This window comes from Seriola dumerili, unplaced genomic scaffold (assembly GCF_002260705.1).
Source record: "Seriola dumerili isolate Sdu_G_001 unplaced genomic scaffold, Sdu_1.0 BDQW01000052.1, whole genome shotgun sequence".
Lineage (NCBI taxonomy): Eukaryota > Metazoa > Chordata > Actinopteri > Carangiformes > Carangidae > Seriola > Seriola dumerili.
The window spans coordinates 13926349-14194945 of record NW_019174307.1 but is presented as its reverse complement, the minus strand read 5'-3'; the positions used below and the strand labels follow the sequence as shown (position 1 = coordinate 14194945).

General features: G+C 41.1%; 18 protein-coding genes and 1 long non-coding RNA gene across 34 annotated transcripts in view; 8 read left to right on the top strand and 11 right to left on the bottom strand.

The window, feature by feature from the left end:
• LOC111218425 (OX-2 membrane glycoprotein-like) overlaps positions 1 to 6568 on the top strand; it is an 11790-nt gene extending 5222 nt beyond the window's left edge. Inside the window, exons 5-7 of one of the 2 annotated variants that reach the window (XM_022740723.1) lie at positions 2776 to 3060; positions 4136 to 4237; positions 5476 to 6568. In XM_022740723.1, coding sequence (XP_022596444.1) covers positions 2776 to 3060; positions 4136 to 4237; positions 5476 to 5492 — 404 coding nt within the window. In that variant the 3' untranslated portion in view covers positions 5493 to 6568. Of the gene's footprint in view, positions 1 to 2775; positions 3061 to 4135; positions 4238 to 5459 lie in introns of both variants that reach the window. The other variant, XM_022740724.1, reaches the window with a different exon arrangement.
• A 3030-nt stretch (positions 6569 to 9598) lies between these two features.
• LOC111218658 lies at positions 9599 to 12666 on the bottom strand. Of its 3 annotated transcripts, none has more exons than XM_022741065.1 (6): positions 12551 to 12666; positions 11224 to 11553; positions 11078 to 11125; positions 10974 to 10997; positions 10727 to 10770; positions 9599 to 10474 (listed from the first exon to the last, which is right to left on the bottom strand). In XM_022741065.1, exons 1-6 carry the CDS (start codon positions 12636 to 12638, stop codon positions 10169 to 10171), a joined length of 840 nt encoding a protein of 279 aa, XP_022596786.1. In that variant the 5' UTR covers positions 12639 to 12666; the 3' UTR covers positions 9599 to 10168. The 3 variants fall into 3 exon arrangements, with proteins under 3 accessions (XP_022596786.1, XP_022596785.1, XP_022596784.1); XM_022741064.1 differs by having other exon boundaries at positions 9600 to 10474; positions 10869 to 10997; positions 11281 to 11553; XM_022741063.1 differs by having other exon boundaries at positions 9601 to 10474; positions 10869 to 10997.
• A 6696-nt stretch (positions 12667 to 19362) lies between these two features.
• On the bottom strand, positions 19363 to 24193 carry cd200r1 (CD200 receptor 1). Its single transcript, XM_022740930.1, has 7 exons — positions 23839 to 24193; positions 22621 to 22677; positions 21501 to 21809; positions 20677 to 20946; positions 20196 to 20292; positions 20055 to 20097; positions 19363 to 19941 (listed from the first exon to the last, which is right to left on the bottom strand). The coding sequence occupies exons 1-7, from the start codon at positions 23906 to 23908 to the stop codon at positions 19873 to 19875; spliced, it is 915 nt and encodes a 304-aa protein (XP_022596651.1). The 5' UTR covers positions 23909 to 24193; the 3' UTR covers positions 19363 to 19872.
• A 2772-nt stretch (positions 24194 to 26965) lies between these two features.
• Positions 26966 to 33174, top strand: maats1 (MYCBP associated and testis expressed 1). Of its 2 annotated transcripts, none has more exons than XM_022740893.1 (17): positions 26966 to 27163; positions 27254 to 27318; positions 27984 to 28141; positions 28281 to 28343; positions 28512 to 28568; positions 28668 to 28846; positions 29044 to 29221; positions 29827 to 29984; positions 30111 to 30281; positions 30391 to 30530; positions 30601 to 30711; positions 30809 to 30880; positions 31095 to 31241; positions 31323 to 31544; positions 31670 to 31818; positions 31919 to 32010; positions 32211 to 33174. In XM_022740893.1, the coding sequence occupies exons 1-17, from the start codon at positions 26998 to 27000 to the stop codon at positions 32420 to 32422; spliced, it is 2340 nt and encodes a 779-aa protein (XP_022596614.1). In that variant the 5' UTR covers positions 26966 to 26997; the 3' UTR covers positions 32423 to 33174. The 2 variants fall into 2 exon arrangements, with proteins under 2 accessions (XP_022596614.1, XP_022596613.1); XM_022740892.1 differs by having other exon boundaries at positions 31916 to 32010.
• Positions 33175 to 33202: 28 nt separating this feature from the next.
• Positions 33203 to 40527, top strand: nr1i2 (nuclear receptor subfamily 1 group I member 2). The gene is made up of 9 exons (XM_022740891.1): positions 33203 to 33360; positions 34415 to 34602; positions 36292 to 36422; positions 36850 to 37019; positions 37107 to 37417; positions 37502 to 37647; positions 39410 to 39526; positions 39708 to 39813; positions 39902 to 40527. The coding sequence occupies exons 2-9, from the start codon at positions 34421 to 34423 to the stop codon at positions 40056 to 40058; spliced, it is 1320 nt and encodes a 439-aa protein (XP_022596612.1). The 5' UTR covers positions 33203 to 33360; positions 34415 to 34420; the 3' UTR covers positions 40059 to 40527.
• A 4673-nt stretch (positions 40528 to 45200) lies between these two features.
• On the bottom strand, positions 45201 to 74974 carry gsk3b (glycogen synthase kinase 3 beta). Of its 2 annotated transcripts, none has more exons than XM_022740474.1 (11): positions 74129 to 74974; positions 65368 to 65561; positions 58636 to 58719; positions 51468 to 51578; positions 49426 to 49556; positions 48648 to 48754; positions 48333 to 48430; positions 48095 to 48202; positions 46881 to 47067; positions 46186 to 46284; positions 45201 to 45795 (listed from the first exon to the last, which is right to left on the bottom strand). In XM_022740474.1, the coding sequence occupies exons 1-11, from the start codon at positions 74214 to 74216 to the stop codon at positions 45725 to 45727; spliced, it is 1278 nt and encodes a 425-aa protein (XP_022596195.1). In that variant the 5' UTR covers positions 74217 to 74974; the 3' UTR covers positions 45201 to 45724. The 2 variants fall into 2 exon arrangements, with proteins under 2 accessions (XP_022596195.1, XP_022596196.1); XM_022740475.1 differs by having other exon boundaries at positions 48107 to 48202.
• Positions 74975 to 77687: 2713 nt separating this feature from the next.
• On the bottom strand, positions 77688 to 85396 carry gpr156 (G protein-coupled receptor 156). Its single transcript, XM_022740968.1, has 9 exons — positions 85280 to 85396; positions 82421 to 82548; positions 82191 to 82326; positions 81996 to 82106; positions 81223 to 81348; positions 80818 to 80913; positions 80425 to 80661; positions 79585 to 79743; positions 77688 to 79333 (listed from the first exon to the last, which is right to left on the bottom strand). The coding sequence occupies exons 1-9, from the start codon at positions 85394 to 85396 to the stop codon at positions 78035 to 78037; spliced, it is 2409 nt and encodes an 802-aa protein (XP_022596689.1). The 3' UTR covers positions 77688 to 78034.
• Positions 85397 to 93056: 7660 nt separating this feature from the next.
• lrrc58 (leucine rich repeat containing 58) lies at positions 93057 to 102834 on the bottom strand. Its single transcript, XM_022741362.1, has 4 exons — positions 102097 to 102834; positions 95885 to 96013; positions 95486 to 95763; positions 93057 to 94946 (listed from the first exon to the last, which is right to left on the bottom strand). The coding sequence occupies exons 1-4, from the start codon at positions 102552 to 102554 to the stop codon at positions 94753 to 94755; spliced, it is 1059 nt and encodes a 352-aa protein (XP_022597083.1). The 5' UTR covers positions 102555 to 102834; the 3' UTR covers positions 93057 to 94752.
• Positions 102835 to 103451: 617 nt separating this feature from the next.
• Positions 103452 to 125244, bottom strand: fstl1 (follistatin like 1). The gene is made up of 11 exons (XM_022741117.1): positions 125074 to 125244; positions 124872 to 124928; positions 112012 to 112113; positions 111635 to 111764; positions 109839 to 109871; positions 109296 to 109426; positions 108619 to 108737; positions 108076 to 108188; positions 107213 to 107323; positions 107003 to 107097; positions 103452 to 104984 (listed from the first exon to the last, which is right to left on the bottom strand). Exons 1-11 carry the CDS (start codon positions 125074 to 125076, stop codon positions 104943 to 104945), a joined length of 936 nt encoding a protein of 311 aa, XP_022596838.1. The 5' UTR covers positions 125077 to 125244; the 3' UTR covers positions 103452 to 104942.
• Positions 125245 to 133882: 8638 nt separating this feature from the next.
• LOC111218572 lies at positions 133883 to 139106 on the top strand. 5 transcript variants are annotated; one of them, XM_022740937.1, is made up of 6 exons: positions 133883 to 133957; positions 134055 to 134122; positions 137036 to 137129; positions 137236 to 137332; positions 138710 to 138779; positions 138881 to 139106. In XM_022740937.1, exons 1-6 carry the CDS (start codon positions 133891 to 133893, stop codon positions 138974 to 138976), a joined length of 492 nt encoding a protein of 163 aa, XP_022596658.1. In that variant the 5' UTR covers positions 133883 to 133890; the 3' UTR covers positions 138977 to 139106. The 5 variants fall into 5 exon arrangements, with proteins under 5 accessions (XP_022596658.1, XP_022596659.1, XP_022596661.1 ...); XM_022740938.1 differs by lacking the exon at positions 137036 to 137129 and adding an exon at positions 134279 to 134372; XM_022740940.1 differs by lacking the exons at positions 137036 to 137129; positions 137236 to 137332; positions 138710 to 138779; positions 138881 to 139106 and adding exons at positions 134279 to 134372; positions 134479 to 134575; positions 135427 to 135475; positions 135598 to 135802.
• A 1105-nt stretch (positions 139107 to 140211) lies between these two features.
• On the top strand, positions 140212 to 142071 carry LOC111218575. The gene is made up of 4 exons (XR_002664985.1): positions 140212 to 140295; positions 140402 to 140498; positions 141049 to 141129; positions 141274 to 142071. It is a non-coding gene; the product is annotated as an uncharacterized LOC111218575 (long non-coding RNA).
• A 2611-nt stretch (positions 142072 to 144682) lies between these two features.
• On the top strand, positions 144683 to 156141 carry LOC111218539 (nectin-1-like). Of its 3 annotated transcripts, none has more exons than XR_002664984.1 (9): positions 144683 to 144976; positions 145565 to 145906; positions 146041 to 146346; positions 148209 to 148302; positions 150209 to 150363; positions 153680 to 153767; positions 153841 to 153931; positions 154266 to 154366; positions 155973 to 156141. XR_002664984.1 is itself a non-coding variant. In XM_022740890.1 (8 exons), the coding sequence occupies exons 1-7, from the start codon at positions 144856 to 144858 to the stop codon at positions 153929 to 153931; spliced, it is 1197 nt and encodes a 398-aa protein (XP_022596611.1). In that variant the 5' UTR covers positions 144683 to 144855; the 3' UTR covers positions 154266 to 155030. The 3 variants fall into 3 exon arrangements, 1 of the variants encoding a protein (XP_022596611.1); XR_002664983.1 differs by having other exon boundaries at positions 154266 to 154395; XM_022740890.1 differs by lacking the exon at positions 155973 to 156141 and having other exon boundaries at positions 154266 to 155030.
• Positions 156142 to 158714: 2573 nt separating this feature from the next.
• LOC111218653 lies at positions 158715 to 161716 on the bottom strand. 3 transcript variants are annotated; one of them, XM_022741057.1, is made up of 6 exons: positions 161579 to 161716; positions 161173 to 161256; positions 160472 to 160774; positions 159858 to 159975; positions 159717 to 159747; positions 158715 to 159517 (listed from the first exon to the last, which is right to left on the bottom strand). In XM_022741057.1, exons 2-6 carry the CDS (start codon positions 161249 to 161251, stop codon positions 159419 to 159421), a joined length of 630 nt encoding a protein of 209 aa, XP_022596778.1. In that variant the 5' UTR covers positions 161252 to 161256; positions 161579 to 161716; the 3' UTR covers positions 158715 to 159418. The 3 variants fall into 3 exon arrangements, 2 of the variants coding, with proteins under 2 accessions (XP_022596778.1, XP_022596777.1); XM_022741056.1 differs by lacking the exon at positions 161579 to 161716 and adding an exon at positions 161460 to 161486; XR_002664987.1 differs by lacking the exon at positions 161173 to 161256.
• A 9459-nt stretch (positions 161717 to 171175) lies between these two features.
• gja8 (gap junction protein alpha 8) lies at positions 171176 to 172468 on the bottom strand. Of its 2 annotated transcripts, XM_022740502.1 has the most exons (2): positions 171389 to 172468; positions 171176 to 171274 (listed from the first exon to the last, which is right to left on the bottom strand). In XM_022740502.1, exons 1-2 carry the CDS (start codon positions 172466 to 172468, stop codon positions 171176 to 171178), a joined length of 1179 nt encoding a protein of 392 aa, XP_022596223.1. The 2 variants fall into 2 exon arrangements, with proteins under 2 accessions (XP_022596223.1, XP_022596222.1); XM_022740501.1 differs by having other exon boundaries at positions 171176 to 172468.
• A 16721-nt stretch (positions 172469 to 189189) lies between these two features.
• gja5 (gap junction protein alpha 5) lies at positions 189190 to 198264 on the top strand. 2 transcript variants are annotated; one of them, XM_022740392.1, is made up of 2 exons: positions 189190 to 189384; positions 196657 to 198264. In XM_022740392.1, the coding sequence occupies exon 2, from the start codon at positions 196754 to 196756 to the stop codon at positions 197897 to 197899; it is 1146 nt and encodes a 381-aa protein (XP_022596113.1). In that variant the 5' UTR covers positions 189190 to 189384; positions 196657 to 196753; the 3' UTR covers positions 197900 to 198264. The 2 variants fall into 2 exon arrangements, with proteins under 2 accessions (XP_022596113.1, XP_022596114.1); XM_022740393.1 differs by lacking the exon at positions 189190 to 189384 and adding an exon at positions 195423 to 195486.
• Positions 198265 to 201933: 3669 nt separating this feature from the next.
• acp6 (acid phosphatase 6, lysophosphatidic) lies at positions 201934 to 210064 on the top strand. The gene is made up of 11 exons (XM_022740391.1): positions 201934 to 202057; positions 203049 to 203274; positions 203388 to 203516; positions 206345 to 206475; positions 206635 to 206714; positions 206805 to 206892; positions 207077 to 207209; positions 207960 to 208060; positions 208219 to 208311; positions 208406 to 208571; positions 208663 to 210064. The coding sequence occupies exons 2-11, from the start codon at positions 203056 to 203058 to the stop codon at positions 208795 to 208797; spliced, it is 1275 nt and encodes a 424-aa protein (XP_022596112.1). The 5' UTR covers positions 201934 to 202057; positions 203049 to 203055; the 3' UTR covers positions 208798 to 210064.
• Positions 210065 to 210423: 359 nt separating this feature from the next.
• bcl9 (B-cell CLL/lymphoma 9) lies at positions 210424 to 220931 on the bottom strand. Its single transcript, XM_022741189.1, has 8 exons — positions 220582 to 220931; positions 217918 to 218231; positions 217148 to 217255; positions 216815 to 217001; positions 216022 to 216118; positions 213729 to 215910; positions 212951 to 213223; positions 210424 to 212798 (listed from the first exon to the last, which is right to left on the bottom strand). The coding sequence occupies exons 1-8, from the start codon at positions 220866 to 220868 to the stop codon at positions 211759 to 211761; spliced, it is 4488 nt and encodes a 1495-aa protein (XP_022596910.1). The 5' UTR covers positions 220869 to 220931; the 3' UTR covers positions 210424 to 211758.
• Positions 220932 to 255246: 34315 nt separating this feature from the next.
• LOC111218741 lies at positions 255247 to 264174 on the bottom strand. The gene is made up of 7 exons (XM_022741181.1): positions 262757 to 264174; positions 262287 to 262360; positions 261841 to 262069; positions 257869 to 259850; positions 257396 to 257614; positions 256470 to 256610; positions 255247 to 256215 (listed from the first exon to the last, which is right to left on the bottom strand). Exons 1-6 carry the CDS (start codon positions 263100 to 263102, stop codon positions 256506 to 256508), a joined length of 2955 nt encoding a protein of 984 aa, XP_022596902.1. The 5' UTR covers positions 263103 to 264174; the 3' UTR covers positions 255247 to 256215; positions 256470 to 256505.
• Positions 264175 to 267265: 3091 nt separating this feature from the next.
• The window catches only part of chaf1b (chromatin assembly factor 1 subunit B), an 8245-nt gene continuing 6913 nt past the window's right edge, over positions 267266 to 268597 (bottom strand). The window contains exon 14 of the mRNA XM_022740739.1: positions 267266 to 267826. Within this exon, the coding sequence (XP_022596460.1) occupies positions 267726 to 267826 (101 nt within the window). The 3' untranslated portion in view covers positions 267266 to 267725. The remainder of the gene's footprint in view (positions 267827 to 268597) is intronic.

Genomic DNA, 268597 nt, shown 5'->3' with positions numbered 1-268597 from the left:
GTTTATGGGTTACCCAGTGATTAAATGAATCATTGAACAAGTTGTTGGTAGCACTAGATGAAAAGTCAGTGAATCTTCAGCGAGCTTTACGCCCCTTCCAAATTGTTTGTCAGGTGGTCGGATAGCTTCGGAAACACCCCATACACACACACACACACACACACACCACACACACACACACACACACACACACACACCTTTCAGGCGTCAGATAGGGGGTGTCTGTGTCTGTCCATTTCAAACCAATGAGCCGACATTCACACACACGTCACACCATGATTGTGCAGCTATGCAGAGGTGAGAGAGTGGGCTGGCGTTGTACATACGCTCTCCCTAGCTCTCTTTTTTTCATTTTTTACACAACATGTGACAACTATTTGTGGCACTTTTCATGTGGACAACCAAGTGCACCACTATAAATGTCTTCCAGGAGGGAAGTGTGAAAATGTATGCCATTATCCTCTTATGTTTTTTTTAAAAAAAGCTATCACCCTCCATAATCGCTTTTCACTCTGACTTCCTGTGTGGCTGTAAACACTTCATGTCAGTTTCAAAGGCATTTCATCACACTGACAGTTTGCCCCAGACCAAACAGTTAGACCAGCACTTACCCACGCCTCCAGCTCTAGTATAGGACATTCAGATCAGATAAATCTATTGGTTGCCAGTGCTATAGCTGCTACTCCAGTCATCAGTCTTTTGCTGCTTTGTTTCACAATAGTGTCAATGTTGTGCTAACCTCAGTGAGAGAATTTGTCTTTTTGTTTCAATCAACAATAAGTATGAGTCTTTCAGCTGCACATTTTTGCATGGTAGCTGTGAGTGAGCATGTCAGACCAGCTCTTGTGGGAGAAATAACAGAGGCAGGCTTTAGTGTGAATGCAGGGAGACTTAACCCTGGACTTTGTGTCTGTAGGAAAGATAGGTACCCTTGGGATTTAGAAAGGAATGTTCATCTTTTCTTCCTGAAAGTAGCTGCTGAACATTTTCATGATACAGCAGCAAAGCTAAGCTGTCGGATGATTTGTGAGCACACAAACACTGAGCAGTGTGTCCATGTGAAGAATGGGCCATTCGAAAGAATGATGGAGGCAGGGAGAGAGGTCCTGATGCATGACTATGTCAGTGTTTGCAGCAGACAGTGATTCCCTCTGTGCTTTGTCTCTCTCTCCTTTTGCTCATTCGCTTTCCCACTTTTCTCCTGCTCCCTTTCTCTCACAGTCATCTCAACTAACAGATGTGCTTTTGTTGGAAATTGAACTGTACAGTACAGTAGGTGTTTCTAATAGTGGGGCTCAATTAGCATTAATGTGTTTTTTTTTCTTGTTGCTCATTGCTGCCAACAATCTTCCACCCTCATCCCACTCTGGATGATGTGATGCTGGCCTCCTTTACTCACATCTCACACATGCTGTCCAAAATCAGTAATCGCCAATACACACACAGACACACACACACTCTTCCTATTATTTACTAAAATAGGCTAAGGTAGGTGATTATATGACTCCAGATTGTTTGCAACATTGTTAAGCTTTTAGAAAGGTCATAAAAATCATAATTTGTCCTGTAATGCAATTGCCCTTCAAAAGTCATTCTTTGGCAATTTAATTAGTCAGTAGGTTAAATTCAGCAAGGGATAAAGGGTTCACTTCAAATGTACAGTATAACATGTACAAAATGTCAGTGGTGAAAGACATGTTTAGATCCTTTACTTACGTAAAAGAAGTAGTAAACCAGTGTAAAAATACTTCATAACAACTAAAAGTCTTGCATTCAAAATATTCCTTGTCTAAAGTACATAAATAAACTAAAGTTTACCAAGTAACTGTCAAAGGTAAAAGTTTTTTAGAGAAATTCCCCCAATGAGTGTTATTATACAGGAATTTTAGTGTTGTAGTTGGTTGCTAAGATGAAGCTAAATTTAGCTTCTTTATGTGCTATGAGCTAATTCAATCTATAAAAATGCATCATATTCCATGAGCTCATCAATGGTTTTGTGTGTAAAATACTATTTTGCAAAATAAAGTACAATTAATTCTAACTGTGCAATCTAATTCTAAGTAATAACCATAATTCTTAAAAATTTCACACCAGCTTTGTTTTATCATTCATAGGAGATTATGGTTTGGATTGTTAACAGACTTTTTTCCTGTTGTGGTTTTACCCACCCAAAAATCTGATACTATCCAGACCGATAGTGGGTGAAGTTCATCACCTAGAACTGTGAGAAGACGCTGAAACTATGAGGGCCAAATATCTGTGGCTAAATGTGTTCTTGCCAACAAAAATGTTCTCGGTTCCAGTGCATCACATTCCTCCTTCAGCCACAGAGAATTGAAAACAGCCACAGATTCACTTATGGATCTTAAGTGTGCAGGAATTCACATACCTTAACTGATCCAAAGGCTTCAAGGGTTTTCCCAGGTATCTTCTTAGCAATTTATCCAAAGAGACTTTGAATATTTACAGACGCACACCTAACTAAAATCTGAATTTTGTCCAATTTGTGGATTAGAATAATATGTTTCATATGTCCCACCCCGCCGCATACTTTATTTATTTCACTTAGTGTTTCATCATAATGTGATAATATTTCCAAAACCCTCAGGCTTGTGCATTTCACACACAGTACAAGAGAACAAAGAAAGGAGGGAGAATGTCTTAACACCTTATCACGGGGCATTTCAGTGAACCTGTCATATGTGCCATATACATCTATGTGTGCACCAGTGTGTTATGATGGTTGCTGTAGCTCTTCCTCTTTATTTCCCACAGTGCTGCCCAAACCCCAGGTGAGCTACAAGACCACCTCTCCAGGTGTGATCGAGGCCAACTGCACCTGTGTGTCGCGTCCCCCAGCAGAGATTGTGTGGAACGTGGAGACAGATAACCGCACCATGGGCCCCCCTGTGACCACACAGCTCCCACAGGGCGACGGGACCACTCTGGTCATCAGTACACTGACCGTCCAGTCAGGGCTGCTGAAAGATGTGTCCGTCAAATGCTTGGTGCACCACAAAGGGCTTGAGTCACCGATTGCTGTATCCATGAACACTAAAAGTGAGTTGGTGTCAGTGAACCGTCACTTCAATGTGGATCTCCATTTCAAAATTTTGAATAGCATTGTGTCCTCATTTGTCCAGGCCTCATTACCTGCCTGCCTTACGACAAGCCTACCAAGAATACTAGAGATTGTTAGACTGTTTTTGACTGCCATGATTACAGAAGTCCTCATACTTGTAACAGTGATTTGGCTGAAAGATATAGTTCAGCATTTCAGCTTTCTCGACTTTCTGGCAAAGAGTCAGATGAGAAGATCAAAACCACTCTCATCTCTATCCAATAAAATACAGCCAGCAGCTGCTTAGCTGCAAAGACTGGAAACAAGGAGAAACAGCAAGCCTGGCCCTGTCCTAAGATCCACCAACCAGCACCTCTACAGCTCATTAATTAATATATTCAATCCAATTCAATTTTATTAGTATAGCACCAAATCATAACAAACATTATCTCAAGGTACTTTACAAGGTAAGATCAAGACCTTTCAGTGTTATAGACAGAAATGCAACAGTTCTCACAATGAGCAGCACTTGGCTTTATAAGGATTAAGATCTAATATGAATTAGTATGTTAGAGCTGGTTTTTGTGGCTATTGAGGTGCAGCGAGGTGGATTTGGTATCTTCAGACAGTTTCCCTCTTTTTTCAGTCTTTGTGCAAAATTGAGCTGAGTTGATACTGGCTAGCTTCATATCTACATATACACACACACTGACACGTATATACATAGAGCATATACTGTATAGGTTTTCATGCAGCTAATGGTGCAGGAGGAAATGTGATGTGTGTGACTGTTATGGCTTTATACTGCTGAGTTCACCTTCTTTTCATGGGTCAAGAGTGCACATTTTACAGAAATCAAATGGTATCACTCCAGATTATATCACAAATTCAATCAGTGACGGTACATAAAAGTAAAGCAGTGGTCAGACCAGCAGAGGCCAGAGCTTCTTATATCTTCAGTCTGACTTCTACAAGGCTTGTATTTACATAGTGTAGTTTATTTAAAAAATAAACATGTACCCAGATATGGACTGACAAAACTGCTAATCAGTTCTCTGTCTTTCTCCCTCCTAGTTGGGACGGCTCTCACCATCCTGATCTCAGTCACCACAGTAGCAGCTCTGTTGGTCATGTCCCTCTGCTTCTGCCTTTGGAAGTGTTTTTTGCGCAAAGAAGGTGAGTGTGTGATGCCCGTTGTATGTTTTCAGGTTCTCTCAGTGTCAAGGTTTATATGAAACACTGAGAGAAAACAAATCCTCTTGCCAAGTGTCACCCTTCAGGTCCATTCAGAAAGCGATTTGTAGGAAATAGTTGGGAGAATACTGTCCTCATTACTCAAAAATACAGAGAATTATTAAACACACAAACAGCTGTCCATGTTGTTTGTGTCCAAGAATATGGAGACATGGAGCCATATGGAGCAGTAAACACCAGAGCAGTAGTACTATATCTTTCCTGATGCTGACGTTGTTCTCCTGGCTCAACTGATTTCTACCCAGACCGCCACCATTCTAATGAACTCATGAAATCATTTGAAGGTTAATAAAATGCCATGTTTAGGGATCCCTCCCCGTCGCGGATTGTGGCAAACTGCCCAGGTGCAACAGAATCAATGAAAAGGAACAGTGGCCCGTAGGAATGTGCACCAACGCTAACTATAAACACTTGTTCTATTAATAAATAGAAGTCAGAAAGGCAATACTCAGAGGGTGGGAGTTGTGTCCTGTTTCATTTATGCCCTGAGATTTTATGTAGACACAATACTTGTATCTGCTGTTTTGTTTAACAGGCAGTAATAGCATGAGCTGACCTTAAAGTTGCACTAATCATGTTATATGTTTACATTAACAATGGATCAAATGACTATGCGTAAATTGAAAAAAAGGTCTGTGAAGAACCCACAGGTTATGGCCTGACTTTGCAGTTCCCCTCAGCTCTACAGAGCCTTTTAATCTCATTTAAAACATGCCAGCCATGTCAAAACTATGTTTTTTCTACTTGCACTCCATCTGCACTTTACTTGCACCTTATTAAGTTATTAAGTTGAAATATAACTGTATGCTCCAGACTCCATCACTGCAGATCATGCATTGTACAAGCACAGACAGCGGGAGTATCACAGTATACAGTATATTTCTAATTATTATTTTTCCATACCAGTATGAATCTAGCTACTGAATATGCGGCTGTGATGTCTCTATTTTCTCTAGGATCTTAATTGAAACGTTTTGATGGTTCCTTTGATGGTTACCAGCTTTGGCATTTTCTCACAGCTGCACCAAGTCAGATTTGAAATGACATTTTACAGTAAAATTAACTGTAAAGTGCTTCAAAATTTTAGAATGTAATCTTCAATGTTGTGTCATTGCTTCTGCTCTCTTCGTGCATTTCTTTTCAGTGGATTAATTTTTCAGACCAGACCAGAGCCTGAAAAGAAGAGGCAGTGCTTCTCAGAGCCAACCTTGCAGAACTGATTCCCTGCATCATCATCATCATCATCATCAATATCATCATCATCATCTTGGTACAAAGGGAAGATGTTCTGACACACCTCTATACAATCCTATTTATGAGCACCAACCGTAGGACATTCAACTCTGCTCTTCTGCCTCTACATCTGACTCTCATATAAAATCCAGGCTGTCCTCACATGAAGTCTGTGTGGAAATGTGTGACTGGATCATGTTTTTCTCTCTGGCTCTGTAATTGATTCAGTCGATAGCTACAGATTCCACAACGAACGGCAGAGTCACTGAAATTAAAGTACAGCGATTTTGTTTTTACAACATCTTTCATGTCTGTAAAATACTTTCCTCTGTTTGTCTCTGTCTTTTACCTGGTCCTTAGAATAACTCTGGTGTCATTTTATATTTTTCATACTCAACAAATCTCATGAAAAGACCAAAAAAGACATGAACATGAGCACTGTTGTTTAGTTTACATCAACCCTATAGGCACCATTGTGCTTCTGTAAATTCTCACTATCATACCAAATGTGTATTAATCTGTGGCTGAAAGTAGTCCCCAACAAATGCACCATTTACTGCTGTTTGAGTAGCATTTACTAAAAACTACAGTGCTCAGCTGTATTAGGAAATTATTTAGCTTTTTTAGATGTTGAACCCACATTTTCATGCCTTATTTTAAAAGGTTTGTGTCTCAGTTAGTTACATTAATTCCCACAGCAAACCAGTATTGTAGCAATGGACTAACTAATATATTTGGTACGTTCATGGGATTTGTGACTATAGTAAAAATATAGAATATTGCCAGCCTTATTTATTAAAGTAACACAGCTAACTGTCAATATGAGCTTCCGCTTAAGGGTTTTCTTGTCCTTGTACCTGTGTATTGTGAAAGCTGGGTGGGGTCATGGGTAGTCTTCATAAGATAAACTAAAATGACTGCATGCATATGTCTTGTTTGTATAATATCTATTGCAAACTTTTCTACATGTTTTGGCCGCTTGTGTGTGTGTGTGTGTGTGTGTGTGTGTGTGTGTGTGTGTGTGTGTGTGTGTGTGTGTGTGCGCGTGTGCGTGTGCGTGTGTGTGTGCATGTGTGTTTTGTGAGTGTGGAGAGATGTTAAATTCCATGGACAGATAGCTTGAATCAATTCCCAGAGGAAGCGATGCTGAAACCTTTTCGGTGCCTCTGAAAGGAATGTGTGTCTTGTTGCCAGTCTACATCATAGAGTCGGATGAGGTCCTGTGTGAACTCTGGTTGGGTTGTGTGGATTTTGAGGTGGGGTGGCTTACTGGTATATTATTTGGGGGCTGCAGGTAAAACAACCAGACAAGCCACTCTGCTCCTCTAAAACTATGCTTGAGCAAAACCCTAAAGTCCAGCTCGCATTTCTGTTGCTCTGGATCAAAGCGGCACCTACATCGCTAAAATATAATGTAATAATGCTTCTGGGATATATTATGTTTGTACATCTACATGCACTTACAAATGTAAGCTTCATCCTGAAATAGTCTTGCATATCAAAGCATAGGATTTGAATCTGTCATTTATTCACTTTATCAGCAGGAGAATGACATGCAGGTTATCAGACTTTAAGCTCAGTTAGTTTACACTACAATAACTCTGAAATATGTTTCAGATTACTTTTTGAATAAATGGAAATGTGTTGCAGCATTCAGTCCTGTATAGCGCAACTGTAGCCCAGAAAAAAGAGGAAAAGATGAAACAGTGCATTATGACCAACTATGTAAACTTGATATAATAGATACAACAAACAGAATAATAAAAATATAAAACATAACAAGTTTCTAAAGCTTGATCAATTTAAAATCTTGCCACTCTTCCAGCTTTTTCAGCTTAGCTTTGTACATTGGATTCATAAAGACATAAAATTCCTTTCTGGTGTGCCACACCTGCCTTCCAGATGCTCATTTTTTGAGGCCCTTTTCATCCTAAGCCAGGCGGGTTACGGTGCAAAAAAAAACACACACATGTTGTACACACACACAGCTTGCTGCACATTTCAGTTGTTTTCTGATGTATTCATACGCTCTGGGATAACATACAGTATTTATTAGTTCTGTGATATATATTTATGTTTGTGTATTCAACTCAGCACTTGCATGAATATATAACATAAATACAGTGCATATCAGCTTACAGCTAGAATTCATAACAGACAGCAGACTCCTGCTTAGCCTGTCAGATGGCTTTTAAGCTGCAGTGCTGTAGACTTAGGCCACTCGCTCAGGTGTAGTCAGCTACTTCCTCACTCAAAACACTTTTAGATGTTTCAAAGTCTGTTTGCATGTAGGTTAGAGCCAGCGGGTGTGAGTTGTGAGAGAGTATGTGGGTGTCCGCATGTGTTAAATGTTAAATTCCACGGTCAGAAAGTCTGAAATGCTGAAACCTTTTCCGTTCCCCTGAAAGGTATGCGTGTCTTACTGTGTGTGTGTATATTTTAGAGTCGGGCAAGTTCAAGTGTATAAGGGGGGTGAGTGTGCAGATCACACTGTGGTGAGGTGTTGAGGTGGGTTGGCTCAGTGGTTTTGTATGTGAATGCTACAAGACCCCCTGAAAGACAAATGATAAATTTCAACAAATTATTCTATTACTTGTGGGCTGCAGGTTAAATCCCAAGAACAGCCACTCTGGTCCATTAAAGTGTACTTAAGCAAAACATAAACCCTGCCTGCATATTTGTCTGTGGCTCTGGATCAAAGTGGCCACTACATAATGGTAAAGCTACTGATGACGTTTCACTTCACTTAGCTAAAATGAAACCTGTTAAATATGAATTCCCTCTCACTATGCATTAAAAAATGCCTCTCAGATTTCTTAAATTCGAATGGCATTGCTATCCCAAACATAAATCCCACCTAACATACCTCTGTGTAATAATTCTTTGTATATTTAGACAGGATTTTGGAACAGGAACACATTCAGCATTCAGCATCTCTGCACACCTTGTCAAATGTTTTTTAAACTGCAGTGCTGCAGACGGAGTCCCAACGCTCTCTGAGTGACCTCAGACTCGATCTAATGTCCTGTCTCGCTGCAACGCTAACGCTGCCTTCGCACATGCCTCCGCGCTCTCCAGCTCTCTGACGTCTGAACCGGAGCTTTTGTCCACCAGAGAAAAAAACACAAATACTGATGTGTGTGTGAGAGAGAAAAAGAGAGAGAGCGTGGCCTGTGACAACCAGACACTTGCTGCTTACATATAAAATATATAGTACAAGCTTCTTAACAGCAATGATTAGATAGCCTGCCATGGTTTATATGGCTGTGGTTCCCAACATAGGACATTACAACCATTAACGTTTTTTAAAATTAGTTTGTTTTTTGGCTGGACAGCAACAGCGGGGCCAGACCTATAATCGCTAATGTCGCTGAATGACTGACTGACTGACTGATCATAATTCCACCATTGGTCAGCCGAATGCGACGTGACCACGTTGCGGTTCGCTTAACCTGTTCATTGTGAACACAAAGCACAGGTTCGCTTCACCTTTTGACCCTGTATTTCAGCTCAAACAAATTGAACAGTCTGAAAATTTATTGATCACAACTCATGTCCACAATAAGGCCATAATTTGTGATGACAGGTTGCAGGTAGATATTGATTTCACAAGCCCAAAAGACTGGGAACCAGTAGTCTTCTGTGACATATTGTCTTTAATAAAATCTGAAGTTGGTTTTGGCAAATTTCTTGTTCCTCTTGTTCCTGTCCTTTCTTTGTTTCTGGTAGTTGACTTCTGGTGACCTTTAACTAGGCAATCCATCCTCAGTATGTAAACTATATGTGGTTGAGCCACATTATATAAAGACAATTGATTGAGGGTTGGCACGACAACTGCTACCACAAATGTTAATGTCAAAAAGTTTTCATCTGCCCTTTAACTTCCTGTATAAGAAAGCTAAACCACGTGTGATCAACAGGACAGGTATTACATTTCCGCCAGCAGCAGTGAAGAACACTGAGGTTTGTGTGTGGGACAGAAAATCTGTGAGATAATACACACTGGACTCTCATCTCACAGTCTCTCAGTTAGTTTTCTCTTACAAAGTACAGAATTATTCTTTCTTTAAAATATTCATATCTCAGCTGAAAGGAGTGCAAAAATAAATATTAAAGACACCACATCTGCTACGTCTCAAAGAACAAAGTGCTTGCACAGTCACAGATCAGCCAAGGATTATATTGAAATGCTGAAATTTCTGATCAGATGTAGATGCCTCCCAAACTTCAGTCTTCATATAACCAAATCAGACAGAAGAATGCACAGTAAGTATTGACTGAGTTTTTTTTTTTAATGCAAACCACCAAAACCTGGCCAACAGTGTAAAATAAGTCAAAAAAGTCACATAAATGAAATGACTAGGGGAAAATACAAAATAAAAAAAATGACAAGAAATGAAACAGAAAGAAGCATCAACTGGAATAAATGTGAGGTTGAGAGAACAAACAAAACATTGTTTCTTCTTTGCTGTAGCCAGGTTAATGTGAGATGACACACTGTGCATCTGCATGACCACAAGCCCCCTACATACGCCTCTTCTACAATGTGCCTGTTCCATGACACCACCATGTACTTGTCAACATTTTTCCAACCGTTCGTCTATGATAAATCAAAAATGTTCAGGAAACATTGACAGCGGTATATTTAGGGTTATTGTCTTGTTTAGTCACGGCATGCTGTTTTCTGGCAGGTATCCCAGGCTGTGTATGGTTGATGACAGCATACACTGCATAGTCTGACGCGTGACTTTTATCTCCTGTGTTTGCCAAAGGCTGGTTCCTATTGTTGGTCAGAGAAGGTGGTGATGGTGGTGTCCCTGCAGTGTTTGGAGAGTAGATGGCATTCAGAACAAAGTGGTCTTGCAGGACTGGTGTGGAAGGAGTGTTCCCCTTGGGGAGGTCAGGTATCATATGACTGGACCTTTCCTATGACACAAGAACAAGATTAGATAAACCAATAACATGCTCTTCCTTAACTCCATTATGACTCTTAAAAAATTGGATGAAAGGAATAGTTCAACATTTAGGGAACTACGTTTATTTGCTATCTTGCCAAGAGTTAGATGAGAAGATTCATACCACTCTTTTTTTAGGTGGCTCATATATCAATCTTCTCGCTCAGCAATGACACAAAATGTCAAACTATTCCTTCAAACTGACAAAACTGCATCACATTACCTGGCCCTTTGTTGGCTTGAATGTCAGTGTTTCTGTGAAGAAGACTAATAACAAATACTCCATTATTTTCAGCAGTAAAATCTACACATTTTGTTAAAAGTAATCCAAAATACTACTGTGAATACAATATTAATGTTCTTACTTTTCCAGCCATGAAAACTCAGCAGGGTTAACACTGTCATTGTGAAAACCAGAAGAACTATGGCAACACAGATATAGAAGTAGGGCAGCCAGGTCACAGCCTCACCATCAGCAGCACTCAGTGACACAACTACAAAAGAAGAAGAAGAACCAGATCAATAATCCTCGTCTGTATCAATTCTAATGTATCTCATGAATAAAGGTTCTTACCTGCAATGTTGTCAGTATCGTCAGTTGTTTCATCCCCCTGGTGCATGTCTACAAGGAATGAGAGATAGCAGATAGAATGAACACTTGAACTACATACTTGACATACATACATGTACAGCGTATTTTGGCACAAAAAAACTGCCTACCAGAAACTGAGATGTTGATGATATGACTGATTTCATGATATTTTCCTCTGAACTCACATCTGTACAGGCCATCATCATAAACGGTAATCCATTTGAAAGTTAAATACGAGATCAGTTCATTTTTAACGTGGTCGTCATCCTGTCTTATTTCTATATTCTCCGTTTTATTGATCCGTTCACAGCGGTTCGTGTCGAGTAGTTTACACCAGGTGATGTTTAGTGATTTTCCACAGTGTTTGACGGGACAGCTGACTGTCGCAGATTGCTGTGGGGCTCTTTTCAAGGTCGTGCCACTGCGAACCATCAGCTGAACACATGAAGGAGACAAGTCTGAAATGACAAAAACAAACCCAAACGTTGTCTTGTATCATTCACTTCAGATCAAACACCTTTATTTTGAAAAGAAGCTAACTTCAGGAATTGATGGAAGATAATGGAAAACTTTTTTCTCAGTGATATGGTCAATTCTGACAAAAACATTTTTTGTTTGATTGTTCCTTTAATCCAGAAAACGTTCCTAAATTATCTTATTTTGGAGTATCTCTACCTTTGTGTTACACCCATTACCTGGACTGTAATTCTTAACGCTTGCCTTTCAAAAAAATAAATATAAAATCTTAAAAAAGAGGAAATTGATATGTCACATGCCGAATTTATGAGCAACTCATCCTACTCTTTGTACTCCCCGTTGTCCAATAAACAGCAGTAAAGTTTGTGAAAGAGTAGGTACTTGGCTGATTTTTCTATAATCTGATGACATGACAGGACTTAAAAGCTCATCTTTCTTACTCTTTGTCAGCACTTTTCATCATCATCAGATGGCTCCAACACTGGATCCCAAAACGGCATTACAGCTCCGCAATATTTTACCATCATTTTTAAAACATATAATACAACCAGCTTCCAAGTCACACCCTTTGTTGTTGTTTTTCCCAGCAACAACAGCAATGTAAAAAATTATGTCAAATCTATTTTTAAAAATGACATAGTTTGTACAATTTTAAAATAAATGATAATATTAATAATTCCATTTCAATATCGGCACTGTTACCCCATTTTCATCATCTTTTCTGTCATGGCCTGGTAGTAATATTACTATACCCTGGAAATATTCATTATACTCAAGTTTAATTTATTCGTTATTACTCCTTGATTCCCTAAGCTTTTGTCTTCTTCCCTTGTACTTAGTTACAGGTGCATATTTCATTTCTAACTCTTATTTTAAATAATAACACTTCTTTTGACCAATGAATAGCAAGTCTATTCAAAATGTTCCCTAACGCTGTCTTGAAAGTCATATGACCAGATAAAAGTGTGTTTGGCTTACCTTCACCTCTTCCATAGACAGAGACAAATAAGAAAAATATCATCACACAGGTGTTTGACAGTTTAACCATAAAGCACAACATGTTCATGACCTGAAACTAAACAAATAATCTTAAACCGTAGCGACTCGGGGCTCACTTCACTTATGACAACCTCACCACTTCCTGTCTTCCCACACACATTCTAAGACCATTCGTCATGTGAGTATTTAAGTCACGTAAAAACTGTTTCCGATATGCATTGAAAATCGCACAATGCATGTTACCTAATGTAATTCATAGATGTCAAAACAGAGACACATAGATCTCAAGGTCAAGTATGCCCTGGTATCACCTTTGTAATGTGTACAGATTCACCATCTCAGCAAACAGCACAACCATATTGTCCTGAACTGGCTCAAGTGGACACGAGACCCAGCAGGAACTTGTGACATCATGGCTTCGAAGTCGAACTGTAGCCATAGGTGCATGTAATTCCCATGAGTGATGGAAAAGCAATCAAATCCATTATACATGGAAATATATTAAAGTTTTCCCACCTTATAGAGGTTACATGCAGTCTTGTAAACAGCTTACATTAGTCAGCAGTGTGCGCTGGAGGCTGCCTGAATGTTCTCATCATCTTTATAAAATAATAAGACGCTTGCTTGCTTCTCTTATCCAATCTGTCCAAACATCTCAAGTACAAGTCTGCCAGAGTGCAATGACAAGCAGCCACTGTGGCCTGGAGAAATAGTGCTAAACACAGGCCTACTTCTAAAACAACTAAATATACATAACAATCACTTGTTTTCCTCACAGTAAATTCACATCCAATGCATCATTTCGTGTATTCTCACTAGACTACAGATCATGTGTGTGGACACTGCACATACCAAGGGTGACTGTTTTTTGCTTTTTATTTCCTTCAGGGCAACCAGCAGATGGTATAAATTGACAGTCATTTTTCTGATGTACACTAACTGAGGCAAGGGCATAGGTTTGCACATGGACTGTAGGGACATGTCCCTACCAATATTTTGGGAGGACAGAATTGTCCCCACCAATATTTGAGTGAACTCACTGTTTGGAGTGAAGTCATATTAGATCATTCCTATGTGTCTTCAAAGAGGTAGCTTCTCCAACACGACCGATATATTTCAGGTATTTGATTGGCTGAAAGGTGGCTCACGTCATGTACAAATGTCAAACTTACTGCAGACACGGAGGAGGTGAGAGCGTATTAATGCGCTGATAACATTTAGTTATCAGTGTCAGTCCACACCTTGAGCATCCCTTTCCTTTATTGCCAACATTTTGTCCATGCCTACATGTTTTCTACTTTGTAGATATCATGCCACCAAAAAAGAGACATCAGGAGCTTTTTCATCATCCAGAGCATAATAATGGGTAGTAAACTAATTGGCACAGCCACTGATTTAAAATGAAAACCTGCAAGCTACCTAACATAGCCCAGCCTTACATAATTAGATTGTTAATACTGATGCATCACTGGATTGGATTAGCTGCATTTTACTGTGGTTTTAAATATGAAATCAAAGGGGGAAGGGGCAAGTGCAACACTGGGACCTAATGAATATAAACATGTCGATGTCGGATGCAAAAATATTGTTAGTTTCTTCTCTCTTTTCCATTAAGAAGTAATTTCCTAAAGTTTACTTTCTTTTAATCCTCCATCTGCTACCATTTATGGTTTTTATTTAACTATAAATACAGGTAAATACAGATGATATGTTAATAAACCATTCATGTTCACATCATTAAAAAGCCCTGTTTGTTTTGTAGGGGTTGTTGTGTCCCTACCAATGTTAAGTCCAAACCTACGCCCTTGAACTGAGGGCATATCCTGTGGTATGTGAATCACACCCAGACCTTTCCAACAGCGCCCTCCAGTGTATAACAAAGAGCTACCTGTTGCATATGAATGCATGGTTACATTCTGAATATACAAGCGAAGTTGTAAAATATCTCCAATTCAAAACATCTGATATTTGACTGCTGACATAATCGCTTGCAGTTCAGTAGATTTTCCTTATAGTGCGTCGCTTTTTTCAAACCTACCCAAACAGGTGTTACTCCACTGAGCATATTACAACCTATTTTTGATGACAGATTAGTCTGTTTTTTACTCCTGACAAAGACATGGTTTGTAAAGTAAACTGGACTTTCCACTGAAAGTGGAAAAAGGTCAGTGACTTCCTCATATTGCTAATCAAGAAAATTTGCACCATCATGCAAATGAGACAATACAGCAACAAAAGCAAACATTATAGTTAAAGATTAGCTCTCTGAACCTTGATCTTCTCACCCCCTGCAGTACGTCGCAGTGCAGATGTTTTGAGGTTTGAGGTACCCGCTCCTGATACTTCTGCCACCCAACCAATACAGTGAGAGAAAAGCATTGAAAATTTACATTTCAACTCTACAATGTGTCTTTCTAGCAGCAGCGTCTGAGCAGAATAAAGAGCAGTCTTCACTCACCAACAGTTCACATGAACTAACGCTGTAATGTATTTGAGGTTTACCCCTACAACAACACAAGTATATGCATTTGTGTATGTGCATGTGTGTGTGGGTGTGTGTGTGAGTGAGTGAGTGTTGCATTAGAAACCATCACACACAGGAAATCAGAATAGCAGTCTATTCTCTCTCTCTCTCTCTCTCTCTCTCTCTCTCTCTCTCTCTCTCTCTCTCTCTCTCTCTCTCTCTCTCTCTTTCTCTCACACACACAAACACAAACACACACACTCACACAGACACAGACACAGACACAGACATATGCTGTGGCCTGTGTGCACATCAGTGATATCAGAGTCTACTACAGTGTCAGGCGTACACTTGTTCTCAAGCAGCCGGACACTGGTACCTGCCACCTGCTGACACATACAGCGTGAACATCCAGATTCTGTGGCTTCATCATGGGAAACTGCACTTCAGGGTAAGTAATCATTCTTAGACACGCATAGTACACATACTTACAGACTTCAAAGTAATATTTCAGCATATGATTATTAGCCTACATTCAAAGGCTTCACTGAGACGGCTGCAGAAGGGCAGTGATTAGATCAGAAGAAAATGTGGGCAAGACCATTTAAAAAGACACTTCGTAAGATGGCAGTAGACACTTAAATAAAACAGTAGTGCATATTGGCTTTGTGGTGAGCAGTTACTGCATTTGCTTCATCAAGGAAATAGTGGTTAGTGGACAAGAATAGTAACAGCCAATGTCTTCCTCAGTAACAAGTCAGACAAAAAAAGAATTAGCATAAGCGTTGCCGTGTGCTACATTATGTATTTGTTTGAAAATAATCTGAGATGGTGACCTAGAAGCATCCAAAATCCCATGTCCTGTGGTGTTAGTTACTGAAATAGACAGTTGGGCATAGACAGATGTAGGTTGTAGACATACGCAAAGTGTTTCCTGTTCTAACACACTCTGTCATCTGTTAAGCTGTCAAGGAAACACTGCAGTGGAGCAAAAGCTACACATCTGAAATACAGTTTCCGATATTAGTTTATGTTTCATGGTATTTTATGATGTGAAAGTCATAATTACCAGCTAAATGGAAGTAGAATTAACATTTCCTGGGTTAGATTTATGCCACACTAGTGGATTTTATTATCCCGTGTATACGTTGATTTGAATGGGGTCTGACCATTTCAATTTGTTTTGTTGTCAGGATAAAGAAGAAAAGGAAAGGTAAAACTACATTTATCACAGTATGTGTAGTATTCAGCAGCTATGTTTGTTGCATTTATAAACTGGCATTTTCTCTCTCAGGGGACTCTTCATCAGATGGTGGATACGGGGCAGATAATAAGGTAGGCCAGCACCACACCACTGTTGAGTCTATTTTTGTTGAGCATAAATCTTCATAGTTATCAGTTGCAGCTTTTCATAGGATATGATGATGTTTCTTTATGATGGCCCAGTCAGAGGTGCTGCCTCATTAAATTTGCATACTTGGTGAGCACTGGTGTGAGGCCTCTGCTGTAAAAAAAAAAAAAAAAAAAAAAAAATGGTGAGGCTGTTTCTTTCATCCACAGGAAGTCATAGCCAGTAGCCACATCAAAAAGTGTGCAGTTGCAGTAGCGCTGTACGAAAAAAGCCAAATAAATTATTTTTGGCATACATGTTCAGGTCAGCAGAATTACCATCTCTCTCTCTCATGTTTTATGTCACCACAGCCTACTGAGGATGTAACATACGCCTCTATTGACCACGGTACTGCCAAAGGATCAAGAACAAGCAGAGCTCTACCTGATAATGACTGTGACTATGCCACAGTTAATGTCCCAGCAGCGCTTCAATCTGAACATGATTCTGAGTGCTCATCTAAAGAAGAATGTGCAGATGATTATGTACTTATGGGGTAAATATACACAAGAGGGAAATTTCAATCGGGCTATTGCAAGATGCAGGACTAGTAGATGATATCGTAAGCAGGAAAAATTGTCTAAAATTCTGTAATAGCGTGCAATAGTGCAAAGTTTCCAGTTGAACTTCTCAAAACTTGATCTTCAATGAAAAAACAGAGAAATTTAAAAAAAAAAAAACATCCAACCCCAAGATGTTTCCCTTCACTTGTAAGGGGACATCAAGTCTGCACACAACTGTGGTTTTCCTTTTTCCAGCAGAGAAACTTGTATCGCATTTGACCCCTTTAATGAAGAAACTCAACCTTGGGAGAATGTGAAACCTACAACATTAACTAAATATATGGAAGCAGTAAGTCAATGGAAACTGGGCCTTGTGATTGAGCTTAAAGACTTGAACATGCAAAAGGTTTTATCAGTTCATCTCCAAGAACAGCATCATCTCCGAATCAGCAAATCCAGTAGTGTCCGACATACAACTGCTTGCTACAGCATGACATGAATGAGTGAAATCTTAAAGCCTCTCTGAGTTGAAGTTTTATGTGACCTTGAAATGATTCTAAATGTATAAGTTTTGTGTTTAGAAAAATTAGTCAACAAAATTGATGCAGTCAGTGTGTGTGTGTGTGTGCATGTGAGTGTGCGCTAGTGAGAATTACTGCACAGATATACTACAAAAGGATATCTAAGGTTTAAGAATTTATATTGTTTATGTTTGATGCCTGAAACACCGAGACATTAGCACGTTATCTGGAAGTAATAAGTCAAAGAAAAATGTTTTGCCACTATGGCAAAAACATTTTTTAAACTTTCCAAGAGCACCAGCATCTCCAAATGCTGTTACTTTTTACAACATGACATCAGTGACTTAAGATTTTAAAGTCACTATGTGGATTTTTTAAATTATACTAGTTATGTAAAAAGAAAAAATTGACATCAAGATTGTTGCTTTCAGCTTTCAGGGTGTATGTGCTTAAGTAGAGGAATTTGTTTTCTACCACACAAAAGGAGCAACAACAGCCCTGTGACCCTAAAAACAGAAAGTGGAAGTGAAGAAGTCCAGTGACTTTGCAGTCATGCTGGCTAATACAAGGACATCTGCTGTCTCTTCATTATTTTCCACTGCAGATAAGAGTTTGATATTTATCATGGTCTATTTTTGTTGAAACAGAGTCATAGCTTTGCTCCACCTTTAATGTTAAGCTGTATCAGCCAGGCTTGACGAGCACTGCTTAAATGCCCAGACTAAAAATGTGGCACAAATGTAGTTCACACAATAAAACTAAAATTATGTGTGCAATTTGTGCCATTGTTACGTTATCATATTCATGATGGAAGAATATAATCTTTATGAAATTCCATAATGCATGCATTCTGTTTATTTTGCAGCATACTGCTCTTGAGAACTACTGCCACACCACCTCCATATACTACAAATACATATTTAAGTCTTGAGAAGTTGCATGTTTTATGTTTTGTATGTGCATGCGGAAAATACACACATTTTTGTGTAGGCCTGTATCTAACTACAGGGTTATTTATATGTTTGACTGGATACATGTCAAGTGGTGGAGTAGTGTACAATACTTTACTGTAAATTATCTTTGTTTCATTGTGGTATTATTGATCTTTATTACTGATTAAATGTACCACTTTTGTTCATCTTTCTGTTGCATCAATCAACTCAGTTTTAGAAAATATTTGAAAGAAGTCACAGCAATGATCTACTTGACTTTTAGTAAATAATTATATATAAATAATAAGTCATTCTTTCCTACATTTCAGAGAGAGGCAATTATATAATAGAATTATATATATACTGTAGAATGACAGCTACCTCTTTTCTGTTCAACAAAATTAATGAGGGTAAGACAGATTATAGTTGTTTCAGCCTTTGATTTAAGAGCATAGGACCCCAGACCCTCAAAAGGATAAACAGTATAGCTAATGAATGGATGGATACTATTAACATTATTCGGACATCTTAGCATGGACAGTGATATGGTGCATGATCATGATGATGGACTATATTCTGATCCACCAGTAGATGGCAGAAGACTCCCTTTTTCCAGTTTCCATTTCATATCCGCCTAACCCCTCTAGTAATCCTCCTTTTATTTGGATGGTTCAATGCGGATAATCCTCATTCAGATAAAATATGGTGAGCTATCGTTCAAATTGTTGCTGCTTGTCTACAAAGAATGTAAACGTCATCTTGCCATTTATCTTTTTTAAATTTTAACCATGGTGACAAACAATGTATTGTTAACAACTGACTGCTTTTCACACTTTGTCACGCTACTTTAACTTTTGACACGTGATCAGTACTGGAAAATTCAAATTCACTCTAATTAATTAACTTGTTCTTATGCACTATTTTTACAGTTCTCATTAATTCTATAGACCACAGTGGAAATCAAATCAATGTGTTTAGAAGTATTTTTAATATGTGTAATTACATAATTATACATCAACCCATAATATGAATACTTTACATAATGTTGTACTCATTATCTTGAAGTAAGTGTGTCACTGAATTACATGCATGTCTCTACAGCCCATGTATTTCATCAGCAACATCGAAAGTCTGTAGTTCTGTAGAGTAGAAATGTTGCATCTATCTGAAGAAGGCATTCTTTCCGCTTCAGCAGTTGCATTTGTAGTCATTAATAATGTTTCTGTGAGACCCACCTACAGAGTAGTGGGCTGCATGTATTGTGCATGGGAGCCAGTGTGTGACATTAGGTACATCCCCTGTTCCATCAGTCAAGTGTTTGTTAGGACAGAACTGAGAGGCTTCCCTTTCCTTATCAGAAGTCATCTCACTCCTCTCTACTATTTCACCAATTCTCAGTTTCACAGCCTCCAGTTTCTCAAAAAGACCTACAAGCATTTAAGTGTGTCCGTGTGATGCATGCGCAGGATTCATTGCGAACAAATCTGCAGCTCAGTTATAGATGGAGTTCACACGTTGAAGATAGCTGGCGTAGGGCTCCACCTCCTCCACATCCTCTATCTGAAAAAAAAGAGAAAAAAAAAGAGATAGATAGAAGTGTCATGAACGTGGCAATGTACAGTAACACACACTGAACTATAAAATGAAGAGGAAGTTGCAGAAAAAGTTCATACCGTTGGAGATTTTGATGGTGACGTGGCAGGCTGTTGGCATGGCCTGACAAAGGGTAGACACACAAACGAGCTCGGTGACTCAACAAAAGAGCTTGCAAATGGCTGTTGTCATTCGTTTTTTTATGAAATTAAACTTCTTACCTCAACAATGGCAGTTTCTTATGCGCAAAAAATGAGAATCCCAACACAAATATAGTGACCACAACAACAATAAGGATCAACAGCCAAAGAAAATGACCTGGAGTGGGAGAGAGAAGATTAAAGGTTTGTTTATAATCTAATGGTCATCAGCACTACATATGACATGTATTTACAAATAATTAATACCCCTACAACATAATGAATCAGCCTTTAACCAAAAAACACAATAAACTTTAAATACACCGATCAGCCACAATATTAAAACAGGTAACTGGTCGTAATGTTGTGGCTGATCGGTGTATTTTTTGACTGAAGTTATGAAGTTATGGAAAATGATTCAAACTACAACATAAAATTTTGAATCAAATTACTGGTGGTTCAGAATGGCCTAGGATATACACCCATCAGTTACAACATTAAAACCAGTTAATGTTGTGGCTGATTGGTGTAAACATCTGTACTTTTTCTCTAGTAGATTGACCTTTTGTGGGGTTTGGAATCAGAATCTGCGGCTCTTTCCAGAACCGGTGCCTGATAGCACAGGTCAGGTTCTTTGTATCCATGCCCTCTGCGAGCTCCAGACGACTCTCTACAGTACTAAATCCATCTGAGGTAGACTGTGTTTCCACAGTTGCTGAATTTTCCTCATGACTCCAGCTGATGTTGGCAGCAGGTTTCCCTCTTTCTGCTTTGCACACAGCTACCATCTTGTTTGCCCCTTGCTCTAGCCAGGCTGATATACTGGGAGGAACTGGAAAAGACAAAATAGAAGGAATAAGATTTTCCAAATAGGCTACAGCTTGCCTTATTAAAAGTTCAACCAAATCACAAAAAATTTACAATTACACCAACTACACCAAGTAGTTTTAATAGGTTCAACCTTTTTAGAATTTCACTATTTCTTACACAGAGTATAAAATATTTCCAGATGAAAACTGTCAGCAGTAAGGTTGATGAATTATCCTCAGTAACTGGGACATTGTCTCTTGAAAGGCATACTGCTATTAGGTATTATGCTATTAGGTTTTTCTAATTTACACTCGAGGCCTTTCAGAGTAACAGAAATGAATTTTCATTGTCCCCCATTATGTGGGAGAGAAGGTTCAGTGGAAGTCATTTCTAAATCTGAAACTATCCGCATTCATATACGTATGTTACTGGAAATAACCAGAATTTGCCGGGTTTTTTTTTTTTTTCATTTTTGTGTGATTTCAATGAACTGACCCTGTTTAGAAGTCACCCTTATTGATTATATGGTTCTTTGCTGTTATTTCTCCCTGTGAGTTGAAAAATAAATAGTCCTACCTATGATAGTTACATTGGTCCCATAAGCTTCCACTCCAGCTTTGAAAGCCTGCTCACATCTGTAGATCCCCACGTCATGAATTGAGAAGTTTGGGATGTGCAGGTAGGATTGAGATGTGGATGTGTTTCGGAGTGATTTGCCATCATTGCAGGAGTCATTCGAGTCTCCACCATTATCACTAATGGCTATCCTACACCATTTGTAGTTCAACTTTATCGTCCAGATAACATATATTGTCTCATTCCATGTCTTATCACTGCACTTCAGGTTAACATCACTCCCGATGTTGAAATCTAAATGTCTGGTAACTGAAAAAAAGGGAAAGCATAGTTGCATTATTTTTACACATAGTAATGCTGTGATTGTGCTGATTAAATGGTTTGGGTTTGCTCTATCATAAAACAATATACACAGTATGTATGTTCTTATATACATTTACAAACATGCAAAACTGAAAGAAAAACGCTGATTAAATTCTCTATGGGACATGGACATTCAAAGAAGAACTTAAAAATAAAATAAAACAAACTATAAATAGCATGCAACACAGATATGACTTTAAACTAAAACATATCACAGGATGAGGTATAAAATAAATCATACGGTTACTTTATGATGATTTGATTTGTCCCATGAGAAAAACTACTTGGCAACCATTTTTATTTTGGATTAAACATTTGATAAGTCTAAAATGATAATAAAATGTCATCTGAAATGAACCGAAAATTATAAACTGTGATCTTTCAAAAGAAATTATTACAAAGGATAACAATGCAAGGCTAACAAGGTCCATGTTTTCAAAGCAGTAATTTGGTATAGCCTCTTTTTTCTATTTCATAATGACATACCAAAATAAACAAGAAAATAATGACTGAACATTTCTACTTCAGAAGTAACCTGGTTCAAAGCATTTTTTTCATTCTTTCAAATAATTTCAGCTAAAAAAGTGCTTAATGTTTGAAATAAGGATTAATGAGGAAAGGGGATTTTTTTTTTCTTTTTTTTTTAAAAAAAAGCAAATTGTCATGTTCAACTTCCTGTGCCTTCACTCGACTTACTTGATGTTAATTATTTTAGTGGTGCAAATAGGTGGAGAGAAAAATAGGAAAATTAGTTTACCATTAGCTTTTAATTCATTAGGCGTGCTGGAGTTCACAGAGGTGCTTTGATTAGTACCTGAAAGAGATGGTAGTGAATGTAAGGAAAAAGTAAGTAAAATAGTGTCTTTTGTTTTCAGTCAGAAAGTAGCAGCTAGTGATTAAGAAGTGTTCAATCAGCAGAGCAACAATCATGGTGGTTTATCTGTTATTCATCATTTAGTTTAAATAGTTAGTTAGTCAGTTAGTTAGTTGAGCTGTTAAGCGGTGCTGTTAAAAAGATTAAATAAACAGTTGTGAGAGACACTGCTCTATTTCCTGTTATTGAAAAATTGTGAGGTTTGTTGTGCTTTTGTAAAACCAAAAACACTTGACTCTAGTAGTGAAATTTCTGACAATAAAACCTAAATTTATAAGACAGGCAAATGGTATTGTCATAATCTTGCATTTACCTCCCTTGCAGCTACAGAAGAACATGCTCATGACATTACCATCGTTATTTCAAAGATCTGAATTGGAAAGTTAAGGTTTCACAGGCTGATGTTTACTGAAATGTGTTATGGGGGTCTGAAACGTGTTGACATCTGACGGGGCTGAGTAAAACAGTGCGTGTGGTGGGACAGTAAAACCACAGTTCTCACACAGAAGTCTGTCTTTCATCTTTCTGAGACCCCCACAGTGGAGAAAAGCTGCATCATGTTACCCTACTCTGAAATCATGATTCACTTCAGAACAAAGTGGCAGCATGCTGCTTGTTATTTCAGAAAACATGGGGTTATTTTTTCATACATCTGCTATGGAACATTTTCCTCCCTTGTCAGCTTCTGCATTACCCCACCTCCCTGCATGTTCTTTCCACTGACTGTCTACACTGAGTCACACCACGATCATATTACCTACATGTCACAGATTACACAATAATGAAAGAAATTATTATGACAGCATGATATTAAGAGTTACATTACAGGTAACAGCAATACATTCCCGCAACATATTTACAAACGGTATAAAGTACCACAAATGACACGTTCATACAGTATAAAAATTGTGTAATAACATGTACAATGTTGTCTTACAGTGTATCTGTCAAGAGGTGAAGACAACTACGTACGAGGTTGTCTTTGTGGAGGGTATGTGCATCTCTAAAAAGCTACGTTTGCATCTAAAACCTGCATCTTATCAAGGCTAAAAAATATCAAGTATTCAACCATATGTGAGTAAAATATGTTAATATTCACACCTGGCTGCAGGCTCCATGCTTCAGACACCAAGAAGATGATAACGGCATAAATCCACATCATGTCTCTCATCTCCAGTTGTATTCAGGTTCGTCTGTTGAGTTGCTTCCACGGGGCCTCTCACACAAGTAAGAGAAGCATCAAGTCTAGTCTTTAAGTAAATCCTCAGTCCTGAGTTCTATCTGGAGTAATACCGAACAGAGTTGTTTGTCTCGTGCTTTTAAGCCATGTACCGTCCTTATGCAATTTCACTTTCTATCCTTATGCCCTTTAAGCTTGGCGTTTGAGTAGAGCAGATTCTCCACCTCATCCACACAAACTGAAAATCCTTGATACCTGTCATGCTAAATAAATGTACAGGACATGTGACTTACAAATCCCTCCCTCCTTTTTACTCTTCCCCCTCTCCAAACCGCTTTCCACTCAGACATCTGCCCCCCCCCACACAGGATGTGATCTGATAAGTCAAGACGCCAGTTTCCTTTCCTGCCAGTCACATGATCACACTCTTTCAAAGTAGCATGTGAACACTCCAAGCAAGGCAGCATTATAAAGCAGTTATAAACTGTGCACAGAGTAAAATTATGCTATTATCAAAACTATGCGCTCCATTCTTGTGTTAAGTATGCATTCACTTTGTCTGTCCAGTAGCCTCACCCTATATGGAAACCTTGCCACCTGGGGTTCACATAAGTAATTCAGTGTAAAACAACAGTCCTGCAATAAATCCTACATCCTTGAACATTATAATGTTCAGTTTTTGTTGAAACTCAGGCAGAGATATTGTACTGCATGAGAATGAAAGATATATTTCTAACATTTAGTCCACCTTTATTGATTTAATCAAGTGGACAAAATATTACACACACATTTTTGGATGACACAACAAAATGTAACAATACAGCGTTCAAAATTACCATGAAGTTGAACCAACACCTCTCTAAAACAGTTTTAAAAATTAATATTACAGCCTTCATGAGGGTAGAATTTGTTTCAGGGTTATTTTATGAGACCGATATAGTTTTAGCTACATTGTGACTAATGAACTTATCACTAAGTGCAAGTATTATGGATTTCAATCAAAATCTTTCATGCTCAGCAAGCTTAATTTGATGTAAGCTGTTGGCTGGGGGTTGGCATAACAGCCTTTAGCTGTTTAAGGGTTACACAATGCAGAGTTGCTTACATGTAGTTTTCAAGAAGTGTTAATGTTGGTGCAAGCAATATTACTAACACCATCCCCCGTTTGCACATCTGAGATTATATGTATATGTGGTTAAGATCTGCAAGGTCTATCAGGAGTTTGTGGTTACATTTTGAAATGAGACATCTTGATAATAACTATCCCATTAAAGACCACATAGAACAGATGAATGATATATGTTTTGGTTTTTCTTGTTCTATGTCAGTGTATGGTACAGAAAAACAGCAAGAATGGATACTTAACACTGATACAGAAAATCTTCTGGTTTAACACCCTGATTTATTCGCTCCTCCTCATAAAATCTGCTACAGCTAATGGTTTGATGATTTCAAAAACCAGTACTAACACTAATGTGAGGAAGTGATATCTGCTGTAATCTAGACTATAACCAGGCACAAGGCCGTTCTCCTTTTTCTGAGATCTAATATTAGACAGTGTTTGTTTAACATATAGGCAGCTGAAGTTCAGCTGACTGTGAGCTGGCACACTTCACACGAAGGAAGTAGCTTTGCCACTGAATCGCAAAGCCTTCCAGCTGTGAAGTAATGTTGCTTTGGTCAGCGGTCCTCAAATATGGGGTGGGTTTGATAGGCTATGGAAGTTAAGAAGGAGGAAACTACTCGCTGTGTCACGTTTGTGTGTGTAAGTGTACTTGTATGCCTATCTTTATGAGAACTAGTCTGAGTTTAGTTTCATATGTTGGGAGTGAGGACATTTTTACTGGTCCTCACTTTCTGATATCCCTTCAAAGGGCTGTTCAAGGGTTTAGACTTCATTTTAAGATTCATCTTAAAATCAGGGTGGGGTTAGGGTGTTAGGCATTTAGAAGTGATGTTTGAGGTTAGGGTAATGCATTATGTTAGTAAATGTCCTCACAAAGATAGAGGTACAAGTATGTGTGTGTGTCTGCTAATGTGTGCGTGGCAGTTTCCCCTTGATAACACCAACTTCCTGTTTATGTCAAAATCAACCTTTTAGCTACACAAAAATATGCTCTAAAGGGTACAGAAAAAAAATTATGCATATGAAGCAAATCAATAAATATGTCTTCATTAAAATTAATAATAGGCAGATAATTAAAAGAACAGAATATTCTGCACATTGGTCTAAAGTGCAAAGTCACTCTAGCCCACACATTTCAGAATTTGTCTGTAGTTGTTCAATTTTCAGGAAGGCTACTGTATGCTAAAATGTTGGGACATTCTGCAAGTGTAAGAGATGATGAACTAGATTTTCATTTATTTTTTATTACACAAGTGTTTAGCCTGCGCTTCACTTACATAATAATATACAAGGCACCAGAAATTCTCATTTGAAAAAAGGTTTGTACTGAACATTTAAAAAAAACGTGAGTGTTATAGATAACATAAAACTCATATATTTACGTTATGACCATTATTTTTAATAAGCTCAGCTATGTTTATAAGACTGTATTTTTTTCATCAGCTTGGTGTGAAGAATGGCTTTTAATACTACGATACCCATGAGCCACAGTCTCCGTTGCTATGGAGAAGAAACCAGTGAAAAGCACAAGAGCTTTTGCAGTTGAGAACAAAACATTACAATACATTTGCACAACAACCTAGAAACCGAAAATGACCTAATTTAAACAGTTTGATGTACTGTCAAGTTTCTATAAAGTACAAATTGTAGCTTCTGTTTGCCCTTATCGGAGCTCGTGACTGATGAACTGATGGTTCATATCGAAATGCTCCTTGGGAGTTGTAGTTGACCTCTCCTGGTGGGTCCCCTTGCGTTTTTTGGTACATAGACTTGTACCTTTGACTTTATCAAAGAACCTGACATTTTCTAACACAGCTACCCATCATTTGTTGAGTTTCAAACCCAGACAAGCCTTGGACGATCCAACTGATCCAACTGCCAGTCGCCTAACTTCTACGCAGAAAAAAAATCTAAATAACCCCTCCCACTCCCAAACGCCAAGTTTACTGTCTCCATGGTTACATTGCTAAACACCGCAGAGAGTACTGCGACAGAAATTCGTTGGGTAAAAGGTTTTAATTTTAATACGAAAATGAGCGTATCTGTCACTCGCACGATTCCTAAGAAAAATTATGCTGATAAAGTTGTTACGCGACAACGGGTTTATGACTACTTGTATGGTGAGTAAACTTAACTTAACGCTAGATAACTTTGGAAACGTGTTAGCTGACTTGGTTCACCTGAACTGAACGGGTATTCTTTTGCTACAGATCCAGTTTACACAGTGTCATCGGAGGTGGACCATGTCAAGGCCTATGCGTCTAAGGACCGACTCGTAAGTTGTGTACTCGATACTGGTTGTGTTTCTACAATTAGAAATATGTCCTCAGATAAAGTTTAGTAATAATTAGGTTAAAATCTACCAAGGTGCTCCAACTCTTTATTTAAAAGTGTAATTTAACATTAATTATTTTAGTACAAGTACTAAGTTAGAGACAACAGTCATTTTGGCTCAGTAACTCATAAATACAAGACATTATATTAGGTTAAATTGTATTGTTATTGCCATAAATTGTTTTGGTTAAGTGCTGTTGCTTGTAACTGCACACAGATTTGTTAAGACATGATAAGGTGTTGTCTTCAGTTGTTTACCATTCAAGATAAACCCATCTTAAAAACTTGATGCAGCATTTTATCCCAGAATAGTGTTGAGGCATTTTTAAGCTGACAAATGCCTTTATTAAATAATGTAGAGCATGTAGAGTTATGTTGTATTTTATAGACTTATGTTGCATTTTTTAAGTTATATTTTCTTTAACACTAATTTACCAACTTTCTGTTTACCTCTCCTCCAGTAGGTACAAGTTGTTCCCTGAAGTATCCTAAACTATGACACAGCTAATATTGTTTCTGAGTTGATAGTGTTTAAACATGACAACAAAGAAATGGACTGACAGTGAATTGCAGTTGCTAACAGGTATTTCTATTTCTCTTAATCAGCGAAGAGTGCCTGACTTTGGGTCTATGTTCAGTAGCCTGCCCCACCACCCACGGTATACTATTCAGCTGGACCCTGCAGACCCAGTGCCGGCATCTATTGATCGTCGCTGGCGAGGCCACACAGAGCAGCGCAAAGAGGCATTGCAGCAGCTGGCTGGGTAACACAAACAGACACCATTTTAAATTACTTGGTTTTATTAATTAAAAGTTAATATTTGTACTCATTACAAATATAAACTGTCTCATTTGGCATATTTATCATTTTGTGGCTATGATTCTTGATTATCTTCTTGACAGGGTTATTTCTAAAAGGGAGGAGTGCCATGTGACTGGAGTTGATCGCTGGAAATACTTTAAACGGTTTGATTAGCCAGCCTACAATCTGAAGCTGTGAATATGGTGGAATACAATCATAAATACATACATTATACTATGGTAGTTTACAAAAGACAACTGCCATGCTGCTCACATTTCAACTGTAAGTATTAAAATAGTCTCTAATATGGTCTTCCATTCTGTTTCCTTTAGCCCTCTAATTCCTGTTGCACAGCAGGTTCCCCCGGATGTGATTTTTGCTCTGCCAAAGTAAGTTCAACTGGCTCCTCACATTCATTTATTTTTCAGCTATTTCTGTTGTGCCCTTTTAACTGGGTGAGGATATACCCTCTCTTTTTGTCACTTCAGAGAAGACTTTGTAACGACTGGTGGAAAGAATGCTGAACAACAGCCCACTCACTTCACTGTGGGGGTCCAGACGGACTACAGGGAAAGTGAAACACAAACAGACCCATATAGCCCTGAGTTTGTGATACAACCTGGGACGACTCCCTCAGAGCTCCTGCAACTAGCCGCTTTGACTTGGGGTACAAAAGCAGCTGTTCAGATCTTCACTAGTTACAGACTATACTCTATGATTGTAACTATTAATAACCTTGTTAAAATCATGAATGTCCAACCTTCTACTAGTGCTCTCATGTCTACCTGTACCTACCAGATGAACAGTCTCTCTGTACCTTCACCTTTACTTACATTTAAACCCTCTGATAACAATTTCCCTCAGGTCGTGGTCTGCCTGCAGGCCTGGCAGAAGTGGAAATGATAGGGCGGGCACGTGCCAAGCAAGCTTGGGAGGCCAGCCTTCCTCCACTGGGTGACCTGAGTCAGCTTGACAAGAGGAGGCGTATGATGGAGGAGATGGAGGCCAAAGAGTGGGCTTTCAGAGAAGGAGAAATCCAGAAGTGAGTGGTAACGTACTACGCTAATCTGAAAAGACATAAATAGTGAAGTAAACCACAACCTGCCTAAAATGTTGTTGGTGCAGTGTTTGGTACATATTTACCTGTTTGCTCGTACCTCTTGGGGAAGTGGTATTATATCTTAAAAACCATCTGCCCTCTCATTTGCCATACAGCAAACTATAAAGTACTCAAACTTGTGTAGTGACTGTCATTAGACATTGTAGTTATCCTTAACTCTAATGAACCTTTTAGCATCTTCCAGCTCAGTGTTTTGGTATTCTAGCTGTTAGGGTTACTGTTTTGGTTCACTCTCCCCGCTCTCATCAGAATCATTTACTATACGCGCACTGTGAATCCTGTGTTCATAGCTTGTTTCCACTGCCCCCAAGTGGTAAAAGAATTAGTTACTAGAAGTTTAAGCAGAATGAATACATGCTGACACATGGATTTGAACAAGGTTTGAATAAAGTACAGCCAAGGAGGATATGTGCGATATATCCATTTCTTGACTTATCAAATAATCTTTGTGAACCTTTTCTTCCCCTTGATGTTCCTGAAAAAAACCTGCCCTTCTGCAATGCTTTGTTTCTGTGTGGGGTGGCCAGATTGCAAGAGACCCGTCTTGCTGTGCTGAAGGACCTACTGAGGCAGAGAGATGGGGCCCAGAAAGAAGTCACAAACGAGAGACTTAACCTAATATTTTCTAAGCACCAAAAAGACAAGGAGACCAAGCTACACAAGATCCACAATGACTACATCAGATGTAAGACAACCACTGCCTCTGCACTAACATAATATCCAATATAATAATTAGAAATGTATTATTCAATGGTTTGTTTCAACCCCTCTTATCCAATGTCTTTTGTTTTTCATTGTTATTTTTGTGTAGCACTGAGAAAACTGGAAGCTAAGAGGAGAAATGTGGAGGGGAAGCTAGAACATGGTCTTGTCAAAGACTATACAGAGTCTCAGAAATATGCCCCTCAGACCCACATGGGCGCATTCACCAGGAGTGCCTGCTACAATGAGTTAAAAACCCACTACTTAGACACATATGAAGGTCTGACTCTAAATACTTTTGGACAAATAGAATTTAACATGTTTCCATAACAGCGCCTCAGAGACAACAGTATCCTTTTAATTTTAAGATAGCTTTCTGTCACTCACAGGTTTGCAAGAGCTTGAGGCAGGACTCTCTGCCTCAGTCCTCAAGCCATGGTCGAAAAGACCCAAACCCAAAGTTAACATCATCAAGAGTATGATCCAGCCCCCTGCAAGCAGAGCAGTAGAACTGATGAAGAAATACAAGGTAAAGCAGGAAGAAATATTTTCATTAAGCATATCACTGAAGTTTTAAACACACAATTGTCTCTCCACAGGCCCTGAGGGAAGAGAATGATCAAGTGACAAAGAAGTCCCTGCGTTTTCTTGTCAAGAACGAGAAGCCTGTTCCTCGTCCTGTCACTCCCAGAGTGGAGGAGCCACCAGAGGTCAGCTAATGTCTCTGAGTATAATTGACACTGACCTTGTTCATCCTAAATGTATTAGAGATGGTATTTATTAATTCACTTATATGTCCCTCATTAGGGGGATGAGGAGATAGAGCTTGCAGTCATCCACTTGCAGAAACTACTGAGAGGAAGAAGTATCCAGTGCGAGGTCTGAATGTGTCCGTCTGTCATATACACGCACACACACAGAGACAGACCGGTGTGTGTGTGTGTGTGTGTGTGTGTGTGTGTGTGTGTGTGTGTGTGTGTGTGTGTGTGTGTGTGTGTGTTTACCTGCACATCTGTTATGCTTCAAAATGCCTCCAGAAATGTTTGCATGTGTTTCAAGTTGTGTATTCACTTCTGTCTGTGTTGTTGTACAGATGTTTAAAGGCAAGGAGAACTATCTGGAGCTTATCCACGAACTGAGGACTGTTCATGCCTTGCAGAGGGAGGAGCAGGAGCTACAGAAAGCTGAAAAAGGGCTTGTTATCACCCTGAAAAAACAGAGAGACAAACATAGACACAAGGTGAAACACACAGACACGTTCACATACAAAATTTTACAAAACATCACACAATATAAACTTACAATCTCTCTCCCCTCCCAGACCTCTCAAGAGGAGGCATCTCAGGCAAGAGTGGTAGGTGCTGAGCTTGAACATCTGTTCGACACCTTGTCAAAGGAGCTGATTCATCTCCAAGAAGAGCGCAGGATCCATGCCTTTACAATACTGGCTGAGAGAGACCGTCGCCTTCGAGAGGCTGAGGAGAGTGGAAGGAGACAGGTGGAGGAGCGCAGACGCAGAGAAGAAGATGAGATCTTTAGACAAGTATGTACATATTTTCTGCTATGAGTATGCAAAGGAAATTGTTATTAGAATAAAATGTGTGCATGGGTGGTGCAGATATTTTAATGATGACTATGTATGTGCACGTCCTTAACACTGTGTCACAGGTGGTGCAGGTACACCAGGAAACTGTGGATTTGTATTTAGAGGACATCATCTTGGGGACCTTGGAGCAGACAGCTGACCAGCAGGCTAGAGAGGAGATCCGCAGGAGGGCAAAGGAGGTCAATGACATCGCTTATGCCATGGAGGAAAGGTAATAGACACCTCAGTATGTCTGCTGATGCTTTCTATTCAGTGATTCAAACCCAAGAATAATAAACAAAAATCATTTGTATGTGTGTGTGTGTAAGTAGCCGGAACAATCTTCAGTCAGAAGAGATTGTGTCAGAGCTGGTGTACAGCTTCCTTATCCCAGAGGTAGAGAAGATCAGTGTCAGGCAAAGAGGTTTGGGAGGTTTTTCTGTTTCCACACATAGAATGCAACTGCACCACCTTCACAAATGTTTTCAAATAATAAAAAGAAACTAATAATACATTTTTTTTGTAAATTATATGCAAAATAGACAGTATTTGCAGCAACATTTAAAAATAGATTAAAAGGCACACAGTACTCACTGGTTTGACCTTATGATTTCTCTTTGCCAGTGCACACGAGGCAGCATAGACACTTGCAGGCAGCTCGTGGTATCATTCATGGGACTGCAGAACATTCTGGGATCTTTCCTAGTACTCTGGGGGTCTCACAGTTGACCCATCCCTCTGAAAGAGCCTCCAACCAAGCCCTTGAGGAGATGATCAGCGTAGTGGAGCAAGAGCAGAAGAAGGAAGCAAAGAAGCACCACCATCAAACTGAGTAAAGAACGGACAAAATATATTAAAAGATATATATGGTGTGAACTGCAGTATGTCTGTATTTGCAGTTTCATATTCATCATTGTGGGTTAATTATAGCCCTTTGACTATTACTTCTGTATTTGATCTCAAATGTAAAGTTTGTTCGCACGTTTGCCGTCCAATACAAGTTACATTTCCATCTGGGGACTCAGAGCTTGTTAGGTGCCCTGAAGTGACTTTCTGTCATTATCCTGCAGTCTAACACAACAATCCTGCAATAAACCCTGCCTTCATAAATTGTAATGTTCAATTTTTTATTTAACTACACGATCGTTTTAGAGGATGTAGTTTGTGGTGCTGTTGAACTGCTTTGGACAAAAGAGAGGGGTTTGACCATTAAAAGGCAGAAAGACTTCTAACAGCCAAAGGTGAGGCAAATCCCATCAAATTGTCCAAAATCTGCCTATCAACAGCTGATATCAGAAATGTTGTTCTTAGAAATGCATCGTAAAAAAAAATCTCACCATTTGCCGTTGTGGTAAATGTAGCTTGGAGCAGAGACAGGGCAGAGATTTCAACATTTCCGAAACATCCATTTGTCAGCACAGCACAGCACAGCACAGCACGGGTCAGAAGCTAACCCCGTATGAACCCATCTGCACTACCCACGTCATCGCTTGGGGGTGTTGAGGTCATGAGTGGTGCCAAGGTGAAAGATTGTAAACGGCGTGGGCGGTGCTGGACGTCTAACCCCGCCTTCCCGCGGGCTGCAGCGGGGAATGCATGTAGCAGCCAGTCCCGTATCAAACAACACGTCCAACAGAACAGGAAGAGCTAATGCGATACTCGTTCACGCCTGTTGAGCGTTGAGTGAATCCTAAAATCCACCGGGATTAACAGCGGTGAGGTGGAACCCTGTGGACTACATACAGTTGTTTTGACATCTGGAATCACCAAATCAGTGAGTTGAATGATCTCGATCATGGTTTGATTAAAACTCGACCTTTAACCAGGTAAAGGAGGAGGGCAAGGAAAGGCAGGTGTTTATATAAAAGGTTGACACAGAGTCTCTTACTTTTTTATTTTAACTTATTAAAATAAAAAAGTTATTAAAATTAAAATCAGTTTGCTGTGTTACAGACTTATACCTGCCTGCAAAATCAGAGGTATAAGGCAAAAAAAAGGGTTTTACAGGCTACTTTTTAATCCACGTTTTCAGACGTGGATGCACATTATGATCACATCACATTAAATTTATATTGACATTTTAAAATTTAGATTCATGAACACTGAGAGTACTCTTCTTTTTTCTGTTTTTATTTATTCATTTATTTTTTACATGAAACAAATTCCTCTAGGTCTCCCACTTAAGCTGCATTCAACAAGATTTACTGTCTTGAAGGTGTGAAATAATTCAAATTCTATGGCCATGTTCATGTTGCCATTATGTCATATTTCTATACTAGATTTAAGTGTTGGATAAAAGTCTAAAACTATCATTGACAAGCAGTGGAACAGCATCAGACAACTTCATGATGAAGCGTTACTGCAGGGGTGATGAGTCCTATAGAAAACTGCACTGTTCACTACTGCACCACTGCAGTTCCCAGGCACTCCAGAGAGCTTTGTGTTATTTAATACTACTTGATGGAGTTTGAAATGGTTCCTGTTGTGACCATTTAGCCTCAGGGGGCGGATAAGAATTAACGGCTTTTAATAGACTTAAAAGACACTGCACCTTTATTCAAGAATATGGTAGAGGAAATGGTTCAGCCACAATTTTGCTTTTTTTCCTCATATTTGAAGGCAAGATCATATGTCTTCTGTACATTAATTGTGATACAATAAAAACTTTTTGCAAGAACTGTTAAGCTTGGTCTCAGTGTTGTTTTGCTTGTAGTTATTAACACTAAAACCTCACTTCCTTCAAGCCCTGCCACTTCAGTGTTGCAATCAGTGTTGCACTTGAAATTACAGTAAGCTAGTGGTGTTAAATTTTCTAATGACCCATTTAGGTAAGCATGAGCAAGAAGCCCACTGGAGCAGAGACCATCTGTGAGGCACTCATGAGGCAAAATGAAGAGGATGAAGAGGAAACAGTGTCTGAAGATGAGGAGCCCAGAGCTTGCGGTGTGTGTGGAGATCAGGCCAAAGGTTACCACTTCAATGCCTTGACATGTGAAGGCTGCAAAGGCTTCTTCAGGTGAGGTTGTTTCATTCACCCTCTCTCGCTCTCTTCATCAGCTGCAGCTTTGCGTAATGGCGTCTGAATAGATACGAAAACAGAAAACTTTTTATGACACAGTACATCAAGTTCCTGCAGTCACGTAATAAACAGAGCAAAAAAATTTTAGGGGCCTGTCGTGTACTCCATGTCACACATAGTGACAAATCCAACCTTAACATGTCTGCAGTCATCAGAGGTCAACTCTATGACCTCAGTGAGTGCAACCTGGGTGTGAGTAAATTTTCCATAGTACACTAAAATAAAGTTGGAAGATAAACCACTGATATTATATTTTACATGATACAGTACAGGTCCCTACATCTCTTATAGCATTTCCTACTCTCTCTGCTTCAGCTGACCAGTCCGAAGCATCATATTACATGTGTATTTATACTGAGTATGAATTGAAAGGATTTATATCTTTGCATTTTCTTTTTACCATCATACATTTTATGTGATAGTTCTATGAGAAGTAAAGAGAACTGTGTGAAAAGAAGCAGAGACATTCAAGGTTTGTTGTGGAAATCTTAAAAAAGATAAAGACTTTAAAATCTTTGTGGTTTTTTATTCAACATAGCTTTTGCAAATGGGCTCAGCACTTATACAGAGATCAATGGTCCCTATAAAGTGAGAGCCTCAGAAAAAGACTATTCCAGTCTTTTGTACTACAGCAAACAAGGATGTGGGAGTATCCTCCTCTCGTTAGCTGGTAGCTAGTGACTTTAGGATGCACAAGCAGGTAGCTTTAAGTTATCAGGAGTCAAAACCTGATATGTGGGGCTAGAATGCAGACAGAGACCTACTCCTTTCCCATAGTCAATGACAGTTCAGCTCTAACTGTAACAGCTTATCAACTACAAAGAAGTTTGACTGAGGTTACATAAGAGCACACATATGGCAGATTAAATTGTCTAATTACAATAAGAAGACAAGTTACAAATACAATCACATGAAAATTTTCCACTACAAAGTTTTGACCACAGCGTCAGTGCTGTTGCAGTTTTAAAACACAGTTAACAGAAGTATATCTAGCAACAATGGAGAAAACTGTAACAAGATGTGATAAATCTAGTATCGGCTTTATGACAATACCAGATTATTGGAACTAGGAAACATTTCGAATATGAAGATTTACACAATGAGCAACATGTTTGAGAGTATTTCAGTCCATTAGAAAATCACAGTAATCCAAGTCTTACACAGGGAATCATTAGGTCACTAGAAGACAATAGGATATATAACGATACTTTTGAATTCAGTGTTCTTTTTTTTTTTTTTTTTAAACTGAAAATAACTGCTGCTGCTGGGTACATGGTTAATTAGCGCGGTGAGACTGAACCAGAAACTTCGCGCCATACTTGAACTGCCATAGTATTAATTAATTAATCATTAGCGTTGCCAATAGATTTCTCATTTACTCACCTATTCAGATGCACTGTAGCTTTGTGGTCAGGCAACATTTCTGACACAAACGACGGCCCCAATGTTTCGTTATCATCTGGTGTGGGAGAACACTTTTCATTCTGTGCTTTTGGTGTTGCATTCATTTTACTCAATTTCTCTCAGTGGCTCATGCAAGTAGTCCAAAGTAATGCTATGATGTAATGGGATTTCTAAGACTGATTTTGGTAAACTGTTACTAAGTGGATTCTTAAATAAATTCAGACGTGCCATAAAGAGGTCAACGCAGCTCCGCTGTCCATTCCTGAATAAATGCAGTATAACCAAAAACAACCGCCGGTCATGTCAAGCCTGTCGCCTCCGCAAATGCCAGGCCATAGGCATGCGCAAAGAAAGTAAGTAACAGCTAGACACAACAAATCATTCCTTTTCGTTTTAAGACAAATGTTTATTTTTGATTTCATGCTGTGCTGTAAGAAACTATGTAATGTTGTGAGGTGCTCATCATTCAATTATTACTATATATATCGCTTAATACTGTCAGACATAGTATAATAAACAAGACATTTATAGTGATAAAAAGACACCAAACATCTTGATCATGTGCATTAGGTAAAAGAGTAAAAAATAATGTTTTAAAATTGAGCATCTCAGACCTTCTTTGCTGTAGAAGGAAACCTCTTTAATTACCTCATGTTTGCTGTATTTCAGCATAATCCAGCATTAAAAGTGTAAATTAAAATGTCTTTGCAGGAGTAATTAAAAAATATAAAGCTAGATCTACTGAGGAATATGTACTTATGTATTTTTGTGTGCCTGTAGTGGTCATGTCTGAGAAGGAGGTATTGGAGAGGAGGATCCGAATCAAGAAAAAAAAGATGCTTGACGCCCCAATACAGCTCTCATCACAGCAGAAGGAAACCATTCAGGAGCTACTCTGTGGCCACCGCCGCACATTTGACTCAGCATTTTCCAGCTTCAGTGGCTTTAGGGTGTGTGAATGACTGCAAACATCTTTGAGGTGTTCATAATACTCATTGTCTTAACTTGTCTGACTGACTTTTTCTTTTTTCTTTTAGCCTATGGACAGAATCATCCTTTCTGTGAGTGAGTACAACCAGCCTACAAGGGAGCCCTTTAACCCCCTGACAAACTGCCCTACAAACATCTGCACTAAAACCAGTAAATCTGCCACAGGCCCCAGAACATCCTCATGTGCCAACTTCCTCTCCTCCTCCAGTTTTTGTGGTTCCTTTGAAAAACAAAAGAACCGAGAAGGAGAAGAGGTTACAAAAAACATTATTTTTACTGCTCTTCCACACGTGACTGACCTCACCACTTATATGATCCAGGACATCATCAGTTTCTCCAAAAGTCTACAGGACTTCAGGTAAACATGTGTGTCCCAGTGCATATTCGGATATGTCTCAGCAGGTATGTTTCTTTATCACTAACGTCTATTATCCGCTTACAGGTCTCTAACCATGGGGGATCAAATTGCCCTGTTGAAGGGGGCCACATTTGAAATTATGCAGATCCGCTTCAACATGGTGTTCAATGCTAAAGCAAGCATCTGGGAATGTGGCCATATTACATACTGCATAGATGACGCTGTACGAGGTGAGACTGACACAAACATGCCTTTATATTCAGTGGGATAGGCTCGGCTGTTTCTCCTGTACTGTGTGAAAATGTACAGATAGTTTCACACACACATACACACACACACATTATTAAAAAAAACAACACTTGGATACAAACAGGAACTACATGATATTCTTTGTTAATTTTATAATATTTCTAACCTCTTAGATCTGCATATAAACAGAAAATTCGTATTGAAACCTGTATTGATTAATGTTTTGGTCACTTGGGATGACATATAGCAAACTGTTGTCTATTAACACAGACACAGAGCAAGCATATCATTCATTTGGGGTTATGTACCTAGAAACCTGGTTAGTGTTAGTATAATATTCACCTCAGCCCTGTTTGTTTCTCCTTCTGAGGGAATTCTCTGGCTCTTTAGCACCACTATGTCTGTCTGCTGTTTGCTGCTGAGCAGGTAGTGTACAGAGGGTTCATGGTAGCTTTTTTGCAGAAAAAGCTACCTGCTGGAAACAAGCTTGGGTCGGGGGGAAATGATTCTCTGTGGTTTCTTCACTACAAGCCACTAATTTCACTCACAAGTGGTATTTTGATCCATTTTTTTAAGGAAAGAGCTGAAATCACATGGAGGCTCAAGTTTCACTGAATTTGTCAGTGTTTGTCATGTCCACGACACCTATTTTGTCGATTTTTGAAGTGATAAAAAGTAAAGAAGTAACATTAATTGTGGCACCTTCCCAAGTCAGACAGTGCAACCGTAATTATAATCAAGTCTAATTAATACAAAATACATTTAGTAATGGTTACCTGGCGTGGATTGGAAATAAAAAACAGTTGGATGGATAAGATTGTGAGACAAATGATCTGATGTCGATTAAAGAAGCAGTAACACAAAGGTAAACTATGTCCAGTATGTAAGGAATCAAGCTTACAGCTTGACAGTATGTGAAAGTAACCTAAACAAAAGCATCCTCAGACATGTGGAGCACCTCTGATTTACAGATGTAACTCATCTGAGCAAAAAGCAACGCCTGCACATTGACATTTCAACTCCAGCATGATCTTTGTCAAAAAGAGACTTTTTTTTGAGATCATGGAGTCACTGCGGAGGCGTTTCTCATCTCACTTGTGTTGGTTTCCATTTGCCTTGCAGAATTTAGGTTAAATGTGAAGATTATTAACACTAACATAAATGCAAATTTCATGATTTTTTCACGATATAGCAACATTTTATTTGTGAGCAGTCAGACGTGATAAGGCTTGTGTGCACTTCTCTCGTACCTCTTATCATCGCAAGTCTTCGCATGTAACATGACTCCTGGATGAACATTCGCCAGAATGTTGTCAAACTGGTGTTGTCCGCTCCTTTTCTAAAGATTAAACAAAAAGCAGTTGGCATTCATTCATTGTCCTCCAGCCTTTAGCTGGCAGACTGTCTGCAATTATTGATATGAAGGAAACAATGATTTTGTCTATATTGTTCACCCCTTAAAGTTAAATATCTTGAAATTCTCAAAGAAAAGCCTGTATTCACATAAAAGTTGAGGCTGCAGACTGGTATGTATGAATGGTCTACACATAATTATAAAATAAGGCCTGGAAGAAAGAAAGAAAAATGACCTGTAATGGCTGTAATGGTATTTTAGCACAACGTACAACAATGCCAGAATTGCTGTTCTCACTTGTTATTAATTTAACCTGATTTCAAATTTCCTGTTTCACAATAAAAGCTTTGCTGTCCTGTAAATGTCCTCTGCTCTTCTGTGTTTTGTAGCGGGTTTCCAGCCGCTCCTCCTGGAGCCTCTGTTCAAATTCCACCACACACTACGCACACTGGGCCTGCAAGAGGAAGAGTATGTTCTTATGCAAGCCATGTCCCTGTTTTCTCCAGGTAGCAGCATCAGTTCATCCCAGTCCTATCTAATCAATGATTTATGAACCCTGTAAATATTTTAAACTTCAGAAACAGCCGAGCATTAAAAAATGTATTTTCAGACGTCCTCAGGTTCAAGTTCCTTTTGGATTAGCAGAGATTTGTTATTTAGTAAATCTTATGTTATTCGACCTATCAGATCGTCCAGGTGTGCAGCAACACAGTGTGATTGATGAGCTTCAGGAAAACTTGGCACTGACACTAAAAACCTGGATTGACTGCAAGAGAACAGGCCCAGAGAAACAGTGAGTGAAATACAAAATGCCACTCGTAGTCAGCTCACTCAGAAACCTTTCACATACTGATCTGCCTTTGTTTCCTGTGTTACTTCAGTTTGCTGTACCCCAAAGTGGTGGCCTGTCTTACAGAAATGAGAACAATGACTGAGGAGTACAGTAAACAGGTTCTGCAGATCCAGGACATCCAGCCGGACGACATCTCTCCCCTTATATTGGAGGTGGTCAGTAGAAACCCCTGTGATGACTTCTAAGACAGACACCTACTGTACATGGACAGCTAAAGCACTCTGGGTCCACCTCTGTTATTTAATAATGGAGACCCCAAACTGAAAACCAACTGAATGTGCTCCTTGATTTAAAGGGAAGTATTCTGTTGTGTAAAATACTAAAGAACACATTTCTGTCATTAAGCTTTGAACGCAAAAAATCACAAACACATGAAGATGCGTGTTCATGTCATCCGTCCTCTGCACACAACCTGCAGGTCAAAGAAACCATGAGTGAAGCAGCATTAACTTTTACAAAGTTTGTTTAAACTGGTTACAGTACTGTTGGATTGTGGCGAATTTGTCACTTTTGTGCTATTTGTTTAACTTACACTAAAAACATATTGTGGGTGCATGAATGAATGTCGACTTCAAGTTGGGAGGTTTAATGTTTTTTTTGTCACACAGAATTGTCTGTAAAGTGTGTTATTTTCTCAGAATGAAAAAGGGCTGCAGTTGCAAAGACAGTCTTTGCTTTTTACAGTTGTTACCTCAGTTTGTGTTTAGTTTTGTGTTTTGATCATGTAAAACAAAAGTGCTATACACTTATTTTAAATAAAACGGACCAGAAGTGCTCCTGAGATTGAAGTGAATGATGGTGTTTCCATGGTCATTGGCAGCAAGGAAAACAGTGCCCCCCTGTGGTTACACTAATACAAAGGATAACTCATTAAATAAGAGACTAGTCTGTTGCAAAGAGCCAGCTGGTGGGTGTAAAACTTTTAAGAATGGTCTATCAGTCTAAACATTAGGAGGCTTTCTATAACGTCATACAGCCCACTGGCCCATGTATGGGCCCAGTAGAAGGTTCTTAACCATGGAGTAAATGCTTAAACATTTGTCAATACATACTTGCTGTACCTCATTAAATCGGTTAGAGTCTCTAGAATTCAAATAATCGGTTCATTTTGCGCCAACCATAAGCACATAAATATGATTTATTAATATCTGACAGCACTTTGTAACAGCTGAGCATGGTGACTACTTACCGTTTAGATGTGTAGAAGTCCTTCTCCATTCCTCCACTATTTGTATTCCTTTAGTCCATAAGGGTCCACAGATCGCAAAAATCAAAAGGGTTCCTTATAAAAAGTATTCCAAATTATGAATAGCTTCATGAGAAGTCGAAAGCAGACGACCGAGCGATTTGTATCAGCTGATCTTCCCTCACTTCTCCACTCTCTCTGTCCAGGTGCATCTGTGGCTTTGTTAGCGGGTCTGCTACATCCATGTTCTGCTATTGTTTGTTAACTTTCTGGCTACAAAATGGAAAGATCCAATCAGATTTCACTCCAGGGGGGTCTGGGGAAGACAAAAAGCTTAACTTAGCCTAAGAAGTAATGAGGTGTTCTCCCTGTTGGAAAAAAGCCTGTTTTTTTCCACAGCTTTTCTGAATGAGGCTAGCTTGTAGATAGACGTCTCCCCTGACCAATCAGAGCAAACTAAGGGGGGTGGGCACTTCAAAGAGAAGGCCAATAGCTTGTGAGAGGTGTGGAAACAGCATGAGAGCCTGCAGGCTGAACTGTATCAGAGACAATGGTCAGCTCTGTTTTGAATGGTTCCAAAAGGTTTCTTATACATGGAAATCCTTCAGTATGTTTTCTATTATTTCATATTTAAGAGTTAAAGCACATTTCTCCCAGTTTTCCTTTTAGAGAGGTTTATGGGCGCCAGTGAAAAAATGAACTATAAAGGCCTAAACTATTAGGCCTAGAGGCCTTGAAGCATCACAGATTTGACAAGATGTATTAAGTATTGTGGAGCTTTCTCTTTGTTCTTTTATAAAGTTGATCCTGTTTTTAGTTATATAATGTGACTTCTTTACAGGCAAGGACTGAAAAATACTACAAAATACCATGTATGAGCTGATATAATTTTAGGTTGGGTTGTAGGCACATGTAAAACAAGCACATCTTCATAAACTACAATACGTTACCTTTCAAATGAGGTCTCATAAATGCATTTTGGCCTTACAGTTCTTCTGAAATAAGCTTATTACGTTTACATATGCAAATTGATGCAAATTGGGTTTAAAACAGATTGTCTCTAAGAGGATAAAGACAATAAATATAACTTTTTGTAAAGTTTAATAAACATGATTCTTCAGGGCAGGCCACAGTGACATGTTGATAGTTTTGTAAACTGCTAAAAGAGCAAACAATGCCAATTAGTATATAGTACATACTGTAAAAAAAAGAAAAAAAAAAAAAAAAAAAAAAAAAAAAAAAAAAAAAAAAAAAAAAAAAAAAAAAAAAAAAAAAAAAAGTATAATTAGCAGGTCTCCAGGGGTGATGTGTCAGAGGTTGTGTTTTATATCTAAGAATAAGCACAAAACTACATCATTCTTAAAAATGTTGCATTTTGCAACCAAAATTGTACTGAGTGGCTTCAGGCACATTGGCTCTGACAGGAAATTTGCTTTACAAAGGTAATTTAATTGGCTTTTATAAAGAGACAAAAGCACACTCACTAAAAGAAGGTGTAGCAGACAAAGAGTTTTATCATTTCCAGGCTATCCTACTCTTTATTTAATGCAAATTACAGTACCAGGGAACTATTCCTCAGAGCACGCAGAGGGAGTATTTACAGAGGCGCACATTTAGCATACCTTCACAGAACAAAAGAAAAACAAAAAACAAATGAAATAAAAATTTCAGTCACAAATGGAGGCATTCAAGTAGTAGTACTGTTATACAGGATGTTTTTGTAGTATTTTCTATGATTTTTCTTTTCTTTAACCCCAGTTAAACCCAGTTAGCATATTAAACTAGTATACATGCTAGTATAATATACTAGTACGTATACACGCTTGTCTTCTTTTTTGGTAACTTTTGTGGTGTTTTTATTGAACTGGAGTTAGGGGTAGGGTGAAGTGGTCAGACTTTCTGGTGGAGGGTAGCAAGACGTTCATGAATGCAAAATTACAGCAAGCAGGAGACAGGAGAAAGGCTACATGACTCGACCCCTTTAGGTGCTACTGAATTCCCCCCGAAATATGCAGACAGGAAGGAGAAACAAGCAAGAGGACAGAGAAACAACAAAATATCCAGAGAGAAGAAGAAGAAGAGAGTCAGAATACATTATTGCCTCTGAGGATGGCTCATCACAACTACATCATAGTTTGGCTTTGGTAACAGAACCAACACTGTGAGTAATACAGAAACTGTACTGTATTGTATATATACAGTATATGAGGCCTCTTTTTTAACCCCTGCTGCCATCCACACCACCCCTCCCACCCCGCCACCCACTTCATGCCCGGGAGTCCGTGCCAGGACTGTGGTATACATGTTTGTGCGTGCATTTGTGTGTCCAAGATAAAACATCTATTAAAATAAACACTTGTCTAGTTTATCTTCAGTTAAGGAAAATATCCTTACAATTAACAATGTCTGTATATTACATTAAGTGTGCAATGAAAAAGGGAAAGAGGTGCAAGTGGAGGGGGATTGAAAATCAAGTGGAAGTGCGTGCATGTGCTTGCGTGCGTGTGTGTTTGTGTGTTTGTGTGTGTGAGTGTGTTGCAGGATAGCAGGACATTCAACAGCACCAAAGGGAGAGTCACGATATAAGGGTAGATGGGTGGGTGGGTGGGATTGGGTGCATGGCTGTGGGGTCTGGGATGGGTGGGGGTGGGGGGTGGGAACAAGGTGAAGGTGTATGAAAGCAAAGGCACTCCAAACTATAGTTACACTATACATGACTAGTTCTTGTTACAATAATACAGCTGTCATCTACTGTACTGTACAGGTAAGATTGAACATATGGCTGGATAAAGCTGATCATTATCATCATCTACAATATCCATAAACAACATCAGTTTTGCCCTGATTCTGTTTTTTTTTTGTTTTTTTAATCTTTTTTTATTTCTTTCCCTACCCTTTGTCATCTTTGTTTTTGCTCATAAACAGTACATGGGTCTGCATATATACATACCTTGAACACAACATGGAAAAAATAATCAACATAACATAAAAAACAACATACAAGTCATACAAGTCAGAATTTTGGTGAGAGCATTTATACTGTATATACAAATTCTGCTTTTTTTCTTTTGTTTTCTTTTCTTTAAAATGTAGTGAGTATTCTCTGTAAATAAGACGCTTCGACAGACTGTACCAAGTGGCTCTATGTGCGGTAGGTGGAGGAGAGAGAACGCTAGGCTAACACTTCAGTCAGTGGTCACAACACGTGAGGAAGTCAGTGGTGAGCTGAGGACCACCGCTGAGACTTCTCAGAGAGTCGAGGAAAGGAAAGTGTTCAGAAACATCTTGAATTCTTCACAGAGACAGAGAGAGAGAGGAAGATGTTTGTCTAGACGCTGCACTGTCACAGAAACACTGTTACAGACAGAGTCGGTACAAAGACAGGGAATAGAGCAGTGCCCTAAATCCATCTACAGCCTTAATACAGACAACACTGGAGAACAGGGAAGTGACTGCTGGAATCTAACCACACTCCAGCAACAAACAAAAGACAAAAAAAAAACAAAAACACCACCATATCTAAATCTATTGTCTTTAGGCAGCAGCAAATATTGCCACTGCTCTGCCAGATATGAGCTCACCATAAATGATTTCTGAACCATTGTAGTTAATATACATATATCTATATATACTTTTTATACATAAGGAAAAGTAATATATAAACTGTGTATGTATGCATGTTTGTTTTGTATTGTATGTATATATTATACAAGCACACAGGACCAGATACATGTCACATCCATCGCACATGGCAATCCAAAAAACATCTGCCCTGGAGTACAAAACAAAATTAAAAACAAGGTCGAGTAAAACAGCTTGCTAACCATTTAAAAACAACCCCAGGCAAAGAAAAAAAAAAACAAAACAAAAATAAAAACAACCTGTCCAAACGTTATCCCCGCAAGTGGACTGCTTCTTTCCACATACATCAGGATCGTCATGCATCCATGTGTGTGAGGGATGTGTGTGTGTGTGAGAGTGTGTGCTTCATGAGTGTGTCTGTGTGTATACGCGTGCGTGAGCCTCATGCCTTGTCTGCAGAAGTGGAGGTGAGAAGTGAGAGGGCGGTGAACCCCCAGGTGATCCTAACCATACTCAGGCCATGCACTACAGAAGGAACCAAGGGGGGTGGGGTGGGGTCGGGTGAGGGGGCGGGGTGGGCCAGGGGACATAGGATGAGGATGCAGAAACATGGAACGATGCACGGGAGGACAACAAGAGTTGGGGAGAGGGCCAAGGGGAAACAGCTTAGGACTTTTTTCTACAGATTGTCCTCTTACAAACATTAGCAGGCTAGCATTGTGTATACATGTACAGTGTACTTTTATCAATAGTACAGTCGACAACACCTTTGGCCCTGCGCATTGCTTCCCCGCTGAAAGAGCACGGAGAGACGTCTTTGATGGAGGATGGAGTAGAGTTCAAACAGCTGGAGGAGGGGCCAGTCGGGGATAAAAGAGGCAGAAAAGGGATGCTTGGTTTGTGGTCGTGGTCACGTAGGGCTGTTGTCTAGCTGTTGAACCCGGACTGCGTCAGCATCGCTCCGCTGCCGTCAGGGAGGAGAGCAGGGCAGAGCAGAGCTGAGCAGAGCTCACCCCCTGGCCGGGGCAATGGAGAGGCCGTGGGCTGGGGCTGAGACTGGGGCGGGGCGGGTGGTCTGTGGGCTCAGGAGGTGGAGTTAGAGGCCGAGGCAGAGGCGGTGGTGGTGCTGGGACCTCGCTCTGTGCTGCTCCCGTCTATGGACAGGAAGAGGAGATGATATTGAGATGATATTTGTGTTAGGAGCATAAAGTAAAAGTATGTGTTTTCATTAGTAGCTTTACAGCACTGGGTAAATGTACCACTGCAGTGAGCTCAGTCACAGGGTGTACTGAGCAGCTCCCACGTGTAAATATGTGAAACTGAGCCAGTATGTCAGATCAGTCCAATCTTTCTGCTCAGAGCAAAAACTTGCATGGATGCATTTAGTGCTCACAATGCTTTTCAGTGTGGTGTTAAAATACGTAATCATTAAGTCTAATTTCAAATCTTCTCAACTTAAAATTAAATATAATATAAGAAACACTTTGTCATGTTTGCAGCAACAGAGAAAACAGAGCGGCTGGTGGGGGAAGCGTTGCTCTAACCTGTGGTGGCAGAGGCGTTGGTTGGGGTAGAGGCGGCGGCCTGGCTGCGAGCGTGGGCAGGGATGAGTATGGAGGCCAAAGAGGGATTACTGGATAACTCTGAAAGAGAAAGAATGAGATATGTTGTTGTATCATGTTTTTACAAAGCTACCTGTGACTCCTGGATAACAGACACATAAGAGTTACAGGTAACAAGTAGGATATTAAAAGGCTGGTATAAGCTAGTTATCACACAACATGTCAACACCTATTGACAGAAGAAGGCTGAGGCAAACCGCAGAACCTCAGCCATTAGTGTTTACCTCAACCCAACAAGGATCAGCTCTGATCATTTTTTTGTTTTCATTTTTTGAGGATACAGAGACACTGATAGGAGTAACACATTCACTGTGTCTCTGTTTTATTTTGTTTTTATAAAAATCATTTAGATTCTTCTGGGGTTCGTGAGTGAAGCTGTGAAGTAAAATGTACAGTAAAGACATTAGAATCAGACTGGGCGGAGGGCTTCCCATAGACAACCACTCTTATTTAGCCCTAAGAACGATTTGAGCTAGATGCAGACCTCCAAACCAACACTATCCTGAATTTTAATAATTGATTTCAATTATATTTACATTGCAAAAATGTCACCATATGGTATTGTTTTCTTCCTCCACTAGAGTACATGTTAATGGATCTGTTTTGAGTGAGCGTACCCTGGGTGGTGAAGTTGAAGAGGGAGGGCTTCTCTCTCCCGTTGGGCAGTTTGACGTTGGGGTCGCGCAGCTCGTCAAAGAAGGAGTGTGCACAGGCCTCTAGAGGGGTGAGGCGGGCCGTGGGCGTGTACTCCAGCAGGCGGGAGCACAGGGCGATGGCCTCCGGGGGCGTGCGCGGCCGGAACACCTGAACGCCAATTATACACGAAGTGAGACGGAGTCAATGGAGTCTGTTCCACAGTGTTGTCAAGACATTCCAGTATCGCTGACACATGCACACACACACGCACGCACGCACGCACGCACGCACACATGCACACACGCACACACACGCGCAAACACACACACAGAACTCAACACAGAATTTTAAGAAGCTTTTATGAAGCTCAGTCACATGCACAACAGTTTGTATGAAGGGGTGTGGATGAATCAATGAATGTATTTGATTATTGCAGCAGTGAACAGTAGTAATCTGAATACAGCTGCAGAGAGTGACAACAGCAGGGTGTCTGAGAGACCAACAGGTGGCCCTGCTACTGCCTGCTGATTGGATGACTCTTATTAGACTGCTGAGGGGAAGTCAGCCTGGAAAACTAATGGGACACTTTGTCATTATCAGAGTAGGGTCTCATTTTTGGTCAATCGTCTGTTCTACACCAGTTACCCGCCCTAAAAATGTTGATCAGCCTTGTGAAAAAGGCATTGCTCAGAAATATCAAACTTTCATCCATCATGCTGTTTTTCATGGGTGACAACTTTGTACTACGAATTGTTAAGAACACAAGGAGAAACGAGTTTTCAGCTTGATGGATTTTTTTAGTTGAACCGACAGGAATAGAAAAGGTTTTAAAAAATATTGTGGCTGTTGCATTTTGACAGGTTTTTGACAGAAGACTGTGGACTCTTTCAAATAAAAGGGAAGATGGAAAGAAGCAAATTTTGTTTTAGAATATATGTTTTTTTCCATTTAAAAAACTGAATGAATTGAGTCTTTATCGTGGAAACTGCATATCCCTTCTTTATGTTAGTCCATCTTCATAGTGTCTAAAAATAAACTCAAGGCAAGTGTGGGAATCATTGAGTCCAAATGCAGTTCTGTTGGATGGAGGTGATGAGGTTGGATGGCTGTGGAGTGGCAAGCAGGCATGTTGGCTTATGAAGCATGGAAATATGTTGCAGTGGTGGATCTTAGAGAAGTAAAAGGGCTCCTGTACCTGTTGACTCACCTTAGTCCAAGGATGTGCCTTGATCTGGGGGAACTTGAACTCAGTGTAGTTGGGGTTCATCTCACGGATCTGCTCTCGGGTTGGGGTGCCGAGAACCTGGACAGAACACGACAGACGGGGATGGAAGATTTAACGTTTTTAACTTGAATTCTATCTTTGCTTTTGAAAAAGAATCAGAGTGTTGTATGTGACAGCTTTTTACCCTGTGGGTTACCCCAGTCGTTACCTTGATAATTTCAACCAGCTGATCCACTCCACTGTCACCAGGGAAAATTGGTTGCCCTAGCAACAGCTCTGCCAGTACGCAGCCGGCTGACCACACATCTAAAAGGAAAAGGCGGGTCACCAAGAGGAAAAAGACGAAGATACAAGCAAAACAGTCTGGATGAGCATCATGTGATAATATTCTATTGTCTATATATATATATATATATATATCACATACATCAACATGCAATCAATTCATTTGTGTGTGTAGGTTCAGCTTAGTAAGTGGCTTGAGGGTCAAATGTTGACTGTGTGACAGCTGGGGTCAGCCTACCTATGCTGGAGGTGTAGTCAGTGGCACCAAAAATGAGCTCAGGGGCTCGGTAGTAGCGAGAGCAGATGTAGGACACATTTGGCTCTCCACGGACCAGCTGCTTAGCACTGCACACAGAATCAAAGCACATCATCATGATCGTCATCATAACCATCACCACACTCTGCTGCACTTTGGCCAAAAGAAAGCCAAGCCTTGTGAGTAGGGTTTACACTTGTGAGAGCTAAAATACTGCCCACGTGCTTATTCCAAATGAATTAATGATCTATCATCCGGAACTCACACTGCAACCATCAGTTAGTGCATACATCATTACCAAGTAGTCCATATGTTTCATCTTAAGGATCAGAGTGTGAAGGAACAGTTCAACATTTTGGGAAATACGCGTCTGATCGATACCATTCTCATGTTTGTATGGTAAATATGATGCTACATGCTGCAACCAGTTAGCTTAGCTTAATTTAGTATAAAGCCTGGAGACAGGTGACTTGGCTCAGTCCAAAGGTAAAGAAATGTGCCAACCAGCTCCTCTGAAGTTCACTAATTAAAAAGTGTAAAAATGACATGTTGCAGTATTACAGGCGACCCTGTGTCAAATTATTTCTTGGCCTAGTCGTAGCTTCATATTTACTATACAGATATGAGCGGTACGGATCTTCTTATCTAAGGCAAGAAAGCGAAAGAGTATTTTGCAAAATGTCACACTGTTCCTTTAACTGCCAGGAAAAACCAGGCCACAGTTGACTAAACTTGACAAAGTGTGCGTACGGCGTCTCACCTGCCAAAGTCACAGAGCTTGAGCACAGCGGTCTCTGGATCCAGCAGCAGGTTCTGGGGTTTGATGTCCCGATGGCAGATCCCAAACGAATGGATGTAGGCCAGGCTCCTGAACAGCTGGTACATGTACAACTGCACACAGAAACACACGCACAGGTTATGATTACACAAACAGCGAGCTCAGTTTTCATTACCGGGATTTAAGTCTCGAGAATCGATTTCAGCCCCGTCAAGCACATAACGTTTTATTAGCAAATGTTTAGGCGTTAGTCACACGCTGCCGCTTCAAACTCCTGAATCTTGTTAGCCAGGCCTTGTAGAGATAAAATAAAACATGTTTCTGCAACTGCTCGGCCTGTTTCTTCCCTCAGGTTCAACCAGAATCTGGTGATTTTCTTACATTGTACAATGGGATACGTGTACACACACATAGATCCTTATGTTCTTTATGCAATACATGTTTACGTTTCACTTACATCTTTTAAACTAGACAGAATTTAAAATGGTAAGGTGATTATGTTCTTGCGAGATGACAAAAATTGCGTGTCTGTGTTAGTATGGAGAGCCAATCTGTGCGAGGTCTTCTAATCCCACGTTTCCTGTGCTAATGAATATTTATATTGGTGTACAGTTACAAAGGTAACTGTGAGAGCTTCCTCTGCTGTGTGGGACTGATTAACTGTAGGTGTGTTTTTTAATTATTTTACTGAGGTAGGAAAGTCATTTAGACTGAAGAGGCTATGTGCAATGTGTAATAAATTGTTTTGCCATCGCAAATTATTCTCACATTTGCTTCACATATCTGTCACAGCCAGAGAAACACTTGAAAAATCACGACTGGTCTGTGGGCACCACATGCGAACGCACGCAACAGACAGTTTTACACAGTGTGGAACAGAGAAATCATATTGATAGCAAAGACTTTACTCTTTGCATATTTTGTTTTTACAAACGATTCTTGGCAATTTTTTATACATATGTATTTTTGAGATCTGCTTGTTTTTACAGAGTTAATTAAACTGAAAACTAGTGCCAGCAGGAGTTAATACACCCTTATGTAAACAGCAGCAGTATTAATTCTGAGTGAATTAGCCTGGTGAAATAAAGTACATTGAATTGAAATTGAATTGTGTCTACAGAGGGTAACTTGTCAGTGATACTTTTGATCCAAATTTTACATTTTAAATTGCTATTAACTCACTTATCCAGCAGTTGCAGTTGTTGAACAGGGATTCAAATCAAAGTAGTACATTGTTTCTTTTTTAGCAAATAAAAGCTGAAAACAGATCTCACTAGAATCTCCATAGAGTTTAGGATGTAGGATGGGTTTCAATTCAGACATGAAGTGAAATGTGTGGGTTCATCTATGGATATTTTAAGCTCCAGGTCTTCAAAAATAAATGATTCCAATCTGCACAGTTTATCCAAAAATATAGAAGGCATATACAGGTATCTGTCCTGTAAACTCACTGAAACTATCCCATGTGTAATCTCGGATAACCGAAGAAGGGGACGATAAAATCACAGCCCACATTACTCCTAGATGTCTGAATACATCCTACACCTTCAAATTCACTGAGACTCCAGAGAGATCTATTATTAGATGGCTAAAACACAGAACTACTACCATACTCAAAAAAAAATTATGTCACAGATCCTACAGGAGTTCTATCCCATACTTTATACCAATATTTGTTTAATATACAGATATGTTTTAAAACTGTGATTAAGTTCATAATTATATCATTATATGCTCTTACTTTGGTGTAAAAAAATAATTCGAAAACGCTCAGACAAAAAAATCCACTTACCTTTGTTTTAAAATGATTTTATTGAACTAAAAGTTGACACATGAGGGGTGCCCAAATGGTTTCATGGCACTCTACTCAGACAGTATTGATGCTAATAATAAGTTACAGAATACAAACTGTGTGGGAGTTTGGTTAAATATCACCTCCCCCTGGTCTTGTTAATAAAGTGAAATGCACTTCTTGCCACGATGGTTACTGACACACACCCACACGCACACGCACAATTACATACCTTCACATAAACCATGGGCAGGGTCTGTTTGGCTCGGCTGTAGTGTCTGGCCACTCTGTACACAGTCTCAGGAACGTAGTCCAGGACCAGATTCAGATACACTTCATCTTTCTGTCGGAGAGCAGAAAGCACAGAAAGGGAAATAGAGGTTACATGTGCACAAACGCAAATCAGGAGAATAGTGTCCAAAAATTATAAGTCAAATCCAAGTCAAGCAAAACAGCTACAAGACATTAAGTAAAATCTCTGCAATTCACAACAATAAAATAAAATTAACAAATCACAGTCACGACCTACATATGCACACATCCATGCACATGTCAGCTGCCTATTATATCAATTCTTTATTTTGGAAAATATTATTCTCCCATCTCTTCCTCTTTCCTCTCTCTCTTAGCTGTCAAGGATCTGCTCCTGATGAAAGAACATGTTTTCAAGCTGATCACTGTCACTGATGTTCTCTTTCATAGAACGTATTTCAATGTCTCACTATGGGATTCGCTCCCTGTCGTGTTCTTTCCACCGTCAAACTGAGGATCCATTGTACAGGACTGCCCCCCCCCCCCAAGGGTAGGAAACACACAAGCATGCGTCATAACCGCCTGTACTCCAACAGCGGCGGCAGACAATGATATCATTTCCTCATTTCCTGGTTGGACGTGGCCTGTGTCGGAGGGCGGGGTTGTGCACGCTCTACTCTGGAGCACACTGACCCTGAAAGGATGCTGTATCGGAGGCCTCTCCACCCAATTTTCTAGGACTTCCTTTTTCCTTTGATTCTGACCAGAGTTAGCCAGCACTGACTCATCGGGTGTTTCTTGTGAAACCATTGTTTAAGCCATGTAAGTCACGACTGCAAATCACACTCATGGCTCGTACTGACATGCAACAGTTGGGAAATATTTTTAGATACAACGCACCTTAAAGATTGACTACATAGGAAATTACTCACACATACTTATTCATGCATTCACAGCTCGCCTGCTGGTCCTTGATTGTTTGTTCAGGTGAAGAACAGCAGAGTCTTCAGATGGCACATTTGGCCTGCTCAAGGACTGGGCGATGGGACGAGCACGTCAGCTACCAGCGGCAGCCCTAATCTATGATCGCTGAAGTTTTGGGCTTATCTAAATCACCAGTACTTTCCATTGAAACAATTAATCTTTCATCACACATACTGTGAATTGTTTCTTTTTTTTTTTAAGCTCAATAATTCCTAAAACAAAAAGCAACTGAGGGCTTTAGTAAACATTAGTCAAACAGAGGTAAACTGTGCAATTGTGCGGGACTACTTTCAGCAGCGGAATGATATCCATTTGGTCCTCTATCAGAATTTATGGCGGCAGCACAGTGTATGTGACACAGACCCAAAAGAAACTACAATGCCAATGTTGGTCAGTGTAATGGTGTAGCTCATTTGTGTTTCCAAAAGCTTTTGGACACTAAGGAACCCAATGGCACAAAGGAATGAGTTATATCAGGCTTGGGCTACACAGGAAATACTTGTTCTCAGGATGGATTAATTGATGGTTCTGTTCTTTTTATTGTTATGTTCACACTAAGAAAAATTTAAAATATCACCAGCTTTGTCCTTAATGGTTTCAAACATTACCATTATTAATAATTTACCATTTAAAGCACAATTTGAGTGCATTCAGTAGTTGCAACAGAACTGAAAATATGGGACTTCCTTTACTCAGTATTGTAACATCCCACCTGCAAGCGCGTTATTGTGGCTTTTCTGGAGACATCACATGGGTAACATGTTCTGTTTAGGTGCTTGTTTGATAAACCGTACTTTTGCCACATGTCGAATACATCTGCTATGACCAGCTAAAGTGGTGATTATGGCCCATAGGAAAATCTGGTCCCATTACCTAGACTTGTTGCACTGTCACCCAGTTAATTGAGAGTTATTCTAGCTTGCAGGAAACATATCTGGAACATAATGTGTTTAATGGACACTAAATCTTTGAGACAATATCACTAGAGAGCTGAATTGGACTAGTGGGAAGTGCGCACATTGTACTACATGTAATTGTGAAAGTGACAGGTGCTGTCGATCAGTGTCCAACCAACAAACACACACCTGGGGGATAACAAATCCGGGCTTCCAAATGGAATTAATTAAGTAATTCTCTGCTGTTTCTCTCTCTTTCCTTTCCATTTGGTCAGCGAATCAATGTCTGTATCCTTTTGCCTCCTCTCCCCCATCTGTTAGCGGTGTTAACAGTCTGCCCAACATACAGCTTAGGCGGGGAACAGAGCTGGCTCCCTGCAGGTCTGCGGAGCACAATGAGAGAGCTGGGCCCGTGAAGAGCGCCCAGACAGACTGTGTGGTAGACTTCTGTCAGCTCAATGCCCCGCTTTGTAGTGACTGCTCTCTCCCACTCACCCTCAGACGATTAGATGCATATGAAAAAGAGGAGCGGGAGATCTCGCAGACAGTCGCACACACATAGGGCTGCAGATACTGGTGACAAAGAACAGCATTTTCTAAACAGCTTTCAAGCAATTTACACACTCATCTGTCACTGGCGTCACCCTCAGCTATTAACACTCCTCCTCAGTGTCTCTCTGTCCTCTAGCCATGTGTGTGTGTGCGTGTGCGTGTGTGTGTGCGTGTGCGTGCCCGTTCCTCCTTCACCGGCAAAACTCCCATTGATAACATTTGTGACGGCTACAGAGCCTGCTACGCCTCCTGCTAGCACCACCAAAGCTATATTTAGCCTAGCAACAGTGATGACTCACTTCCTGCCTCACTACAAAGCCACTTCCTTGGCTCGTTCCCAGATGGTTAGCCAGGCGGGGAACTGATTGGCTCCTCGCTCACCCCCGGCTAAATAATTCACCCTCTAATTTGCTGAGCAGATCGCTTGCACATGAACAACTGGCTCAGCTGTCTATCAACAACAATCACCATGCTACGGTGTGTAAAAGAAGTGGATTGATGGAGCAGTGTGTAACAGACGGCATGTTTCCACACATGCTTTATATATTAACATGTGTGTCTGTGCTTCCTGGTGATGTGCCCCTTGGTGAGTATGGCAATCATACTTACATACATATTACACAAGTCTGCACTTACTACTTACAACACCTATAATGTATGTAAGTCGATATGATTAGAGAACAGTCGGTGTTGATGAATCAGTGAAATCAAGGAAGACGACAGATATAAGTGGAGGGGCATGCAGCTTGTTTTGACACACCCTAATAAAGACAATTTCAACATCACACTGCACATCTAAGAATAAATTCATAAACATGTTCAGGGGCCGCAGCCAGTTACACGTCAGGTGTTCACATACACTCTCACTTGTCTCTCACTGTTTCTTGGCAAATCCAGTGGCAGCTCTACTGATGACTCACCAGACCTCGCTTATTACCCAGAAGCAATGCTGTCCAACCACACCCTGTCTATTAACATCTGCATGTGTACATATATATATATATATACAGCATTGCTTCATATGTATATTGCGCAATATATTTCCTGCTTAACAACAAAGTTTGTTGGGATGGTTAGGGCCAACTTAACCTGCTAGCGGGGGCCAGTATGTATGTACCCAGTCATTTACATGTGCAACAAACAGACTACTCCTTTTGTCTTGAGGCCCAATCAGTGCAACTGCTCTGGAATACTTCCATGCTCCACACTCTCTATGAATCACTTAGTTTGTTGTACTTTGAGTAAACTCTTTATTTAAAATATGCACCATGTAAGCCTAACATCATTGAAAATAATTAAGGACTAGTCAGAGACTAGACATAGACAGATTGTGAGACAGTGTTCCAAGATTAGGAAAAAATGAAGGGCCCTTATAATTTCAATTTTATAATTTGCAACTAATCAAATTACCACTAAGTAATTGCCACACAGAGACGCTGAGGCCATGAGGGCATCTGGCCCGTTGCTAAATGTGAGAATTCAATATATCAAACATGAAAATACAAAAATATATCAGTTCTGCTCAATGGCTGACAAAATGAGCTTGTTCTTCAAAAAGGTCTTTAAGGGCACCAATTACTTGAGAAAACCATCACGAGGACGCGTCAGCACAGAAAAAGAGCACAGACAGTTCCTCCCTCCACTCAAGGCTCATTTACCAGGCGGTCAAAGAGGACAACTGACCTGCAGAGACCCAAAAAGCTCCCAAAGTTCACAGAGAGTGATTTAGTTACACGGAATTTGATTAATGAAGAATGTTGACAGCATTTAACGAAGGTGGGAGCAGTATGATCACCTTATCGAGACCTGGTGTAAACAAATCCTGTAACAAAAGAGATTTATTATTCTACTATTTTTATAATGTGCTTTTACATTTAATATTCCCAAATAAAATTGTATTTAATCAAATTACAGCATAACCACTGTGGTAACATGGGATCAGATAGTATGACTGGTGGAAAGATAACCAGCTCAACAACATTCTTTGCTGCACAGTCCTCTAGCATGTTTATCCTTTCATGCCTCCACTGGTTTATGAATTGTAATTAATGTTCATTAAATAAATGCAACAAAAAAATGGATTTTAATTTTTTTTTTTTGCTGTTATAACTGAAGAAAAGCTGATAACTTCAACCTGCTGGCAGGAATGTTGTATGACATATTGTACGTTCGTGTATCAGAGAATCCAGCTAGGTTACTGAAAGCAGTTGTGTGCGTTTAAGTGTACACAAATGTGATTTTGAGAAACAGCGGAGGGCAACTCTGCGTCAGCTGAATGTCTGACATGCACTCTCAATGCGACTACATATTTTGAAGAGGTAAAAGTCAACCTGCTATTTGCTGACCTGCCCACGCTGTTTGGACCAGTGGCCCTCTGTTTGAACAGTATTATACAAGCGGTTAAAGGGTAAAAGCAAAAGCACAGTGTGTGTGTCAAGCACAACACATGCCAGCAGTTACATAAGACTACCTGTGCACATGCTGACAGTTACATTTTCAGTCGTCCTGGCCCATCTCACAGCTGCACCCAGTGTTAACCCTCACATCAGGACACGAACAGCACCCACACACACCTGACATGACCTCGTCTTATGTCTCTGTCACCCTGTCCTTTTTTTGTACAAAACTGTCATCTATCCATCAACCTGTCTACAACTATCCATCCATCCACTATCCTCCCTTTCCAGGTGACATTACCTTTTGCCTACTTCACTAACCCCCCTCACTTTTCTTCTCTCTGAGCTCTATGGGTGGTAAATCCCCATACCAACAACATGGTGCCAGTCTCCATAATTAGCCTGGAGTCATACCGTGAGGGGGAAGAGGAGGGAGAAGAAATGGATACATGAAAGAGGACACAGGAGGGGGGAATTTAAAGGGTGTAAAGGTGAAAGCAATCGGACGTACAAACGAAAGTTACCGATTATCAAAACAACAAGATCCTGTGATTGCAAAAGTCAAGTTGGTAAGGAGCGGGGTCATTCACACCGCTGTCAGTGTGTCAGTATACCAAGAAGGAGCCGTGATTCCCAGAGGTACGTGGGCTCGTGGCATAACGTGAGGGGCGGGAACAGGGTGGAGCTAACAGCATGAAGGGGAGGGCTTGGGTGAGTCTATAATTAACTGACACCCTCTAGTCTGGCAAATAAATTCCCCCTCGCCGTCTCTCCGTCCTCTCTCCTCAGACCCATCCCTCACCGTCACCTCTCCCCTATAATCCCCATCAGCTTTCCATGACCCCGGTAGGTGTGCAACAGGGAAGCATTCCTGACTGCAGTGTCATGAGTATAGTCCCGGCAGCATGTGTGCCCATTTGTCAGCTAGCTGAATGACATAGTCCAGCCTTGTAGTCTCCAGGGGACCTCCAAGACAGACAGAAAGGCAGAGAGAGGGACTTCCCTGTCACGATGTACTGTATGTACTAATGTATTTATTACAGCCAAACAGGCCAGGAGGCAAACATATGATGGGAGACGGTGAAGCTGACTGGCTTGGAGGGCAACACAGGAAACATAAAAAACTAAAATAGGCAGAAAAATCCCAGTAAAACAAAAGACAGACTGTAGCTGAACATTAATGGCAAAAATGCTAACATTTCCTAATGAGTTAGAGAAGCTAAATTATTTTACTACTCTCACTGAAGCCAAGGGCTCAATCATATAAACACATACTAAGCCCAGGGAACCATAAGCCATTCTTGAAGATGAAAAAAAATAATAGTATTAAAAAGAAATGTTCTTCAAGCAAGGGAAGAAGGTAACGCTCTTTTTCTCCCTCTCTTTTAGGCAATCAACAGGAGTTTTTTAGCTATTTAAAGAATAGAAATGATAATACGCATATAGAGAAAAGGAGACCAATCTCCCCTCCACTTTGTCTTCACAGCAGCTACCTGAGTCATTCCACCTTTTCGTTTTAAAAATAACATAACGACAAGATGGTTGATTTGAAAATGTTAGAGGAACAAATGATTCTTAATCAGTCTTTATAAGCAAAGTGTGATCTCTGTAGCTCTAAAAACATGCAGTTGTAATATCAACAAGGGGTGTGGTATGTATCAAGTGATAGGTTTAAGTCCTGAGGCTCAACAAAGTAATAGCATCATCAGTTGCATCATGCTTAGGGAGGTTTTCTCTGGAAAGTGCTGAGATATCTTTCAGGCATGCCCCCGCGGTTATCTCCCATCTCAAAGCAAAATGAATGGTTGAAAAGACCTACAGGCAGCTACGAATGTATGAATTAGGTATCCGTAAATTGCCCCTTTATATTACAAAAGGAGGAATTCTTTACATATCATGTCGCTTGAATGTCCTTGAATGTTTCCACAGCCAGCTGCAGGAGGAGGAAGTATGAATGGATTTTCAAATTTGATGCCTTTGTATATTGTACCTGAGTCTGAATAAAGAAATGAGTTGAAAAAGATGTTTTTTCAAACCATGTCCATAAATGTACTTATGGATCAGGTTACATTATACTGCTTGATGTGATACTGTATGGCCATTAGTTTACTTTCATTTCTTTCAATATGTTTATGTGTTATAATATTATGTCTGTATAGTGGACCAGGGTTAGGGTTATTACTTCACTAACCCCGATAAAGACATTGCTTGTAATAAATACCAAAACTCTATAGAAACTTCTTCTTTGTGAAGATAAAATTGCAGTGTTGGGATTCTACACAAAATGAAGAACAAGAGGAAGAACACTCAGCCAACTGACCTTGTCTCCACTGGAGTAGAAGAAGTAGCGCAGGCGGACTATGTTGCAGTGGTCCAACTTCCTCATGATCTGCAGCTCACGGTTCTGAACAAAACAAAAACATGAAGCTTCAGACATATGACAGACATTTTATATTTTATCTTATGACAAAACACATATTTGCTTCTAATAATCTTGCCAAACAATCATCTTGTTGTCAGCCACGTCACTGTCACCACGTAGGTCAATGTGCCAGTTTTTGGGAATCAGGATTGAAAAAATTTTTTTGATGTGGTAGCAGCAAAGGAATGCTGATTTAAATAAATAAGTCCTTCGTAGAAGCCTGGATCCCACGGGATAAAACGTGACGACACAATTATGTACTGTGTGGCATGTTGCCTGTTCCCATCAACGGCACCAGTAGCTACAGAAAAAAAAAAAGAGTTTGTAACACAGATGTACAGCAGAAACAGCTCTGAGAAAGATGTTAAAATAGAAGTGTTGAAGTAAAAAACTGGTCCAATAAATCTTGGTGGCTGTAGTATGATGAGCCACAGGCCTTCACAGGGCCACGAGAACTAAAATGTAAGCACTGAAACCTGATAGAGCACTCCATCTATATTCATATACAGTGTGTCCATGCAGAAAATGGTTGCGCATATGGACTTTCTCAAGGGTGGGCAGGACTTCAAGCATTACATAAAGCTTTAACAGCTCCATTATAGTTCACATTTTCTCCCCCTTCACCATTCTCCTTCCTTCCCTCCCCCTCTTTATCACAGCGCTTTGCGTTGACTTGATCTAAAGTGCTTGTGCAACATTTGGAGAGAGTGTGGACTCCACTTTAGAGACTGAATGGAGTATGGTCAGGAAGGAAGCACAATACAGAGAGGAAAGTAAAAATCAGTCGGTGGCAGATTCATTGCATCACAATTTCACCTTTGTTTTAGAAGTCATGTGCAATTTGAATGGTAGAGTAACGGCTTTGTCCTACGTATTGGCGTAGCCACAATAACAACACAGAGCACCCATACTGAGCGCAGTGACATGCATATTAATATTCTGAATATGAGATTTATGACAGCGACTCAGGTTTTAGTCAGGATGTGAGCATGCATAATAAATGCAAGATAACTAACATATTAAGTCTTTTTTTGGGGTATTGCTTGTATGCTCAGTGGTTTGTGTGAACACCCTGGTGTTTACACGCAGGAACTCAGAATTCAAATAAGGAACATAACCAGAATTTAATCAGCTTAAGGCATACTCATACTGAGAAAATAAGGTGTATGCTGTATATTTCAACTGACAAGGTGACTCACCAGTTCACTAGCTCACTGACTAATTCCCTGGTTGAAAGACTGAATACTGAGCTAACTGGCTGTCAAGCAAACAGGCGAACTGCGTGGTTGTCTTGCTAACTAATACACTGACAGACCAATGTTTGACCTACACAGTGTGTGCTGTGGATGTCTAGGGAAGAAAATGTTGGCGAGACCCTTGCAGGACGTGCGGTCAACTAGCTGAGCAGGCGATGATCTGATTTCACCGTAAAAACAGGCTTCACTTTTGGCTTAAAACAATAGCATGTTAAAATGGTTAAAATGCGTTCGCATGGGACCTTGATGTAGCTTATGAGCTGCCTTAACTGGCTGAAAACACATGACTGGATGACAAGCCAAAGAGCAGCTGGCTGAATGACCAACTAACCCACTGACTGGGTTTAGATTATAATTTGTGGAGGGTGAATAAATGTAACTCTGGGGGAACAGTGTGCTGTGCTTTTTTTGTCACAGTTTTTTGTTTTTGTTTCAGATTGTATACGTTAGCTGTGTGACTTATTGACAAGCTGACAAGCCGACTACCTGACTCTTTGAATGTGGTTGTCAAAATAGTGAGAAACTGCCTGTGATGTCAGCTGACTTACTGATTGGGTGGCAAATGAGATCCCTCATTATGTGGGTTAGGACCACATTGGCTGGCACGATGGAGGTATGCAGCTGTCCTTCCACACTCTTCTGCCACTTTATGAGGATATAAGTGAGCTGTCTGTCCAATAAGGAAGACCTCATCTCAGCAGCAGCAACAAAGTCCCTCCACCCCTCTTTCCTACAGCCTAACTCACTTACAGGCAAAGACATGTAGTTCCCTCCGTCCTCCCCCTGCTTTTTCGCACCATACGCGGCACACACACATACATACACAACCCCCACATCGTAATGTGACATCATAGCATGTGGGTCACAGACTGGCCATCGAACCATCATGCACTGCAGGCAACGCCCTCGTCCTCTTGCAGTGGCTTAGTGGTAGTGTTTGAGATTGTGTTTGGCTCTGTGTGTTTGTGTGTGTGTGTGTGTGTGTGTGTTTGTGTGTTGTTATGTATGAGAAAGGTGGTACCATATGGAGGAGGAGCAAGACAGGCTGTTCAGTAAAGCCCTGCCCAGCTCCAGTTATACTGCAGTCATTCCTGCTGACCTGTCATCCTCCAGTGTGTCAGCAGAGCAGCGAGCACAGACCGAGAGAGACAGAGAGAGACAGATGGAGAGGTAGAGTGCCTCAGTTGCAGGCTGCTAGAAGTGCTACACCTGAGTGTTTCATTCTGCTGATGTATACTACCAGACCAATCCACATCCAGTCTCCAAAAATATTAACAGCATAGAGTAATCGCACACACCAGCACACACAAAATGTTTTACTGTTCTCCTTAAGTAACAGCTTATAGATGATAAAACTGACATTATTCTATATTTTTCATATTGTCAATAAATCACACAAACTGCTAGCGCTTTCTGAGCATCTTTCTGTTTTCTCTGAGCTGGCTGGTACACTCTGCTCTCTGGACAAAGCTAATAAGCTACAGTAGCTTACAAGTCAGCCCTGTCAATGCGGCCGGCTAATGGTCAATGTCACAAAGTCACATGTTAAGTGAAACTCGATGAGAGAAATTCTTGCAGATTTACTTCAGTGAGTCTCTCAGTGCTTTGGCTTTCCTGCCCTGTGAGTGGTCAATCTCAAGCCCGTTCATGCCCACTGAAGATGTAAATCGTTGAAAACGTGTGACCAACACGTGGACTAACTGTTTTGCACTGTAGTTCAGATCAAATGTTAATCAAATAGTAGTAAATATTGCATTTACTGGGAACTATTTTCAGCTGCGCATTAACACACACTTGGGTCTCCAGTGAATATTCACGGCAGCAGAACTGTGTACTCAAAATAACCTACATTGTCCATCTTTAGTGTAGTGACGAAACATGTCACCCAGTGCAACAGTGTGGCACAATGATGTGTTTTTAATAGTCTTTGGACAACAATAAGTTCTTTAATACGGGGGGGATAAGCTATACGAGGATTGGACTACACAGGAAATACCTCTTAGTCAAATAAATTAATTGGTGGTTTTGTTCTTTTATGTTGACAATGAGAAAAATATAGAAAAACGCAATGTTGCTTAAGAGCGGCTACCACCAGAAATGCAATCACCCTGTGTGAGTGTTGGTTTCAATGCAAGCATCCATTTTCCAATAGGCTGATATGTGATCCCTCAGATGAGAGAGGAGAAGGACCCATCCCAGAATGCACCGGGATGGTGGGAATGCCCACCAAGATTGTCTCACACATACATTCATCAGCTGCACCCTAACAGAGCCTATTCATATGATTACCATGTTTGACCTCTGCGAGTGTGTGTGTGTGTGTGTGTGTGTGTGTGTGTGTGTGTGTGTGTGTGTGCATGCGTGCGTGCGTCAACAAGAGAAAATAAAACATTCACACGTTAGACGAGCACAGCTTTGCACACACTGGCTTGCTTGACAGATGAGCACCCAATCAGACAGAAAAAACACAAGTGTGGAGGAAAGGCTTTGAAGTGTAGGAATAAGAAAAAAAAAAAAGTAGAACGCAGGTGTTTGGTTATGTGTTTGTATGTGTGTAACTGGGTACACGCGCCTGATGGTGTGTGTTTGGCAGTCATGTGAGGAGTCTTAGCTCTCGTTCGCCTCATTTTTCGTAACAAGCTGTTCACAAGGAAGAACAGGCAGAGCATGTAGCGGACGCACAGAGAGCAGCTGAGGTAGAGAGTGTGCTTTAAAGAGGAAACCGAGCACCACAAGAAGAAAACACTGTGTGATCTTCAGATGGCCACCGAGCTGTTTAAACATGCCACCTGCTAGCGAGTGTTAACCACAGACTAACCAAGGGCTAACAGGAGGAGCAGGATATGACTTCACCATAGCTAGCATGCAGAGTCACAGTGTGTGTGTGTGTGTGTGTGTGTGTGTGTGTGTGTGTGTGTGTGTGTGTGTGTGTGTGTGTGTGTGTGCGCGTGTGCATGTCTTTCTGTGGTTGTGTGGACAACTTTTGGTCTGAAACCATCATTGTGAGGACATTTTGGCCGGTCCTCACAACTACAAAGTGATGATTAAGGTTAGGGTAAGGGGTTAGGGAAAGCATTCTGTCAGTGTGTGCGTGTGTGTGCGTGTGTGTGCGTGTGTGTGCGTGTGTGTGCGTGTGTGTTCCTAACAAACATTTTGTATTTTGTGACAGATGGTCAACCCCCACACCGTAAAGTGACATAATTTATCTTGTCTGATTTCGGGTAGCGAAGGACTAGCACCTGCTGAAAAACTGTGGTGAACCTCTGAAAGGTTAAGCCCGGGGCAGCGAGCTCCTGAAGTATTTAGCTGAAGCTGTTGGCTCGGCACAGCAGCCCCAGCGGAAAAAAACATGCTACAAGCAAACACACGTGACTAAACTTCAGTGACTCTCACGGGACGAAGCTTGTCCTACCATCGCTCCTCTCATCATCTCTTGCTAACACACCCTGACTTCTGAGTAGACGTAAATTAACACACAAGAGGCAACGTCTACCCTCCTAGTGGAGGGCTAGTCAATCAAATTAGAATCTAGATAAGTCATTGATACAACGAGTCCTAATTAATTTACTTCATTTATTTATTGGTTCTTTTCACAGGGACAAGTACATAACGTAAACCGATGGCGCTGGTAGCTGGACTTTGTTATGTTTGGACAGAGTCAGGCTAGCTGTTGCCCAATGTTTGCACTCTTTCTGCTAAGCTAAGCTAACCGGGTGCTGGCTGTAGCTTCATATTTAGCATACACACATGAGAATAGTATCGATCCTCACGTGTAACTCTCAGCAACAAAGCAAAAAATCCTACTTCCCAAACTGTCAAACTTTTGCTCTAAGCAGCCACTTAACTTCTCTTCTCATCTGTTATAATTACAAGATGTTTAAATGAGCTGAAATCCTGTGTAGAACAGAATTGTGTAGGCTGTGTAGGTTTTCCAGCACACATGTGGAAAAAATTACAGTCACACATTGTATTGCATCATCTGGACTGTGTACTTGTGCGTGTGCTTTGTTCTGTAAAAGCCAGGGCATGTGTAATATTAACTGAGTACAAACTGACTTGTGGAGTGTGTACAGGAGACATCAGTGTAAAATTCACAAAAACATTTTTTTTTTTTTTTCTATAGCAGGTGATTCCTTGGAAGCTTCCCCATACAAAACTGACTCAGTTCTCAGTCCTCAAGAGGTTATCTGTTTCTGTATGAATGTCACAGTTACTGGTGTGTTAGGTGCACACATCTAAAACCAATGTAGTCTAATACAACAACATCGCAATAAGGCCTACATGATGTCCAGTTTTGTGGAAACTGTTTCAGAGAGGTGTGAAGGTCTGAAGTTTGTGGTGCTTTAGCATTATATTATATATTACAAATTATTTTTCCACTCCATTTATATAAATCAAGTTAGGCCACGCTCCTTAATATAACCTTCATGAATGTAGGATTTATTGCAGGGCTGTTGTATTACACTGCGTTAAATTAAGGTTGGTGTACCTAATAAATGTAGTTTAGATACCGGGCATAATTTTGACACTGTTCCTTATTCGATAAGATACACCATATCCGGTTTCACCTCGGCCCGATCATGTCGGTGCACCCCTCACTCATAAGCCAAGAAAAGTTAATGAGAATCTAAACAGCTGTCCTGCAGGCTTGACAGTCTCAGCTCTTTTATCTGTGAGCTGTGAAAAAGCAGCGGGTGCAGTGAGGCCCCCTGACTCAGGGAGCAGAGACAATGTCGGCCCAGCCAAGGAACAACAAGCCATCAGTCAATGTGTCTATCTATCTGTCAATCTATTCAAAGCACAGGAGGAGGATTCCAGTAGAGCTTTGCTTGGAAGGAAATATGACATTTCCTCTGTGGCAACTGAGCTAAACCTGACAGATGGCTGAGAGTTAATGGGTTCAACTTTGTTTGTGGGTGAAAAGACCCTCCCACCACTACCACACACACACACACACACACACACACACACACACACACACACACACGCACACACTTCCTGCAAGAACATACACACATTAAAGCAACAATGTGTCAAGCAAAATGTAGAAAATGAGAAGTTTTTCTCATTTGTCTTTCTCGTTTCGCAGGTTCTCTGATCTCACCTTCTACAGATCACGCCATTCATGTCTCTTTCACAGTTACTCGGTCACATACATTAAGGCAACAAATATCTATTTTGGTTATATTGTTAAAAAAGAGAGAGAAGGATGACCAGGAGAAGAGAGAGCATGAGTGCGTTTATGTGTGCATCGTCATCATTTAGACAGCACACGCTGCTTTTCTCTGCCCTCGTTGTTTCTTTTCTGTTATTGACAAGTGAGAAAGTTGACTAAGCTGAAAGATACTATACATTGTTTGTAAGCATGTTTTACCTTAAACCTCTTGTCTTGCAGGACCTTCTTGATGGCAACCAGCTCCCCGGAGTCGCAGAGCTTAGCCTGGTAGACAACGCCAAACGAGCCGTTGCCGATAACCTTCGTGTCCGTGTAGCTCACCTCCTGTGGCCGGTCGGGGCCTTGGCCCGGAGTGGCCACAACTGTTGTTACCTTGCTTCCATCCTTGTCCCCTAAAGATAGAGAGATAGAAAAAAAAAAAATAAGCAGATGGTCGTCATCATCTCAGAGTCAAACTGGAACATGTAAGGCCGTAACAGCCGCCTTGTTGGAGAAGTGAGCCAGGTTTTGTTTTGTGCAAATTTCTGTCAAATTTCTGTGGCGGAGAGAAACATAAACAATCCCATGTCTTTCTTTAGGTACAGCCAGTTTAAGCCCCACTGGTTCCAGCAGTACTTCCTGCAGATCAACAGCTGTGCTTATGCTGATCTGCTCCCAACTGACTGACTGAGTGTGAATCATGGCTGAGCTGAAACACAGCATCCGAGCTACAAAGACTCACTATAACCCTGAAACAGTTTGAAAACCACCATGAAATGTGTTTGTAATTTTTAGGTCTACTTTGACTAATAGGAAATTAAATATTAAAGCTCTCCCAAAGACAATGAAACTTAAGTCTCAACAGATGCAGAGAGAAGGACACTTGAATTCATTGTATTTCCTCTTTGACACTACACATTGGCACTTTAATACAAATCAAAGCATCAAGCTTTCTTGGTCTGCAACCACTCGACAAACTCACAAACCATATAGACAAACCGTTGTGCTACTCAAGATTATTATCAGTGAAAAGTCATAAGCTCATAAGACTATGAATGTTTGGGATGCTAATGCACTATAGATGGGAAATTGTTTTACATGCCCCCCACCCCTCCTCCTCTTTATACCTTCCTCTCCACTCAGTGAAGAGCTGGCTCCGCTCCCTTGAGATCACGACATGGAGGCTTTTTCCTGTTTAAGTGGATTCTCTCCTTCTGCCTCACACTGTCCCCCTCCCTCCCTCCCTCCCTCCCTCCACACACACCAATCCATAGTAGTTTCAAAGGGTAAAGTTCATATTAGCTGGCAGTTAAAAGACAACCACGCAAGAATGTGCATTCTATTGATGGATGCTGCTTCTAGACTCTCAAATAAAACCCCATACTTCCACACAAACTATTTGCAACAAATCCTCCACACAACATAACACCTGCATCCTCTCTAAATCGATATCCCTCCCTCTCTCTCTGTCTCTTTCACACAAACTGCAGCTTGTGTGAAAAAGTTGTACAGAAGCCAAAAGAAAAAAAAAAGAAAAAAATCAAAACATCCATGTTAAATTTGTCTAATTTTAGGTGAACTGCTGAGACAGACGCTGCTGAGACATTTGTCAGCAGCTCATAGTGGGTACAAAATCACGCTGATGAGTGGATTAGTGCTGCTTAATAACCGTGGCCTGTTGTTACTTAATAGAAATGTCATGCAGCATGCTGCGGGAGCAGACCACCTCCACATAAAGGACACTGGCAGGCCAAAGGGTCTTATCCAATAATGGGTGGAAGCGACCATCTCGTGCCGACTTCTGGCAAACCACCAGCCTGTGACTAGTCTTCGTGTGACCCCGCATGGCTTGAATTATTTTAACACTGGAAGTAAACCAGTAAACCCAGAGGTCTGATCCATTTTCATACTCACTGGCTGGGCTTATTTTCAAACAGGGTTATTGATTTTGACACAAAGAGTGCCTCTGTCAACACACACACACATGGGCAAAAGAAAGAAAAAGCCCTTCCCGGACATAAAATAACCGTTTTATGTGTGTGCTTGTTCCTGTATGGCCAGTGAGTGGTCTAATCACTGAAGATGTGATTATGATCAAGGAATGAGGAAAGGGCAGGAGGGATTTAAAAAAAAAAAAAAAGACCAACAGGTCTTCACTCTCCAGGACCAAGTCTAGAAAGAGAAACTGAGGACGGACTCTGTAACGACAGAAATAGACTTTCTAAGAGAGAGCGTGTGAGATAGAGAGAGAGAGAGAGAGAGAGAGAGAGAGAGAGAGAGAGAGAGAGAGAAATGTGACTCGGCCTACATATTCCAGCAGGGCCATTTCTATGACGCCTCTGCACTTCCTCAAACCGTGAGAAAAGTCTGTGCACACACACGCGCGCGCACACACACACACTCACTCACTCACACACACGTAGCTCACAGTCAGATATCACACTGGTGCAAATAAAGAACGGCCAAGTAATCAGAAATCTTTTTTCTTTGCATTGTAAGTGACTGATTGGACATGTGTGTGTGACGCATGACCCCTTCACACACTAATCTGCTAAAGCTGAAAAATCATTTTCATAATCTGTCAATCTTCACACAGACAGAGAATTGCCGCAATAACCACCGACGACTAGTGACGGATTATCTTCACTTCACATGTGAAATGAAATTTCCATTAAAATAAATCATCCCCAAAGTGAACCGACCTTGCAACATGTGCTTGCACCGTTGCCATGGTTACTTTGTCAATCAGCCTGCAACAACAATATAACTAGCATGACAAATTTACTCGACTACAAAGTGAGACTGTAGGGAGACAGCTGCTGGAACTTTTAGCAAGGGGCATCAATATTCAATTCAGGTCACCAGGCTAGTTCAGGGCACAACTGAATACGGCTAATGTGTGCACACAACGAGGCCAAAACAACTCTACTGTTGAGCAGTTACAGGACACATGTGAGGTTGGGTTTACTCCCAGATTACCAGATTTGTCTCTGATAACAAAATGCTTGAGCATGTTTTGCTACAAACGCTTAGGGTTAGGGTTACAATACAAAGGTGAGCAAGATTGATCTTAGAGGTTTGGACTGTTGTCTGGACAAAAGAAGACATCTGATGATGTCAACAAGTACTCTGTGATGTGATGCATTTAATCGACCAAACGACTAATCAAGAAAATGGATCTGCATATTAAATCAATAAAGAAAATAATTAGCAGTTGCAGCCTTAAACAACACCAAGCATTTGCTGCCAACTTATAGACACAAATCTGTTGGCGCTCAAAAGCTGGTGCATTTTCTCGAGCTACATTTATGAGTCTAATCAAATGCACTGATGATGATGGCATGTACCACAAATAAAAGCTAAGGCGCTGTGCTTTTATTAATGTTAATATGTTTGTGTGGGCATGGGCATGTGTGACTCCAGAGTCGCACTCACAGTCTGGGAACGCTCACTTTTTCTGCTTTGAATCTGTACTCAGATGTTCACAAAAGCGTTTCTTTTTCCCTTTGTGTCTGTAACCTGGGGAATTCTATTCAGACATTATTTAATTTTTTTCTACACCTACAAATCTTTTCCACACATTCACAAACTTGAATTTCATATGCAGCTTTTTTATTTTTCATGGGTTTACAGGAGGGTCACACACAGTACAATCACAGGCTTTCTAACTATTTCTGAGCATCATTTCACAAGCTCAAAATCTCACTAACCCTTATTTGAGCCCATAAATCTTTTGTTATTCACTTCCTCACAAATAGAGCATTAGCCTAAAAGTAACATTTGGTCACGCATATGCCCACTGTTCAAGACGTATGCCCAAATAATCCAACATCATCAGCAAGTTTGACTGGGTGTTTAAGGAATTTTGGTAAAGTACAGTAATGCCTTGAAGCAGATAGTCAACAGGATAACATCTCTAAAATGAAACCAGTTTCTGTCAACACAGTCTAATATTCTGCAATTTGTCCTCCTACAGTTTTGAACAACCGTTTGAATGACCGTTTTCGTTTGTAACCAGAGGCACATTAACCCTCTGGCTACATTTTTGTAATGAGTTGATGTTTATGTATTTGTCTAACACAAACAAAGAAATTGTTTGCTAAAGTTGACTTGAATGCCTCGCCGTGATGAGCGATCCGCTTTGGAGCTAGTATTAGGGTAGAAATGGAGTGCAGTGGTAACATATGAGACAGTGGCAGGTTGTAGTGGTAACATTATTCATGTATTTACTGCAAGATGAGGGATATTTTTCACACCACTCATGTTGCATCACTACAAGCGAATGTCACAGAATGAGCACCTGCCAAACTGTCCATATGTTCATTCCTCTCTGACGCCTTTTCAGGTAAAACAACTATATTAATTATGGTATATTAATTATATATATATATGTACATACTGCATTTATTAAACTTTGTGGCTATCAGAGTTGAAATATAATAACACAGACACGGTGATCAAACACTGAGCCTTATTACTATGCTGTTATAAACCCGTTTATTACTTCAAACTGTCAAAAGCACTTTCTCACTTGGGTTATGTCAGTGTTATTATGCTGGATGTATGAGTAGGTCTCCAAAATACAAAATGTACAAAATGTTAATGGGCTTTGTTACATGGCAGCTGTGCACTGCAGGTCAAAGTCCCATTTGTGGGGAATGTACGAAGACACTTGCTAACTTCCTCAACAACAAAACAGACTGTACCAGCAGCAATAGCATGCATGCATTGTGTTAATGTGTGCAGGTACATTCGTTCACGCACACACACACTCATGCAAAGTGTTCCACCGCTGCTGCAAGGCTGATGAGATAATTCACCACATTGCTGGAACCTCTCGTCACAGGAATGTCGCTGCTGACACAGAGCGAGTTTGGCCAAGCAGCGCTTACATGGAGACATCAAGGTATCGGTGTGTTTTTGACCAGACTCGATGTGGGTGCATAGATTTTTTTTTTTGATATCAGAGTGGTGTGCAGCCTGCAGAGCCGTGGCTGCCCAGTCCCTGACACCACACTGACTACACCCAGTGGACTGAGCAGAGACTGATCATCTGCTCATGTCTCTTTCCCTCAAAATTCAGCTCTCTTTTAAATCCTGAGTGATTCAGATTGTTCTTCTCTTGTCTGCAAGTCCTGCTGTTTCATTTGGAATCAAAGACTGTAATTAGTTCATTTTGTTCCCATCATCACTTGCTAAATGTGAGAAAGGGACAGAAAGGAAAGGGGAGAAAAGAGGGAGAGAGAGAGAGCTGTGGCTTTGAAATGCTAAACAAGCCGCTTATTGTTCTTGGCCAGCTGCCTCACCCTAAAAAACAAAACCTAAGAGTGCTCATGTGGGTGTGCGAATGTATATATGTATATGTCTGTGTGTGTGTGTGTGTGTGTGTGTTTCTGTCTGCCTGTGTAGGAGGGGTAGGAGTATTCTCTCCAGGATCGTGCACACTGGCCCCAGCTGCTTGAGATCATCAGCCAAGTTATTCTCTCTCTCTCTCTCTCACACACACACACACACACACACACACACACACACACACAAGTGTAAAGAGTGTGTCAGAGTGTGTGTATTAGTGTGGTGGAGGTCAGGTTAACACTAGGTGACATGCAAGAGAAAAAGAAAAAAAAAACAAGACCAGGTAGACACCAACATGTTGTTATATAAATTCAGTCCAAAGTACAATCATGACACAGCTGACACTGCAGATCGTGTAGCTTTGAATGACACGTCCTACTTTAGATTGAAAAAGGAAATGCCAGAAGAACGTGAGCATTTGTGAGTGTCTCATTATTTAATTTAAGCGTCTGTTGTCATTTGTTGATGGGGAGACCATTACTTTCACAAAAGTAATCCTTATTCGACAATGGAGTAGAGATTAAACATTTAGTCAATTAATGAATTCAAGGGATAATTAATTTTAATGATCAACTGTTTGAGTAATTTGTCTAAAAATTTGCTGACTCCAGCATCTCAGATGTGAAGATTTCCTGTTTTCCTTCGTCTTAAATGACAGAAAACTTCCTCACTTCGTCCCCCAGATATTTGGACTATTTTTTGACATTTTAACCAAACATTTACTGTAATCAATGAGAAAAATGAGCACTTAGTGATAATAAGACAATATCTATGTGGGTTTGATTATTGGTGTTTTAATGCTGCTTTTAAATCAAACAACGAGTGGTTGATATATGGTAACAAAAAATCTTTAGTACTATGGCTGTGATTGCCAACAGGTAAAGGAAACTCTCTAATCCAACCTTTAAGACCAGGAAATATTTAAACTATAGTGCATCACAATGCTACAACAGTCAAAGCCATTATCTAGTCTTGTACTTTATAACATATATAATGATATACTGTCAAGGAGTTGCCTCACCCAGTTCTACATTACAGGTTTCATTTAAGCCAGCAGGTGTAATTGCTTCTATTATGTAAATCCACAAACCCAAAGAATCTGTGCCAGCCAGAACAGCACATATCAAACCAATTCCTGAATCCTGCTCATCAGCTCGACACCAGATTGTAGATCCAGATCTGATTATGTCAACAAGTTCCTTTTTGTCCCAGTCCTTATGAATAACGACGGATTGTGTTAAAATATGTGACTTACCCACTTCGCTCTTGGTATGTTTTAAGAACTAACTGAATAACTGCCACATCATTCAAACCAATGAAAGCTGCTCACCAGGCAAAGTTGTTCTGTTTTCCTTGTTTTTTGGCCCATAAAGTATCCAATTATAGTTCTTCTCTAGCTGAACCCATTGATTTCTCGGCAACTCCACAGACGTGAATGGCACAAAAATTGTTTAGTTAGATTTTTATTGGACCTATTTTCTCAAACTGTGAAGAACACATGAAGATGAGAGGTAAAAATAGATGGGAACCCACCAATGTCAGTACCCTAGAGTAGACTTTTTAAAGACAATCAATTGTCAGGACGGCAACCGAAGCCAGAGTGGAATGAACAGAGTTTTCCTTTAAACATTCACATTTTCTTGAACCTAAGGTCTCACCTGTTGTCGCAATCATTCTTTGCTTCCTATGTAAAATATAGCTGGAGAGATCATTGCATGAAATGTTTCATGTTGAAATTATATCACAAGAGACGACTGAACAATCAACTTCTCTACTTTTCTCTATGGGACTGGACGCCACCTGCGTGCAGAAATCAGATTATTTAACACCCAGTTAATTGGGCAATTTCAGCTTCAGCCTTTAATGACTGATAATGATGTATTGACTTACCAGATGAGTCTCTAGGAGAAAAAATATTAAAAAAAAAAAAAAGGGAGAGAAAGCTCAGCCAGAGACTGGTGTAAAACGCATGCAATGTTAAGACCACAAGGTCAGCTTCGCATTTTCTGCTAATTCAGTAGCTTATGTCTGCACAACAATTAGGCCAAAGATTCTCAGTCCAAGAGGTTTTACATTTAGCCAACTTATTGATCAGCACAACATTTTGTTTTAAGTAAATAACAATTTCCCCTAGAAAAGCAACATAACATGAACGATCCAAACTGACAGGAACACACCAAAGCTTTAACACCCATATCTGGGGCAAGAGAGGTATTGGGTTAGGGATGGGAGTTTGGAGTGCTTCTGTGTGTGCGTGTGTGTGTGTGTGTGTGTGTGTGTGTGTGTGTCCTAAGTGGTTTTCAGTGCCAAGGCCCAGAAGAGAGCCTCAGCCTCAGGCCTCACCCCACTAACACACATCATGATCACATCAGAGCCCCGAAGCACCACCAACATTCCTCAACAGCCTCACTTTTTCCTCACACACACCCAAATGTGTATCTGCATGCAAGATAAGAAAAGGGTGTAGCTCGGTAGGTAGGTAGATGTCTCCAGCCAGGGCAGACATTAGTCATTAATAATGAGGATATTATGGTTAAAAATTCATATCAGCTGGAACAGTCTAATAAACTGAAATTTATGTCATGCAACTGTAATGCAAACTTGCTGAAGACATACCCCTAAATGATATCTTGTCTCATATCACCATATCAGAAAGAGATGGAGCTCTCGTAGTGACATTTGATTACTTTAACTTGCAGTATCTGCAGTCTATAAAACACACATACTGTGATAAAATGCAGTATGATGCCAGATTGAGAAGAGAGAAATTTTGACATAAAAACAAACACTGAACGGTGAATGAGTGTAACATTCCCAGCAGAGATCATATGAGGCAGAAATTAAACGAGATTTGTCTGTGGTTCGACACTGTTGAGCAGGTAGGCCTGGACAGTCGCATGGCTTCATCGCTCTGCAGCCAGTCTACACGGTGCCACCTCATGAACAGGATATTATGTGTCACACTCCCCTTCAGTCGCCGCGACGTCTGATTTCGACACAGTCCACAGACTCCAAGATCAGTGAACCAGCCCTCTCCGGGATCACGTCAGTTTCAACTATGGGCGCACCTCCCGACTTGACAGTTGCGTAATAGACCGGCCCTATCGCTTTAACCCTATTACGCTGTGTAGTAATTCCGCTATGATGTCTGTTCTATATTCAAATGCACAATAATCTGACCGGATCTGCGGTAAAAGCAGAAGGCTTGATGTATGGCCTGGGCTCGTGCCAACACTACCTTCCTCTGGCCCGGCACTGGCCGGCGCGGCCTGCTAACCCTGACCAGGCTGACCGGCCCCGGGGCGGCGCATCAGAGCGCAGCGGTGTGTGCTCACACCGAGGCGAGCAGTGTGTGTGTGTGTGTGTGTGTATGTGTGTGTGTGTGTGTGTGTGTGTGTGTGTGTGTGTGCGAGCGCGCGCGCGCGCGTGTGTGTGTGTGTGCCACTCAGCACCGGCCAATCTCAGTCAGTGACACAGATATATGGCAGGGCTAGGCTATCCGGAGCTAACGTCATACTCGCTTGACACATTTTAGTGAGGAGACATTTAGCGAGGATATGTAGCCCACACTGGGCCTGGTGCATGCAGAAAAAGGTAGGCTTCTCTAGAATTACAGTGGTGTACTTACTGCTGACTTTCATGCTGCCGAAAGCAGAGGGCTGCGGCACTGGTTTGCAGCTCTCCGCGAAGGATGTGGTCCTGGGCCGACCCGACATGATCCAATCCCTTAGATTCTCTCGACTCGGGAGACTGTGACTTGCTAAACGGCAGGACTGATCGATTCGCCGACCCTTCTCATCCAAAGAGGATGCCAGTAAATGAATATCACTGTAATTCACAGGGCGGACAGGCAGAACGAGATCCCTTTATCCCACAATCCTTCACACTTAGTTCGTATCACCTAATAAACTACCCTTTCTTTCCCAGCAGCAGTCAATCAAAGCATCATTTCTTCCGTATATTCCAGGTTTTCTTTCAGCGGGCCTTTGAACACACGTCTCCGACTAAAATAGTCATGAATCTGGCCTCTCCCTGTGGCCCCCCGATTAAAACCAACTGCGATATCTTTCTGGAAGCGAAATCAATTTCACAAAGATGAAGAAGGGTGAGTTCAGATGTTAAGAGTGCTGATCCGGTGCGGATCACTTGTATATGCGGCGTTTTCTTGACGATTCGGGACACATGCAGCTCCTCTTCATATCCCGATGTGGAGGCTCAATGATCCGACTGCCATGGCGGCTCCCTCGCTATACCCTAGCCTACAGACCGTCCAACGGAAAATCTGCCAGTTGCCACAGTCTTCTTCAGCGAATTCAATGGCTTTACGCTGACTCAAAATCCGCCCTCGCCGCCGTCTAATTTCGGTGTCTTTAACGAGGCCCCGGAGCAGCGAGCTCTTCAGAAAATGATGGTCTTTAGGCACAGAGTGCGACGATACCGAATTTCTTTTTTTATTCCTTCCCCATAGGTTTCGGGCTCGCTGTCTTTGTCGCTACGCACCTTAGCTACGCCATTTCCGTAAAGGGGTAAAGGGATTGCTCCGCTGTCGTGGGAGGAGGTTCACGCTGGTGACGTAAATCGCGACGGAGAATAGGAAAACTGTGAACGCGCAAACGGTGAATCTGGGGTGGCCGATTTAGCCAATCACAGAGGGTATCCTTCAAAAATAGGCGTTGACTGTGTTCCTCTGTGCCAATGAGAACGCCGGTCTTGAGCACCACATGGCAAAATTTGCTTGGCACCGCCCTCGTGACTTCAAAGGCTTTTCCCCGTGCCGCGACAGGGACAATGGGCGGGTCTGTTCCCAGGATTGATTACTTCGTCGACCAATGGAGCTGCGAAACCAGACTGTCAGTACAAATGGACCCAGCTGTCACAGTGCACCGGTGGTCATGCAGCACTGTTGCTATGTTAGTTACAAAAGCTAACCCTCTGCCTCTCCTCGACACTTTTTAATTCATAATAATTCATAATAATGTATGTACATGGCTGCCCCGTCAACACAAACCTTTATCCGCGTAGCTAAATTTCGCCTTTACATTTTATTTTTTTTCTATCCTTGATGTTTAAATTGACAGCCACTCCTTTTTATTTGTGATGCAATTTAAGCTGTATTGCATGAATAAAGTTTATCATCTTTTTTATTATTGTTTATGTCATAGCCTACTAGTTTCATTCCTGTATTGTATAAAGACAATAAAGCTACCTTGAACTTGGAACCTCTTCTCATGCTTTATAAATTAGTTCATTATCAGCCATGTTCGTGTTGCCAAGTTGCGAAAAATCGCTAATAAGTTGTTAATAGTTGGATTTCGGTCCCAAATCCTCTGCAGCTCTTTTTCACAAAGTAGTCAATTCAGCCACAGATTTTTTTTTTCCACTATCTGGCTTCCCTAAAAAATGTTCTTATTAAGGGCTTATAACTGAACAACAATGAATTAGTAGATGATTTATTAACCATTGATGAAACCATTAGTTAAAACATATTGGAAATCCTCTTTGCTTCTCTAATGACCTAAAACATTTCAAGTGAGGTCTATCAGAACTACTCTCCATCTATTTCTAACTTTGTGATAAATGTTGAATTATGTAGTGGATAACCATGAAATACTCTGTTATTTGGAGACAGAAATATGTGTGTGATTGATTGACAACTATTTTTATTCCACAATTCATCATGTGCCAGTTTTCCTCATCTTAATCTCAGTCATCTAGGCTTGGCAGGAAAGTCTCTCCTTCTGCAGAATGATGCTGGTAGTCAGTCTTTTGTGTGGTTTATTTATAATCTGTTATGCTCAATATCAAAGGGAATTTCTCCCAGGCTGCCCTTCAATGGTTTATATGCGGAATAGAGAGCAGCCGCGTCTCAAAAACAGGCAGCTGAGCAGAAGTAACACAAGACGCTGTTTTCCCTTCATAGCAACACCTCCCCCGGCAAACACACATTTTCCCATTAGAGGAAGAAAAAAATACTGAGAGGAGATAGTGGGAGGGAGTGAGATAGATAGAGAGAGAGAGAGAGAGAGAGAGAGAGAGAGAGAGAGAGAAGGGCAAGTCAGGAAAGAGAAATTTAAAATAAGAGGGTGGGGAGATACTGTTCTGTTTTTGTCTGTGTTGCAGAGATATCATAAAAACTCCAGTATCTGTCTTGAGGAAGTGTTTAGGTTCTGATTAAAGTCACATGACACAGAGGCTGGCAAATATTCTAACCCTGGGAAATAATAAAGGTAAATAAACATCAAGTTTAGTATTGCAATTAACATGAAGTCAAGGCTAGATTACGAGTCAGGCAAAGTGGTGAGGTGCCCCAGAAGTCTTGGGTTGTCTGTGGGGCACTTACTTGGTGGTAACTTGGTCAATTACAAATTAGTGTGGTATTATGCACCCCCACTAAAGTACAAGTGGAAACTGACATGGTGGCTCTGTCTTACAGAAGGGCCTACATGCTGTATATCTAAATCTTAAAACAAGCTGACACACAACAAACCTGGGGCTGGGTATTATTCCTGCTCTCTGGGTAAGATGTGTTGGGGGAATGTGAGAAAGTCGGGCTTAATAGGGGCAGAATGAACATGAAGTGATATGGAGTTTTTTTCTTTTGAAAAAAATGACTTAAAGATCAGCAGGGCATTCTCTCTTTCTCTCTCTGTCTCACCCTCTCTCTCTCTCTCGCTCTTTCTCACACACACACACACACACACACACACACACGAAACATATACTTCAGACAACTGTGACCTTTGCACATTAAATGCTCTGAATGAATAGGGACAAATAATACTGAGAAAGCAATTAAGTGTATAAAAGTCATAGCAGTGACCTGTTTTCACCAGTTGCTCTGACAGGGTGTGGTGCCTCACAAACCAGCTATAGATGGGAGGCATGTGACGATAAATGTAGAGCATTGTGTAGACAATGTAGGTCATTTGAAATTACAGCAAAACTCAAACAACAAACTGCTGACAATGTAATAAAAAGGCATAGCATCATTTTAAGTAACATATATGACAATGTAAAACAGTAAAAAGGAGACAGATAGGAAATATGTCTACCAAAACATCTACTAATAAATATTAAAATAAATATAGCATCTGCATAATAGCTTGTATAGTGCAAATTTCAACTGTTCTGCGAAAACCTTTAATTTTGCTTTCTGGGCTTTTTTATCTTTTACTCTAAATGTCAGACATGTTTGGAATGTAAGGGTTTTCATCTGACAGCAGAAATGTACAAATAAAGCCATAAGTAATAATAAAAGTAAACAACATTGTGTGCTTTTGAGCTACAAAAAGATTTCACGAATCTAATACTCTCTGTCCCACGATGCAAGATTCAAGAATATCAGCCCTCTCTTCATACAGAATGCAAAACACATTCCTATTGAAAGCTACAGTCAAAGTATCTCCCATAACAGATGCACATTAGCTTTGTGCACACTGAAATTTGTCTATACTCAAAGCTAATATTCATGTTTTTAGGACATGAATTCAAGTGGTGGAAATGGATGAACCCGTAAAGTGCAGTAAATGTGTGTTCATACAAAGGTGGGTTTGAGGTCTTCTTTGAACACCACAGGGCGTGGGGAGCGGTAGAGGCTGGTGAAGCCTTCGTACTCGCTGTCGGAGGAGTCTGAGGAGGAGGACAGGAGCGAGCCCCGCTGCAGGCAGGAGTCACAGTATGGACGGTGGTAGTAACAGTAGTCTGTTGAGCTGCTGGAGTCTGAGTCCCAGTACCCACAGGAGTCTCGAATGTGTCTGTGGTGCTGCTCATTATCACCACCAGCTTCCATATCAGGTCGAGCCGTGTGATCGTGTTCTGCACAGCGCAGCGCAGAACATCTGTGAGACTTTGAAACACACCTACGACGTTTTCTTATCACGCCCTGCCTTTCTGCTTCCTCCTCCTCCTCGTCTTCCTCTAGCTCAAGTTCACTGTTGTCAACCCGGAGGAGATTACCATCCACGGTGACCCCATCATGGTGCCTGCCTGGATTTTGGTGTTCACAGTTTTCCCTTATCTTCCCACAGCCTGTGTAGACGCAGGGAGTCAAACCTCTTCTTGATGAGTTGAAGGGCGGCCGTCGTTTCCTCATTGCGTAAGGCGAAATGCTCGGGTAACGGAAGAGAACGGGTGGATAAGGGGAGCGTGGCATCCGCAGGGAGAGAGGGGAGAGTGCGGAGGGCATCCTGGCGGTTTGACCCGGAGATCGAAGTGCGCTTTCCACGACTGCATCCAAGCTCAGCTCCTGGAGGATCTCCTGCAACTGCTCGCTGCTGACAAAACCAGTCGGTCTGGCATTTGCTCCCAGCGGAGATGTTAGGCCACTGCGACTGCCAAAGGTTTCAACCTGTAAGGGTTTTCTACGGCATTGTAGGGAAGTGACAAAGTTAACAGTCTCCTCTGCCGTCCTGAGTAATCCAGAGGACGGGAGGGACACAGGCTGTTTGAGATCCTCATCTGTTCTGGATTCAGCTGTGTCTTTGTCCATAGGGCCAGAGATAGAGACACTCTTTTCATTTTCATCAGCGAGAGGGGAGGAAGCACTAATGGGGTTTGAGGTGTTTGGAGCAGTGGGAAGCTCTGAAGATGGTGTAACGGCAGCAGCAGTGAGGTGAGGGGGTGAGAGTTGAGATTTAGTGTCTCTCTGAGGTAGAGAAGAAGAAGAGGGGCCGTCTGACTGAAGCTCTGTGGTCTGAGTGGAGGAGGAGTTGAGGTTGGTGGCAGAGGAATCCATGTCCTGGTCATTGCAGGGCTGGCTGGCTGACATGAGTCGCAGGAGTTTATCCTTGGCGTTATTCACCTGCTCCTGCAGACTGTCAATCACAGCGTTTTTCTGGAGATAGTAATGACAAACACAATGGTAAATAATTTGAGATGAGAGAAAAAAAGTTGTGTTGTGTTGTGGACCAATTGACCAACAGATCACACTTTGTCACTGGCCACCCTACTACTATGGCTTAAAAAAAAAAGCTCCATTAATTGCAATTATGCTTTCTAAGTGCAGACACCATCAGGAAAAATATTAAACAGAAGTTTAATCTCTTATTAAATAGCAGATAGCATTGTGACAGACAGATGCAGTACCTCACTAAGGAGTTTTTTCATGGAGGTGTTCTCCCCCAGCAGGTAGTAGATCTCATCCTGACTGTACACAGACGCTTGGCTCTTACTGGGGCTGCTGAAGTACTTGGCCATCTGACCCGGGTTGTTCTGATCCTCTTCAAATTGCCGCCACTGGGTCAACTGCATGATACAGATGAATGTAGAGATCATTACACAAACTGTCAGCTATAGAAATACATACACGAGTAAATGTTACCGGGATCGTTTGACATGGGACCTTTGGAGCAGGTGTGTTTGAGTGTATTATTCACTGTTCAGATACTGCCTTCATTTCCACTGGAGTTGCATTCCTTTATCATAACATAAACCCAGTGCCAGTCATAAACCTGTTTACAATAGCCTACATAAAACTGACTCATAAACAGCATCTGTGTGAGTCATACTCCACTGATAGACACCACAAACTGACACGCATATGGAAAAGGGAGGTCAAAAAAAGAGAAAGTCATCCACATAGCTATCATTCATCTGCTTGTCATGCGTCTGTCTATCTACACTTTCTGCCTGTCTGATTGACTGTCTGTCTTTGCTATTGGTTTGCAGACAGAGTATCCTATGATTGCCTGACAGTTGTGCCCAAACAATAAAATTCCTGTCCTTAGTGGTTTGTGCTTGACAGATGCTACAAAAGTACCAGTGTCGAAAACAAGGAAATGTCAGAGGGGATTTTGAAGACTAAAGACACTTCTTTTTTTTTTTTGATCAAATAAATAAATAAATGTTTGTTTTTTTTCTAAGACACCCTTTTCCTCAGCAGTTTCATGCATCTTGCATGTGCATCCTCTGATGTTTCCTTCTAACCTGAGGCACAAACAGCATGCAGTTAGTAGCCAGTGTGCAGATGAAGATGGCTCCAGCCACAGCGCTGTAGACCAGGTTGGGCCAGGCCTGCAGGAAGACGGACACGGGGACGACCACAGCTGAGGAGAGGGTGACCAAAGTAACGGCTGTTATGATGGTGGGAGACTGGTTGACTGGGGGGTGGCTGACGTTGCTGGTCAACCCAGCCAGGTAAGTGCCATAGAGGAGAAGAGAACCCTGAAGAGTGAAAAACAAAGCACAAAGATGTTGAAATCCATCCCTTTGTTAATGCTGGGCTCTCCTAGACGTATATAATGATAAATATAGCAGTACTTAGTAGTAGTAAAAGTAGTCATGTTATCATTGCATTTGAATAGATCAAAGAATACTTACCTTTTGAACTGCAATAATGATAGCCCACAGATCTGAGTATGCAGAAGAACAAGAGTCCAGACGAGACAAAGAGTAGGAAATGTCTCTCTCCACCAACTACATCAGGGAAAACCATACACAGTTAGTGAGTTTCAACGCGATTATATTTGGCAACATCACCAATGTGTGTATAATTAATTACACTAAGTTAGGAAGATGAAGGAGTTTGTGATTTTGTAGTCACACAATCAAACTTTCCTGCAAAATCGTATAAATCAAGTAATCATAACTTGACAACTATAAGCAGAAAAGGGTTAATTATCTACTATGTGTTATCTCTTATAGTCCCCACACTGTTGTGTGATCAAACAAAACAAAATCACCTGCCTTGCTGTACAGCTTCACAAAATCACCATTCAATTCTACCTTGACAACAGCTCTGACAGATCGTGAACACCTGATGGGGTCTGTGAGGTTCCAGGTGGTGAGAACCAGCATGTCCACCAGGATCAACAAAGCCACCATGCCCATCAGCTGGATGTCTCGGATGATCTGAGACAGAAAGCAGAGTCGCATCGAAAAACAAGCTCATTTTATCCATGCAGCAGTTTTCAATCGATATGTAGTCACTCTTTGGGAGATGCCTCTGTGTTGCCCTCGTCACTTAGGCACTTTTGGAATATCATACGTCTCTTTTTGAAATTAATTGAAAAAAATCTTGTGACGTAATGATAAGATTTTTTTTTCAATCTTCTGAATCCACACAAAAGGCTTATCTAGGCCCATGGCCTTCATTCCTACTGAATTCTCTTCACATTATTTTCTGCTAATTACAAAAGAAACAGACCCACAAGCAGGTGAGACCGAGGATATGACACGAGAATTACATAATATATGTTGACTAAGGACGCTATGAAAGTCAGCTATAGAAACTAGATGATATCCATGCACCTCTTGTTTTTTTTTTATCAGTGCATCTTTCAAGTTGTGTCTGCTTTGCTTCTAAACATCGAATACCAGCAATTTAAAAACATTCATTAAACACGTTAAAATAACTTCAAAAAAGGTTAAAATAATAATTAATCCAATTAATGCATCCTAGAGTGACAGGGATAACAAAGATAAACATAGTACAAGGTCCTGGAATCTGTATGCTGAAAACAGACAAGACCTCCAGGAGGCCTGTGGAGCATGCCTACCACTCTCTTGTCCGGCACCCGCTGGGTGAACACTCTGTACAGTCTCCATGTCTTCCCCAAAATCGGGCCAAACACCAGGGTACTGCCGACACAAAGAGTCCACATTCGAGCCTGTGGGAGAAAGTACTACATAATTATGTCCCAATGATTAATCCAACAATATAATGGAGCACTGAGGGTGACGTGGGTGCTTACCTGTAGCACAGCTGTGGATGGGCCACCTTGTGAGTGTGTTTGTTCATCAACGGCAAATAGGAAGCCACTGCTATAAGTGAGGAGGCTTCCAAAGAGAGTCAGGACATTCAGATTTGGACTGGACATCTTCACTATTCTGAGGATACAACAGGTGCAACAATGAATTCATACATCTCAGTAAATGGGGTCTTTGTGTTTATATACTGTATGCATTTTGTTTTGCACAATACCTGTTGTTTTTGAAGCGCAGGGTGAAGAAGAGGAAGCAGAGAGCCAGCAGGATGCCACAGGACAGCAGTGTCCACACCACAGCACTCAGCACCGGGGAGAGGGACCGCCTCGGCAGCTCCACTGCCATCTGCATACACACACACACACACACACACACACATGCACATGCAAACCCCTTAAAATCACATCTGAGATAGTGCAGATGTAGCCGTCACACTCCTACATTGTTGGATATTTGTGTATATGTATTCTAAACCTTCACATTGGGGTAAAAGCAACAGAAAAAAGTACACAGGGTGCATCTGAGTAAACAAACTTTATTAAGACAAACAGAGCAACAAACATCATGCTAGAGCCTTGCATTCAAGCTCATTTTAGACATTGACAGGCGAGATGATCAGAGGTGCGGAGTTGATCCCACCATGATTGCGCCGGGGGTTAAAGTAAGGGAAAAGTCTTTCATTGAATGAGTATCCAGTGAATGAGTAAATGTGAGAAGCAGAGTCCACGTTGTAAAAAGAAACCTGCCCCCGCTCCAGATCCACATACACCCCGACTCTCTGGGGCTTTTCCACCAGCGGCACACAGATAGGAGTGCTGCTGAGCGCCCAGTAGCTCTTGTCACTTCTCATCCCCAGCGCCCAGTAGCCTCTCTCTGGGTTTAGCATATTCCCTCCTTTTCTGTTGACAGATTCAAGCCCGATTCCGATATCCCACTCTGTCTTCCCCTTCACCTGGACCTCGTAGTAGAACCTGCCAGAGGAGAATCCCTCCTTTCCCAAAACACTAACACCGGGGTAAAATCTCTCTGGGTTGTCAGGGAGGCTCAGCGCAACATCACTATGATAGACCTGTTTCCTGTTTTCAGACAGCACCAGTTTGGGATGCGCTGTATCAGGATCCAGCGTTACATCCACGGCACACTGCTGAGCCCTCTGAAATTCGCTCTCACACAGCCTCTTCGTCTCAGCCTTTACAGTCTCCTCTAGCTGACACATCACCCTCCTGACTGCTCTCCTCACCGTGCCCACGTACACAGCACTTTCTACACAGGTGTCGGACTGGTCTTCGGTGGCCGGCAGTGCGGAGAAGGCTGGAAAGCTCTGGAGAAAATAAAGGTCGTCTTCAGTGCGCGAGAGCTGCTCCAGCTCTGTGTTTCTCTGCCTCAGATCTCTGACCTCCTGCTCCAGCTCCATGATGAGTCCGCCGGCCCTGTTTTCAACCTGCCTCTGCTTTGCACCAATCACCTCCACCACCTCAGCTTGGCCTCTCTGGATAAGGTGGAGCAGTTTGGTGAAGACATGCAAACTCTCCTCAATCTCTCTTTCAGTGTTCCCTCCGCTGACCTTAACAGTTTGATTGATTTCTCTGATTTCCTGCAGGCGACCGTGGATCATTTTTTCCACCTCTTCGTTTATCCTTCCGACTTCTGCTCTCATGTCTCGGCTCTTGTCCTCTATAGGAACGGTGTGATGGGCCTTGTGGTCCGTCCTGATGCAGATCTGGCACACATATGTCTGGTCAGTGTTACAGAACAGTTCTAGGAGTTTCTCGTGCTGCTTACACACTCTGTCCTGCATGTTCATCGTGGGATTAATCAGGTGGTGATTTTTGAAGGTGCCTAGAACATGATGGGGCTCCAGATGAGTCTCACAGAAGGAGGCCAAACAGTCCAGGCAGGATTTCTGAGCCTTGACTCTTTTTCCAGCGCACACATCACATGACACTCCTCCTTCATGGCCTGAATATTGGTCCACAGTGCTGGCGTCATTTTCACTTTCTTTTTCCAACGACTTCTGGAACTGAGAGGCCACCTCTGAAATGAAGGTGTTCACTTTGAGCTCAGGCCTCCTGTAGAACTTCTGCTTGCACATGGGGCACTGCGACAGATTAGCGCTCTGCCAGTATCCTTGTATGCAATCCCTGCAGAAGTTGTGCCCACAAGGAGTGGAGACTGGCAGGTTAAACAAATCCAGACAGATGGGGCAAAGAAGCTGCTCCTTAGACAGCACACTGCCAGCAGTAGCCATATCTGGGAACACATCCAGAAAGAAAAGCAGGTGGGATTTTAGGGAATAGGTTGGCTCCATTCCTTGTATTTTTTTTTCTTTCCTCTGTACTATCACGCTAGAAACAGTTGCGCCTGGTGAGCTGTCTGCGTCCACGAATAGCAACAAATGTATGGTGTTACATTACATCAAAGGATGTTTCATTTTATCTGACAGTTTTCATGTCAGCTGAGTTAAACAGACAATAACAACGAGGGATTATTTTGGACATTTAAATAAAATAAAACAGTACATTGAAATGCTATCTTGTCACTTAATCCATTACCATAACAAAGCAAACACAGCGCGGCTCACTGTTCCTTTCCCCTTGGGAGAAGATGATATCTACACTTGGAGACCGATGCATGCATAAATTAACATCATAAAGCATGAAGGAAATCAAAGAGATAACTCACCTCGTGTCTATGTGGTGTAGCACGGAGAGGAAAGTGTTTGTGTTCCCTGACACAGTGTCTCTGCTACTAAAGTTTCTATTTGGAAAGTCACATTACTCTGTCTTGTGCCGGCGTCATGTTGCTGATCTCCACTCACTCTTTTCTTAAAGGCACCAGTGACTGCGACGATACTAAACATAGCTTCACCAGTCCTTCCCCATTTGTTTTCAGTGAACTGACTTCTTGAGTGGGTTAATACCACACGTCCAGCATGTTTTCATTTGTTGCATTTTATTTGTTTGGGTGTTTTTTCGTGATATAAAGACAGACATTCCAAGAAATCACCAACATCAACTGCAAAGTGGACACGAAACACGTGAGGTTTGCGTGCGCACGAGGGACAGAGAGAGATTACCGTGCTGAGGAAGCATAGTCTCTGCAGAATGTCGAGGCCCTCCTGCCTGTCGACTCCTGAGTGGATGAAACAAAGTGGGGAATCACAGTGGGAGCTGCAGTTCAGCTCAGGCTCCATGATTGGCCCCAGTCGGTCCACTTTTACACACACATCCTGTGGAGTGAAAAAAAAGAAAAAAAGAAAAAGATATGATGGGTGTAATGACATCTGAAAATTAAACACATAATTCTTTGTAAATAAAGCTGTTGAGAGAGCTAAACCATAAAATCTTTTGTTCCCTGTTGAGTCATAACATTTTCACTGTACCAATATATAAATAAATATAAAGAGAGCACCCACTGAACTGCAAAACAGAAGGCACTGGGGGCCAGAGAAACACACTTTATGTGAAGTCTTCTATTTCCAGGTCTGTAATTCACTGAACTGTTGTAAGACTTGCAGCCACCACAGTGTGGTGCTCTCACAGAAACCCCTGAGAGGAGAAATGCACTCATATTAAAACAACAAGGAAAAAGACCAGAGGCACAAATAAACCCAACAGAATGAATGTTAGTTAAGGTCTAAATGGAATGAAAATGTATTAATAAAGTTCATTATTTCCCAGCACAAAACAAATTGAGAAGCCAGGTCTTAGCCTGCGTGACAGGAAGCTGGTGTGTTTCTGCTTGTCCTCAGTTTCCACAAGCGCTGCGTCATCATCACAGAAGTGAACCAGCCAACACGCTGCTGTGACACACATCTGTGCACAAGACAGAGTGAGACTACAAGAAAAAAATACTGCAATTGAAATATACCAGAGCTATCATTTACAGTTTCACCGAGGGCCACATAATCTGCAATCAGCCTGGTTATTTAAGGCATCAGAGACTGAAGATGTAAACTTTGGGAAGTATCACCAAACTACTGTTTGTCACTCTTGCCAAAGGCATTTTTATGAGGCTACCCGTGCTGCACTGACATGTTGCAGATTTAATTATGCTGCATGGTATCACCTGATACTCTGAGCTGTAAGTAGTACAGACTAAAGAGTCTGATCAGTCTACACGCTGCAGTGACTCAGCCACATGTTGTTGAGGCCATGTTAGATCACTCTTATTGATACCAATTGGCAGACAGCTCAGTGTTTTATTAGGCATCATGTATCGTCACTGTCTGTAGAATGACTCAGATAACCTGAGGGCCTCTGTTATAGTTAGATTGTGGGATCCATCACAATAAGAGTGGGAAATCAGTAATCACAAACCGGTTTGTGAAATGATTAGGAAACGTAGAATAGCATACAGTAATCCACCCTATGTGACATGGAGATATTCTATTTGAAAAGTCTTGTAGGTCTAACTTATTAAGTGAAATCCAAAGTGACCTATTTCCACAAATTACTGGTGTTAACAGAACAATGAAGCCCTCTGGGCAGCATATCTGGGAAATGTCTGGAGTTCCTGTTCATGTCCTTTCGTCACTTTCCAATTTTAGATCACAGTAGTGCTGCTTCCCGCAGGAAAAGTCGGCAGAGAGAGGCATTTCCTTCAGTTTTTCAAAATCCTGCCTCTGTAGATTTCAGCTGGAGTGAAAACCCGCCACCCTGCAGAGGGCAACAAAGGTCGGCCAACATCTAGCACGTTGGTCACTGTGTAAGCAACCAGCACAGGGCCCGTCCCCAGGGTTATTTTTTATGGACATGTTTTGACAGTTCAGAATAGTCATGAGGAGTGTCTTCCGAGGAGACCTGAAGGGTAAACCGCAAGTAATACCTGAGCTACCTGTGGCCTTGGAAGTCTGAATGTAGGGCGGGACTGTGTGTAGTTTAGCTTTCAGTTTAAAGTGAGGTAATGTCCAATTTTTCTTCAATTGAACAATCAGGAATATATCGGCCTTTTCCAACAGGCCTCTGTGCTCAGACAGAACGGAGTCGCGCGTGGCCTGAGGGCTACCTTAAAACTTTTAACAAAAAAAAAAAATGGAGTTAAACCCATTTATTGTCCTGCCAATCTCTCTGTTTCTCTTTTAAGATTAGAGCGGTGAAACCACGGGCGCTGCCGCATGTAAAGACCGATTCAGGGCCCAATATTGAAACATTCCTCTTCAGTCTGTAATCCGTTTATAGGTTTATTCTTTAAGCTGAGTTAGAATGCAATTTACTGACAATGAAATCCCGCCTCAGGCCCGGCGCATGTCCATTTCACAGCCTGGTTCTAGGAATTGGTCATCTGCATATGTATGAATTTCATATTTGATCTCAGGTGAGGAGGCTGCACCGGAGCCTCCAGCTCAAACCAAACAATAGACGAAAAGCTGTTGGACATTAAAACAAAAAAAAACAAAAAAAGACACTATGAATTATCACTGGAATAACAACATATTTGTTAACGGAAAACCACGGCGTTTTGTTTTAGACCAACTAATGCTATGGAACATTAAAATAAAGTCTTAGATTATTTGACATCTTGCATGATCTCCACCGGTAATCAACAGTTCACTGAGTGAAAAAGAACATGTGCTCATTTCCAGCTGCATCCGTGCAGTTGCAACCATGTGCACGGTAAAAAAAAAAAAAAAACATCAAAGTAATCAACACGACAGCCTGAGAAGAAATTAACACGTTCAAGAAAAATGAAAAGGGAGAACGCTTAAAGGAAAAGTTTGAAAGAGCAAACCTTGGTCTCCAAAGCGCACGGTGGATCCCATCGCCTCGTCCCGTTCCAGACTCCATCGCTCAAGATTCAGAAACGTTTTGATGTAAGTGGGAAGCAAATGACTGAATAATAATGTGCTATCTAACATAGCTGCAAAGTTCCCATAGCTGCACAGCTACTTGGAATGAATCCCACACATTGATCTGTCCATCAAACTGTCAGCCGAGAAGATCCTGTCACTCAGAGTGCAGTTCACGAGACTGCCAGAGTTTTCATCTGAGCAGGGAGGGAGGGAGGGAGGCTGTGTGTGTCAGAGAAGGGAGGTGTGTGTGTGTATGTGTGTGTGAGTTCTCTCTCTCTCTCTCTCTCTCTCTCTCTCTCTCTCTCTCTCCCTCTCTCTCTCTGGAGAGCTTTCCAACTCCAACTGCTCCACAAATGGGTTTCAGAGTGTGAGGTGACCCATGTAGTGCACGAGGGTTGTGACAGTGTGGGTGCATGGTTTTGCAGGGGCCCCAGGGGACTGGGTGGCATATGGGACAGGGCGGCACACTCTGTGTCCACAGAGCAAACAAATACCCTGAATAACAGCACTTGCTTTAATGGAAAGAGAAACAGAAAGGCACATCATCTCATCATATTTTGTTTTTCAGGAGCAGACTTCCAGAGAGACTGGCACACAATAGTTCTGCAGGCTGGTTAAATCACATGAAAAGACAGAGGCAGTCTCTCTCTGAGTGCAGCGGAGCCAGCAGAGATATTTCTGCATTTGTTCCGCCAGCCATAAGAGGCATGAAGGTGTTATTAAGACGTCACAGAGATTTACAGTGTGAGCCTACACAGCGTGTCATTCCTGATGAGGGAGTGTCACCGCTGCTGACAGATGTATGTGGGGGAACAGAGACATTGGGAGAGTTTATTAAAGAAGAGAAAATGCGGGTATTCATTCAACATGCTTATCAAGCCCTTACTCAGTCACACACACACACGCACACTCTTTTCTTTCTCCTGGATGTTCACCAATTTTCCATTTTATACTGTATTGAAATGTTGGTTCCCTAAAGAAATTAAAAACATGTCTGAGAATTCCTGTTGGCTTCAAGTAAATTTAACATTGGACTATGTTTAGTTAGAAGTTGCATCAGAAAGCAAAAAAATAAAATAAATAGAATAAAAAGCCACAGGGTATTCATTAGTGATAATAGGATCTTATATCAACTATGACTTTTAACTGATAGCATCGTTTACTAATGGAAACTCAATTACAACCGTTTTCTAAGGCCAAAGGTCACCAAAAAGCAATAACCGCTGAGCTAATCATCTGTCAGCTTATCAAAGATAAAAACGCTTAGAGGCACAGAAATGGTTAGGATCTTTAAACATACTATTTTCACTTGTGTGTTGAGGTCAAATGACACCACGTTAGCACGCCATTGAAGGACTGTTTGACTGTTGCCAGCTCTGTTACACCCAAAGCGTGGCAATCACTCTCAGGTTTCCTTCAAGATCAGGTTCAAGATAGACTGCACCAGCAGCAGGTGGACTGCAGCGACGCTCACATTACCGAGAGCTTGAATATTTTATCTTGGTATACGGGGCTGTTATTCAAAAAGCAGGAGTCAAAAAGCAGAAGCTGCCGTATGAGAGTGAACTGGATGTAACAGGAAACATGTCTTTCAACTGAGGTTACCAGGGATCAATTCGAACATTAAGATGTTATAATTACCAAAACACAGGTGTCTTTTTTCTGGACTAGCATTTTGTGCACACGTATCAGCTGGAAGTCTACCAATCCAAATAAAAAACAAGCAAAGTTTTCAAGCCAGTGACACACTATTTCCTGTTGAGCCGCTCCTGACAGGCAGCACCAGTGTTTCCTGACATGGAGGCATCTGCAGCTGTGATTCAACATCTGACCACAGTGCCAGGGAGTCCCACCATTCTGTAGTGTTCGAGACTGTGTGGGTGGAAAAGCATTGTTCTGCATCTCCAACCGCTTCCTGCCCAACACTGTCCTTGCCAGAGCCTGGACGCTCCCTTGTGACATGCCCAGGTTTGCCCACTAACATACCCAGAGACAAATCCCTCTCTGGAACGCTGCAGCTCCTCCTGCAGTGTTGCCATGGACCTGGATTAGCAGCGCTGGATCAAAGCTCCCCAGCGGGCTCCAGTCATGGTGTTTCTCCTGAAGGCAGTGATTATGATAAATGTAGGGGCAAAGCATCAGCCTCCTCACTCTATTTTCAAAAATGTTTTTTCCAGTTCAGGTAATGAAATTGCAATTGTATTGCAACTGATGATACAACAACTGCCACATAATGTGATATATGACTCCATGGAAGAGTGTCAGTTTAAAAGACCGTTGATGTAGAAATATGCTCTTCATATGCAATTTAACATTATATATCATGAAATATAACAACAATCAACAATTTACTGATGTTGTAATAACAATTATTACTGATAATGTCAATTGAATTCACAAAAGTGTAAAAGAGTAATTATGAGTTGAATGCGAAAGTTCTTTTCAGGTCTTTATGAAACCTTCAAGAGTAGTTTGACAGAAAAATCTTTTTTCAGAGTTTTCAACAGTAACTTGACATAACATTAACTTAAAGTCAACTTCTCTGTGTTTTCCAGAGCTTCCACTGGTAAGACGCACTAGCTGTGTTTATGCAGAGCTTTCAACCCTAGTTTACGTACTTGCATTTCCTGGTGCTCTAACAGCAGTTGGAGGTTGTGAGCTTTTTACTGAACTTCCAAAAGTATTTAACACAGGGTCCACTTATTAGCTTTTCTGGATCTTTCAACCATATCTTGCAATCCTCCTCATGGAGCTGGTTCATCTGTTATGGGGAAGACCTAGAGATGAGTCTGAAAGCTCTGGGAAGAGTTGAGGAAGACCAAGACATGTGGTTGAAGGCTAGAATTGTTACACCCAGGGTGTCACAGAGGCTACATGTACCACATGAACTGCAACATCAGAAACATGGTTTCTTTCAATATTCTGGCTAAATAGAGGAACATTTTCTTACATTTTTATGTTATTACAATGGCAAACAAAGAGTCTGTGTTGATCAGTGAATAAGATAATAATGTGGCTGTGGTCAAGATTGACTGTGACATTAAGTTACGGAGGAAAAGGAATGGAAAGGGTAAGTACCGAAAGTAAGTTATTTACCATGGTTATCAAACATAGTTACACTGCAGTGGATGATTATTCGCCCACCACCTCTTTCCTTTCCCCCTTTAACCACCTCACCTCCATCACCACCTCCTCCCCTGCTGTGGACTCCAACCAGACTTTCTCCATGTGGGATTAGCAGTGCAAAGACAAGGTTTGATTGTTGCGAGTGTGTGGCTGTCGTATGCAAAGGGTCAGCCGAGTGTAAATTTGAAACTTGTCATGTGTGAGGTCTGGCATGCATGTTAGTACACACTGGCCATACTGTGAGCTGATTTGGGCTGGTATGTCTCTGACTGAGGGTGATAAGAGGCTTAGAGTATCAAAAAACCCTTATGTCAAAGCACTTTGCTCTTTGATCCACTGATCAGCCAGGACACTGTATGTATTGTTAACAGTAACTGTGAAGGTTCGGAGACTGGAGCCCTGGTGAAAAATCCGGGCTCAAACTCAGATATGACAACGATGTCAACTATGAGCAACATAATCACACAGATGTGTATTTACCTTGCAGAGTTGCAGACGCCTAACACAGAGACAGCATCTCCCTTCGTTGAGAACAATCCATTGTCAAATCCTGGTTTAGAAAGCCCAAATTCATGACTGATCTTCTTTTGTAGGACTCAGAGGAACCTCAAATGAAGCTGATTTGACTCCTGAGAGTTGGTGACAGCTACTCTCCCCATCTGCCAGTCAGAAAACTAATTTCTTCCAGTTCGTCATGGTTGCATCAGAGTTGCATCTCAGGTTGCATTTGTGACAGCATCCTCTTGTCTAACGAAGCACACTGTGTGCGCGTGCATGCTCAGCCTTAGGTGTAACATAATCTACACAATCTACATATCCACACCATGTGCTGCAGTGTTTCCTAGGTGCCTGCTGTTGCTAGAGGGGTCCCATGTGCACATGTTTGAAGGAGAGTGAAGAAAGAGAGGAGACACAGTGCAAAAACACAGGAACCCAGCTGTGACTTGGTCAAAGACCATTCAAAACAAACAAAATATGTGAAACTCAAAGCATCATTCTTGCCAGCCAGGCTGAAAGAAACTGAATGAGGCTGAATGAGATAGGAACAGAGAGTGTGAAAAGAGAGAAGAGAAACAAAATAGTGGCTCTTGGCAGGTGACGTTGGAGGATTAGCAGATTGTGTGAGGCAGAATGCACTCACCCTGGCATCTCTTGGTTCTGGGTTGCAGAAAAGGTCTCTCAGCATTCACTCCTCCTTCGAATGAAGTCACCTTCATATGCAAATGAAACCTGGAGACATTCAAACTACAAAATGGTTGGACTGGTCCATGTAAACACACACACAAAAACACACACTTGAAACTCTCCAGTAGTTATTGTGCATCTTCTGTGCACAAAAAAAAAGGATCTAGAATTACCGCCTCATGGTTGTGCGCCTCCGCCAAACAGTCAAGTTGCAGTTTACATCCATGTCTGTCCAGACTCATGTATGTTGTGAAGACTCAATGAAAAAAAATAGACTAAGGGTATTTTTTGATTTGTGATAAAGGGATATATAAATAAAGTCAATTGAGAGAAACAAAAAACAGTCAAATTCCTTGTATGTGTTCACATGCTTGGCCAAAAAGGCTGATTCTGATTGAACACAGTTGTAGCCATGAAAGTAGACGATGTTTCAAATCTATATGATGCAAAAAAGCTACAGATTCTAAAACATGGATCCTTAATGCACATCTTCGCACCAGCAGCACATTAGCACACATTAACTTCTGACTACCAAATTCTAATGAGTTCATCCTTGAGTCCAAGTGATGGTCAGCGGTGCGGAGGCAAAACACAAACAAACTCTCTGTTTAAATATCTTGCCTTTTAGCAATTGCCGTTAAAAACTGCTAATAAAATGGTAAAACAGAATAATGATGCTGCAAGCTGCTATTCTACATAACAACACACATGTGGCATTAATCAAATCGCCCAATACCAAGATTTTAAAGATATTACAATCAGTCTTTATTAATGTTATATATACTGTACAGTCTACATACATTATCTGAAAGGGGGAAAAGTACATACAATCAATATATATCAATATATTTTCTGTTTGAAGTGCCATCTATTATGCAGGTCATTTAAATATGCATTTAACATCTGAAAAGGGATTTGTATAAAAGCAGTTCATTTTGTTATAAAAGGTTACTTCTTCTCTTTATTATTGTTAAGATGATGAGTACAAAATCACTTTTAAAAAGGACTTTATAATCCAGAAAGTTAATCTTGTCACATTGCAGGGTGCATATATCACATTTCTTCATACGGTTTCATTGTGTTAGAAGCCACCATTAGTAAGGCACTTAAATGCTCGCATATAGAAGCTACTGTAACATAGAGGAGCGTTCTTCCGTTTTCTAAACACTAAAGCTCTAATGTGAAGAAGTTTTTTTCCTCCGCACTAATGGACACAAACCGTCTGGGAGGCTGTAAAACCTCCCAGCTCTCCACACAAGCTGAAAGACGAAGCAGTGATGTAACCAGGAACAGAAACACCGTCTTCTCTGTTTAGAGACGAAGACGAGTTTCTGCCTCAAAAATAACTCTGACTTCAGGCTCCAGTCACACACATCTATATGTTTATTCCCAGAGAAAACTGACAGCCATGAACATAAACATGAAGGCTGCCACTGTGTTTTGCTGAATAGCTATTGTTTTCTGAGCTAACACAGTGAATGGTTTTCCCTGGTCCACCCCACATCCACTTCCTGTGAGTAAGGCTGGACAAGCATTCTTCCACATACACATATAACCCTTGTTCTGGGTTAATTTATGACAACTATGCCATCATGGCAAAGTTTTTCAAGGCTGGTGTGCACTGACCACACTGCTGAAAAAAAAGGATAAGCCTTGATCTTTTAATATTGTGTGGGTCAGCCCAACTACACCCCACACAGTGTAAATAAGGTCATCTCACACCTTATACTCATTTAATTTAGATCACTGTAGTGTAAAACTAGTGATGTTGTTTTTGTTGACATGCTTAAGAAAAGCCACAGAATTTTTTCTTACTTAGCATAGCAGCTTTGATGCTCACTTGGTCAAAGAACTACAAATAAAAGCTTGCTGTATGTTTCCAGTAGTTGGACAAAAAAACGCTTTGTTCAATTCCAAACTTTCAGAAAATACAAAATAATGTGCTGCAGTTACAAAAGAGCACCAGGTGTAGTACTAGAGATAAAGTATGCTTCATTGGAAAGGAAAAGAATCCTGCTGCTCCTTATATGTTCACAGTCAAAACAAGAGTTTTACTGCCCTCCTATGCTCCACCATGAGACCAGCACTTTGATGGAGTCATGAGTGGCAGAATGGATTTATGTGGCTACAAAAGGAAATAATTCCTTTACTCATGTTATTGGGAGCAACGTGATTGGAGAGGGCACAGATTTCCTTCCAAAAAATTCCATAAAATAGAGTGTTTTCTGGGCCACAGTAGTAAGGACCACTCTCTCACATTTTGTTTGTTTAAGTGGCTATATGTAAAACTTTTATGTGAGTGTGTGTGCGCAATTGTGTATGTGTATGTGTATTTATATAATGCAAAGTCTGACAGCCAAGTTCATGTCTGTATAAATGCTGAACACAGTGATGGACTGACAAGGCTGGGCTTGGGAGGAGGGTCAGAGGTTCTCCTCTGTGCCACACTATCCCAGAAGCACCCTCTGCAGGCGGTCAGCGGGAACGCTGCTCTCATCTTCCGACTCTGCGTCGCTCTGGGGGTTGGAGCTGCAGGGAGAGGTGCACTCTGGAGAGCACAGGTAGTGCATGAGGGGCAACCGGTACTTCCCACAGAAGTCCACAAATTTGATCTGGCGCACACAAGAATCAAAGTAGACGCCTGGAAAAATGGAGAGACCGAAAAATCAAGCTGGGTTCAAGTGGCATGTCAATGACTTGTATTGTTCTGCGTGACACATGTATATACATCAATGTTATATAACATTATTTATCCATCAAATCCTCGTCATAAACTCAGATGTTAGTCAGACTATAGAAGCCAACAGGAAACAGGAAAGGGCAAGACAAGTACAGGATATACTATCATAGTGTTTCCCAACCTGCGGATCAGGACCCCCACAAGAGTTCACAAGATAAAACCAACAGAGTGGCCAACAGATCATTAACAAAATAGAAAAACAGAAAAAGGAACATTTATGATATAGAAGACATTTTTTCTTACATCTAGGCCTTTTTGTTGTAAATTACTGGATTTTTTTTTTACTTCTAAGACTATCTCTAAAACACATACACAGAAACACATCACACACTGATGGAAAAATGTCAGCACTTCATTATAAAAAAAAATTCTAACTTACATCTCATACATTAAAACCACTCAACATAAATCTGTGTTTTTTCTCAAACACATCGTCTTACCGGCACACTTGGGGTTGGGGCACTTGCTGGCGAGGTCCAGGTAACGCAGCAGATTTGAGGGCAGGTCACAAGGGGAGTAGGGGATATTTCGGCTCTTAACTGTACGTCCTGCCAACTCTAGCAGCGAGGGGGGGTCGTAGATCATTTCCTTAACAAAGCGCACCACCAGTGGGTTGCCTCGGAGGCTGAGCTCCTGCAGGTGCACCAGGCTGAGGATCTCTCTCGGCAGGTAAGTGAGCAAGTTGTTGTGGAGACTTAAAGATCGCAGCGAGTAGAGCCTGGAGAGAGACAGAGAGTGACTTTGCTTCCATCTGCAAAATATGACTACGGGAATGTGCAAGGGCAATAACACATACAAGTCTAGCTTATATATAATCAGTGGTGGGGGGCTGTAGTTACCTGGTGAGCTGTGGGGGGACACTTTGGATGCGGTTGTCACATAAGACCAGGTAGCTGAGGTAGGGCAGGTTAGCCACTTCAGGAGGAATGGCTGAGATGAGGTTTCCACCCAGATACAACAGCTCCAGACTGACAGAAAAAAGAGACAGAGAGGGTTTATTCTAAATCAACACGTTTAAAATCTACTGACTAATATCAAAGTACAATTTAACATGATTTTCATACACTATTGAAGTGTGTTTTGGTTCTACATGCTCTTAATCGGGGGTCCCAACCTTTTTTGTGTCTGTCTACATTTGAATTCTGTGTTTTTCTTTACACTACTAATTATATAAAGTGGGTTTTGTTACAATATGATGCATATTGATATAGGAATTTTAGACAGGGTCAGTTTTTTACTTTTTTTCCCAGAAGGTTGGTCAAGTTTGCATCTATACCACTTCCTGTTGGAGTGGCAGACGTTGGCCATTTCAACCATTTATCCAACTTTTCTGCTTGCTGAATATGTTTTCACACACACAGTTGCAGAATGTGTTGTTTAATGGTACAGCTGACTCAGGCATGCGGGAGCTGTGTTTCCTATGCAGTCAGCCTTAAAGTATCCGGTAGTTGCTAGCAATGTGTTTATTTTCCTCCTAAGCATAAATGTGTGAATATGTATAATTCATTAACTTTTCTTTTTTTTTGTGGTACATGTGTTTCTAATTCAAGGGGTTAAGAAGCTATAAAGGGGAATTTGTTCTGGCCAACAAAGCTGAGTGGTTCCCTGTTAAAAATGTAGTGCAAACCACAAGGGGGCACTAAAGATGCATGGTTTCAGAGTTGATATGGTTGTGCTTGTGTTTCTGTGTCTACACATACAAAACATCAAAAAGACAAAGGAGGGGGGTGAACAGAAGCTACAAGATGTCCAGAATTATCTCAGATCATCAGGAAATTTTAACCAGCCGTGACAGTGGAGCTGGTATTGTTTTCACCCTGTGAGTCTGTGTCTGTGTGTGTGTGTGTGTATCAACATGGGAAACTGTGGTCCTGGAGACACCTACTGTAGCAGGGACTAAGGCTGAACAATATTATCGAAATCTGTGCAATATCCAAATCGCAAATTGCAGGAGCTGCAATGTTTTTGGATAAAGCTAAAATGTGTTACAACATACATGAGTCAACCTACAAATCATATTGTCCAGATGTAAAGGAACACGCTTGTTTGGTACAGGACCCCCCCCCCCAAAAAAATCACATCATTATTTTTAATTTTTTCAGTGAAAATTAAATGCAAAAATGACCACTCCTGGGTCCGAACATCTACATGTTGATGAGCATCATGGCTGGAATGACTCCATCGCAAGATGGTTTGTAGTTTGTATTACACATGCATTTATGCATCACCCTCTCACAGGACAACAATTTTGAGATAAACTAGATTATTTATGTGTTGACCTGCATCAAATTTTAGTAAACAGCACAATTGATGTATTTATGTTTGTATTATTAAGAGAACAAAGGAACCAGGTAGGTTAATGGGGGTATGGAGTACACAGGAGGCTAATAGGGAGTGAACCAGAGAGACGGGGAGAGAGCCATGGATGGCTGGTCAGCGAAAGTAAGCCATCAGGCCATCTGCCTGCTGGAACTGATGACACAGCGACTGCGAGACAGGAAGCCATTATACTGTCCTTGGTGGCTGAGCACTGAGCAAGCCCCTCTTTAGTGGGAATGGAGACATTCAGAGTCCGCTAACTGCCCTCACTGACACTGTGACACAAATCAGCCACCGGAGATTAAGAATGGTTGGTTATGGGTTGTACCAAGGACGATACACCTATCTAAATCTAAAGTAAGCAATTGTAGCCTTTTTTCATAAAAAAAACAAACAAAAATCAAAAAAACAAAAAAAAACAAACACCAGTTCAAGGTTTATTCTCTAAACACATCAAGACAGGGGCTATGTAATATCATTTCGATGTTATATAGTACTTATACATGCTTTGACTTTTTAATATTTTTGGATTGAAAATAAGCATGTTTTATAACACCGACTAAGAGAAAAGTTCTTGAATGTCAAAGTGAAAACTATCCCTGGAAATGTATCCAAATTACAAATTTCAAACAGGCCTTTATCACCGCAGATGTTTGGACTTGTCATAGTAGAAAATGCACATGTGAGAATAGCTTTAACAATATCTTCGTTCTATTAAAGTGGCCCATTAAGCCATGACAGTGTGACAGTGATTCAGCATACCCAATGACAGGACCCTGAAACTGAAGCAGCTAAATGTAATTCAACCATCATTTATTTTATTATTTACAACTATGACATGTCAAATTGTCTCCTGAGAAGAAGTCGTATTGTTTTTGGAGGATGTTTAATAGGTGAAATTAAAATCACCTATGTGTAACCTAAGCATGACAATTGATTAAATACACTTGTACCTGGTTAGTTAATTTCATGTGATGCCCAAGGACCCTTTGAGGAGGCTACAGGCAAGTAACTGACATGGAAAACACTGTGTGCATACAACAGCTGTTGCCCAGGTGCTTCAGCAACTGTTGTAACTTTAAAGCATAGGCAAAAGGGTAAACCACTGTTAATGAAACAAAGTAGAACAGGGTTCTTAGGTCTGATAAGACCAAAGTTGAATTTGTTCTAATTGCGATGATACAAAACACCAATGAACCAGAAACAAATCACCCCTACCATGAACATCATGTTGTGGAAGGCACCAAAATACAGAGAAATTGTGTAGATCCTTCTGCTTTAATTGTATAACTGTCCCAAACACAAAGTCTAAGACACACTACGGCTTAAAAAAACAATGTCCTTGAGATTTTTAATTATGCAATACTACAAGTTAGGTTTGGCATACTTCTATGACTTGTTCTTAATTTTATAAAACTGTTTTATAAAACAAGTATCACCTCCTGCTTGACAAATGTTACAGCATGCCAGAGAGACTGAAATTAAGCATGAGGAAAAAGGAGAGCTCAGCAGAGTTTATCTTTATGTCTTAAGAGTTTTTGAAGCTGACCTAGCTATGCTTTTCACAATAAAGCCCATTAGTCTTAGTCTGCTTGATAAACATCCCTCTGGAATGGCAAAATTAGACTCTAGACCTCAATCTAGTTGAGAATTTGGAAACTGCTGTTGACTTAGTCACCACATAACTTGACATGACCTGAGCATTTTTGTAAAAAGGAATGGGGGAACACTGCTGTGTCAAGGTGTGATAGGCTGACATATACCTATCCACATAAACTCAAGACTGTAAATATTGCTGGAGGTACCTAGACAATACTTACACCGGTAACATGTAAAAAATAGGCGAGACACCAAAGCTCTAGATCACATGACGCAGCAGAGAGGCATAACCCATTAACATGGGTGCTGAACCCAAGACGTTCTGTTTATTAATATATAAAGTAGTATTAAAAGTAGTAAAGTAGTAATAGTATATTAATTCATATGTTAAATTGGTACTTAAATATTCATTTGTATAGATTTTTTGTGCAGACAACTGACCAGTTCCAAGGAGCAAAAATGTAGGTTTTCTAGCAAATCAAGATGTCAAGTGATTCTAAGCTTAGTGGCCCCTTTAATCCTCTGCCTCTTACTCACGTCACTACTGAATTAGCCACACTAGTGTTGTTGAGTGTGTAATCAGATGAAGACAGTTGGATGTTTGACCTTTGGCCTATAAATTGTCACTGTGACATGCTACTGTTAAACTCAGGAAAAGATATGGCCTATAGCTGGCCTCCTTTCTCTGTCAGTTTCTTCAAAAATTGATCTTCTGAAAGCTTTAAAATGACTGCTGCTGTTAAACGCACATAATTACTGCTGTTGTTTTTAAATTAGCGTCTTTGTTCTCTAGTCTTTTTAGTCATGGCTCATGTTCTTTCTCCTTACTTTGTATTTTCTTTACAGAGGATTGTTAGACATACTGAGGAACTATTTTCCTCAACTGTGTGACCACATGTAATTTTAGCAGTGTCTCAGCCTTTATTTGCTGCAATGTTTTGTTCAATCACTTTGAAAATGTTTTACTATAATGAACTTGTTTCAAATGTATTCTGCATTCCTGTCATTAGTAACTACTGTGAATTTGTATATCTCCAAAACCACTCCCTCTCCCGAGTGGTTACTGGAACAGTTTAAAAACACAATTATCCTACACACACTATGAATCATGATGTTTACAGGACAGACTGACTGGAAATGAACATGACACAATAACGTGTAAAAACACGTCAACAACAACAGGTTAAATAGGTGGGTCAGCTCCTCTGACTCATGTGAAGCAGCAATTTAAGTGTGACTAAAGTGGGTTTACAGTGCGTTCTATGACACAGCTGATAAAAAGGGATTCAAAGCAGATGCAGCTTACAGATAGCAACTGCAACAGTTACAAGTTGGCTCTGGTACATACAAATCAAGACAGCAACAAAGATTTTAAATGTCAGGATGAACTTTGTTGTTGATGTTTTTCTACAGACCCACATATTTGGGGGAGATAACACTGAATGAGTGTATACTCAGAACAGGCATCTTCCATTGGCTTAATGCGAGTCCAACTACATTGTAGGTCAGTTATCGGATGTATCACTGCAACGAAAAATTATTTTCATAACTTCTCTATTATCCACAACTATTCTACTTATTATTTTCTCAATTATTTGATTAATCATTTGGTCACAGATTTGTTAATGCACAATATATCATTTTCTGCCACAAGGGGTCTCTCAACCAAAACTATAACATGACAAGTAGGTCAGTGAGGTCATGAAGTAGTGTGGAATCATTCCAGTTGCCAATCACTGCAGTCAGTTTCTCCCAGTTATAATTCATTCAGTGTCAATGGAAAGTTTTCGCCACGAGCCGGAATTTCTGAAAAGGTCTCCTGGTGATTAAATCTGTTAAGAACTCTGAATAGTTAGTAATTTCACGTTAAAAATAAGTGTTTCTCTGACACTGTTCTGCAGACACAGGAAGTGTTTACTTACTTTGTTTCTCTGGTAAGGTCTAAACATCCAATGATTGTGAAATGAAAATTTTGACTGTGTCAAAACAAGGGGATATGATGTCATTGGCAGGTGACCAAATGAAACGGACCGATACATTGATTAAAATTAAAGATTTCTCTGTGTTTGATAATTGATGGAATCATTTGGGATAATGTAAGTGCACAATGCAAAAAAAATCTATAACATAGGTCTAGTCGTGTTAGACATTTTAATGTGGGAAAGTTACATGTTATACCTTTAAAAGATGCTTATCACAGTTTTCTGAAGCACATGGGTTGTATTCAAAGTGCTTATTTTGATTGGCCAACAGCCAACAAAGCCCAAAGATATTCAATTCAGTAGGGCTGCAACGATTTTATTTTCATTATCAACTGATCTGTCGATTATTTACTCGATGAATGCATTTGTCTGCAAAATATCAAAAAAGAAAAGAAAAATGTTTTGTCACATGCAACAAATCCTCAGATTTGATAAGATGAAGTCAGCATATTTGTTCCTTGACAAAAATTACCAAAATGATTAATTACCATAATAGTTGTTGATTATTTTTTGATGTTGAACTATTGTCATTATTTATTAATCTGCTGGTTATTTGATGAACGTCCCAAGCCAAAGACATTCAACTTACTATTACGGAATGAAGAAAAGCAGCAAATATTCATAATTGGGTAGATTGAACTAGGCATTATCATTTAATTATTGCTTCTGTTACTTGCAAATGCTTGATTATCAAAATGGGTGATGATCAACTAATCACTTCAGCTGGTCACAAAACATAACACGTGAAAAATGATTCGAACAGATCAACTGATAATCACAAAAGCTTCACAAATTTTCTGTGCTAAAGATAATTTAAGAACAGGTAACCATAGCAACAACACTTGAGTTCCACACTACGTACTAGTGAACTGGCACGAACCACAGGCGAATCCGGCTACACACGATATATTTACCATTAAATAATATTAGAATAAACACAGGGGGGGGGGTTAGCTAGCTGCTTCGTCTCCAAACAGACCACCACCAGTAGCCTATATGTGGTTGTAGGACATCGTCGAGCAAGCTTCAGAGAAAGTTTAGCTATTTGTGTGTACATTACGTTAACTGACATTGACTCCTCGCTGGACTTCTCGTTGTTTATTCTGATGTTGCTAAATTAGCTAATCATTACAGATTGTGGTATTACCTACCTGGTTAGATTTTCTATCTCTGCGGGTATGTTTTTCAGTCTGTTTCCGCCGAGTGAAAGCGACTGCAGACGCAGCAGTTTCATACACTGAAGTGGGATCTCCTCGAATCGGTTCCCACTAAAGTTCAGCACCTCCAGCTGCAGAGAGCCGAACTCCTTGGGCAGAGAAAACTCGTCCAGACGGTTGTTCTTGGCTAATAGTGTTTTCAGCCTGGTCAGCCGCGTAATGCCCTCACAGATGGCCGTCAGTCCGTTGTTGCTTATGTCCAAAAACTCGAGGTTGCAGAAAACGCTGACCGACGAGGGCAGCGAGGCTAGTCGGTTGTAATTCAAGTACAGCTGCTTGGTGTCCCTCTTCCTCTCGTCGCTGATACTGTCAGCGTTAAAAGTGTTTAAACTCAAACGTGAAAAATCAAGGACGCCGTCGCCTGCTGCCGCTGCTCCTTCGTGAATCTCCATTTTAGCAATTTTAGCGTGAATTTAAACTCGGAACAAAGTCCTTACAGAAGTTTTGCTGTAGGCTGAACGCCCCCGTACCGTGAGTTAGCTCCAGGACTTGTCGTCTATTTTCAACGTGGAGAACGAATTTACTTCTATGCACTCGCCCGAAACATTTAACCGCATCTCTAGTGAAAATCTAGGTCACTAAATTAGTTCTGAGGACAAGCTACAGTTGCTACACGAAACTACATTGAATGTAGTGCAGCTATCCCTCAATGTAGCCGTCCTTTGAGGGGAATATTTGCTTCCATGTTTAGAGATTGGCTAATTCTTGCGATAAACCCCGCCCACCCAGCCATTGATTGGTTACTCTCCCAATCTGTCATAATATAAAACTAATTAAGAGATTTGTAACAGGTTTATTGCACAGTTTATTTACATTTTATAGCCACACACTACCAAGTTGTTGGGTGAAGTTGCGACGATTACGTTTTTTAAGTATTGCAAAAACGGGGGAATGATGGCCAATGATCCATAATGCCGGCTGCCCAGTTCCATATGGCATTATGCAACTCCCCTCTTCTGTTACATTATGCAATGCTCTGCTCTGCTAACTTCGATGTGCACAGAATGAGAAAGAGGTACAGGATAATTGGGTTCCTCCCACTGTATTCAGACCTATTCATAATACTGGACAGCTCTGTTTTGTTCATGTTACTTTAGGAGTAGAGCAAATTACAGTGTGTGCACTGTACCGTTTCCAGGAACCTAATGTGTTGATTGAGATATTGAAATCAAACCATGACATGTACTCATAACACAACATGTGACTGATAAATCAACTAAATAGTTTATGGAGAGAGATTTGACCAACCTGGACCAGCTAAATCACTAACACAAACAAAGTGAGAAAGCTGTGTTGTGGTGTATGGGCTTTATTGGCATACATACATGTTCCTTACAGTCTCTGCACTCTTAGTGGAATATAAAGGTTTAGCTTGAAACCTAGTAATGCAACTTTCACACAGCCATTTATCAGGGAATAGAGTCACAAAGCACTAGTTTACTGCTAAACTTCAGCAAAGCGCACTCATTCTCACTATGCCTTGTGGCATAATAGCCTTTGTGCAGGCAAAGGTACTGTTTGCAGGTCTAAGGCACTGATTTTTATTGTCAAATCTCCCAATTTAGATACAGGATTTTAACAAATAAACACATTTAACAAACCAAACTACTCTCAGCATCACACTTTAACAGCACACACACAATCATGCACACACACACACACATACACACACACACACACACACACACACACACACACAGACAAGCGCTTTATATGCACCCAGTTATTGATGCGTCTAAGCTACTATAGTTGACAGTGAGGCTAGTCCTGCTGTTAGAGTGATTTTGAAAGCACAGGTATAGTGTTGTTGCTGGGTCCAGAGTAATGTTTTACCTGGAGAATTTTGTACATCATTCAAACACATCATCAAGACTTTGGTTTCAGATTTCACCATGCTATATTCAGATCAGGTCTCACCTGGGGGCAGTTGTGCTGCTTCACCCTGAAAGCTGGACCACTATGTTTTTGTTTCAGAAAGGTACGACACATATAGAAAAATGTTTAACCCGAAAAGCGCCAGAGAGACTTGCCCGAGCATAACATGGGAACAAGATGAGTTCCACCTCAAGCCAATAACATACTGTACATAGAAGCAAACGCTTTTGCAGAAAGAATGATTACTTTAGCACTAAGATACAAACAAATTCCAGGCTTGTGATAAACTAAAGCCGAGGAAAGCTACAGAGAAAGAAAGAGAAGTGCATTGGTCAAGTAGTGGCCTACTGTAGCAGTTAAAATGGCACCAAATTCAAAATCACTAATAGCTTTACCCTCTTATCCCAGTTTCTTCAACCACCCCCCTGACCATAAAACCTTTGAGGGTGTTGAGAAACATACTGCACCAGGTGACAAGTGGTCAGCTTTCTCCGTACTCCAGCAGCTCCCTCCTTTCAACAGGTGGATTTTCCAGATTCCTAACCTCACTACCTTCTCAAACAGTGACTTCCACATTCCAAAACAGTGACAACTTGACACATTGTTTAAGAATAACTGTAAAAATATAAGGATTGTAGTAAAAATAGCCCCAGGGCTAGTGTAGGGGCACAGTAATACAATCAAACATGACAGTACTGAACACAAGGGAATCCTATAATACTCTTTGATAGCCCCTGAATCTAACAAACATCAACACAAACACTTAAACAATATAAAAAATGTATAATAATTAACATAGCAGAGAAACATGAAAAAGTCAGTTTAACAACAACACACGGCCACAAGGGAAATCAAGTATGGAAGAAGGGTGATGGCGTGCATCCTCTTCTTCATTGTGTCCTTATTTAGGCCTCCTTTGTGCTGGCCTTCATCTTCTCGACTGTTTCCTGTGTTTAAAAAAAAATGACAAAACATGAGAAATTTGATCTAGTTTGTCATTTGACATACTGAATAAACAATGATGTGAGTACATGTTTGCATAAGCATGGCTACACATATCATTTGAATGCGCTATCCATCAAAAGCAACACTGTATTCTGAAGCAAGGTCCCCAGCCTGATCACACTAAACTTGTACCCACAGAGCTGCATTGTTTACAGTGGCATTATAAGCTGCCCTTCTGGAGGACAGAGTACATGACCTTGCTGACTCAGCCATGGCCTCAAGCCAGCGCCCTTGTGCTACCTTGTTAGCCTCATGCCCTCATACACACATATAAGCAAGCACAGACACAGACACAGACACACACACACTTCTCACACAGAATGTAGGTGTTCTAGAATTATTTTGATTTTATGGACAGGTTTCAGAACTCGGCTCTTGAGCTACATTCTGGTTCTAGAACTCCATTCTTGGTCTACAGAGATTCTAGAATGGAACTGAACATTTAAAGAGGTTGCACATCTTTATTCTATGTCTGGGGAGGTTCCAGACCTTCAGAAGAGGCTGTAGCAACTGTCCTGTTTTAGCTGTTGCTATAGCTATTGTTTGCCTGGAGAAACTATACAACTATTGTGTGAAAGCAGAGACTGCGGCATTGTGCCGACAGTCTGGAGAGGTTCTAGGACTGCAGTGACTGTCTTGCGTGTCCCTCCACTGCATCACAAAGAGAAATTTATACTGTCCCAGCTCAAGCACTAGTCTCCAGTACCATCCACCTTTCATTTCAACACTGCCCATCAGTCTGGTAGATTTCAGATTTTTTAAAGTATTTTGTAGAATTTATGTGAATGACTCATAATTACTAAAATGCTTATTTCAAGTACTCCTCTTTACTGTTTTGGTCATTTCTTTTGTTTGGCATTTTTTGGGCATTTTGTCTTTCTATCATGGCTTTACCTCATAACAGGCTACGTAATTAATAATACTTCGCTAATTTAACAGTGCGCTCCTATAACAATAAATATCAAAATGAATGCAGCAGAACCAGATATATATATATTTTTTATGTAATGCATCCTTCTTCCCTGTCAAAACCTGACTCCTACATTATCCACAGTGCAACCACCAGCAGTTCAGTCATGGATTCAGGTGTGTTATGCAAGTAGCGGCTAATGTAGGCTACGCTGGACACATCCTGCTAACCTTAAATAGAGACGAGAAGCTACAGAGGTCTAGTAAGCTCCCTTTTTCCTAACTGCACACTCTCAGATTTATCTTTCTCATTTGTAGTCTTCAGCATCAAAAGACAAATGAAATCACTTGAGGCGATTCATCAGAAAAGGCTTCATATAACATTTTTCATACGTGCAATAATACTCCACATGACCCATAAACAGACTTTGATGTGTACAATTTGTGTGGGTTACTTGATATTCGCTCTTAGGAATAACCTGTATAACCTGATTAAACCCTTCTACAAAACCCTGTATAATAAAAAGGAAAATGTTGTTGCTCATTTGGCTCTTTTTTTTTAACGCCATTCTATTGCATATCCATTTCATAGTTTTATAGAATTAATTTAGAAAACACTTCTTTAGTTCACAGCTTTTGATTTGTTGTTTCACTTTTCATGCCAGGAGCCATAAAGCTGGTGATATTCTGGCTCACTGAGCTGTGGTAAACAGTCACATAAAAATGTACACTTAGCAGTTCCTCTGTGAATTGTATTGTGATGGTTGAGCAGTTTGGTTCAAATGCTCTTTGTCCAGAAACACATTGCGAGAAAGCAAGGTTATATCCTTCCGGAATCTAAAAGGGGACACATGGGTCATGGCTCCTGTCAGTGATATTTTATGGACCTTATAACCAAGTGGAATCCTATGAGCAGTGGGCAGTGATGGAGCCTGTGACTATGGCCAGGTCATCTGTAGGGAAATTCTCGGAAGCATTTCTGATTTATTTTTGATATTAATATGATTTATTACATATGTTTTTTTTTAATTTCTGGATTGCAAAGACAGACCTGGTGCTTGTTGAGCTCAGCCACACGGAGGTTCCACTCCTCCTCAGTCATCTCTGCCCCAGCATCTGCTGACTCATCCACAGCCGCCATTTTGTCTGGACAGAAAACAAAATAAGACAAAAAATGGCCATGGGGTATTTGTCTTACTGTGTGAGTTGATTAAAATATAAATAAAGAGGTATAAAGATGATCTCTAGTATCTTATCTTACCAGTGCAGGTCATCGCAGTGCAGACCCAGTTGCCACATGCACAAACACAGCGATTACACTCCACCTGGGTCTCTGCTCCGTCCTCATATGTCTCATCCTCCAAGGCACATTCTGCAGAAGCACAAAACAAACTACTCAACCAAGATAACAGACAACAGACTGTAGAATAATAAGAGTAACAGTGTTATTGATATCAGTTTCCATGACTAGACAGCATTTCAAACTGCCACATCATTTATCCAGTATCTTCCTTTTAAAGTAACATGCCTTGCTTGTTGACTAGTATTGGCTTGCTAATGGAAAGTCAACAAATCTGCCAACTCTCCTGTTAAGCATATGTGTTGGAGAAACCATTAAAAAAAAAAAAATCAGGACTTTTCCAAAACATTTAATATAACTATCATTCTCTTCAAATCTCCAGACTTGAAAAACATGATTTCTGTGAAACAAAGTACGGAACCCTGCAAATGCACTGAACCCAGAGTTTCAAAAAAAATCCCCAGTAGGTCAGCCAAATGTTTGTGTGCACGTGTGTGTGTGTGTCCTTGAGTCTAGTGAAAGCTCCAGGGTGCAGTGCTCCATGGTGAATATCAGTTTTCTCTGAGATGGAGCAATGCCCCTGTATTCTGTGAACTTTATCACAGATATGTCGGCATCAGATGACTGAACAGACTGAAGTGACGACCACAAAACTGAGACTCTGTCTCAGACTATTCAGACAAACTGAGGCTTATACTGACGGTTCACTGAATGCCAGTACTGCCCAACTGGGTTTATGTCAGTGCATCCATATACTATATGTACTGAAGTGTGACTTTATGTTGCATTATGAAAAAGTATGCAAAATATCCATTTAAGCTCACTCTTCTCTGGTGGATTGAAGCCAGGTTTCAGGCAGTTGAGGAACTCATCAAAGCTCAGTTTCCAGTCAGCATTCTCATCAGAGAGCTCAATGAGGGCATCAACACACAGGCTCCTGGGAAGCACACAAACACACACGCACACACACACACGCAAAGACAGAATAAATATCAGCTGCTTCGTATAGTGAGAACAAAACATTACAGAAATAAATAAGCACACTCTAGAAATGATCTTTCATTTAGAGTGCTCCATTTTACAGAGAACAGGTGTTTATGCCTACGTTGGCTTCCCAAAGGAGGCCTTCAGTAAAGTTTGCACTGGCCCAGATAGGGTTCAGTGACTTACACTGTGTACCTTAAAATAGCACTGCAGGACACAGATAAGGGTCTGTATGTACAAACACAACCACCGAATAGAATGTTCACATAGTTTGAGGGGAAGTGAAATACTGACAAAAAAAGGCAAACAATAGCAGTTTTTTCTTCATCCTGTGCTCGTGAACTCTCACATAAGCATGCAAACCCACAAACAAACACACCAACCTGAGCAGCTTGTTGCTCTCCTGGTCTGCGTAGGACTGCAACTCCACAACCGAGTCATTGTGCTGGATGAACTTGAGGAGCTCTGAGGAGTCCAGCTGAGAGTCACCATTGTCATAAGACTGCAGAAACATGGACAGACATGGGAGGGGTACAGTTAACGTTTATGTACGGTCGAGTATGAACTTTTAGACTGCCTCATGCAAACATATAATCGGGGGGGTCACAGTATTTTTTTTTTTTTATCAGTTTGTGTCATAAGCATGTGTGCACTGCAAATATTTCTGTTTCTTATAGGCAGGCAGGTCAGTCCAGGTTGCCAGTAAATTTGCAGTGACTTCCACAAACATTTGTAAGAGCACACCAGTTGCCATGACAATCGCCCCTGTATCCCTGATGTTAAGTGATTTCAATTTGGCATGAACACCTCAAGTACCGGCTCTTATTACAGCCTGTATTGGTTTTGTAATATTCTAAAATCTGGCTGGAGCAGAAATAGGTGTAGGACTATGTGAAAAATTCAATTCATATAGTCATTTTTCATCTTTATATGAAGGCCCATATGGATAAATAAATCGGGGTATTTGGTAAAAAAGAATGGTGCAGGGGCAATGGTGTGCACTAATTAAGACCAGGGTCCATTGTGTGTTTCTGCACCCCAACAGAGGAAAGCAGCCCACCTTGAAGTATTTGAGCAGGATGTCAGAGAAGTTGGATCCTTTGACAAACCAGCCATCCGGGACGACCTCAGTCTGCAGCCACTGGATCACACGGCTCCTCAGCTCATTACGGTCAGCAGCATAGCATACCACTTCGGGGGTGGGAACATTTCCATAGGTCAACAGAATTAATGAATAATCCAATGGAAATCTATCTTGCAAGGTATTTCAGCACTGACCCCTGTCCTTCTGTGCATACGTCATTATTACTATGTTGATTGCGTTCTTTCCATTACATCATAAATTATAGTCGTTGCAGTGCCAAATCTTTATACCCAAGAACTAGATTTAACCCATCTGTGAGCCACAACTTAAATCCAAAAATAACCCTGAATTTACCTGCTTAAAATGAACAATTTGATCATTTGGAGTTTTTTCTTATCTTATTTCTTTTTCTTATCTTATCTGTAAACATTTTAAGTCCTCAGAATATAGTTTCATATATACATGTCATATATGCATGCACATGTGCACACACACACACACACACACACACAAACTCACCTGGGCTGGCAGCTGCCTGCTCTGTTTTCTTCTCTAAAGGTGATTTTAAAAAAAAAAGAGGGAAAGATTACAACATTTGGCCCAAATCAATTGAACAGTGTTGACTTGATTCAGATTAATGGAGCTAAACTCAGCTGTGTCGGCACACTTGGCCAAAGGTCTGTAAAGATGACAGTGTGAGATAACTATTCTCCTTGACTACCTTTTCTGCCGCAGTTCTGATCAGTGTTCAGGCCAGCGGGGACACAAAGACTGCAACATCGCCGAGTATGAGCAATTAAAGTTCAGTCGAGATAAGAGATTAATAGTAGATGTATTAATAGATAAGTCGAGGCCAGGAGTATGAATGTAATGGCAGATTGGTTCAGTGCAGTGACATGTGAGTGTCCTTATATAGCCGCCTATCAACCCAGTCACCTCACATATCAGTTCCATGAATATGGTCTAGTTCAGATATCACTTCAATTTACTATACACAGTTATCAGCACTTGCAGCATTTCTTAGGTGTGCCAAATGCCATCCTACTCAAAGGGGGAGCTAAACTGGCTCTTTGTCTCTCTACCTCACACCTTTTACAAATCAGAGTTTAGCGTGAATTTGAGATTCTCAGTGTAATTCTTATAATGATTGTGTTATGGCTCAGGGCCAGTAGAGAGTCGAAATTAGAAAGATACTGGGATAATACTCACACTTGAGAGCTTTGCTGTCCATATTTGGCAATTGCTGAAATAACCAAGCAATAACAAAGGTAGACTAAAATATCTTCCATCCTGCACTTGACAACTGACACCCCATAACAAAACGCTTAGGAATAGGTATGCACTGATCTGATACTTTGGTATTGATGTCACTACTGACCTTATTGACCTATGATCAATCTACTGTAAATATAGTTTCCTGGTCAATGACATTAAAAGATTCATTACTTCCACTGCCAGAAACATTAATTTCATTCATTGCAGGCCCACAACTCAGTTTCTAGTTTCTAGTTTCATGCTACCTTACCTAAAAATGATTCCATTGAATTAAAGTCAAGTCAATTTGATTTATATAGCACCAAATCATGACAGATAGAGCAGGTCTAGAGACCGTATTTTTTACTAATAATAGTTAATAATAGTTTTCTATGCAGTATTTTGAATTTGGAAAAAAAGAGAACGTTGGTAATTGGTCAGTGCTCAGTTTCGGCACATACCCTGGGCTGAGGTATCAGAAGAGAAAAACTTAGATTGCTCTGTCCTTAATTAGCAACACCCACATAAGCCAACCAGTTGTCAGTTGTGTCTTTGTATGGCTGTCACACTGAATCGCACAATTTCAGTAACGACTCAGAATCAGACTATAGAAGACATAACAAGACAGAACAGGGCCTCCTCCTGCCAAAGGTGGATAAAATGAACAGCATACACCGTGCCATTTTTAAAATATCCATGTGAAATTGTGGGTGTATACTTTCTAGAGGAGGCCTGCTAGTCTTGCACACTGTTCAGATTTGGCACCTCTTCTAGGCAAAGTACCCATTTCTATCAGACCACTTCATTGCCCTTGATAAGAGCATCTTTTCAATTATCAATGATAACATTATTATGATCTTAACCACACTTGAAGGTGTAATTTACTGGGATTGTAAAAGTGACCTTGGAAACAACATCTTATCATTTTATTACCTACATATAAGATAACAAAGCGTTTAATCTTCGCAAAGTTTAAAAGTGACACTAGTGGACATTGTGTTGGGAGAGTTTTGTTAACAAGTTTTATCTTGTGTTGTGGTGCTGTGTGCTGATGCTGGTACCCTTGCAGTGTCCATCATGGGCCACCTGGATCTTCAAGCCAGTCAGACAGGCATCTCTGTGGAGCTCACAGTGATTCCTGTAGGTCTTACCGTTGCTGCCACACACTGACCTCTTGTGGGGCTTACAGCTCTGGACAGAGGGAGAAAAAGAGAGTTGGGGGAGAATGGAGTGAAAATAGAGGAAAATTCAATCTCAAAAGTGTTTTTAATTTTCTTTTATCCTTATCGTCCCCTATAACCTATGCCGCCCTTCTCATATGGTCAAATAACTCAGCTAAAGTCAAGGTAGGATTACCGAGTGAATGAGGCAGACAAAGTTCCCCAGCAGGTTCACTATGGTCACTGCTGAGCTGCAGGGCCATGCACCTCGTACTCACCTCTATACACAGACAGCTGGGCTCCCCCTTCTCAGTGACGGCACACTCTCTGCCGGCCCCACAGAACACATTGGCGCACACTTTGCTCTTGCTCTGCAGCTCCTGAAAGAAAATAATACACATTGTTGCTGCTTTAGAAATGCAGTTGGGTTCCCTGATTTCACACACAGGGCGGCACTGTTGCACTAATAACAGGCCCATTTGAACGCACTCTGATGGTGCGTTCAGATGGTGCAAAATGTTGCTTTTATCCCGCCCCCTTCCTTTTTTTTTTTTGAAAGACACCAATAAATTTTTATCTAACCTTCATCCCTGCAGGTGGCGCTACACCATGAATTTCCACAAGCAACAGGATCCATTTAAATGGCCTTAATTTTGTGGTGATAGATGATGACACTCGCAATTTTTGCATATTTCACCCTTACACAAATAGAAGAGGGAGAATTCAAGTACTCTCCAAAAAATATGACTGCAGTTTCTTAGTCAGTGGGATTGTCTATCTCTACCACTGAGTGTATCTGACACTTTCTTTTAAAATCCAAACACATCCATAATTACAACAACTAATCTAGAAGATCGTGCTCTCTAAAGCCTTCCTAGCTATAGCCTTATCCCTGCTCTTTAATACCTGGTTCATGTTATAGTGTCTGCACTTCTATTGAGGTCTCTGGAGACTCATTTATGTTTGCCAGTAGTTGCCATGTCAACGACGACTGGCCTCAGCTTCAGAAGTGACAGCTGACCATACTCCACTTTGAAAAGAATTGAAATAGTGGAGCCGATGTCTTTTCATTTCAACAAGACAATGCAGTAGATTGAAAAACTTGAAGGATAAAAACAGTATTCTCTGTGTATAACAGGACCTTTCTAAATTGCATCTTACATCTTAAAAATCCTCATTCCTTTCTTTCAGTGTCTCTTGTGTTTCTCTCTGACTTTTTTTTTTTCACTTCATTTAATCGGTCTCATTTTCTCTTGTTTACATTTCTATGCCTGTGCTTCTTTATCTTTCCTTTGTTTGTTGTGGATGATCAACAGTGGACCTGCCAAAAAAATGAGTCCACTAGAGCTGCAAACCAACCAATCACCAGACGCCAAGCGGAGCACCAAGAGCTGTTTTATGACCCTCATTGCCTCCTCCTTTTCCTATCTGTGTGTCTTTGTATATGTGTGGGTTTGTTTGTGTGTATTTGAGCTTGCGTGTGTGTACAGGGTGTTTCCACATCTGGAGTCTGAGCTGTGTTTTCCTTTGGGTCCATTCCCATGCTCTGTGAAATTTTTTCTCCTCCCTGTTTCTCCAGACTCCCCTCCTCCTCCCTAAGTCACTGTTTCCTGTAAGCGCGAGACAGAAAGTTGGCCTTCTGTGTACGACTGCACGTGAGTTGGCTTCCGGGCTTCTGCCCGTGTGTGTGTGTGTGTGTGTGTGTGTGTGTGTGTGTGTGTGTGTGTGTGTGTGTTTGCGAGCGCCGGGTCTGGTATGTAGGTTAAAACGAAGGTGGATGCTCGTGACTCGTGACTGGACTCTTATAAGCTCACTAATGATAGAGTATAACAAGATGTATTGGTAGTAGGGGGTGGGGGAGGGGTGGGCACTCATATGCAAGCATCGCAGTGTAGCAGCTTTAACTTCAAACTGGTGAGAGGAGAGGGATGGTAGGTTTCAGTTCATTTCTATGCATGAGTTAAAGACACACACGCACACACTTGCAAAGTTGAGGTCATCGAAAATCTTCAAAGCAATCCCTATGGCCTTGGGCATGTTGGACAATTCAGTTTGTTAGACACACATGGACTAGAGGCCGGCTGAAACCTGTAGAAACCTCCAATGAGAACATGAATAATGGATGGGTTCCTTACATGAATCTGGGATAATTTAAGAGATCTGTCTGTCCATCTCTCTTTGACTAGAACCAGCAGAGGATCCCTGACATTTAGCTAATGAATACAGAGGCACAAGCCCACCCACCCCCCCCCTCCCTTTTTTTTCTTCTTCTGATTCAAGTGGATTGTTGCTATGGTGAGAGCATGTACAGGCTCCTGTTGTGGCAAGATCACAGATGTGCCAATCAACTTAGGCGAACCAAAGAACCAAGTCCCATAATGAGATCACAGCAGAATGTGTTGTTCAGATTTTATGACTGACACAGCAATACAATCCAAAACTGTAAAAAAACAATGGACAATGGATGTGATGTCACCCAACCAACCCTCAAGAAGGCAGAGACATGAAGCTAAATATTGCAGCAGTAGCCCATCCACCTTATGTGGCCATAAATCATGTCTGTGTTTAGCCTGGAGCCTTCATTGTTACTATGAGCGTGAGTGGGCAGACATGCACCATTACATGCACCATCACTGAGAATATTTATATGGTTTTTAATTCATAATCATAATTCAGAACACGGTGTGTATGTGCAATACAGAGGAAACTTGTTATTCATGTGAATGTAACATCATCCAGGTTTTCCATCATGTGTATCTGTACCTCACTCTGCTGGGTTTGACTTTTCAACGGTGTAAGATGAGAACAAAAAGCAATAAAATGTAAGCTTAAAGGATCTGTTTGACATTTTGAGAGGCTTTCTTTGTGAGACTTAGATGACAAAATCAATACTATTCTCAGATCTGTATGCTAAACAGGAAGCTGGAGCCAGCAGCAGGCTAGCTTAGTTTAGCATAAAGACTCATTTCGGAAACTAACCAGAACTGTCCGGAAGCCTCGCCATTACTGAAAAAGTGGTGCGTGTAAACACACTCATTAATCATCAATCACCAACAGTGCAGACATGAGGAAAAAAATGTGCAAACTCAGCACAAACAAAAACAAACACACCCGCTGTGGGTGTCCTACTTAAATGGCATCAGTTTCTCATTGCAGCCAACAAATGCTGCCTCATTTTCCCCCTCCCATTTAAAACCAATCACTGAAGCCAGAGTTCTGATAAGTGACTGGTGAATCCTAACAGATTAAACAGGGACTTTCATAGAAAAAGCTGCCCCAAGCACTGATTGCATATATACACATTTCACAGCTCATTTTCCTCGACTCCTGCCCTCCCCATTTTTTTCAGTTTCAATCAATTTTTGCCAGGAGTTTAAAATTATTCAAAGATTTAAAGATTTATTTATTCTCTCTATCTCTGGTGCCTCAAACGTCAAGTCTGGTGTCCTTTCATTTCTGCTATGCCGTAATTCTCTCTGTCTTGTCATCTTATTCCCAGGGCCATGCCCTTTTACGGCTGCAAGAGATGTGCCAGTGAACCGAGACCAACCTTGCAGAGCTAGGTGGAAGTCGAGATGAGCAGTGAGGAGGCAGAATAAGAGGAGGAAGCCTTGAAGAAAGACTGATTATTACTGTAAGTGAGAAACAGGTAGATGGCGAAGATACGAGAGGAGAGAAGGGGTGTGTGTGTGTGTGTGTGTGTGTGTGTGTGTGTGTGTGTGCGCTGAAGTCACTTTCTCCCCTGCCACATGTTGAATGGCTCTGTGCTGAGGCAGAGTAGAATTAAACGGGAACGTATTATTGCTTCGGTTAAAAAGAAAAAGAAGTAAAAAAGTAAAAAGTGTCTTTAATTTTCCACTGCTGATGAGGACATACACAGTCTTACAGCAGTAAGGCTGAAGAACACACACACACACACACACACACACTACAGTAACACATAATAAAAAACACATTAGAACGCCTATCTGAATGTCTTTCGACATCTCTGTGCCCTTACTCACTCACACACACACACACTTGCAAAACAGTATGCGTAATGGAGCCTGTCTGCTTACATGTGCATGTTTTGTGTCCTGTGCATGTGTGTTTGTGTGTGTGAGTCCATCTTGGAGACGCTCCATTGATCTAGCAGACCAATCGATGCTTCTCTTTGCTGTGCGTGTCACTTTATAGCCATTCCCACAATGCATTCTGCCCATCATTAGCATAGAAAACATTGATTGGAAGTCGCTTAAGTGCATTGAAACACTGAATTTAACCTTTCTGTTAATGAGTTATAAAGCAATATGAATTTCTGTAGCCATCACGATCATTTTAATCAGCTTGATGAGCTTCTCTGGCATAACGAGCGTCATTTCATGCAATCCAATACAAGAACCCTGCAGCAAATCCTTTTCATATTGAGCTTTTCTTTAGTCCGTGTTAGAGAGGTGTTGATTCAGCATTGTGCTGTGCATTGTAGAGGCTGTACTTTCCGGTGTTGCTGTATTTTGCTGCATTAGAAAAAAGTGAAAGGTGTTTCAGGGTGTGTTGCATCAACATCTCTCTGACACAATGTGTCTCTCAATGAATGTGAGAAGTTTCATAAAGTCAGTATTTATAGTTTGTTGTGTGGGGTTTATTAGATATGTCTTGCACCTCGCTGTAGAAGATACAAACATATTTTTTTCTTCCCCCTAAGGTACAGTAAGTATGGTGTGTGTTTTCATGAATAAAATATTGTGATATTTGACAAGTTGAAATATTATAACATATCCCAGGAGGGTGTAGGGAGATGGAAGTAATGATGTTTCCATTCATTCTAGTCGCTCGTATACATTTACAATTTGTGCCACCCAAGAAAAAAAGGATCTGAATTCTATTCTCAAAGCTGCATCTCTCTCAGATTTGTCACAGCAAAAAGACAATAAATCTGAATAAAACAATGACAATTTGAATGAAAGCAGTTAATTGTGTTTTAATCTGTTATGACTGGAAAGATACTGCCAAATAATGACTGTTGACTTGAGAAAAACAAAAAACACAAATGATTATGAGAGTTGAAAAACTTAATTTGGCAGCTAACCCCGCAAAAACTCATAGTTATTCATCAAAGAAATTATATTTCAGAACTCATTAGGGAGTTATAACAATGATGCTGACATGAACAGATGAAGCAGCCAAGACGAGGCAGGCGTCAAAGCTCCCAGCTGCGACTTGAAAGCATCAATCCGTCTCCATTTAGATATTTTGCATTTATAATCAACTTGAAACTGAACCATAATACTCAACATTGGATCGCCTTTACAACTGCTGGGATACTATGTATATATTAAGTATTAAAGGGATAGTTTGACATTTTGTCTGTGCAAAATGCAAAGAGTTAAATGTGTTAGGAAATCACTGCTCTTGGCGAAGAAATTGTTTTATAACACCACTCTGACTGAGATGCAACCTGACCACGGTTGTGGGGTGTGGGAAAGGGTTTGAGGTTAGGTTTTTCTTGTTACCTGTGAGACAGAGTGTCTAGACAACTTTCTCTGTAACATGCAAAAATGCTTTTTCATTGGCAAAATCAAGTAGCAACTCTTTTTAGATGCCGGTCAGTATCAGATATTTTCGGGTGCGAATCTGTACGTTATGCACGGGCATGTGACGTTAGGGGCACATTCCATTAGTAAAGCACAGGCTGCCAAGGACAGAACGGATGGGCACAGTTTTAATCCTGAAAGTCACCTTGGCTTTTTCTAAATTTCATACATTTGCATCAATCTGATTATTTACAAACAATAATGAATATATCAAAATGTGTTTAAAAAATTGTGATCCCCACAGTGAAACTACATTGTTGACTGTATGGGCAGGGACTACCTGCAATACCTCCATGTGCCACCAGGGGGCCGCGAACCACTAGTGGAAACCCCCTGCTTTAGACAAAGCCAGGCTAACTGTTTTCCCGTTTCCAGTATGTATGCTAAGCTAAGATGCTGGATGTAGCCAGATATCTACTTTACAGACACAAGAGGGATATTTATCTTTACATACATGTCTCAACATATTTAGATTTGTGTGAAACATCATGTCACCAAAGGCAGAATGACACAGAGACTGTTTTTCTTACCTACAGTGACTCTACAGAAGACACTCAGGCTGACAGATGGACACACAAATGCACGCACAGCACGGCAACTTCACCCTCACAACCTCAAGGTGCAACCCGGAGTTTTACAAGCATGTTTTTAATGACAGCAAGGTGAAATAATCTAAACGAGAAGTGAAAGCAAGGGACGTAGACGAGACAGAATCAGGAGAATGAGAAGGTGGGGGTTTGGGGGGAACATTCCTCAGCCATGTTGTGCCTCAGCTGGGGTCCAACAGAGCTCGTCTTGAGCCAAAATCTCCTCAGTATCTAGGTCAGAGAGGTGCCCCTGTTCTCCCCCTCCACAAGCAATTCCCGTTTTTCCGCCGTGTTGTTGCTCCAACTCTAGATTGTCCAACACTCCTCAGCATCATGAGATGTGGACTCGTGCCAGGAGCGAAGAGGGCGAGGAGAACACAAACTGAACAGCTCATCTCCTTCGCCTCCCTCTCGCTTCTCTTTTTTTCTCTCTGACCACGACCCTTACCAGAACAGAAGTGGAACACAGCCCAAGAAGAATGAGAACCACTCTTACTCCACACACTATAACTTAACTATAATCCAGTTTCCTCCTTTACGGAATTAATGTGAGCTTGTGGCTAAATCCATCGCACAGGGGAGAAACATCACAGGCCGTCGTCGACTCTGATTTTGAGTCATTACAGAAAGCTGTAGCGTTTGCCCTCAATAATTCACATCCCTCCATTCTCAAACTCTCTAGCCTTTTCTTCCTTCTGTTTGACTGTATCTTCATACATACCAAATCAGGTTCAGTCTCATTTCCTCTGTACTCGAAAGCCTCTCGAGATCAGACATACAGTAAAGCACTCCACTGAGAAACACACATTCAGCCCCCAAAATGACACAATCTACTGACATGCTTCCTCTGAGATGAAATGCCTGGTTAGTGTTGCATGGATTTATATGACAGCGAGTTGATAGTGGAACTGGCAGGATGTCCTTGGAGTAATAAGGCCAGAGTAAGACTAATCTGAGTGTGTTATAAAGTTATGAGCGCTTTGTAAAAGCTCTACGGGTGGTCTCAAACACTCTCTGGGGGGGCCAAGTCTGAGATTAAACCTGCAGAAACAAAGGACCCTGGGTAATCACCAGTTTACACTGATCTGCCTGTTATTCTTCTCCCTGTTTCTTATTCAGTGTGAAAGGAATGCACCAACGGACGGGATGATGTCACCCCGAGTCTGCAGCCTCTTATTTTACACCCACCAGCCTCGTCGTTCAAGAGCTGAAATATAGCAACTACACCCTGAAAGAGACGACGAGGAGAAGAAACAAAAGAAGGACAGACAGATGGGAAAAGGTTTGGAAAAAGACAGAAAGAAAGGATGGAAGGAAGAGAGAGAAAGTGAGAGAGGAAAACACAGAGAAGGTAAGAGAGAGGGAGAGAAAGAAAAAGAGAGACTAAAGAAAAGCAGGAAACAAGTCATGGACTGAGCAGAGCCACATCTGCTAGCAGTTAAAACGTCACCAGAGAACACAAAATGCTACGAACACAGCACCACCCCCCAGCCTCCCCTACCCTGTTCACCCTGTGGTGACACGGCTGGGACAAAACTGTCCCCTGTCACCTAGCACACATCAATCCCATGGGAGATTTGTTCCACCTCCATCCATCACGTCCTCTGTTCTACATTCATGTCTTGTCATCCTTTCCTGTATAAAGTACACATTTTGTCACCTCGTACAACTTAAATTTCTCTCTCTCTCTCTCTCTCTCTCTCTCTCTGTCCTTCTTGACCCAATAACCTTGTCATTGCCCCCCCCCCAAAAAAGAAAAAAAAATTCCTTTGCTAACTCTCTCTTTCTCTCTCTCTCTGCTCACTTGGTCACTTTTTTTCCCTCCCCTGTCTCCCACCCCTGATCTGTTCTGGGCATTTTTCCACTGCCAGAGAGGGAGGGAGGAAGGGAGGGAGGGAGGAGAGAGGGAGGGGGGGGGGCGGGGGGCCCATGCTAGGCTCAGGCCAGGGGAATGAGTATATTCCCTGCCCTCTTCTCTTTTCCCTCTTTGAGGCCAGTATTGGGGCTAATGGCTAAGAGCATGTTTGTAGAAGGAAAAGGCCAACTTACAGACTGCAGGATGTGATTAGGACGTGCAGTCACTGAAAGTCTGTTGAACTGCGAACATGCACGTTTCCACTACGTGTATCCTCTCAGACAGGGTGCTGTGATGAGACACCCACACACCTTCATCTGGGACACAGACCAGGTCTAATGAGCTCTGACTAGAAACCACAGTATCTTATTTGTCCTCACAGGTCCTAGAGAAACTGTTTGAAATAATTCAGGATTCAGCTGGTAGGATTAGTCAATTAATGAACGACCAACTATTTTGATAATCGATTTTTCCTTTCAATTCAAGCACTTCTTGATTTTCTTTGTCATACATGACACTAAACTGAACATATTTGTTTCTCAGATAAAACAAAGCAATGTATAACTTCTTCTATTTTTCACTATTTTTGACCTTTAAAAACAAAAAGATTTATTGATTAATTCCTAATTCAGTGTCTATTGTGCCTATAAAGAACTAATCACATTAATTCATGGACCTCATCGATGTAACTGTTGATCCTTGATATCTAGGATAATCACAGTCACGTAGTATAAATGACATGATCCGTTTGCTAAATGAAGACCGTAATGTGTGGCTGAAAGTTCAGAAAAGCTAGTAAGTGGACCTTTGAGCTTAGATTGTTTTGTAACCGCTCCCAAAGGCCCTGAATTCATCTATCTGCTCAAACTATGAAATAGTTTGATGGGAGTGGCTGTTTCACTCAGCGTGATGATCAAATTAAACAGACTAATGTTTCCCTGGGGACTTGTGTTTAACACGTTTTTCCAAATGCGTGGCCTGACCTCTGTTGAACTCTTTTACACAAAAGCTGATGACCTGTACTATCCCATGTCAAGTCATAGGGAATGCACAGGCTCTCCATTCAGTTTAGCGTCACATAGGACAAGCAAAAGCAGCAAATCCTAAAAACACAGAGGCTGAAACAAGGACATGTTTGGCGTTTCTGTGTGAAAAGCAAAATAGATGCGGATTATATTTCTATCAATTGGCCAATTAACTAATTGTTTCAGCTCTAAAAAAGAGAGACTGAATGGACAGGCCACAATACTGAACCACTCACAAATTGAAACAGTGTCACCTAGTTGTTTTATTTCTGTGAAACAAATCTGTTGCCTGCATTGGTGGTTGAATAATACAACACAGAGACGGCACAAGAAAATAAAATGTGTTGTATAAAACACTTAAAACATTGTAAATGAGCCACTTTATAGCTGTAGTCGCAGTAAAGTCATTCTGTTATACATTAGAAGGATTTTATAATGATCATCGGAGAGCTCAGTTGTTGCCAGTTGATCGCTCAGCTCACATTGATCCCTTTTACACCAAGCAAACTGCATTTCCATTGCGGGACCTCATCTCCAGGTGCATCCTCCCCTCCGCAGGCGGCTGGACAAAGGATGATCTCTAGTGGAAGTAAATGGGTGGTATAACGTTTCCTTGTCAGTTTACTTTATCAGAAAACTCAGTGACATGTTTGGGTCACTGTGAAGTAAAGTAAAGTTACCTATCTGTTGATTTATTGCCTCTGACAGGGAGCAGAAAAGAGGAAAACAATGGGGAAATTGTCGACCTTTATAACCTGCATTCAGCAGGTGTCCTCTTTGGTTTCCTGAGTGAACTCATCTAAGCCAGGCTACCTATAGGTTTTGACTCCCTAACTACTAGTGTGCATGTTGGCATGTTATCTTACTCACAAACCCTTTGAGTAGACTCTAGTACGGCTCTTTGTCATTTTCTGTGTGTGTGTGTGTGTGTGTGTGTAGTTAATTTATGTGTAGTGCCTTCGAGTGCAGAGTGCCGTTAATGATAAGATACCAGTACAGCTGGTAAGCTAAATGAGGACTCCTTTCAAGCCAAGCCAAGAGTGAAGAAAACACACTGCAGGGACATGAAACACAGCCCCCCCCCCCCCCCCCCCCCCCCCCCCCCCCCCCCCCCCCCCCCTCACTACACAGCCAAGTCTTACCTAAACCCCAGTCTCCCCTGCTGTAATTGCACGACTGTGGCTCCATCTCCTCTCTGTTTTACATCACTCTATCACACCACCCTCTACAATGCGTGCGCAGGATCCATGACTGGATGTTGAGCCACAGTAATTAGAGCAGGCTGATACAGACAGAGGACACAGCGTCCCCTCATGCTCATGTTCCCTCCACCTGGGCAGATATTTTTAGCCCACCTTGAATGAAAGAGAACAGGCATCAACATGGCAATAAGGTTGGGCCGCCTGAGTGGCTGTGGCTCCATAAGAGCCTGCTACAGATCCAAAATTTCAACAAGGGAATCATCACCATCATCCGCTTTATCCTTTCAACTCTTGTACTGTCTTAGCAGAGAGGAGAGCTTGCCTGGTTGCCCTGGTGGCCCTCCTCTTGACGCCTGTCGATAGCTGAAGCAACCACAGTGTCATTCCACCCTGTCACCGCAGATGATGCAGGATCGCACAATAAACATTGCATGCCATAAAACACAGAAATAAACACTCTTCTCTCTGTTTATATGCAAGTGTGTGTGCACATGTCCCCTGAGGCTGCAAACTCTTATGACTTTCACTGTGCCTGCATCTCGACCTCCTTTGCATATCAAGCTCCCGGTGTGTTTGAGTAAAACATCAACATTTTATTCACAAGATGCATATCTCATCTCCTGCTTGCACGCGTGAACACAAGAGTTTTCCACATGGAGCCTCGACCTCAGCAACCCCAACCCCCCCCCACCCCCCCGCCACACTACATCTCTGAGCTGCTTATCTTCAAACGCTGCAATTTCTCACCTCAGGAGGCACACAGACATTCTCCTTCATAATAAATCAGAAGTTAGCGTCCAGATTTTAATAGCCTACACTCGTACCAGAAAATAAAAACATCAAGTCTCGCACAAAGAATCCCGTTTTCAGCAGCTTCTTTTATGTTGCGTATGCAGTCATTTTAACACGTCCCATCACCTACACATAACATAAACACGCACCCTGGAGCCTCATCGGATACACTCCTGCAAGGGTTTTGCTCCAACTTGTTGACCTCCTTTAGACAGAACGCTGGTATGCCAGTTCAGGCCCTTCCCACGGCCAGTCAACAGGCCATATATTATCGGGGTAATTACCTTCGGAGAATAGATGCCTTTCTAATACCTTCCCATTAACTTCATGGGTACACTCAACAGACTCAGCTGCGTGCTCTGTCTTCACCACGCCATGCCTCACACATCATGGCCATGAATCCAATAAAGACGCACACAATAGCACATTTTACCAGCCAGCAAAGGTAGGAACAAGCAGTGGAAGGTCAGCTGGGAAGGGCCTGCTCGTCAGGCTGTGAGTGATGTTGTGGCAGTTGAGACGCTAATGGCCGTCTGCATGAAGCTGTAAAGACAGACAAGGCTGCCGTGGCGATGAGTGTTTGTTTGAAAAAAATCTCTCCTCTAATTACAGCTAATCTGGAAAAAATGAAAGGAAGTCAGTTCCCTGTTTATTTCCTCAGCCTGTAACTGTTGTGCAGGTCAACAGAGGAGTCAACACAAAGCCAGGTGTTCAACAGCTGTGTCCGGTGAGGTTCAGATCATCAAACACCACCTGCTGTGTTTATGTGCATTTCTGCCTCTTAAAGGAATAGTTTCACATTTGGGGAAATACACGTAATCCCTTTCTAACCAGGGGCTACATGAGGCAATTGACACCACTCTCATGACTGTACGGTGAATGTGAAACTGCTGTTTCCAGGCTTTATGCTAAGCTAAGCTAACTGTATTTACCATACGCTTATGAGAGTGGTATCAATCTTCTCATATATGTCCCAAATACAAGGTTCTCAACATGTTGAACTATTCTTGTGCTGAAACTTGATTTATTCGCTGGGTTTTTTTTGGGGGGGGGGTTTGAGTTGGTCATCACTGTGTGAGACCAGATAAACTAACAGCACATTATCTCAGTGTTTACTCAGAGGCTGGACTACTTAGCACGGCAGTGTGAGACCCATAAGGTGAGTATTCTCCCAACCCTTGAGCACACTCGCAACCCCTGAGTACACAGACAAACACACATGTTCTCTGGCTGACCACCCAAACATGGTGTTTGTACGCCATTAGAGCAGCTGCCAGTTGGCGGAGTGTTTTGCACCGAGGGCAAAGCAACAATATTGATGATGAGGGCCATCAAACCCCAAGGCGAGCAGGGTTTGTGAGATGAACACAAACAGCCCCCTCCCTTCTTTTCTTTTTGCAGCTGTCTGTCACTCCTGTGTCACTCTTGTACTCTTGTGGCAGCTTTTGCCGTGCTGTTAACTTCACAACTCCACAAAAAAAACTGAGATTAGGAGGGGTATATATATGTGTGTGTGTGTGTGTGTGTGTGTGTGTGTGAGTGTGTGTGTGTGTGTGTGTGTGGTCCAGCAGGATGCAAAATGTTAGTGTTTGTTTCAGTTCACAGTCAACAACACACACGCACGCACACACGCAAGCACGCGCGCACACACACACACACACGCACACACACACAATCCGGTGTGTCATATGTGCCATGATTTTTAGGAATGAGGATAATGTCCCCACAGGAAAATGTAAATAAACTGTGAGCTTCATTGTCTCCATAATGAAGCTCATAATTGGGCAGAGTCTCAACAATAATGGCACAATTGGTTCTTTAGGAAGATAAATGCCATAACAAGCTCTAGACTGAGAACAGTCCTGATGGAAACGGCTCGTTCTCACCACAGCACCGTGTTGTGTCGGATAACAGACTGACCGACTCCAGATGTGTAGCTGGCTTAGCTTTGTGAACAAAGCTGCCGTGTGTTAATGTGGCTCCAGAAGAAACGATACAACTGTGAGGTAACATTTGGTGCCGATGTTAAACCCCACATGATGTGAAGTTACAGAGTAGGAATAAAAAAACAATTTTTAAAAAAACCCGTCTGAGCCAAACTTACCTCAGCGTTGTAGAGAGCCGCGGACAGCAGAAGGAGCACAGCCACACTTCGCAACATCTGGACGTAAAGAAAAAGAGAGAGGGAGAGAAAGTAATGTTTAGTAAAGAAAGGAAGAGCACCAACCATCCGTTTCCACAGCAGTTCCGTAAGGAGGTTGAGAAAAACTTGTGGGAGAAATCCTACTTTCCGTGTTTTACGTTACCATTTTTTTGTGAAAAAGCTGCTCCGCTCGAGGAAAATCTGCTCGGCAGGGTGGGAGCTGGTCTGGATGTTTGTCGGGACGGAGTCGAGCTGGAGGTCCGTGATTTCAAGAAATTTGAGGAGCGCTGAGGAATTCTTGCCAGTCCGTCAGCCTCTCCTCCTCCTCCTCCTCCTCCTTCTTCTTCTCCTCCTCCCTCTTTTCCTCTCTCACCGCCGCGGCCAATGAAAATGTCTGGAGTCCTTCGAGGACGTTTACAGAAGAGTAGAGGAGGAGGGGAGGAAACGAGGAAAGTGTGTGTGTAGCCACAGTCTCCTAAGAAATTATGTCTATATATTACTAAGTTTTTTTTTTCCAAATGCAGAAACCTTATTACTACCTGGATTATGTTCACTAGCACTGTGTGTGTGCTCGGGTCACTACCATATTTCATCCAGCCTGATCTTATAAATGAGATATATTTCTACTGTTGGACTCACAGCATATATCAGTAGGCCTTGTTATTATTATTGCCATCATCATCATTAAAATGTTTACAGACACCACTGGTCAACTTGGTTTAACCAGCTAGTTAAAGCTGTATTATGTTGATGTTTGGGCACTAGGGGGCAGAAGACCTTCAAATTGAGCTGATAGATTTACATTCTTAAATAAAATTATTATGTGTACAGTGAAAGTTTTTCGTTTTCTATTTATATAACTAGTTGACATGGTGTGTCATTAAATTTCCAGGGGAAAAAGAGACAACAAAAATTCACATTAGATCTAGTTCTCCTTCCACAATACTTTTATCAACTTGGTTCATTCAGAAATTGTGTTTAAATTCTTATTAAGCTTGAAAATATCTGTTCTCATCTGCAATATGATGCAAACAGTGTCTTTTTTTGACACTTTGCAGTAGCAGAACTTTGTCAGCTGAGAAGAAACTGACATCAACTGAACATTTTTTTAAAAATATTTCATTCAGCCAGCCATTTATTCTATTATTACGAATGTCTCTGTTTTTCAAATAGTTATTTAACTCAGTCAAATAAAGTTGTATAATATGTGGGTTTTGATTCACAGAATGTGGAACATCAAGAGAACAAGAAACAGAAGCAGACCTTCATACTGCATTGTTTCTGTGCTTCTGAAACCTGATCATAATAACGCATTCCTCATGGATAAAATTTGGTTTTTCACAAATTCTTAAAGTCAAAATACTTTTGACTTCACAAGCAAAACTAGAAAGAGTTTGGTCAAACATCTCTGTCGAAAGCCTCAACAAATATTTGAAATGTTCCATGGGAGTTTATAATTTGTAAAGTATCTATTGCTGGCAAAAATAATCTCCAAAACCAAAGAAAGAGAATTGTAGCCTGAATATAATAAAGAAAAATGCCCGCTGTGACACTTGAAAGGCTTCTGCCTAACATGAATGCAGTTAGATGGTATTACTGTATAAAGGCATACAACATGGGTTTTTTTGTCTGAGCTGACCCATTTACACAAATGTTAATAATACAAACACCAAAAGGGTTTGTGGTATTGCAAGTTTTTGGTTGTAGCCTCAAACTGCCATGCTTCTTATTCTTATCCTTTCCATGTGATATCCTATGTCACATCATTGGTCTACAAGGCAATTCAAGTTACACCATTCGATATCCCTATCTCGCAGTGACCTTCAATCAGACCTACAGTACATCCACAGAAGCTCTGTACACAAAGACTTTTTTTTCTTTTTTTTTCATGTGCTGAAAGATTAATGTCCAAAGGTTCTTATGATTTCAGTGTTTCAGGATTACAAACCACCACTGGTGTGCATGCTCCAGCGAGGAGTAATTAAAGAGTGATTAAGAAGGACGGTCCAAGGCACTGAACACCACAGCGCACTGAATTTTGAATAGAAAGAGGAGAATGAAGGCTTTTTTTCCCCCACTGCAAGCCATCAATTATATATAACTTCATCCCCTCTGAGGAAATCTACCTGTTTAAATAGATGCTGTGATTATTCGATTATTCTTTGCTGAGTGTGTGTGTGTGTGTGTGTGTGTGTGTGTGTTTGTGTGTGTGTGTGTGTATGTGTATGTGTTCTGTGCTTCTCATTCTATCTGTACTGGTGATGAATAACAAGCTGTAAAAAAACATGAAGAAATTTGCAGGTTTTTGTTTAAAAAAGTTCATTTTATGCTCTTAAGATCGCCTCATGCGTTTTACTGCTGATGGATATTTTTTCCATATTGTGTCACTCAACCTTCGTTTGCCTCCCCGGTTGTGCTGGCATGAAAGAAGTTGTATGAAAGGAGAGAAAAAGTGTTTTTTATTTCTCTTTCTTTTTTTCTTTTTTTTTGTTCTTCCCTTTGGGAGTTACAAAACAAAACTTCAACTGTGAAGCAAGGCAACTGAGCAACAGAGACAAACTTAATTTAGCATGTTGGTAAGACGACTGAATTAAACTGCTGCTACTTTCCAGGTTAAATGTTAGAACTTGGTGGCAACCAACCTGAAATCCTACAAATCACATTTATACTAGGACACATTTCTAAAGAAAGCATTAGCCATAATGCTAAATGTTAACACTTAAAGGGAAACACTGCTGATTTTATCAAAGTCTGTTTACAGGTCTTTGGGAGCACGTCTGCATATGCGATTTCTGTTTAAAGCCTTTTGTTGCTCCAGAGGGGAGCTACGAGAAACCTGACAAATTGTGAGTAATGTAGGCGCCGGGTTTTGACAAAGAATAATAAAAAAAAGACAATATTTCGGGCTCTGCTGCATCTGTTTTGATCATGTCTGACAATCTTATATGGTACAATGCGAAGTTTATTTGTTGTGCCTCCAATCTTGTCTCTTGCAATGCAAACGAAGCATGATTAGTATTTGTCATGATTTTGGTCAGCTGCTCATAGCACTTGGTTAAATGCAAAAAACAGCTGAACCACAAGTACCATTCAGGATGTGAAACCTTGGCCTCAACATACAGTATTTGTCAGAAGAAATTAGCTGCACAAAAACTATGTCTGAAAGACATGAAAACAGCATTGATATATGTAGTATGTGTTTTTTTCATATAGATATTAATTGAAATGTTGGTAAAGTTGGTATTTCTGTTCCTATTTCAGTATTACAGGCCTTTAATATACAGTATATGTGGTGTTTTACCCCCATTTATGTCCACTTCCTTCAACAAATAGTAATACAAAATATGAATAGAAAAAAATGCAAACAGAATATTTCTAAGAGCAGCTTGTAATAGAAAAAGCTGAAAGACAGTTGATCCAATCACCCACCTGTTTAGGTTTCTTCTTATTTGTTGCCTGTCCACATATGCACACATGCATAAAAATACAACACAGATATGTGTGAAATATTAAACGTGGTTTCCCAGAAAAGAACACACATTTACAGTCGACTTGCTTTCACCATGTTCTTCAGGCAGCTGGGAGAAGATGAATACTTAATCAGACAAACTGTTTAATCTCTCCTCTCGCTGCAACGTCCAACGAACAATACATGCTCCCTCTCCAAGCCATCAGCGTAAAAACTACACTCTGCTACCACTGATTTAAATTCATGCACTGTGCGCGTACGTATACGAGCGAACCATGCAGTATTCAGGATGGAGAACAGAGGTATTAGCTCCTCTGATGTCTCTCTGTGTTCTGCCAGGGGCTTTCTGAGAGGCATCTCAAATATTCACAAACATCCATCAATGCTTGAAAGGGTCAGACTAGCCACGGTCACACAGAATAGCTCGTACAGACACACTTGCAGGGAAAACACATACACATACACACACACATGCACACACACAGACACACACACACACACACACACGCACGCGCACGCGCGCACACACACACACACACACACACACACACACACACACACACACACACACACACACACACAAATGTAGCATACACATTCAATTAGCTTCTTTTTTTGCTCCTGGAGTTTTCTTTAATCACATTTTTTCTATGATGTCTTTTTCTGAGGCCTGCTGAAGTGTGATTCAGACGCAGCCTAGGTGTGTGAGATTAGGAGTATTTCTGTGTGTGTGTGTGTGTGTGTGTGTGTACATGTGTGCATGCGTGTGGTTGTGTTTGGTCCATTAGTATTACTCATATTGTGCGGACCTAAATCTTTTTACACAAACACAATATGGGGACTTGTCTTCCTTATGGGGACCAAAGTCCCCATATTGTGTTGTGAGATGTATGTCTTCATAATGTAAATCATCAAATTTTAAGGTGAAGACATGTTTTAAGGTCAGGGTAAGGGTAGGTTTAGGTTTAGGTAAAGGTCAGGGTTAGGGCTAGATTAATGCCATTGTAAGGGTCAGGGTGTGTGTGTGTGTGTGTGTGTGTGTGTGTGTGCGCGCGTGTGTGTGTGTGTGTGTGTGTGTGTGTGTGTGTGTGTGTGTATACACCTCAAGAACTCTTAGTGTCTTGATACGAAATGTCCTGTACTTTCTCAGTTCTGTGTACACGGGTGTGAGATGGAAACATACGGACAGTACACATACGTGTGAAACTGTGTGGTCAAGGGTTGAGGGTTGAGGCTTCCTGTAGTACGTGCATTAATGTGTGGGAGAACCCTGTAGAATCTGATAGTATGATCAGGTCTCCTGTTTCACTGTAATGTACACAGCCCTCGTAATTTTCCCAGTTGCATGTATTTAAGGGAGGGAAAGACTGATAATGAATGAAGTCAAAACAATCAGTGCTCGTCATGCCTGTGTGAACACAGAAGGCTTGGAGAGGTTTTTCCGTCCTTCATGGAAACAAATGACATGATACTGGAAAGATTCACACATTGTTGGTGAAAAGCTCTGTCCTCTTTTCTTGCTTGTTAGCCCAGCTGCTTCTCATTCAGTCTCTGGTGAATATGGCCAAGGGCACATGCTCGCTGCCATTACCGAAGACTTCATTCATTAACCTGGCATTTGGAGAAAAAAAAAGAAAAAAACCTTCAGAGCTGCAACCACACACACACACATTTGCGCATACAAACACATATGATAACAAGCAGGAAATATGCTCAACAAGTCATACAGAGTGGGAGAGTAGGTGCGTGTCCAAAAAACCGTGTGTATAAGTAAATTAAAGAAGCTTTTTTTCTTGTTTTTTTCCTTCTGGCAGTTCCAGCCCTCTGCAGACCTTTTGTCAACCTGTACCCTTTAAATAGATCTTCAGCCTATAATCAAATTATGGTCCATCAGCCCTGCATTAAGAAAGAGAGAGAGAGAGAGAGAGGAAGGGAGGAATGACAGCAAAGAAGCTTGCATGATAGAATTTTTATAATACAGCCTGCAATTCACAGTGTCATTTTCTTGTATGAACCGAAAGCAGTCGAAGTGGAAGAAAACAAGACCTCGGGGGGGGAACATTTTATAGGGAAGGAGAAATCAATTACACTCAATTGCTAGTTCATTAGGTACACGTAGTTAAAACTAACACAGTTCAACAACCCTGCAATAATGTTCATTTTAGTTGAGAGGAGGTGATAAAATTTTTAGTTTTTACTTGGTTTTTATAGAGAAGAATCCTGACCAGCTCTTATGTCTGGTCACAAGATAGCTACACCAAACAATGAAAATAAATAATTAAATAAACTTTGAATTATAACAACCTTGGGCGATGTATTATGAAGCAGTCGGCAGCAGGGCACCTACACCAGTCTTTATAGAACCACAGGGAAGACTGAAGCTTCATGAACAGACTTTATTGTCTGCTTGATTTCTATGCTTCTTTAGCCATTCAATGCAATCAAACACACTTTCTTTGCATACTGCCTTCCTGATGCCAGGAGTAGTTCGAAGTCTGAAAAAGTTGTTTAGAGCAGCCCCTGCTGGTGAACAATACAATTAAGGCATTTCCTCACAACTCACTGCTTTAAAGCCATGTCAATTTTTACCCTTTAAGCACCTTCATCGGTGCGACCTACTGCCCATACATAATAAACTCTGATTTGAAGAGGCTGGAAAATGTACAACCTGCATTTTGTTATGCTTTAGTACTTCCTGGCAGAGCATAATGTGATCACTAAAATGATGCACTGAATGGAAGGCCAGAGCTGATGAAATCTTGAGGTTAGACGTTAATGTATCTGCTTGAAGAGTATTATTGACCCTGTGGTGCCACTTCTTCTCTGACACCCTTGAAAAGTGTGAAAAGAGTTTCCTCTTCCTGTTCCTTTTTGACATTTGAGTCTGTGAGTTGCTCAGTATGTTTGTAAGCATAAATTGAGGAAACAACTCAACTTCTATTGTGTCAGCCTCTTTCTGTGTGTGCATGGTGCACATATATGTTAACATTTGTACTACAGCATGTCAGCTCAGCTGTAGCCTGACTCATGACAACTTTTCTTATTTGTTAAACAGATGAATCCTTACGGGATTTACAGGCTATCAGACCATGACAAGTCACTTGTAAGAGCACATTTTGTTGGTCATCATCCACTCTTTCATCTATGCCACTTGGTTACCATCTCTCAGCTAGTATAATAATAATAATAATAATAATATAATAGCCAGGGGTATTTTGCAGAACTTTGACCATTTGGATATAAAATGTTTTCAATTTTTTTTTAAATAATACTGGGTAGGACGTCCCATTGCGCTCAAGACAGCCTCAGTTTTTCGTGGCATGGATTCAACAAGATGTTGGAAACTTTCCTGTGAGACTCTGCTCCATGTTGATATGATTGCATCACATCATTTCTGCAGATTTGTCAGCTGCACATTCATTCTGCCGATCTCCTGTTCTACCACCCAAAAAGTGCTCTACTGGATTCATATCTGACGACATGGGGAGGCCACTGAAGTTCACTGGATTCATTGTCATGTTTATGAAACTTTTGCTTTGTGACATGATGCATCATCATGCTGGATGTAGCCATTAGGAGATGGTAGATTGTGGCCATAAAGGGATGCACAGGGTCAGCAACAATACTCAGATTGAGACAGTGGAATTCAAACCATGATTGATTGGTATTAAGGGGCCCGAAGTGCCGACAAAACATTCCCCACACCATTACACCAGCAGCAGCAGCGGCCTGGACTGTTGACACAAGGCAGGTTGGGTCAATTAATTCATGCTGTTGACACCACATTCTGACCCTGCCACCCGCGTGCCTCAAGGAAGACGATTCAAGGAAAGGCAATGAGAGTGAGCACAACCTATCTAATATTAATACAGCAGCAGGGTCTTTAACAGACCTCAACTAGAGTGCTGTGCACCCAAACCACCAACTCCCAGCTCCTTGGGTACTATGAAGGAATTTCAGAGGTCTTTTCAGTCAAAGTAATTCATATTCAGCAACTTCAGTTTACTGTAATGATGGCTGCTTTATTTGCAGCACAGTCCCGAATGACTTCACCACACCTTGACTGAACAAAACATGAGATCACTGGTGTGTTTCTAATCGGACCTGTGCAGGAGAACAGGACCAAGCCTCCAGATCTAGGTCTGAAAACAAAAAGGGACAGATATATAGAAAAAATGAAGGGGGTCTCCAGCATTTGCATCATATATAACTGGGGACCCATGTTTCCTCTAAATTTAGGATAACAGATTTGATGCTTGTTAATAGTGATAAACTGTCTTGTTATCAAAATAGTGAGCTATTGCAAAGTAGGAGTAGTAAAGTATGAAACTCAGAGGAATAGGACCTTAGAGCTGGTTAAATTAGGCTACTCACAGCTGATCATTATGACTCAGATTAAAAAAGTAAAGGTTTTATCGAGAGTTCACATCTGTACACGTGTCATTTATCGTATTATTCTCCACTGACATTAAGCTTTTGTAAAGGAAAGCCATGAATCAGGATCATTTTCACGGATGAGATTTTTTTTTTATTGTGTACTGAGAAACAGAAAAGAATTATTGTCAAGATGTGGTTATTGCGGTTGGTTATAAGCATCATGAAGCTTGCAATATGTTGAGAACCTGTAAAACGTTTCTCAACGGTTGGAACATAGTTTTCACACTGTGTGGGTAAAGTGTGATAGGCATTATGCAGAGGTGCTTTGCCTGCAGTTGAACACTGCACATCCAATATGTACATTTTAAAGAGCAATTATTTACATGACTGACAAAATAAACTGAAAAAAACCGATCTGTATTATTATTATATTCCAAATTACTGTGTATATCAGGGGGCCGACATGTGGCTCGAGAGCTACCAGTAGCTCACCGCCTGTTTTAGAGTAGCTCACCCAAAAGGTTCACTTGTCAGTCAGTTACCCTTTCAAGTTTGTTACATCAGATAAGCTGTAGGCGATGTGCAATGATAGTGACTCTTCTGATAACAGAACAGATATAAACAAAACTTTTCAACAAACAGGAAATATGTTGCCATACAGTGAGAGAAGCTGTGGGCTTCAACTTAAAGCTAAAACTTAAGCCCTTTTTTTTTGTTTGTTTACTTTTTATTTTTGAAAGTGTACAGAATTAACTATTTGAATTTCCTGTTTGTTTTTCTCTGGTTTCTAAGCAGATTTATTGACATTTATTTGCAGTGGTGTTTTGCTGTCTGCGTGTTCAGGTTTGACTGAATCATGACTCAGATTTTGATATTTGATGATTTGTTAAATGATCTAATTCATCTGATTTGTAACCAGTAATATAAGACATGAGGAGCTCTCAGCCCTGGTGTATATAAGTCCCATATGACTGAACTACATGTTTCCCAAAAAGGTGTAACCTGTGTGAGGACACACGTGTCATGTTTGTGCTTAGCTTTAGAGCAACTAACCACTTCCTTTTCTGTGTGCCTCCTACACAAATACAGAGGGGCTGGTTGTTTAGTTCCATTCTTTCTCCCTTGATGGTCGTCATGTTTCACCTAAAGCAAGCAGCTCTGCTCTCCATTCAACTATTACTAATATGCCACGTCTTTGCAGGTACAGTGGAGATTTGTGTGTTTGATGCATGTGTTTTTTCTGCAGATGTAATTACAGCTTTCATTTTATATTAATTGACTGTTTCCTTCCATGTTAGGACATTATCCAGACGAGCACAGGAATATACTGGTGTCCAGAGGAGACCCCGTCATGTTCACTTGCAACGTATCCATGATAAACATATCACTACTCAGCTGGACCAAACACAGATTTCTTTTTTCTTATTCAATTTCACAAAATCTGACTTTTTCATATTTTATGTCTGACGGACTGAAAATAGACTCTGGCTTTCCTTCAACTCTAAATATTTTTAATGCTCAGCATGACGACGCAGGACTCTATAGATGTAATGTAAATGGTGCAGATGGCACCAGCACTGCTACGTGGAATTTAACTGTGTCTGAGAAACCTGAAGGTAGGTAGAGAACAAAGCAGGGCTCATCATTGCTACACCAGACATAGTGCATTTCAGAGTTCAACCTGCATGTTACCGGAATTAATTCACATCTGATTCTTTGCAGAAATCATCGACTTCCACTTGTGGTATCTTCTATACATACTCACAACTGTAACTGGATTGCTCCTGTGTGGCATCACTTCAGCTGTCTGCCTCTGCAGGTGAGTGACACCTGAAGAGAAGTTGTCAGTACCGGCAACTAAGGCTGATTTGACAACAAAGCTCATTCACAGATATCTAACAATATTTAAAGGGTCAGTTTACCCACACTGATGTCTGACTTACAGCGAGGGATGTTTTGCCATCTTGGTTTTAATCAGAATTAAAGGTTCCTTCTTGAACTTGAAAACAATTAACAACACAATCTCACCACACCGCCCGCTCAGTAGATGTTTTGTTGCTGTGGCCTGAGTTGCCCAGTTGTCCTGGAAATTAAGACATTCACATTGTCATTTATTTCTGACGTCTTTAGAGCAAGACTGTTTAACTTTTGTTGAATAGCAGCCAGTATTGCCAGAAGTTACAATTACGAGATAATCTATTGTAATAGTAATAAAAGAAAAGCACGACTTCAAAGGCAACATCTTTACAGGAAAAAAAGAAGGTCTCTGAAACCTGGAAGGTCAACAGATCCATCAGCCAGAGCTCTAAAGTTCTCATAGGGGTCATGTTGTTTATACTTTTGAAGAACCTGGTGTTCTTCAACTAAACACTTACACATGGTGGTTATTTTCCAGCCTGATTCTTGTATGTTTACACTTCTTAAATAAGACTGCATTTAGTCCAGCACAACTTTAGAGCAGAGAATAAATATACGCAGAAAAACAAGGGTACAAATGCAATACCTTACTTCCAGGAATACAAACATGTTTTGACTCTTTGTTTTTCATTTAACAAAATGAATCAAATATTGCACAATCCATTGTGAAAATTAAATCTAAACTTAGTCACATTCCCTGCAACACTTGGAACGGGATGATTGTCGTTATGTATCACAGCTTCATCTCTGCAGAATACGCAGGACCAGGACACCAAATCAGGATCTTCAGTCAGGAGGAGAGGTCAGAGGAACTTTATCATCTTCACCCTGTCACCTTTCTATGCTTTTCTTTTCTTTCTCGGAAATATCACTGAACTTTACTTTCACTTTTTCTCTCTGTACGTGGTTCTGTGTCAACTGCAGGATGACACAGAGAGTAGAAGAAACAACAAGAGGAGTCAGTACATGGAGAGGCTCAATTCAATCTATGGTTTCTAGTGAGCTGACAGATCATTCAAATGAAACTTAAACATGAGCTGAACCAGGTGCTTCAAGTGAGGACAACTGGCCCACAGAAACCTCTGACTTATCTAACATTAACACAATAAAACCAGCGCCTTCACTTTAAGGAATATTGTTTTTATCTTATTTTTTATAATCATGAAAGTGTGTTTATTTTAATATGTTTTTATATATGTACAATGGTTTTATCATCAGTATGTTGTTTTGAATGTTGTGCTGTCTGTCCTGCATTATGAGCTCACCAAGGCAAGTTCTTAACAATGTTTGTTACAATGTCAATAAAGTTAATTCAACTCAAAAGGCTTTAATTTAAAGGTCAGTGCCCTCTAGGGTTCTGTGATGGAATTGCATGGTGTTTCTTATATCAAAAATAATTTATGTTTCACAGACTGAGGTTAAGTAAAGTTTTATTTTCACTTATTCCATCGGGTCTTAGTTCCAGTTAGGCACTATATTCATATTCTATAACAGATTTGGTTATGGTAACAGATTCAAAGTGTCTTGTGATGAAAACACTGAACTATTCCTAAGCAGCAGCTTTTGACTCGTCATTGGAAACACATATGAAATTCACTGAGTACCACAACAGAGTAATTGCGGCCTGGTTATTATGTTTCTTATAAGCATCATAAAGTTTCCGACCTGCTGTCAAACCACACTCAGCAGAACGGTCACACTATGTAAGTGTGGGTAAAAGTTTTCCTGCAGTTCGGCATGTGTTTTATGCTCATTTTAGATTTCAGTTTATCATATTAATTATGAGATTTAGCTGCATTTTAAAAGTATTCTAAATTGAATTATATGATATACTTACATAACGTTATGTTTCATGAAAGGTGTGAGACATGTTGGAGCTTAGCTGAAGAGCAACTAACCACTTCCTTTTCTCTGCGCCTCTTACACAAGTAGGGCCTGATTGTGAAGTTACTTCTGTCTTTCTTTCTGATGGCCGTCATGTTCAGGCGAGATCAAGCAGCTCTGCTCTCCATTCAACTACTACTTATGTGCCACGTCTTTGCAGGTACAGTGGAGATTTGTGTGTTTGATGCATGTGTTTTTTCTGCAGATGTAATTACAGATTTCATTTTATATTAACTGATTGTTTCCCTTCATGTTAGATTATACCAATGAGCACAGGAATATACTGGTGTCCAGAGGAGACCCCGTCATGTTCACTTGCAACGTATCCATCATAAACGTAACACAAATCAACTGGACCAAACAAAGATTTCTTTTTTCTTATTCAATTTTTAAAAATCTGACTTTTTCAAATTTTACGTCTGACGGACTGAAAATAGACTCTGGCTTTCCTTCAACTCTAAATATTTTTAATGCTCAGCATGACGACACAGGACTCTATAGATGTGATGTAAATGGTGTAAATGGCACCAGCACTGCTACGTGGAATTTAACTGTGTCTGAGAAACCTGAAGGTAGGTAGAGAACAAAGCAGGGCTCATCATTTCTACACCAGACATAGTGCATTTCAGAGCTCAACCTGCACGCTACCCGAATTAATTCACATCTGATTCTTTGTAGAAATGACTGACTTCCACTCGTGGTATCTTCTATACATACTCACAACTGTAACTGGATTGCTCCTGTGTGGCATCACTTCAGCCGTCTGCCTCTGCAGGTGAGTGACACCTTTTAGCTTTTAGATTTGTAAGTATGAACAAATGCATGTTGGTCTTTTCTGTTCAGGTGCAGAGAAGTTGTCAGTACTGGGAACTACTATTAGCCCTTTAAAATAATTAATATTTCTCCACCATTATTTCTCCACTATAGCAGTGTTGAGTAGGCTTTGAAACAGCATTCAGGCATTCAGGCTGGGACATAAAAATTACACACAAAATAATTCAACAATAAATATGAATGTAACTGAACAAAGTATAAGAAAAAGTTAATGCTGTAAACATTTAGGAGTTGTTATTGTCTTTGGTAGACAGGACACTTATGATCTGAAGTCCTGGCTATGGCCACGGCTGCAGTTGCTCCAGTTAATGCATTTAGCTACAATGTGGTTACATGCATGCGCTTGAGACTTCTGCAGCTAGAGTGGTATGTACAGAGAAAGTATACAACTAGATTTACTGCAAAGTTAATGACAGTAGATGCAATGAGCTTAGACAAACTGATGCTTCAATTTAAGTTTTGCCAGCAAATGCATTACAGTCATAAGTCAACATGGCCAAATGGTGGTAAATGCAATCCTGTTAAGTTATCACCACATCAAAAAAAAAAAACACAATACTTCACAATGTTCACAAGTGTAAGTGCACTTGAACAGATTACCTGGATCATTGTTTTTCAAAATTTAGAATTACTGCCCCTGCAAACCAGTCAAGTTGCAGGAAATATGGTCACAATCTCCCCTTCCTGAGAGCATTATGATGTAACAATGAAGTTGTCCTTTGACTATTTGTATATAAAATGTCATCACTTCATTTTATCTGTATGGACATTTGAGTTAAATTGTGCCATAATTACTGGATGAATTTGTGAGTTGTAGCCAAAATGTGTTTTGTGAGGTCACAGTGACCTTTGACTTTTGACCACCAAATTCTAATCAGTTCATCGATGAGTCCAAGTGAATGTTTGTGCCAAATTTGAAGAAGTGATGAAAGCCGTTACTGAGATATCGAGTCAATGGGAATGGGATGGATGGACGGAAAACTCAAAAACTTGGTGCCTCCAGTCGTGGCTGTCGCCGTCACGGAGGCAGAAGGCTATACGACAACTCGGCCAAAGCTGGAAACTACAGAGCCTTTGGTCTTTTTGCTTGAAAAATTATCAAAAAAAAACAGTTGCTGATTAATCTTCTGTCAGTTAACTAATCGATTAACCAGCTATTTGTTTCAGCTTTTCAGTTATTAGGGTCGTCTGTGTGCTTCACTTTTAACTAGATTCTTTGGGTTCTCCATTGTCCCATGTATGAACTCTCTGAAATAATATACATGCAACACCTTGAATACGATTGTTGTCATATTGTATCACGGCTTGATCTCTGCAGAATACGCAGGACCAGGACACAAAATCAGGACTCAGCCCAGGACCAGTTTCATCTTCAGTCAGGAGGAGAGGTCGGACGAACTTTGTCATCTTCACCCTGTCACCTTTCTATGCTTTTCTATTCTTTCTCAGAAAAATCACTGAACTTTACTTTCACCTTTTCTCTCTGTAGGTGGTTCTCACTCAACTGCAGGATGACACAGACAGTAGAAGAAACAACAAGAGGAGTCAGTACATGGAGAGGCTCAATTCAATCTATGGTTTCTAGTGAGCTGACAGATCATTCAAATGAAACTTAAACATGAGCTGAACCAGGTGCTTCAAGTGAGGACAACTGGCCCACAGAAACCTCTGACTTATCTAACATTAACACAATAAAACCAGCGCCTTCACTTTAAGGAATATTGTTTTTATCTTATTTTTTATAATCATGAAAGTGTGTTTATTTTAATATGTTTTTATATATGTACAATGGTTTTATCATCAGTATGTTGTTTTGAATGTTGTGCTGTCTGTCCTGCATTATGAGCTCACCAAGGCAAGTTCCTAACAATGTTTGTTGCAATGTCAATAAAGTTAATTCAACTCAACAGGCTGGAGATCCGTGCCCTCTTGGGTTCTGCGATGGAATCTATTATATCAAAATAATGTATGTTTCAAAGACTGAAGTTAAGTAAAGTTTTATTTTCACTTATTCCATCGGGTTATCACGTTTCTTATAAGCATCAGAGAGTTTCTGACCTGCTCTGAAACCACACTAAGCAGAGCAGTCACACTATGTGGGTGAAGTGTTCTCAGCATCATGTAGATGTGCTCCTTCTGCAGTTAAGCATGTCTGTTATGTTCATTTAAGATTTCAGTCCATCATATTACTACTAATGAAATCCTTTTTAGTTTATTTTCAAGAAGGATTGAGCTTGGATTATCAATATTCTATTTTTTTTTTAATTAAATAATTGTATTTATGACTCCTTGGTATGATCCATATAAGGTGTGATTTTAGTTTTTACAGGTAGGTCAAGAGCAACTAACCACTTCCTTTCTCTGTGCGCCTCCTGCACAAACATATTTAAGGGCTGTGAAGTTACTTCTGTCTTTCTCCGTCTGATGTTCGTCATGTTTCACCTAAAACAAGCAGCTCTGCTCTCCATTCAACTCCTAGTAGCGTGTCATGTCTTTGCAGGTACAGTGGAGATTTGTGTGTTTGATGCATGCTTTAAATGTAATTACAAATTTCATTTTATATTAACTGATTGTTTCCCTTCATGTTATATCATACCAATGAGCACAGGAATATACTGGTGTCCAGAGGAGACCCCGTCATGTTCACTTGCAACGTATCCATGATAAACATATCACTACTCAGCTGGACCAAACACAGATTTCTTTTTTCTTATTCAATTTCACAAAATCTGACTTTTTCATATTTTATGTCTGACGGACTGAAAATAGACTCTGGCTTTCCTTCAACTCTAAATATTTCTAATGCTCAGCATGACGACGCAGGACTCTATAGATGTGATGTAAGTGGTGTAAATGGCACCAGGATTGCTACCTGGAATTTAACTGTGTCTGAGAAACCTGAAGGTAGGTAGAGAACAAAGCAGGGCTCATCATTTCTACACCAGACATAGTGCATTTCAGAACTCAACCTGCATGCTACCGGAATTAATTCACATCTGATTCTTTGCAGAAACGACTGATTTCCACTCGCGGTATCTTCTATACATACTCACAACTGTAACTGGATTGCTCCTGTGTGGCATCACTTCAGCTGTCTGCCTCTGCAGGTGAGAAAAATCTTCATTGTGTAAAAGTTGTCGTCATTACAAAACTTACATCTTTACCTGCTTTCATTTTAAACAGTTCAAATTATATCATGTCCCTCGTCTTTGTATTTCCCTATAATGACTTCCTCCACCTTCCGCCTTTTGTTGTTGTAGTGTCTCTGTGGTGTGAACTTGTTGCACTGTTAAACAGTAAAACATTTTCTACAGTTACTGAATGTATTTAAAATAGTATAATATTGTTAATCCTCTTTCCAGTAAAAAGAAATGTGTCAATGGATTACAGTATCATCTATTTTGACAAGAATTAAAGTAGACCTATCACACAACTTTTACTTTTACTCTTGATACTATTTGACAATACTTCTGTACTTTTACTTATGTAGGATTTTAAATACAAGACTTTTACCTCTAACACCACCAGTGTAAGAATATATTTAGATCCACCACTGGTTCCCAGTAAACAGCATCAACTTGATCTTGTACATTAATGTCTGAAACGACCGGAACTGGCTGCGTCTCGTCATTATTGGTCTCAACTCTATCTCTCCAGAGAATGCTGCACCAGGAAAAGAAACAATATGACAGCAGGACCCTGAGTTATACCCAGTATTGTGTTCAGTTGGGAGAAAAGGTCAGAAGAACTTTGTCATTTCTCAAACTATCATGCTCTTAAGCATATTTCTAAAACCTCTATTATTTCCTGCCTATCTGTTTCTTTGTTTTTCTTTTCCTTCTTATAGTTAAAGAAAGTCTGTTTTCCCTCTGATCTCTACAGGTGGCTCCTCCTCTCCCAAGAAGTTGTGCAGAATACAGACTAATCACAAACAGACGCAGTCAGCCCTTTGAGAGTTAAATGCATGGCCTCCACTGAGCTGACAAATAAGTTCAGATCAAAGCTGAACAAGTGACAAGAGATATTTTGGACAGAAAGTAAAAGAGAGAGGACATATTTAAAAATAAATGAAACCAGCCCATAGAATGATATAACAAATAAATAAATACATACATGTTTTTTGTTATCAAAATAACACGAGGTAATGTTTCAATTTTAATTTCTTGGAAGCAGAAACCTCATATCAGCTTCCTGTACATGGTTGGGTGTATGTCCATAACCTGCATGTAAAATACATTTAATCTTGAAAAGTTTAAACAAATGCTGTTTTGTTGGTGTTTTTCTCTTTCATTTTTTTTGCGTTGCTTTGTTTTGCTTTAACCTTTTGCTTTTTGTGCAGGTAAAACATCTAGTATCTGAAGTCACACTTTATAGGTCTGTTATGATAAAGGCTTGGTTAAGTTTATTGATAAATGCATAAAATATTTGATGTAATAACCCGATTAGAGGTTTGTTAATCTGTGGGGTCACAACTTTTATTTACAGCTTCCCGAATGATCCATGTTGTACAACTCTACTTCATGATTTTATCTTTTTTGCATTAGTTTTTCTTGATCTTTTCTCCCTCTTGACATGTGGGTCAGTGCTGAATAACTCAAAAGGTATTTCAAAAACAAACATCTTGGGTTAATTGTGATGATATACAATCAAACCCAGTCTAATATGATCATTTCCTTTTATCCGTGCTTTCTCAACAAATATGACAGTGACACCAACACAAAGCTTCACTCTGTGTCTTAACAAGTTATTAATGATGTGATTTTCGACACACTTAATATTAAACTGATTTTACTGTGTCAAAATGTTCCAATTTGTTTTTGTTTTTTCAGTGGCCAAGCTTAAAATGAAACCTGATTCCTACAGTTCAGATGAATCTATAGCTGCTCAAATACACAGAGTAGTCACAGATTTAACATATTCTACTTTGACCTAAGGTGTACAGCAGTTATTACAATGCTACCATGTCCTTTTCATTCACAATCATCTCCTAGTTGCTGATTATATTTGATCAAAAATTGAAAGGGAAATTTTGGTAGTTGTTCTTGGTCATTGTCTATAATTCAGTGACCTTCGAACTTATGATATTTTTCATTCGTTTGGTACTGTGATTATTGTGATATAATTTGTATATGAAGAGATTCTGGAAAACCTGCCACATACATCACTTTGACATGTGTGCGTACCATAGACTGTATACAAAAAGTGTGCATGTGCATTTCTGCTGAGAATAGTTGGAAATGGCTCCTCATCAACCCCAAAGTTGTAAATGTAATTTTTGTTAGATATTAAATGAATAACGTAATTGTTCTTCAGCAAAGGTAACAAAATCACCCACACTCAGAGGTCCACTTACTATCTTTTAGAGTTTTCAGCTGTCTCACATGAGCTTCATTCAGCTGAACTCAGGTGGCATTAGGTAACCTATAAGTGATAACAACTGAGTGTTCAAAGTTATCAACCAGATACAACAGTCAGACGATGGCTGGAGACTGGACCTAAGGTGCACAGCAGTCAGGGTCATGTTCAGCCTATACACATATTAATTATATTTGATTTAAAATTTAAAAATTAAATGATGAAATTTGGCTGAAATGATAATGTAAGTGTGTACTATTTTATAATATAATAAATATAATAATGTATGTAAGTGTACTAAGTAGCCAGCAGGTGGTGGTAAAGTTTGGTAAAGTGTGTTTTTAAAGACAGAGGCTGTACCTGTTTTTAAGATGACAATAAGGTCATTGTGGCTGGTTGTCATGAAGAGAAGGACATTGCAAAGGTGGTTAAAATCAAGATTGGACAAACTGGTAACAAAGTTTAGCCAAACTGACCAGATATAAAAGGATTCAAACAGCCTTTCCATTGATAAGTGGGTGGAAGAGTGCAGTTAAAAGTAGTTAAAACTGACGAGATTTTAGAAATACTGATGTAATGAGTCCAAATTCCTCCAGAGCAACACAAACCTCCTTAGAAATATTTCACCAGCCCGGTCACATGCTGTGTAATGTCTGAACATTCAGGTTCAAAGAAATGGCTAAATACCAAACAGGAAAAATCACCTGAGAATATGCCTACAGCAAACAGAAACTTGACTGTATGCCAGTCAGTTTTCCTCCCTGTCTTTGTTCTCCCCTCGTACAATCTGTTGTTCTTCATTATCTGAACAATGAAGAACTGTTTTCAGATGGGGAAGATCTTTGTGCACTGTATGAGAAAGCACACCTCTGTTTCTACAGTGGCTCCTCTACAATGCCGGCTAGTGGTAGGAACAGCGGTGCCGCCAGGGATTTTGGGCCCCATGAAAAAATATCACATTGGGCCCCCTCACCAAAGGCCACAAGAACCCTGTGCAACTGCTGTAACCACATCTCCAGGATCCAATCGACCCACTCAAAAGCTTTACATAACTCTACCTTTTCAGCTGTCTTGCCTCTTGTAGTCAAATATTTACTGTATGGATGATTCACTGTGCACAAGGTGACTGATTTGCCTCTTCCTTTTTTAAGTCTTCATGGCTTCATCATGGAACCAAAATGAACAAGCACAAAATAAAAACAGGAATCAGTTAGGCTACATGAAATGAAACAAGGTTTATGGTGCACCTGCCGACATATCAGCTGCTGAGTCAGGTAGGGAGGGCGGGGACAAGCCATTTAGTAGGCTATAATTAGCTGGGGGGGGGGTTAATATGAATTTGCCCAAATGAAGTAGAGACCTTTGATATACATTTTATGAAGACAAAGGGACCGTTTGTTTCATTACTTTATTTTGAATAAAGTATTAATTCTGATTTTAAAAAAAATAAAAAATATATATATTTTTTATTTTTTTGGGAGGCCCCCTGTCAGTCATGGGCCCTTAGAATCGTCCTAACTTTTCCCCCCTTTACGGCGCCCCTGGGTAGGAATGGGCCTCATACACATTGTGTTTCGATGAAATTAGCAAATTTGTTAAAGTATTTTCATCATGGAAAAATTCTGGAAACCAACTACACACATGCGTTTGGTTTGAAAGTGTCATTTTTCGTTATATATATATATACGTTTCTACATCTTTCAGAGAAGAGATTAAGTTATTAATTTAATTTTTCTCCCAGTCAAATAAACCCACAAATCACCTTAATTTTTCAATTAAGGGGCAAAGACAAGGTTTAATCCAATATGTTTAATTTATTTATTTTTTGTAAATTAAAGGTAATTTTAATAGATGCTATTCATTCGGAAACAGTGCAAGTGCAACCTCACTCAAATGGGAGTGTCTGGATGAGGATGAGGAGGAGGAGGAGCTAAACTGACACGGTACAAGCAAATGGCGTCTGCAAAAATCGGTCGTCTAAACGTTAGCCTACATCATGTAGGAGTTGAGTAGGCTGTCTTTCTTTTCATTGTTGTTGTTGCTTTTCCATAGTTTTCATTGTGTAGATGTGTCCTTGAAGGCGGGACCACTCGCGCGGAAGCAATACGGATGGATGACTGGAGACACTCATTGTGCCTGTGCCCCTCGGGGACTTTCCCATCCGCTCCTTTCTCCTTCAAGCTAATCCTGATGATGGTGCTCATCCTGATCCAGAGCAGATGTTCGGACGGTAGGATGGATAAATGTTTTCGTTTTTCTTGAAGACAGTGGTATTGTATCGCAGTTACCGTCCTGTGAGATTCAACCTGCAATGTATCGGAAACCGCATTTTAACAACACTCTCCTTTAACAAATATGACACGATCAACCCGTTTGAGAACTGATGTGATCATAAGGATCATAACGGAAACACGTGTCTCTCGCCTCCTTTGTTTACATTTTTTGTCACAGAAACACCATAGAAACGTTATCATAAAAATAAAGCAGCTGAATCTTAGGCATGATATATTTAACTGGTGACCCCATAGTGGGTTTAGTGTGTCTGTGAGGTGTGGCTGTGACTGATGACCTCGCCAAATAAAATAAAATATCACCAATTAATGTAAAACGCATATCCGTGTCAATGTGAGACCACAGACAACAAAACTAAACATGCTGGCCAAAATAAGCAAAAGCATGAAGGAAAAAACGCGAGAGGATTCGAGACTGTGACGAAAACTGTGAAAGCAAAGCAAGCGTCACTACCACATACTCTGTTCAGACTTGGTTTGTTTTTTTTCCTTTCTAAAAGCCTGATGGAAGTTTATGCATTTTACAGCTTACCTCGTGACTGGAGGAAACGTGACTGCTGTGCAAGGAGAGACTGTAATCTTACCCTGCAAACTCAGCAACACCAATGAAGCCCTCACCCAGATCTCATGGCAGAGGAGAACCAGAGGCAAACCTCAGAATGACAATTTCTTTACAATCCTGTCCAATGGCGGACCACAGTTCGTCAATGGACACGATGATCGATTTAAATTTATTGGAAACTTGAATGAGAAGAATGGATCCCTCAAGTTATCATCTGTCAAATTATTGGATGAAGGTCTTTACTCCTGCATCTTCACTTTGTTCCCCACCGGAAATTACAGGACGGAGATACCTCTAAACTTGCTTGGTATGATGCAACATTTTTATTAAAGAATAATCTGGATTTTGTGTGTGTGTGTGTCAGAAAGTGAGAGAGAGAGAAATAGTAGTGCCTTGTTCTTGCTCGCATGTTCATTCATCATTGTATGGTATCTCTCCTAGTGCCTCCGGTCATACAGGTGGAGGATAAACTTCCTGTTCTGGGTGATAAAGAAGTTCCCCTCGCTACCTGCACGGCTGATGGTTCCAGGCCTCCTGCAAAGGTGACGTGGCAGGACAACAATACTCTGGCAGGAAAAGTGAGGGCAAAAACCAGGTCCATTCAACATGACAACGGTACGACTACCACAATCAGCTCGCTGTTGGGAGTTCCCACCAGAGAAATCAACCAACATTCGGTCCAGTGTGTCGTCACCAGTCCAGCCCTGCCGGAGGAGGAAAAGAAAACCTTCATCGTGCAGGTCTACTGTGGGTATACAAATACTTCTCTACGTCAGTTACTGAAGGAGTTTTTTTTCACTTATTTTATTCTGAAACAGCAGAACAGTATAAGGAGAGCAACATACACATATGGGCAAACTAAATACAGACCTTTCTTATAGTGCTGTTACAGCATGTACACATAGAAAACAAAAACAGATAATCAATCTTTAAAAGGCAGGGAGTTTTACAATTTAGCAAATGAACCTCAGTTTTAGTCCAATATAAGTTATTGCTGGCCACACACAACCAAAAGACGTAATGCATCAAACATGATGCTGAGCAATTTGTCCTTTTGATTCAGACCAGGAGCTAACACCAAAAATACATAGTTTTGGAACCATCACTGTTTTAGACCAGAATGTTGTTATCAGTGGGCATGACCATGTTCAATGAAAATAAATGCCAATTTGTTTTTTCGTCACTTCCGACATGCTACAGAACATAAAATGCGATTTGCCCTTCAGTCCTGACACAGATGTGTTTCTTCACTCATTTTGGAGGAAAGGTTGTGCTGCCATAAGCCATTTACAACACAACCTTGAAATGTGGAGATTTTGTGATGCAATTGATTTGCTTCTCTCATTACCATTACATAATTTGGGGTGTGGCATGTCATGTTGGAGAATTTGTCACTTTTTCAACCAACCCCGTTAGTCAGCTGCAGTATGTTGTGTGATTTACTTTTCAATGATCCAGATAGTAGGGAACTGCAAATACTAGAGTTTAGTAGAGGTAAACCACATACCACAGTTTAGAGTTGCATTGAGATTGTTTTTCTGGACCACACCCACACTGTGTTGGAACAAACAATCTGAGCAATGTTTCTAATCCAGCAAGAATTGGAGTTTGGAAGCTCTTTCTTCACATTTGGAAATAGCACTGTAAAGGCAACAGAATCATCTACACTCACAGGTCCACTTACTATCTTTTAGAGCTTTCAACTGCATCACTTGAGCTTCATTCAGCTGAGCTGAGGTGTCATTATGCAAACTAGGGGACGACAAGTAACCAGTCACATCTTCAACTGAGTGTTCAAAGTCACCAACCAAGAGTCGGGATGAGGAGAAAGAGCAAGAGGCCCAGGGCCTTTTCTGGATACTTTGGTGCTCTAGCTCAGACAACAATTGGCGACCTTGAGAGGACTGATATTTATGTTGTAATATATTATTATTGTAGTAAATCCTCTTTTCACATGACCAAAGCACGATACTCGGCTCTAAAGGCTAATAAGTGGATTTTATAAGTGACAAAGCTTCTCCAGTCAGTCCAGTGTGTGTGTGTGTATGGAGAAGTGCTATACTGTATGTGTAGGGAAAGCGTTATATGAATGTGTGTGTGTGAATAAGTGAACGTGGCTTCCATTGTAAAGTCCAGTCCATTTACTACATGTCTGGAAACAACCCAGATAACATCTGTCCAGCAGCCAAAATAGGCAAATTTAGAAAAACAAAGCTGTCCCTGCGGGAACATTCTTACCCACTGTGTGTGATATATAATCTTAAATAGACCTTAAATACTTACTCCGTCAGTGTGCTGAAAACAGCAATCTTTCAAATGCAGCTAATTCACTGTAATATATATATATATATATATATATGTGGCTGTAATGTTTTTAAGGTCCTTGTGAATGGTAGATGTTTTTGAATTTGAGAAATGCAAGCATTAAAAGATGTTTTAATGAATGGATCTTGGATATACATCCAAGTTGAGTTTAGTGAGTTTATCATGATTTTACAAGCTCATGAGTCAAAAACAAGACATTGTGTTCATTATTATTTTAGTGCCATTACTACTTTCTCAGCTACAGCAATAACACAGCTGGTTCTCTCTCTCTGTGTTTCTTGCAGTTTCACCTACGGAAGTGAACATTAGTGCGGGATCCGAGGACTCATTTCAGTGTTTAACTGAAGCCAACCCAACTGCAGAAATTACCTGGACAAGGTACAGTCGTAAAAATGGTTTCAACGAAACTTTTCTTAAACAGACGAGATAAATTTTCATAATTCAAACTGAAGCCAAGTGAATTTGAATGAATTTGAATGTGCTCCAATGTTGCTCTGAACAGTTGTTGAATTTACTAATTTCTGTAACTTGTTTTCTCAAGTTTAATGTAAAATTAAAAATTTAAACCTAGCCCAGTTGGTTTTACATTTTCACAACTAAAGAGACAATTATTTAACTTTAGTTTAGTTAGGTTTATATACAGCCAAACGCATGATTAAGTTGTTTTCATTCACATATTTTTTTCTTTTTTCATGGTGACACAGCAAACTGGGCGTTATAGAAACTACTTGTCAAATAGGTTACTAGGTCTTTGTTTGAGATGTAAAGTGATAAAACAAGCATATTGTTAATGACAGCAGCTGTGTTCTCATATAACCAGCATGAACAAATAAAGGCTGGGTGAAATTACTTGAGGGGGTGGGGGATTACCTGCAGTGTACCATACCTGTTTCATCCACCTATTAATTGTAGTTACTCACTTATCTTTTTTACAAAGTGATGTTAAACTACTGTCAATGAAACAGAATACTTTCAGTAGGTTTTTCACTTTCGAAGCTTTTAATGTGAAAAAAGTGCTGGAAGTGATGAATTGTATTAACAGAAGCTTAACTTCGGTCAGGAAAAACCGATGTGAGTGACTGAACTGAAATTAACGGGTGAATGAAACCAATATGTCTGTTAAAGACACTCTGTTGTAACTGATATTTGAGTGTCATAAACGGTGGCTTTGTGGAAACAGATTGACAAAACTGATAGAGGAAAAATGCATTTTCAGTATTAGCTAGCTTAATGCGGAGATAGTTTAAAATGTTACATTCTGGGGCGCTCCCATTGCTCAACTGGTAGAGCGCGTACCACTTAGGCTCAGTTCTTATTCAGCTGCATGTCATCCCCTCTCTCTCTCCCCAACTTTCCTGTCACTCTCGCACTGTCCCTGTCTGAATAAAGGCAAAAACTACCCAAAAAAATCACACAGAGCTTTAAAGAAGTGGTTTCTCTGCTTTTCAATTCAGACCTTACTAAAATGTTTCCACTCATTTCTAATTGAGAGCTTAAAACCACTCCAAAGAGACGGTTCAGTTTCAAAAAGAGGAATTTACAGTTTAGTCAGACAGGTGTTCATCTACCAATAAAAAAAACTGCCTTTCATGAGGTTCTATTGACTTACGCTGCAGATGTTGTTTTAAACAGTGCAACTGTCTGTGATCCTCTGTTGAACATTTAAACAGTCTGATAATCCTATTATCTTAATTTTTCAAAAGGGTGAATTACAGCTGGTTGTTGAAGGCATAGGCATAAACAACTGAGCAGGACTGTGTTAAAGCCCAGTCAGAGGCAGAGTGATGGGTTTCAATTACTTTAAAGGGAGTTTGTACTATATTCATGGGGAAAACTATATAATATGCATAATAGGCAATTATTAGAATAAATGAACATCATTATTAGTCTTTATGTAGGTGGAGTAGAAGTATAAAGTAGCATAAAATGGGCATTCTGGAGGTATGGAGATAGAGGAAAGTAGTTGTGTCAAGGGTTTGGGTTAGTTGAAGGACTGGACAGACCAGCTCCCACTTTCCTGAAATGTTTTTCATAGCAATTCATGCCAGACTCCTCCCTCAGATGTTTTTCAGTTGAATTTGGAAAACGTTTCTGAGGGAATAGTCTAGCAAAAAGTAGTCTGAAAAAATACTGTTACAATAAAGTTATTAGAGATGCTGGTAGGCAGTTTTTTTTACCTTTTCAAGGGAAGCAACAATTTGAGTTTGCAGTGTTTTTCTGCCCTATGACTGCAAGTCCTTATTTGACTGCATATTTGCTGCACTGTCTTGTTTCTCTGCTTCAGATCTGGCCAGTCATTGCCTCAGTCACAAGTCCGTTTAGAGGGTGCAATGCTACAGCTTGTGAGCAAGAGCTCTGCCTTGAATGGCCTCTACAAGTGTGAAGCAACTAATCGATATGGAACATGCCATGGTTACCTCTATGTGCATCTGATTTCAGGTGAGGTCATGTTTGATCTGATTGTGGGTTCCTGTCAAAAAGTGATGTTTTGGGGGGGTTTTTTGGCATTTATTGTCATCCTGTTCTGTGTTTTAAATCCATTATGAATGTTTGTTTCATTCTGTTGCCATGAATAATTAAATGTTTGTGTGTGGTGTGTGTTTTTTGATTTAAAGAAAGAAAAGAAATTGTAGTGAAAATGAATTTCTGTAGCAAGAAATATAGATTGATCCCTAAGGAGATAGAGCTAGTACTGGAGTAAAGCAGCTGCATGAATGTCCTCAGGATTCATTCTGGATGCTTCCTGTAGAGCTATTATAGCTATATCCAACTGAAAGGACAATCCAGGACCCACTCAGAGCACACTGAAGAATTATATATCCCATTTAGCAAGAGAAATGGCTTGGGATGGACTGTGCAAGGAACTGGCTTTCAGCCTGGTGCCATTACAACACAGACAAGTGGAAGAAAATGAATGAAAGGATGACTCACTTATCGTGCAATACTTTGCACCCACTGTACCACAGGAAAACATTCAAGTGTGTTGCAAGTCATGTCTTGTGAAATGCTGTGTCACAGTCATGGTCATTTCATGTCTAAGTTTCTGTTGTAACTCTGGACCTGCCAACTAAGGGTTCAGCTGCATGGAGTGAGTCAACTAAATGTAACGCGGTATATGACACTACACCAAATGCTATGAAACAGCCAAAAAAATACATAACATACACTAAACACCTGTACATGTTGCAACATTTTTACCATGTTGACAGAATGCTTTCAAAAATGGAAGTGTTAATAGTTTATTTTCATCAATTAACAAAATGCAGTGAATGAACAAGAGAAATCTAAATCAGATCAATATTTGATGTGACCACCCTTTGCCTTCAAAACAGCATCAATTCTTCTAGGTACACTTGCACACAGTCTTTGAAGGAACTCGGCTGGTAGGTTGTTCCAAACATCTTGGAGAACTAACCACAGATCTTTGGATGTAGGCTTCCTCAAATCCTTCTTCATGTAATCCCAGACAGACTGGATGATGTTGGGATCAGGGCTCTCTGGGGGCCATACCATCACTTCCAGGACTTCTTGTTCTTCTTTATGCTGAAGATAGTTCTTAATGACATTGGCTGTATGTTTGGGGTCGTTGTCCTGCTGCAGAATAAATTTGGGGCCAATCATACGCCTCCATGATGGTATTGCATCATGGATAAGTATCTGCCTATATTTCTCCGCATTGAGGACACCATTAATCCTGACCAAATCTCCAACTCCACTTGCAGAAATGCAGCCCCAAACTTGCAAGGAACCTCCACCATGCTTCACTGTTGCCTGCAGACACTCATTATTGTACCGCTCCACAGCCCTTCGGCAAACAAACTGCTTTCTGTTACAGCCAAATATTTCAAATTTTGACTCATCAGTCCAGAGCACCTGCTGCCATTTTTCTGCAAGCCCCGTTCCTATGTTTTCGTGCATAGTTGAGTCGCTTGGCTTTGTTTCCATGTTGGAGGTATGGTTTTTTGGCTGCAACTCTTCCATGAAGACCACTTCTGGCCAGACTTCTCCGGACAGTAGATGGATGTACCTGGGTCCCACTGGTTTCTGCCAGTTCTGAGCTGATGGCACTGCTGGACATCTTCCAATTTCGAAGGGAAATAAGCTTCATGTGTTTTTCATCTGCTGCACTAAGTTTCCTTGGCCGATCACTGCGTCTACGATCCTCAACGTTGCCCGTTTCTTTGTGCTTCTTCAAAAGAGCTTGAACGGCACATCTTGAAACCCCAGTCTGCTTTGAAATCTTTGTCTGGGAGAGACCTTGCTGATGCAGTATAACTACCTTGTGTCCTGTTGCTGTGCTCAGTCTTGCCATGGTGTATGACCTGTGACATGAAACTCAACCACACAACCTCACCTTGGTAGCAGAGTTTGGCTGTTCCTCACCCAGTTTTAAGCCTCCTACACAGCTGTTTCTGTTTCAGTTAATGACTGTGTTTCAACCTACATATGAAATTGATGATCATTAGCACCTGTTTGGTATAATTGGTTGATCATACACCTGACTATAAGCCTACAAAATCCCTGACTTTGTGCAAGTGTACCTATAAGAATTGATGCTGATTTGAAGGCAGAGGGTAGTAACACCAAATATTGATTTGATTTAGATTTTTCTTTTGTTCGCCCACTTTGCATTTTGTAAATTGATAAAAAATAAACAATTATTTATATTTTTGAAAGCATTCTTAGTTAACAGCATTTTTTCACACCTGCCTGAAATTTTTGCACAGTACTGTATATATACTGTATATATATATATATACAGTATATATATATATATATATATGTAACCTGTAATATAAGACATGAGGAGCTCTCAACCCCTTTTGTCAAAGTAACTCTGCAGAGTAAAAAAGGTTGGAGACCCCTGCATTAGAAGTAATTTTTTGCATAATACAGATGTATGATTGTTGTTGTTTGTTCCACGGGCCAGAATATTCAACAGATGTTTTTGGCCACTCAGGAGCAGCAGAAACAACACTAACATGTCATCATATTTTAAGTCAATGTGATGAACTTGTTATCAAAAAAATGTGTGCTGATTTATACATCCAGCAGTTACAGAGCATCTTTATCACAGTCGTGCTGCTGGCCCCCTGCTGAATAAAAATCCAATGTTCACTTTCCTTTCGCTCTGTTTTGGTCTCTACCAACTCCTGAGGGAAATCTTTTGTTCTTAAACTCCAGCTAGTTGTTAATCTGCCATTTGGTGCTGAGCATGTATTGTACAACTGATTTTTAGAGCTTTTCCATGTACGCAGCTGTCTGCTACAGCCAAGAAATTGAGAACAGCATAAGTAAACCAGGTGAAAGTGAGCCAGAACAGTAAAGTTGTAGGCTGGACAGCTAAACGATGAGCTGAAACTCAATATGAAGCTCTGTTAAGCCGAGGTGAGCTGCAGATTCTGGTGACAGTTCTCTTTCTTCATCACTACAATGACCCCTTTCACATTGTCTGATCATTTTTATGTAGTCATTTGATAAATTCTTGTTATAAAAATATTGATAAGCGTCGCTATTGACTGACTGGCAGCTGTCACCAATCACTGATCACAGAGCCTGACAAAAGTTGCTCAGCCATAAATAAGCAGTAACAAGTAAACTGTTTCCCACCAGTTTTTTTTAACCAGAGCCCCTGACCTGATCGGATTTAACTAGCAAAGGATGCAAGAGTTGAGACACCACTGAAGCAAAAAAAAGATACACTGGCACTGTATTTCCTCTAACTTTATTCTTCTTTCTTGTGTTCTCCCTACAGGGAACTGCACGGCTTGTTGGACCCTATTTGGTCTTTTGCTTTCCCTGAATGTCATTGGTGCCGCAGTGTGGTACCTTAATAAATACAGGTACCAAGTAAAGTAGTACCGCATATTACATGCAAGTCTTTTGTGGTATATTAATTGATGGTTCATTGTTTAGGACAAAAGAGGGCACACGTGGGGAGAGGCAGAAGGTCCGAACAACTTCCAGTGAGTCTGAAATGGCAGAAGTTGCGGAACAACCGACATAGGTAGGAAAAACACGTACAGTACTTAATTTTTTTAAATACTTTTTGGCTCTTTAATTTTTAGATTTCAGATTTTAAAGTTAAATGTGTGTGCATTAATAAGTTATTTGAAAGTACAACTATTCCTGAACACATTTCATTATATCTACTTTTCTGGAAAAACTGGAAACTTTCTAACACCATTTGTTTACAGTGTTGCAGCAGAGCTTTTCTTTTCAGTTATTGTCTTTTTTTTTTTGATGGTCTTTCAGAAATCCGCAGATACCCCAAAAATCTTTGCAAAATCATTTGATACTAAGTCTCGGTGTAATCAGTTGTTTTGCATTGTCTTGCTTAGAGATTTATTTGCCATTCGTGGAAGCAACGACATCCTCAAAAGTTGGACTGCAGGCGATTTACAGGCTCCACAGCTGACATGGTTCATTCCTGCATCTGCTGGTTAGTGAACAAATGCAACATTCCAGGTGGTGTGTATCTACTTATATCCCTGGCTTTATGCTGCTTGTTAGTTTACATTTTCATTTCGGAGTGTCTGTCCTGCATGTTGCATTAAGATCTACTGATGTCTACTTTTCTGGTTAATTGACTTTAACGCGTAGTGCCTTTTTATGTAGGATGTGGTTTAAACTGCCTCCCCTTTCTAACCCACAAGACCGTTAAGACCTAACGGTATTTGACTTCTGGATGTATTCCTACCAAGAGCATTAGCAGAGGATCATTCAATACATTTACATGCACACAAGAAAACAGGGTGCTTTTTTTCAGTGTTCAGATTTCTCCCCACAGATGTTTCAGTGATTCCTCTGCAATTATTTGTTATGATTAGAAACCTGGTTATATGTATACATGGCCAAGAAATCACCGTTGTCCAGGAGGATCTAATTATGAAAAATTAGGTTTCTTTAATCCTTACCTCAATTACCAAAATCTACATGACTCTTTAAGTAATCAGATTACAGAAAGCTGACCTTGTTATTTAAGTGCATGTAAACGCATTGATGGAAATGATTCATGAGAAATTTTAATAGAAAACTCGAAAATATATAATGAAGGATTAATAATATTGTGCTTGTGGAGGTTCAACACGCTGAAGTCTAAGACAACACTTGCAAATAGATATAACACGAGCAATTTAAGAAACATGTTTGCGAATTCAGCAACACATAGGCAGCATGAAAAAAACTTACCACAAATTAAACAAAAGCAAAAACAGAAATGCTGTTTTGCAAGATAGAATTTCCCACACTAATACAAATACGTCAGCTGTTTTTTAATATCCTTTTTTGTCTGCAGCACTTTTAAATTCTATATTAAGGCTTAGGGCAGGTATTATAAATATCGATTAATGGGATAAGAGATGTTTGTACCTTATTAAAGATAATAGAATAAAAATACAAAAAAGCTTTTATAGCGAATATTATTTGTTAGAACTAAACCCGTTTAGTGCATTGAAGTTCCGGATGATAAACCCAATTCTAAGTAACCAGTTTTAAAAAATGGAAAACATATATAAATAAATAAAATAAAGGAATTTCAAATTACTTTAAAAAATGCACTCAAGGCAAAACAAGGCTTGAAAATAAATAAAGTTTATTTGCCTTTAAATTGGTGCAGCTTAACTTTCCTGAACGAGGTAGGTTTTAAAGGAAGTGTCTTAGTAAGGTGTTGGGCCACCACGTGCAACCAGAACGCTATTTTTCTAAAAAGATATTCCCTTCACTTGGAGTGGTGTGACGATACTGAAATACATGTATCACTATGAAAATATTTTTCATACCATGTGCACAGTGTTAACTGCTGCTTCTTCAGGCCACACTTGTTTGACAGCTGGCAAACGAATGTTTCCTGTGGCCTGGGGAGTGTCTGGAAAGGATGCACATTTGTCTGTGTTATATTTAAATAACCAAACGTGTACGTCTATGACCTATCACCTACAATAGAACATATTTATTTACCAGGTCCATAGCTAATTTTATTTATACCAACACTCAAACATCTTTATTTTTCTATTCAAGTCAATTTAATTGTGCTCTATGTTTTGAAGGTAGGATTACACTGAAGGCTGAGCTGAACTGCTGAAACTAAAGCTGAAACTAACCGAGGCCTGTTTTTTCTTCAAAAATGGCCAAAAAAAATGTGTCTTGAAATTTCCTCTACAGTTGCATACAGTATGTGCTTTATTTTTATCTCTCTGCTCACAGCTGTTTGTTAGTTAAAAAATGCGGGTAAAACCGTTTGTTAAGCAGATTTTTTTTTTTCCATAAGTGTCTCACCAGCTGTATTTTGAGCTTGTTAGTTATTAGTGTAAACACTGAACTCAGAGTGAAGGTTGCAAGAATGCCATGTTCAAGTTCAATGAAGGTAAAATTGAAGATCTGTGTTACAATCTGTCTTATTGCTATTATTACAACTTTTCTGATCAGCATGCTAACATGCTCACACACCTCAGTCATGCTGCTGCCAGTAGTAGAGTGGTCCTTCTCCTGGTAATCCTTAAATCAGTACTATTCATTAGTAAATGCCATATTTACCCTCTCTTGCTCCCACTGAACCCTTCCCCCCACTTCCCTTCTCCTTGTTCTATGCACAAGCAAAAACGCTCCGCTGTTACTGATTAACTGGGATACTGTTGTGTTCCTCAGTCAAGGGCACTTTGTTAATTTCCCATTTGCAGAGCCAGAGCTTTGTAGGAATACTGAACGGACAGCTAGCAGACCATGAGGAGATATTCACTGAATTTGACAAAAAGTGAATTGGATTAGAATCACTCACTCCACCTTTAATGCAAACATTAAACTAACAAACTAACTACACTCTCTTAGGGTTCACATTAGACTCCTTTAAGTCCCATAAAACTAAAGTGTCAACATAAGTTTTTCCCAAAATTCCCCAGTAAAACAGGAGTAAAAGTAAAAGTGGAGTCAGAAAAAACGGAGTCTAACTCTAATCTGCTCATCTCTGCTTGAGGTTACATTAGCCACTAGCATCATCACACACCAAAGATTCTGACTGAACTGTTGAGTTGCATTGTAGGTAATGTGGGTGCACACATTTTTTTGTTTTTTTATATTTCATTTAATGTGTTTCAATCTGTGTGTTTTGAAATGATGCAGAAAAATGTTCTTAGTTGTGTGCCTTTTCATTTTAAAAACATCCATTGCTTGTTTTTAAATGATTTCTTCTGCTAATTGAAGTGCTGAATTTATTTGCTTTTCCCTTGAACTGTATTCCAATTAAAGAAAGTTAAACATTACAAATATCCCAGGCTCTTCACTCAAATATTTCTGTATTTACAGTGTGTACACACATACCCTTGATTCCTAATCTGCAAAGTTTATTCAACTGTACAAGAATACTTTCCCACCATATCACACACAGTTATAAGTTTCAGGACTGTGTTTTGCCCATTAGTGTGCCTTTTGACCTAAAAATACAGCCAAACCAAAAAAAAAAAATAGGTCAGTTTTATGACTCAGCTTTGACCATGTGAACAGAAGTAATAGTTGTCACAAGTGCTAGTCCTGTGAACCAGTCCCATGAAATCAGAGAAGCCCTTTTGCAATAGACAGGAAAGAATGACTTGGCTGTAACTCTGTAAGTCAATTAAGCACTGTTCTAATCAATGTCAGTTTAGGCCACTTGTAAAGCTGCAGAGGGTTTCTTGCTACATAGTGCTGCTAGTGGTCAAAAACTCATACCTTGAGTTGTGGGACTTCAAAGAAATGGGCATTTATTATTTAAGGAGGTTTGAATAAAAGCATAATGGGAAATGCAGGTTTAAGTGTTTCGGAGCTTGCCTCATTCGAGACTAAAACTCAGGATGTCTCAGTCTCTTCTCTCAGTCTATTCTTTTTTTAATCATCTGTCTTTTGTGAGTCCCTCAACTTTATGGAAGTATAATACTAAATGACTGAAATACCCCCCATTAAGTTTAACCACCATTATCATTATTCAAATTCACAAAGAATCTGAGCTCTACTGAATATACTGTAACTCATGAACCTCAGCTGTTTATATTCGCTTTCCTAACTTATGAACTGAAGGATTTACTTGCTGTTTGATATTTAACTGAATTTCATTTTAAATAGTTACGACTTCATCTGCAATATAAGTATGCACTTAACACTTTAACACTATAGCACTTTAATCAGCTCTCTGATATTTATCTACCTAAGTTTTTAGCATTTAAATACTAGTGAAATACGTATGATACCCCGACCCTTGGTCTGCATGTTTCATGATCTACAATACTACTGTATCTTTTTTTTGTCTTCCAATTGCCTTACTTGTTGTTACTGTTGTTTATTGATTTTATTATTCCACGATGTTAACATCAACCTGCCAAAGGGACTGCAGATGGAAATTAGCCACTTGGCTATAATCTGGCATATTTACATGTATATGTTCATTAATATGTACTGTCCCTTGTTTTTAAATAAATAAACTCCAAACTCCAAGACTTTGAACATAAATAAACAAGGAATTTAGACTCCACATTCTAAATAAGTCGACCTAAACTCAAAGTCTTCACCCGGATACATTGAGAAGTGACACTGGGGGTTTTTTGAGTGATTCATGGTTATTTTTAGTTAATAATCTCTGGCATCTATGACTGTTCAAACAACTGATATAGTTGCTATATGTTCCATGGAACCATGCAGTATCTCTTAAAAATCTCCGAAAGCTGCTGCCAGTAAAAACTGGTCTGCATCAGCACAAGAGCACTAATCATTATTTTTATATTAAGATAATGAATGAAAGGACAACAAATCCACAGGAAGTCACCTGAATCTGCAGCTCCTCTCAGTTCAAGTTTTAATAGGTCACTGTTTGATGACATTTATCATAACTTATTTATAAAAGGTGGCATAAGTGATCAGACAAACATTTAATGCAGCTTTCAAGGAGCAATTTGTAAGTCTTGCCATTACTACATAGGCTAACCAATGTTAGCGTTAACAGCCGTTTAACTACCAGTCTAGAAGAAACGTTCTGAGTTCAGCATTAAACTTAATTCCTTTACTCTTTAAGAGTTGTGTCTCCAGCAATGGAAAGCAACTCTCTTGTTTTGCTTTTATTTCTATCACTTTTCTTCTTCTGCAGTTAGCATGCTAACCAGCTAGCCATGGTCTGACTGGACTGTCTTGCCACTTTCTGAAGAGTCCAGTCTGCCCTTGTGTTGTTAACACGATGGCTGAAGCTCTTGGAAAAACTGTTGAGTAAACAGCTGTTAATGCTAAGTCTGACTATTTAGCAATAGCATAACTTTCAAATAGCTCCTTAAAGCATTTACTCTGCTCTTCATTACTTATTATACATGTCTTGAGAAAGCAGTTTAAAATTGTACATTATATAAAATAGCCAGCTTTTCTTTTGTGATGTGTTTATAGTCCAAGAAAGATGGTTTCATTTTTTTTCTCACACATTTGTTATAGCAGTTCGTGTGCTCATTTCCTTTCTTCAGTTTCCTTTCCTTTTCAGCATTTAATATCAGCAAGCTCTGGTCTTGTAATAATGAGGCTGCTGATTATTTTGTTGTTGTCTAACATTAATTTCCAGGCAGTTCTCATAAATGTCCTCTGACTGCGCCTGCCATTGAAAAACACAAAAAACAGAAATAGAGCATAAATTACACAATGAACCTCGCAGCTTGCAGTCAGCTCAATTTGAGCTCAGTCTCTTTGCAAAAACAGAACTGAATATAAAATTGTTTCATTGGTAATTGAATTCAAGATGAGAAAGCTCCTTATAAAATCTCAGATGATGATAATGATAATTGTTGTATTACCATTTCTGCAGTGTGAGACTGATTGCCATTCCTACGAAGGAGTGTGACATTTTGTTATATTCTTGCAGTATAATGCCATTAGAAGTACATCTTTATGAGCGTAGAGTCATGTGTTAAAGAATAACTGAAAGCAAAGCTTACTCTGCATGCCGATTGTAGATTCTTCGCAGAATGATCCAAGCAATTATAAAGATCAAGCAACACACACAAGAAACAATAACTGCCACAGGAATCAGCTTATTCCAGTTTTCCTCGTGTCCTGGGAGGGAGAAAAAACAAGTCATTTCACCACAGGTGAATTTAAATTAATTTAATTTAAATTCAGCTTGCAGTCACGTAAAGACTGTTTAATTTTTGTTTATATAAGATGACTGTCTTATAAAGGATGTGATGCTCTCTTGCATTGTGGTTCTCAAAATACCTGCAAGCACGTACGTATGCCACAATGGAATAATGTATAGTTGTACTATGCTAAGCTGGAAATTTTCTTCATTAAGTTTGAGTGAAAGGGTTATAAATTGTAGAGACAGACATGAAGTCGATGCCAGTGCTGTAATACCAGTGTAGCTCTTTTGTGTGTATCTAGGTGTGTGCATTGTTTGCACAGCTAAAGTATATAGCATAGTAAATGTTGGCCCTGTCATCTTCAATAAACTCATTCACTCTGTTCCTTTTTCACATCCTGTTTTCTTTGCTGTGGCCACAGACATTGCTTATGTTTAGTGTAATCTTTTAATTTAGGACTGGTAGCACACCTGTAATTATCAGCTCCCACTTTTGTTCCAGCACTCCTTCGGACGTGGTGGAGTCACAGGTGTAGTTTCCTGTATGAGACTTCTGGACTCTGTCTATGACCAGTGTGTACTGTTGGGTCTCTGACAGAGATATATTCATCTTCAGGCTTTCAGCTTCTTTAGTGATGTATAGGGCTTCCGGTGGTTTGAAGCTGATCAGTAATAATCCATTCATTCTCCATGTCAGCTGGTGGAGCGTGCTGTTTGTCTCGTTACAAGGCAGGATCACTCTGCTGCCAGCCGCCTCAAAGATGGGGTTCCCCTCTGAGAGCGAAACAGAAAGCTCAAATGATGGATTTTTTTTTTTTTTTGACATTTATCAGTTTGACATTTATCAGTTTGACATTTTGAGAAATCTGTTTGCTTTCTTTCTGATAGAGGAGAGGATCAATGCCACTGTTATGTGCTCAGCCAGTTATCTTAGCTCAGTATGAACACTGGAAACAAGGGGGAGGTGGGACCGCTGCCCTTGATCTGTCCAAAGATGATAATATCCAGCTACAAGCACTTCTTAACCTCACCAGTGAACAAAAACTGAGGTCTAAAAACAAGAATTTGTGGTTCAGTCAGAGAAAAGCAAGGCAGCATATTTCCCAATATGTCAAACTCTTCCTTTAGCTCATTCTTATTGTCAGAGTAATGGTGTTGAAGATTAGTTTTACCTGCTGGTGAGAAAATCCAGAACACGCAACATAGAGATAATATCCCATTGATGCCCAAATATCTAGAAAAAGCTTCCATTGCACCTTAACACAAAGATAATTTTACTATAAACATTGTCAGGTTGGTTTACAATGTGATCGACCAGAGAATAGAGTTTGAGCGAAAATATTGTACTTTTCCTAAATATTTTACTTTCAGTGAACTTATATAAGCATAAACACCCCACAGAGTCACACACTAACATAATAAAGGCTATTACTCAAAATGTTACAAGAATTAAACAAACCTGCTCAGAGAATCTTGTATAAAAATACAGACAAGAATGTCAAAAAAAAAAAAAAAAAAAAAAAAAAGAGGACTTCCTTCTGACCCAGATACCATGTGATAAATATGGTAACCACTTACCAGTAGCAAGTATCTGTGCTGTCTCGTTCCAAGTTCCCCAATTCTAAAGCTACAGCTTGAATGTTACTATAGAACAACATAAAGGCAAATATGTAAGAATAATAATAATTAAATCTCACGTCTGTGTACGATGATGTACCGACGTGTGTTAAGATTGAGCTTAGCTAGACCCCTTCACACCCACATGACAGAAACTGTTTCCATACAGGAAATGAAGACTGTTGGTCTGCGGTAGCCATAGGGCTAAGTTTTATTTGTGGTTTTTTTATTTGTTTGAATCTTGGTGGTTGTTATATGTTGTGAGCCATTACTCAGATGCCCAGTGAATACATTTGTTTCAGAAATGCAGCTGACCCTGATCATGACCTCCAGAGTGCGAGAGAGATCACATTCAATGTTTTCATTAAATGCACAAAAATAAATAAATAAATAAATTAAAAAAAAAACACAAAAACAAATCTACTGACAAAGAATGCTACCAGGTATAATCTGTGCACCGTGAAAATGAAAATACAAACAGAGCGTTTCGCAACTGAAAATGAACATGAAATAAAGAAGTCTGTTTGCCTTTTAGACAGTGGTAACATTCTCACGGGTGTGTTTCCTGGAATCTTCTACCGTGTCTGGAGGTTATAATGCAACTGTTCCATTGTCGGAGTTGACCTGTTTGGTGAACAGTCAAGCAAAACCAAAGCATACAGTAGATGTATTGTTTCGAAGTGCAACATCACAATATGTGAACACACACCCAGTTTCAAGACGCAATGATAACATTTCTTTGGGAGTTGGTTGTTTTTTTTTTTTTTTTTTTTTTTTTTTTTTTTTTTAAGAGTGCATCTGTTTCAATGGGCTGTTTGCAAGTTCAATCAGCTGTGGAAACTTGAAGCATCTCAGTAATGGAAAGTTTACTCACTCACTCACTGTACTTAAGTACACTCTTAAGGTATTTGTACTTTATTGGAGTTACATTTCAATTACATTTCATGGGGCAATATTGTACTCCACTGCATTTGACAGCTATAGTTAGCTGTTACTTTTAAATTCAAGGTTTTATGCAATGGATAATATAACGAGCTTTTAAAATACAACCTTTTAGGCCTCTGACATCAAAAACAATGTGGAGTCTGGGTTTAAACTGTTTATAAAGTAGTTCAGACTAGCTCCACCTCCAGCAGCTACAACGGTAACATGCTGCTTACGCGCTGATGCTTCAGTATTACATTAATACATATAGTATACGTTAGGGATGGGTACAAGTACTCGTTGACGTCATTATTCGAGTAGCGCACATGTTTTTGACTGCATTAGTTCAACTCTGTTGCCGTTACGTGCACCGAAGCAGCCGAGTGTACCCAAGCGAAACGTTAAACATGTTTCCAGTCAGACGAACCAAACCAGTACCTTTACTTTAATAGCCAACTTTTAACTACGTTCTGCTCCCTTAAAGAGTATTTTTATATGATTGTATTGGTACTTTTACTTAAGTAGAGGCTCTGAATACTTCTTCCACCAACGATCTCTTGTTGCAATGTGGAATGTGATTTTAAAGCCACACATACACAGCTCATTTCTCCTCTTTCTATAAATGATATATTTTTTGATTAGGAATGTCTGCAATGTTTTATGCATGTTGAAATGATCTAAAAAAATAAAAACACAATTTCAATAAGGTCCAGTTCTTACTTTGAGACCTCCTTTCTATAAACAAAGACAGTAAGGCTGCATGGTTCCAGGAATGAAAAATACCTTTTACAGTAATGCCCCCTTGTGGTGATTTAATCACAATCCTCTCAACATTTCAAGAATCAGACATAATTTGTGAATAAACCTTATATTTTTCATGTCTCATTAAAGTTAACCGAGTAAACCCCTGTGCATGAGTAAGCTGATGTTGCCTCCTCAGTCCAAAGACATGCATTTTCACCATTTGTTTTTTTGTAAATACACCAAAAAGCTGTCATTTTCTACTTTAACAGTAAAATACTGATGAATGATTAGCAGTTTACTGTTTATTTACACAGGAGCTATATTTGCAGATTTTTTACTGTTAACTGCAATACATACATAAAACATGCTACAGTATAAGCTATTGATAAATTAGCTGCTAACAAAAAGGACTACAGTGATTCCTTGTTATCTTTTTCTGAGTGATATTCCCCGTTTTCCAGGACTTTGCCTCGTTCAGCCTTGGTGCCTCTATAGGATTTATCCCCATGAATGGCCTGAAAAACAAAAAAAAAAGTATTAAGTTGGTGGGGGAAAGGAAAGTGTACTCATTGACATAATCTGTTACAGCACATATTATCTTGTATCAACAGCACTGTCCTTTACTACTGTTGTTGTGATGTTACATCTTATATTTTTAAAAAAGGAGTTAGAGTCACCTGTAAATCAATACAGTATTTAAATTCAGTGATGATTTCCATATATACAGACCCTTTCCAAAAAATTAGAATATCATGGAAAAGTTGTTTAATTCCCATAATTCCATTCAAAAAGTTACACTTTCATAGATTATAGATTCAGGGCCGACAATTTAAACGATTTCAAGTATTTATTTGTTTATTTTTTACATAATTTGGGCTTCCAGCTCATAAAACCCACGAAAACAGGAATTCAAAAAATTAGAATACTGTGAAGAAATCAGCCCAAATTTTGCAGGGCATGAATGTTTTAAACTGAGTGTCACACACTAATCATCTACTAAACTCAAAGCACCTGCACAGGTTTCCCCAGGTGTCATTAAATTGCTTCAGTTTGGTTCAATTGTCTCAGTTCGGTTCAATATGGGGAAGAATGCAGACATGACAACTGGCCAGAAGACCATCATTGATACCCTCCATAGGATGGGTAAGCCACAAAAGTTCATAGCTAAGGAGGCTGGCTGTTCACAGAGCGCTGTGTCCAAGCATATCAATGGAAAGTCTAGTGGAAGGGCAAAAGAGATGACCGTGGGCTTCAGCGGATTATCAAACAGAGAAGATTCAAGAATCTGGCAGAGATCCAGAAAGAGTGGAATTAGGCGGGATTCACAGCTTCAAAAACCACCACATTCAGACGCATCCGGGAGATGGGCTACAACTGTCGGGTTCCTCGGGTCAAGCCACTTCTGAACCTGAGCCAATGTAGGAAGCGTCTCAACTGGGCCAAGGAGAAGAAGGACTGGACCGTTGGCCAGTGGTCCAAGGTCCTCTTTTCCGATGAAAGTAAAGTGTGCCTTTCATTCGGGAATCAAGGTCCAAGGGTTTGGAGGAAGACGGGTGAGGAACAGAACCCAAGCTGCTTGAGGTCCAGTGTGAAATATCCACAGTCAGTCATGATTTGGGGTGCAATGTCCGGTGCAGGTGTTGGTAAACTCTGCTTTCTTAAATCCAAGGTCACCGCAACAGTCTACCAGAGTGTTTTAGAGGACTTCATGATTCCTTCTGCTGAGGATCTGTATGGAGATGCAGATTTAATCTTCCAGCAGGACCTGGCCCCTGCCCATACCGCCAGAAGCACCAAAACCTGGTTTGATGCACATGCCATCACAGTGCTTGACTGGCCAGCCAACTTCCCGAACCTAAACCCCATTGAGAATCTATGGGGTATTCTCAAGAGGAAAATGAGGGGCACCAGACCCAACAACAAAGAAGAGCTGACAGCAAGCATCAAGGAGATCTGGGCTTCCATAACTCCCAGGCAATGCCACAGGCTGATTGCATCAATGCCACGTCGCATCGAGGCAGTGATTAAGGCAAAGGGATTCCCAACCAAGTATTGAAGATTGACCTATCGTTTTGAAAGTACCATATTTTGATTGATTTGATCCTAATTTCTCTCTCTTTTTTCTGCAAAAACTGAGAAGTAAATGGTGATTTCTTCACAGTATTCTAATTTTTTGAATTCTCATGTTTTCGTTGGGTTTTTATGAGCTGGAAGCCCAAATTATGTAAAAATAAACAAATATAAAATACTGAAATCGTTTAAATTGTCGGCCCTGAATCTATAATCTAATGAAGTTTAACTTATTTGAATGGAATTTATAGAATTAAACAACTTTTCCATGATATTCTAATTTTTTGGAAAGGGTCTGTGTGTGTGTGTGTGTGTGTGTATGTGTATATATATATAATTTATATATAATATATATATATATAAATAAATAAAATCAGCAGCGTCCTTTGGAGATGTGCGCTTAGCGGATGTTAACACAAAGTAAGGTTAAAACCAAAACTCACCTTGTAATTTCGAGGGTCAGAATCTGAAGCCCAGCTCCTCACTCTGTCTCAACGGTACAGCTATACGAAGTAGAGATGGGATTTATGGCTCTTTGGAGGGAGCCGGATCTTTGGGATCCGTTCATTTCAAAGAGCCATTCAAAAGACTGGCTCATTTGGCTCATTTTTATATTTATTCACCTTTAAGAAGCAAGCCTGGGGTTAATTCATTTTATCCTGGAAATAATCACAGGGAGGAATGATGGGCTGAGATTTGGATCAGAATAATTTCAAACTCAGATTTCCCACCAATATTTGAGTTTGAATTATTCTGAAATATTGATTATAGCTTCATTTGACATGTGTGGACAAGATTTTAAAGTCTGATATGGATTCATTGTAAATATTCCACTGCCATATCCCTCTGAGTTGACAGTGAGATCACTATTTACCCTTTGTATAAAGTGTGTGTATGTGTAAAACTACTTTGATTTATGTTATTCATGCAACACCTAAACACTTATAAATACACAATAAAAAACAAAGCAGGCGACAATGAAGTTCCATGCAGAAGCCTTTAGTGCAAAATTTTATTAATTTAAAACATTTTTAACTATACAGAAAAACTCAAAACAATATTTTAAAATTATATAATAAAGGCTTATAATAAAGATTAAAAGGTGCTGTAAAAAAAAAAAAAAAAAAAATACTAAGTTGTTGGTCAGTAACACCATGTCTTGTTTTAGTGCAAATTTTTAGAGAAAAACGTTTCACACAAGAATATTTTGATAGAAAACTCAAAAACAATACTTCATGTGGGCCCAGTGGTAACAGAGGCTGCTGCTGTAGCTGTGGCTTGAATGACTGTGGCACTGGTATGACGTCTGCCTGATGTGGAGGCAGAAGTACTGGCACTCTCCACTTCATCGTCAGAGTCATGCTCTCTCCTCACCTCTGAGATTTTAACAGTGGGGTGTTGAGTTTTAAAATGCCTGTGCAAATTGTTTGTGGAGCCAGACTTAAATGAAATTATCTTCTGGCAAATATTGCACTTAGCCTTACTGTCTGCCTCAAGCGAAAAGTGCATCCAAATGCTGCTCCTTTTTCTTTGGTTCATTTTGCAGAACGACGACGGAGGGTCCTCCCCCTCCTTCAGGCTGCTGTTGACTGCACTGCCGACTCTGAGGCACTCGCTTTTTTTTTTTTTTCTTTTTTTCTTTTTTTTAAAATGAGGCACTCACGTGAAGGGAGCGTGCACAACTCATGCAATATTTGCATATGAAATAAGCGCTCCTCCCCATGCTCTCTCCGTCTCACTCAGTGGAGGAGCAAGGAGGAGCTTGTGTGAGCATCTGTGTGAACCATAGGTGTGAACTCAGGGAGAGAGAGAGAGAGAAAAAAAAAAAAAAAAAAAAAAGAACGGCTCCCAACCAAACGCGACTCGGTTCCCATCGTTCATGTTAATGAGCCGGTCAAAAGATTCGGTTCGTTCGTGAACGTCACAACTCTAATACGAAGTAGCTAACGTTAGTGTGTTGCACCGCCTGCAGTGTTGGTGTGTCAGCTCACACTCCAATCTCAAATGACTTTAAAAACTTAATTCATATTCAATGCTCTTTGCATTTACTCTGAATGCTGTTCATTTTAGTCAAAAACCCTAAACACAAAAGATCAGGAGGAGATCTCAGGGGGTTTAAAAGACTAACATTACAAGTAAAATAGCTGGTTTTGTTTTATGGTAGTCTACAAGCTACTCAATACAACTTGATAAGAAATGATGTTTTTTGCCTATGCTAACAAGCAAAGCAAAAAAAGGCACTCACCTATTCTTTTGAAGGATGAAGATGGGTGAAAAAAATAAAAATTCAACTCCACTGTCCAGTCAACTGTCTCAATCTTTCCCAAAATGCATTGCAAAAAAATACTGTAAGTTACTGTTCTTTCCTCTAAGCAATAATACTGTAAAATACCGTTATAAGCAATTTCACCAGGGAAAAACAAATATAGTAATGTACTGCATTTAAAGATAATACTGTTGAAATTTTCATCAATCTGTTCCAGTGTGGATAAAATGTAAATTTGTTGCCCATTGATGTAACGGGCACGTGTAGGACTCAAATGTAGCACTCAAATGTAGCACACAGTTCAACAAATGCAGTTTGTAATTACCTTTACTTTTACCTAGACAGAAACTGGAGCAGGGTTCAGACGAGAAAGGTAAGTCAGAGACCAACAGGTTCGGCAACGGGGAAATCAGTCCAAGAAATGCTGGAGAGTCTTACATGGAGAAAAGCAACAACAATCTGGCAAAGAAATGACTGGAAAGCAGGGGTTTGTGTACTGGGTGAGTGTAATCAGGAGCACCTGTTTGACCAGGTGACTGGAGTTAGCTTGATGAGGTGACAGTGGCTAATGCAGGGAGGTGCAGGAGAACAGCATGAAAGAAAAATGACTGACTGGGAGCTGAATGACAGGGAGTGCTGAAGTGAAGCAGGTGACCTGAGATGCAGAACTGTGACAATAGATTTGAATGTGTGTTATAGGCCTTCAGCAGACTTGTACAGTACTGTATGCACCCTGCTTCTTCTCCACTGTGTGATTGCATAGGTTTCATTATTTTGGGAAAAGGCACCATGTGTATGTGCATGCGTATGTGTGTATGTGTGAAACCGTTGAGTTGTATGTTACTGTAGTACTTGAGTAAATGTCCAATTAAATTAAATGTCTATGTTTCTTTCTACCATTCTCTGCCACAGGTTTAGCCACTGTTCAAGACCCTTTTAAAATCTTTAATTTAATGTATTTATACAGAACTGTCTGTCAGTTATCTAAACATACAGCATTGTGAACGTTAATGATTTTTGAGTGTGGGTGTTTATGGGTGCTGGGGTGTGTTTTGCAGAGAAACACTGACACAACACTTCTAGACCACGTGTGACTTTTTATTGCGTTGGTTCACATCCCAAAAGAAGATACTGCCACACATCTATCAGCAAAGAAGACTACAAGTTAGTAAAAAGGATTTGTTTTCTTTCCAAAGATTAATCTTGTCTTCTTACAAACATACAGGCAATGCCATATTCTTAAAATACAAAAAATCATACATTACCAGTCATATCGATGTACACAAGGACCAGCATCATGCTTTGATTGAAACACTGTTTAATGCTTTAATGTATTTGATTGAAGGCGCTCTTGGATTATGGGAGGCGAAAGGATGGCTGGGGGTCACAAAGGGGTCAAAGCTGCCTTCTCTCTCAGAGTTTCTCTAGAGCCATTTGATCATACCCCCGAAACCAACACTGTGAGGTGTGTGTGTGCGTGTGTGTGTGTGTGCGTGTGTGTGTGTGTGCGCATGCACACGCACAAAGGCACATGTATGAGCGTAAGCTTGCACTATGATGTGTGTTTTATGCACTAGTATCTTCTTTACATCATTATATTATCATGTTAATACCTGTTATTTAAATATTTGAGCTGCACAGAGACGTGTTCCTGTGTGTGTGTGTGTGTGTGTGTGTGTGTGTGTGTGTGTGTGTGATTGTGTGTGGTTGTGGGTGAGTATGTGTGTGCTGAGGGGCCGCATACAGAAATGAAACTCAGGTTTAAAAAATAGCAAATAAAACATCAAATTCACATAGGTCCCAGAGCAATATACGCTCTTGCTACAATCTTACAACATTTGAGAAGTTACATTTACAGATAAGGCACACAGGAAATCATACAGTGGCAGCTGTTTGAATAAACAAAGCCAGAGAATGTGAGAGGAAGATTTGTGATAAAGCTAAGGCATATTTTAAGGCTTAATGCACTTTGTATTAAAATACTTGCTAATGATTTGCAAAGAAATTCATCTTTACTCCAATAGATGCACGATACCACAGCATGGGCATTTTCTGTCTTTACTCTATTGAGTTTGTGAGATTAAATCAATCTTGTGATCACAATTATAACTTATGTGATTCCTCTAGACAGTGAAATAACTAAAAACAGCTGTTCTGCACATTATGTACATTATTAGACATGAGATAGGGCATTATGTACAGGGGGAGTTGCCCCTAGTTGTTTGTTTCTCTCTGAATTTGAAAGTATGTCACAACTATGGTGTTTTCTTGCAGGGTAAGGACCTACTATGGTCACATAAAATCAAGTAGAAAAAAATTTTCACAGCCAGGTCAAGGATGCTTGTTTTCATTGATGAGCGCGGTTTCTTTTATTGTCTCGCCTCGAACAATACTTTGTGCTGATGGTGCATGATCTTTATCGCCCGGACGCCTGTTTGTACAGCACGAAAAGAGAGGATTTGGCCTGAGGTCGCTACTATAGTTCATTCTCTGATAGGGCAAAATGAGCCCTGCTCTCTTCCATGGACAACTGATATCACAGTACATCGTTCTACGTAAAAGCTACAAAACATAAGCAAATCTAAAATGCAGAGATGCAGATTCACATTGAAAAAGACATTCAACATGTGGTCTTTTTTTTTTTTTTTTGTATGTTTTTTTCCTCACTAACTCAGCTCTGGCTGTGCTACCTGGTATATAAACATGAAAAGGAGAGAAATGCTCTGAAATTCATGCACATCTCTCTTCACTTGAAAGAATCCTGTGTAAATGGATGCATAGATGAGGTGTTATGAGGGTTAAAGGCCTTGCACAGAGTCTAAACCTCTGAATGTGCAAAAAAAAAAAAAGAAAAAAGAAAAAAAAAGAAGGTACGCTCTTCTCAACCTGAAAATGGACTTTTCTTCTTCTTCTTCCCAAAGAGCTGTATACCTGTAAATGTACCGGCCATCTCACCCGTTTGCAGCCACATGCAGCATTTGCAGTATGTCGCTGTCTGAATGGGAATGAAAGTCAGTGCCTAACTACAGCGAAATTACTGATTTGCAGACACACAAGTATATTATAACTCTCTTTTCCCTATCCACTCAAACCCCATGTAAAATGTCTAATCCTCCATTGTATATGATTAAAACTCTTTCAATAGAAAAAGATGTTTCTAAAAATTGAACATGGATTTTCATCAAGTAAAAACATTTCCCACCTGCATGTGTCCTTTCCACATTTTTAAATATAAGAACACGCTTAATAAAAAACCTACTCCTCCCCTCTTTAACTTCTACTTTTTATGATATTTATTTTTTATCACAAACACTCAGATTTTTTTGCCGTTTGGTAGAATTGTTGCCCATGTCTTCAAGGTTTTAAAAGGTTTTAAATCTATCCCTGTTGATTTTGTTTTTCATCCACTTGGTTTTTGACCTGCCTGTTCAAGAGTGTGCGTTGTTGTTGAGTTAGGTGTGTGTGTGTGTGTGTGTGTGTGTGTGTGTGTGCTCTCTCTTATGTTGAACATTTTGTGTGTGCAGGTGTACATGCGCTCGCTCTCTCTCACAGGTTCATACGGTGAGATCGTCTGACCTGGCCCTGCTGCTGGCTTTGCTCAGTCGGCTCAGCGGTCTAGTGTCTTCTATCGTATCCGCGGCCTCCATCCCTGCCTCCACTGGAGTTACCCCCTCCCTGTTCACTGCCTCCTCTACCTCCACATCCTCATCCACAGCCTCCTCCACCCTCTCTGCCTCCACCTCTGCCGGCTGCACTGCCGGCTGCACCTCCTCTGCCTCTGCCTCCTCCTCCTCCTCGTGTAATGTCACCCCCCCTGTCTCAGTGGTCTGGGCGTAAGAGGGCAGAGTCTCGTCATACACCTTAGAGATGTCCTCCATGGGCAGCACCTCCTCCGCCTTCTCCTCCAACGCCTGGAAGGGTGGGGCCCCTCTGCCAGCCTCCATGCCCACCTCAGCCAGCGGGTAGAGGTGAGTTACGGGGGGAGCTTTCTCCTCCTCCAGCAGCCTGTAACCTTTCGCTCTCTGCAGCGAAGGCACAGCTAGGGGGGGCAGGCTCTTCCCTTGTGGCGGCAGGGGGGCCGACCCCTCACCTTGGGCTGGGGCTGGGGCTGGCTTACGAAAGACAAAGCGAATCTTCTTCAGGCCCAGGTGACTGATCTCCACAAAGTTGAGGAAGAGTGAGACACAGGCCACAGCCAACATGAAGATGATGAAGACGGTCTTCTCTGTGGGTCGGGACACAAAGCAGTCCACCGTGTTGGGGCAGGGCCAGCGGCTGCATTTGTACAGGGGCAGGATGCGGAAGCCGTACAGGAAGTACTGGCCCACCACGAAACCCACTTCAAAGAGTGTCTTGAAGATGATGTGGCAGATGTAGGTCCTCAGCAGGGTGCCCTCCAGTCGGAACTTCTTGCTACCTTTTGTGCTGGTCTCCTTAGTGGTGCGGACGCTTCCCTGGTCAGGTGCCAGAGGGAGTCGCTCCTCGCTCAGCTCCTGCTGCCGGCTAAGTTCTGCCTCCTCACGCTCTTTACGTTTCTCCTCCATGTGGACATGGTGCACAGCGTGACCCACGTACACTAGAGAAGGTGTGGACACAAAGATGATCTGCAGCACCCACAGGCGGATGTGGGAGATGGGGAAGGCCTCGTCGTAGCACACGTTCTCACATCCAGGCTGCTGTGTGTTGCAGACATAGTCAGACTGCTCATCGCCCCAAACGAACTCCGCCGCCGTGCCCAGGATGAGAATACGGAAGATGAAGAGCACTGTGAGCCACACTCGGCCGATCACCGTAGAGTGCTCGTTAACTTCCTCTAAAATATTACCCAGAAAGCTCCAGTCACCCATGATCGGTCCGTAGCACTGCAGAATGAAGGGTGGGGTAGGGAGGGACATAGAGGGTGCAGATGGACAGGGAGGGTGGGGTAGGCAGGACAGACAGGGGGAGGGGAATAGAGATTGCCAAAAAGTAAGAAATGTAGGAGAGGAAAACTCGAAAAAGTAAAAAAATCAAACCTAAACCCTAATTTCATGCTATTGCACATGTTTCTGTAGGAAAAGCTGGAGAATTTGAAACTTTTTAAGATCTGAAATCGAGGCTTTTGAGTCCATTCTGTTTGCATTGTAAGAAGATAAAAAAACAATCTCTCCAATATTAAATTCAACCTTCAACGAGACATTGACTTAGCTGTAGTGAAGGCTGCTTCTCAATGTAAAGATTAGTAACTTTGTCGAACATTAACAAAGGTGCAAACCAAAAAATCTCTTGCTTTAGCTGTAAAAAAAATCCACACAACAACTCACAAATAAAAACCATTAAGAGAGATCAATAAGTAATATATAGTCCCCTCTTCTGTAAGGTATGATATAGGTTAAATGTAATCAAATGGGCAACTTGCCACAGCTGCGGCTCCGGCGAAGTTGAGTCCTGTCCCGTTCTCTTGGCACCCGGCAGGGAAAAGTGAACTTTTTTCTGCCCTCTTTCCCACCTAAAGCCCTGTCCTTGTCGCCCCACTGAGCAGATGTGAATGAATCGGCTCTGATGGTTGGTTTTTAGTTTGCTGCAATATTTAAGCTTGGAGCCAGACGGCCTTTATTTGCCGGGCGACGTGTGGTGACGCAGGAGACAATAGGATCAACGGAGCCAGAGCAGGGATGTATGGGAGCAGGCCTCAGGCTCCCACACCAACATGGACACTGTACAGCCAGGGCACAGGGTCCACGGCAGAGCAAGTCTAGCTCCATGCATGCAACTTCCTCACACATGTGTACTGTATGTAGAAGCACAGATACAGTAGATGAAACAACAACAGCAGCTGGTGTGCCTCCAGCTGCACTGCCATAGCCAACATTAGAGCAGAGAGGCAGGTCAGTGACAAACTATCGGCTCAGACAGGGATGAAGGAGAGTTTATGTCCTCGTGAATTAACACTGGACATTGTTGTTTATACAGCTATTCAGAGGAGGCAGCAGTAAGTTCATTTCAACAATTATTAAAGATTTTAATATGATAAATGCTCAAACCCTGGAAATATTTTGTTTATTTTGTCCAGACAAAGTGGGGGTGGCAAGTTCTTTCACATTTTTTTAATTGAATGAATGAATGAATAAATAAAAAACTGTTTTTATTATAGTGTCATACATACAGCAATAGCAGTCAGCATGGGCTTTACAAGACACCACAAATCAATATAAGCCTGATCCAGAATGCAGTGTATGAATTTTCAAACACTTTTGATGCATTTTCACAATAAAATGTTCAGACCTTATGTCTACAACAAAATTCATAAGTCACTAACAAAGACATTTACTGTACCATACTGGAGTAAATACTCATTAAAGAGACTATCTCACCTACTATCCCTGGCTTTTGAGACAAAGTTAATTAAACTAAACACTGCAAAATTCAACAATTTACAATAAACATTTCTGAACATCTGTAAACCTGAATATTTCAGCGTGTTGCTGAGCCATTTCATGGAAAATTTACATTCTAGATAATATGTGCAGTGCAAAAGAAAATGGGTCTCACTCTCCAATTCTCCCAAATCACCACAGCTCACATATTCTGTTTTCCTCATAACTGTTTTTGAATCTGCAAATCTCAATGGCCAAAAGAATTATTTTATTTATTGTGATCTTTCTCTGATGTAGACAAATAAAAAATACACACATTTTATTTGTGGCAGTGCTTTATAAATAGTGCAAATTCTGGAGTAAATCTTTGCTCAAAAATCAGTGCTATCAAATGTGAGTTTTGACATAGTAGATAACTCTGTCCACCGCAGTGTGTTCATTTGTGTGTGTGTGTGTATCATCATATTTGTGTCACTTAACTGGAATGTGAAGAATGTGAACCACTGAGTGAAAGGACATAGCCTACTGAAATGTCTCTATTAGAGATGTTAGTAAAATTTTTCCTGGCTCAGGAAAGAAAAACATTCAGCAGCGATCTTTGATTACTGAATCATTCCACAGATGTTTGAAGAGAAGGAAAGTTACCGCTGTGCCCAGAGAGGCTTGTTTCCCCCGTCTAAAACTCTTGGTTTGTCATTATGAAATAAGGTTTGCACAGGTTTGAACAACCACATTAAATAACTTTAAGTAATAACTGTACAACTGAGAACACAAACCATAAAATGTGTAAGGACACATCTGTGGCTCTGATTCATGAACTTGACTGGAAGTACACAGATTCACAATTCATCACCTGATAGATACGTTTAAATATATACCTTAAATACATACTTGCGTGTGAAGATATGAACACATACAAGCACAGCAATATTATTCTTATGCACTCAATGATTTACATTTTTTATGGAGTTACAATTGATTTGGCTTATTATAGTCATCCTAATATAATCAATAACAATAAGGAATGAGTTGAATTTAATATTGAGAGAATAACGCAATTTGTATTTTTAATAAGGTGTTTTAGCAAGATTAATAATCTCTAATTAACTTGTAAGTAATGATTGCTACTGTTTTATGTTTCCCTTTTTGTTCCAATTTCATTTGATTGTATATATTTTTCTGTAAGTTTAACTTGTTCTCATGTCTGTCTTTACATGTTTAAAAACCTTTAATTCGCTAAATATATGGGTAACCAACTTAAAAGATGACAGAAATTATACATTAATATTTTTATCTTATATATGCAATACAATTTTCCCATGTTAGTATTTCCCCAATGATACAAACAATCAAACAAACCACTGCTAGTCCTGTTTGAAAACAGTTCAGATGTGTATGTGAGCACAGGTGCTCCCTCATTTCTAATTGGTTTGTTGTGACTTGTTTGTCAAACTGGGAAACTGGTAAAGAAGACTTACAGTCACATTTTTTTAAGCTACTGACTAATGATTTTGACATGAAAAATGTTGCTGTATTAACATTCAGCAAAGGTTTTCCTAAGTCCAAATGTTTAGAACAGCACACTGTGCTTGAAACGCAACACAACTTCACCATCATGAAAAACAGACCTGCTGCTTATCAACAATGTGATTTCTCTGTGCCAACATTTAATACTTTTATTACAAACCATGCCTGGACTTTTGAAAAGTTTATTTGAACAAAGCTTTTGTTAGACTGTTATCTAAACTGTTGAAAACTTGGTCTGCCGGTAGCCTGTAACACTGATGCACCAAATTAAAGGAAAGAACACAACAATTACATGGCAGTCAGAAACAGACAGTTTATTTATAGTTACAAACTCATTTCCCTTTGCAAAGTCTAGTTTCCAGGTTCCACAATTGTTTCATGTTCCCAGGACCCAGGATTTTGCCATGGAGTGAAAACGATTTGAACAATGGCATTTTCTTTGAAGGCTAATATGCCAACGTTACTGATAGTTCTAGGTTTGCGAACTCAAATGCAATGTCCATATTAAACATATTTATGTTTAATCTTTTATTTGAAAGTAAAGTTTGTATTCATATCCATTTTGCTATTCATTCAGATTTTTTCTTTAATCTGTATTTGGAAATTTGGCAATGAAAGTTTTTAAGGTTTTGCTACTTTTTAAGGCGGTATGATCCACTGCATCCAGAGTGTTTGTGACCATTTTAATTTATAAATAGAAAGGAGGAATAAAGAATTTTATTATTATTATAATTTATTATTTTATTTATTTTGGCCACATGTTACAGATATATCAGTAGTCAAAATCAACAACCATTATCAATAGAAGTCATCTGTCCTTTTATGGATGTATCTCCACTCTGCCCATGTCGTTATGGCACTCCCTCACTGTCTCTCAACCAATAGCGTTCACAGTCCTAGGTGACATCACTGGGCTGGTAAACTAGAAAGTCCACCTCTTGATGTCTGCTCTCTGATCTGTTGGTTAGTGGCAGATTTGGCCTCAAAACTGAGCACCACTGATCCCACAGCTTTTCAAAATGGATGATGTAATCTTAGCGCAAAAAGCCAGAGTGAGGCACTATCTTGCCGTGTTGAGTGTCCCCAAATCATTTGCTACAGTTTCTCTCTGAGTGACATTACGTCCAGGACCATCAGTGTGTATGTTAGCTGACTGGCTAGTTAGAACTAGTCTCCATGTATCCAGGAGCAATCATATCTTCTCATATAAAAATGTCCCCCAACAAAAAGCCCAAATACTGCCTCTCCTCTGGGCCTTGGATGGCACATGGGCTCAGCCCGTTGTGTCGGAGGATAGAAGCCATGTTCAGATCTCTGTGGAGGCATCAGGGTGTATCCACTGAGCTGGGGGACCAGGGGACTCCCTTTAAAGAGCTGTGTGTTGGTATAGTGGACGCTTGCATGCTAAGCCCCACGGTGGGCCCGTGAATGGCACCGGGATTTCACACAAAGACATGATGTCATGATGCAGGGTGCGGACTCTATTGAGCACGTGCAGTGAGGCGTGAGGCCAGATTAGACCCCCGAAGCAGGGCACCAACTGGCCGTTAATCAGAATGCTAACACGCTAACAAACATATCGTACGGCGATCTGCCTACGGCGCGATGGTGCCACGCGCTTCCTGCTCGCAGGGCCTTTGAAAGACAGGAAGTAACTGAAGTCTTACTTTTGTAACGACCTTATCAATGTGATGCAATTTAAGACATTTATTTCATCTAACAATATGTATTATGCGATTCTAACATGTTGGCAGGGGGTTGGTTTGATTTGGCCTCATGGTTACCTCTCACACAATGAACATCTCCCACCACTCCCTGAGGAAAAACAGTATGTTCTTGTACTGAAAACAACCTTTTCTTGACATATATACCATAATGGACATATAATGTGTGCTTGTATGAACTGGAGCCTTTCCTTTTAGATCCACCTTATCCTCCAGAAAGTAGTTTCTGATAGTTTAGGGGTTCTGGGTCCTTGGTTTGGCCCCATTGAGGGATCATGTCCTTGTCACAGCACATGGCCGGTCTGACTACACTGTGTCTCCTCAGGACGACAGCGGAAGTTATCAGCAACAAGGACTGCAGCACAGGGGGAGCTGGTTGTTCCAAACTGCAAGCAAGCATGCAAGCTTTAATCACACAGCACCTTCTGAAGCGAAAGTAATGAAATGCTTTACAAGAAAAAGAAGAGGGTAAAGAGGGCGATAAAATATACAGGGAAGACAATATGCAAAAACAAGCAGGATAAACTGCACCACCTACAAAATACAAAGTATAAAGAAAGTTAGGAAATTATAAAGTAATAAAATATGTTAAATTTGGCATCTCTGAGACTTTCCAGGAGTTTTTCCAGAGTTGGAGGAGCAACAACAGCAAAAGCATGATCACCTTTAGTTTTCAGGTAAGCAAAAGGATAGAGAACAAAAAATGATTTTCAATAATCTGAAAATGAACCCACTGTTTTTCTCACTATTGCCAGATGTGAAATTCTGTTGAAATGCTTATACTTAATATCTAGGTAACAACAATGGTTTAAATAAATAAGCATAATGTAAAGTGTTGCTTGTTACAGAGCCTCCAAGCTCCATATATTGTCTTGTGAATGCAAATTCAAAAAAAATACAAAAAACAAATATAATCTTTCTAGGAATGACCCCACAGGAAATTATCACCTGACCGTAGTTCCCCTCGGCTCTATGCAGCTTTATATTATCTTTCAATTTATTGTTTTCATACTTCGGCCCACAGGCTGTTTTAGAAAATGATGTAAGCTTTCTTCAAAATAACACTACACATTATAAACTGAAACTAGTGTAATGCCAGTCTTATTCTTAAATGTTCAATGCAGCTCTACTTGTTTTAGAGGATGTAGTGTGAAAGGCCTAGAGGTTTTACTGTCAGCTAAAAATGCTGAGGTCATAAGATGCAGCAGTCTTCATGTATTACACACTTTCAAATTTATTTGAATAATCCATTGAGGCTGATAGGGGGCAACCTTTGCTCAGAAGAGGACGTTCAACCAGCGGATTTGAGCCTATGCACAAATGCAAAGGAGGTTCAGACACTTCAAGCAATTATTTTGAGCCTTCTCAAAATGAGAGTTAATATTAGTTGTAAACATCAGATGAAAAGGCTGACATTACTGAAGTCAAAGTGATTCCTCGCCCTTCATTTAAGTTTGCATCCACTTTCATCTTCTAAGCAGAGGGCAGAGCTGTGAGCTCAGGACTGATGTACCAAACATGTGATCCAACAAATATCATCACCGCTCTTTACTTTCTTATTTATCTAAGTCTTGCTCTTCTAGTAACTTTGTAAGTAAATGTTTTGCATTATGTGCAGCAAGTATATTATAAAATGATATAGATCTTTTATGTAACAATGTATCAGACTAGGACACTTCTCCTTTAGCTCACACACTCTCTGCCCATGTATTCCTCTTCTCTCTTCCAGTCTTACTTTTAAAAAATGTATGATAGCCAGTTTTACTTCAAACTTTCTGAGAGGCGCTAACTCGAACTATATATTTATTACTGAGGTTGTTGTTACTGTTGGTGTTGTATTGAACACCAAAATGTTGAGTGTTTCTAATATTCTGCCTCCCTCATGTTTGTGGGCAAAACATTAGCAACATTAACATATGTCAATACAATGCAGTCCTCTTTAATACCACTGCAAACTACAACCTCAATAGATATAGCAAACATATAGTTGAATAGTATCAGTCAAAACTGAGTATTATAATTATTAAGTTAGAATTAATAGCTTTATATATATTTAGTAGATGTAAACTATCTATTATATTACCTTCTTATTATAAGAGGTAGAAAGTACAACAGTTACTCAAGTGCTGTACTTAAGTAAATAAGTATTCCTATTTTATTTTTGCTACTTAACTACATTTCAGAGAAAAATATTTTACTTATACTCCCTTATATTTATTAATAGCTCTTTCAAGATCAAGATTTTACACACAAAAATCTGATCAACTTGTGAAACGTGATGCCAAAACCAGAATGCAAATTATACGATGACAATCGGGAGAGGTGAACCTGAAATCTGACCCAGATTAAACATTGCTTTTTGTAAGATGTCAGAAGATAAAAAAAAGTTGGAAACCACTGGTTTAATCTTGAACAATGTGTTGTATTTAAAAATATGGTATATTATACACTGTGTAAAATCTTCATCTTAAAAGCAACTGGCAACTACAGCTGTCAAATAAATGTAGTGGATAAGAAAGTGCAATATTTCCCTCTAAACGTAGTGGAGTGGAAGGTATAAATTGGCATAAAATGGAAATACTCAAGTAAAATACAAGTACCTAAAACTTGTGCCTAAGTACAGTACTTAGAGTAAATGTATTTAATCATTTTCCACCACTGCTAATCTCACTTTTTTTAATCACATGAACGTCACGTGAATCGTCTGTGTCATACATAGTTTCACATACACTGAAAGGAGGCATTCACAGCAGGTTTAAAGAGATGGTATCAGCGATGCTCTTCGCTGATATAACATGACCTGGGGACAGAGCTGAGTCCCATGACATAGCACATCACTAAGACCTCAATGGCACAAGGCTTATGCTTAAAGATAGAGATAAACTTGTTTCTACACACTTGTTTGTTTAGTGTGCAAACATAAGTCCATACATATTTGTTGTGTGTGAGTGTATGTGTGTGAGTTTCATCATTTCTCTTTGTGTTTTAGTGACCTATACTACCTCAGTGACAAAGCCTCTTTTTCTTTGTACGTTTTTTTTCATGAGTCATCTGTTTAGAGTCACTTCTTTTGTTTTGAATGGAGGTATTAGACATTAAATTTCCAGCAATTTACCAGCAGCTTTCTTTGTTTTGCAGCCACCTTTGCACAGACATTTCTCTCTGCACTTTCAAGTGTGAACATTCTTCTCCTGCAATTTCTCATTTCCTCTGAGAAGCAATTTCTTCCCTGCAAAGTTTGAAACAAAGGCATCCAAACTTCACTGAGTAAACAGTGACACTGCAGCCACTCGCTTTAGTATTAGCCACTGGAAACTGATGAGAGGACTGATAAAAGCTGCAGACTAAAAGTTTGATCCAGTGATCTCAAAAATGAGACAGATATGTATGCCAGTCAGACAGAATGAATTTGAATATATGCTTACAAAGACACATACATATATAAGCTACATGAATGCACACACACCCACAGGCCTCACAACATGTGTCACATCTGGTCCTGGGCCATAGCATTGTGTTTTTGAGGGCTGAGTTCTTGTCGCCCAGCTGGACTTGGACTTTGACCATTGTGTTTGGGAGGTCAGACTTGTTGAATTTGGACCAGCCTGCTGTCCTTCATGTGCTCAACTGCTTACACAGACAACAGTCTCACGGGACAGGGTCATTTAGAGCCTGGAAATGCATAAGCAGGCGTGTCAAACACACTTTACTACAGGAACTGGCACTGAAAAACACTCACATACATAAAAATTTTGCGAGCTAAGAAACTAAAATGCGTCACTATGAAGGAAAAGTAGAGTTTAAAAATTATAGTATGTTCCTCCTTAAATATTTTTCACCGGCTATTGTATGACAGTTTGTTGGAGAGGTAAATACAGATTGGCTGGTAAGATTACAAAAGAGAGCAGTGTGTTTAAATGGTGAGAAGATTGAACTGTTTGGACTCACTACCTGCATTTGTGCCTAAGGCTTCCCTTTCCATGTCCTGTTACAACACCAGCGCACACCACCCTCCTGTGTCTGTGAGGGGACTCGGTTGTTAAAGGGGCCATTATTGTCTTGTGCATATGTTTGGGTGGATGATCTCAAATGTTTGTGATGTTCCACCAGGGAAATTTGGTAAACATGTAGAAAGATTGAAACATAAACTTCAAGTTATAACAAAAATCCTGGCCAAAGAGTACTTCTTTATTACAGTCTCAGAATTGGTGAGAGCAGCCCCACATGTCAAAATGGAGTATAGCGTCCCACATTGTTGTTTTTGTCATAATCTCCATAAATCCAACAGTTTAGTATACTAACTAACCCTAACACTTATGAAGCGCGCGTTAATTCCAGGTTACGTACATTCGTTATAATACAATGTATTTTTATATTTGTTGGTAAAACTGAGAGTTCAGGAAATTATAAACAAGTTATGAAAGATGTGAAAAAAATCCCACAACCAAAAACATTTTTTCTTTTTTCTGAAGTTTTGCATTTGTCTTGTGAAACTCTCGGGAGTTTAACCCATTTAGGAGTCTTAGGTTGAAGTGCTCAAAACTAATAGTACATTAGTTATTTACTTCTAATGGTGTAATGGTTTTGACAGATGTACTGTATGTTGCTGACTAATGGATTCAGTGCTTGTGTATTGCTGCCACCTGTGTGTGGTCTGATGTCCAACATTAGCTGTGCTGGAGAAGGACTCCGCAGTACAAGTCACGGTGTGCAGTACTTTGTGTCAGTTTTGAGGCTCTAGCACTCATGTATAGCATATTATTATCATTACATTAGTATTACACTTATAAATAAGGAAGAAGAGAGTCGCATAGAACCCGAAAGAGATTTGACATTTTAGATTAGTTACCAGTCATCAGTCACTACGAACCGATGAATTCTCAAAACCAGGAGTGACTGATACTAAGATACTGGAACTGTTGCCTTTTTAATCACTTCAGAAACCAGACTTTCATTGCATAACTAACCCTTATTTCAATTTTGATTCACATATTTTATACATTTTCATATCTAACGGCCTTTGTTTTGAAGCTTATTCTGTTTTAATTCAGTTTTTCATCGTGCTATTGTTGTCTGGTTTTATGATGTAAAGGAACTTAATTTTCTGTGAAACTTCTGTTCAGAAAATTGTTTTAAATTAAGTTTATCATAATTGTTAGTTTATTTATTATTTAGTTAGTTGTGTATGCCTCTGCCAGATCTACAGAACAAAATAGAGACAAAAAAGAACAAAAACTTCACACATTATGGTCTAACACATTATAACACTATGTTATAGCTGCAGTTGATCGCAATTTGCATTTCTTTCCCAGAACTGCTTTTTTTTCCTTTGTCTTATTGGATATGTATGTCCCAGACAGTCTGAGGCCTGTAATTAGATTCTTCGGCATTTTATAGGACCAGTTCCCTTTATCAGGAAACCAGCTAACCTGGCAGCTTCATGAAGTCTGGGGCTGTGAGAGAGAGACAGGGAGAGACGGAGGTGAGAGACGAGGCATGAATTGTTCTCACTATTGAAGAAGGAAGTGGAAAGGCAGCTTCCTCTCTGTGTAACGCCGGGCACCATGGGAGGGAGAGGAGAATCGACATGCACACAATGGAGAAGGGGTGGGTGTAGGGCAGACAGAAGGCGTTAATGGAGAGAGGATGTAAGTGCCGTGTGTGACTGGATGAGAGAAACTGAAGTTTTGGATGAATGTTGCACTGTTGGGATGACGTTGGAGAAATTAACAAAAAAAATAAATCCTGTCCCTAGAGTCCTGTGTATGTGTTGTGTTATTTCGTCTAGTTTGGTACACCAATGTTCCCACAGTCTGACTATGACTTTCCTCTAACGCATTATGCCTTATGACTGATTCGTATTCCCATGATTCTCCTCTATTATAGATTGGATCATTTCGCCCTTTAAAATGATTGGAAATGCATATTAAACAGTGAGACCAAACCAGAAAGTCGTGTAATGCTGAGTTCATGTCATATCGTTTTAAGCATAATTACAAGCAGCTAAGTGCAAAAAATCTAAATAGTGTTAACCACTTTGGAATAATGCCTGAACACCCCAGAGTAGGAATGAAGGGTGTTTCTCCTGTTCTTCAAAATCACACACACCTGTATTAATGTGACCCCAGTGGATGTGTAGAAATAAAAAGGCTCCAGTAGGAGCCAATTAATCACCATAGTAACGCTAGACCTGACAGGCCTGAGAAATCCCCTATCACACAGTCGTCAGTCGTTGTGAAAGAACACAAAGAAAACCTTACCTGTATTGTGCATATGTTACCGTCACCAGGCCTAGGGGAAATCGTAGCCAACATAAAAGAAAAGAACTGTGGATTGATAGAGAGAGGACCAAAGTTAGCGTCTTGAACAGGCCAGAGCTCGTTTATGTCTGAGCACAATTTCATCCACTTCCTACTTAACAATCTCCACATTCTCACCAGGTACAAATAATATTAACAATGACATATTCCATAAATTAAACAAATAACAACCAAAACTACAATAAGCGACACAAAATTTCAGAATAATTTAACATACATTCAATGTAAACACAAGTTAGTCTACTCAAAGTACTATAATATTAATAATAATAAAAATAATATAGAAAAATTCATCTTGTCATACCCTTTCCTACTGTCGCAGACACATTAGCATAATATAATACACTTTAATACACACACTCATTCAATACTATAAAAACTTATCCACAACCTTTCCACAACATTCAATTTGATTACGTGATGGCGTTCAGGTCACTGGCCCTGGGAATCAGCCAGTTGTTAATATCATAAACCTCTAGGAAACAAAAGGAGGATGAAAGGAATGAGATTTTAGATAAAAGGGCACGAAGGGTGACTAAGGTGCTGGGAAATGCAGTGTAAGAGGGAATACTGTGGGTGTACGTATTGCTCAGGACAGGAAGAGTTGCCTGAAGGGCTGGCACCTTCTGTGTCTCTATCAGGGGAACACATGGCCCAATACAGGATGATTTCATGCCTCCAGGTCCCCTCAGTCAGCCAGCCGCCAAACACAATGTTATCTATGGATCGGAGTGACGGCACACACAGTCAACCATCCACCGTCAAACACTCACAAGAGTTTCTCACACATTTGAGAGCGTAAGAGAAATGATTTATGATTTAATGTTGTTTCCTCAAATGAAGCAGAGCCACCTTAACAATGACCAGGACAAACAGGAAGTCATAAAACATTGCCATGGCAAAGTGTATAAGATAGAAAACATGCTAAGCACCAAAAAAATACGAAACAACCATTCATGATTTTATTTGATTTGTCAAATCGGCTGCAAAATTGCCCTTTGATTTTTATTTATTTGATTTAAGATAATTCCAGACGAGGGTTCAACAGAGGGGAAGAGGCTGAATTGAAAGCCTGAATGGCTTTTTCGTTGCCCTTGGCTGGTGACTATACATGTCGCGCATCTACTGAACCTGATGAACAATACCGTCCTTTCATTCTTTGTTTGTTTTCAGGGATGTATGGTGCACATATGAACACACATACACCCCTCGTCTGTCTTCAGTCATCATACACACATAAAACATACGGGACAAAGTCAATCTTTTCACACACACACACACACACCGCACCCGTCTGTCCTCATGTCTGAGTTAGGTGGTTGTCTTGGTTGAGGGGTCTCCCCCTTCCTGTGTTTGTTAGTCTGCTCCTTCTCTGCGGCTGCTCAGTGGGATGCTTTAACTCTACAGGGGAAAAAATGGCATTAAGGGTCCATGTTTCCTCTGACTCCGTCCACATCTTGATAACCTTGTTCTTAGTAGGGCGGAGGAGGAACTGACAAGGTTCACTGCACAAGTTTTGTTTGCTTTCATTTTTTTTTTAAAACCATCAGTTAATGACTCTGCACAAATAAACAGACAGTTATCTTATGAAAACTTTCTGAATAAAAACATTGATAGAGGGGTTTTAACAACAGCTCCACAGATACTGAATATTTGAGGCCTTTTTCACAGCAGAAATCTTGACTCAGACATAGCTGGCATAATTATTTCTGATATGGATCCCTTAAATTTGGGTGAACGTTCATGTAGAATTCATGGGCGAAAAAATAAATCTTTGCTCGACTCAGTAAATTCAGATGTTTTGCTGCTACTGTTTTTCTAGTTTTGTTTTTGCCAGTAAATGTTGGTGGCTAATGCTGGCTAAAGTTGGCAAATGTGTTATAGGTATTTATGTTTAATTCTTAATATTTGTTACATTGTCTTGCTTACATTTTCTCAAGCAGACACACACATATGGAGCTGATGGAAAGAAAGGCCCTCACAAGTAAAAGACAAAAAAAAAGAAAGAAGGAAACAGCCATCCGTGACACACATAATAATGCATGTGTGACCCATATAGTGTATGCATCCATAACCTAGTCAGAATCAATGCCTCCAGTCTGGGGCAGCATTCCAGTCAGGGTCAGAGTGCAGCTGGTAAGAATAGCATCAGTCTAAATGTGTAGACACAAACAGTGTTGGAAACAGATGGAGCCGTGAGTGACAGAAGTCTAAAATACATGAGAACTGACTGACCGTCTGCCATGTTGGCTTTTCACAGTCCTTCACCTGTTGGCTCAAGGCTTTGTCGCCCTATAATGAGCAAACAGCAGGGCTGATCATTTACCGCCTGTGACCATGCATGTTGCTCTCTCACGATTTATTGTTTTTCTATTTTTAAGTGTATATTAGCATTTCATTGAAACAACAAACAAATATGTATTCAAAGGGGAAAAGAAAAAAAATTACAAGAAAACGAATTTGCGAAGGAAGAAGAGCAAAGAAAATGGGAAAAAATGGAAAAATGGCAATGGCACCAAGGCCGAGAATGATTCAAATGCAGCGACAGGATGTTTTGGACCGACGACCACGTCACCAGTCAGTGCAAAGTGCGGTAAATGGGCCTGATTGACAGGAAGTCTGTGGCATAACAACATGCCAGTGCAATGGATCACTTTTTTAAATGCAGGCAAGGTTCATGCTGACATATACAAGTGAGTAACAGTTTGTGCATGTAATTCATGTGTTCGCCTCAGCTGCAACAACCTTGAGTTTCTATTTTCAACCTTTCCCACTCTGAAGTTCATTTTACCATCATATTCTCTGACCGTGATTTAGGCGGCCACCAGTGGATTATAGCAATGAGTTGAAGGGTGTACGTGAGGTTGTGATGGCCGTTCAAGAGCACATGTCCATCAAGCCTGGCTTCCCTCGGACTTGAGCGAGGCAGGGCTGAAACGGGTTCGTGTCACGAGCAGGCAAGGGTCAGGCCGGTGGGTGGATTGGGAGGGGTTACACTAATGCATCCTGGCAGCGTAGGTTTTTTTTCATAAAACACTCAAGTACACATACACTACAATCACACACAGAGGCACATATAAACACATGCAGTTGTTGTCTCCCTTCTCTTGCACTTGATCGCTCTTTAACGCACACATGCACACACACACACACATTCATACCTCATCCTGGCACTGCTGAGAAGCTGTAAGTGATGAGATTAAGTGAAGTCGTGGAACATCACTTCTTTTCTGTTATTTTGTGTGAATGTTGTTCCACTTCTAAATCCATCCTGATGAGCAGCACAATGGAAACGTCAGGGTAGCCTTTAAACTCAGGAAAGCTCCGTAATTAGGAATTTGCAACAGCTTTTCCATCCCTTCAAATGACTGACTGAGGCCTGAGGGAATGTTAGATGCTCCATGGGCTTTTGTTTAAGGAACTGCAGAAATCACAGTGAACTCATGACCAGCGCATTTTTCAAGATGCAGAGGGAAAAAAAATGTTTCAGTCTTAACATCAGTCCAACTTGAGGTAGCAGTAACAGAGAGCACAGTAACACGCTCCTTGCAAAGAGGCTTTGCATGGGAGGAAGGTTTTGTTTTGTCTTTGTCTCCTTTATCCCGTGTCCAGTAACCCTGCTGAATTTGCACGTTAATTGTAATTTTAAAGTGTTCGGTGCTTTTAGTTTCTGGTGTTTTTATGGTGTAGTTTTTTATAGTGTTTGGTGTTTTACAGTGTTACTATACTTGTTTTTATCTGTTTTTTTGTGTGTATCCTTGACTGCAAATCAAGTTATCAAGTTTCCCACTTGGGATAATAAAATGCCTGAATCTGAAAGACATAAAAAAGATGAAATATTTTGGAAGGGATACAGCAGAGATGAGGTTACAGGGTCATTGCTCCAGGCCAGAGATCTTGCAGGGTTTGTCATGAGATCTTTATTACTTGACTTCCCCTGATATTTATACATGCAAAAACATTTTCCCTAGTTCGTGGTCAAAGGCGCAGTTGTTGGAGAAGAGAATTTAGCCATTTAGATCATAGATTAGGCCGTGACATTCGCAGAACAGAGAAAATCAATGAAGTCAATGAACAGCAACAAAAATGTTGGGTGTCTCTTGCACTAAACAAACAATTCATCATTTCTCAAATGATGAATAGAAATTAAAGGAGTAGTTTAAAATTTTGGGAAATATGCTTATTCGCTTGCTCGCCAGGAGTTGCATGAGAACAATGACACCACTCTCATGTCTGTATAGTGAAAATGATGCAAAAGACGATAGCCTGTTAGCTTAACACAAAGATGGAGAAAGGGTAAACCTGGCTTTGTCCAAAAGTTACAAAATCCATCCACCAACACCTCTACAAGCTGCAAGTAGAGCTTTATATCTAATTTGTTTGATGCATACAAACATCAAAGTGTAAAAACCTTAAGGTTTTACGGGGTGTTACGTGCCAGACTATCTCTTGACCGGAAGCAGTTCTTGCTGGAGAAGGCTAAGCTAACCGTCTTGTCTCTGGCTTCATACTTTATTACCATAAACACATAAGTATGGTATCGCTCTTCCAGGGAAGGAATTTGACACACCTCGAGGACAAGAAAAACATGATGCTGGGCCAAGAGTCAAAGAATGATGACAAACGAAGGATTAAAGTCACATTTGTTAGTGAAAATATGTTTGTATGTCTGTGTGCCCTCCCCGCATAATTACAGGCATTTGAATGCCTTCAGCAAGGGGGAATCAAACCTAAAAGATTCCCTTTATATAATAATGGCGTGTCTCTGCAGGCAGGCTGCGGGAGCTGGGAGATAATCCTGGGCTGAAACTCACACCACATACAGCGGGAGAGGAAAGGAGGAGGAAGGAAGGAAAGAGAAGAACGATGATCTCTTTTGCTTTTGGTTGTGACTCCCAAACTTCAGCAAGTGGTTTCAGACCAGCACAAGCTCTGAGAGGAGACAGAGTGAAACCAGAGAGAAGAAATCGTGAACGAAGTAGGTACGTTATTTCCAACAAAGCCTTTAATGTAGTATCTGACTTTATCACTTTTTTTTTCACTGTGTTTACTGGTCTATATTTTTAGCGTCTGAAAAAAAAAAAAAAAAAATGATGTGTCTTCAAAGTAATGTTAAAATCACCCTTTTATTGTATTATTAAGGGGTTTATTTTATTCATTCATCAGTCCGATTAATGATTTGTTTGATTAATTCAGAATAAAAAGATCAGAACTTCAGTTAACACATCAACTTTTTGAAAAATCATACAGAAAGAAAGAGAATCAGTTACTGAATTAAATACTTGGTAAACTTTCTTTTACATCTTGCTTTTGTAGGAATTTCCCTGCGGCTGGCGCTGAACACAGCAGAGACAACAGGGCTGTGAGTGGAAAGGAGCTCTCAGTAAATAAGAGCACTCTGGAAGTTTACTCTGAGTGGATTTGCCATTGATCCCAGAAAACAATTCCACTTCCCCCTCTGTTGCTGGAGAATGCTTCCCAGCAAAAAATAGAGCACTAGGGATGTAAGAAGAAAGGGGAGGTGGGGGAGAGGAGGAGGAGGAGATGGAGGAGGAGAGACAGAAGGGAGGGCCATGGGGGGTGACTCTCGTGACGCCCCTGCTTTTTCTTCTCGTGCCCCCCGTGTGGACTAACAGTGGTGTTGGGACAAGCGTGAGCTCCGACGCAGCTATTGAGAGGTACCTCCTGCTGATGTTCAAAAGAAGAAGGTAGTTCCACCTTCACACTGAGCCTGCCACTTGTCCAAAGGAAGACTCGTCTCACCCGGGCTCAGACAAGGAGCCTCTACTTCTTTAGAAGCAGCCTTCCAGACAACTGTCCTCAAGCAGAACAGCAGGTAAGCCATGAGATGATCAGATCTAACAGGTTATCACAAAACAGCTCTTACTGATAAGATGAAAAACTAAAAGGATGCAGACACATTTGGGTAAACACTGTGAGCATCCTACTTGAAAACTACAGTAGTGGAATCGGGCTTAGCGACGCGGTCTCTAAGGAAGAGAGGATATCTCCGAGAGCTGGGACGATGGAGGCCTGGTGTGTGTTAGTATCGTCCCTGTCGTCTCGGGCAGGTACACCTGTCACCGTACTCGCTTTCACTCCTTTCATCTCTCTTCCCTCTGTCTTTCTCTTTCTCCTCTCTCCCGGTAACTCTCAGAAGAGACAAATACATTCAAACAAAGTGCAGCACTGGAGACCGTAAACCACAGAGCCACCAGCAACATGTACATCCTGAATGAAAACTTTTAGGAATCGCTTCCTGACTAAAAACTATGGAGTTAAGACATTTGCTACTTATCTGTTAAGTAACCATTGCTAAAAAAATTACACTTAAGTTGTGTCTACTGTTATTGATGAAATGTATTAAATATTAAGCCTTTTTGGCTCTGACAAAAGCAGAAATGAATGCTGTTAGACATGAATCTGAACTAACACACAGCTTAATATCTATTAGCCAATCTAATAATCAATCAACTAAAAAAATGCTAGAAAACTGAATAAAAAGGCACTTTGTTGTAGAAGGGTGCCGGCTCAAAGGAATACATAAAACAAAGGAAATGAAAGCCACAGTGTCTCGACAGTGGTGGAAGAACTATTCAGATTCTTTGCTTAAGTAAAAGTGTCAATATCACAGTGTAAAAATGCTTCATCACAAGTAAAATCTTGCCTTCATAATGTTACTTCACTAAAAAGCAAAGAAGCAGTAGCGGGAGAAGTATTATCATCAATATGTGCTGCAAGTATAAAAGTAAAAGTACACACTATCTGTGGGTAAAACATGATTATATACTATATTGCTGGTTTATTATGAAAGAGACAATTCATGTTATAGCTGGCTGTAGTGGAGCTGATTCGATCTATTTTACCTTTGCCAACCTATTGAGTGGATTATTTTCAACAATTAAACAATACAATTAAAAGATATATATGTAGTCATCATACAAATGTAGTGGAATAAGAAAAATCTCTCTGAAATGTAATAGAGGATAAATAGAAAGTAAAAAAATTAGAATACGAATAATAATACAGAATAATATAAATATAGAATATATAAGTAAAGTATAGTCAAGTATAAATGCCTTCCACATAGTTATTATCCACCACTGTCTTTCAAACCATGATGCATTCTTCATAAAACACATTCATAACTTGATGTGATTCAAGACAACATAAAAAAAAAAAAGTCAGTGGGTCAATTTGTTACACCCATACACAAGTTAATATCAAGTTATTCAAGCTGAATATGTGAACGTGAGTTTATCTATTTGACTCTGAAGACACATCAACACTGAAAAGTAATCAGCATTGCTATATTAGGCTGAAAACAAACTCCCTGCACTTTCATGAAAAAAGACTTGATGTCCCAGTGGAATAAAATATAACAAGCAAAACAACAGATTAGATTACAGAGTCACTAATCCAACCCATTGCCAAGAATGAGTTTACAACACTAACTATTAAGATAGACTCCAAAAGATAAAAACCATAACAAAAATAAATGTAATAAAAAGATAAGAGCGAGCCAAAAATCTAATCTGTCGCCATAATGAAACAGCAACAATCCAGGGATTTCAATCAGGATTGTGTTAGTGAGAATTTTCCTCTATGAAACACCTCGCAGCTGTCTGGCCTGACAGTTCCAATGTAATGCCATATGCAGCTAAACAATGGATCATAACAGGACTGTGGGTCTGTGTACAGTAGTGGGCAGATGAAGAGCCAGACAGCCATGTAAGGTAGCAGGCAGCGCATCGGCCCGCTGGCTTCTGCTGGTGTGACTGATATATGGCAGCCTAGATCCATGCTGGCCTGTAAGTGCTGACAACAGGTGACTCACATGAGCGGGAAGTTTTCTCCCCCTCATCCCGCATCAGATCCACTTTGTAGGTCACACTATCCCTAACTCACCCCTCGACCAAACCAATACAGCTAAACTTAAACATACTCAACCTTGATCATAATCCTGGCACTCATGGGAGGGACGCGCACTCGACCCCGGCAGCTAAACAGCTGCTGCAGTGCATACTGGGATTGACTCTCCCTACGTGTTAAAAGTTCAAGTTCAAAAGCCATGTTTCAAATATAACACTTGAACTTTGACACATAGGCGCAAGTGGTTATTTCTAATAAAATAAATAAGCCTTATTTCTCTCTATTAATCTCTCTAATACACCTCAGTCACATCATAAAACAGCATGAATCCATCAGAGAGTAAAAATAACCATCACTGAGCTGAATAACTGCAGCCTGGGTATGTTTGGCATCTTGTGTGCAGGTCTGTTGATTTCATCTGCGAATGACGAAACCTGTGTATAAATGTGCAAGTGCAGAGCAGTTGTGTGGTTTGGTTTGACATTTTCCTCGTGCTCCGCTGCGGCTGTTCCACTGAAACGCTGCTGAGCTGTCACAGTACTGCAATACTAACTGTTACTGGCAAATGTATTTTTGTTATACAGGTCCTGGCATCGGCTCCTTGTTTGAGGTTATTTAATATGAGCCTTAGTAACTTTACACAACCAGCATACAAGAAACAGCTCCTAAATTCATACAACCGACAACCAAGTAACAATAAAAACAATTATTAATAAAAAACGAGAGTAACGGAAACATCAAATATCAAAAAAAGTAGTTACTGGATGGTGTGCTGTAGTTATGGTGTTTAAATGAGAGAAGAACACAGAAGGTTGTTTGGAGGCATTAACAGTAGAGTTTTATAGATGAATATTGTGAGATTGTTATCACTTCTTGTGCTCAAAAAACTCCACCCAACATTATGATATGGAAAGTGGTGATGGCTGTGAAATTTGTCCTTACTGATCGTTATTAAACTGGATTAAAGCAATGAGATGTAGCAAACAAAAGGTACCAGTGATGTATAATTGTTGTCTTTGTCATTACTGGGTCGGCAAAATATGAATATGTGCGTTTTTTTAGACTATGGTTAGAAGAAGAAGGTGTTTTTTCATTGGCAGTGGTTAACAAAGATTAGTTATTGTCAATGCACAACGATGAAATTAGATAACATGCAGAAAAATACCCAAATAATTTTTTTTTTTCTGGACCAGAGCTAATAATATGAACATGTAGTTGTTAAGGTGGTCTACACTAACATCTCCTCAGACCAAATTTGGCTCTCTGAAATATTTTGAGAATCCAACTTTGGGCCCCTCAGTGTGAGTCTGTGTGGCCAAATATTTCCCTCTAGAATATGTCAAATACTGTAGACCTTTTTCTAGGAAACAAATGAGTTTCTTCACTGTGTTTCTTTCTAATGAAAACAATACATTAGTTTGTCAGGTAATGTGCTTTTTAAGACGGCGTGTTGAGATCCTGCGTGAGATTACAGAAAAATCTACTTTATCTCCAGCAAATCCTCTCAGACACACATAATAACACAATTGTACTTAGTGCACAACACAGTGTAAATACTTTTTTCTTTCACCGATGTTAGTCTAAACATGCCCCATTAAAGGGAAGCAGGCCAAGAAAATGTATACCCCACCATCTAATTACCTGTATGTTTATGAGGACAGCGTGGAGCAGGCAGTGTATCCTGGTTCTCTATGAGGATCCGGGGTCTGTCAAACATGGTTTAGTGCTGAAAGGTGCAGATCACTGAAGGAATGTTTAAATCAACCCTGCCCCCTGTTGATGCTGGTCTGTGGATACACTGCAGGCTGAGGGGACGCAGCCAGGGTTGGGACATGGATGCAAAGACAAGAAGAGACAGTTAAAAAATGTTTCCTCATCTGCACCTTTTAATTTTATGTTCTTTCTATTCAGAGTTAGTAACTAAACTCTTTGTTATCACAATTAAAAGTTACATTTTCCTGATTCATAAAGGTGAAACCACTGCTCTACGTGGCTCCGTACAGCAATAAAAACGTAGCTTCATGGTCCTATAAAGCTTCAGACTGGGGGTTTCTCCAGCCTGAGGTGCTGTCTCATCCGATTCTGATTGGACTAGAGTCACTGCCCTCTAAGGTAAAACAGAGGCTGGTCCAACAGGCCCGGAGGATTTATTGCTGTGTTACGGGGTAGAGGAAACACACAGCCTTTATTCCTGTTGCTCTGCAGCGAGTCACAGCAGCAGCCGTCACTTCGCACTGATGCAGTTTAGAAGCTGCTCTTTCTCTCTTCACCTCTCGGAGCTGCCTGGCTGCTGTCCAGACCAGCTCAGTGTTGGTGCATGCACATCTAACTGGAGATTCGAATACAGCCACGTTCAGTTAGTCCAGTTTAAGCTTGAGTTGACCCTGAACTGGGGGAAATGACTGCCGCTCTTGGTTATAGTCCATACAGAGTCTAGTTTCTCGCTTAGTTTATCATAATAGATCTGAAACACCAATCATACGCTTTGTTTCCACGGAAATTTAAACTCACCAACACACAGGCACACACAGACACACATGGACGCGCAAACACACAGACACTAATGAGATCATCCCTGATGCTTTAATCAACGTCAAGAGAAATAACTGAGAGGTGCATTATATTCCATTTGTGCAGTTCACTGTTGTGAATGCCTCATAACCAGATTGTCCATTACTTCTCCTTCGCTCTGCCACAGAGATTATAAACAAATATGACAGCCATGATGGTCTACAGGCAAACTAGAGCGCTCAGCAAAGGGCACAATGTATCTCAGTAAATCCCAGGTTATTGCCAGGCTTCCAGAAAGCCAACAGGAGCATGGGTATCATCGAGAGCCAGCGATGGTAAAAGACTCTTTTAGAGCAGAGAAGTTGACTGGAATAGCTCAGCTGTAACCCCCCCCACCCCCACTCCTTTTAATACCTTGCTCCTTTTGTCCTTCGGAAATCATAGTTTGAGATTGCTTCCTCTGACAACAGGAGGAGGTAGTCGAGGGAAGGAGACAGAGACTAAACCGATGTCTTTCCCTGGCAGATCTGAATTCCAGTTTGTCTGCTTCACTCCGAAAAGGAAAGCTTCCACTCCCACCACTGGGTATGAACAGTAGTGTGTGTGATGTATGTTTTCTTCTATATATGTGCCCAGACTAACAAACCACATCACAAATATAATTAAAAGTATTTATATGTCACTTTATACTTTACATCCACTACACTTGAGAAAGAAATGTTTTCTTGTTTATAGATTAAACTAACCATCAACAATCTCCCATCTAGATCACTTTGGTTTTAAAGACTGTATTTTTCACTTAGTTAAGATTTAGAAGTATGTCATGATACTACAGGCGGTAAGAAACTATCACAAATGTTAACTTTGAATTAGTCCAGAGGGACATGTAGTTTCCAGGACCTGCACAGGTGAGGAAAGTCTGTTGTCACTATCATTTGATAAAAACATGGCCGTTTTAACGTGTGCCTCCTGCTATTGCGCTGGCTGGACTCTCACCCTTCCTCCTCCATCTCCCAGTCTGTTTGTGATTTACTTCCAGTAAAGATCATCAGCTTTATCCAGTCAAGGCTTTGAGCCAGTTCCCTCAGTGGGACGGGGACCCGCTCCACTAACTAATGATCCAACTGGTCTCAGACTGTGACCTGTCTGACGTCAGCGGGTATTAGGTGCATGCTGGAAAATAAGTATCAGAGCACAGACTTTCCTACGCTATGCATTGGCGTATCAGCCTTGGGCGTAGAGGGAGTCTGAACATTTCCTCTCCCACGTGTTGTCGTGGGGGTGTTTTGCTTCCTGCCTCTCCACACTTTACAGATAAAGAGCACCACGCTCTGATTTTCCATCTTATTGCCATATATATACTTCATGGAGACACTGAGGGAGGGGGAGAGACAGATGGTCATGGTCATTTAGACCATCTCTCTCTCTCACACAACCAGTGTCAGCCAGGAAATTCAGAGCCCTGCACAGTGGACTAAGCAGTAGAAGTAACTTGTCTCTGTGGGGAAATGGAAGCAACCGCTTACGGATTACACTTGGAGGGAGATGAGGGGTGGTAAGAGAGAACATCAAGTCCCTGTTTGGCTGTTTTCATGCTCTGTGATTGTAGTGATTATACTGTATATCCTTTCCTACCTGGCACCCCATTAAAGTAACAGTTTGTCTTAACACACAGCTATTGAGGAATGTATATGTTTTCTATAACCTTGCCAACTAGGGCAATGATTTCAGACGTGTGACGTGTCGGAAAAACCTGTCAAACTGTTACTTTCAGTCCTCCTTCCTTATGTCATCTTGTCTTTCATCTGTAATTGCATAGTAAAAGCTGGACGCAGGCAGACCAACATAGTGCATGTAGATGTCGCAGGTCGCCCCTCGATGGGGTTTGATGGGTTTTCTTAACCCCTCGATGATGGGGGTCATTTACAGCACCCATAAAGCTGTCTGGTGAACCGCCTTATAGGGTCATTGTCAGCTGAGACTCGCCAGCCTGCCACTGCCATGTTTGGGTCTTTCCCAAAATCTTACTAATGCTGGAGTCAAAATGTGAAAGCACGCACGCACACACACACACACACACGCACACAAACACACACAAACACACACACAGTGGCTAGATGGAGAAATCTGATTGACGCTTCGAGATAGTTTGAGATTGTAGGATTTGTGATGGTTTCATCATTGCAGAGAGGCAGAGCAGTGGACATCAAAGCTGCTGCTCTGTTGATGTGAGTGACGCCCGCTGGTTATGTGCTATAGGCAAGATGGAGACAATGTAGCTCACGCCGGGTCACAGCATTAAAAGGACAAAGTCTCCCCGCTTTGATTTGCCCCGTGACAGCAGGTTACCCTCTGTCTCTCTGTCAAGTATAATCTGGAATAGCACGAGAGGGAATAAAAACACGCATAATACCATATAATAAAAACAACCTCATTATTTACTTTTGCATGACTCCTGAACTTCCTCTTCCTCCCTCTCTCTCCCTCTGTCTCTCTCTCTCTCATGGGAAAATAGTCGTTCTCATGCCACAGTGTCCAGTCCTCAAGCAATTCACAGGCAGAGAAGCTATTTTTATACGTATGATGCCACACACAAACACACCGAGGTCATTCCATCGGCAGGAATATAGAGGACCTACAGCTGTCTATGACTGATTGTCTGTATTTATCTTTTTTTACCACCTTTTGCCCTTCTCTGCTGCTCTGTCGATCCTCTCCGCCTCAGTGACTTCAACTTTTCACCTCTACTGCACCCTTCTTTCACCCTTCCCTTCCACCCTCTATCTTTGTGTCTCAGGTGTGTGTTCGGCCTGTGAGCAGTGATGGGGGACTGGAGTCTCCTGGGGAATTTCCTAGAGGAGGTCCAGGAACACTCCACCTCGGTGGGGAAGGTGTGGCTCACCATCCTCTTCATCTTTCGCATCCTGGTGCTGGGCACAGCGGCCGAGTCCTCGTGGGGCGACGAGCAGAGCGATTTCCTGTGCGACACCCAGCAGCCTGGTTGCACTAATGTATGTTATGACAGCGCCTTCCCCATTGCCCACATCCGTTACTGGGTGCTGCAGATTGTTTTTGTCTCCACGCCATCCCTCATCTACATGGGCCACGCCATGCACACAGTGCGCCGAGAGGAGAAGCGGAGGAGGCAGGAGCAGGAAGAGAAGGAGGCAAGAGGTGAGGGTGGCGAAGACCTGGAGGGGGAGAAGAAGTACCTCCAGCAGAAGGAGATGACATCTGGACCTGATGGGACTGGCCGTGTTCGTCTGAAAGGGGCGCTGCTGCAGACTTACATCCTGAGCATCTTGATCCGCACTGTGATGGAGGTGACGTTCATTGTTGTGCAGTACCTGATCTATGGGGTGTTCCTCAAAGCGCTGTACCTGTGCAAGTCATGGCCCTGCCCCAACCCAGTCAACTGCTACATGTCCCGGCCCACAGAGAAGAATGTCTTCATCATCTTCATGCTGGTGGTGGCTGGTGTGTCTCTACTGCTCTCTGTGTTGGAGCTCTACCACCTTGGCTGGAAGAGTGCCCGAGGGTGTGTACGCAAAAAGATGATGCAGAAGGACAACCACAGAGCAGTGACCGTGTCCGTGTCTGCAGCTTTGGAACCAAGCAGCCCACCGCGGCCCGCAGCCGCCTGCACCCCACCTCCTGATTTCAGCCAGTGCTTGGCGGCCCCGAGCTCCATGAACCCCATGACCTCCATGGCATCTCACCCCTTCAACACCAGGATGGCGCTGCAGCAGAACTCAGTCAACATGGCCACCGAGCTGCATCACAGCTGCGACAACCTGGAGGACGAGGAAGACTTCCTGAGGATGAGATACGACCAGGCGCCCACGGAGCTGCCTAACAGCTGCTCCCCGTCACCTCTGATGCACTCCGGCTACATGAAGGACAAACGCCGCCTGAGCAAGACCAGCGGTACCAGCAGCCGGGCTCGCCAAGATGACCTGGCAGTATAGGCCCATGGCCAGAAGGAGGGAGGGCCGGACCTAAAGAACCAAAGAGAAGCAACAGAAACATCAGTTTAGCAAGAGACAAATACGAGACTAAGTGTTATTCCTGAATGAAGATTTCAGAACGCAGACTCTGGCATTTAGTCCTGACACTTGACTATAGAAGATGGACCACATTAGAAATATACACTGATATCTGTGAGTGGACCATGTAAACTTGACGTGTGTGAGCTCTGTGAACAGTCCGTCCAAGAGCTTGAAAAACTGACAACCAAACTGCAAAAGGAAAATAATTTTGAAATGAGAGCAGGGTAACACGGTGTGATACCTGACTATTGCACATTTTATGTTTTACTTAAAAAAAAAAAAAAAAAAAAACTAAGTGAGGGAAAGGGACGAGAATGATGTGACGCATGGTGCTTGGTGTGAGCTGACTCATTCATCATAAAGCAAAATATTCCAAGATATCTCAACTATTCAACTAAACATAGATTAGCCAATGACTTTAAATAGCACAACTCTCCCACTGCAAAAAATTAAGAGATACAATAAACTGTGAAGCTTGCTGCACATTTGCAGTGAATCAAGGTAAAGTGCCTTATCAAGTGTAAAAAAAAAAAACCCAAAAAACCCATCTATTTCAACATAACGCATTTTTTTTTTCTTCCAAAAGCCACAGTAAAGTTGTAACTTTAAATGAAGCCACTTGTCGACTTAATGTGATTGCAGTACACAGTACTGCAGGTCAACAAACATAACATGTAACTCAAGAATAATAACTTAATCTTCTGAAAAAGTGTGAGTAAGACTTTATTTGACAGGAGCCGTAGTGTAGAGAGGTGGTGACAGAATGTAGCCTGTTTGAGGCTTTTCCTATTGAAAGAGAAAAAGAAGAGGTCCTGCTTGGATGGTGGTTATGAGGAGATCCAGCCACTTGGTGGCAACATTGCACTTATGTTTTTCAGTTTTACTCCTGGAGCCATTGTGTAAATACTGAATTTGTCCCTATGCAATGTGTGTTTCCGTTGAAGTCTTTGAATGTATTTTATTTTTGTTGTCTGTTCTTACTGTATATAGAAAGATATGTATATGAAAAAGTTTGTGAATGATCATCCTTGCAAATGGTGGTTTGAAGTTTTATCCTACAAATCTATACAGCAATAATTCTTTCAAGAAAACAGACATCTTGTTCAGCCTACTGTACTTTCACTGCAGTTGTTGGTTCTGTCACACAGACCTTTATGCGATACATGTCATCACTAACTCATCACAAATTAATAAATCATCAACAAATCATCAACCGTAGTCTGCTCTGTTGTTATCATGGTGTGTTATTAATTCAAGTGCTTCAAGTATTTTGGCATTGTTCTTAGATTTCACCATTTTCTACATCAACATATAAATATGTATACATTTTATTAGACAAACTTGTCAAAATCATGTGGTAAATATGGTGATGACGGTACAACTATAAGTGGATGTCAAGACAAAGATGATAGAGAACATGCATAGACAAAAGGTTTTTTTTTTTTTTAAAATCAATATCCCATCGCCACTTTCATTTTCCAGCCTGTTATCACCGGAAAGAGCCTGCAGGAGACGGACTGGAGAAGACGTGGAGTATTTACACAAAACAAAAGCTCTGCCAGGAAGCCGAGCGCTGGTATCCAACTTGATCCTTCACAAGCTGAAACTGAATTGGAAGCTACAGTAGATGCTGCCATTTTGTTCTTTTTGTTTGTTTTCTTATTGGTTGTTTTTCTCCTCTGCAAAGTTACCCTCATTTCATCACAGATGAACCAACAGCAGTAGCCAGAGTCGTACATCTGTCTTGCTGTTCAATAAAAAAAAAAGTTTTATTCTCTGTAAATCATCCATGGACAAAGCTGAGGTGATGTGTTCATGTCCTGGTAGGGGTTCCTGTTCTTGTTTAAAAAATGAGGTGGACATTCATCTCTCACATTCTCTGGCTCTCTTGGTTTGTACAACGCTGCATAAACATGTATAAGATTTATTTAAAGTGACTGACAACAGGGGTTAGTAAATTAGAAGAACTTGCACCCAAGTGGTATGGTGAGTATATTTCCTCACATGATGGAAGAAATATTAAGATCATTTACTTCATCGAAAGTGAATCTAAAAATTATTTAAATATAAGTAGCTAAATCTACTGCAATATCAAAAGTAAAACCACTCAGTACGCAGAGAGACATTTCAGAGTGTAGTATGGATGAATAAAGGGCTGAGAGAGGCAGATGCTGTTTGCTTGTTTCTTTACTTCTTTGTAGCAGAGGCATACATACCAGTGCACAGGCAGTAACAGCTGAATATTATGGTGGTTTCTCTAAAGAAAGAATAATAGATATACAGCTGAATAAAGTACAACAAATATATATGCATACATTAGTTTACCTATATGCTTAATAGTACCAACCCACCATGAACAACAATAATCAAATGGCTATAATTACATTTCTTTGCCCAGATCACTCATTACACAGGTTTCTCTGTTACATTATCAATGTATAAAGTTGCTGGTAATGTTTGGATAACACTTCCTGCTATCTATAATTTGTGTTAAATCCTTCAGCTGAAGACTAGCAGGATGGTTGTATTTTTGAAACTACAGGAAAGCTACATCCGGTCACGGAGTAGGCGTAACTTCAACATTAGTATAGATATCTAGCTTCACCCTAACCACTTCGTACCTTAACCCAATTACAAACACAGTAAACACTACTAACAACAGGTTATAACTGTATGAACACGGTTTAAACTCGATATGACACATTTGGATCGGACGAGCCGAGACAGGTGAAAAGAGGGTGTAACCTCGCCGGCATGAGCCTAGCTCTCATTAGCATAGCGATCACATAATGAGCACATAAACTCCGATCTCTTCACATGGACTAACAAACGTTATCCACAGCCACATCAACATAAAGAAATTCAAACCAAATAATGCAGTAAATAATCATTCCTTCATTCACACACAAATAACTGCACTGCACGACCGCAGCTCATCACTTACCTAAAGCACATACTTTGTATTACTAACGGTTACTAATTACTGATTTGCTGCGTGATGTCACTTACAATAAAATGATCACGTGAGTTCGCTCACGCTATAACATTACCAGCATTAAATAACCAGGTAGTCAGCATATCAGACACTGAACAGAACAGCAATTAACACTCTAACCTATAACTTTGGGGCCTTTAGTATTATATATCATATTAGTGGATAATTATTATTAATGCATTAAAGTGAGAAACATTTTAATTCAATTACATTAGACTCAACTATATTGTCATTACTCAAAGTTAAGTACCAGCACAATGAAATTGAGTGATGTTGCAGCTCTTCAAGTAGGAGTTATTTCTCACTACTTTAAAATCTGATGGTACATCAGTGCGTAAGTTTTAAGCATATCATGACATTTGGATATAAATTGAAATCTGTATGTAACTATGATGATATAATGAGTGGTTCATCATTGATTATTAAATTATGATTTTGGTTCACCACTGAATTTATTGTTTGTAAGAAAGTGCCAAAAATAGAATAAAAAAAAATACCAGTCACTAGTTCCAGGAGGGTAAAGTAACGCCTTCAGACTACTTATTCAAACAGTCCCAAAACAAAAAGATATTTAGATAAAAATGCAAATCCTCGCATTTAAGAAGCTGCAACCAAAAACTCTTAGGTATTTCGAAAGAATAAATCACCCAAATGAAAAAGTGGTTATCCAAATAATTGTCCACCAGTTTTCTGTAAGTCTATCTGATTAATCAGCTCTAATAACTCGTGGTCGGTAACGGTCACTAGGGGCACGTCGATATGCAGATACACGTATGTCCTCTAGAGGGCAGCAGCATTGCTTTGATACATCTCCTCCACCGCAAATCCTATAAACGAAGGAGGAGGACAAGGAAACCCAAGCGTTTAATAAAGATTTCGGGAAATGTAGTTTTGTCTTTATATGTCTCACGTTTACGTCTATTGCAGAGTTGCATCTGTTGCCCTACAGTTCCCGACATGTCTGTCGGTTTTAACCGGTTGTAAAAGCTGCCGATTGACAAGTGAATTCATTATTTAACTGAACACGGTGTTTTCCATCGAGAGCATCAGAAGAACTTCATTTTATTTCCCGTTGCGAAAAAGTAAGTAGTAGTTACACCTGTCACTAAAGCGAGCTTCTCTGCAATGGTGCAGTTAGTCCGTTTTATTATTGACACGAAGGTTAAACTTCACGTTATCATGTTGTGTTGCGGCTAGCCAGTTTTGAAAGAGTGAGCCGAGTACTGTTTTTTTACGTGCTTCTGTTAGCAATGAGTTTGTGTTGGAGAGAGTTAAGTGTTTGTTGGCAAACTCCATCCGCTGTGTGAACAGGGCCTAGTCCCAATCTCGTAGTGTTTAGCTGTTTGGTGGCACAGCTAGGTTTTTATGAAACTAATATATTTAAAGAATGAGGAAACGAGAGCTACAGATAGGTGACACGTTAAAGGAAAAAAATAGTAAATGAGAGATAAAACATTAACAAGGGGTCATGAATTGTTTGATGTGAAAATGTTATGATCCACAAGGCATATTTTGGACGTAAAGTCATTGATATTGATATTATCTCAAATGGGGGGACCTAGTCTTTTGGAAGATTGACTAGTTTATTTTATATTGTGAGAATGAGGACATAAAATCACACAAAACTACGAAGAAGTCCAAGACCCACTTCCATTGTGGTCCTTGATGTAAAGATGCAACCAGATATTTTGACAATATCATCATTTTATTGATGTTTTGGAAAACATCAAATACAGAAAATCTAAAACAAATTATAACTAAAATGATAGGACAGGCTCACACTTTAGAGACTTTACTGTTGGATGGACAAAACAAGCCATTTGATACGGAATTGATAATTGAAGCAATCGATAATTGCAGTCTGTTACTACATGACAGAGGAAGCTTGAGTGGATGTGTCACAAGACTGTTGCGCAAAAGTGAGGCCGACAGGGCCTTTCATAACACCACCAAAAAAGCTATTAATTCTGTTAATATTGCTGTCATTATTATGTACGTCTTCCTTTTAATATTAACACTGAGGCTTGTTTAATTAATTCAGACACACTACGAGAATCTGTTTTTTGTTCACAGCACAGCCATGAAGAGTCTTTGGACCAAAGCAGGTGTTTTAGGTTCAGTGTCCATAGCTTTTGGCTCTATGCTGTGGTCACAGAAAAAGACAAGTTCAGACCAGGTTGCCCCGAGCTGCACCCCTGCTGACAGAAATCCCGGTTCTCCCTACAAACTAAAGCTGGTCCAAGTCCTGTTCCGACATGGTGCTCGAACCCCGCTAAAGTCGATACCTGATGTGATGGAGGTAAAACTTCTGCATTTCAGCAACTCATTTTGTGCTTGTGTTTTTTAAAAGCAGTGCCACATAATATCTGTAAATAACAACTGTGTAACAATTCCTTGTTTGTCTCATCAAAGGTGCAGTGGGTGCCAACGCTCTTGGAGCCTCCAGCACACACCCACATCAACTATGTAGTGACAGATCTACATGGTGGCCCCAGACCCACAGCTCCTGTAGAAGACAGCTATCGGAGAAACATACTGACCGTGAGTAGGTGTGTTTTGTATTGTTGAATTAAATCAGACGGCAAAAGCAATGATGGAACAGATTCAGGTGCAGAAACTTGTGTAGCTGCTTCCTGGTAAGAGGCTTTGTGGGAAGGTATTAGCTGCAGTGCATTCGGAAGGTATTCAGACCTCCTTTTTTTTTTTTTTTTTTTTTTTTTTTTAATTTAACATAAGACTGTACATAAAGTGTGAAAAATATGTGGGGGTTTGAATACTTTCTGAATGCATGTAAACAAACAAAAAAAAACTTAATTTTGATGCTTTATTGCGGGGGTGGGCAAACATTTTGGCTCAAAGGCCACACTGGGTTTTAGAAATTGAAAGATGGGCCGCTAACACTGGCCGTAGAGGGGGGAAATGAACTAGCATACATTACATGAATATGAAACCTGTTTACCAAAAAGTAATGAAAATAAACTCACCCCTGAGTTCTTGATTTAATGGGAACAGTGTTGCTGGTCGATCTTTTCAGAGTCTTGTCCGTGCAGGTCCTCCTCTTCCAGCGTCGCCAGTGTCGGGAAATGAGCGAATGATTTTGTTCATCGCTTGCCTTGAGAACAAAGTCAATTTGGCTTTTAAAGCTTTCACGTTCAACTCGTTCAGGTGTGTCTAAAATGTCCACAGCAAACGCAAAATCGCAAAGCTAGTCTGCATCGTTCAACTCAGGAAAATCTCCCTTCTGAGGTCCCACACTCAATGACGCACTTTCCTTAAACTTAGCCAACGGAGATTAGTGTTAAAGTAAGTCATGGCGGACTCCATGGATAAAAACTCCTGCGTGATTTCAAAATTGTCATTAATTCATCTGAAAAAATGAAGATGATTATAAATAAAGAATGAAGAGCTGTGCGGGGTCCTTTGTGTCGCTGCTTTCATCCAGTGCTGACGAATTAAATTTAAAAGGACTCCGTTTTCGGTTTTTTTAACCCACAAACCAAGTCTTCCTCAATTTGTTCTATTCGGCGAGTCACGTGATAAACCTGTTTCCTCTGGACACAGACACGTGCTGTCTTCACCATACGTTCCTTCAAAAACTCCTTCAGAGAAAGGCTTGCTCACTTTCGCTAATTTATATGCCAGCAGATAACTTGACTTTGTGCTGGACTCCTGAATTGTAGACTGTCGGGTAAAAACATTTTTGCTGAGCCTGTAAAGCGGCTGCTAACCTCGAAGCTGTACTCGCCCTTTCTTGGGGTGACAAATTGCTAGCATCGTTAGCACGCTTGGTGGAAAAGTGTATACTGATATTGTTTTCATTGAATACCGCAGCGTACAAAACAGACGTATGACCTTTGATCAGACTTCAGTGTAAAAATATTTTGCCGTCCAACCTTTCTTAAAAACCCGGCACTCGCTGTCGACTTTGGTCCGCTCATTTCGTCGGTGATTGCTATGTGCTCAGTGCAACAGCAGAAGTGAAGGTCAGGTCAGGTGGAGAGATGAGTGACTCTTGGCCTCCTCATTAGAAAGGGTCGGTTGTATTTGCAGCACGCCATCTATTGGAACCACAAGGTAACGCCTTGCAGGAAAAGATAGTGAAATGAATACCACTCGTTGCCCACCCCTGCTTTATTGTGTTCCAGTAGAGTCTTAAATGTGAAATGAAACATCTGCAAATTGATACAGTCCTACACATGTCTGTGAGATCAATATTATTATCTGCATCTTCACCAAATTGTAAACGTTTCAGAAATGACGAAAATGCCCTCTTTCACAATGTTGAGGAGAGTGATAAAATGAAAAAAAAAAATCCTGGATCTACCCCTTTTAACTGCAATGGCACCTAAATTTAATGGGTTCTTCCCTGGCCCACACCCCATCCCTCCACCAACTGGTGGTGGTGCAAATCAATTCAGTACGTTTTGTGTAATCCTGCTGACAAACAGACACAGGGGAAAATGTAACCTCCTTGGTGGAGGTAATTATGACAAGCCAGTAGGCCTTTGTCATAGCAGTCATTTAGACACATAGCCGGAAAAGCACAGCTGTAATGAGTAGCATAACGATTCTATTTCATTTAGGTGTGCCTGCGCCAGATCCCTCACATTGTGCAATCTGGCATAGTTTACTTGGACACTCACTGGGACCACAGAGTCATCAATAATGTTAGTTACCTTTGCCAAGGAGGTTTATTTGTCAACAGGATTATACAAAAAGTACTGAACCGAGTGGCACCGAACTTGGCCAGAGAAGAATCCATTAAATTTGGGGGCAGATCTGCATCATTTACTATGAATGAATTTTTTTTTTTTTTTCCCTGAAGTCTGGTTTGATATCAGCATTGGCAGAGGTCTGTGGTCTCCGAGTGCCCTTTTCTCGCTATGACAAGTTAATATCTGCTGTGAAAAATGCCAGGAAGAAGTGATTTTAGATGAATAGATTCAAAAGATGTGAAGCACCCATTGGCTTCACGCCCATTTTAATTCATTGACTCTATTCGCTTTCCCCCTCTAGTGGCCACTAAGATTCATTACAAAGATGACATACGGCACTAAACCGGGTTCATTTATTCACCTTCTCTCTGTAATACTGCTGAACTGTGTGTGGAGCTTCCCAGTGAGATATTGTGTCCCATTTGTCAGACACCGTGTCCATGGAAATCTTAGTTTCCTGTGCTGAGTTAGCTGCTTTGCTAAGGAGGTTTAACTGCACCAGATTCAGCTTTGTAAACTAAATCCTACAGTCTGGACTCCTGCCATGCTTGTACCACATTCACTTTGAATCCCTGCATGCAATCACAGATGTGTGTCTGTTAGGCCAAGGCACACCTGAGAGTAAAACTTGATCCTGTTTGTCACGTTTGGCAGGGTGGCACATTCCCCGGTCAGCTGACCACAGTGGGCATGCAGCAGCTGTATGAGCTGGGCAAGAGGCTAAGGAGGAGATACATACAGGAGATTCCCTTCCTCAACCCCACCTTTAGCCCAGCTGAGGTCTAGTAAGTGTTGCGCATCATGATGGGTAGCAACGAACACTATTCAGTACTCTATGGTTTTGATACATTGGATTTATGAGTGCAGGAAAAAAGATATCCGCCTAAATGCTTTCCCACTTTTAAGTTGGCTGCCTTCCATGACCTCTTTTTTTCCATTTTTAGTGTGCGCTCCACTAACATTGTGAGGACCATTGAATCTGCTAAGTGCCTGATAGCAGGGCTCTTCCAGCAAAAACAAAAAGGTAGGGTAGAAACCCATATGTGTATGATGTTATTTATTCTATTCTGGTTCTCATCTCATCTGTTTGTGTAATTTTCTGTTCCACCTGTAGAAATTGTGCATATATTAACAACGGAGGCAGAATCTGAAATCCTGTATCCTAACTATCATGGATGCAAGCTGCTCAAAATCCTTGGCAGGTACGTAGAGTAAATTTTCATACCTGGAACACAGTCAGGCCCAGACCATCCTATGCATTCGCTACCCAAAACTGGAATCTTGAATAATGTGTTGTGCAAAATTATAAGCAGAGTTGAGATGCCTCTGACAGGTTGTCGTGGTCTATCTGTGTTTCGTGGCTGACACGGTGTGTGTTCTGTGCAGCCACCGCTGGGCAGAGTCGTCCACTCTGCCAGACATTGCAGCAGACCTGCAGAGAATCCAGGACGCGTTGGGCATCGCTGCTCACCAGCACGTCGACTTCATCCTCATTAGGGACGACATGGTTGCCAGAGAGGTGACACTGCCACGTCATGATTCATATGACTTTTATTAGGTCTCACCACTAGCTATCAGAATATGTATGATTATTATTAAGACTTAGCTTTACCTGAGGCAGCAAAACCTAGCAAGCTTATGTAAGATGAAACAAAGTTTCTAGAGATTTTAACAAGTTTTGTATTTACTCGTGCCGTAATTGAGGATATCTTAAAACAGTCAGTGAGAGAAATTCATGAATGAGGAGGGTAATACCAGAGGGTCATCTTTCTATATGTTCAAATAACTATCTTATAAATGTCCACAGGATCTGAAACAAGACACGAGGGGAGTCTTTATTGAGTCTTGTGGAATTGAGCAATGTTTTGTTTGTTTTTTTCTTTTGTTTTTTTTCCCACCATTTCCTTTCTCCTCACTAGCCAAAGCCTAACATTGTAGACATGCCTAACATTCTTGCTAATTATGCTCAGATCCACCTAATATCAGATACAACTCATTTAAATTCACAGACAGATTAAAGCACCACATTTCTCATTATAGCCATATTCCACTTAAATAAAAAATAAAGCTACTTGAAAATTTTAAATGGTTTAGATGCTTCAATATTGACACCGTTTACTAGACAGCCTTTTGGAAAATAATTATGATGAAGGGAAAAATGGCAAATATGTCATAATGTGATGACAACGCTGGAAAAGAGTGAGCAGAAACTTCACTTCAGCACTTCACAGCTGATACTGACTGCGTCTTGTTTCTGCACATTAAACAGACACACGGCCTGCCCTGCCCACCAGTGCTGGACACCTGGAGAAATAAAGTAGAAAAGAGAGCTGTGGACATGATCTGCCATATCTATGAACCCAGCAAGAGGTAAGATTAAACAAAGTCAGCAGAGGGCAGAGTGTTGGGAAATGGTAGATTCAAGGTTTAACAATAACCCTCTATCAGTGTCAATAAGGAGAATTTACGTTACGTTAAGTATCAAGTTCAACAGGTCACCTTTAATTCTTCTGCTGTGCTTCTGGCAGGGAGAACTTGCAGCTGTCTGTGGGACCACTCCTGCACATATTGTTAGCCAACATTGAGGAGAAACTACAGGACAAATCATCAGAGTCAAAAAGGTTGGACAGCTCAGGATGAGCACACCCATTCTTAAACATACTCGATTGTATTTGGTCTTTAAATGGTCCGCTGTTAAAATCCTCTCTCAAACAGGAAGTTGTTTTTGTACTCTGCACATGACACCTCTTTGATTCCCTGTCTGATGGCTCTGGGGATTTTTGATATGAGATGGCCACCGTATGCAGCTGATATCACTCTGGAGCTGCATCAACACCAGCAGACCAACGAAGCCTTCGTCAAAGTGTCATACATAGGCCAGGTAGGGGGCGAGAATGTGTCTATATTTACTTGATAAGCTGTTGCCATATTTTTTTCTTTGTGGTTAACTCTAAATGTTTGTCTTTCTGTAGGATCAACTTATTCCAGGTTGTAGTGGAGTCTACTGCCCCCTGCAGGAGTTTAAACAGGCCCTCTCAGGATACACACTGAGCTCTGAACTCTACCATTCACTTTGTAACAACACAGAGGGTTTAACCGAGCCCTGAACCCTCAACAGACCTTCACATCCAAACACAGTGCTACCTATGACAATTCACTCTTGACACTCACTTATCATGTTTTTTTTTTTTGTTTTTTTAACGTCCAGTTTTTACTCCATCCAATCACCACCGTCATTATACCTCACTGTCAGACCTCACTGGAGGAAAGTCCCAGATTGCAGCCTCTTTTGGAGATCTTTTAGTTTATATCAGACTTTTCATTGCATGATTCTTCATCACCATGTAGCCATTGCAGTCAAACGTTCCAGCTATAGCTAAATTAATTTACACACAATAACAAGTGCATGTGCATAATGATTTTGCTATTCAGTGTATGCCTGATATCAGATGCTTAGTGCATAGGTTTCCTTTGGATGCGCCTTTTTTGTTTAGTGATGAAGGGTGGTGTTACTCTGTTTCTCTTATTGTCAACAAATCTAAAAAGACTAAAACCAGCAATGTTTGCCCATCTCTCATTATCTTCAGAAATCTTTAAGAACTAATCAAAAAATACATAGTTTAATTTTAAAAAGTAATTTCTTAAAATGACTGGACTAGTTTTCGCAAACACTACTTGAATGTAGGGAAGAGTAAATTGTGCCCATGCTCACTGTAATGAAGGGACATGTCACCCATTGAAGTTGTGTGGTTTCTGTATGTGTTATAATAGACAACAATAGTCGTGGATGACACAGAGGGATAAACTAAATCATGCTTTGCCAGCATAGGCAATACTTATTAGTAGAATAAACATTGTTGGTTTTGTTTTTGGATTTGTTGTCAAGAAAAATACAGAATTTTATCATCCTTTGTCATCAAAGTTTAATCTTACACTGAACTGTATGGACAATGTGGCATCATAACAGCCTGTATATAATTGCTGATGCAATTCAGTCATTTCATTCCTCAGGGGAATACTAAGCGTTTCATATACTGTATCTGATGTTTATTAACAAAGGGGTGCAGAAAGTGGATTGTACATTAGTGTGTAGATAGATGTCTTAATAACCATGTAGAACCTGCAGGAAGGGAATTATGATGCAACTGTACATTTAAGAGTGTTTTTAGATTGGCTTCTTGTGGGGATTTGATGATAGTTTCAGACCACAGTATAATATGTATGCATGAATACATGCCCATTACATAGACCTGAGTTTTACTGTGTTACAATAACACGTATTATACCTCATCAGCGGATTTTCCCATGACCTAATCCCTAAAAATATTACATTTGGTTTGGATTGATGAGGCATAAATAAATAAATTGATCAACGTTAAGTCTCTTTTATTCGCTCGTCACGTCAGGGGCTCTGTAATATTCCTACCAGCAAAGTAAATCGTTTAGTGGAGTTCAAATGCATCTACGTGCTTGCATCTATTTTGAAAGTGTGGTGTCCTCTGAAAATAGCTCTCACTTAAGTGCCTCCTGATAAAATGTCAACTTGGCGATGCTGCATCTTAGTATGACTTGTTCTAGCTGAATGTTGGTAAGCTGGTCTGACGTGTATAATGACAAAGACATCACCTAGTCCGCATAACTGACTAGATGTGAATAGCCAAGAGCCACATGGACACATGCACACGCACACACTACATGGACAACATGTATATACCAAAACAATATCTTTTATTTGTAGTCCATCACCACAGCCCTGGTAGGCTATTCTGCACCAAAGCCAATGGAGAAACACATGACAAGCTTATACAATAGAGAAAAGAGAGGAAGTCAACTGGATGGTAAGCAGTACGTGTTTACATTTCAGTGTGTCTCACTCTGGACACCACACCTGCCCTACTAAATTTTACCAGATCTACCTAACTCTAGTTCTATAATACCTGGCATACCTGCTGTGGCATTCGGCCACTCCTGTCCCATTCTGCTGACCATTGGGGGTTTATTGCTGTGGGAATGATTATTACCCAGAGTCAACAAGAGAGTCAAAACAAAACAGGAACACAACAGGAACAAGAAGAACACACATAGCACATCTGGGTATTAGCAGTATTATTCACGCTGGCGAAAGTTGAGTCCTGAAAGTTTTGGAGCACGAAATCAAATATCATCCACAACTTGAAATGGACTGAAGATTATCATTGTGCTGCAAAGCTGCCAGGATCCTCACACTTAATGTGTTGCTCTCAATGGTAAAAATAGAGAAAGAAGACGCTTTCTGCAGACGGTCCATGTTTGTGCTTTTTTAATAATACTATTATCTTAATGAGGTCATAGTTTGGTTTGTTATACACTGGAGTTACAAAGGAAATTAAAATAGACTAAAATTCGAATAGCCCACCAATGGTAAACAGTACAGTATTTTTAGGGGGCATTCCTCCCCCAATGAAAGTTGGGTAAGAGGAGTTGAGAGGTCACTGATAGAATGCCTATACATACAGACACATACATACATACCACACAAACATACAGTCTGTCAAGCACGCATACGCACTCTCACACGTATATACTGTACAGAAACAGTCAAAACAATGGAGCGAGAGACAAGATGGAGTTCCACTAAAGTCTTCACAAAGCACAAATTCTTCTTCTTCCTTTCTCTTGTTCCATACCACTTTCATGACAAATTTGTTTTTTAAATTTGAAAAAAGTAGACATATACTGTAGCATCTCCACGCTGACTTTTAGTTAGGTTGATTCCTCTTTGACGATGAAGTCATCTTTATAGTCAGATAATCAAAAAACACAAGAACAGTTTTGCGAAATTGATGCACAACAATCCCATACATTCTGAAGTTCATGAGTCAAAATTAAATGTTCTTGTGGCAAAAGTACTCCAATCTGGGCCTGTCCGAGTCTCCATTGGAATAGTTCCCACAGGACATTACTGTTTCGTATTATACTTCCTTTCTTTGAGTCCATCAGAGTTTTCCGAACACTCTCTAAATGCCATGATCTTTACTCCAGCCTTGCATTTTGTCCAAGAACATTCTAGATACAAGGTTTCTGTTGGATTAGAACATTCCAGGGCCCGGACTGAATCCCATGTCCATGTCACGTGGCCTCATCTGACCCCCCATCATCATTGTCTGCTGTGGGGGGCCGCCCATGCCCTGCAGTGACATCATCATGTTAGGTGAGCCACCAGGGCCTGGGTGGGCCATTTGTCTCCCCTGCATCATCCCTCCCGGACCCCCAGGGGACATCATCCGATGCTGGGGGCCCATCATGCCTTGGCCCATGAATCCTGGTGGCCGCATCGAGCTGTGGCCAGGGTTGCCCATTGGCATGTCTTGTGGGCCCATTCCCCCGCCAGGCCCCCCTGGCATCCCCCCCATCCCCTGCATGGACATTCCCATCCTTGGTGGGCCATCACCCATCATGCCCTGCATGGGGAATCCAGAGGGGTGTGGTGGTTTCCCCCCAGGGTTGTCTCCTCCACCTCGGGGGAAGTAAGACAGAGTCTGGCTGGGCTTCTCTGATGGGATTATCCTGGACAGGTCAAACTCAGGAATACCGGACGCTCCCGGCCTCATCACCTCATGAAGGTCTGCATCACTGAATCCACCTTGCATGTTGTTGAACTCTGGCCCTCCAGGGGTATTGGGCTTGCACATACCCCCATCACCCCCTCCCCCATGAGGCATGTTCCCCATCCGTCCTCCCATAGGTCCACCTTCTCCCTGGAAGCCCATAGGATGGCCAGGGAAACCTTGAGGACCAGGACCGTTGTGTGGGGAGAAGGGGCCTTGCTGGGAAGGGGACTGGGTGAGGGGGTATCCCTGGCTTCGGTGAGGGTAACCCATGCGTCCCTGGGGCATCATTTGAGGGTTTGCCATACCAGGATCTTGTGGATTTGGTGGTATCATCATGCCATGAGGCATCATGCCTGGGCCCATATTAGGGGCATTGGGAGAGGGCATCTGCGGAGGCATGCCATGGGAGAGGGGCTGGGATCCCATTGGATTCATACCCAGAGGGCTGAGGGCAGGCATGGGTCCTGCATTTCCAGGTCCCATCATACGTGGATTGCCTTGGTGGTTCATTGCCATACCTGTATGTGCAAGAGAAAAAGAATATTATGATACATTAAGCACAAGTCCATGTAAAGCATATCAAAAGAAGATTAATATAAATATGATCCAAATTAGATGGAATTTAAACCAAAAGTTAAACAACAAACAAAAAACACTTCAGATGTCTTACCATTATTATTCACTGAAGGCAGGTTAGGGGAGCGAGCCGGAGGTGAGTCGTCATCGGAGCTGGCAACGGTCTTTATGGCATCGTGGTAGAGTGGGGTAGAGCTGGGCATTGCAAACTTGGACATGCGTGACATCATGATGGAGAGAGGATTCTGGGATAGTGTTGGCTCAGGGGGTATGGTGTATGGACTGCCAGACGGGACGTTGCCTGGGAGCGACATGGAGCCAGATGGAGCCCCTGATGAAGGAGGGGCTGAGGGAGGACCATTACCACCTAGAGGACGACATGATGAGAAAGATATGATGTAACGAGATGATAAAACTTTGCAGTGGAGACTTTTCATTCTCTAGCTGATTTTTTTTTCTCTGATGATGAGTGAAAGTGATACCTTTTGAAATATGTGTTATTTAACCCACTGGGTTATGGTCCAGTGGCCACAAGAGGGAGCCACTGGCCCATAACCCACTCAACCCCACCCCTGATACAGATGTGTTAACACTCAAGTGATGCACATGATAGACAGCCTCCATATCTATTTTATGTTCAGCTTTGCAGACTTGTTCTGATTTCAAGGGATTAAAAGTCTGGTAGTTTCAGTCCAATATTTTGCAATAACCAAGACAAATACCAAAATTTTCACCAATGACTATTTACAAAAGACAATAGTAACTGAATGAACTTTAATAGATATGCACTGCAAAATGGAGAATTAAATATTGAAAGAAAAAGCAGAGGCATGTGCTGATGAACACAAAAAAGAGAAGAAAGTTTGTTGTACCTTGCTCCATATTCCCCATCATGTTTGGTGAGGTGATACTGAGGGGAGGCTTGCCACCCTGAGGTGGTACTCCAGGACTCTGCATGGGTGGTTTTGGTGAGGAGGCCCATCCTGGGGAGGGGTTAGGAAGAGAGGGAGATCTCATATGAACAGGAGAGGCACCTGCTGATCCCATCATGGAGTGCGGGGACTTCATTGGTGCTGAAGCTGGAGGAGCTGGAGGGGCATTGGGGCCTGTGGGACCAGTGAGCATGCCAGCCAGCTGGGACGGTGTCTGAGGGGATTTAAGGTTTCCCGAGGGAGATCCCATCATGGGGGACTGCACTTGCCTCAGAGGTGGGGACTTAAGTGGGTTGACACTGGGAGAGTTCCCGCCTCCTGCTTGGACATTCAGATCTGCTGGCTTGCGGCCCCTCTGACCTTGTGAAGGGCCACCAGCAGAGGGGAGGTGGTTAATACGGCCATTACCTCCTGTTGGTGTAGATCTGTGCTCTGGACCAAAGGCTTGCTCTGCATGTGGACCCCTCATTCCTCCAGGACCCCCTGGGAAGGGCCGCCCAGGCCCCATAGGAAACTCTCCTGGCTGTGTCTGCTCAGGGAAGACAGGACCCTGCATGGGCCTGCCTTGTGGACCCATGTTCTCCATTGGAGGTCCTCCACCTGCTCTCATTCTCATCATCTCGTCTGGACTCATATTCATGGAAGGATCTCGTATTTTGGAAGGGTGCATATGAGGTCCTGGCCCAGGGCCAGGACCCATGCCAAACTCAGGCCCCATTTCCCTTCCCCCCATTCCTTGGAGCCTAGATGATGGACTCATAGGACCGTCACCAGGCATTCTGGGAAACATGCCCATTCCGTTCCCAGGTTCCATTCCACCTCTTTGATGCCCCATCATCCTTTGCATGTCCATCATCATCCCAGGAGGAAGGCCCTTCTCTCCAGCCATTCCTTGGTGGAACATTGCCTCTTGGACTGACTGAGGATTTGGGAAACGCTCACCACGACCCCCAGGACCAGCAAACATTCCCCCAGGTCCTCCAGGGAAGCCTCGTGCATCTCCCATCCGGGGAGGCATGTCATCAGGCCAGCCCATTCCAGGTCTTGGGGGTCCCTCCATCTCAGGGTTCATCATTCCAGAGAACCCAGGCATCCTCTGCATATGTGGTGGCATACCTCTGGGGCCAGGGCCCATGCCCATGCGTTCCTGATAGTGCTCTGGTGGACCACCTGGTCCTCCCCACATCTCTCCTGGGCCCATCTGGTAGGGAGGCGGGGGCCCTCGCATCATGCCACGTGGACCATGTGGGTGCATCATCATGTCTGGGGGAAGTGGCCGGTGTTGCATTTCTTGTTTCTTCCTCTTCTCCTCATAAAACTCCTGTTGTAACTTCAACCAAGCCACCTGTTCTGGGGTCATCTGATCTCCTTCTCCACAGCCCCCTGGACCCCCCATATGTGGACCCATTTCATCCTGTGGAAATGGAGGCATGTCCCTGGGACCATGGGGTGGGCCAAATGGTGGACCCTGTGGACGAGGGCCTCCTGGCCCACCTGGTGGTCCGAGGCTCTGCGACTGTGCCATCATAGCCTGTAGGGGGCCCTGCTCAGACCTCCGGGGTGCACCATCAGGTCCTCCATCGTGGGGTCCACCATGGGTCTGTGGGGGACCAGTTGGTGGGGCATCACGGTCGTCAGGGAAAAGCATGCGCTGGATATCTCGCAAGGTCTGCAGGGAGCGCTGCCGATGCTCCAACTGTTCTTGGGACAGACCCTCTGTGTTGGCCTCCATGTTCAACAGCTCCTGGGCCAGCTGCTGCTGTTGTTGCTGCTGCTGAGGTGTCAGACCCGCTCCACCAGAGCCTCCACCCTGCCCTCCTTCACCTGCTGTTGGAGGGTTGAGGCCTGCCTCAGGTTGGGTGACAGGGGCTTGGTCAACTGTAGCTGTAGTGTTACTGGGACTACTGCCAGGAAGATTTTTGGATTCCATGCCTGCAGCGGATGACCCTTCCTGTGGAAGAACAACCGATTGGCTCCCTTGGTTTGAAGGCTGGGATGGGGCTGGCTCTGCCATGCCAGGTAAGGACGGCTTGGATCCAGGCTGGTGGCTCTGATCTTGGGCATGGGATGGGGGCTGCTGGGGAGGCTTCGAGTCATTTCGGAGAGCGCTTGCTGCATTGTTCTTTAACAGAGAGAAACAGAGATAGGATTAAGTTGTGACACTCTCAGGTGATGATGGTGTATGTAAGCTTATGAGTGCAATGAAAAAAAGAAAGCCTCTGTGTGTCTTTACCAGGAGGAGGTGAGCTTTGTCCTTGCTGTTGGAGATGTTTTTCATGTGGAAGGCAATGATATTTTCTGTATGGCCAGTTAGAACTGCATCAGCTGCCCTGAGGACAAGAAGGCAGACAGTCAGCTATCACTCATCAGACACAATAAGTACAAGAGAGTGTGTGTGTGTGTGTGTGTGTGTGTGTGTGTGCGTGTGTGCGTGCATGCGTGCGTGCGTGCGTGCGTGCGTGTGCACATACAGTGGGCCAGATGAATGAGTACTAGATGGGACCATGAAGGTAATCCCAAGGTCAACAGACTAGGCATACTATTGTGCGCATACACACACACACCTTCCCTGAGCATCCACAGCTTTGATCTCTGATTCCCAAAGGAGAGTGTTAATCTAAGCCAAGTATATGCTCCCACTGAGAAACACACATGCTTGTGAACACAGACAAAATAGATTTAGGCTATAACTGGGAAAGTTGGGGCAAGGAAGAGAAGAGATGGGAAGCAAGTATCTTAGTGGCATACACACAAACATCTGCAACAAACATCAAAGACAACAACAACCACTGATGACAGGGGCACAGAGTTATACTTAAGGCAATTGACATTGTTAGTAATTCCATTTAATTTTGAACTACAATTCCACAAAGGGTTTCTCTGTGGGTGTATGTTTTGCTTAGGTACAAAAAAAGGGTCTACACATTGAGATGATGATTTAATTAGCCCGTCTGAACACATTAGTATTTAAAACTTGTAGCAATAAACTTTAACTGTAAATACTAATGATTATGTAGCTTCCTTACTTGTTGGCCATCTCCGTGGTGAAGACATAAACAAGTTTTGAGCCTGGTTTCTGGCCACTAGCAGGTTCTGTCGTGGAGCCCTGGCCTCCCAGTGTATTATGGGAGGGTGTGGAGGAGCGACTGAGTCCAGCATTGGAGGTAGAATGTGTGACTGAGTCCTGGGGCTTCACATCACTGGAGTTACAGTCTACAGGAAGACAACAGGAAAAACCATGGCTTTAGGACCAGCAGAGGCTTATGGGCAATGTAGTTTTACTGAGGAGCCGTCATAAGTCAAGTTGATCAGTAGGGCGACTGCTATACATGCTTGGATGCACACGTTAACACACTTACTGAAGAATCCTTTGTCATCTTCGTCACTTTCTCCCCCAGAGCACCAGTCAGCTCCACTATACGGCTGCCTCCTCTCTGCCACACACATCCTCTTCACCCTGCTACTGTCTGTACAGACACACACACAGCCCTCAGTGAGCTTGGGTCTATCGGTTTGAGTGACAATGAGGGACTATAAAGTATATTTTGCAACAGGGCCAACTGTTGCCCTCTCTGGGCGGCTTGTGTTGTATACCAAAGAGAAAATAAATAACTATATGTACAGAACTTTTTTAAGAAGTGGTACACCACAAAGGGAATACGACCAACCAACCATGTGCTGCAATCAGGAATTATCTGTGCTTTTTCCTCCATTAATCAGGGCAAGAACTGCCTCTACAGGAAGTTGTATGTGTATAACTACTAGATGCATAGGAACAATTATAACATAAGAACTGCAGACATGACATTGTTTAAGCACTGAAGCTATTCTTTCTATATGGGGCAGTTCTATATAACCTTCAGTAACAAAGTATGAAAGCACAGGTACACTATATACTCCTAAACACATCATAAAGAAACTCATGCACCTTGCCCAGTTCAACGATTTAAATCAATCTGAAAAGAATTTAAAAAAACAAAACATTTAACATAGACTCAGAGATTTAAATTCATACTGTCAAACTTCAAAACTAACACTTGACAAGGACTATTTGACAATTTCTGACCCCACTTACCAGCTGGAATTAGACAGTCTGCTAATAATTAGTACTGGCTAGAGTGGTTCTTACCTTTTTCTTCACTGGTGGGTGTGCCGCTCTCTGGCTGTTCAAATGACTCCACTGAGGTGCTTCTCTCCCTTTTGACTTTAACCTTGGAGCTTGGACCAGAGGTCAGGCCCTGGCCATTCTTCAGCCCCATGCCCCCTGCCACATTCTGAGCCCCTTTAGTGCCCAGGGTCTTGGGATCACAGGGTGAGGGCTGTGATTGGCTGCCAGTGCTCCCTGGTTTCCCCTGATTGGGCATTTTAGAGTCCATCTGGGCGGCAGTGGAGGGGGACATGACGGGAGGTGATCGTACCATGGCCTCCGTCTTAGGTTTAGGGCTGACAGACAAAGGATGGAGAAAAAGATTAAGTGGATACTTAATACATTTACACTGTGCATTCAGAGAAGAACAAAAAACATAGCATGTGTCAATAAACCGTGCTAAAAAACTCATTCAAATTTTTAATATAGTTAATTTAAGAATGCCTCAGATGCAACATGACATTCTGCCACAGTTCTAAAATGTTATGTTTTGTCTTCCTACATATATTTGTGACCTTGTTTCCACTTATGAAACACACACAACAAGGAGGAAATGGGGCATATCAAGCAAAAAGCCTGGGGCTTGAAGTTAGGTTACCCAGTAATCACGCTCTGGAATTGGGCACAATCCAGACAAGGGGGGTGGAAACATACTCAGGCAGCTGGCTATCCATGAAGTCTGATATCCCCCAGCTCCCCACTATAACATGTACCCTCGTTACCCCATGTGGTAGCCGGGAGAAGTGGTAGGGAGAGGACCGAAAGGAAAGTGTTATTGTTCTTTTTAGCCTCTTTTTTCTCTTTGCAGCGACTGAATGCAATATCATTATGACATCCAACAGTTGGCATAGATGTCTATGAACATAATATCAGGTTACCAGTACTGGGAATTCAATGCACACAGTTAAACCTAAAGGAACAGACTGTAGAGACATGGGCCATCAACAAATCACTGCTGCTTACTAGTTATGAGAGCAGTTCAGTTCAGGCAAGCAGGACACATCCAACTGGCAGAGAACTCCCTTACCACACCCTAATCTCTTTCTCTGTCTCTCTCTCTCTCTCTCTCCCCCACACACACACACACACACACACACAAGTAGCATGAAACAAATGCCAACATGTCCAAAAAGCACAGCCGCAACCTAGCACACTGTATGTGCGTACACACAGAAACACGGCTAGCAGAAAAAGAAGGCAAAGCCAGAATTTTGGCAGTCCAGACAGCCGTTTCCCGAGGCTCCAGAACCATGAGTCAGCAGGGAAAACTTCCAAGCAGTGTACTCCCTGACCCTAGAACAGCTCTGGATCGCACATCAAGACCTTTCAGGTAAAATAATGGAGCAGAGAAACTGATCTTAGATCTGCATTACACCCGACCAGCACTTGCTTTCGAAAACACTCCGGTAAGGCCAAAGTAACATGCTCAGGTTTGTGTCCATCCACACATCGCCAGGACTCGGTTTCACTACTGATCACCAAGCACGTACATTTGGTAACAACTTTCCGTGGCCGCACGAGAACTACACAATTGACACTGTCACTTTAAAACAAGCAGGTCTCAACCTTGGCCCTTTGTGTGTGGAGACTGAACGTTCTCTTCTAATTTACATGGGTTTCCTCCAGGTCGTTTGACCCCCAAACCCCCACCACCCAAAATTAATAACATGCATGTAAGGTAATATACAGCCTTCTGCTACTGACCAAACCACTGGCATTAGAAATGGTTGCTCACTGTATTTAAATAGCTGGGATGGGTAAAAATTTCCCCACAGGGATTAATAAAATATGACAAAAAAAAATGCTGTATAAGGGCCGTGGTTGGAGTTCTGTAAACTTTCTCCTGATCAGCTTTTTCAAAATTCAAAACTCAGCACACTATGCACCTTGCAACTACTAAGATACAAGAGTTTTCACAACATACCAAACACTAGAATGAGGGATGGACTGATCACTCTGCAACCAATCGCATCAGTCACAAGACGGCTTAAATTGGCATCTGTACTTGGCTGAACTGCATAAGAACCTTTTTTTTTTCCAGAAAATGGGCACATGCATTTGTTAAGTAGCCTCAGTGTTTCTGATTTCTGAGCGAGACCTGGGAATTTCACTTCATTCTGTTTTGAACAAAGGGTTGAGTGTTTGTATTTTCCCTCTCCCCAACTGTTAATAAACACTGGCGGCTAATGTTTATTCATTTCTGATTTTGAGTGATCATTTTTTTAATTACTTGAAACAGGTTTATGTACGGGACAGAAGCTTGTGTTTCCCCAATAAAGTCTGTTTATATTTTATTGATGTGGAAAGATGCGAGTAAGTGGTTCAGTCATCAGCTGTTAGTAGTACATAAAAACAATGAAGGATAAAAACTTGATTTAGTGTCACTTACAGGTGATAACAATGCTGTGCAGAACAATAAGAACAATCTGTTCAACATAATGTGGGTGAAATTTTACTTCTGCTTGGTGTGCAGTTAAAAATGCTGTGCTGCTGTTCATAGATACTCTGGATCAAATGTATAATTTCAATCAGCATTCAGATCAGTGTTTGGCTGATTAGGCTGTTAAAACAGTCATACACGCACTAGCATGTAATTACCGTCACAGCACTGTATCACTGCATTAGACCCACATGTTTTCTCCTCACCTCTGCGTGTTGGTGGACGGGGAGTTCTTTAGCCTATTGGAGTGCATTGATGGGGCTCCTAGGACTACGGAACAGGGTGGAGTGATGAGCTGGTGAGGACTGCCTGTGTGTGTGAGCGGCGCTTTTGCGCGCACGTTCCTTGAGCCAGGAACAGGATTCCCGATGTTCGAGAGGTTTCCCCGACCGTCCTTGGCCTCCTCTCGCTCTTTCTTCCCTCGCTCCTTCTTGGTGAAATGTGTCGCTGCTGTACCTGCCGCCGCTGGCCTCTCCTCTTGGACCTCCAACATTCTCTCTATGTCCTTGTGTGTGTGTGTGTGTGTGTGTGTGTGTGTGTGTGTGTGTGTGTGTGTGTGTGTGTGTGTGTGTGTGTGTGTGTGTGTGTGTGTGTGTGAGAAAGTGTGTAAAAACAATAACAATAGTCCAGGAGTCTTTTCTTGTTCACTGTATATTTATGAAACTCCCCCAAGGGGGCTTTCAACGGCCCTTGGGCACACTGTTGAGAGAAAAGAGAGGAAAAGGGACAGTTAACAAAACTGAAAAAGGGAGCCAAACTTAAAGTAACACCCCACCCTAAATGGTTTTAGTATCAATCTACCGGTGTAGGCTTGACAGGTGGCACAGTTGTTAATAATAAAATAAAAAAATTGACACTTCAATAAAGCACAGCCATTATTTATGTTATTAGTAGCACCTGCTTTTCCTGCTACGACCAGTCAAAATATCTGCTGTGAAAAACACATATGATACACTTTCAAATGTTCACAGAAACTTCTCCAAACTCTCCTTCAGCATAATCTCCACCTACACTGTTCATACGTGTGCTTAGTATGACAAGTGACCAGCGGCAACAGCCAGCAGCAGAATGTAAACGGTGTATTGAGCCACATTTTGTGTTTAAAGGATACTGACAATACAAAACCGACAGTTTACATCAGCCTCCTTTCAACCTTCCATTGAACTTCTGATGGAGCTAGAGCAATAAACTGGCCAATATTAGCTTATTGCACATTTGCCATATCAGTGTATATGCTCGCCAATAACTAAAAAGAAACTGCAGCAAAATATTTATGCATGAGGTCAACTAGAAACAGTGCCACCATTACATACTGGAACATTTTTCCTATGCAAAATGTCCCACTCAGTAAATATTTTGGTTTTTCTTTAAAGAAATGGAATTCAATGATTCCTGTCAAAAATATTTGTTTATTTTATGTGTTTATGCAAAATAATGACTATTTAACCTCTCACATATCAAAGTTGGTATTGGCTTTGAAACTATAATGATTTTGGGTGGGGTATCATGTTAACTACACAAATACCAGGATTACTTTGTACGTGTGGCAAACATTGAAGTGTGGTAGTGGACAGGGATAGGTAGTATTGTGGTCCAAACCAGCCAACCGCTGTGTGTTTCTGTTTGTGTGTTTTAGTGAGTAAGCACAAGAATTGCATGAGAATCCCGTTCGAGAGAGCGGCCCAGTCAGTCAGATTACATTGTCATCCTGAAAATATTTAGGAGCTCTTCCAAAAACACTCAACATTGTAACTGGCTCCAGAGTTCCCCTGGGGAGAGGGAGGTGGAGAGTTTGGGGGGTTACGGAGGGGGTGGGGGGGTGTCACTTTCGTCTCTCACTGGTCTACAGGAGAAGTGATTTACAACTCTCGGGGCCACAGATCACTACTGCTCACGAGCAGAAGCTGGCTTCTATACAAGAATAGAGAGGGGCGAAGAACTTAGGAGCCTTGTGTATCCACATTACATTGATTAGACTTTAAAACCTTTAAATATAAAGAACACACTATGTGTCACAAGTGGAGGCTTTAGTGTGCTGATTATTGATTGCTGATCCAGTGATTTGGCTGAGCTGCTTGAAAGAAGTCCATTCTAAGTGAAATGACATGTTTCTATTTTGCGATACAGCATTCTTTGATATATAACTGTGGAAAGAAGAACTGCAACTCACAATTATACACGAGTAACTCTGCGGCCGTGATGTACAGCACACAGAAATGAACTTAAATTTCACACAAGAGCTTTTGCTCAAACTGTAGATCTGACATTAAGAGTATAACATTTACTACTACCCTTTCTATTGTTTCTAGAGTTTGGATTGTGGGAAGGAAGACAATGTATGAGGGAGGTCGAGATGAAAGAGTGTCAAAACCAGAGATGCAGTCTGATTTTGCTGTTGACTGTTGTTTGCTCATCAAAGTGAAGCACTGGCTTGTGTAAGTCACAGTGGGGAAAGACCTGCCAGAGAGCCGCTCGGAACCAAAACACCTTCAATGAGAACATGCAGGGGTTTAAGCTTTTGTCAAAGACACAGAAACACAAACGGACAGTGTGGACAAAACTCCTTACAACAAACATTTGAGAAATTGCACGCAGACATCATAATCATATATTACATTTACATCATATTCATGTGGGGGAAGCTTTTGCCCAAAGCGACTTACAATAAAATGCACTCAATCTCTGTTAGCGCAATATGAAGATGTCATCACAAACATAACTGTAAGCGCGTAGCTCTCTCCCAAACAAACTAAGAATCTCTGGTGCTACAGTGCACATACTTAGAGTTTTGTTGTTTTGAAGGCAGAAGTGTTTATAACTGTTCCCAATGGCCAAACTCAAAGGCAGGTGTCATAGAGAAGGGTGAGACCCCAATAAAATCCCAAATCCAAAATTTTTCCTCAAAGTCACATTTGCACATACAAAAATGATGGAAGTAGTTATAGCAGTGAAAAAACCTTCTCAGCTCTGCGCACCCAACCAGTTCTTGTATGAAATGGGCAAGACTGTCAGTTTTGGAAAGTTACAAAAATTGTCAGATGCAGCCTCTTCTATTCAGACACCAGCAAGCAGTTTGCTTGAAGCATAGAGACCCCTTTAGCATGGGGTGGCTAGGTGTATTTAAAATGTTAGTTTCCTGGCCAGCTGTGGACAGATGTGGATGGACAGAGACTCTTCTGTCCTGACTTAAATGGGAGAGATGATTGCTCCAATGTGAGGCGAGGACAGGAGAGCCTTGACCGAGGTGAACGACGTGGCGGACAACTGTCCAGAGACACCGATAGAATCCATGAGGAAATCTGTTCATTTTGCAAGTTTCTCCGCTCCGAGTCAAAGAGCCAGCCTCCAACATCATTCAGCCACAACTAGCATGTATTCCCTCAAGGGTTGTTATCTAAACCTAAACTCCAATCATACACAAATGCATGTAATATGTGTATGTGCATGCATACAGAAACTAACAGCATGCCCTGTCAATCACCTGTTCCCTCCAATCACATGCTAATGAGACACTAATTGGATACCTTGCTGACATGACTGTCAAGGAATGCACTGACACACATACACACATCTGGCACGTACGCTGCAGTCAGCCACACTCACTCACACGCACATACACACAACAAAGCAATGTAGAGGTATTCACAGAGATTTCTCTTCCTCTATCTCCAGTAAAGACGTTGAACCGTCTATCACAGCACACGCGAGGAGCTGCAGTGCATGCAAGTTAATGGGAAAACAGTATAATGAGGCTCTGAAATTGAGCTTTTTGCCTCTGATATAAATATGAGGTTCCACATGAAAAGAGGCCAGAAAATAGTTCAATTCAATTAGATTTGGGTTTTTCCAATGCGGGTGGCACTAAAAGGGAGCATTTCATTTCATGCTTATGTAACAGTCATCGTACGCTGGCTGAGTGCAGGGTATAGAGTAGACCCTTCCCAGCTACGTCACCCAAATTCCTCTGAGGGGGAGATGGGAGGATTTATACCAGTGTAGTATCCACTGGTATACTCCACTGGTAAGGAGTGGGATCAACGAGAGGCACCTTAACCTTTCTGCAAACCTAGTCCACTTGATTAAATTTTCAACGCAACACTGCTACAAAGACATTATTTAAAATAAAAAAAAATAAAAGGGGGGGGGGGCGCTCACGTGCACACACACACACACACACACACACACACACACACACACACACACACAATCTCTCTTCCCTCATCTCAGCCCTGCTGTTGGCTGTAAAAGGGCCTGCTGATGTTTCAGTCTTATTTATGCAAATCCCATTTTGCAGTTCAGTCACAATGGAGTATTGCTCTCTCTTTCTCGCTCTCTAGCTCCCCTACCCGCTCTCCGTCTGCTCGGCCTCCATCTCAAGAATTTCTTTAGCCCATTATTTGTTTAGGGCAATATCAGAAGCATTATTTCCACCCCTCCTTGCTGTTTTCTGCAAGAATATACGAAAACTCAGCGCCATCAGCAAAGAACCGTGCAGTCTGAAGAAGCGGCAGCCAGCTCTCTCAAACAGAAAAGGCTTTCCATCACCTTACACAAGGGCACAATTTACCTGTACCCAATATTCATTCAAATCAAATCAACACGTATGAAATCTAAAGTCGGAACTTTGCAAGAGAGACGTAATGAAAAGATTTTATAATCTGATAGGTCTGAAGTACGTTTCTAGTCTTAAATTATGCCTCAAATTCTGTTCTGAAAATTCAAAACTAAGGTCATTTTAGCACTGTTGCCTTACAAAGGCTGAGTCAAACCAATTTTTTATTTTTTTTATTTTTTTTTTTTAAATTGCTTTGAAAGACTGGAATAATTACAAATCTTTAGGCAAGCCAAGTAACTTTTTTTGAAAAGAAGCCACAGGTGGTAATAATGGGATAAATGGCACAATGAAATTCCACACAAATCCTTCTGAGTGAATGCTTTAACACCGTCAGTGTCTTGCGAGCAAGTGAGACCAAAAGCTGGAAAGAACAGTCGACTCTTCCTGCGAGGTACTTCTGTGTCTTTACGTCTTGTGATATGAATTATAAATTTTACTTGTTGAGGGCCTGAGGACCAAAACATTGAAAATTAAGTGGGTACAAATGATCGACAGTGTGCAGGAGTTTTTGATCTAATGTAACTAAAGCTACCTTTTCTGAGAGAATAGTCGTCAAGTCAGTAACATCAGTTATGCAGCAACATCGAGCTGAAGTCAGAAAATATTAGTGACTGGTTGTACACAAACAACACAAAGAAACCAACAGTGTATTGCATTGCAGACTGGTGCATTTTATTGTTTAGAAATTACCAAAAATGCACATATATGTATGAAAACTAATGCACTACTTCTTCATTCTTAAGTTGCAAAGGCTAGCTTTAAATGTACATCTATTAAACCTAAACCATTACTGAAAACTTACAATAGGTCATTATCAATTAATCTGCCAATTATTTTTTCAATCAATTAAGCATGGTCTATAAAATGTCAGACAGTAGTGAAAGGTTTCTCACAGCCTGAGGTGATGTATTCATTTCATTTGTTTCATTTGAAATTTTCAAAACAGATGAATATTCACTTTATTATCATATATAACTAAGAAGCACCAAATCCCCCCAATATGAGAAGCTCGAACCGGGCAACTGGTTCACTTGGAAAAAATAGCTATAATGGTTATTTGTTAAAATAGCTGTCAACTGACTGATTAATTCATCAAATAATCTTTGCAGCTCTACATTTCAGTTTTATAATTAACCACCGAAAAGCTAATGTGATCCAGTATGTATTCTGCAGTATTAAACCATGTACAATAGCACACCACTTCCTTGAGCAGAACAGGTTTCCTTATACAACTAGTTCCTTCACATACCTGCCTCGCTGCTAGTGAAGCATAAGCTAACTGCAAACAGAGCAAGTATTAACTCTACTTAAAGCAGCAAGACTTCCACTGTCCTCCAAGCAAATATATATATATATAAGATATTATATATATATATATATATATATTTCGGACATCCCACAGTACCGTAGCTGAGGAAACATCTGCATGCTCACCTGCCAAGGTGACTTCCTGAGAGCACTATCCCAACATGCCACACCCTGCAGATAGCACTCATGACTCGCTTGGCACACACAGAATGTGAGGAATGCCGAGTGTCACTAAAGATAGAGCTGTGACGCGGCGGACGTAACATTTGACATAATACATCTACTGTGGACAGGAAGGATACTTACACAAGTATGACTGAGCTGCTGTTTCTACTGAAACCAAGCTGCACAGATATTTACAATGAACATTTAAACCTTTCCATGTTCTCCAAACTCATAACTACTCCCAAAGTACAACAGCAACATATCTCCATCCTCCTCTGCCCAGATTCTCTCTTCTGTTCACTGTAATCTGTGTTACGCTTTCCCTTTCACTCACACTGTTACCCCCAGTCTCAGCTGTCTCTCTGCTGGTTTGTCTGTCCATTTCTACAACAACCATCACCACTCCACCATCCTCTGTTCATCCTTTCCTCTGGTCGGCAGACGATGCCCCTCCATCCCTGGGGAGGCGACATGTGTGTAATGTCACATTTGGTCATATCATATCATGGTGACAGAAGCCTTGCCATGTCCATCACAATGATGGAAGAGGCAATGAAAACAGGAGGATGGGAAAGGGGTGTGATACAGATTTACCCGTAGGAGGAAGGGGGGTTATTACACAAGTTGATCTCTTCAGAGAGAGTATGGGTGGGTGTCTGTGTCTCAGACACACACAAACACACACAGCTGACTCACTAGTGACACATCTGCTGGCGTAGCCTGGGCACAGTGCCATGTGTGGCGGCCAGCTCCAGCAGCAGGACTGGCACTCAGCACTCCAGCCTGCTCTGATCTCCGTCTCACACACTTCACCCCGCACTTCCATCTCTGTCCATCTGCCCCCTGTCTCTGCATCTCTGGTTAAGTGGGTGTGTCTTGTTTACACACACACACACACACACACACACACACACCCACACACACACACACACACACACACACACACCCACACACACACACACACACACACACACACACCCACACACACACACACACACACACACACACACCCACACACACACACACACACACACACACACACCCACACACACACACACACACACACACACACACCCACACACACACACACACACACACACACACACCTTTTCACTCACTAACAGACAAAGACTGGGTAACTGGTAACAATGTGCCATTATCACTCTGACACAACAAGCGTGGGTGCAATTAGGGGTGTGCTAGTATCAAATGCTACGATTATTGTGGCCAAAAATATCAGGGTATTTCATGACGTTTCACACTGTCCCGAAATATTGCTATTAGTGCCAAATACAGAACAATTATTTCACACTTTTTACCCTCATTTCATTAGATGTGAAACTGAACAGTAAACTGTTTATTGCCACGTCTGAATTAACATACAATTAAATACAGACAGTTGACTAGAAGTTACTTAAAAATAAGCAATGTGTTTTTTACACATCCATTCATGTTCCAAGTGTGTTCTTATTTCTTTTGGGTGTTAATAATTGAAATCATTTTAAAAACACAAGTTAAGATACAGAAAATGCAATCTGGACAGACAATGGCACGATTACACTGGGCTCTTATGAGCCATTCACACTGCCCACACTTTTGCCACTAGAAGCACACAACAAGTAGGTTATTGGTCTTGCGCTCCTCCGCGAGTAGGGGTAATGCAAGCAATGAGGACAAACACCTACTTAATGTGTGCCATCTTGAGCCAGTAAGATTTTATTCTTTCTCATCAGGCACACAAAATCATGCTCTCTTTCAAGTAACATTACAACTATGCACCAGTGAATTGGCTGCACTTCAGTAGGCCGACTAGCTAATGTTAGCATAGCAAGCCATCCCACAGTAGCTACTGCTGGAAAAGGATTCTGCTTCACCATCCTACTGTGAAGCAGCAGGTTTCTCTGGTAGAAAGAACACAGAGGTCAACTCAGAACAGACTACAGAGCAGACCACAGACCCATGCTGGGCCAGGTCCAACTTAGACCCAAAAACCTACCCAGACCAGGGAGAATAAGTATGTGAATGACTATGTCTGATACACGAATGGATCCTGGCAAATTTGCCATCAGCTCTGATTATGGGGTGTGTGTCACACTGCAGGTCAAAATGTGTTTCTGATGTGAGAGAAAGCTGACGCACTGGGGCAAATTATATATTGCTACTGTTTTGGATTACGGCTGCTTGTTAATTGGTGGCACATCATGCTGCACGACCAATTAACTGTTGGTGGTCTCTATTTGGGTCTGTTCTGATGAACCGTATTTCAAATCCGGTCCTAATTATCCTCAGGTCTGGGTCTAAATTGTTTCAAATCACTTTTGGATTGGGTCTTTTTAATATTAATTTATGTACATGGGTTAAGGTTGGTTTTCTACAGGAGCAATATGTGGAACCCATGAACAGACAACATCTGGAACGGTGCTTCTTAGCAGCTACTCAAAATAAAACTGCTAAAAGGCGGAAGTGCTGTGTTGTGTTAATTGCGCCTGCTGTAATAAACGGTAGTTAAAGTGATATTACCAGTATATAATAAAACACATTCCCAGTGTTAATGCATACACGCAGAGCAAATATGCGAAGCTCTACTGTACAGTAGGTCTCTCTCATTTGTGGATCAAATGACAAACCAAACAGAAACACCATTTGCTTAAGAGAAACTCTGCTGCCCTCTCTGCAGACCCCTTCTTTCCTCCCTTCCCTTGACCGTGCTCTCTGGTCCGTGACTCCCTCCTTCCATCCAGACGGTCGCTCCCACACTCGGGCCACATTCCTCCCTTGCTCATGCTGGGAGGACGTCTCCCTGTGGCCAAAAGCATTGTGGGAAATCCCAACGGCCAGGCCCTTCAGAGGCCATGCAGACCACTGAGGAGAAGTGTAAAGGAGACTTGCGTTTCTGGCTTGCTGGTCAAAAGGCTCTTTATGCAAGCCACTTGCCAATATACTACTCATTTGCTGCAAGTAAAAAACTTGTGTCATTAATGTCATCATACTGAACCTCACAACAAACAACAAAGAAAGACTATATATCCACATTTCAAGCAGCAGTCGACACAACCCACGTTGTGCAAAACCTCAATTTAGAGCAGTTAGAGCATAAAGCAGGAAAGGAATGAAATGTTAACATGTGCTTCCCAAAAGATTCTTTTAGTACATTAAAAAAATCACTAAGCAACAAACAACTGGCTTCTCAACCTGTCAAACCATGTGACACAGCTCAGGCATCTCTACTGACCTGGCATAACAACAGACAAAAATATATTTAACTCAGAGCAGAACACTCGGAGTATACAATACATGTGCCGACTCCTCTCTGCTATCAAACAACAAAATTAGCACTCTGGAGAGAATACGAGCCAGATTGTGTCCCTGAATTACCCCAGTTTGCACTGGTGTGTCATTTCCATGGAATTTTAAACACACTGGCTAAGACCTGCCCAATTAAATATACAGGCAGAGAGCAATATACCCACACATACCATTGCACATAGAAAGGCCCACATGCGGCAGTACTTAGCTGTTCTAATAATGTTCACGATGCACTGAAAATTGCGCGACTTCATGGCATCTAATGTCCCCATGAGTGAGGGCTCTTTGCATTTCTCAGAGCCTCCTTTAGGTCCCTCTGATTCTGTGAATGCTTTACACAAGATGTTCTGACCCTTACCCCCAGGGTAATATGTTGAAAGCATACAGCGTATATTGCCCGTGTAACCCATGTAAAATGTATTCTGCCAATTAATCCTGGTGTTAGAGCCACAATGAACTTCCTTCCATACTCTTAACACCTTATCTGTTCAGGAAGGAGGAGATGATAATGTTGTTACACACCCTATCATCACGTCTCGGTATAGTTGTATAGCTCTGGTAGCTGCTCTCAAATGACTCTTGAATTTACATTTATTACACTGTATATTTGAGGTATATAGTCGTTTTTTCATTATGTTCAAGGTGGGTTAAACTGATCAACTGAGGCACCACCAAAAACATTCACCTCCCTTTGTTTATGAGCACAGGCTTGAATTACCATATAGTTAGAGAAAAAAAACAGGATGAGGTAAGTTGAGTTCAAATCCAAGGTGTTGCACTATTTTGGATGTCACAATTCTAAAAAAAATAATGTGAATCTTGATAAGACTACAGTGGTTTGTAAACAAAAACTATAGTAGTACAGCAAACCAACACGCTAGTGCATCCAGCTCGACACCACCAGAACAAAATGCTGCAGAGGCAGAAAGGAAGGAACCTGTTGATTTGCCTCTCCAACAGAGACTCCAGACACATGGTAGCATGCTCTGTTGTGACACAATTCTGGCTACACATCTCCACTTTTCATGCATCCATCTACATAAAATACAGAATACCACTAAAGACATCAAATGCAACCCAACAGAAAACACTACAATTCCTCAAAACACAATAGAATTGCTCAGAAATCCCAATTCATTTGAAGTTAGCACCCTAGGAAACAACATATTTTATTAGGAGGTCCCTGATGAGTCCCACCATTTGTGGTGTCCTGATATGACGACACATACCATGCAATTTGTGACATGTTCACGTGGTATTGTTCAGACCAAAGTTACGAGCAGCTGAGTGTGAAAAAAAAAAAAGTTACACGTCAGCCTCCTATAGTTTTGTAGTTTTACTATTGCTTGTATCTAAATTTAACCCAATATTTACCAAACAATATTAAATTCAGCTAATGCTTGTATCTGGTATCACTCAATAGCAAACCACGACAAATGTGAAAATAAAATTTGCTTATTTTGGCTCTTTCTATGGTGTGACAACAAGACTAGCAATGGAAGTGACTATATTAGAATTAAGAATTCACATGGAATCACGGGAGGTTATTCTGCTTTTCCCATTTTCAAACACATCAGGCTATTAATGCATTTACGCAAAGATATGGCCCCAAAAGTTCAAACTGAACTTCTCTTGAACTGCCCACCATATCTGAATGAATCACTTCTACATTCATATTTCAAAATTCCAGCGATCACTAGTTAATAGAATAAAAGCTTGTATTTAACAGATAGTGAACAAACTAATAAGGGTCCAACTAATGATTATTTTCTTTATTGATTAATCAGACGTTTATTTTATCAATCATTGAATCATTTGGTCAGTAAATTGTCAGAAAACTGTTAAAATGATTATTACAATTTCCTGAAGGTGTCTTCAAATGTTTCATTACATCAACACTGCAAAACAAAGATATTTTATCATCACAGAAGACAAAGAAAAGCAGCACATCTTCAATGAGAAGCTTTTGTTTTCCCTCTCTTAACTACGCTTGATGCATACCCTCGTCTACATCCTGCTGCTTCTGTAATGATGCAGATTTCCCCCCATGAGATAAATAAAGTTCGTTTTATACTGAGAAGGCTATGGTATTTTTGTTTAAAAATGACTTCAACAATTAACACTTTATCAACATTGACTAATTGATTAGTAGACTATGAATCATTTCAGCTCCACAAACAATATTCAGCTCTGTAAAGCTTTTTCAATTTTCTCACAAACTAATGTGAAAGATGACAGAAGATGTTCTACAAAGCACTGACACATACACACCATCACTAATCAGAAGCTCAACCGAAGAACATAAAGGATTTAACATACCAGAAGCTTCCTCTCATTTACACTGACATTTGAGTCAAAGAACACTTGATAATGTCGATTTGACACAGTTGGATGATGCTTATCACTGGCTCATAAAATTAGCAGAGTGATTTCAAATTAAAAACAAGCTCTTTGAATTGTGTCACATGCACCAAGTTATATGGTAAATTGACAAAGTGGAGAATATCAGGAATCTCGTTTTCTTCCTGTTGGAAAAATCACATGGACAAAAATAAATCAATAATAAAAATAAATTTTCAATTCCAGGAGGTGTAATGTCCACAATGCGGTGGACAGATTTGGATTATTCTTGAGTGCCATCAACATTCAGTACTTGCGTCTAGTTTAGTTTTGCACCTGTGAAAACCATTAAAAAGTGTTACTCTTTTTGAACCTTTGCTAGTTAGCATTATGTCGTGGTGCTGTGTTAAACTAGGCTAAATAACAACAACTAGCTGGAGAGCATCGCATCCTAGCTGACGGCTTTTAGCAAAAATAGTTGAGGTGACTGCAGGTCACAGTGGCCCCCAGGTTCCACCTGAGAGCAGCTCTGTTTGCGAGGACCCCTCCCCTCGGAGCAGGAGGAGCAGCCCGTCTGTGCCATAACTGTCAATCACAGCCAAGAAACATGAAAGCAGATTGATAGGTACATTCTGACTCAGCCAGACACATCCCTGAGGATCCTGTGTGGGCAACAATCCCACCACAGATCAACACATATGAGACCAAGACCTCCTACACTAAAAAGATATGAAATGCAGCTATTAGAAAAACATATTCATATTTACAGCAGTAACTGTCTGGAAAGGCACACTAGCCTGTGGAGATTTACTACTCAGAGCTGGTCCTTAGATTTGTTTTGAAATGATGTCCTGTCTTTATTTTGTCTTTAATATGTTTCTAAGTGATGACTGGTCCGTAATGGTTAGCACAGAAATTGATCAAACGAATAATAAACTAAATACAACCGATGCACTTGTTCTTATACTTGCTGAAAAGGCTCTTTGGTATGAATGAGTTTAAAATGAGTAATAGATAATAGTAACAGTGATAGTTGACTTCAGTTATCTGATCTATTTAAAGCACTTAACAGTAGTTTTGTTTTTTAATAACTGGTGGTGTTCTCCTAAATCAAAAGAGCCTGATTCATTGAACACTGCTGAAAATATTTGCATTATACCACCACACTATTATCCATCCATCTTAATCTTGTACTTTACTGTATTATTGTCTCCCATTTTATTTGTAATTGGTCTTAACTTACTTCTCCCATGTAAAATCACTTCCTAGCATGGCCAATATTTAATGTGGATCAGTCACTAAAGGCGCCAATACAGATCTGATGTATCAGATCATATCACTTCTTATTTCTAATGACGGGAAAGGCATGACAGATGCCCATTATGACTGCTGGAGGGGAAAATGGACAAATATTTGCAGAAATCAATGAATCAATAGCCACACTTCTACACTTTTATTTCTTGGAACTTAGGAATCTTTCTTGTTTTTCAACAAAAAGAGTTAAATATTCTCTATAAATACAATTTGTGAAGTGTCATTTTTTTGTATTACACAAATGTATTTTCATGTTCTGTGGGGAATGTTAAAATAGGGTTACATAGTTCTGTACATAATTGTACATCATGATTTCATGTACAGTAATTCAGGAATGTTTAAGTGTTTCAATTCAGCTGAAGGCCCCAGTACTGGTATATCAAGCAATTGGATAACGGCTGTATTGCACTACAGACATAATTCACCATCACTTACATTTCCAAACAAGTCTCGTAATCTTACAGACCTACGATGGTAGATCAAGTTAAAAAAACAAACAAAAAAATCACAAATAAACATGTTGAAAACAAAGTAGTATTTTTCCTGCTCCCTGGGGAACACTAAATAATTATTGTACTTTGAAAAAATCACAAATAAACATGTTGAAAACAAAGTAGTATTTTTCCTGCTCCCTGGGGAACACTAAATAATTATTGTACTTTGGGGGCTTGACTATTGTGGGATTCATTCAGGGGACGAACTAATTTCCTTAATTAATTGTGAATGGATGTCTTAATCACTATACCTGGTAAATGGGAAATTAGTTAGTTTGGGACCAAACCATCACAAAAATATCATGAGCCTACAGTGAAAAAATAAACATTTAAAGCAACAGAAAAAAAATGATCTACTGTATGAATGAGGAGGGGAGCCCCCTGCCACCCACTACACAGACGATGAGACAAGCCGCCCCTCCAACACATCCCTCCATGTCATACACAACACAAGCCTTGAGAGTTTTAATTAGAAAACCCATGAAGCAAACAAATGCACAGAAACATGAGAGGCCAATACACAGAGGAGAAAATAAATCCTTTGCCGCTTTACATCAATATCCATTTCCCTGCATCCTTCACCTCACTGTGGTTTTTGGTTAACACACTTCGGATTAGATAGCAGATAAATAAACAGTGTGCACAGCGTTCTCAGGAAGAGCGCCCTGACCGTGTTGTGTCCTCAGCATGTGCAGATCAGAGCATAAGACCAAACATTGCACTGATAGTCCAGAGCAGCGCAGCTCTGAGGTCCTTTCCCTAAAGCCGATTCCCTGAGCATCAAGAGCAGTTGTACAGGGTAACTGCTCTACAATTCAAGGCCTCTCTCATCAAAATGCAGCTATCAATGTAGGCACTTCTACAGATAAATGTCAAAGAGATAGTGACCGTTGTTATAGGAAGAGCCTACGCTTGGCTTGACACTGTTGCATCATAACAGTGTTAAATTATCGAGTTATTGCAGTGTGTCTTTGAGTGCAACAGTTTACTGCTATGCTTTATCTTGTAACAAAAGTTGAAAATGCATGAAATGCTAGTGAGGAAAAGCTGGAGATTATAGGTGTCTCATTCTTTTTCATTCGGCTTTTTTTATTCCTAAGTATGGAGAAAACAAATACTTTACTGCCACACAACGTCTGTTTCCTAATCACTCCTTTGTTCACTCATTCACCACTCCCAAGGAAGTAGAAACTCAGTAAGTTCACTCTAAAGTGAGCTGTGAAAATCAAGATTTCTGACACTTAATAATCATCACCATTTTCCATCATCTATAGCAGGTATAGTGTCACATGACTGAAAATTGTGGGAATTTTAAGGGCACTAATGAGGTGCATAAATTTCACAAGGAGACAATGAAAAAACATGCACTTTATAGTAAGTATGGAGTGATTCCAGACAAAGCCCATAGGTTCCTGCCATATCTTATAATACTTGCTTTTTAGCATTTCAACAGTTATATTTACAGAGAAGAAAAGCAATGAAAGAAATGAGGAGGACCAAACTGTATTTACCTGCAGTGTGTCTTGGATGTATGCATAAAACAAACTGGGTGATAAAGTGTGAAACAAAAAAAAAAGAAAGAGCCAGAGTTGAGCTGGGTTACCTCAGAAGCCCCCCTGCCCTTTCAGCAGGGCCTCATATGGAGAACCAGGCCTCAGGTCCCCTGGGCACTGATGTCTGCTCTCCACTCGACTCCTCCCAGTCAGCCACGGAGGCTGTGCAGCAACCTGGCCCACTCACGACACCCTACCTACAGCCACAAGTCATTCACACCTGGATAAGAGAGAGAGAGAACTTTGCTCAATGGGTGAAACAAACAAGCAAAAGGCAAGAAAAAGCACTCAGTTGCTCATGTTGACAAGACCAACATGTAGCAAACACATAACCAGTGTAAAGCTTAGGTCATTAGGGGCTACAGTAACAGTGTACACTCGCCTTTTTAACCCAGACACTCATTTATACTTCAGTTATCGACCAATGTGCACATAAGGGACTACAAGACAGCGTATGATACTCTGTCAAGAGCTCCTTGTTTCTTTGCATCCATAGAGGACCCCCTCCATCCTCTAATTATCAACTGTGTGAGCTAAAAAGTGACTTTTTTAGATGTCAACAATGCAAAGGAAATAAGGTACAAGTAGTGAGCATAGAAAAGACAAATATGAAACTGCCTCAAGACTATGCAACAGATGCACGTTCATGGCAGACAGCAGTGTTGCCTAGCAATTGAAGAGACCAGAGTCCTGTAACAGGAAGGTCTGCAGTTCAATCTCAGCAACTGGCATGTATGCCTTCGAAACTGTCCTTGGACAAGACAGTGAACCCCTACCTGCTAACTCACAAGTCGCTCTCAATAACAGCATCAGCTAAAGGACTAAAAGGAAAACTGCAACCAAGCACAAAAGCTGCTGAGATTTTCCCTTTACAATTGAGACGACATAACATCCAGCCAATGTAATGCTGGGCACATATTTATTGTAAATTTCAGGAGTCCATGCAAAATGTTTAATGAAGTCAAATAAATGACTTGCTAAATAAAGTCATGAAAGGCAACAAGATAAGACCCTATTCATAAGGAAAGTAAATTCATAAAATTCCCAAGTATCAGATGTCTTTTACTAAACATTTTTACACTACAGTACCTGTGGATTTTTTTCCACACACAAGTCAAGTTATACAAGACTGCTGAAACTAAAAGACTGAACACATTCTTTGCCATGTTTAGCTCACTGGTCTTGCCAAGGTAACACAGCACAATGCCACACAAGTTTCTCACAAACGGGCCTACTCGAGGAAGTCGTCCTAAAATAGACATCTACAGAGCTAAAACTCTGCAAATAAAGGTAAAGCACTCCACAACTACACAGACTAGACTTCCCCCAGAAATCTCAGCGCCTCACTGGACAACTCTTGGCGGACAAAGTAATTCCATGGCGCTTGAAACTCCAGGAACTTTTTTTTCTTTTTCCTAAAAGAAGTTGTTCCTGTTTCGCCAGAGAACTGGGGGGGAAGGGAGGACTTCAGCACTTGCATTCATGGAGCCTCGGCCAGCGCAAACAAAGTCTTCCCCGAAGAGGGAGGCACTGGACGGCGGCTGAGAGCGAGAACAACGACGTCGGTCACAAGCACACAAAAACCACATAGAAAATGAGCTTCATTTTAAGGCTTTGTCTGTTAATAAAACAATTCAGGCCCTCCTTAGGCAAACGTTCATTTTCAAGTTCTGCTAGCTCCGTTAACAATGTAACAATTAAATCGCTCGGCAGATGATAGGGCTGGCCGACACAATCAGCAGCCGAGGCCTATAATCTCGCTACGCGTTTATAAATCATATCAAGCACATTTTTAATAAAGGAAATACAATACCAACGGTGTGGTACTCCCGAAGAATGCAAAACATGCATGCTGCATTGTATCCTTTTTTCGTTTTCACGAAGCACGGGCGGTCCTCCAGTATAATGGGGTAAAAACCAATATTTCTCCGCGGGTTTTACACCATGCCGAAAACATCGTGAATAATCCGCTTTTGTTGCGCTGGAAAAATCGGCATTTACGGTTGAAAGGGTGCTCACTGTCTGCCAGGCCAGACACGACGTGGGTTTGCTAGCCAGCCTTCGGGGACAGAGGCAGAGAAGAACGGATACCGGAGTGAGATGTCCCCGGGAGGAGGACCCGCGTGTGCCCGTTGCCAGGAGGCGAGCTGTGGTACCGACACTTTCCACCTGGATTTGAAAAAAAGAGCACTCACCTGGAATGTTAGCTTAATTTCCGTTTTCCTCGAACGACGGTTGTATACCGCACACCTAACAAATCACAACATTATCACGGTAACATTATAAAATAGAAATGTGTCTCCCCCCTTTCGCCCGAGCTTTCCAGTGGTCCTACTCCATTACATCCCAGTTAAGATTTCCTGTCGTCTCTCCCCCCCTCGGTTTCAGCGCGATGGTTTAGCCCGAATTCTAAGTAGCAATTCTAGGTCAGGTCTGTGTGCCAGTGAGAACGTTACTGTCGGACAACCGACCCGAGAGACATCACTGTCCTCCTCCGTGTGACACGGTAAACACTGCATATTATATAAAAACACATTTTAAATGTGGTTTAAAATTCACATATTTTAATTTTGGTGACATCGAACTTCCCCACGCGAAAGAACGTAGGAGTAGTTAAGCATCAAACTTGTGCAAGTTCTTACAGGATATACGTCGGCATCAGCCAGGGATGGATCACCGAACCGGCCTACCAGGCACAGGCCCAGGGGCCCCGTGACCTCTCAGACCCCTAGGCCACAGCATCTGTATGAATTGAGAGTTAATATTTCTTGTTTGAAAGTCACAGAGCTTACTAAAGCACAAAATGACCTAAAATGAATTCTAAATGATCTCCAAGAGAAGTAAAACAATCACAAAGAGACAATGAAAAACCCAGAAAGAGAAAATAACTACAAACAAGCACAAAACGACTCCAAAGAGCCACAACAAGCATGAGGGATGCAAAAAATCCACACACAAATCGACCACAAATGGACTCAAATATATCAGAGACAAAGCCACGACAAAAGGATTTTAAAAAGGCCATATGACACTCAAAATGACCTCAAAGAGACACAAAACAACTACAAAGAGACACAATGTAAACAACTACAAGATGCAAAACGTACACAAAGGGCTCACAGAGAGACCCAAAACCACCATAAAGGGACTCATAACGACCACAAACACACAAAACAGCTACAAAGACACAACAACCAAAAAAAAAAACTACAGACATTGTGCAAAACGACCACAAAATGACTACTAAGAGACATAAACGGACACCAGGTGACCACAGACAAACACGAAAAAATCACAGAGAGACTCAAAACAACCACAAAGGACACCTTAAAGAGACAAAATAACTACAAAAAGACACATTTTTTTGTGTCTCTTCATGACATTCAGTCTAGGGATCACTGTATATAGGAGGGGTGGATGGCCTTTTACCTGTCTGTGCCCAGGGGCCCATTTTCTCATAATACATATATGGTATCAGTCCAATCATCTTAAAACAGCATGACGAGTGCTTAGTGATTGTTGAATGGTTGATTGAATAGTTAACTGACAAGTATTTTGATAATCTTTTATTCACTGGGTGTTATTTTTCAATCAAAAATGGCAGTTATGTCTAGTTGCGGCTTTTCTTTTATAGGAACAGTTAACTCAATACTTCAAAGTCCCCCTCCATTCAAAACTGTGTTTTGCCTATTGTTACCTTAATATGATGGTTGACCTTTCTTGTGCAGAGTTTGATATTAGAAAGCTGTTTTCACTGCTTTTATCGGTTGAAGGAGGAAAGCTTCTTCACCTTAAATTACATGCAACTTGCACACGCACACATACACCAAGAATGGACTTTGCAGTGAAGAAAAAGACATCATAGATTGGGCAGTTACATTTTTTAAAGGAAAATTAGATGTAACCAGATAACTGAGCTTTTCATATCTTTAATATTTCATGCATTTCATAGTTTTTCTTTAAGGTTTTGGACTGTTTTGTTTGAATTTTTCAGTATCTTCTGAAACACACATCAAAGTATTAATGAATGAATCAAAAAAATCATTGGTTGATTGATAAATAGAAATGAAATGAAAATTATGGTTAGTTAGGCTACTGCACTTACTAGGCTACACCTCTTTATTAAAGAATTACTAGAGCAATTTAGTACTGCTTTTCTGTAATGCTATTACAGAACTCATTGTATAAAAAACAGTAAAAAGAAACCTTGGATACTACATTTCCCATAGTCAAACCAATAGCAAATTTTCATGAGATCCTCTGTGCTTGCCAAATGCCTATGTTTTTTAAACTCCATGTTTCCCGTTAATAACATTTTTTCTGTGCCTGGCAAATGTCCATGTCTTTTAAAATCAATGTTTCCAGTTCATAACAAATTTTCTGTTGTAAATCTGTATTCTTCTAGCACAACCCAAAATAACCCTGATGACATCATTAGTAGTTATTTTCTCAGACTTTACAAAGTCCCTTTCAGAGCCTCAGAAGACATTATACAACAGTTGTCACTGTTGCAGAGGGTGAATAGCACAAATGAATAGTGCAGTAGGGTCAGTTCATGCACACAATTTAAGACAGTCCCTCCTGAAAGACATAGTGTTGCACTCTGTTGTTCACACATATCGTGACAAATGAAAACAGATAGCTAGACAGAGAAGTTCAAACCCAGTGTACTTTCTCACCTCCACACAGATGGCCTGTCATGGTGTAAAGTTGGTATGAATACTGGATCAATGGTTTTGGAAAGTTTCAGAAATTGTCAGACACTTTAAGCCGAGGTCATTCAGCACAGTGTTGTTTTAATAGTGTTAATGATGAGCAATGTGGCGTTAAAAAAATAGACTGATGCCACTTGATAAATAGACGTTACGTTCAGTTACAGCACACACACACACACACACACACATACACACTGCTCAGAGAGTGACTATCACAAGCCTCAGAGGAAGAGTGAAACATTAAGGACATGCAATGTGAGAGTGGTCCTCCTCAATATTTAATCAAGATACATTTCAATTCTAACCCAAATGTATAATCAGGACAACTGGGGATTGAATGAATTGGTGTTTAAGTGCGCACATTATTAATTGCCCTGATTTTGTGTGTGTGTGTGTGCGTGCGTGCGTGCGTGCGTGCGTGCGTGCGTGCGTGCGTGGCATGTGTGTGTGTGTGGGGGTGGGTGTGGGGGGGGGGGGGGGGGGGGGGCTTCTCTCTTGGTGAGAGCTGATTTAGACTCAAAGTGGAAATGTTTTTGCAAACTGAGAACAGTATTGAGGGTGAGAGCACAGTTTTATGTGCATATAATAGTTTCGATATACAAGGACAGAATCGTGAGTGTGCTTTATCTATTGAGCTCTTATATGAGGAGTTTTGTCACTAGACATGAGTTAGCAACAGGCCCTCTTTTGCTCACAATCTTCAAAGTGTCAAAGTAGCTGGGAAAAGGCCCATCGCAACAGCAGATTGGGACTGAGCACACGCAAGAGAGGGATGGCATGCTCAAAAGTTTTGGCTGCATATTTTGTGCTCAATACTTGTATCATTTAGGCCTGTGACTATAACCATTATTTTTCAACCATTATTTCACTTATTAAACATGTCAGTTATTGTCTCTTGATTATTCATTTTGTCCATACAATTTTAGAAAATAGTGTAAACTGTCCATCACAATATCCCAAAGCCCAAGTTGACATATATAAATAGTTTGTTTAGTCAGACCAATTGTCCAAAACCAAAAGATATTCAGTTTGCGATCACAGAGGACAAAGAAAATACTGCAAATACTGACAATTTAGAAGATAGAGCCAATGAGTTTGGGACATTTCTTGCTTAAAATTAACTCAATAAATCAAATAGCTAAATTGTTGATCAACTAATTATTTCCACTCGAGTATCCACTTGTGTTTGTACACTGAAATCAGTGTGATGTCACAGGAATCTACATCTTTATGAACCTAATGAGAGACTTTTTCTTTCTTTCTTTCTTTCTTTCTTTCTTTCTTTCTTTCTTTCTTTCTTTCCATGCGTGTTAACATGCCATATACCTCTGTGCATTTATTGTAAATGGCTGTTGAGCATCAGCTAAGTTGAAGCCTTTTACAGCAATGAGCATTGTAGGATGACACACTGTACACAGGACACAAAATCATGGGATGAGAGCTGCATATTTGTGACTTTTGACAAGCAGGCCATGGCTACGTTGGACATGTTTGTGCATGCTAGCAGAGATCAGTGACACACCACAAAGCTCTGCCTCTCTGTCTCTCTCACACACACACACACATGCACGCACGCACACACATATACACTCCCTCCCTCTCTAGATCTGTATGTGTGTGTGTGTGTGTAAGTGTGTGGGTGTGTGCATGTGTGTATGATAAACCCCACTGGTGGAGTAACAGTAGACTGGCAGTATTCCCAGACTGAGTTGCATTAGACATGCACACTAGCAAAGCTCTTCAGGTCGATGTTCTGGCTCTCCAGCGCTGCAACTCTCGGGCATGACTAACCCAGGATACTTTGGAAACGGGAAAACAAAATCCAGACTCTGCCCAATGTTACATTCAAACAACTGGAAGAACGGAATTCTATTTATTACGTTATGTGCGCTATGTGTGTACGCGTTTGCCCGTCTGCCTCCTGCATGTGTGGGTGTGCATGCATCATCTATGTGTGAGCGTGTGTTTAAGCGGGACACCAACATTGACTGTTCACTTATCATATTACCATCTGCATTATTTAAAGCTTCGATAACAGTCTTATGCTGGGGAGACACACTGTAGACACAGACAGGAAGCATGAGGTGGTGAGTTGGAGGCGTAATACATTTTATGAATAAAGACAGTAACTCTGACAAATTAACATGTAGAATATAAATAAAATACTATAAAACAGACACACAGCTGGACTCAGACTGTGTGAAGACTGGGAGGTGTGGTGAGTTAGGGTACTGGGGCTGTGTATTTTCAGGGCTCCTGTGTTGGCCTGCAGCAGTAGAGACTCCTCGTCTTAGGGTTTGTTCCTTAACAGGTATGTTGGCGATGCTGAGAAGAACACCAGGACTGGCTGGGTTATCAAAATACTGAGACAGTGAGCTCACTCACACAGCAGTGAGGTCACTTGCCAGAGTGTGGCAGCCTGACCAATCATCAGTCAGCCTATTATCATGGTATGCAGTGTTGCTATGAGTAACAGCGACAAGCACTGCCTCACGGATCCCTAATGATGGCTCATGCACTGAGATGCTACCACTTGGCCTATTCTATTCCAAATCTTTTCTATTGTGTCCTCCGCACTTACTCCAACAGTCCAACTCTCTTCTCAACGCCTCCTTCTCTGTTAGATTTCAAACATAAAGACGGTAATGAATTAAATTAGCAGATTCAACATCATTCCACCTCATTTCCTCCTTTTTGCCCAGCCGTCTTTTTCCCTCCTCCTCCTGTTTACTGTCCCCTGCAGCAGTGTTTTCTGACTCTTCCCCGTGGCAGGTGAGTGTAAACAAGCTGGAGGACTGAAACAATGTTAATTAACCGATCATTAACGAGTCGAGGCAGACCCCAGAGATCTAAGCAGTTGCCCACCCACCTGCATCTCACCATTTCACTAACTGGACTGTTAATGACTAATCAGAGGCAAGAGCGATTAGATCGCCTCCTAACGAGAAGGATTTATGATTGCAAGAGTCCATTATGCCCGTATGGCTGAGGCCCTTACAGTGATAATAAAGACTAAGCTCAGGTCCAGTGGTAAGAAGTATTCTGGTTCTTTCCTTAAGTAAAAAATCCTACCTAAGTACAAGTGCAGAAGTAAAGCACCAAAGTAAAAGCACACTGATTTATTAATACTGACTTTACTGTTGTAGCTGCTTGAGGTGGAGTTAGTTTCAACAACTATACATATGGTGCGGTAGTTTAGTACAGTGCTTCCCAACCTAGGGCTCGTGCCCAGCCGAAAGGTCACAGGACAAATCTGAGGGGTCCTGAGATGATTAATCGGGCAGGAAAGGAAAAAGCAAAGTCTCTTACACAAATTAGTAATTTTTTTTACTTTTCTGTTTTGCGAAATATTGAACAATATAATCTCTTTAGGCCTCTAACAGTTAAATGAACCCACTGAGAAGTTTACAGTGGAAATGTCTCTTCGGTGGAACTGCTTATAACTCATAGACAACTGAAACGTGAAGTACTAGAAATTACATTTAGAAGAAAACGTAATGCAGATCACATTATATTCTCTATTAACATAATGAAGAAATATTCTTAATTAATCTGGTAAATAGCAAAAATGTTGACACTGAAGTAAAATATAAAATGCTTGTAACTGACAGCAGCGTGTGTATACTTTGGCCCTCACAGCACTTTGTTAATGTTAAGGAAAGATGATGATCTGGGCCAAAAAGGTCCACAGTGACGGGAATCACGAGACACAATGTTAACATTTAACCAAAACCGCAATATTTCTCTGGTCTAAACCAAAGTGCTTTTATTGCCTAAGCCAAACCACAGATGGGACTCAGGATGTGAGCCCTGATCTCTGGCGTTACAGCCCTGCGCTTTTTAACGCCCTCCATCCACCCCAACCAACCCAACCACCTCCCTGTGACTCCGGTGCGGTTCGGAAATATAGTGCTTCATTCACTCAAACACAAAAGGTTGCCTGTGAACATGGAGGCAGTGATCACATTTGTCAGCACAAGGTAAGCAGGAAAACAGTTTGGTATTATGTAAAGGTAACAAGGAAACATAACAAGGGTCTCCAAGTAAACATAGCTTTTTTTTTCATCACAAGCCAAAAAAAGGTTGGGATCCATGGTTTAATCTATAAAAATGCAGTGCATTTTATAATCTTACCACGTATTTACCAGGTAACTTCTCACTGAAGCGGATGAATAAATGTGGTGACGTAAAAAGAAAAAGTACACCTCCCTCTGAATTGTTGTGGACCAGGAGCCTACAGTGAAGTAGCAGTGGCTCCCAGGTCAAAATTATACTTAAGCACGGTATTTAAGTAAATGTACTTAGTTACTTTCCACCAGGGTTTAGGTCTCACAGGGGATGGCAGATGAAGACGACAATGGTTGTAAATGTGTACTTCCAAACAGAAGAACACCCTGACTCAAGTGAGTGTATTCTCTTCCCCTCTCCTATCTTTGTGTATGAATGCTTACTGAGAGGAAACGATAGATGCAGACATTCCACAACCCATATTCACCCTCACTCTATCTTGTTGCCATGGGAACCAAAGCAGACGGGAGACAGGTTCATATCGGCCTCCCTCAGGTCTCACAGTCACAGTCTCCTTCCCTCTCTCTCTCTCCCTCTCTCTCTCCCTCTTTCTCTCTGTGTGTGCTGTCAGAGCTGGCTGCTCCTGTGTGGGCCACTGATACTCGCTGATTAAAGGAAGTTATAATTTGATTTTCTCAGCAGGCGCCGTTTAATAGAGCAGTTTAACTAAAGCTGTGCCATCCCCAGGGCTTATAGAAGGAGAGGGAGAGAAAGAAACAGGGCGATATATGGAGAGAGAGGGAGAGAGAGTGGGTGAGAGAGTCATGCTAATCCCAAACACTGAGCATTTCACCCCACCACGAAACTCTCCCACTCACTCTCCCGTTCTAATTCTGTTTGCCTATTTTACCATCTCTCCCTCTCTCCCCTCCATCTCTCTGTTTCTCTTGCTCTTCCTCCGCCTATTAATCTGTGCTTCCCTCTCCTCCCCCTCCTCCCTCATTCCTTCCTCCCTCCTTTTAGTGAGGCAAACATGGGAGGGCTGGCTTCTCTATGTACAAGCTGGCTGTATTACTGGCCCATTGTGATAATAGCGTTTAATTATCCTCTCAGCTAAAAATCAGCCCCATCACTCTGCTTCTCTTACCCCGCTTTCCTTCCCTCCCCACTCCCCCCAGCCTCCCTCCCCTCCTCTCCCACCACCCGTCTGTGGCGTGTCTAATACTTCCCCCTACCGCCCTCTCCCCCTCCATGCATCTCTCTTCTTCTCTACCCTGCCGCCACCACCGCTCCCCCGCCCTGTTCTCCAGCTATTTCAGACCCATTTAGCGGGATAAGCATCTTGAGACAGACAGAGGGGTTTTTGCTCTCTTTCAGAGAGAAGCGAGGAGAGGATATGGAGACTGGCATCCTAGTGCCCGCCTCAGAATACCAAACAGGGGCCCGGGCATCTTAATATGCAGTGTGGGACAGAGGCTGAGATCAAAGACAGGCACAGACAGACAGAGAGATGGGTTGTGGGAGGGTGCATTGAGAGGTGGTGGGTGGTGGCGGTGGTGGTGATGATGGGGGGGTGGGGGGGTACAGAGACAGAGAGAGGAGGAGAGAGGCAGAGATGGAGAGAGAGAGAGGTGAGAAAGGGAGGGAGTCATTGCTCCTCATCTGAGCATCCTTTCCCTCACATCATCATTTCTTCTCTGCTCTCCTGCGTCACTCCCTTGACCCCAAGAAAAATCGACAGCTTAATTACCACAGTGTGCAAATCTGCATGGCTGTGCCCGTGCATTGATGCGTTTTTGTTTCAAACGAGAGGATGGCGGAGAGAGTGTGCATGTCTTTCTCTGTTTCACCCTCACACATACATACGTTTGTTTGTGTACACTGGGGGGAGGTTGGATGGTGGCTCTGCCTCTGCCACCTACCCAGCCCGTCTATCTCCTCAGTCAATTAAGATCGTGAGTAGCTGTCCCTGAAGCGGTGTAGACAGGCTAAATGAAAAGGCAGTGGATGTGAAATATGAATCATTAGAATACTGCAAGGACGGGGCTGGGGGAACGGCAGGAGAGGGGAGGGAGGGTCTGTTAGGGAGATAAGGAGGAAAAAGGAATGGAGGAGAAAGGGAGAGGAAGAATGAGAGAGCAGATAATAAAAGATTAACGTCACGCCTCTCAGAGTGGTGGAATTTCAAAACCCTCCAGATCAAATTATTTATCCCTGTCTATAAAGGCAGAGGAAGAGAGGGGAAGAGAGGAAGATCAGGAAAAAAAAAGGGTGGGGGTGGGTGGGTGGGTTGGTAGAGGAGAAGAGAAGGGAAAAAACGAGTGAGGAGAGGGGAAATGGAGTAGAATGGAAGAATGGCGCGAAGACCTCTCTCACTCTCTTTGATGACGGTGCTGACAGCGAAACAAATGCTCAGTGTGGATGTGTGTGTTGTGTGTGTGTGTGCATGTGTGTGTGTTGTGTGTGTGTGTGTGTGTGTGTGTGCGTGCGTGTGTGTGTGTGTGTGTGTGCATGTTAGTGTGTTGATTCGAAGACAGAAAAGAGGGAGAGACAGAAAGAAGAAAGAGAGAGAGAGAAAGTGCAGGCAGATGTCTGCATTCACTCTGTGGGAGGCTCAAGGCTGTTTGCCGAGGACGGAGAGACAAGAGAGGAGAAGGAGAAAAAGAAAGGGAGACGGAGAGAGACAGAGAGGGCGGGATTAAATGAAACCTGTTTCCCTTTGATTCTTCACTAATTTGCAGCGAGATGAGGAGCACACAGAAAACAAACCACCTACGCAGCACAGCGCCACACCAAAACCACACGTTCACATCACTTGCTCAAGTCTCAATGGAGTTCACCCGGGCACACTGACACACACAAACACGCGCGCACACACACACACACACACACACGCACACACACACACACACACACACACACACACACACACACACACACACACACACACACACACACACACACACTTACACACTCACACACACACACACACACACACTCACATTCATCTGTAGTTCACTGCCTCGCCAATGACATTGACATTTCTCTATATGGACTGCCTAACCCCTGCTTGACTTCAGCTCTCCTCTATTTTTAATTCCCCACTCATTCTTCCGCTCTCAGCTCCACTATCATCCCTTTCCTTTTTCTTTTTTATTTCCTCAAGTGAAAACCATTACAGCACCAACACTCCAGAATACCAGTAGACCGTGTTGCTCAGATACACATTGACTAAACACTCATGCGCACACGCACACGCAGGCGCAAAGTCCTTCCTCATTAGCCCTGATTCCCCCTGAGTGACATCTTTAACAAAAGGATGCAGCCTCTGCCGCCATGGCAACAGCCTCCTCCATCTCTATGCGGTGCTTCAGACTGTTTACATGATGGGATCTCACTCTTTTCTTCCCTCTCACTCCATCTCTCTCCATCAGCTTCCTGCACTCTATCAGTATTCCCCTTCTCTTTTTTTCTCCCTTCTCCTTGTTCCTCACTGTATTTATCTCTCTCGTCACAATTTCTCTGCTTCTCCTTTTTCTTTCTCTGGCTCTTCTCGTCTGCTGCTTTGCTGCTGGTGTTATCTGTACCAAGTTTTTTTCTTTTTCCCAGAACCTTTAAGAACATTCAGTAGAGACCACCTGCTTGCCAATCAGAAAATGATATGTAGGTCTAAGAGAAAGAGAGGGGTAAAGAGAGATGGAAAGAAAAGAGAGTGACACAGATGAGTGTGTGCATGTGATTAAGTGTGTGTGTTTGTGTTTGTGTTTGTGTGTGACCATGCATGTGTGTGTGTGTGTGTGTGTGTGTGTGTGTGTGTGTGTGTGTGTGTGTGTGTGTGAAATCGAGTGTGAGGGGCTTCCAGGAGACTCTGATATCTAGGCCACGGGAGTCCAAGGCAGCCAGTGTGTCTGGTGTCACAGCAAATCAACTGTCAGCTGTACACCACCTGCCCGCCCACACATGCTCACACACACACACCACACACACACACACACACACACACACACACACACACACACACACATACACACACACACACACACGTACACCCAAAGTCTAAGGAGAGAGACTAAGAATAGAACACCCGGAGAGTGTTGCCGCTTCTCCCTCCACCTCCTCTTCCCTCTCTTTGCTCTCCTCCTGCCACTGTCAGCGGTGTTTTGCAAGTGGCCTCCAACACGATAGGAATCTTTTCTGTCTTCCACCCTCTCCCCAGAGCTCAGCCCAGCCCTTCTCTCCCACAGTGAAATGAGTCACCTGCACTCCACCGCTCCTCTCCGCGTCTGTAGGTACACAGTAGCTTAAGGTCTTCTTTTTTAAAAAGGAAGAGCAAAGCAGGCAGGCGTCATCTACAGCCCTCCAGTATGTTCTTCTTTTATTGACAGAGTAGGTGGGAGGGGAAGGGATGCGAAGCGGTGAAAACACAGGAGAGACGCTTCTGAAGCGGGATTCGATCTGAGGCCAGCAGGGGTGCATGCGGTTTCAGAGGCCTCAACCACTAAACCATCTCCTGGGAGGATTTTCGGGGCCTGTTTGCACATTAATGTGTGCAACCTGGAGATATTAGACAAGATGGAGCGCAATTGTCTCATGCTTTGTGTGTGTGTGTGTGTGTGTGTGTGTGTGTGTGTGTGTGTGTGTGTGTGTGTGTGTGAGTGTCTGTACAAGGAGTGGTTAGGCCCTCTGTAGCATCAAAATCCACATAACACACAAGCAATGTGTGTGTGGGCACGTATACAGAGAGATGTGTGAGCCCTTGCTTACATGCAGTGTGAGTGTATGTATATGTGTGTGTGTGTGTGTGTGTGTGTGTGTATGTGTGTGTGTGTGTGTTTGTGGTGTGCTGCTCTCAGTCTGGTCCCTCTGTTTCTCTGCTGTCTGTGGCCTCCTCTTCCCCATGAATACTAATGTGCTTCAAACCCCAGAGATCAACCCTCCTCCCCTTCCCTTCACTCCCTCCCTCCGTCCCTCCCTCCCTCCTCCATCAGCCTCCCTCCCTCTCTCCATCCCTGCCTCGCTTCGCCACAGTTTTCATTCATTTCTCCGCCCCTTTTACCTTTCAACTTTCCCTCTCTTTCATCTACCCTTTTGCACCCCATCTTTTTCTCCTCCCCAAACGCCCTCCCTCGCTTCCTCTTTCCCTGCCTTGTTTCCTCATCCTTCCCTCCCTCTTCCTTTAGCCTTTCCTCCCCTTCGTTTTTACCTCTTCTTCTTCTCATCATCCCTTCTCTTCTCCTCTCCTAACCTCTCCTCTTTCTCTCCTTTCTCTGCCTTATTTCTTCTTCCTTCCCTCCCTCTTGTTTTAGCCTTTCCTCACCTTCATTTTTACCTAATGTGCGCAGCTCCTTTTTCTTTTCATCATCACCTATTCGCTAAACATTCACCCTTCTTTTCACTCCTCCTCTTTCCTCTCCTTCCTTTTCCTCTCCTTTCTTCTTATCTCTTTCATCAGTAACACCCCCCTTTCCTTTCCTTGTTCACTCCTCTCCTCTACCTTTTCCTATACTCTCTCCTTCTTCTCCTCTCCTCCTTTTTTCCTCTCCTTTATTCTTCCTTTCCTTTCCTCCCTCCCCCCTTATCCCATCTCCTCTTTTCCAGTCTCCTCTCATCTCCTCATTTCTCCTCTCCTCTCCTCTCCTCTCCTCTTTACAGTACACCATCTCAAGAGGACATGTAAATGAGGTCAGCACAGTCGAGTACATCAACCACATCATTCAGGTGTTGGCGTAGGTGTGCGCCGACACATGTATGTACAAAATAGACATGTGAATTTGCGTGTGTGTGTGTGTGTGTGTTCATTATGGGTTGTGTGTGTGCAGTGCATTCCAGTCCTAATAAAGAATTTCCTCTCTTAAGCTGTATACCAGTGAACCAAGTGCTCCAATTACATAAACGCCTTCACCCCAATACATTTTGACATCCTGAAAATTATTCACGGCCTAATTCATTTTAAAATTGCATCCCATTTCTTGGCCTTGCCTTCATTTTTTTTTTTTTTTTTTTTTTTTTTTTTTTTTTTTTTTTTTTTTTTTTTTTTTTTTTTTTTTTACCACAAGCGCTGGAAACAGATGATGAGCGGGGGTGAAGGGATGAGAGGAGCTTTCAGTTCCTTGTGTAATGTAGAGGCTGCTGCTCTACAGTAGCTGCTGACTGGACGTTCTCAAACTTTACTGCCTCTCCACACACACACACACACACACACACACACACACAAAGGATGAGCGAGGAAATAAAACCCTGTGACTGCCAACAGCAGAGTGTGTAAGTGTGTGCATTTGTGAGAGAGATAGGGGGAGTGAGTGAAAGGGAAGAAAATGGAAGGAGATAATGGGAAGTTCAGTTATTTTAGAGCTGAAAGTTTCGGTAGTTTGTGGAGAAAAGGAGTAAACTGCTCGTCGTGTGTTCATCATTAAAATCAGGGTAAATTTAAATTGCAGGATCTTCCGCTTTGTGTCAGCAAACCAGCCAAAATGAGTGTGAGTGTGTGTGTGTGTGTGTGTGTTCTGTGTTTGTTCAGCAGCAGCAGTGGGAATAATGAAGCCAGAGAAGAGGAATCCTGCAGGAATCCATTTCAGTCTGCATTCCTCCTGATGTAGAGCCGAGAGCAGTCAGAAGCAGAAAGCAACAGGCTACTGGAGACTGACCCCCGCGCGCGCACACACACACACACACACACACACACACACACACACACACACACACACACACATTCTTAAGACAATAACAGCCCCTACTGGGGAGAAAACTCATAACATGACCACACTGAGACACACAGGGACAATTGCATGCAAAAAACCCACCCACAGACGGAGCTCGAAACAGACACACATAAATAGCACAAACAGGATACACACAGATTGTTAGTAAACAGATTAAATTGGAGAAGCTATTCACACTGGCATGCAGAGACGCAGGCAGACAAATATGCAGATGCACATATGAGCATCTGCACATACACACACACACACACACACACACACACACACACACACACACACAATTCACACTGCAGGACCACTTCAGGTTTCATCATCTTCTTTTCCTTTTTTTTTTTTTTTTTGGCGTTCTTTTTCTCATTGAGTAGTCGTGGAGGGGGGGTTGGGGGGGGGGGGGTGTCTCATTCCCTCTCTTTTGTTGCTGCTGGGGAGAGAGAGCACATATCCATACAGAACGCTCTCTCCAGCCCCATTCACACCCACACACTGCTCCCTCCCTCCTCCTCTCTCTCTCTCTCTCTCCCTCTCTCTATCCGCACACACACACACACACACACACACACACACACACACACACACACACACACACACACACACACACACACATACATACACACACACACATCCACAAAGATACAACATCAAAGAGCCGACACCGACGAAGGATTACTTCAGCCACACACTGGCCCCCTCAATCCGGGTCTGTTCCTCTTGTGGAACCCCCCTCTCGCCTGGCCGCATTTGGTACAGCCCAAGCATTCCTGCCAAGTAGCTTTCACACATGGAGGGGAAGCTTGTCTCAAGCAATTGCTGACAAGCTACAAACAAGACAGCCTCCCATTCTCTCTCCCCCCCACCCCCACTTTTTTTCCTCTCTCTCGCTCTCTCTTTCTCACTCTCTCTCTCTCTCTCTTTCTCTTACCCCTTCAACCCAGGTCTACTGAACAGACTCACCCGTCCTCACTCCTTACCCTTTCCACCCTCTCCATCCCCCCTTCTTTTCCCTCCTCTCTCTGTCTCCCCCATTCCTCCCTCTTCCCTCCCCCCTCATCTCTCTCTCTCTCTCTCTCTCTCTCTCTCTCTCTGAGAATGTGGGGGCCCCACTAGCATAAATTGTCAGCTGTTCCTGGGCGTACTCTCCATGGCTCCCTAAACTCACATAAGCCTTCATATGCAGTCACTGGTGGGACAAGGGTAACCCAAGTAAGCCCTGTTGGTTATGAGTCTGAAAAAGTATACCAAGGCCCCCGAATAATGCTGCAGTGTGAAGGCACTGAGAGTTTCACTCTATAATAAGCTGCAACAGATACTGAGGCTAATGGTATTGCAAGGTTAACATAAATATACTTTCTTTTTGGCCTTTTTAATTTATTAATGCAAGCACAAACACACTATTGTTAGTCTCCGTTATATGCACAAGCAGTGTCATACATGTTATGTGTTTCCCTTGTGCCGCTGACTGCTCTCCTGCAAGCAAGGACAGTTTATCCAAAGCCACAACTCATGAGGGCACTCAATGTTAACCTTCTCAGAGTTAAGAGTTTAAACCAATCATAAAACCTTTTTTTTTCGGTGTGAGTAGTTTTTATCATTATAAATGTGATGTCTGCTGGTAGGGATAATTAAATGTAAGAACATGAAGATGAATCATCTTTTTATGCCTAGGCAGAAGTCATGGAAAGGTTTCCACTCACAAAATAACCACATCCTTCTCATTTTTCCCCCTCACTCTGAGGTACTGCACATTAGGGGTGTCTTGAGGTTTCCAGAGGTAGGGTTTGATATGGCTGGAACCATTTTGCATTAGTCTTATTGTTACTGAGCAGCCATTGTTATCCACTAGAGTAGGCTGTCATCTAGTGTTGAGTTTAGGTACTGTTGGTTTAATGAAGCAACATATGGGTGTTTTTGTTTTTTGTTTTTTCCAGAGGGGACGCCATAGAAAACTTGAAATTGGATAAGCACCAGTTCACAACTTGCACAGTGTTTTTTATTCAAGTGAGATACTAGCAGAAGACAGAAAGAAAAAAAGAGAGAGAGTGATAATAAGAGGGAAAATTGATTTTTGTTTTTTTTTTGGTGATGGATACAATGGTAGTGAAACCTGCATAAAAGGGACGTGGTGAGAAATACGAAGGTAAATCATGGTGGCTTTTGTTTTAACACCTACTGAACAAAGATGTCCTTGCTTCCTCTGTCTGTCTGGTCTGATGAGCGTACTCATTACAGCAAATACAATGGTGAGATTTCTCTGCTGAAAAATTCTCTTTTGACTGATCCCCCTCGGCTTGCGAGAGCTGGTTTCAGCTGCAGAACAGTTCAGGTTTCAGCAACTTGCTCAAAGACAGTTGAGCACGCAGAAGCTGAGGTTTCAGCATGTGTCCTCTGAGCTGTGCTCGCATAGGTGTGGGGGTGTGGAGGGGGGATAAATTAGACTAAATATTCATGGTAAATGCTTGTTTACTGACTCACAAATTTAAAGATGTGTAAAATATGTCTGGCAATTTGTGAATTTATTCTCCTATCCACAAATAGAACCCAACCTATATAAACGTCAAGCATTCAACACATGTATTTTCAGTGTAACAATATGTCTTACATTTGTTTTTTGCTAAATCCTGCCATAAAATTTGTTTTTTTCAACTATTTACATGCACAAGAAGCTTTGTAAAGGAAATGTGAGAACAATGAACTTGAAGTTGGGAAAAAAAAAATATGTAGAATATTTTCATTAATCAGTTTATTTGTTCTTGAATCACTCATCTCTCTCCACGAAGAAGCAGGTGAGATAGACTTAAAGGTAAAGACAGAGCAGAGACAGTCGCCGAGGGAAGATGAGATTTAACTTTGAACTCCTTCTGAGACAATACCTCCCATCTTCTATAATCAGCTATTACACCATACAGCACCTTCAGCCTCCAGTTCACCCCTGCTCTAAATGCTTTTATACTGACAGAGCAATGAACCCTCTCCAAACATCCCGTCTCTGTCAGGTCTGGGTGTCTGCATTGTCTATAAGATCCATCCTGGACGACTTTTCCGTTGTTCATGCTTCGGTTTATCTGAACTATATTTCTTTTTCACTATTTTTGGATCTATTCATGCCTACATTACACTTTTTGTTCAGTTCACAAGTGCTATTTGTCTGCATATGCACCTTCCATCCCCACTGTTTTCTTATGCTGATTTGAATGAGAACAGAAATAGAAAATGCAGTCTCTTGTTGTCCTGTGCATGTGATGTGCATCTGAAATTTCAATTATTTAAAGGCATGCGTTGCCAGCCAATTACAAATATATTTTAGATATCCAATATTTCTATTTCATACATTAGTCTTATTTCACTAAACTTCTGTTCACTGACGTTTTACTGTACATGTTACAAACACAAAGACCTCCATTTATGCTGCAGATGAGTCAGTCAGCAAGGATGAACAAACGGGATTCATGTGTTAAGATCATCCTCATTCCTCTTGGATGACGATATCCCAGACAGATCTCCTCATCCTCCTCCTGACTGGATAAATGCAATACTGAGCAAATTTCAGATGCATCCAACAGTCCAATCTCTCCCATCATCCCCACTTCACTATTGGATAAGGGTAATAATAGGCAAACTTCTCTCCAGATTGGAGGTGAAATGATTATCCAATTAATCGATTAGTCAAACAGAAACTTGAACTGATCATCAAATAATTGTTTCATTTACTTTTTAATGCAGAAATACCAAGAATTTTCTGGTTCCAGTTTCTTATATGTGAGGATTTACTGCTTTTCTTTGTTTTATATAATTGTAAATTGAATATCTTTGAGTTTTTCTACTGCTGATGACATCTTGAGCTCTGGAAAACTGTAATAGAGGCAAATAGATTCAGCAAACAATTGGCAGATTTATCAATTATGAAAATAATTGTTAGTTGCAGCCCAACTCCAGACAAGTATCTCGTGTGTTTGCTGCAGCTAACATATTATTTTCTCCATTCATTATTTTGTCTATAAAATGCTTGTGTGCTCAAGCTTAATCAATTTGATACAGCAAATGATTATATGAACCACTCAAACATGATACATGTCGACTGAAAAGGTGACACCTGCTGTTGCCAAACAATTACTAGTATAAAATAAGTTAGGAAAAAAGCTCCGCCATTTTAACAAGACAAATCCTCAACAGAGTCGATGCTCTTGTATTTTAGGCTGGCCACATTTTTAACTCCCCCAACTCTATATAAATTGTGTGTAGTTTGAATCAGGAAAACTCACTAAATGATCAGGACATTTGTCACAAGCAAATATGTGTAATTAAAGCAAGAATAACAGGACATAAAAGGCAAAAATTTATTCAGTCTTTTAACAGACAGCGAGAGACAGCTCAATTATTTCTAAAATCAGTTTGTGAAAGAAACATCTCTTTATGTGCACACATTGCATTTACTCAGTAGGAGGGGGATTTGAAGTAGAACAAGAGTGTCCTGGATACAAGTGGAAGAAAAGATCAATAAAACATCAGTAATGACACAGTTGTGTTGATTACTAGTCAGAAATTCACATTAAAAACGAGACACGTTTCCCTTTTTAAAGTTGGCAGCCTTAGAAAAGACAGTGGACAACAAATAGCCTGCAAATACACATGCAGTGATGTCACCAGACCAGCCCCGAGTCCAAACCTTGACTCATGGACTATGTGAAACTAGCAGATCAATACGAAAGGAGGGAGTCTAGTCAAATCATTTAAAAGTTAGCACACCAAAGGACAAAGACCCACTGGAAACACCCAAAGGACAGTCTCACTCCTATGATTGCCCCAAACTTCAAGTATTCCCTCCAACGTCTGCAACACTTCAAGTATTCCTGCCGAGGACTCCAAACCTTCAATTTATTACCACTTCTTAGGTTTACAACATAAGCTATGATATAAGTGCACTCGAAATTCATCTATACATAGAAAAATAATGATAACAATAGGTTGCAGTAATAGTTTTAACAATCACTTTACATTTCATTTTATACACAACCGTGATGTTATATCACTTTATACCGTGGCATCACATTCCCCGCCCCCTGAGTGTAATGTTCAAGTTTAACCTTCTGTAGCTATGGAAACGCAAACAGTAACAGCAACCTTGGTTTGGTTATTTAAATAACATTAGCAATCACTGACAACGGCAATGATTAGAATCAGAGTAATTATGCCTTTCCACAGACCGTTGTGCTTGTGTGTGACAGATGCATTATGTACAAGCTGCTGATCGATCATGTGCCTCTTGTTTCCGTTCTGTTCGCTGGTGTCAGACACTGACAGCCTTCATCCTGCAAAATTAACATTTTTGTGTTAAGAAACAGACAAGGTGCTTTAAAGAAAATCAATGCAGATATTGAAGACATGTGATCACATTGCACTGTAGTGTATTGACAGTTCCTTCAGCAAGAGGTTTATTGAGTGAAAGTAAAAATACGTGCTCGTGCCCTCCTTTCACAACTTTACACAGCACCACAAGGGGATGGGATGTGCAAACTAAACAGTTGAGTGTAGCTCGGGCTTGTAAGGTATCACTTTCACCTACCCCAGTTTCGCTAGCCGAACAGACCCTCCAGCCTCCTCAGGAACCAGCAACAATGCAGCTCCGGCATTTGTACAACTTGGGGTCATGGGTGCGGATGTGGTTCCGTACATTCCTTAGTCGAAAGAACGTCTTGCTGCAGAGCTACAGAAGTGCAGAGTGGGTAAGCCGGAGAGTTAACAGCGTGGAACTGACCAGAGAACGACAAGACGGAAGCTTTGACCTGCACTGATGATACAGCTGTGATGCCATAGTGTCTAGATCAGAAGTTGTAACCAGGTGCTGAGTGTAAAGATTCTGCAGTGTGTCCCACTCTGTGGATTTTAGCAGTTTCCCAATAAAAAGTGACTTAAATGAGTGAAACATAACAACCACACATTAACCATCTTTACCTTATATTACAATATAATAATAAATATATTTTGTGCCGTTTGTCTGTTCGTCATCGTGTATTTATGATATACAAGGTCCAGTTACTGTCTCAAGTCACACTGCTCACAATTAGTTATTTCTTTGTGAGCTCTTTAACACCAGAGAAGATAAATAAACCATTAAGGTGTAGTAAGACCCATCGTCAGTCACAGGAATTTGAGTTCCCCACATGGGACCATGCAGCACTAATGAAATAGCATGACAGTTAGCTACCAGTCCATCCATATAACTCTGTGTGTGCAGCTCAAACTCAGTGTGAACACACACTGGACCAGAACTAAAAGACGACAATGCATAAGTCTTTCTCCCTGGTCTGGAGTAAACGAACACCAGGTGTGAAAGCACCCTTCGATATTTCACTCAAATTGGCTGGTATAATGTTGAGTGGGAATAATACATTTGCATGCTTTTGGTGTTCCATGTTATGGTTGTCAATCCAATGTCTCAACTCCACTTGAGAGCTCTATTCTAGGTTGTTTATGAAAGCGGGTGCTTACCGGACAGGGCCAGTGCTTGCCCTCGATGTGCCTGAGGCGATGCATGATTAGAGCATCACAGTCCTTGTAGGTGGCTGCGCACTGCAGACAGGCATGGGACGCCTTTGGGACTTTAGGGGCTTGACTACGAGGCCCTCGGAGCCGTTTTAGCCGTGCCCGTCGTACGGCATCCAGCACGACACAGTTCCTGCTGCTCAGAGCGAGAACTTTACCTTGTTGCTGGAGAGAAGACAGCGGGGAAAAGAGGATTATGGATGAGTTGACTCAATTTTTGGAGATACAAAAAAATGTACCGCAATTATAGATTCTGTGTTCTCATTTATACTATAACACCAGGGGTGTTACTATGAAGAAGACCTGTACAGGTAGGTGACATTAGTGATTTTCTACATTGTTGTGTTTTCATTGCCCTTTCAAGGTCCCTAAAGAACTCACAGTCATCATCATACATCGCTCCCTTCCCTATTATCTACCTTTGGCATGGTCCGTGTGGTCCTGGACCCAGCAGATTTGGCCAGATGAAGAGTGTTGTTTTGGGAGTTTCCCCTGGGTCTCTGAACCCTGTTTTGGCTCACTTTCCTCTCCTCCCTCTCCCTCTTCACCACAGGCAGGGTGGTGGGTGGCACTCTGGCCCTCAGTGCTCTGTGGGGGGGCTCTTCAGCTCCAAATTTCTCCCCAACTTGTGACACAGAGCGTGTTAAGCAGATATCCACGCTCTCCTCCTCTTTCTTCAGTCCTGCCATGGGCCCCCCCGCTGGCCGACAGAAGCTGAACAGAAAGCCTGAATCCAGTAATTTGATGGGGGGCTTGCTCTGGCGTTTGCCCAGGTCCGGTGAGGGAGGATCGGGGAAAGGTCCAACAACTGGCACCGGGTCTGCTGGCTCCTCTTTAATGACTTTGTACAGAGGGTGGTTGTAGATAGAGGGTGGAGGTCCATGATCTGGTAACTGGAGCCCACCAGCTTCATTATCCTTCACTCTCAGTCTAGTATCCATGACCCCCCTCATCCCCTGGTTCCCCACTTTCCTCCCTTCCTCCCTCGGCTTACCTTTGGTCTTCTTAACCTCTCTTGCGGAGCCCCGCTTCAGCTTGGCCTTTGTTGCTGGTCGGCTGCTGTTATAACGCAGCGTTTTGACTGTTTCTACAGGGACCTTATTTCTGGCCTGTGTCCTCTGTGAGGGTGGGGATCTGTGAGAAAGACCTGAGATAGAGCATTCGATTGGTTCTGATTTGATCCTGACTGTGTTTCTCACAAGAGGTTTTTTGGTGCTCCGTTGCAGAGGCTGCTGGGCAGGAAGGTGGGCACCGTCACCCTTCCTCACTGATCGTCTGAGTTCTCTCCCCCCGAAGGAAGGCCTGGATGCAGGTTGGAACATGTCTGGCAACACACCTTTACTCCGCATGCTCCTGTCGCTTGGAGGGATATGTCGCACGGCGGTCTTTGGCCTCTTTGCAGTAATCTGTTCCGGCATCACTGTGCCCACAGGCTTGGCCTTCACTGACTTGTTGAGGAGGCGGGTGTTAACGGGGTTACAGAGGGGAAGCGACAGTGTCATATCCCCATACGGTAGAACAGGGGAGGTGGAGCGGGGTTTCCGCCGCTTCGTCAGTGAATAGTTGTTGGCCTTCAGCTTCCTCAGTCGTTTCTTTTGTCTCCAGCCAATTAGATCTTCTGGTCTGGGGAGGAGAGCAGTCCTCTGTAGCCCCAGAACATTCATTAACTTGTACTTCTCCTGTGCTCTCGCATAATCCTCTTCATCTTCTCCGACCTCCTCTACTTCCTGCTTCACCCTAACAGGGCTGCACGTCGCGCTGGGCCTTGATCTGGAGGTGCAAGAGAGGCGGGTGATGGAGTGAGGCTTTCTGTTTCGTCGCGGGCTCTCTGGTACGGGCAGAAATCTCTGAACCTCCTTGGCAGCACCAGGAGTTGAGCGGAGAAGACGGGTGTTTGATGGAGGTATGGGTGAGTAATTCTGTGACTGAAGGTTGGCTATGGTGTGTCGAGGTATAGTAACTTTCTTGGAAGAGGGAGATTTGAAGTCCATGAGCTTCATCCTGTGCGAGGGACTCAGAGGGAGGCCGTTATGACCTTGGAGTTTTGCCATTCGGCGCAAATTGCGCCTGGGACTCCCTTCTAAAGAATCATCTGATGTGTCCAGCATTAGACTGTAGCTGTCGTTCATGTTGTCCTCTAGTCCTAAAACTTTTTTCCTTTTGTTTTCCCTTTGCTGGTGATGACGCTCATGGCATGCACCAGAACAGGTTGAGGTAAAGCCTTTGCCAGGATGGAGCTGCTGTTCCTGCTCCTTCATGAGAGCAGAGCAGGCTTCCACCGCCGGCCACATGCCCAGGTGGCGGGCCATGGCGATGACTTCAGGTAGGTCCTCCTGGCGAACACACAGAGTGGAGGAGTAGGAGAAATCCAGCAGCGAAAGAAGGCTGTCCTCACTGAAACCTGAGGGGGGAAAAGGAGGCTTTAATTAGATGAGCTGAACCCCGGTCAATCAGTGAGTGAGATGAGGGAGATGAAAGCAACTCGGTGCAAAGAGGATCAGAGAGAAGCAGCAAGAGTGGCAGCAAAGTGTAAACATGACAGTGGAGACTAAGAGACAATATAACAACTGCTTTAATCAGGGACACTTCTGCTGCTACATCAAAGACATAAGTAAATGAGAAAACAGACTATGGCTGTGTCCCAATTCAGGGTCTGGCGCCTCCAACTACAGATTTCTAGACCAAATACGCCACAATTCGAACCCGTTACAAAAGGTCTCTTAAAATGGGGCTGAGAAATGCACCCTCCTTTGGCTTGAACTTGGCTTAAGTTTCCTAAACATCGTTTCATGGATAATGAAATGAACCTGAACTTGGAAAGTCACAAATGATCATGTGACTGTGTATTTACAGGATTTTTGCATTCAGTGGCTCACCAGTCACTGTTAAGTGTATAGATGTATGTCTATTTTAATAATCTATTAATTGTTTCAATCATTTTTTTGAGCAAAAACACTAAAAACTTGCAGATTTCCTATTCATCTTTGCATTTTACACTGTTGTTCTGATAAAGTAAGATATGCAAATATATTCACTGGGCTCTGGGAAATTATAACGGACATTTAGCATTTTACAGAGAAAAACTGTATAATTTGGAGGCTAATCAATAATAACAAAAAATAAAGACTGGGTTATGTTAGAAAAGAACTCGTCTGTACGACGTATTGTCCGATTGTGTCAGAACACAAGTGTGTTTAAAGCAGATCTGAATGGCTACACTTGAATGTGAAGTCAGAGAGAGATGCAACATTGTTCGAATATAGTGATAATGGTGCATATTTCTAGTCGACAGTCTCTCCAGGAGGGTGTTCATTGTGTGGTACTTGTTTGTACACACAAAAATTGACAGAATTAGAGTTGTGAAGTGGGAGGAACTATTTTGGGGTGCCACTGATTCTAGAAGTAATAGTTGCGTTCATTTTTCCTGTAAACAATGTTACGTGACTGACAGTTGGAGCATTTTTGCAGTTTAGATTGATGTGAAGTGCTCCCGTTTCAATCATCAGTGCAAACGGTTAATGACTGCGTTACAAATCAATCAGGTTCCATGTTAAAAATCAAAGGTACAAGCTTGTGTACATAAAATATTCAGGGGTGAAGTTAACTACCAGTTCTAAGGTATTTTTTGGCAAGAAACATCCCATTACCGAGCATAAAATTCTGTCAAGTAATCCCCTGGTGGCGATCTCTAAAGATTATAGTGTTGAGAAAACTGAAATACAATCTGCACCTTAAATCAGTTCACTTTTAAACTCTCAGTTTTTTGATCCAATTCAGAAGCTATGGCACCCAATTTTGTCCGCTTCAATTCACACCTCTGACTGGCCTCTTCAGCAACAGCAACAATGGGTACTGTAGTATTAATAGTACCATACCAAAAATGTCAGACAAAACATGATTCATCATAAACAAATCTGAAATAATGAAAACTGGTGTTTCTGTGTTGAGTAACATTAAGGATATCATTTACAAAAAAGACTGAAATGAAAATACAGAATGGAGAGAACCACTCCTGGAACCAGCATCACCAGAAAGATCTGTGGGAGGGAGGGGGGTTTCAAAGCTGTTCAACAATCCAACAAGCACTTCTAATACATTTAAGTAAAATGTTACAACTCTAACACTAGTGCCATTAACCTTCTTTCAGTTTAGTATTTGGTGGTACTTTGATAAACATTTCCTTGAATTTTGATTGGAAATTGACTTAGAAGTTAAACAGGAAAATTCTAATGCCCAAATGCATTGTTTGTTGCCTGTGGGTCAAGACTGACTCATCTGAAGAGAAGGCACAGGCTCAGTCTGGCCTTTAGATCCAGATCCAGCCCCTTAAACTGAGCACAGCTCAGTGACGTTTTCTATTGTCAGTTTAGCCTCTAGGTAACTGCTCTTACCGGTGAGATCTATGTCTGCTTTCATGCTCGAGTCCATCTCTGTGAAGATTTCCTGGAAGTGATCGCTGACGGCCGCCAGAACAGCTCTGTGGGCTGAATACGATCGGCCGTTTGTCCGCAGGGTGATGTCACAGAACAGCCCCGCCTCCCGCTGACTCCTCAGCTTGCTCAGCATGTCAGCGCTGTGTGATGCCATCGTCTTTGTGACACATCCTCTGCCACCCAGTTTCTGACAGAAGAAGATAGAAGTTCATCATTATAATAATATAACATGCTACAAAGCACTTGTGGGAGACGAATGTGAGAGCAAAATTAAGTGAGACTGAGCATGAGAAAGTGTGAATTTAAAATGTGTAGGATGCAGAAAAACGAGGAACTGATTAAAAAAAAAAAAACTTGTGCCGTTACTTGTCAGATCAGCCTCTGTGACTCTGACCTTCCCTTACCTGAGTTTTGTTGGTGCGCTGGCTCTGACACTCTGGACAGCCCAGGACAAAATCTCTGATCTGGAAGTACATCCCTGTTAAGAAAATAGTTATGCAAAGATAAGAGTATGAGGCAAAAAAGATAGGTGGGGATTTTCTAGTACAACTTCAAAAGACAATAATCTTAAAGGCTCGATACTCCTCTGACACTTGTAGAGCTGACTTTTGATCTTGATGAAAGACACAGGATGAAATGTATTGTCTCACACACACAGCCAGGGCCATAATAAACAACCATCTTTAATGTCTGAGTATGTTTCTTGATCTTTGACTGATTCAATCAGGAGTGTGTGGTTGCTTCAACAATAAGAAATGAATAAACTCTAGTTAGATATAGATAAGATAACCAGTAAGGAGAAGCTGGTTTACAGAGGAGGGAAACACGTGCTGTCCTGTGAAGTCAGATGTAAGGCAGACAGTGATGTTCATACCCTCCCACCAGTAGTTTTCAGCCACGCATTTGTAGGTCTCCTCCAGGGAGAGGTGGCGCTGACCATGCCGTCGTAGGTGAAAGGTGGAGATGGCCTCATGTCTCCGGTCCTCATCCAAAACCTCCCGGTAGTTGATGAAGCCCCTCTCTAGCTTCTTGCGGTACAGCAGCCCGTCTATCACCTCAAAGTTGGGCGACCAGCGTGCAGGGAGTGCACGCCCTTGTGAGTTCCCGACTGACTCCATATCCCCGGGTCTGTCTCTGTCTCCATCCGACCAGGGTTTGGACGGACAAAACGTCCCAGGGTTCGCGTAGGGAGTGTTAGTGTGGGTGCAATCGCCGGCCATTTTAACCGGTTTTATATTCAGATGTAAGAATGCAACTTTATCCAGTCTGGAAAGCCTCTTCCTCTGAGAAGTAGTTAAAAACACTCCCTCTTTTGCTCGGCCGGGTCGCCCCTTGTACGTCACGGCGGGGAGCTACGGGCCAAACTTCACTCACAGTCCCGAGACAAAGTACACGTGGATGCTGTGACAGCAAACAACAGACCCCCAAACCAAACAATGAGCCCCTACAAACACTCTTCGACACCCTGCTAGTAGCCGGGCTCCGTAGCCCTCCCCTCGTTGGTGTCAGTTAGCTAAAATTAACCGTAACGTCTCTCATTATGGCTTACAAAGGACTGTTTTTCCTCAACTGGCGCTTAGGAAGAAAGTCACTATCATATGGGGGTCAGCAGCATTTCATTGGAGGGTCCTGCTTTGTACCCTAGCTGTCAATGCGGGCATCACTTCTCGCTACCAAAACATAACTGACTAACATCCCTAAAATTTTGCCACAGTTGCACTTTATGTTTGGGAAACGTTCGGTCATATTTTTGTACAATTTAGTGGTTTCTAACGTTACGCAACGTCAACAGAAATGTTTGACTGTCCATCCAAGTGTAGATAATAAATTCAGCCAGGAGAGTAACGCGCCAACAACGCCGAGCCAAGTGATGTAAAGTCACCGGTTTCACAGCGACCACGCACACAGGCTTCACAGCCAACCTCTCACCAGCAGCCCGTCTTCCATCCACTTCAGCGGTCGGGAGTGGCCTCCGGGGCTGGATGACGGCGGGCAGCCTCACCTCCGGCGTTAACTTGAGATTTCTTTTCGCCAACTCGAGTCGGAAGCAACATGATGACGCAGCTATCAGCTCAGCATCGCCACTTCAACGACCTAAAAGCGAGGTTGTCTCCGCGGTCTACCCGAAATGTTGTAAATCACCGCCGGGTCCTTTCAAAAGCGAGCCAACAAGCTCCGATCAGAAACCCGACATGATTCATACCGCTCCCCTTACCGCAAAGCCTGTCCGGTGATCAAAGAATCCGATTTTTCAAACTCGTAACCTTCTGTTTGTTGCTAATCAGCAGCCTAACCGAGCCAGCTCCTCCCCGCCTTCAGACAAAAGCCATTAGCAGAAGCTTTAAAGAGCTTCGGCCAGACGAGACGCGATTGGCCGATGGAGCTGCCACTCATTTAGTTTTCGGCCCCTCGCTTTCAAGGTAGGTTGCTTGCTCACGATGCCAGTATACTAGTGTTTGCTTCACTTGCACAGTCCAGTTAAACATGATACACCCAGTGGAGTGTCTCCACATTCACATTGAGGACGCAGTGTAAGCAAAGATTGCCCAATTTTTGTCCCATCCTCTGTAAATAAGATGACATTATTTAGTCAGAATGAATTAGAATTAAATTATTTTAAGATGTTAGCTGTCTCTGTCATCTCAATGTCAGCCACAAATACTCCAATAATGTTAATTCTGCAAAATTTCAAGATTATAATATATAATACACAATATGCAAACAGCCAAATTTTGACCCTATAAAATGAAAACATCTGTATCAAATGAATACATCACCCATCACCCAATTATAGGTTCATGGCTAAATTTTAAAATAAAATGATCATAAATGTTGCTGCTGAACAGTAACTTTCTCTGATCAAAGCAGTGGCAATTTCCTTAAGATATACGATACAAATAGTAAGACACTGGGAATGGTGTACAGTAACAAAGCAAAGGTGTTCAAAAACTTCCATTTCACTCAGTCAATCTTTTTTATACTTTTTTTCAAATACAAATGAGGAGGTGTAGAGTCTGACTTTACACAACAGTGAAGCCAATATTCAAACAAAACAAGATAATGACTGTGGTGGTACTTCACTGCATCAGCTCACTATTTCTGTTTTGTATCAACCACTAAGTTTGTCAAGAAACCAAACATTATGCATTTCAGTCACTTGTACGTTTAAAAGACAGCAAGCTCCACTGTAATGATGGAGAGCATATACATTTAACCACAACCTACACAGTTTACACTACTGAATACACACCCAACATATCCTTTTTCATCTTTTCCATAATTGCCTGTGCATTTTAGGCAGGTGAAGACATCAGGAATTACCAGGGTAATGTTAAAGTAAGTAGAAATGCTTGCAAACACGTTGCACTGATTCTCTAATCTGTACAGCCAATCTGTGTGCATTGAGAGGTTTGCATGGTGAAAGTGAGCCAAAGCAATCATAAAATAGTGTAATACACTCAGAGCTACCACTGAGGACACTGTGGTCATGTCATTCACATTTATGGGTTTATCAACCTTGGAGTAGTTTATATTCTTCAAAAAAGAATGTATAGTGGCAAGAAAAAGTATGTGAACCCTTTGGAATGACCCGGTTTTCTGCATCGATTGCTCATAAAATGTGTTCTGATCTCCATCTAAGTCACAAATGTAGACAAATACAATACTCTTGCAGTAGCTGCTGATTAGACCTGCACAATGTTCAGTGGGAATTTTTGACCCTTCTTCCTACAGATCCGCTTCAGCTCAGACATTTTCTTAGGATGTCTGGTGTGAACGTTTCTCTTTGGGTCATTCCACAGCATCTCTAGTGGATTAAGGTCCAGGCTCTGACTGGAGCAGGTGGATTTTCTTAGTTTGAAGTCATTCTGTAGTAGATTTACTTTGATGTTTATCATCATTGTCCTGCTGCATCACTCAGCTTCTACTGAGCTTCATCAGGTGGCCAGTCACCCTGACGTTATCCTGTAAGATTCCTTGATAAACTTTGGAATTAATTTTCTCCTCAGTGATGGCGAGCTGTCCAGGCCCAGAGGCAGCAAATCAGCCCCAAATCATGATGCTCCCTCCACCGCACTTCACCTTTGGGATTATTTCTTCATGTTGGTATTCAGTGCCCTTTACTCCATACATATAGTGCTGCATGTTCTTCCCAAACAATTCAACCTTAGATTCATCAGTCCATAACACATTTTCACAGTAGTGTTGTGGAGAGTCAAGCTGCACTTTGGCAAACCTTGGGGGCACAGTGATGTTTTTTTGTTTGCAACCATGCACCATGATTTTTATATGGTCGATTCATGAATAGAGATGTTAACCAGCTCTAATGTTTCCTTTAAGCCTTTAGCTGTTACACTGAGGTTCTTTGTTTCATTACTGATAATTCTGCGTTGTGCTTTTGGAGTCATCTCAGCTGGGTGCCCACTTCTAGGAGAGTAGCCACAGAACTAAATCATTTCAATATATAGACAGTTTGCCTGACTGTGCACTGATGTATATCCTTTAAGCTTTATGCAAATCAACAACCCTTGATCCAAAGTTTTTTGAGATCTATATTTTGCAAGGTTATGGTTCAGATCACATCTTGTGAACAGCAAATTCAAAATGTGTGTGTGTGTGTTTTTTTTAAGTCGAAGTAGTTGCAACCCACATCTTCAATCTGGTTTCATTGACTCGACTCCAGGTTTACTAACTCCTCAGTCACAAAGCTTTTGTTGACATCATTAGCTGAGGGGATCACATACTTTTTCTAGCCTACACTGAACATTTGGATTATTTTTTTAATCTGGACAAGAACAATGTGATTTGTGTTTTATTAGTTAATATAGATTGTTTGTTCATAATTGGAACTTGGATGGAGATCTGACCATATTTTAAGACATATTTATACAGAGGTAATTCCAAAAGCTTCACTTAATTTTCTTGCCACTCAACATCTGCTGAGTAATTTACTGTATTTTTTAAGACTCAGTTTAAATTCAACCTCTTCTGGGACAATAAAGAAATAAAGGATTCCTTATTTCTCTTTTCAGTTTTTTTTCCTGGCAGTGTGGAGAACATTTAGACCTTCATATAATTAATTAAAATCTATAGAAATTATAAAGGGCTGCCTGAATAAATCAATATGAAAAATCCAAATAATACATGACAAATGGCTGTGCATACACATCTACTCAGCAAACATAGCAGCATAAATGCTATTTCAGCAGGGTCCTCACTATAACTGTAAAGATGAAATGAGAGTTTGTATCAGCCTGTGAATGATCATTGTCCTAATTGAAATGAATGCTTTACGTAACCTTCAGCTGCTTGTTATTAAGAAAGCATGAATCATCCCAGTTATTCAACACAAACCACTTTAACATGTACTGTATATGAATCGTCCTTTATTAGACAGTAAGAAAATGACTCTTAGATGCTTTACACGCAGGCATCACGCACATTAAACACAAAGCACTAATCCTCAAAGGGTATGTTTTCTTTTTCTTCAGGTTTGTTGTTTCACAATAACATGTTCTTAATAAGAAGTAAGACAATTTTCCTTTTTATAACAGCACCTAAATGTCAAACACATCAAATTATAATACAGTTGATATATATAATATAAAACCCACATGACTAAAAAAAGAATTATCTCCAGGGCACCTACTGCAATGCAGTTTGTTTGTTTTATAACAGAATACATGACGTGAGGTTCAAGCTTCATCTAGTTAAATCAAGCACAGACGTATCAAAGCCAAACACACGGCTATGCACTCTGGAATTAAATCCATTGGGAGCCTCAGTGGTTTTGTCCTGAAGCTTCTCTGTTTTCTGATGTAGCACCACACTGTTCTGAGTAAACACTAGTCCTGGCTGACACCGGTCTTTGCGGGGGGATCACTGGTCTTGGGCCGTTTTGATTCTGGAGGCTGGCACACTGGATCAGTGGGAGGAGAAGGACGTTCTGGAGAAATACAAGTGAAAAGCTCAGTGACAGAAAGGCTACACAGGACTACACAGGACTACACAGGACAAGCAAGCAAAAAAAGTCAATATGCAGAGAGAAATACACTGACTGGTTACCATACAAGCAATTTGATTAAAAAGGTAAAGACAGGGCACCGTGGTATTCCAAATGTTTTAATGTCAAGTTGTTTGTTTCATTAAATTTACAGACTAATTCCACTTTATTACAACTATTGGGTCTTATTTTGACAGTTTTGGTCATTCTTCATATAGTGACTGCACAAAAGTGAGCAACCAGACGTTATACAGGCCTCAAACAAACCAACTTGTAATCCAAATGTATTTCAAAAAGAAAAACAAAAGCAAACTTTAAAAAAAATTTTTTTATTGTGTTGTGTTTCTTGCCCCGTCGCACTGCATTCTGGCGATATGGCTGGGCTATAGAAAGTACACGTACAGCAGACATCATTTAAGTGTTGGATGTTGAAGTTCTGTGAATGCACACTGATGACAACTAGGGATGCACAGATCTGATCTGCAGCATCCGTACTGGACCAATTATGATCTGATTAAATGGATCGGGACATGTCGTGACTGATACACAGTCGATATCATAAAAATTTTTTAATTTCATACTATCAGTTTCATTCACTCCTGATGGGCCACTGGCACATTTTTTAGTGCCACAGCAATACCTGGCCTCATGTTTACTCGCATAACAACAATCCAAGTGAGTTCCACGCTGTGAGGTAAACAGGTTTTAAAGTTT

What these genes read in the sequence shown, in the direction of transcription:
- bcl9 (XM_022741189.1), bottom strand. Translation starts at nt 220,868, where the DNA reads ATGTTGGAGGTCCAAGAGGAGAGGCCAGCGGCGGCAGGTACAGCAGCG. An exon ending in CCGTCCACCAACACGCAGAG is followed by an intron (nt 218,232 to 220,581) that starts GTGAGGAGAAAA and finishes TTTGTCTGTCAG; the next exon opens with CCCTAAACCTAAGACGGAGG. An exon ending in AGATGACAAAGGATTCTTCA is followed by an intron (nt 217,002 to 217,147) that starts GTAAGTGTGTTA and finishes GTCTTCCTGTAG; the next exon opens with ACTGTAACTCCAGTGATGTG.
- LOC111218653 (XM_022741057.1), bottom strand. Translation starts at nt 161,251, where the DNA reads ATGGAAGCTTTTTCTAGATATTTGGGCATCAATGGGATATTATCTCTA. An exon ending in GTGGGAGCTGATAATTACAG is followed by an intron (nt 159,976 to 160,471) that starts GTGTGCTACCAG and finishes TCTCCCTCCCAG; the next exon opens with GACACGAGGAAAACTGGAAT. An exon ending in AGTCTCACACTGCAGAAATG is followed by an intron (nt 159,518 to 159,716) that starts GTAATACAACAA and finishes TTTCAATGGCAG; the next exon opens with GCGCAGTCAGAGGACATTTA.
- gsk3b (XM_022740474.1), bottom strand. Translation starts at nt 74,216, where the DNA reads ATGTCGGGTCGGCCCAGGACCACATCCTTCGCGGAGAGCTGCAAACCA. An exon ending in CGGCAGCATGAAAGTCAGCA is followed by an intron (nt 65,562 to 74,128) that starts GTAAGTACACCA and finishes CTCTATCTTTAG; the next exon opens with GGGACAAGGATGGAAGCAAG. An exon ending in TCTACTCCAGTGGAGACAAG is followed by an intron (nt 51,579 to 58,635) that starts GTCAGTTGGCTG and finishes GCTCTCCGACAG; the next exon opens with AAAGATGAAGTGTATCTGAA.
- gja5 (XM_022740392.1), top strand. Translation starts at nt 196,754, where the DNA reads ATGGGGGACTGGAGTCTCCTGGGGAATTTCCTAGAGGAGGTCCAGGAA.
- fstl1 (XM_022741117.1), bottom strand. An exon ending in CCATGATGGACACTGCAAGG is followed by an intron (nt 109,872 to 111,634) that starts GTACCAGCATCA and finishes AATCACCTTTAG; the next exon opens with AGAAGAAAACAGAGCAGGCA. An exon ending in GCAGGCAGCTGCCAGCCCAG is followed by an intron (nt 109,427 to 109,838) that starts GTGAGTTTGTGT and finishes CCACCCCCGAAG; the next exon opens with TGGTATGCTATGCTGCTGAC.
- lrrc58 (XM_022741362.1), bottom strand. Translation starts at nt 102,554, where the DNA reads ATGGAGATTCACGAAGGAGCAGCGGCAGCAGGCGACGGCGTCCTTGAT. An exon ending in GAGATAGAAAATCTAACCAG is followed by an intron (nt 96,014 to 102,096) that starts GTAGGTAATACC and finishes TTTTTCTGTCAG; the next exon opens with TCTGGAGCTGTTGTATCTGG. An exon ending in CCCCAACCCCAAGTGTGCCG is followed by an intron (nt 94,947 to 95,485) that starts GTAAGACGATGT and finishes CCATTTTTCCAG; the next exon opens with GCGTCTACTTTGATTCTTGT.
- gja8 (XM_022740501.1), bottom strand. Translation starts at nt 172,468, where the DNA reads ATGGGTGACTGGAGCTTTCTGGGTAATATTTTAGAGGAAGTTAACGAG.
- maats1 (XM_022740892.1), top strand. Translation starts at nt 26,998, where the DNA reads ATGGTTACATTGCTAAACACCGCAGAGAGTACTGCGACAGAAATTCGT. An exon ending in ATGCGTCTAAGGACCGACTC is followed by an intron (nt 27,319 to 27,983) that starts GTAAGTTGTGTA and finishes TCTCTTAATCAG; the next exon opens with CGAAGAGTGCCTGACTTTGG. An exon ending in ACTAGCCGCTTTGACTTGGG is followed by an intron (nt 28,847 to 29,043) that starts GTACAAAAGCAG and finishes AATTTCCCTCAG; the next exon opens with GTCGTGGTCTGCCTGCAGGC.
- LOC111218572 (XM_022740935.1), top strand. Translation starts at nt 136,651, where the DNA reads ATGTTCAGGCGAGATCAAGCAGCTCTGCTCTCCATTCAACTACTACTT. An exon ending in TGTGTCTGAGAAACCTGAAG is followed by an intron (nt 137,130 to 137,235) that starts GTAGGTAGAGAA and finishes GATTCTTTGTAG; the next exon opens with AAATGACTGACTTCCACTCG. An exon ending in TCAGCCGTCTGCCTCTGCAG is followed by an intron (nt 137,333 to 138,709) that starts GTGAGTGACACC and finishes TGATCTCTGCAG; the next exon opens with AATACGCAGGACCAGGACAC.
- gpr156 (XM_022740968.1), bottom strand. Translation starts at nt 85,396, where the DNA reads ATGGAGCCTGAGCTGAACTGCAGCTCCCACTGTGATTCCCCACTTTGT. An exon ending in CTGCGCTTCAAAAACAACAG is followed by an intron (nt 82,327 to 82,420) that starts GTATTGTGCAAA and finishes TTGTATCCTCAG; the next exon opens with AATAGTGAAGATGTCCAGTC. An exon ending in TGAAAAAACTCCTTAGTGAG is followed by an intron (nt 79,334 to 79,584) that starts GTACTGCATCTG and finishes TACTATCTCCAG; the next exon opens with AAAAACGCTGTGATTGACAG.
- LOC111218658 (XM_022741063.1), bottom strand. Translation starts at nt 12,638, where the DNA reads ATGAACATGTTGTGCTTTATGGTTAAACTGTCAAACACCTGTGTGATG. An exon ending in CATCAACATCTCAGTTTCTG is followed by an intron (nt 11,126 to 11,223) that starts GTAGGCAGTTTT and finishes CATTCCTTGTAG; the next exon opens with ACATGCACCAGGGGGATGAA. An exon ending in TCAAGCCAACAAAGGGCCAG is followed by an intron (nt 10,475 to 10,726) that starts GTAATGTGATGC and finishes CTTGTGTCATAG; the next exon opens with GAAAGGTCCAGTCATATGAT.
- cd200r1 (XM_022740930.1), bottom strand. Translation starts at nt 23,908, where the DNA reads ATGAGAGACATGATGTGGATTTATGCCGTTATCATCTTCTTGGTGTCT. An exon ending in GACCAATGTAACTATCATAG is followed by an intron (nt 20,947 to 21,500) that starts GTAGGACTATTT and finishes TGTCTTTTCCAG; the next exon opens with TTCCTCCCAGTATATCAGCC. An exon ending in CACCATCAAAATCTCCAACG is followed by an intron (nt 19,942 to 20,054) that starts GTATGAACTTTT and finishes CTTTTTTTTCAG; the next exon opens with ATAGAGGATGTGGAGGAGGT.
- acp6 (XM_022740391.1), top strand. Translation starts at nt 203,056, where the DNA reads ATGAAGAGTCTTTGGACCAAAGCAGGTGTTTTAGGTTCAGTGTCCATA. An exon ending in TTTAGCCCAGCTGAGGTCTA is followed by an intron (nt 206,476 to 206,634) that starts GTAAGTGTTGCG and finishes TTCCATTTTTAG; the next exon opens with TGTGCGCTCCACTAACATTG. An exon ending in ACGACATGGTTGCCAGAGAG is followed by an intron (nt 207,210 to 207,959) that starts GTGACACTGCCA and finishes CACATTAAACAG; the next exon opens with ACACACGGCCTGCCCTGCCC.
- LOC111218741 (XM_022741181.1), bottom strand. Translation starts at nt 263,102, where the DNA reads ATGGCCGGCGATTGCACCCACACTAACACTCCCTACGCGAACCCTGGG. An exon ending in CCACACGGACCATGCCAAAG is followed by an intron (nt 257,615 to 257,868) that starts GTAGATAATAGG and finishes TCTTCTCTCCAG; the next exon opens with CAACAAGGTAAAGTTCTCGC. An exon ending in GCAAGCACTGGCCCTGTCCG is followed by an intron (nt 256,611 to 257,395) that starts GTAAGCACCCGC and finishes GCACTTCTGTAG; the next exon opens with CTCTGCAGCAAGACGTTCTT.
- LOC111218539 (XM_022740890.1), top strand. Translation starts at nt 144,856, where the DNA reads ATGGATGACTGGAGACACTCATTGTGCCTGTGCCCCTCGGGGACTTTC. An exon ending in GCAGAAATTACCTGGACAAG is followed by an intron (nt 148,303 to 150,208) that starts GTACAGTCGTAA and finishes TCTCTGCTTCAG; the next exon opens with ATCTGGCCAGTCATTGCCTC. An exon ending in CTATGTGCATCTGATTTCAG is followed by an intron (nt 150,364 to 153,679) that starts GTGAGGTCATGT and finishes TTCTCCCTACAG; the next exon opens with GGAACTGCACGGCTTGTTGG.
- nr1i2 (XM_022740891.1), top strand. Translation starts at nt 34,421, where the DNA reads ATGAGCAAGAAGCCCACTGGAGCAGAGACCATCTGTGAGGCACTCATG. An exon ending in CATAGGCATGCGCAAAGAAA is followed by an intron (nt 36,423 to 36,849) that starts GTAAGTAACAGC and finishes GTGTGCCTGTAG; the next exon opens with TGGTCATGTCTGAGAAGGAG. An exon ending in CATGTCCCTGTTTTCTCCAG is followed by an intron (nt 39,527 to 39,707) that starts GTAGCAGCATCA and finishes TCGACCTATCAG; the next exon opens with ATCGTCCAGGTGTGCAGCAA.